The sequence below is a fragment of the Thunnus maccoyii genome, chromosome 14, assembly GCF_910596095.1.
Source record: "Thunnus maccoyii chromosome 14, fThuMac1.1, whole genome shotgun sequence".
Classification (NCBI taxonomy): Eukaryota; Metazoa; Chordata; class Actinopteri; order Scombriformes; family Scombridae; genus Thunnus; species Thunnus maccoyii.
In genome coordinates, this window is record NC_056546.1 from 27,971,814 (window position 1) to 28,260,171 (window position 288,358).

General features: G+C 39.7%; 3 protein-coding genes across 7 annotated transcripts; 1 reads left to right on the forward strand and 2 right to left on the reverse strand.

The window, feature by feature from the left end:
* The first annotated feature begins 9,814 nt into the window (after positions 1 to 9,814).
* slc24a3 (solute carrier family 24 member 3) lies at positions 9,815 to 134,832 on the forward strand. 4 transcript variants are annotated; one of them, XM_042433892.1, is made up of 18 exons: positions 9,815 to 9,857; positions 26,211 to 26,454; positions 64,200 to 64,325; positions 112,254 to 112,330; positions 117,423 to 117,497; positions 117,660 to 117,744; positions 118,695 to 118,798; positions 119,385 to 119,459; positions 119,574 to 119,599; positions 119,731 to 119,784; positions 119,912 to 120,039; positions 121,864 to 122,024; positions 123,071 to 123,311; positions 124,340 to 124,506; positions 128,232 to 128,346; positions 128,982 to 129,094; positions 133,375 to 133,440; positions 134,466 to 134,832. In XM_042433892.1, the coding sequence occupies exons 2-18, from the start codon at positions 26,274 to 26,276 to the stop codon at positions 134,613 to 134,615; spliced, it is 1,944 nt and encodes a 647-aa protein (XP_042289826.1). In that variant the 5' UTR covers positions 9,815 to 9,857; positions 26,211 to 26,273; the 3' UTR covers positions 134,616 to 134,832. The 4 variants fall into 4 exon arrangements, with proteins under 4 accessions (XP_042289826.1, XP_042289825.1, XP_042289828.1 ...); XM_042433891.1 differs by lacking the exon at positions 9,815 to 9,857 and having other exon boundaries at positions 26,040 to 26,454; XM_042433894.1 differs by lacking the exons at positions 9,815 to 9,857; positions 26,211 to 26,454; positions 64,200 to 64,325 and adding an exon at positions 88,222 to 88,282.
* An 8,043-nt stretch (positions 134,833 to 142,875) lies between these two features.
* On the reverse strand, positions 142,876 to 199,666 carry rin2a (Ras and Rab interactor 2a). 2 transcript variants are annotated; one of them, XM_042433964.1, is made up of 12 exons: positions 199,443 to 199,666; positions 180,820 to 180,927; positions 174,133 to 174,233; positions 172,339 to 172,549; positions 171,448 to 171,559; positions 165,422 to 165,494; positions 163,636 to 163,727; positions 154,962 to 156,599; positions 147,589 to 147,897; positions 147,229 to 147,360; positions 146,921 to 147,084; positions 142,876 to 145,946 (listed from the first exon to the last, which is right to left on the reverse strand). In XM_042433964.1, exons 2-12 carry the CDS (start codon positions 180,877 to 180,879, stop codon positions 145,470 to 145,472), a joined length of 3,369 nt encoding a protein of 1,122 aa, XP_042289898.1. In that variant the 5' UTR covers positions 180,880 to 180,927; positions 199,443 to 199,666; the 3' UTR covers positions 142,876 to 145,469. The 2 variants fall into 2 exon arrangements, with proteins under 2 accessions (XP_042289898.1, XP_042289897.1); XM_042433963.1 differs by having other exon boundaries at positions 180,820 to 180,931.
* A 2,426-nt stretch (positions 199,667 to 202,092) lies between these two features.
* Positions 202,093 to 206,909, reverse strand: si:dkey-187a12.4. Its single transcript, XM_042433626.1, has 4 exons — positions 206,469 to 206,909; positions 205,138 to 205,361; positions 204,459 to 204,618; positions 202,093 to 202,972 (listed from the first exon to the last, which is right to left on the reverse strand). The coding sequence occupies exons 1-4, from the start codon at positions 206,743 to 206,745 to the stop codon at positions 202,785 to 202,787; spliced, it is 849 nt and encodes a 282-aa protein (XP_042289560.1). The 5' UTR covers positions 206,746 to 206,909; the 3' UTR covers positions 202,093 to 202,784.
* Positions 206,910 to 288,358: the final 81,449 nt, after the last annotated feature.

Here is a 288,358-nt window from a genome sequence, read left to right on the forward strand (position 1 = left end):
TCTAACTTGCCTGTACTTACAGTGGCCCGATTCAAGAACAAGTGCCAAAAATTTTTTTTTGTTCCTGATAAACTTAATATATAGTATAGAAACCTTGGTAGAAAAATAAACCTCACAGTGCTGAACACAGTAAAACTGAACACAAGACTGTGCCTGAATGACCAAATAAAATGGATAACTGAGAGCACGCTGTCAGTTATTGATTGATTGAGACATACATTCCCTAACAAAACCGGTTGCACTGGTTACACGCAAGTCTGATCATAAGAAACATTTCCAGGTTCATTTTTACACCGCAAAGTACACTGAACAAGACAGCAGTGCAAAGGAACAGATGAATAAGAAATGTCCTGTGGTGAGAACAACCTATAATATGCATGTTGGCTGAGTGAAGGAATTTCTGATCATTCTGTGGTATCTAGAAATATGGCTGTAATTGTACTTTGCCTCTTCATAGATATTACCCCAGATCTGAGACCCATTCTCATTGGATCACAGAGGTATGGAGGAGAAGCCTTTGAATGGGGAAAAAGAACTGCTCACAGTGTGACACATACAGGGCAGGTGGATGGGAAGGTAATCCAGCTGGTGAAAGCTCCTGTGTGGCTGAGGCGTTAACAACTGTGTGATATAGCAGAACTTGTGAAGGAGGAACTTGTACTCAGTGTCATATGCTGCAAACCATGCTTTTATTGCGCTAGTTGAGGTTGACTTACCATTCACACATGCCTGTGCTGTGGTAGAGGCACACTTAGAGCTTTATGGAAAAACTGTGTGGAACCACACTGTTGTACTCTTTACCTGCGTGGACTGGCTCAATGAAGAGTACATTGCTGGTGAAGGAGATGGCTTGGCACAACTCCTGAAGAGATGTGGTCAAAGATAGGTATTTGACAGCACCAATGAACCTCTAAGTCAAAGGCTTCTGGACAAGGTTCAGATACTAGTGGAGAGGAATGAAGGAAAACATTTTGAAAATGAAGAGAATGTACTGTGGAAAATTCACAAAAGGAGAGATGAAGTGGAAAAGAGGGCAGAAATCAGAAGACAAATAAGAATCAAGGAGAAGAAAACACAAGAGAACAAGGCAGGTTGGTAAAAGTTTTTTTTTTACATTTCTGACCATGTACATTTCTGACATGGAATTGTACTACATGCAGACAACATATTGTGGAACACTGCTAATTATTTTATACTGTATATATAATATAGGACTTATATATCCTTCCCAGTATCCCCTTCAACCTAACAATTACCATTGACCAACAAAGATTGTATTGCTGGGATTATTTGTTCATGTAATGCTGGCCACACCTTTATCAGGTAATAGTCAAGTCAATCTTATTTATATTTATCTATTATTTGTATTTATCTGTACAGCAGTGCAACATCCTCTGTCCTTAGACCCTCGATTCGAATAGGGAAAAACTCCCTAAAATACCCCTTTAATGCTGAAAAAAGAAAAGAACAACTTTCAGTCACTAGATACTATACAAATTATTCCTTCTATTAATTACAAGGACCTTATTGTCATCTCAAACAGCAGAGCCTTTTCTGCCAAATCTGTGTAACCATTTGAATTTCACTTCTTTGATGTGTCTAAGACTAAGATAATCTTTTTCCCAGAAACATCCTTATCAGAGTTAACCATCATCTTGTTGGGCTGGGTTTTTGTAGCAAAAACTAGTGTAGGCTGTGCCATCCTGGGCATCCCTGAAATGAATGGAAGAACAGAAGAATGTGTGAAAGAAACCAGAGTCATGGGTAAACAACAACTGAAGGTGACTGTTGTGGATACTCCTGGATGGTTGAAATTCTTCTCTGCCAATTTGTACCAAGTACTGTCAAATCTGAGATCATGAAGGCATTAAATCAGCACAGGGCCACAACTCACACATCTGCCATGGGAAGCCCTCAGGACCAAACGTCCTCAAGCCAAGCCTTCCTCCTAATGATCCCTGCTGACACTTCATTTACCAATGAACAGAGTAGGGATGTGCCTGAATACAAATATATTATATGGAAAAGCACAAGTAGTGGGTTTTTTTATGAATATTAGTTTCATACAAATATTTTAAAAATGGTTTGTTTTCAGGAAGAAAGTGTTGGACTGACGGGCAACATTGCTGTCCCTAGTCACACAGCTAGCATGGTTAATAATAAAAATACTTTGGGTAAATCAAAATAATGAGACAGTGAGTGGAAATTTCTTTTCCTGTCATATGTATTGGCTTCTATACAGGACATAATAAGTGAGATTGTGATAGACTAAGGATTTGCTGAAGCAGTATTGTAAACAAGTGTGTTCACAAGTGTTTGCTCACATAAAAAAATATGTGTATGGGGAATAAAAGAGTAGCCTAATGCTTAATTAGTTCCCAGTGGCTTGATTAATTCAAGTAAATGGGATGCTGCTGACAGAGAGTGTCTCATTCCATAGGTTTTACAACACACATAAATATTATTACAAAATCAGAGGTCTAAATTGTAATTTTCTGTTGCCCTATACTACATCCAGGTGATGCTGGCACTCACAAGGAGATAAAAAGCATTGAAAAAACATTTGCCTGGGTTAAGGAACAAGTCAGAAGAATCCTCAAAGAAAGGAACCAGGAATTAATCTAAAGAAAACAGACTGAAACAAAAATGTAAAGTTCAATGAGGAGAGATCAACATTAAATAAACATGAGGTTAGCAGCAAAGAAAGACTTTAACAATTGATTTCCATCTACATGAATAAAGGAGTGGAGCCAGCAGGTGGAAGATGAACTCTGAGCTGAATCTCCTGAACATCCTGAAGATCATGGTGGTGATGAGAGAGGCGATGGGTTGCGCAAGGGTCGGCCTGAAAGACAGAATGACAGGATTATAATAAAATTTGAAGACAAGGATCCAGGGACTGAGGCTCAATAAAGGGATAACAAGAGAGGATCCTTTATGAAATTTATATCAAATCCTGCAGCAGCTCATCCTGAAAGAACACAGGAGTTGTTAAATTTGTTGGCCTTGAAGCCACAATCCAGTTTAGCTAACACTATAAATTAATGTTTTTGTCAATTCAGCATAGAGACTCACATCTCCTTTACCAGTTGAAATGTTTTCTGGGATTATTTATGGATAAGATTCATGTTCATTTAAATGTTCCTGTGATTACAATGGTGCTTTTTATATTCATCATTGTCTGTATACCTGATAAATCTATCATCTAATATATAACAGTTACAGTGCCACCAGTTTTGTTTTGGAGTTTTTTGTTTGGTTTTTTTTTTGTTTTGGGGGTTTTGTTTTGGGGGGGGGGGTTGTATTTTGTTTTTTTGGTTTCTTTTTTGCTTTGTACTTGTGCTGTTGTATGTTTTGATCGTGGCGGACTACGGATGCAAATTAGCTTCAAGTTAACTCCAGTGCAGTGCATCTTTAATGTTTAAAACTGCATACTGTCCCAATCAATAAATAAAATAAATTTTTTTAAAAAAATTATCAGTACACTATCCAATACACAACACAGAACTTAATGCATTGTTGGTTTAATGAAAGGGAGCAGATATCATTCATTTCAGTGTAGGAAGTGGATGACAGGAGCCCTGTCATAAATTTTAAAAAAAATGGCTTTATTCGGACAAATGAAAGCAATTAGAACTTTTTTAACTCCCCCCCAAAAAACCCTTTGACAGGAACTGTAAGACAGTCCACCACTAACCAATTTAGAGTTTTGGTGACCTAAGTTACAGCTGCTTGCATATGTTTTTTTCTTTGATTTATGTTGTAACACTACAGTTCACACAGATTTTGACCAATATTTTATTAGACACATATGGCATACTGTGACATGCAATTAACTTGCAATTAGGCAGTATGTAGGTGTTGATGAGGATGGTCCATACACCACTGACCCCTGGACACACCAATTGTTTCCTCAAAAGGACAAATGGACAGAAGAAGACTGCATTTGTCAGTAAGTACTTTATATGTATCTGTATTGTACCTTCTATGACATTCATTCCTTTCCCACTCAGCTACTCACTGTTGGATGCATCTCAGATGTTATATCTGGTCAAAGGGATTGTGTGCAGGTCTTTAAGATCAATAAATCATTTCCACATTAACTTTGAGATGTTGTTTTAATTACCATCAATAAACAAGACCACTGCCAAGAGGATTAGCAGCCTCCATGCTGCATTTTACATCAGGTGCCATCTGGCTGGATTTGGCAGAAAATCTGAGGAACGGTTTTGTAGCACAAACCTGGAAGAGGGCTGCTGTTCCTGCAGCAAAAAGGAATAACATCATCTTGGAAACTGTAACATTACCAAGACCATGAATTACAATTGATTTGATAGTAATTTATTGAGCATTGTCATCCAGATAACATTCACCTAACAAGGAGTAGTAACAGGAGTAATTTAACCTAGTGTGGCTAACATATATATGAAATACTGTCAAGAATAGAGTTTAAATAAAGAAAATTGATGTGTATAAGGATATATGCAATTTAAGTCTGAAAAATTCTCATTTTCTCTCATTCAGTCCTTCTATCTCTGCCTCTCGCACACATGACCACACAAATCCTGTGTGGTTTTAGTTGGTATAACTGAAATCAGAAGTGACGCACTCATTTTATAGCATCACACTGGGACTGGCATCTCAGTCAAAGAGCATGAACTGTCAGAAATGCTTGCACCGATTTCACCGTATGAAACATATATGAGAAATAATCTGTACTGTGTGACTGGCTGAAAAGTCTTCTCTGCCTATTTTTGTCTTTTTTTTTCTGTGCTTAGTCTTTTTTTTTCTCAATCTCTCTCCTTCTGACGCACATGCACACATAGGCCTGCTTGAACCATGTGTGTCTGTTTTTCACGCCCATGGGAATGTATGTGTGTGTGTGTATGTGTGTGTGTGTGTGTGTGGTGTGTGTGTGTGCACATGTGTGTGTCCTCTTGAGGACAGTAGAGTCTGATAGGAGAAGTCAGTGTCAGCCCTGAGGGAGGGCGCCTGCTAATAGAGTTTGCTCTGTGGAGGAGAGTGCTCTAAGAATGCAATGTTGATGTATTCAGCTTTGTGTGTGTGTGTGTGTGTGTGTGTGTGTGTGTGTGTGCGTGTGCATGTATGTATGTGTGTGTGTGTGTGTGTGTGTGTGTACATGCATACGCATAGCTCATAATGGTCCATCAAACAGGCAAGTTCTAATATGGGTCCATCTGAGGTTTTTCACTCCACTGCAGAGCAAATGTAGTGGACACACACACACACACACATACAGTCACACATAGAGTCTTTTCTGTCTGCAGTCTGACAGGGATCTTATAGTCACCTGTGTAGTGTTAAAGGAATAGTTTGACATTTTGGGAAATGCTCTAATTTTGCTTTCTTGCTTTCTTAGATGAGAACATCAATACCTCCTCTCAAAATGGTATCAATCTTTTCATTTAACTGGAGAATGAGTGTATTTACCAAAATTACAAACTATTTATTTAACTTAGTTGCCTTTATTTATTTACAACATGAGTTGTATAATTATAGAAGAAGGGTATGTAAATACCACTAGTAGTATAAAGTAGCAGTTACCAGTACTGAATATCAAAACTTCTTACCCAGATAGGTGTGTTTCACTACCTTGCAAACCACTCGTATATAGATAACATCGTGATTTGATATTGATTCAGGTCAGATTCTGTTGTTTTTCTTGTTTGTGAAAAGATGCAGGAGAAAATTTGAATTCCTGCACACAGACAGCACTAAGGTTATTGAAAATCAAACGTTTTTTTGTCTGACAATGGTCATGAGTTTGATGCCTGATGAGGATCTATGACTGAAACTTAATAACTAAAAATTACTTAGCTGGGGTGAAAAACCTGGTTGGCATATTGATAAAGAAAATATGCAATGAAGGCTAATGGAAATTCATGATGTTGTGTGTGTGTGAACCTGTGTCTTCTACTGTAGACAAACCAGTGGTGACTTGGTGGCTGACAAAAATATAACACAGTCCATGTGGACAGAAGAGACAAATTCAGTCATTAAAGCCCCATCCACTCAAAAATGTGTTTTGCTTAATGTTTGAGAATGCAGAATGATGTATGTACAGAGTTTGACACTAGGCTGTTTTCATATTCATGTAATGTGTATCCTGTTGACGTATAGTTTAAATTCTGTATCTAAGAGCATTATTTGTGACATCACAACTAGTTTGAAGCCAATCATGGTCCAGTATGCAACTTACACAAGTGTGATGTGGAAACTTGAAGCCTCCAGTGCACAAACACTGAGAATTCATAGTGCAGTAGGAGACATCTTGTGTCCAGCAGTTCAACTTTTGAAATGCACAATATTTGCATATTCATAGATTCTGTATTTTTTTATGAGGGAGAGGGAATAGATGTCATTTCAAGGGTTTTAATAAGGTAGTTGAACTTTTTTGTGCAAAAACCACACGAGACACAAATTATTATTCAAAGCAAAGTATTTTTGTATTCTGTATGTCTTAAAACATGTGTGTAGGGGATCTTTAAACTAACTTAAATGCTGCCTTGGGTGAGAAGCAGCAATGAAGTACAATGTTCGCTTTTTAAATTATGTAATCTTGTCACGTATGCTGTATTTGCATAACTGTGGTGGATGGAAACACACTGATTTGCATTTTGTTTTGTCACCTTTTTGGAAATGTACTCAAAACTCGCCCAGCATTTGGAAAGAAACATGATTTATGAGACTGCATGGTGTGGGTGTGAAGCTTTTACAGTGGACACACAGCACCGTAATTATCCTAAAGGAGTTTATGTTACTGCTGTCCCTTTGCAAGTGTACTGTGTTGATATAGGCTTGCATGGATTATATAGCATTAGTTTGCCCACACTGGGCTTGGTGCAGGATTAGTCAACTCACTTGAGCGGGAAGGCAGACTTTCTCAGTCATACTGTATCTCTCTCTCTCTCTTTCTCTCTCACTCATCTCTTATCTCGCTCTCAGTCATGTGCACACGCACACACCAACACACAAAGCTCCCTTCCCCCGGTCCTCCAATCACAGGTCAAGAAACGTGCCACACAGACAACATGATGATACTGTACTGTTAGACTGTGAGACCTACTACTTGGGTAGGTTTAGGGAAAAATAATGGTTTGAGTTAAAATAACAACTTTAACAAGGTCAAGGGGACCTTCGTCATCATTATTACAATAATAAACACTTGGTTAAGGTTGGGAGACGATTGTGGTTACAGTTAAGAGAAACCAGTGTTAACTGCTGGTTGGAGATGGGAAATGGACAGTGGCCTCCCATGTTGATATCTCACATTTTGTTGACCCATCCATCCACCCATTCTAGAATAACGTCACCTGATTCCCTTCCTTTGCTCCAGGTGGACAAGAGTCATGATTACTATGGCTAACGGGCTTTGTCACTTGGACATAAACTCATGCGGGTTTATGAGCATTTATTGAAATGACCAAAGCTTTCGTTTTCCTTGGGAGGACAGAATCAGGAGTTGTATTTCATGGAAAAACGTTTAAATAATTTTGCAACAAGAAAATTTGTCATTGAGCATTTTCTGACCTGCCACCTCTTTGGTTAAGGTTTGGTTAGGTTTAGGCACAAAAACTACTTGGCTGAAGTTAAAGAAAGATCAACAAGTCCTCCAAATTAAATGACCACATAGGTCGTTTGTATCTGCTCTCCAGAACAACCCATTGGAGCGTATGCTGCTTTTCCAACATGAGAGCCACTTTCCAAAACCGTTACAAATCACTGTATGCACAATATTCATCTTTTATGATGTGACAGTGCTATGGTTAAGGTCTGGTTAGGTTTAAGCACAAAAAACACTCGGTTAGGGTTAGGGAAAGATCACAGTTTGCGTTAAAATGTTCATGTGAAATGTGATTACTACTTGCAGCTGAGTCCACTTTTTGCCATCTAACTAACTATCTAGCCATCCACCAAACCCACCTCCTCCTAATAAGGAAGTCACCTTATATAGACGTCATCTGAACTCCATCACTTCTCCGGGTCATAATTACTACGGTCGCTAGATGCCGTCTGTCACTCAAACGTAACTACATTTTTGGCGACAGAACTTTACAGCCTATAGGGTTGTTTTTCTTGGGAGGACGGGCTCGGAAAGATTGTAAGAAACCAAGGTGGGCTGTTGGTAGGAGACGGGATACAGTGTCAAAGTCACCCAACCCGTTTACCTCAATCTTCACCCTAAGAGATTTTGCAGTGCTATAATAACATCACACTATCTCTGCCGTTGCTTCTCAGTCACATGACCACAAGAGGTTGCTTGTGAGAAACACATAAACAAAGATCTGTTGTTTTTCTGGTGAGGACTGTCTCTAGTTTTGACAGGCACTGTATTGGTAACACTGTGACATATCTTTTTAGACTGATGTGAACAGTGACAGGATAGCTTGTTGATTGACAACATTTAAGCAATTCTTTTCTAATTTGCTAATTTTTTCTAACAGCAGGACACATATTCAAATCATCAAGTCACGCTGTATTTTGATCAGTTTGTGACACATTCTTTTCCCTCCAGCTTGTGTCTGAGTGCATCATTCTGAGTGTTACAGATTATGTCTTCTCTAATATGAGAGCCCATTGTTTGATCAAGTCCCCCAACCTTCCCTAAATCAGAGATTATGATTCTGAAAGCCAAGGCTCCAGATCGGCTCAAGTCTATTTATCGGCTTTTGCATCTTGTCTTCCATTCTTCTCTATTTTTAGCTGTGTCCACTTTTCTGTAAACATATAGATGATCCATTTACACCTGTGACACTTTTAGGCTCCAGGCCAGTTGTACAGCACTTTTGACAACAAAACTATTTAAAGTATGAATAAATTAAATGAACCTGAATACATTTTTACTAAAAACAGAGTGAAGTTTTCATAACTCTTGCCTGAGGATGTGACACTTTGACTAAAGCCTCGGGGTATCTGAGTGTGTGCCATGCTGAGAGCTCCCAAAATACTGTGCAGACATAGTTTGTCCTACACAGTAACAGGCTAGAAACTCAACAACAATATTCCTGAATCTTTACATTTAGACCACACACACACACACACACACACACACACACCAGAAAACTGCAGTAACTCCTTCATTTACTGAAATATTTCAATATGTTGGGAAATAGTTCATTTGCTTTCTTTCTAAAAGTGAGGTGAGAAGACTGATGTCACACTCATGTCTGTTTAGCATGCAGCTGGAGTCAGGACGTGGTTAGCCTAGCTTAGCATAAAGACTGGAAGCAGAGAGAAACAGCTAGCTTGGCTCTGTCTCACATAAAATCATGAAATGTAGTTTTTACATTTCTGTTTGTATACAGATTAAACTAATGAGATATGTTTTAAGTAGTGAGTTCTAGAGGTGCTGGAGGGCATTTACATTTAAACGCACAATATGTAATTTCAGCCGCTAGGGGTCTCTCAATCAAAACAATAACAAAAGACGGAGTGTGATGACGGTGTGAGGTAGCAAGGGATCATGGGAGTTGTTGTCTTTGTTGTTAAATAACCAGCCAGGATAGGATTACTCCAGTGTTAATCATTCGGGATGCTTTTATCGGGAGCCGAATTACCCTCAGAGGTCTCCTCCTCTCCAGAACAAACGGACCCGGTGATTACAGGTAAAAACACTGAATGAAGCGGTTTCACCTAAAGAAAAATCAGTGTTTCTCCGACGATGTACGGCGACCACTGGACGTCCGGTACGAGCTGTTAGCCGAGCTGTTGCTAACACTTGTTCGATTTATTTCTCTTATAACTTTAGATCCAGACGTTCGGCAGGTTTCTCCCGGGAGCCGAATTACCCTCAGAGGTCTGCTCCTCTCCAGAACAAACGGATCCGGTGATTACAGGTAAAAACACTGAATGAAGCTGTTTCACCTAAAGAAAAATCAGTGTTTCTCCGACGATGTACGGCGACCACTGGACGTCCGGTACGGGCTGTTAGCCGAGCTGCTGCTAACACTTGTTCGATTTATTTCTCTTATAACTTTAGATCCAGACGTTCGGTCGGTCTCTCCCGGGAGCCGAATTATCCGCAGAAGTCTCCTCCTCTCCAAAAACAAACGTGCACACAGATTAAAATCGTTAAAATACTAATTAAAGCTGTTTTACCTAAAAAATCAGTGTTTCTCCGACGATGTACAGCGACAACCGGACGTCCGGTACGGGCTGTTAGCCGAGCTGCTGCTAACACTTGTTCGGTTTATTTCTCTTACAAATTAAGACCCAGACGTTCAGTAGGTTCTAGTTGTTTTTAGACATTTTCATGTGGAATAATTACATATTATACTTTTAAATTGTGTGTATTTTAAAGACTAGCTGTTTCCTCTGCTTCCAGTCTTTATGGTAAGCTAGGCTAACTACCTTCTTACTATAGCTCTGTACTGAACTCTTTGTCCCTGAGGTACGTTATTTGTGTAAAATCACAGACATGATACACACACTGTATACAATCAGCAGAAACCTTTACAAAAATGACAAAAATCTGTTAAGGATCAGCATCAGTAAATCCACTGTAAATTCATAGAAAAAGACACTCCTTATAACTTGAAATCCTGGTTCAAAATCATCAAATTTATGACTGTTAGTGTCACAAATGTGATATCACAACTTAATATCAAACTGATGTTACAAAACTTATCGGTGTCTTGCTGGCTAATACAGAACAATTATAATAAACAAAACAATCAGAGAGATCAAATCCATGAAAATGTGGTTTCTGTAGTTTGTTCTTTTGGCTCATGCGTAGGTATAGTTTTAACTTTGGTAGGGACATTAAAACAAATATATACATTTAATTTCATTAATAAAAACTGAATATTTAAAATTGACACATGACTGATTTTCACAGTAAATGTTTCAAGGAATGAATCCATAAAAAGCTGTAGATAATGTGCTGCTCTGTTCTCTATCTGCTGTAAGACACAACTCTCACCTGAGATTCCGTAGCTCCGTCCTATCAGTTTGTTGATTTGGTCGACAAATCAAGTTTCCTGCAACTAATAAAAAAATTGGATTGATTACAGAACATTATTATTATCTAAGTTCAGCTGTTACTGACACTTTGGTTCTTCTTTAAAAATGGACCTGATACCTTATTTCCACCTTTGGGAGGCGTATGTGTGTGTAATATATACCTTATCGAAAATTTAAATATAATTTTGGTTCTTTAACTGTATGGCCAATTTTTTACTGTGACATTTCCAGAACAACAACAACAAAGGCAACTGACCATCTCGGTGATCCTCAAAAAAGGAAAGGACCCACTTGATCCAACCAGTTACAGGCCCATCAGTTTAGCAGGGGTTGATTATAAGATACAAACTAAGGTATTGACTATGTGCCTAGAGCATATCCTGCTGGGCATTATACATCCAGATCAGATGGGATTTATAAGTGGAAGGTCATCCTCTGATAACCTGAGGTGAAGATTGCTTCACTTGATGTGGCTAAGCAGGGAAGACGACACTCTGGCCTTCTCCCTAGATGCAGAGAAGGCTTGCAACCGGATGGAGTGAGGTTTTTTGTTGCATAATATGAAAACTTTTGGATTCGGAGCTGGGTTCTTAAATAGGGTGATATATGCGGACCCACAGACATAAGTCCTTACAAATGGGTTGATATCACCCTCCTTCAAGATGTCACGGAGCGCAAAGCAAGGAGACCAGCTCTCTCCATTACTGTTTATGTTATTTCTTGAACCACTTGCAGTAGCTATTAGAGCAGAGCCAAATATTAGTGGGGTTGCAGCTGGCAGAAGACAGCATAAGCTTTTTCTTTATGTGGATGACATTTTGTGGCTATTCAGAGACCCGCCTCTTCAGCCCCGATACTGTTAGATTTAGTTGAAACATATTTAAAGATACACAAAATTAATGGGCGCAAGTCTGAGGTAATGTCAGTATCAAGAACTTGTCATAGGGGAGTAAGTAGTTCACTGCAATTCAGATGGATAAATACAGGAATGGTATTCCTTGGGATAAAACTTTGTGCAGATCTGACCAATATAATGCAAATGAATATGTCTCCACTGCTTCAAAAGATTAAAACAAAATTAGACCGATGGAAGCTAATAAATCTGAGTTTAAGATAAGCATAACAAAAATGGTAGTTGGACCTCAGTTTAAGTTTATCTTCATGATGGTGCCAGTCAGCATTCATCCAGGGATTTTTAAACATTTTAATCATTTAATCAGAGACTTTCTGTGGAATGGGAAGAAACCCAGAATTAACATTCTTAAATTATACACTACAAGGAATTTAGGAGGGCTGGGATTATCAAATGTAGAGTTGTATGGAATATCATTTGAAATGAAAAAAATGGCTAATCAACTTGCATGGGTGCAGATAGAAAGTGAACTTGCTGCCCCTGTGGGGCTGATAGAGGCATTGTCACAGAAAAATGTACCAGGCCTTATTAACAACCCAATCGTGGAACATTCCAGAGAGACATGGATGAAAGCTCATAAGTTGTTACATCTCTCAATATAAGCAAGGATATTAATCAATTTGGAACAACCCATTAATCCAAATAGGAAAAAACTACTCTGTGGGAATCATGGGTGGGTAAGAACATTCGAAAAGTTAGTGATTTGTATAGAGCTGGCATTTTTCTATCCTTTGAAGAGCTTAAAGATAATTTTAGCTTAGAGAGGCTCAAGAGGGAGTTTTGGAAGGATCTACAATGAAGGAGCTGAATAAAGAGTCTGAGTTATATTAAGTTAAAAGGAGAACAACCTATTATCCTATTTAGAGTGCTCAGTCACCTTCAGTCTCTTATAAAATAATGGCAAACACTCTGCATAGTAACTTACAAAATCATCCACAGGTATTATTATACACCTGTTAAACTAAAAAAAAATGGGATTCATAGATGACAATTATTGTTGGAAGTGTAAAGATGAAACAGGTACTTTTCTTCATTTAATGTGGGTATGTTCTTTTGTTTCTCCTTTTTGGAAACAAGTAATTAAAAGGATCGGTGAGTGGTTGCATTGGCCATTGCCAGAATGTCCCCAGCTGTGCTTAGTAGGAGACCGGTCTCTCCTAACACTGAATATATAAAACAAAATTTTGGACTTGCACTAGTAGGCTCTATTGTCACTTCAAGGATTTTTCTACACAATTGGGAGAGCCAGACAAAACCAGAGCTTGCTGAATAGTGAAACTGATGACAGACATTGCCTCCTTTGAAGCTCTAATCACAAGGGCTAATAATTACCAAGGAAAGTTCTGTGAAGTTTGGTCTAATTTTCTGACGCATGATAACAGAAGGAACCTAACAGGAAGTAAATATTCCTTCAATTTGTTTTGTTTTTAAGGGAAATATTCTACCCCACATACTGATACATGGTGCCCCCTTATCTTTTATTTTTCACTTGTCTCCACAGTTGACTGTGTGCTTGTTTTTTTACTGTACTTGTAGGTAATTCTGTTTGACCAGATGTATTTTGTTTGTTTTCTTCTGTTTGTTCTGTTACTTATTTTTTATTGATTTACTAGAGTAACTGGTCCTGTGTGTTATCATGTTTCTATAGTTGAAAAAGGTAATAAAATGGTGTAGAAAGGCCTCAGCCTGACATCTCAGCCTACAGCAATGAAATGACGTCTTCTCTAAGCTACTAAGCCACATATTGTGGTCTGAATTATGCCTGGTTTTACAAGACTATCACAAAAACTAGAGTTTACTCAACACATCTTTGACAGTCCAAAGAAAAACTGCACATTTAACTTCATAAAGGTTATGTTTATCTCATAGAAGTTCAAATAGATGGCTCATACTGTATTTGTACTTTACCACCTTGTGTTCATATAAGAATATCTGTTAAAGAGTTTAACATAATTAACATCCTCATTAACATAACAGTCATTTTAATATATCGTCATGAGTATGACATGACATTACACAGCTTAAGTGCATTTTATCATGAACTCCATCCTGATTGCAATTTAATGGGGTCAAATAAGTCAGTCTCACAATGGTGGATCATGACTGTGTGTGTGTGTGTGTGTTTGTGTGTGTGTGTGTGTGTGTGTGTGTGTGTGTGTGTGTGTGTGTAAGTGAGAGAACAAGTGGAAGACAGAGCGAGAGCATATAATTATAGGTTCCTGTGTAGGTTACAGTATGTATACATGGATAATCAAACACCAGCATCCATGTGCAGACTTCTCCATATGGCATCACACCCTCCTCTTAGCAACCAAAAGCACTATGCATTAATGGTGCTTGTGTTGAGATTACATGAATGCTAATGTGCATGTATGTGTGTGGGTGTGCGTGATCACTGTGGCTAAAGAAGGCCTACAGTATGTATCACTAATCTATGTTCACATTGATTCGCCTCCCACCACCTGCAGTATCATATCCCTGTACTTCACATGCTGCCTGAACATCCTCAAAGGCAGAGAACCAAACATTTATGTAAACCCGGAGACATCAGAGTCCCTGTAAACTGGTCGTCAGCTAGCGGAGCTGTGTTCGAAAAAGTGTGTTGCTCATAGTTTGTCCTCCTGTTGTGTTTTGGCTCGGATGGGCTGTGATCCATTATGCATCCTGCCAGTGTCACAGTGTGACAGGAGAGGAGATGAGGGTCATCCAGACAGATTGGCCTGACAGTAAATAAGCTCATTTATTCAAACATGTGTCCTCATCCCCCTGCTTTTGTTTCGCCTACATCCCTGCATCCTTTCGTCCAGGTGTCCCTTCCAGATGGAAGGTGTCAGTTGGCCGTCCCATGTGCTCTGGGAAAAAAAAGGATCTCAAACTGGGTCCGGAGTGAAGGGAGAACATAGTTATGACCATTATTTTTGTCATTGATAATAACATACCCACAAAGTAACTGCTGAGATGTGGGAATACGACAAATTTGCTAAAATGAATAAAAAGATCACTTCCATTAGTAGCTCTTTTTCCCCCATTATTAAACAACAGCCAAGGACCAATCCCAAAAAATAGCTAAAAAGTGTTTTTATATCGTGTCATCTGTGAAATAAATACTTGGTTAGATTAGCTACATAAATAGAAGGCTAAACTGGGTGTTGGTAAAGTTAAAGTGATGTTAGCCTGCTGGACATTAATGTTTGTTCAGGGCTTCAAAGCCATGTGTCAAAAAGTGTCAAATTCTCTTTACAAATATTGAGTCAATAATTTTTCCAACGAGTCATTATCTCGATTGGCGGTTGCTGTCTCAGTTGTTAAATTCAAGCACTCTAATAAGTGTGCTAGTGGTCATTTTGGAAATTATTTCTCTGTTAATAAGATTTGAAGACTTGCAGTAGTGTAGCCATGTGAAACTGACAGTGGGGTTAGTTGGTCTGAGTTGGATTATCGCTGCAATATTATGGGAAGTGTAATGTTACTTGATTATGATATTGATGATTAGCTTAAGTACTTAACCCAAGTAGCCCAAGTGTGCAGTGCTCTGTGTTCCCAGTAAGCTAGCATTAGCTTTGATCTGAGGTAACGGGTAATGTTTCCAGAGTGTGAAAGGCAACACCCTACACTCCTTATTTGGAAGGTCCTGGCTCCAAACGGAAAAGATGGTGCCAATCAGAAGCTGCAACTCTGGGCTTCAAACTGGTTCCAATGAAACCAACAGGTGACGTCACACCTCGCTACGTCTATCTCTATAGACAGAGTGTGGTAATCACAGGTTTATCCAGGTTACTACAATGCATGTGTCAAAAAGTGAAGGTGTAAGATGTAGTTTTGTGTGAATTATGGAATTTATTGTACAGAAAAGAATACAGACACAACTAAAAACCATAAAAGCTGCAAGTGTACATCTTTTTGCATGTGTTTTCTTAAGCTGCAGCATGTTGAGTGTTCAGAGCCACCGTACTATGCTGATTATTCTGCTACTGTAAATGCTTCAATATAAACTGACTTACAGTACATTACCTTATTGCACTGTTTCTCTTTGTATTGTCAGTGTTAAAAAGTGTCATATTTGTAAAAGCTGAAATCGAATTTTAATTCAGTTGAGCTGAACTGAATTGAATTTGTGCTAAAAATAAACCACTGCTGCTAGCGCTGTCACTATATTCATCCTTTGCCCTTCACCTCTCCTTTCCCCTCCTCTGCACTTCACCTCTCCCCTCTCTTCCTCTCCCCTCCTCCCTCCACTCTTCCTCCTTCACCACACCCTTTGTCCTCGAAGTGACTTTGCAAGCGGATCTCTTCCGAATATAGAGAAAGCAGACTAGCCATCGCTACTGGAATAGCCCGGCGAGTAGAGACATTACCGCTGAGGAGAATCCCCATAGGGAAAGCCTAGCTGCAGTGTAGAGCTGCAGAGAGGCAGAGCGGTGACCGAGACTATTGATCTGACAGGGGGACCAAATTACACCTCTTGTGTACACATGCACACAGGGAGAGACAGATAGCCACATGTCTTCTTCATGTGCGATACTTGGAAGAAAACATGTGGAACATCCTTTTCTTATACGCTGTACAGCAGACTATCAACTGTACACACTCTGGTTTTCCAAACACACACCTGCACACACACACACAGACATACACACACAGGTCTGCGGTAGCGGAGACAGAAAGCAAGGTTTGGTTACTGGAAAGCTTTTTATAAATGATACAAATCCAAGCTGATCAGATGGTAGTAACAGTCGTACAGTAAGACTTTCTCTAGTGTTGTTGATTTGTTACAGTCATCAAAAATGAAGGTACAGTACATACAGGAAGTTAAATCCTAGTATGTAAGATTTTATGACAAATGTACATAATGAAGTGCAGTATTTGTATTAGCTGATACATTCCAGTTAGATTGTTTAAAGGTTCAGTTCACCCAAATTACCAACAAAACATATTTTCTCAGCCTCAGTAGTATCACACTGTCAACAGTTTCCACTGGGACTATTTTTCACTAGAAAGTAGTTCCAGTGAAAATTGTTTACAGCAACTTGTGTGGATTATTCAGAAAACCACATTTGTTTCTGGAAAGAGATGTTTCAGTTGTTTTTTTCCCCCCAAATCAGTGAGCACCCAAACAAATTCCATGTACCTGGGTTGGAGGAAGAAATCTGAGACACATACATCTCAAAATCTGGACAAATAAAACAAAAACTACATCTGCACAGCTAGATACCAGGAGAGCAGGGATATGTTAATCTTTGTGGAGTTCCAGGTCGATTGTGAGGCGTTGCAGTTAAAGCATAATTTGTTCATAATGCATAATGCTTTTGTTCATTGATCACAATGCTCTCCTACAGCATCTATCTGTACTACATCTGACAGTTTGAAATCAAAACTAATGAAATGAAATACAAATGACATCCAATAAACTCAGTTTTTGTGAAAAGAAGCAGAATGAAATAGCAAAATTGAATAAACATAACAATTTAATGGTTATGTCACATATTTTGATTGTATTTATTCATATGAATGTTTATTTGTTTTTTCAATTCTGAACACTTTGGGTCTCTGTAGAGTAGAATGGCAGGAAAAAACCAACTACTGGCCATAAACACTGGCAACAACCAAACTATCTAAAAGACTCATTCCTGTGTTGGAAACAGCAGAGGCAGTTAGAGACCTGTTTATTCACAGAGGTGTAGTAAATGAGGAAATTAATGGGAACTACTAGCCAATGGTAATATAATTCTTGACAGGAATAACAGTCATGTACCCAGGACAGCTCCCAGATCAGCACTCTGGACAGAGCTAGTTACATGTTGAGAACAACACCTGAGGGCAGATGTTTCAGAGTCTTTGTTAATATGACAAAATATGGAAGGACTTCCCCAGTACGCCTTGTTTGTTTGTTTTGAACAATAAATCTTTTAATTTTCATGTCACAAGGTATTTGAAATAAAAAAGTGCTCAGTTCATTTCAAGCTTTAAAACAGCCTTTTCCTGTCTCCAGCATCCTTCCTTCTGAATAATAAAGACATGACCCGCACATAATGTTCCATTCATCACAGTGGATGTGATGGGAAGTAAATTTAGAGTAATATGCTTTCTTATTTAAAAGACCATAGAGCCTGTCACATTTCCCTTCTGTAGACACAGAGTGAACAGAGTCTGATCGATGGGCATCAACTCTCAAGACCAACTCAAGACAGAGACTGACAAAAACTCTTCTCTCCTCCCATCTATTGTGTTACCACTGGAATTATGACTGGTAGCATTGTTAGTAAATTGCTTAAATAATAATCAGTTATCATTGCTAAGATGTATCTCTACAATACAGAGTGATGGATGTGTAAAGTGAAATGTTCTCCAGCCTGCTTTTGACACTTTCTGTGTTAAGTGTATTCAGATGAGTATACATTTTCATTTCATTGTGCTGGTGAAGGTAGATTGTAGTATTGTGGTTGTATAAGCCTACAACGTCTCAACCTCTCAAATCTCACATATGTCACATCTTTTCACTTGTGTTATGTGTTGTTATGTTGTTCATTAGGTGGAAATACAGTTAAACAAATCAAACTGTCAAGCTCAACTTTTAAGCAAAGATAAACAAGACGTCTTAAAAAAAAAAAACCCTCAAATAATAGTGCCCATAATGGCTGTTTGAGAAAATTTTATATGTTGATGAAGACAGTGTGAAAAGGTGAAAAGCTTTAGATCAAGCCAGTAAGTGGACCTTGACTGGAGATTGTTTTGTCAAAGGCTGAGGGACTTGTAGTGTTTTAAAGAAGTACACCAGATTGGGTAGCCTAATTCTTTTGAGTCATTTTGTTGGGACTGTGTGTGTGTGTGTGTGTGTGTGTGTGTGTGTGTGTGTGTGTGTGTGTGTGTGTGTGAGAGAGAGAGAGAGAGAGACAGAGAGAGACAGAGAGACAGAGAAAGCAGCTGCACTTGCTCTCTGCAGAAGAGGATGTTCCCTCACACAAAAACGCTCAGTGCTAAAGTGGAACAGGTTTAGGAAGCGAACAGGTGTGTGTGTGTGTGTGTGTGTGTGTGTGTGTGTGTGTGTGTGTGTATGTGGTCCAGGTATTCCTCACGTTGTGGGGACGTAAATCTGTTTACACAGTCATGTTGTGGGGACTCGCCTCCCTTATGCAGACAAAAAGCAAGTCCCCTTAACGTAAATCATTAATTTTAGGGTGAAGACTTGGTCTAAAGTTAAGGTTAGTTCAGGGTTATGTTAAGGTTAGGACAAGTCTCCAGGAAATGAATGTAAGTAATGTAATGTCCTCTGAGGTGATGGAAACACAACTATGTGTGTGTGTGTTCACGTGTGAGCATCTATGCTTACCACATCTGTATGTGTGTGTGTGTGTGTTTGAGTCTGTGTGTGCACCTGCACTTCAAATCTCCCAAGTGCATCATTCAGGTGTGTGTGTGTTATCAGTGTGTGTGTGCCTGTAAGCACTTTTGCCTCTGCAGTGTGTCTCTGTGAGTTCATGTGACAGTGTGTCTGTGCACATGTGTGCGCACATCTGTGGGAATATAAACAAGAAACCTGAACAAAACCCTCCGTAATCTGCTTACAGAGGACAGGATTATTCATGCAGAGGGCAGCAAGGATTTCTTTTAATATGACCTTTCCTGTCTGGACAAGCTGAAACCACTGTATCGACCGTTCACCTGAAATATCAGTTTAACGTGTGTACGTACGAGCAGGATTTGTGACATCACAACTAGTTTAGAGCCAATCCTGGTCCAGTATTCAATTTACACAAGTGTGCTGTGGAAACTTGGAAGCCTCCAGCACACATATACTGAAAATGGATTTTACAGAGAAGTATGAGACATCTTGTGTCCAGCAGGAAAATTGAAATGAAATAAAAAATATTTGGATATTCATAGATTTTGGAATTTTTAATGAGGGAGAAGGCGGAGATGTCATTTTAAGGGATTTAACAAGATTAGGATTAGGAATAAGGACTTGAACTTTTTTTGTGTGGATGAACCATATCAGACACAAATTATGATTCAAAGTAGAGTATTTTATATACAAAACATGTGTGAAGGGGATCTTCAAATAAAGTACAAGTACCTAAAAATTATACTAAAGTACATTACTTGAGTAAATGTACTTAGTAACTGAAAAAAATCAGTGCATTTGTTCCCCAAAATGTATCTAATGTGTGTAGGTGGTGATTAAATTAATATTAAGATTAAAAAAGGAGAATGTTGGAGTGCGTTTGACTGACAGGTGTCTCAAACAATCCAAACTTATGCTGTAAATGCATGAAGATCACATCAGGGCACTAAATATTGTCATCAAATTGCTCTACTGTCCACAATAACTCTCAGCTATATATTTTTACATATACAGTATACTTCTATTTACATTGTATATCCTCTTATCTCAAGCTAAATGTTATTTTCAAGAACCTCTATAAGCTCCATCAGCTCACTTTGGCAGCATTGAGTGTTGTAATCCCTTCTTTGAAAAGACTAGAATTATTACTGTCATTTGTAAAGTGTACTCCTGAGCCGACCAGCCGGAGGAGCTCATTAGACATTTCTCTGCTCGTTCCTTATTCTGCAGTACAATTAGACCTCAAAGAGAAAGACTTTTAGCATTTGTTGCTTAATCCAGCTTTCTATCTATGTGGCAGCTGCTCTTTGGAGTTGATGAGTAAAGAATTTTTTTTAAATATATTTTAAGTTCTAATTTATCATGAATATTTGTGTCCTGACTACAGACATCACGGGGCAGGAGGGTTTTCTCTCTGTATGTATCACGTAATGAATTTCAAACACACCTAATCAATCTTCTATGAAGGAAAAAAAAAATCCTTTTAACCGTTCCAACCAAATCCCTGATGATCAAAAGAGGCGAGGAGCAGCTTCAATGGTCCATGTAGAAAGGAATAAACATGGAATCCTGGGATGATTTACAGGACAATGCCTGGACTAACAACACATCAAAGACAGGTGTAACATCACACTACAAACAGAGCGTGTGTATCAGTGTGGAGCGTGCACAGAGAGAGGACAGGTATGATGTGTGTGTTTGAGGGAGAGGCGTCTGTAAAATCTACGACAGACTTCTGATCCGGTTCTCTTGATGTCCTCGTCTGCCAGACGTATTATATCAGAGGCAAACAAACATGTTTTTAGTCAGTGAATGAAATCAAAAATCAGACGTTGGCAGGCTTTAAAAGTTTAAATCGTAATTTCTAGGTGGTAAATCATTACATCACTTTACTAAATGTAACACGTAAAGCTGTTTACAAAACCTTGGTTGGCAGTTTTTGCACTTAATAAAAGACAACTTTGAATTTTGAGGACGTAAATAGTCAGAATCATGCAACATGAAGAAGCTGAACCGTTGTTTGTTTCCATTGTGTGGACATTACATAAAGGATTTTGTGAATTTAGTCATTTCCTGAATTAAAAGGTTTGCTCGTTCAGCTGTTCCGAGTCAGATTCAACAAACTGTCTTAACAGGGCAAATTTGCTTGTTTCAACCTGATGAATGTCACCTGTTCATGAGGAGGTGAACATTCATGAACTTTAAGAAACATGTTAAAAAAACGGTTAAAACCATAAAGTACAACTTAGCAAATTTTAGACATATTAGAAACTGTTTCTCTTTGGATGCAGCCAAGATATTTATGCAGCTATGATTCTTTCCCATATGTCTTATTGCATCACATGTTGGGAGCAGGCTGGAGAAACAGCCATAAAACCTTTTGAGTCCTTATACAAACAAACTTTAAAAGCTCTGGACAAAAAGCCAATGCATTTCCATCACTGTAGGGTTCTGGAGAAATACAATTTACTGAGCTTTGACAATTTTAGATTATTCTCAAATTTGTGCCTAGTTTATAAAATGTTAAATGCTTTGGCCCCTCCTCCACTATGTGACTTTATGTACACTAGCTCAGTAAGTTCTATTAGATCCTCCAGAATATCCTCCATACAAGATTGTACCATACCATATCGCACTGCATTTGGACAGTCAGCTTTCTGAGTGAAAGCCACAACTCAGTGGAATGCCCTACCTGATGATATGAAGAACTGTAGTTCTATCAATGCATTCAAGACCAGACTGAAACATGTACTAGAGACCAATCAGCTGTGTGAACATTGAGTCACACAGCTGAGTTTAGTTTACATTATTTCTAACTGACATTGTGGGTGTATGTGATGTGCTGCGTGTAGCTTCGTATTTTGTATGGTGTGTTCTGTGTGTTTTTTTCGTTTGTTTGTTGTTGTCGTTTTTTGCTTTTTACTGTTTGTTGTTGTGCTGTTGTATGTTTTTTGTCGGGGACTACAGATGCAAATTAGCGTCAAGCTAACTCTGGTGCAGTGCATCTTTAATGTTTCAGACTGCACACTGTCCCATTCAATAAATAAATAATCAATCATTTCACATTGAGGAGCTGCAATTCAAGCAAACATAATATATGTGTGTGTCAGTAGTGGTATTATAAGAGCTGAAACAGTTAAAAATGTTCATAGTTGTTTTAATAACAATTTAGTTATTTTATTTGAGTTCATTTCTGTATCATATTTAGACACCAAATCCATTCAGATTAAGAACATTATGATGATTGCAGGTCAAATGAGTGTTTTTGCCCAGAGAAGAAAGACAGACAGTCGCTGTATTTACACGTGTAAAATGGACTAGATCTAAAGCCTCTGTTCTGTCAGACACATGTGAGAGGAACAACTGAAAAACAGCTGAAACGCCTCATGTGTAGACAAGCTGTTGATGCTATGCATCTCATATTGGTTATGGTATTCCCAAACAATAAAATGCAACACCAGTCTTTGTCCTCCATATTGACTCATACTGTATGAGCATTACAAAAAGGATTCATAGGAGCGATTTCTGATCTGGTGCTTCTATGATTAAAGTTAAGTTAACTAAAACTACTTGGTTAAAGTTAGCAAAAGATCATGGTCATTGTTAAATGTAACCAAAGTTGACTGTTAGGAGAAAATGGGATGTGAACTCTGGTCTCCAGGTTTTGTGGCACTTTAATCTCTTACAACTTCTGTCTTTCCTTCTGAGAGAAAACACACATGAGAAAATGAAAACATGAACATGAAGAAGTAAACATAAGTTGTTTTAATCGTTACAAGAAACAACTGATGCTGTTGTTTTTCTTATGAGGACAGTCTCTGGGATAGTCAGCATGTTTTTTCTGTTCAACTGTAGCATTAATGCAGATGAGATTTCTTTTCCACACAGAATGTTTTAAAGGGGACATATGCACAATTCCTGGTCTGTATTTTTAATCTGCGGCTCTACTGGAATATCTTTGCATGATTAACAGTGCAAAAAACTTATTTATCTTCTACTGGTCCTTTATGCAGCCCCTCAGTTCAGCCTCTCTGAAACAGGCAGTTTTAGCTCCTGTCTCTTTAAGCCCTCCTCCTGATGATCCCACTCTCTTCTGATTGGCCAGCTCTCAGGGGCTTCCCCTTTGGAGGCTATGTTAACAAACCATGAAACTTCTCAAATACATCCGTACATGTTTGAGCCAAAATTCAATCTGAAATATGAGGGTGGACAACGCAAACAAGACTGCAGAACGAATGGCTGTTTATGTGCATGCATGACGATGTGATGTCAGCTCATCAGTAAGGCTGAAAAAAACAATGCAAACAAAGCATTCAGAGCAGGTTGAAGGCTTAGACTTCAAGTTGTGGGACTCTGACCATGTTTAACGTCAATACAGTATATAAATAGCAGAAAACCACAAAAAGCATAATATGTCCCCCTTAATGCCCTGTTAGTGGCAACAGATTCTGTCCTTTAACATGCCGGTTGCGATTGACATTTTTAAAGGAGCCATGACATGGGTGGTCCCTTTCTGGATTCAATCAAAAGAAAGAGCGAGTGCAAAAAACATAATGTAGCTCTGTCTGATTTTCCCCAAAGGATGGAGGGTAAAAATCCCTCACTGCCTCCTAATCCAGCACACTCGATATGTCATTGTCATTGTCTCGAATCACGGCTGTCAGACGCTATTGCTCAGGATGAGGATTATACCCAATCCGTCATGAAGGAAGTGTGTGTGTGTGTGTGTATGTGTGAGAGAGAGAGCGCTCGGGCCAAGGGGCTGTGGGTGTAATCTGGGAGCTCATTCGCTAATGCCACACTATCTCTCACATGGCATTATGGGTCTCCAGTTTCCTCCCTTCCCGCGATGACATCATTACACACCTCGGCAAGAGAGAAAGAAAGGATGGAAGAACCGGAGTGACTTGTGCTTTACACACGAGACATGAAGGTGCAGCGCGGTCACATGATGTGCTCCGCAGTAACAGAAGAACAATAGTGACAGCTCAATTTCATGTGACAATCCCAAGTGCCTACCTATTGACTTTTTCCTCCTCTTTTCACTTTTCTCTTCCTCCCTCTGTTCTGCTTCAGAAATAAAAACATCCATCTGATGCTTCACCATAGAGAGGTCAGAGGGTGCGACCTTTGACCCCAATCAGCTAGAGTGCTTTTGTGTGTATGTGCGCGTTTCCAGGGTGAAAGATCAATCTCATTGTTTTTAATGGTAATGCTCATAATGGCAGTTCTCTTCAAAAGGCCTTTTGCATGAGCCATCATTACAACACACTTTTCTACTGATAGCTGCACTTTATTTCCCAAGAGTCTCATTTATTTATCTTGCAGTTTGATTACAACATAACGGAAAAAGGACAACACCCATGACTGACGCATTACATTTAAAACCACAGAAAAAGAAGACATGTAAGTCCAGTTTTTGTTTATGATTCTTTAAATAGGGATTGCAGTATAAAATAACATTAAATATCATAACATAAAAAGTCAATTTATTCACACAATTTCCCATACAGGCTGATCAGCAACTGCTGGACACCTGTCAATTCAGTTCCATTTAATGTTCTTCACTGACTGAGTGTGGAGACACATACACACACACACACACACACAGTCGTGTTTCCATCACTTCAGAGGGCATTACATTGACTTACATTCATTTCCTGGAGTCTTATCTTAACCTTAACCATAAGCAGCACATTGCCTAACCCTTACCCTAACCTTAAAATAACCCTAAACTAACCTTAACTTTAAACCAAGTCTTCAACCTAAAATTAATGATTTAAGTTAAGGGGACTTGCTTTTTATCCCCATAAGGACGGCGAGTCCCCACAACATGACAGATTTTCGTCACCACAACGTGAGGAATACCTGGTCCACACACACGCACGCACGCTCTCTCTCTCTCTCACACACACACACACACACACACACACACACACACACACACACACACACACACACACACACACACGCACGCCCCTCCCTGTAACATCTCCAGCTCCGGAACAGAACATCCAAGCTGAAGTCGACATGCCATGGAGCTCCCGGCGGCGTTGCACTAACATCCAAGCCGAGAAACCACACTCTTGTCCCGGGTCAATTAACCAGGAAGCCCGCCCTCTGACTCCAACCACGGAGGAAGGAAGAAACGCTTGAGGGGGACTTATCACCTAACCTCTTCAAACTGCGTCAAATGCCCCAGAGTTACCCGACTACCGGAAACGAGATCTTCAAAATAAAAACATAGAATCGATAACCTACAACAAGTTGGTGTTAAAACGTAGCCTGCATAAACTGCATCTTTTTCATTTTTGAATTTCACACGGTTATGGCAATATAGCCTATATGATTGCAATGTTACTACAGCTACTTCCAAAAATAGCAAACTTCAATGCTCCTCTTCCAAAAAACATCTTTTTTTGGTCTTTATCAAATGTCAGCCAAAGGTGAATACAATGTGATATTGAAGTACTTGAGCAAAAACTCTGAGTGATTCATATATTAAACAAATTTTAAAGATATTTAAAGAGATTTTTTTCTGTTAACTGGCCTCAGTGATCTGACTTAAGGGCCTATGTTTGAGAGATGTTACAGATCAACTCTGACCATAAAATTCTGTGCAAATACACATTTTATCTTGTGGCAAAAAATGCAGTTTTCTGTCTAAAATTATCTAATGACTTAGCTATCAATAAATGTATACTATATTATTTTACTATGTATATTGAGTGTTTAGGCACAAAATGATCGAAATAGTTTTTAATTATTTTAATATCTTCTTGCTACCTAAAACTTTAGCTAGCTTCCATTAACGTTAATCGATACGTTTTATTTTGAAAATGTCGACCGGATACTCTGTTCTTTAACACCCTGGTTAATTTCACAAACCCATCGACAAGCCAGTCATATCTTCTCTCGTCGAGTAACTTCAGTGCCCACACGGCACATCTCTCTGTCTCTTCCTCCTCGCTTCAGTTTGTCGTACCTCTGCACCACCACCGGGGGTTCCGCCGGAACGCTCGCCGAGAGAAGAGCGCCATGGCCCGCGTGGTGGTTGAAGGGATGCCGGAGACGGCCGTCGGAGGAGGTGTGATGCTGAACCGGCGGCGGAGCAAAGCCAGACGGAGAAAGCGAAAGGAGTTGTTCGCCTTCCAGATGTGCTTTGCGGGGGTACTGCTGGGGCTCGTCGTAGGGTTCCAGACTGTGGCACAGAAAGCAGGTGAGGGGCAGTTTAAACGTCTCTTGTTTTTACTGTCAAACAATAAGCATTACAGGTTGATTTTGTGATGAATATAGAGTTTCTGGCAAGCAGGAACAACAGGCTGTTTGGATGCAAAAAGGGCTTTCAAAGAAACATATTGTCAAGCTGATATTTATGATTTTTCTTTCTTTTTATTTCTTCTATTTTCTTTCATTTTAAAAGCCTTAAACAACAAAATTGAGCTTAACTGTGATGGATTTTAGGAAGGAAGAATTACAGCAAAACTACAGTCAATGTTTGTTAACATGAGGAATATTAGGAAAAACACAAAATTAAAATAATTAATTTAAGTACAATAAGGTCACTATTAACTTAAATAGCACAGGCACGTTACGGGTCTGTGTCCAATAGAATAAACCATATACACTAGAATAACAGTTGTATACTACACAGCGTAGGACTTGTAAACTCACCACTGAGTAGGCTGTCAAAGATAAAACACATTACAGATCCCATTAGAATTAGTATAGCAATAACAGATGGATTTTTTATTAGGTTACAGCATTACTGTATGACTGCACATACATTTACATTCACTGTACTGAACAAAACAACAACACGCCTTCGTGTAGCTCAACATCTGTAACTAATAATCCCCTGGAAATGGTAGCGGTGACTATGCTGCTCTGTGTTGCTTGAATTACTTAACAGAAATCCACCATTCTACTATTTACTGCCAGCTACAGCAGGAACAGGACAACTGATAAGCCGGATAAGAAGTGTTGAACACGTTGTGGACACATGGGAGTCTGTTTGCTTGTTAAAAACCGATGACACTGACTCGTTGACAAGTTTGAGGGTGGCATTCTTTAACTGGATTTAATTTGGAAATAGAAGTTAAACAGCACATCAAAAGCGCACCACCGCTAAGAGGGATTTTCATATTGACTGGATTATCAGGAATCATGTTGTCAAAATCAATGGGCTATGCTTGTCGCTTTTGAATAATGTAAATAGTGCGAATACAAGCCTGGTTTAGACTTTTGAACAGCTTCATATCAGCCGATGTTTTGTTGTCTTTTGCCAAGTACTGCATGTTTTGTTAATGGTCAAGTCAGCAGTCCAGTTCACGTTGCTGAACATGATCAACTCTCTTCACAAAATCAGTCCAGTGATGTCATCAGGATGTAAACAAATCAGCTGTAGAAACACAATGAGGATCAGAATCCCTCAGGGTTTTTCCAAACACACACACACACACACACACACACACACACACACATTGTTTACTACCTGGAGATTTTACATCTTCGTGACTCAGTGTTTCATTATCCTACAGCGAGCTGTCTCTGACTTCAGGGACAGCACATATGATGTTCTACATTTAGTGGTAATGAATTGTGATTTTTCTGACATGTTGAAGCTTCTATTTTCGGGGGTGGGTGTGGGGGCACGCAGAAGATGAGAATGTGAGATTATTATAGAGGCATCATGAGAATGCCAGATATCTCAAATATGTAACTGGGACAGCAAGAAATCACAATCAGTAACACATTTCACCTCATGACATTTATGACATTTTCAAAGTTTGTTGATGGTTTTCTGTGTTTTCAGTCACTACAACATTTGTGTGCTTGTGATGCTAATAATGAATGAAGCTATTTCAGCTCAACCCATGCTCCTGTAATAATATATTAGAAGCAACAATAACAATTTTGATCATTTTTGAGATTGATTTGTTTGCACAGATTAAATCTTAAAACAGCTTATTGATTACCTCTACTAGCATAATTCACAGTCTTAAAGGTAATAGCCTATATGTTATGATATTAAACTTCAGTTTTTTAGAACATAGACTAAAGTTGATGTTTTTTTAATGCCCTGTAGGACTAAAAGGAAGAGGCGTTTTTAACCAAACAGGAAAAGGACTTTCATAAGTTATGATCTTATTAAACATTTGCCTTCTCTTGTTTCTTGTGAGATGTCTGGGAAGATAAAGATTAGATGACTGCATGGTTGAGTAGGAGCGAAACTGTTAATTAGTTTAAAAACTAAGACGTTCAATTATTTGGATTGTGGAAGGAAACTCTTCCACAATCATATATCAAATACATAGTCAGAAATAAAGGAGCTGATGGCGTGCAAGAATTTGAATGGGTTGCAGTTCTAAAAATAAATAAATAAATAAATAAAAGGGAAATTTGAGAATCAATGAATTGTTGAAGTCTTTTCTCAAGCTAAAATGCAAAAGATTTGTTGGTTGTAGATTCTCAAATCTGAGGATTTACTGTTTTCTGATATAATCAATTCATTTTATCGATTGTTTTGTTTACAAAAATGACAGAAAATTGTGAAAAATGCCCAATGTCATTCCATAAAGCCCGAGGTGATGTCCTGAAATTCCTTGTTTTGTTTGAACAACTCTCCAATATCCAAATGCATTTTAGTTTTCTGTCATATATGACAGAAAAAAGCAGCAAAGCCTCACATTTGAGAAGTGCAACTAGGGAATGTTTGGCTCCAAGATGACATCTTCAAATTTCTTGTTTTATCCAAATAATGGTCCAAAACCCAAAAATATTCATTTTACAATGATGTACAACAGAGACACATCACATCTGGAGAATCTAGAACCTGCAATTGTTTGAGAGTTTTGACTGATAAATTACTAAATGATTATAAGAAATGAACAATTAATCTCCTTTCAGTGGCTAGTCAATCACATTACATTTTTTCCCCACGTATCCATAGTGGGAGCAAGGTTCAGTGTCTTGCTCAAAGACACTTAAACACACGGACAGGAGGAGTTGGGGATTAATCCGACAACCCTGCGAGTAATGGCCGACCGCCTCTGCTACCTGACCCCCTTAATTGATGAACGGTTTCAGTGCTTAACTGTGCCGTCACTAGAACATATTCTCCAGGTTGACCTCCCCTGACGCAGAAATGCACTCTGAGTTGGGTGCTAATTGACAGCATTTTCACATGGACTCCCTCATGGCAGAGCAGGATCTGTTCTCCTGTCGGTGATAGTAGCCGTCGGGCTGCGCCGAGGCTTTCAAGGTCTAGGACACACATACACATGTTGAGGTGTATGTGTTTCCTTATGTCTTTGTGGACTGACACGTGGATGTGCACACTTCTCTCTGCTCTTCCTCATATCTCCTCATCCCCCCCTTGGCTTCCATCTGTCCTTATTTTCACCGCCATCCCTCATCCTCATCCATCCATCCATCCATCCATTCATCTGTCCATCCATCCATCCATCCATCCAAAAAACACAAGGTAAAAGCCAGACTCAGGACAAAAGCACTATAGGAGGGAGGATTACCCATATGAGCAGATACATGTTGCCATTGCTATTATCTCTTGGTTTTAATGACATTGAACTGCGCTACTCAAGCCAAAGTCCCTCCATCATCCATCTGTGACAAACATGAAAGACAGACAAATGGTTATAGTATAGAGAAGTCGCTAATGGGTGCTTGGTGTATATGGTATACAGCATTAGTGTCCAGATGATCTCATTACATAACTTACAGCTCCGGTCGGTGGGTCCCCTTCCCTTTGCACGCTAGCAGAGGACGGGGAGGGGAGAGCGGAACACAGACGGAGCACTTTGCACTGACGAAGCCTCGGGGACTCGTAGCGGAGGAGCCGAATTAGACAAAAAGGAAAAGAGACAAGAGTAGAGGGAAAAAGGGGAGAAGGAGGAGGAGGATGTGGGGGGGATTTGATGTAAAAAGGAAAAGTGGGAGCAAGTGAGGACAGCGGTGGCAGTGATGAAAGGAGGAAGAGGAGGAGGGGGGGAGATGCAAATGAGTAGACTGGAGTGAGGGAGAAAGCGAGATGAATAAGGTGAGATGGGGTCGGGGAAGGCAGGCAGAAGGAGTGAAAAGATGAAGAAGGTGTGTCTTTGCAGAGATAGACAAAGAGAGGGTGAGAGTGAAAGGTGGTTCTGAGAAAGAGAGCAGGTTGAGAGGGAGGATGGAGAAGTTTAAAGGGGGCATATTATGCACATTTCCAGCTCTAGATTTATATTGTTGGGCTGTGCTGGAATCTCTGCATGATTTAAAGTCCAAGAAACTCTTATTTATCTTATGCTGGCCCTTTATGCAGCCCCTCAATTCAGTCTGAAAAAGGCCATTTTAGCTCCTCTCTCTCTCCCGATGAGCCCACTCTGTTCTGATTGGTTAGCTTCCGGAAGCTGTATAACTGCCAACTTCCAGCCGCTCGGAAGGCTACGTCAACAAACCATGAAACAAACTATAATAGTAGAGTTTCACTACTTTTTTTTCTTTAGTTGAAATGTCAACTCCTCAAATACATCTGTACATGTTCAATCCAACATCCAATCTGAAATATGAGAGTGGAAAACGCAAACAAAACGTGGAAAAATCATAGCACCAACCTTGGCAAGGCTATGGAACGGACGGCTGTTTATAAGGATGTCTGATGATCTGAAGTCAGCCCATCTGTAAGGTAGAAAAAAACCTTGCAAATGAAGTGTTCAGAGCAGGTTGAAGCCCTGACTTTTGACTTGCTGGGAGCATTTCTACATATGTTAACCTCAAGTTTTGGAACTTCCTCAAATATCAACTGCAGACAGTCTTTTTTTTAAAAAAAAGTCCAGACTTAGACTTCATTTATCTTTTGCATTTAACTGGCTTTTTATACAAAGCAACTTCTAATAAGTGCAGCAGCCAAAAAAGTTTTTCTTTTGGCTCAGTTCAAAATAAAAGCAACAGAAATTAAATGATCATTCTGTTTTGTTACATCCTGGGTCTTATTTTTGACATTTTGGACATCATTCCTACTGGTTATGATGACATTGAACTCACCGCGTCAATAGCCGAGATCTGGAAATGTGGGAACATCGCTTAAAAAAAAGTCTGACGGTGAAAGAAACACAAGCAGTCAGACAATCATGGAGGTTTTAAATACAGCCCAATACGATATATCAATCAGCTGATATTATTGGCAGCAGTCAACCAAAAACTGTCCAAAGTTAGATCAGCATTTCTCAGTTTTAAACCACGGTCTTGTCTCAGTTCAGTTAGTTGCTCTTGCTCACGCAAAGTCATTTCCGAAAACAACTGTTGAGCTATATGGGTCCCTAACCCTGTCAAATGATTCGGTGGAGGCTGAGGGGAAATAAAAGGATAACTTTTTCTCAAGAGTTTTCCCGTCTCACACAATGCAGCAGTGTTGACATGTCCTTGCCATTTTTGGGTGAGTTGCCTTTCCAGATGTTGTTGCCAGATTGAGATCTTTGAATGGAATCCGTTTATTTTCAGCATGCTTGTGAGAAGATTTTCGTTTCAGCCTTGCATTTGTGTATTCAGTTCATGGTGCCTTTAAAAGTGATTGACAGGTTCATTAATTAGCCAGTCAGACTTGAGAGAATGCCGACAGAGCTGGGAAAGTAAGGTGCAAGCAGAGAAACATTTTGTTCAACTGGATTCTAATAACAACAGAAAGAATGTTTACTGTACATGCAGCACATGTTTCAGGCATTTCAGTGCAGAATGTTTCTCTGTTGTTGGCCAAATGTTAGCATTTCAGTATTTCTAAAATTAGAGGGACTGTTTATGGGGAATTTTATTATTTTCCACTTATGGTATCTCTTAGCTTAGCTTAGTTCATTAAATGGGTGTCTGTAGGATCAAGTAGCAGCTCCTTTCAAAAGTAGGAACATATATTTCCTCCTGAGCTAAAGATTTAACAAACATTTTCACAAATTCCTAAAAAAGTGCTTACATGTTTTCTATTCATCATGCACAGTGTGGTGTGGTCACTACCCTGTGTTGAACCTCTCAGGCAGCCCTTCCTCCCAGGCCCACCAAGAAGCTCAATCAAATAGCTACATTTAGGTTTATATTAAAGGTGGTTAAGTATAGGGCAAAACCAAATTTGTAGTTTTGATGTTCCAATTCTAGAAAAAGAGGCAGAAGTTTTATACAAAATAAAAGGCTTCTGTGGCACAACTCAGGGCAGAAAAGTCCTATAGGTATGTGCTGTTAACATTTGAAGTCATCAGTAAGTTGATGCTTTCTCGTGTCCTTGTTGACAGTGAAATCAGCAACTTTTTAAATATGTAAATTACAGTGCATTGTTTGGTTAGCCCAGTCATTACTTTTTAGAGAAGTTCAAAGTTGCATTTCCCTTTTCCTGAGAGGAGTTGCTGTGTATGCTCATAGACAATCATGAATGTAGTCATGCTAGGTAGACACATTAAAGCTGCTTTAATACATTTTTGTTTTTTTTTATCACTATAAGTGACCCCTTTCACATACACACAGTCTTTTAATCTATTGTTTATGTGGAAATATTAGTGCAGCTTTAAGGAAGTCATTAATCCATAGTAAGAAAAATTGTAATATTCCTCAGTAACCTTTCTATTTAAGACTACGTTTCTAGTGAGAAACATGTATTTGTTTTATTTGTTGTATCAGTGCTCCTCTCCATGTATTGTGCTGCAGAGCAATCCCTGAGATTTGCTGCCAAATATAACCTGTTGGTACATGACAAACAGTATAAAGTGGTTTACATGCCACTACAGACGGCCAGCCTGTTAGTGTCAGGATATTGTTTGAAATTTTAGAGATTTGAGATTTTAATACCTTAGTTTTAAAAGTTTAAAAGCTCCAAGGTTAAAGATGTTTTTAACTGTGATCCTGCATTTGTAAAGAAGTTTAAAAAAACCTCTGTACTCCTATCACTCATCTAGTAAACTTGTCAATGCTATTTTCTCGATACCTGTCAGTAGTAATAACCCCTATTTTTAAAACTGGCGATCCAACCAATTAATTAAAGACCTATCAGTATTCTCAGACATTTCCCACACATCATTCCATAGAGACAGCACATTGCTATTTTATCGAACAAATTGAATCCAGTCTGAACGGGGGGTGTTGCTAGTGCTGTTTTCCTTGATTTTAAAAAGGCCTTTGATATGGTCAATCACAGTGTTCTTTAATCCAAACTGTCAAAGTTCAATTTCTCTACCAGTGCATAAACATGGATGGAGTCATACCTAAACTCAAGAAAACAATGCAAAAGAACTAATGACACATGCTCATCTTTTGCTAACTGTACCGTTGGTGTTCCACAGGGATCGATCCTTGGACCAGTTCTCTTTAGTTTATACATCAATGATCTGCCTTTGATTTGCCCAGAGGTTCATATCCAGATGTATGCAGATGACAGTTATTTACACTCATGCTAAAACAAGAGAACAAGCTGCTTCCAAACTCACTGTAGTATTGAACAAAGTATCAGAATGGATCTCACTACTCTTACTCCTAACATGAGCAAAACTGTGGGCATATATTTTGCTATCAAGAGAAATAACACACATCAACCTGACAACCTAGCTAAAGGAGAGGTAATAAATATTGTTGAGCATTTCAAGTATCTGGGCATAATAATTGATTCCAACTTAAATTTTTAGAAACAGAAGTGTCAGAACTGGCCTAATGAATTTTAAACATATTAGACATCAACTGCCTCTAGCCGCTGCTAAGCTCTTAATGCACTCAATGATTTTCTCACACTTATCCTATTGTGCTACAAGCTGGTCCCAGGCAGGAGTGACTACACTAAAACCATTATACACTCTTTACAAACAATCTGTGAAAATGCTTGATAAAAAACCAAGGAGCAACCACCATTGAATCATCATTCAAAAGTATAATTTGTTGACCTTTTGAGGGTTTTCTTTGGTTTGCAGATATGTGTCCGATGTATAAATTCAAGATCTTGCTCCACTTCTTAAACAAAGTGTGTCATTCTGTAGGAATAATGCTAGGGAGACCAGGGCATCAGCAAGAGGTGACTGCTTGGCTAAATTTCGGTAAACTGCTTTTGGATAATCAGCAACGTTTAGCCCATTGTTTTTGTCTAAGTTCACTCACAAAACTTACTCAACCTTATTTCTAGCAGCAGCATGCATCTGTTTTCAGCAAAAAACCTACTGATAAGCCCACTGTACGCTACTCACCCAGCACCAAACGGCAAATGGATAAAGTTAGCAACTATCTGGTAAACATAGTGTAGCATTTAGCAGAGTATTAGCAAGACCAACAGAGAGTTAATAAAGTGAATATTGGACATACATTTGTGATGTCACCACAGACACAACTCCAAATCTTAATGTTGCCCTGTCTCTGCCTGATGTGTGTGTAAACAAACCCATTAGCCACATCAAGGCCATAATATGTGGTGCTCTGACCCCAAGTGGCCAAAGAAAAATGTAATGCACCTTTAGATATGGTCTAAAGAGCAGACATACAAGAATACAGTCTAATATTGGCAAAATTATGATTTACATTAAAGCTCTCTGATTGAAGAATAAGCAAAGAAGATGAATCTGACAAAATAATTCGTACCTAGCTTTTGGTACTTGAGAGCTTTGGATAGTCTGAGCTATAGACACCGTTCAGTCAATACAAAAAAGCATTAATGCTCCATACCAAGCCCATTATTTAACTGTCAACATCAATGTGCTAATGATGTTGAAGTGCTAAATGTTGCACCTTTAATTTTTGGATTCTCTAAGCTCTTTGGGCTTGGGATCCTCAAAAACAGACATCTGCTTGCAACACTCTGTCACTTTTCGTATTTCTCTACCTCAAGCTCTTCAGCTCTCATACCTACACTGCCATCCACAAACACACACACACACACACACACACTAGTGCACACACTAACACACACAGGACTGTGTCTAATTCAGCTGCATCTGGGTCAGCCTGTGTGAACAGAGAGCAACACTCCCCCGGTCTGAGACAGACACAAACAGCCTCTCTCTCCTTTTTCCATCCATCCATTTCTCCCTCCTCTGTCACAATCTCTCTCAATCATCCCCTCCATCTAGCGGTCACTATGCTCTCATCTTGTCCCTCTCTCCCTCCATTTCAGTGGCACTCAGCTATCATTTCGGTATATGCCCCTGTAGCTGTAACCCTTTTGCCCTTTGTAGCACCCCAGCCATGCAGCAGCTAAAGTTTTCCTTTCTCCTTCTCTCTCTTACCCTCTCTCACTCTCTCCTGTATCATCAGCACACAGTCTTCAAAAGCCTGTTCGCAGTTTGAACAAGCACAGCTTGCCCGTTTGTTGACTTATTTGCTGTTTTGCCTCACAAGCCCATATCTACGTCATTGTTTCTGTTACCAACTGAGTTTGCACAACCACTCTTAATGAAGAAATATATGTTTACAGACTTCTTTTTTTCTATAGTGTAGGTTTGGAAGTATTTGATGACTAGAGCTGGGTATAGACTGAACTGTTTTGATACTAGTGCCAATACAATACCTGAGTTTTGTTACTGATATGATAACAATGCTGTTTTCGATACCTTACATTCAGAACATGTTTTTCTATAACACTTGTTAGCAGTGGTATTGTTGATTGGTTATTCCACCAATTTATTCCAGACTGAAATATCAAATGTTGGATTGTCATGACGTTTTGTGCAGAAATTCCTGCTCCCCATGTTGACACTTTTGTGTGAAATGTCTCCATAATTATTGGCTAGATTGCAGTGAAATTTGCACACACATTCATGTTCTTCAGAGGATGAACTGTCATAGCTATGGTGATCCCTTTCTGACCATCAGGTAAAAATTGAAATTAGTCCAATACTTTGGTTTAAGACCAAATCAGCTGTACTTTGTGTTTAGTACTGATTAGCAAATGTTAGCATGTTAACAAAGCTAAACTAAGATGGTGACAAGAATAAACATTATACCGGCTAAATATTAGCATGCTAACGTTGTGATTGCGTTGTGTTAGCAAACTTGTTTTCTCGTTTAGCTCAAAATACCGTTGTGCTGAAGTACAGCAAACTGTATAATTGGCATTAGAGTAGTCTACAAAAAATAAAAGCTGACACACTACAGACACATCTAAAATCTCTCTGTGAAACCAGGCTCTGGACTGTTTTTTCGCCCCAAACAGCTAATGTACTGACTGGACTGTACACATGTTAGCTGTAAGCTAGTTTGTAAGCCTGTTGGTGTAGCAGTTTAGCCTCTGACTTGTCTCAGAACTCACTAGGAACTCACAATTCGTTCTGTCATGTTCCTTCAGTTTCTCTCATTTTTCGTAGGATGAGCATGAATCTGATACTTTCATAATTCTGCAGCGGCGGTGCTCCACTGCAGAATTATGAGCGCTGCTGCTAAAATTTCACACAATCGTTAATATTAATGGGCTACTAATGGTCTCCACTTGCTCACTGTGTGAGCATGATAACAACACCCTACGTTATTGTGGGATTGTTTTGAGTCATCCTCCCTCTCCTCATTCTTCAAAGGACACCTATGTGAAATGTACTGTTATAAGAGTAGTGTAGCTGCTTTAAGGAATAGGGCAGTGTGTAATGTGTGTGTGTGTGTGTAGTGAGTGTGTGGTTGAGCAAGTGCAGTGAGCGAGCGGCGGAAAAGTGACGGTGAATGCGAGCGGAGGTTAGCAGCAAGTTGTCAGTCTGGCAGTAAATGTACAGTACAGACTACAGCGTGTCAGTTAATAAATGCTGCAGCTTCTCAAGACTGAGAAAAGTCACGTCTGTTGTTGAAGTTAAATGTAACATTTTTCTATCCAACATTTTAAAAACATGAGTCAAATCAGTACAAGTTGAACATATTTAATAGAGAAATACTGCATCTGTGTGAACTGTATATGTGTGAGTATACAGATAGGTAAACATGTCACACACTCAGGGATTAACCTCTCCACTTTGCTGTGAGTGACTGTGCTAAGCATGAATGAACTGACCTTCATCTGCACTTGTGCACAATTTAATACATGCACATCAGGGTTATCAACAAACACAAACACAGCCTTTTCAGAGTGTTAACACTTCTCACTTTACAGGAATATGCAGACCCTACTGTGCAATATACTGCTGTAAAATGGAGCGAGTACAGTATTGACATGACAGGAAGGAAGTGTGTTTATGAGTGTGCGTTTGTGTGATGAATGAAGCAGTCAGAATATGAGGTGAAAATGGCCTGCCTGTGTTCATCAGGGACTACAATATGTGGATCTCTCTCTCTCTCTCTTTCTCATTTGCTTTTTATTACTCCTGCCTCTCTCTCTCTCTCTCTCTTTCCTTCTCTCTTTTCTCACACTGTCTGATCTCAGTTCTACACCCCTCTTGATCCGATGGTCATGTAGCACTTCATTATAGGAGCTGCTTTTTACAGGCTTTGTGACAGCGAGTCCAGGTTTTGACAGATGGCTTTGTGTTATTGTAACAAGCCGAGCGCCTAATGGGGCCTGTCTTCACTCTAGGGTTGGGCGATATGTCAAAATTTTCCTACCGGCCACCGTCAGCCCAACAACCGGCAATTGCCGATATAAATTTGTGTTGGGGGGTGGCCGGCGTGCAGGGGAGGGGGGTGGCTCAGCAAAACTTGGGAGAGACATCCAGATGTTTCTCCGCTCTCTGTTTAGGAGCAGCGAAGATCAGAATGAGAATAGCCGGTCCACCTTAAAGGTCAGTCCACCTTAAGTGAGCTTGGTCAGGTTAGGCTAACCCATTTTCGCTAACGAAATCGAGGATAACCACCTTCACTTTAATCAGCAGGTGGCAAAGAAGACAAGGGAACTTAACAATACACTGCTACATTCTCAGCTATAACTTCATACTCTGCTCCGGTCTCCAGCCTCACCAACACTCACTCTCTCTCTCTCTCTCTCTCGACCACACACTCGCTATGCAAACAACCAACACACTGAGCTATCCCATAAAGGAGCTACGCTACTTGTATAACACTATAGTTAGTTAGTAAAAATCACACAAAAAATCGCCCAAAAAGAAAAACAACTGGCGATGGACTCAGCCAATCGGCAATTGCTGATATATTTGTCAAATCACCCAAGCCTACTTCACTCTGTGTTAGATTGCTGAGAATTGTATGTCCTCTTTTCCAACTGACTGATAGACAAGAGTAGACTCTTGTTATTCAGTATAGTCCTGATAGTACTGGCTGTGACCAAATGCAAATATATGCAGCCATGGTCATGTAAAGCTGGTTCACTACACAATCTGAATAGACAGATAGAGAGAAGATTAGATGTCACATTTAAAGCTGCATTAAGGGAATTGTTTATTTTAACACTGAGTCAGATGGCTTACTGTAATGGGAAAAGGGTTGTTAGTACTGTTAGTATCCCTGAGAATCAACACACAGACAGTTTCTTGCTCAGTGTTTTGTTTGGCTAGGGCTCCAACTAACAAGCGCTTTCATTTTCAATAAATCCTCAGGCCTGTAAAATGTCAGAAAATAGTAAAAAAAAAAAAAAAAAAGCCCACCACAAGTTCCCAGAGCCCAAGTAATCTCAAAGTAGCTTGTGTTGCCTGACAAACTGTCATTAGGACAATGAAAAACAGCAAAATGATCACAATTGAGTGGCAATTTTTGGCAGTTTTGCTTGAAAAATTATCTAAGCGATTATAAAACTTGCTGATTAAAGGTGCCCTGCACAGTTTTCCTGTAAAAAAACAAAGATATATTTACACTCAGTGTGACTCACCAAAACTCTGTGTTTGCATCCTTGAAGTCTAACAAACATGTTGAAAGCATTTGCTTCATCATAAAACATTTGCAAAGCTGATTTTTCTTAAAAGTTTGAAACCTGCATTGTTTACATCCATGTTTACTCGTTTGTAGTCTTCTTCCTTGTCTTTGCTAACGTATTGCTTCATATTTTGGCAAGTTATTGCCAGGATGTGTATCACGTCACCTTCGTGCATGTGCATCCTTGTGTGCACAGACAAAAAAAAACAGGGGCCCATCATAAAAAAAATTCCACAGAGCACCTTTAATTTTCTGTTTCAACTCCACTACAATCAGCTTACATACAAGCTTACAGGATGCTATCACCCAATGTGGATTTTCTTTGGACATAAAAAACTCTTTATGGATAAAATAACCAGATGAAAATATTATTGGCTGATCCAGCAAAATAAATACCTGAAAAATAGCTACTGTGGTATATACAGCTGACAGATTTATCACATGGTATATATCATCATCATCAGCCCTAATATGCAGCAAGAGATAATTGAACACAGATCTTCAATAGTTAGAAATCATGTAAGTTGATGACAGTACACTGAAGGCATTCAAGCTGCTGTGACACAGTTGGGATAAAAGGATGTGCTAAATGATGTGTGCTCTGTTAAATGAATGGTGAGAAAGCATTATTATGGGAAAAGCATTTGTAGAGAAAGGTCTTGCTAAAAATGAGACAGACTTATATACTGTAAAACAGTTGATAAAGGTTGTACAGCTGATCCCAAGTTTCCTATAGAAGTGACTTTACGTCTTTTTTTTACATCATAGGCTTACTGAGGAAATGTTAAGTCACCCCAAAAATCTAGCTCCTTAATATGTGGTAGTGCTTTGAAGTGGGCTCGTTTAACAGTTTCCAGAGAATGCATGAAATCCAGCTGGCAATGCACTAAAGAAACGGTGGGGATCCAATCTTCTAAATTACCTCCAGAGACACATTTAGCCATGTGAACAGCAAATGCACCTCCTGTCCACTTCTCAGAATGGAGATCAGAATCATCTTTTATGTACAGAGTGTATGTGGAAAAACATGCAAATTAGACATGCAAATTGATTATTAGGATACTCACAGATGGAAAATAAGCAAGACAAGGTGTTATTGTCAGTGCATGCATTTTAAAAGAGGAAGTGACATAATAGTAATGGATTTTATGTGTATTTATTTTAATATCAGTTGTTAATATGATCAACCTTTGATCTACACACTACTTGAATACCAGACAGTCATTTGAATCTCTTGATTTTCCATTATATAAGCTACATAAGTTTCTTTAAATATTAACACACAGTGCTACAGACATATTCTAACAGCTTCAATATTAAACCTGCAGTGTGGAACTTTTACATATAAATGAACTCTGGCCAATCAAGTTCACACAATGCTGATTAAGCTTATCACCACCAGATGAGTCTCTCTGTATTTCACAGTATACAGTGTTTTTAATCTGGTGTTGGGTTTGACATTCCCACGCTGGCTGGATCAATGCATATGGGCAAAGACTTCTGCCGGCCGAGCGGCTAACTTCCGGTTAGCTCTCTGCTAGCCTGAATGGGGATAAAATAATTTAATGGTGTGGCTCTTCTAGACTTTCAAAATGTTATCGGACTGAATGGATCAAATTCTGTTTGTGAAGTGAGTCATTTCACAGGGGTTTTGTGGCGCTCAAAACAATTTATCCACTGTTTTACAGGTGCAACAGTAGCGACAGAGTAGGCTATGGCTAATATTCAATTCTTACAAATGAATTTGAACACAACCCATGTAGCCTAATCCTAAACTCAGATGACATTTTGTGGTGTCTCTGCTGCCTCACTTGAGTGACAAGCTAACACATTGTTTCTCAGATGTTTTGGTTTCATGATAGTCAGTTAAGCACTGCGGTGTTCTCATTTTTCGTTAGCAATTAGAGCAGCGATCACCTATTTTACTTAGCACAGCCCCCAAATCATTTTTAAACACATATATTTACAGACTGAAGTATCTCACACGGAGTCTTCAACACTGACAGCAGATACAAAGAGAAGTGATGGATCCATTCAACCAGCCTACATATCTGCCCATATTTGAATACAGACCATGTAGACTCAACTACATGGGCCACAGTCAGAAAGCTGATTGGATTATGACCAACCATTTGACTTCACTACACTATTTTTTAATTTTAATATCTTGTCATGTACAATGGAGAGCAGTGCCATTGTCCTCCATATCAGACCTTGTTGAATGGGGGCGTGTGGGGTCTAGACAGGCAGTAAAGTGTCATTGTAGGTTGGATGAGATGTCAGCACTTTCTGTTTTTTCCAGTTTTGTTTTGGCAATGTACCTTCAGTGGACCAATGAGCTGCAGGTGTGAGTCACTCAAAGCTCCTATTCTCCCATTGTATGGATGTGTGGGTGACAGGTCCACGCTTTTGTCATTGAATACCAGGCATTAACACTGCAGGAGGCCCCTGAACACACACTCATATACGGACACATTCACTCATAGCCCTTTGACAGACGTTGATTGTCCTTGACTGGTCTCATTGAAACTAGATAAAATCACTCTTCTGGGGTTATAACCCATCTTTACATTGATCCAACATTTGTACCGCAGTGACTGATACTGTGTAAATTCCAGTTTGAATAGTTTGCTGCGTTAAGACTGCCAATTCATAAGCCCAGTGTACAGTAGGACGTCTGTTGTGTATCTCTTTGGCAGATCATGCTTTATGACTCCAGTTATTGAAATAATAGGGTAAGGGTTTGGGGAATTTGTCCTCTGCTGTAGGTCTTAGCGGTACAGTGGTTAGTTCTGTTAAAATGCTGCCTGGTGTAGCGGCACGTACCAGACAAAAGACAAACAAACAAACAAACATGCATTGTTTTACCTGTCAAATCAGATTAAACAATACATGTTTGTTTGTCTTTTAGGTAAAGTGAGCTAAAATTAAAAAATATAGGCACTTTACACACACACATACACAAAAACATAAAGGTACTCACAGCCTTCTAGCAAATAATGAGGTTATCATAAGAGTCCTGTTGATTCCATGGAAGTCCCTGACTATGTTTAATTTAAGCGAGAGATGAATAATGAATGCACAGCAGAGCGGATCCAGTGTGTAACATCATGAGTAGACTGACTGCATGACACTTTGAACTGTGGGGGAAGACTTTGGATTACATGCCGGAGTGCAGAGCAGGATCATGCGGTGATGCTGCTCTACCAGTCTGCTGGGAGTAAGCACAATGTGACGCAGGGCTTTGTGCATTCCAAATTGTAGTGAGGATAAGGTAATTATTTAAAAAGCACAGTGAGAAAAATGTCACACTAAGTTCAGAATTATTTAAGTGTGTATATGTGTGTGTGTGTGTGTGTGTGTGTGTGTGTGTGTGTGTGTGTGTGTGGAAGAGAGAGCAAGAGATAGTTGATGAGTGTGTGCTGTTCTACCTCATAGAAAACATTCTGCTGTCGAGCTGCTAATTAAGTGGCCACTTGGCTCATCCAGCAGCAGCTAAACCTCACTGTGCTTTGAGGCTGCAAGTGAACCCAGAGTAATGTATTCTACATATAGTAGGAAGGATGATATAACAACATGTATAATGTGAGATGACAAGAAATGTATCTACCATTGAGATTTTGCTATAATGTTTATAGTGAGATAGCTATTTGTTATCTGCTGGTAAGTGGCTGTACAGCAGCAGGATACAGTAGTAGATTTCTCTGGTTTAATTCTGCCAAAAACTGATATAGCAATCTTTAATTTTATCCATAACCTTTTTTTTCAATTGAATTTCCTGAAAATTCAGTTAACTGAAAATTTAGTGTTTGCGATTTTACCAATATCACCCTTATTGGTGCATATGTATACAGTATATACTATATAATTGGTTTCTGGTTATTTGATCAATTGCAAATCTTTTTTTTTTAAGAATATGCACCTCTGAAACACACACAATTGAAACAATAAACACCTGACATCTGCAAAAACTGATCTTTTGTCAACTTTGGGGCAGTGGAACCAAGTTGTGAACCCAACATTGACCCATCACCTTTCAAGTTGGTGTGGCGAACTTGTTAGCGAACAACTAGTCACAGAATATAGTTAGCAGATTAATCACTAATTAAAATTTTTAGGTGCATATTATTTCTTAATCTTAAAGCCATCTTGTAGAGGGACTGTGTGAAAAAATCTATTTTTTTATAGTGGATATTGTACTCATATAGTGTATATTCCAATGTTTCCCCTATAACTGTACAGGCCTGGTGGGCCGCCAGACCAACAAGAATCCCTGCCAGGCCAAAAAAAAATTTTTTAATGCCAGTAATGACGGCAAATATCCATTCATTCGGAAATCAATAGTGTTTGGGAGCCTTTGTGCAGCACTGTTCTGAAATGTGAGTCAACCTTTGTGTCGTTTCCTGGGAAACTCTTGGTAGCATAGCTCTTTTTAAGGAATAGGGCAGTGTGTATTGTGTGCGCTTAGTGCGTGAGAGGTTACGTGAGATAGTGAGCAGTAGAAAAGTGACGTGAATGTGAGCGGAGCAGAGGAAAAAGTTAGCAGTAAGTTGTCAATCTGGCAGTAAATATACAGTACAGACTACAGTGTGTCAGTTAATAAATGCTGCAGCTTGTCAAGACCAAGAAAAGTCATGTCTGTTGTTTCCCCAACTGCTGGAAAAGTGAAGGAGGTTAGCTCCAAAGTTAGCAACAATGGGTTAGCCTAACCTGAGGACACTAAACAGAGAAATAGAGAACAGAGAAATGTGTGGCTGCTGAGTCTCTATTTATTATATACGTGTGCTGGAACTATTTCTTGCCCAGGGACAGTGACTTCTGACATATTAGGTATCCTTGAAAACTTTTGGATCTCGACTAGAATTAGTTTGCTTGTTGGCGATTTTGCTTGATAAATTACTTAAACAATTCTTAGATGATCAAAATAGTGTAATTTTCTTTTGATTAATTAATTCATTAATTGACTGATTGTTTCAACACTTGTCAAGGAGAAGGACAAGTCCTTGCTGCCATGATAGCTTTCCAGAGTTGTAAACTGCTATTGGTCAAAATATGACACAACAAAGCCAGTCAGTTAGTTCTTGGATTTAGGCTCTTGCCGCTCACTTGACCAGTTGGCGGCCAACTACAGTCAACTGTTTGATGTCAGTAAACGACACAGCAGATTTAGCTCCAGCAGCAAAAAGGCATAGAACTTTTAAATAGCTGAGGAATTTGAGATTTTGTAGGTGTATGTTTATGTGTGTGTCCTTGTCTCCTGATTGTCCCCAATCTGTTAACAACAGCTTTATCTCTCACCCTCAGGAGCCCTTTCTCACGTGTTCATAATCAAATCATATGGACACACACACACATTGAGAACTCGGTTATGATGGATGAGCAAATCTGAGTAAGGGTCACTGAGTTTGTCTGTGGGCCATGTACTGTATTAGATCTAGCTGTGATTAAACATTAGGAGCTATTTTCTATTCCTCTCTCCCTCTCCAATCTCTCTCTCTCTCTCACTCTCTCTCTCTCTCTTCAATCTCTCTCTCTCTCACTCTCACTCTCTCTCCAATCTCTCTCTCTCTCTCACTCTCACTCTCTCTCTCTCTCCAATCCCTCTCTCTCTCTCTCTCGCTCTCTCTTTGTCACTCCCTTGCTCCCCAAATACACCCTGGCTAATTCATCACCCAGCCCAAAGCCTATTTTAGCACCCGCCATGTGTATTCTGGGATCCTTGCTCAGCTCGGAGAGACAGATGAAAGGAGGAAGAGTTGAAAAGAGGGTCCATCCCTCAGGAGGAGTGTGGCCATTGTAGATTCTGGAGACCTGCTGTTGTCTTTACTTCCTTCTCTTCCTTCATTCTTAATGTTCTCCTCACTTCTTTCCTTCCACTTCTCCTCTAATACCCTCTTTGCTTTACTGCTCCTCTTCTCTAATCTCCTCTTTCTCCTTATTGTCCATTGTCTGATTGTTATACAGTGTGTTAGTAATCACCATTGACAGGCTCAGTTAAATGCTTAGCAGTAGAATCCATTGTTATTTGATTTAATTCTCCTAAGTCCATGCAAAATAGTAAACTGAAACGGTCTAACGGTCTTCAACCTGGGACTTAGACTACGTCTACATTAAGCTGGCTAAACTCTAAAATGCTGCTTTTGTGCAAATACCTTCTTCAACATTAAAACGCCAGAACGGTGTTTTCCACAAAGCTCCATTTTCGGGAGAGAAGATTGCTGTTTTAGTCTGGACGGGGGCCAAAGCAGAGAGAAAAAGTGTTAACAAATTTAGCAGGCTTAGTGTGGACATAATCTAATTCTCCTTATTGTGGCCAGTCTGAATATAGGTCATACTAATTTTGCATCTGCCACCTCTGTTGTAGAAAATGGGGAGTCTGTTAAAAAAAAAAGTTTTTTACTTTTACATAAATCCTTTAAAATGCTTGTCTCTGAGTCTGACTGAAAGTAAACACAGAAATTAGCCTCATGGATTAGCTAAAGTAGCTAACTGTAGAGAAAACTACTTGCTGGCAAACTGAACTAGCTGCCTATTTATCTGCAGTAATAACAAACATTTATTACTTGTCATTTTATATGTAGCATGATTCTATTTCCAATGTCCTTGTTGCTCACTGGAAAGGCAGCTGAGTGTTTACTCATTTTCTTCCAGTTATTTTTTGGAGGGAAAGGTCTTAGACATAGTAATGTTGATCAAATCTGTGAATTTGTTGTAATTACCACAGCTGTGAGTACAAAGTTAGCAGGATGCATAGTCAGAATGGCCACCATTATGAAGAGAAGTCACAGACTGAAAAATGACAGAATTTTTCTTTAATTATGCACATTATTGTTCTTATAGGCAATAAAACTCTTCCTTACCTTTACCTCTCACAATTATAGTTTCTCTTACTCAGTCACCCACAGTCTTGGAATTGTCAAATTTTCATGTAGGTTTTTAAAATCATGTCCCACTGCTGTCTCAAGCTGACCTGTAGACCCCTTTGGCTATATTTAGAGAAGCACAGTAAAAGTCCTCATTAAGCATTTGATTGATGAGCTTGGCAAAGACCTGCTATACCTGTCACCGGCCCTCTACATTCTCCCCTTCTATACAGAGTCACTCCCTGTACATTAGAAATGAAACAGTCCGCTGTTTCCCCAAAGGGCACAAGAATGACAGTATTGGTCTGAGAATTATAATGCAGTGAAATGTAGGTTAGTGGCTATAGATTAAAATCAAGGTCATACGTCTTCATGCTGTAATATAAGAAAGGCTCAAGCAACCCTTTCAGCAGAAATACAAAGGTAGGTTAACAGACAAAGCAAAGAAGATGATTGTTTTTGTTGTAAATAGGTTTTAAGCAAGGATAGATTTTCCTGAATGGGACACCTCCATTGTTACTGTTGGTCAAAATACAGGCTGTAATATGATTACCTTTACACCACAGACTAAGGTTGCGTTTTTCTGAAACATTGACTGCTTGAAGAGAAAGGATATCCTTTCATAACACCTCAAGAGTCTACAGCCATGCTAGCAGCTCTGTGAGGTTGTACCCTTGAGTGCTGCTTAAAGCTAAACGTCGGCATGCTAACATGCTCACAATAGCCGTTACCCGTGTTTCCATTAACCTATTTTTATACACATTTTGAAGTATTGCATAAAAAAGCTTAATGGAAATGCCAGAATTAAAAAAAAAAAACTTCCTCAATTTTGCCAAAAGGTTTTCACGCCTGTTGAGGTGGATTTTGGCAATGTCGAAAAAGAGTTTATGCACAAAATGGGTATGGAAATGCATTTGTTGAATAAATAATGACGTAGCGAACTTTTAACTCGCATGACTGATCAACTGTTTCAGCTCTCGGAAGATAGCATGAAGCATGGCCAATACCAGCTGACATGAAAGAACAATTGCAACTTACCCAAATGAAATAAATTCCTGAAGACTTCTCTCCATTTTCTCTCATCAAGGCAATAAAACTATTTGTTTAGTTTCCGGTTGGTAACCTCTACTTCTTTTGCTTTGTGTACTGGTGGATTATTTAAGCCTATAGTGCCATCTGCTGATGATTCTCACATCAAGCCAGTTGATGGAAACACACCTAATTCGCATTTTCCTTTTTGTGACATTTCAAAAGTTCACTTAAAATTCTTCAAAAGTTCGCATAAAATTGTCTTGCAAATCTAATGGAAACACAGCTAATGACAATGTTAAAATGATGGTCATCATCTTTGCTTAGCGTGGTATCCTGTACGTAACATGACCAAATTAATGTCAGTCCAGTGGATTCAGGTTTAATCTTCTGGGAACCATAAGTGTAAGTACAAGATGTTGTGCCAGTCCGTTGAGTAGATGGATATTTGTGGATGATTACATCTAGTGCCACCAGCAGGTCAAAGTCAGGGGATTACCAAAGTCAGACGGTTTTATCTTCTGGGGAGCGGGAATGTGTGTACCAAGTTCCATGACAGTCCATTCAGTAGTTGTTGAGATATTTCAGTCTGGACCAAAGTGTGAATCTGCCTCAGTTTGCCTTTTTAATTGACCCATTTTGTATTAATGTTGCCTCTAAAATGCATTTGTTGTTGATTTAAAATGCAACAGCAGCATGGCAGCGGCAGCATTCACCACATTTTCTTTGAATATTGGTGTTTGGAGAATATTAGTCCAATCAAGTCAATCAATAGTTGGCAACTAATCAATTAATCAACTAATTGTTGCAGCTCTACATTTGTTTTGTTTACTCTTGAGGACAAGAATGTTCTGTAGAACATTTTTGAACCAATGAACAACATTCTTGATTCTTCTTCAGTCCATTAAGGAGATAAACATATTTGTTTCTCTTGGGGAGGACAATGCCACAGTCCGCTACCATGTATGGGACCATATCTTACCGCCACCATTAGACTAAAAAATGGAATTTAAAACCCATGTGCTTTATCTGAATTCTCTGACTGGCTCTTGTTGGCTGATGATGACACAGTGTGGTGCGACTGAGCTCTCCTGCAGCGATTAGCCCACCCTTTTGTTCCCCTGAACAATGCAAACACAATCACAGTACTATTCACCTGCACTTAGTAGGGCCAGTGGAACCTATTACGCTTTTAATTACTCCGATCAGATTAATCATACTCTCAGATGACTCCGAATGAAGTTTAACCATCTGTGTGTGTCTGTGTTTGTATGTGTGTATGAGGCAGTTGGAGAGAAGCTTATTATAGTAGAGATTAGAAAAGCCCTTCCTATTGAAAAGCCAAATACACTGAGGATATTCATCTCCTCACTGGAAAGATAATGAGTGAAATTGTCCCCTTATCTGGAGCCTGCTCTTCATTCAGAAAACTCACTGTTTAATAGGCAGTCTGGCTGCCAGTGGCCATTCTATTAAAGTCTGTCTGATTATAAGTTTGTTACCAAGTGGCGTAGATGTTGTGTATTATGTTCTGAAGACAGAAAAATAACTTTGGGATATTAACTGAGTGAGGCATTCATGTAGTTCATCAAAATATCTCGGCTGCCCAGGTAGGTTTTAGAATAGAATGAGACTCAGTGACAGTAGGTTGGCTGTCGGCAAAAATGGATGGAGCCACTTTCTTCTATGTTCCTCAACATAGAACTCCAAGGAGACCAAGGAGTCTTATCAACACAAGTAAGAAGGTGAAGCAAATGTGTTGACTGTTCCACCAAGCCAGCTAAAGGCCTGGTCACAGACCATTAAAGTTCAACTGAAATCACCTATAATCATCCTTTTTGCAGTTTAAAACAATGTCAACGTGTTTTAAATTATCAGTATGATATGATAAAAAATGTATTGTTAATAGGTTTTTTATTATTAAAAGAAAAAAAAGGTATTTTGGGAGAAACACATAACTCCTGCATCTAACCTGGCTGAAGTGACATTTAGATGCGTGCACAAATGTTTAATGTGCTGCAGAAGAGCAGCTAATTAGCTATCTAGCATGCAAACTGGCTTCAGCGGTGCTCTATTCCCCGCTGAATGTTTGTTGGTGGCTTGTTCAGCAAGCTAAAGTGCAGGACAAGACGTGTGTTCATGTTTGTAAGTTAGATAAGTTTGTAAGGAGACTTTCACAGGAAAGCTAATGTGGGACTCTCTGATCTGCTGTGTCATGCAAGATTTGATTGACTGTAAAGAAACAAGGTATCCATCTACGTAGATGGATAACTAACGGTATTTCATCAAATTAATAGGGGGAGCCCTCATGAAACCAAAGCATATGAAATATAAATTTCTTGGTTTCTGACTTTTTCTCAATGGGAACACAGAACAAGTGATTAACAGAGCAGATATGCGGATATCAGGCAATTTAATTTCAGTTGTACTTGAAGGGAACAGAGACCTGTAGAGTCTAAGGCTTTGTTCAGGCCGCAGGCAAATCAGATTTGTTTCTTAAATCAAATCTTTAAGACAGACTGTCCGCACTGTTATTTGCAAGAGGTCAGATCAGATTTGTCTGTCCAGACATCACCAACCTATCTGCATGGAAGTGACAATAACCATGGTAATCTGTGGTAATAACGTAGGCGTCAGTAACTATGTATGCCGATGATGCGGCTTTCCAACGCAGAAGCATGAGAAATGGCGATCCAGCCTCCCCCCAAAGTGCTAGCAGACAATTTAGTTCAGTGTCTGTCCACAGACGGTTGTTCTCTGTCCTGCCCTCCATATTGCTCTGCTAGTAGCAGCACGGACTCTGCTCAGCTGCTCTGATGCACTTCCATCACTCTGGATTTGACACGATAAAATCCGATTTGAGCGGCCGGACTGAGACACAACTGTAGAAATCCGATTGGAATCACATTTCAAACCACCTCCAAATGTGGCTTGGATCCGATTTGCAAAAGTTGCATTTCACATGTGTTTTTTTTACTGTCCAGACTTTCTAAAATCAATCTGGATACAAACTTGATATGCCAAAAAATGGATTTGGCCTGGTAGTCTGAACAGGGCCTAAGAAGCTAGACGCAGCATATCATATAAACTCTGTTGGAGTATAAACTGTGCCACAAAGGAGGCATGGTTCTCTCTCAAGGAAACAGTACTCAGTGGTACAAATACATCTCTTGAATAAGTGCAAACTTGTGCAAACTTATTGTATACTTAGCAATCCAGCTAAATCCAGCTTGGAGAGTTATTGTGAATGGCTAGAGCATGGATGTATTATAAGAACTAAATACCGGACTCAAAGATGGCACTTATTTAATCGGATGTAAGTTGCTCACCTGAGTCAAAAAAGTTTCTAGCTTTTGGGTTTGCTTCCGCATTGAGCTACACACTGAATATGCAAGGTAGTGTTTCTGCCATGAGTTCCTGCTCAGCCCATAGATTGTATATTTGTATGACGTCACAGACTTTAAAATTGCTTTTTCTAGGCTCAAGGAGAGTTTTACAAATATAAAACCTTCATGGATTTGTAATACAAATGACCTTATATGCAGCTCCAGGTATACTTTTAACAGTTTTACAGACGTCTCTTTTATAATGGTGGTCTATGGGGAAAATGCTTTTTGGGCTGCAAGTTATTTTTTGCAGCAAAACCATGAGTGACCACTAGGAGAAATTGGTAGCAAGGCTGAGCGGCGGCACCGTATTCAGTTGTCTTAATACATCGATGGGTTAGAGCTAGCATGCTCCTGCTTAGCTAGTATGTTACTGGTTAGCTTGTCCGCTTGTTGGCAAATAATCACTATGTCACCAAGCTTCAGGTCAGCTACAAGCTTTTTTGAGACAGACAGACAAAGCAGAAGACATGTTACTTCACATTTTACTCAAAACAAAGGCCAAGCGTACGACTCCAAACACACATATTTATACTTATATACCTGCACAGAACATGTCATTATCAGACTGCCTTTTAGTCATGTGGAGCTTTGTCCAACTCATCAGATCATGTTTTGTCCATCACAAACCTCTTGTAAGATACACACAGAGAATACACCATCTACTTCCCCCCCAGTCCAGTTTTGGACAGTTTAGGCCAATACACCCTGATTACATAACTATCTTGTCTGAAGTCATTTCAGCACTGGAGAGACAATTTGTACTGAAATGTGTGTGTGTGTGTATGTGTATGTGTTTTGTCAGATCTCTACACATAAAACATTTCTACAGTGATAATCTTCCTCTCACTCTCACACACACTTTATTTTTGCTGCTCTGAAGCTCATACATTATTTGGTTTGCTTTGTAGTGTGGAAGAGAAGTCATGCAGTAAGTCTTTGTAAAAGATGAAGTGAAAAGCTCTCTTCAGCTGTACCTGTGTGTTTCTTGCATCATGTGTGTTTGATTGGCAAAGGCAACATGACACTTATGTAATACATTCACATACTCTGACATGAGTGACATCATGTTGACATCATGGGTTATCACATGTGACATGTATACTGGATGAGTTGCTCATCCAAAGAGACATGGATCTGCTGTGGGCCAGAAAGAAAGAGCAAATTTGGTTCATTTGTCTGCGGGAAAGGTCAGAAAAGTCAAATAAAAATTGGAACAGGATCAAAGATGATTTGGTCTCCCTCGTCTCACTGTAACTTTTTCAAATATCAAACAGGACTTTCCTCTAAAATCTTGTCATTTCTAGTTGTGATAATATTTCCTCATCTTAACCTTTTTTTGCATCTTTGGTTAAGATTTTCTCTTTGGCTCTACTAATGAAGGTGAGCTTATTCTTCAGCATGATTCATCAACTATTTTGTGCTTGAAATACATCTGGTGTCCTTTTTCAGTTTTGTACTGAAAAGCAATAAAATACAGAATATTCCTAGTCCTATTAACTTCATTGTAGAGGTATGTAGAAGATTCCAGGTTTCTTTGAATTGATATCATATGCTGATTTATAATTATGTCTCAAAATGTATACAGTAATTGTCTATTGTTTTTGAAATTGCAACAACTAGCTACTTGTAAGAAGATTACTATAATCAATAAAATCAATATTCTATTTATTGAAACCGTGATTTTAGAGCTATTTAAAATGGTGAGAGTTTAATTAGGCTATAACTCATGCTATTACAGTAACTGTGTGCTAAAAGGCGTTAAATAACAATTGAAAAACCATTGGTTTAAAATAACTGTCACCAGCAAATTCAAACACCACTCTGTGTCATTGTAATGTTTGAAAAGATACATTAGACTGTGTCTGGATAAACGAGTTAACATTAGCTGGTCACATCATGTTGTTTTCAGCCAGGCAAGTGTTGTGGATATTGTCTGAAAACACTAAACACACATGAAATAATACACAAAACACTGCTGGGTTGAAGATTAAAAAATATTATTGTACAATAAGGAGACGGAACACACAAAGATTTGCATCAGTTCGTCTCACCAAACAAAGCAAGCAAACCTGTTCTATTATAGTTACAGAATGAACAGAGAAATGATCTGTGATTGGGCAGCTTTTATGATTACAGCCAATGGCAAACAACCACGAGGTGTACATTTACATGCTCATGTATGCTAGATAAGAGCCACATCTCCCATGGACACAGGAAGGCAAAAGCCCGAAGCTATATGTGGCCTTTGACCACTTAACCTGTCCTGTTTACTCCAAGACCCCTAATGATACCTTATCTGAGCCTAGGCCAGAATGGAAAGAGGAGTGGGCCAAGGACATGCACACATTAACAGAGCAAATGATCATCCTTGCACAACTCTGCACGTAAAAATGATAAGCAAATCCTTTGGTCTTTTATTACATTTACATAACACTAGCTAGCAGCTAGCTTAGTGGATGTTTAGTTTCAATGGTGGACAGCCTGCTGATGGTGAGCAGTAGATGGAATCTTCCAGTTTGACTTTAAGGCATGTCATATTATCATTTTAAACTTAAGCTATGAATCAGGACCCATGAAATTTGGGGTGTAAAGTCCTTTCAGTTTGTGAAGTTACCGTTAGCTTGCAGTTTTGTATAGCTGTCAACTGAATGAATAGGCTTCATCAGTAGGATACTGAAAGGTTATCAGATGTATCTTACAATTTGTCATTACTATCATATGTTATGGCTCTAGCTTTTTTCAATCAATATGTCACTTTTGAATGCTATGAGTCTCTTTGAAAATTAATTGTAAGTATACAGCAAATGTATTCTTATTATTTATCACCGACATCATTATTGCCTTGATGTGGTTTGGACAACATGTTGTATGACCCAGTTTGTTTGAACACATCCACACCAACTCACCCACCCACACACACAAACAAGACCATGGAGTGCATTACTTTGTTTTTAGCAGGACTTGTCTTCTGTACCATCACCTCCTCCGAACGATGCTTCAAAGATATCAAAATTCTGATTGCGCTTCCGTCAGTCACACTTGCATGATCATACCTGCCTTGAATTTGCTGCCGGTAGATATCAGTTTTATGGTTGAGGCAGGGTTGAGAGCCGTGAAGAGATAAAAACAGACAACGGAACTTTTACCCCTGTCAAAGATGACTTTGTGGTATAAAAATAGCTGGGGTGCTTTTGTTTATAAAAAAAAGTTGCTGACAGAAAACTCTTGCATCTCTTGCAAAATTTCAAAATAAGATGTGAACTAATAAGTGACAACCATGATAATTGCACTATGAAACTATTAGATGCCTAGTCAATACATGGTAAACCTATTTGCTTTTTAGTTAATTTGAAACAAGCTGTTCTATACTAACATCAGACAGCTGACCAGTAGCGGGAAGGCTCAGATAAAGCTCCACAGGAGAAGAGGGGAGTGTTCCACACCGTCCCCCGTATGACCCTTTTTTGCAGGCGGAGAGGCTCCTCTGAGCCCCCCTGCCTGGCCCGACCTCAGACAGGAAGAGAGACGAGAGCAAGAGGCAATAGATGACAGCACACTTACACGCTCACAGCAGGAGTGGTGTCTGACAGTTTCAGCTAATGAGACCATTAACAAGCTGTCACGTTCATTAAGCAACAATTAAAGAAACTCTCTGACGGGATTATTGTTTTTTTATGTAGGTGTATAATCTATCATGATAATTCACATTAAGCATACTGTATAAAGTGTATATATATATATATATATATATATATATATATATATATATATATATGTATATATATATATATATACCCTCAGGAAATCTTCCTTGACATCACTTGCAGAGACAGATACAGTATTTCTTTAAAACACAAGCGACTGATGTCATTCTAACCACTCATGGTCTTATTGATTTATGGATGGACAATCACACGGCAAGGCTTAGCTGGCTGGTGTGTCTCTGAGAGAGCGAGGTGTGTGACATGCAGTTCACAGCAGTGAGATATTTAGAGGATGTAGCTGAGCACTCGTAGATAGTGTGTTTCTGAATTTCAGTTGGCAGTGTGACAGTCAGGATTTGTAACAGCGCATTGACTGCTTGACTGTCTGGAAAAGCAAATTCTGTGTAGAATGATTCTGCTTCTGACCGCTCACACTGTAGATGGTGTTTTCTTTTTTTTCTTTTTTTTTGGTCTACATATAGAGGAATTGTAGTGATGTATGGGAGCTTAAACCAAAGCTCACTGAAATAACTGCCCAGTGTAAATGCTGATAGCATGACGAGGTGTAGCGTAAGTTTACATCACCAGCTTAGCAGGAAAGTGCCATTGTGTATCATCCACTTATTAACAAACCTAGTAGCCTTGCCTGACTGCTGCTTTTAAAACATTCTACAGTCTTCTTGCCAAAATCATGGTATAATTTTATGTGGGTTTAGTACAATTTTGGAAATTCTAAAACACACAATTAGCTTTTCGGCCATCATTTACATACTTTCATAGCATGGATCCCAGGTTAATGGTATCAACATATTAACACATTTGTGATCTGCTTTAAACAGCTCTGCCTCTTAAAAATGTGTCTGGTGGTTTACTTTGGCTTAGTTCTAAGTAAAAAAAATAGCTGTCATTTCCTTGCAAGTGTGTGTGCATGCACAGCAACAATACACACAGCTTTTATCTGCTTCAAGGATGGGCAACTTGGATGATAGAGAGGGCTCCAAACATTTTAGCCTCACTACCAGAGGACCAGATTGTGATTGAGCAATTCCATCAGTAGGATACTGTAACCCCATCACTCAGTTAGCCAATTATAGCTACTTATTTAATGAAAAGAACAAAACATATACTGGTAGTTTATTTTACCAACATTTCTATTTTTCATATTCAAATGTGTTCATGTGTGCATAGAGATCTGCACCAGTTTGGCCTCTTCCCTGCAACTGCATTTTCAGGTGATTAAGATGAGAGGTAATATCGGCAAGCGAGACCATGTCGCAGAGAAAATCTGTATCCCTGAGTTTACTGCAGTAATATCACATCGAATGCTGTCCTCCAAGAACACTGGGATTTCAGCGTGCAGCGCAGAAAACCTCTCCAAGCACTTCCCGCGGCTGATCCATCTGATCTCAATGTACATCTGTAAATCCCCATATGCACATCGCTTCACTGTTTCACTATCTGACAAGGGCTTCTTTGCTTTAGCAAACTCAAGGGAAACAGCATAAGATGTCTTGAGAGAGGGCTCCTGTGTAGTCGTGGCTTTGGTAAAAAGGCTCTGCTGTCAGTGTATTTTTTCCTTTGAGGTCAGCGATGATAGCGGCTCTGGCAGCTCCGGTGTACATGTCATATTTGTCTTTGTGCGTGGTGCTGCAGTGGCGACTCAAGTTGAAATCCCTCATGGCTGATTTTGTTTCTAGGCACACTAAGCACATAGGTTTGTCTCTGAATTCCGAAAAAAGATAATGTTTCCCATTTTGCCTGGAAGGCACAGTTCCCCTGGTCCAATTTTCTTTTTTGGTGGCTCGTGTCTCTCGTTTGTCGTTTGCAAAGAGGCCTGGTGGGCAAGACCAGATGAGACCGCAGTTGCTTGGCTACAGGCTTCTTGCATTTCAAGGGAGTGCCCTCTATCAGTGGACAGTATAATCACAATTGGGATCCAGTTTAGATGTAGTGAAATGGTCGGCTTGCTTCCCATCCCTGATCTGGTTGGTTGTGCATTAAAAGGTTACAACAAACAAGGTCTGAGTTCAAACTTTGAGCCCACTAAAAAACATAAATGTTGAATTAACAGCAATACATTTTCAAAAAGCTACCACCCTTATCTAAACATATGAAGTGAGCCACACAACATATAGTTAAGAAGGTTTAGGTTCTGTTCCAAGGCTGGGTTTTTAGTTATTAGCGTAGTTACACATGTCAATGGGATTTTGAAGTAGGTTTTCTTACCTCTGTAACAGAACCTGCAAGTTCCAGTTTCACTTTGTCTCTTCATTAGCTTGAGTCCTATTGTTTTAGTCTTCTTTAGGCCATCATTTCTATCAGTTGTGATAACATTATCTTCAACAGCCTGCTGCACACTGATGGCAGCTTGTTCAGCAGGGGTTGAGATTCTTCTGCCAGCTGTTTAGGATGGGCATTTTTCCAGTCAGTTGCTTCAACAAATTACTTTGACATAAACACAACTTACATTTTTATGTGATATTCTTTTTTTTATTTGACAAAAAAACCCCAATCCAAATTAAAGTAAACCATCTGCGCTTTCAAAGCATTCGGCGTCATCAAATTGTACTTTCTTTACCCTTTTCACTCCTGCACAGATGCATATTCAGGCAGCAGAAGGAGCAATCAGCCAAGGCAAAACACATTCTCTTTGATAGATATTGACACTGAGTTTAATGTAATGCGTCAGAGCATTAATTCTGTTGAATTGCATATGTAGGATTTCACAAGTAACACAGTTTGCACCAGACAGTAACTCATGTTATTCCAAAAATCAAACTATAAAGTGTAACAGTACTACATTACTGGGAAAAGTAATGTCATTACAAAACACATTACCCCAACACTGACCATGACACTACGCAGAGGTATCACCTCTCCTGTCCAGCTCTCACAGTAACTCAACATTCAACACAAGTGTGAAACTCTGCTCTGCAGCAGTAACGTGTTCACACACAGCTGCACAGTGTGGCACATCGTCTTCTCACATGAACTCTAATAGACACAAGACACAGCTTGTTCCACTCTAACATGTAAGCTTTAAGCACTAGTTAAACTTTCATTATTTTAGATAATCAAAGATCACAGCTGGTGCAATTTTTAGTTTTGCTAAGTCATTTGGTTTTGGGCTGGTTAGTTGAGTAAAAACATTCAGCATCCATGAAGAGAAGGACTGACACTGAAGCAAGTAACGGCGTCCCTGTCAGAGCTGACACATCTGGCTCAAAAATGATTAGATGAGCTTTCATTGATCAGCATGGGTTGGGTACCTGAAACACAATACTAATGTAATTACTAATGTAATAATGTATGTATGTATTTATTCTATAATAATACAGAACAGTAACCTAGATATTGCATGTCCTGTGAAGAGAAGCCAAGGATATTAGTATCACGTGTAGCATGTTATAGCTGTGTATAGTAGGAGCCACGTGCTCATGGCCTGATTCTTTTCTCTCCAGGGACAAGGTTGTAGCTCACACTCATACTGTACATACACACAGGACTTTAACAGACTAGTGATATCCCTCAACACAAATATACAATATACAAACACACAGCACACATGCTACACATAGGACCGTGCTCTATACACAAGGACTCAGAGGTGTCTTCATGGACATGGAGAAATGCATGAACACATGTACTCACATGCATACACGCACATGCCTGCCAAGGGACGCTAATGAAGATGAAGTAGCTAATTAAGGATGACAGTGAGGAGCGATGGGCGGCCATGTTATGTGACGTTATGGGGTCGGCCTGGACCTATAGATATAGGACTTTGGCCAATATAGGACAGTGTGTTAGTAAGGGAGAGGGAAATGGATAGATGAATGTAGTGGATGGGTAGAATATTTGTGAGGTTCTTTGCAGCTCCCTTGGTGTTTAAGATTCCCCCTGAAGCATTTTTCTATACACACTCATCTCACACACATATGCTGCTGGCCTAGATCTATGAGGTGGGTGATTCCTGCAGGTACTGCACATCTTGGCTGACTCCATACTGTCTGACATCCGGAGGGAAATCCACCAAAATACACAGACATTCATTCACCCAGTGTTTAGCCACCTTTCTCTTCCCCTTTGTATTATTGTCTCCTACCTCTCTGGGCTCTGTTTTCCTGCCCGCACAATGCCAGCACTGGGCCACATACCGTCTTTATGCAATTTTCCTCAAGTGCGAGTCTATTTTCTGCACCTGTTTGGTAATTTTCTGGCACCGAACGAACATGTTTGTGCCGAGGTGGGAGGAGAGGCGCAGCTGAGGCTGTGTTTGTTCTGACTAAGCAGCGCAGTGCAATTTTGGTGCTTGTTTTGGCATGAAATTGTGTTTGCGTTAAAACCTGCTCAGACCACCTCTTATTGCAAACGCAGACAAAAGAGCAATTTTTGTGGCTTCAGTTGGCGCAAAGCACACAGGTGTCTCCAAAATTACAAAACACCTTTCATTTATGTGTCTTTTTCTCATCTACTGCATTTATTGTATGCATGTTGACAAAGTAAACATTATAAGCATTTCTACTGCAAAAACACAAACACAAAACTAAACGGGTGGCTGGATGCTGTCCCAACACACACTGGCTGAGTGGCAGAGCATTTAAAGAGTGTAGTCTCTCGGAGGTTGCCTTGGATTCCCTGATCTGTCTGTAAAAATGATTAAGTCTCTTGAGTGAGTGGTGAAAGTATTTAAGAATAAACAGCAACTTACTTTATATCTCCCGGATGACTGAGAATCTTCACAGACAACTGACAGAATTCTGGTCACGGCTGAGCCTCTTATATCTAACTTAGAGGACGCTGTGACTTTTAAGTAGATCATGATAGTCAGAATTAATGTCAGTGTGCCTCCTTCCTAGATCTGTGCACTCCTTATACAGTTTATGAGGAGCCTTTCTACTCTCATCTAGGACAGTCGTCTGCTGGCTGAGCTTGAGCTCTGTGTCATTGAGTTGTCGGAAAACGTTTCCGCCAGCTGTTGTTCCTGAAGCCTGCAGTTGATGCTTTGAGTTCTCTGGAGGGCCACAGCTCTCTGCTGCAACTTAGAACTTCTGTTTCAAGGCTTCTTCAAGTTGTGCCTGTCTTGTCTTGCTCTTTGACCAGACCAAAGGTTTTCAAATGTTACATCAGGGTGATGAAGGCGAAACATGGAGACAGACAGACAGACAGAGAGGGAGGGAGAGCAAGGGGATTATATCAAAAGACAAAAACTATACAAACCAGGGGTGCAGCTAGACTCAGCAGAGAGGGGGCGCAGCATTCATACAATAATAAAATAACTATATTCTATCCTAGCCATTAACACAAATTGTCACTTATTGAGCAAAGCAAGCCCACTGTATGTCGAAGAAAACATACAGTGAAGCCATTTTGTCAGACAAGCTTGTTCTGGAGAGCAAAAAACGAAAACATGTTTCAGCACCGAGGACAGAACGCAGCGCTCTATGCGCATCTATTGACGAACGATTCAGCACCACCGCCGATGGACAGCGACAGGCCAGGTGCACTGTCTCAGTAGCATGTCTTTCTGACACGGGGATAACAAACATAAACTAGACACAGCGGTCTACAACACTATACAAGACCTGTTCAAATACAAAGGAGACAGTCAGCAACACCACAAGCAGTGACACAGACAGATGCCAAGATGCAGTAAACATGGAGTTAAACAACAGATTAATCTAACATTCTGACTGATTTCTTCATTACCAAAATTGAAGTTATTTAAGTTAATAAAGACTAATTATGGATGTTTGTAACTTTGTTGAGCTGTGAAAAGGTGAAAGCGCTCAGTATTTCCCGAGAAAGGAGCAGAGCAAATAGAGACAAATCAAAAAAGAAATTGCTCTTTTTTTTCATCATGTGACCCCGCACGTATCAAGGTTAGCTAAGTTAATTAAGCACTTATAATAGCAGTGGTGTGGTCAGAAGCCAAATAAAGAAATAAGGTATAAAGTAGGACAACATGTCATTTTATGACAAATTCAGAGTGTTTCATAGTGGTTTAACGCAACAAACCGCATTACATTGAATTAGTAAACTCTAGGATGGAATTTAGACAGCATAAGTGCACAGATCATATTGTAGATATGTGACTTACACATATTTCTTCATGTATATTCTTTAAGAGTTTGTGTTCATGTCAGAAAGTATCACTGCATGTAAGACACCACTTACTCCTGTTTTCTATATGCATGAATGAATCCTCACAAGCAACAAGCAGACACCTTCTGCACAGGCTCATCCCCAAACCACACACAGTCAGCAGGTGACTGAACCACTTATACATGCAGAACTGGGGAAAATCCTCTTTATTCAAAGCCTCAGTGGGCTTGTCAGTCCCAGTGCAAGATCCAGTAGGCCTACATAATATAACTTCCATAAGTCACATGTTTCATTCACCAATTGCTGTCCCTGCTCAGCCTGCTGTAGTTCAGCGAGATCCATTTGTGTATTCCACCATCCTCCAGAGGACAAAATAATCCAATTAGGTTAACAAACTTTGTACATATCACGGCCCCTTGTTAAAACTCCATCCTCCTCTCTTTCAACCACTTTGTCCTTGTCAATGTTTATGTCCTGCTCAACACACAGCAATGAGGTTGGATAGTTTGGCTTCATCCATGCATGAACGCAAACAGCTCTTAATGAGTCTCAGAGAGCTGAAACTTCGACCTGTGAGTTTCATTCACCAGAAACATAAAGAGACATGAGTATCTCATATTTTAGCTTAAGTTTTCAGCGAAGTTGGTCATGAACTTTGAATCTCTGCTTCTGCAGTCTTCACTTCCTGTGGAGTCAAGGGAGTGGAAATACGAACAGCGCCACTCTGTTACTGCAACCCATATTGTGGTTGGAGGGCGGATTATATCTGTAGTGATAAGAACTATCAGAGAATGTATAGAAAAAGTTAAGAGAGTTAAGCTCTACTATTCCTAATGTGCTTGTGCAATGGCAGTTGGGTCATGTACTATGTCCCCAGCGGGGCCCCTACTGAGCATGGGTCCTGGGGCAGTCGCCCCCTCTGCCCTCATGGATGCTCTGCTTATGATGCAAACACTTGGATGGCAGCTGGCAAACTCTTTAGCAAGGCACCAAAACATAGATACAAGATACAAATCATGTTGCTAATCATTAAATAATTAACTGCAACGCTGGATATGACAGTTACTTACAGTTAGTTACAGAATCACGGATGTCAATGCTAAATTTAATCCCAAACCAGTCAGTCGTTCTTGGGGTATCTTTTTCCAGTGTGTTGGGACTCCTACGTGCCGGTTAGTGAAGTTTGTGCCGGTTAGTGAACAAACATTGCCACACTCAAGACACTATAATCCCTTCACAAACAGATGAAAGTGTATGTGCTTGTGTTCGTCACAAACCTTTCCCAGTAGAGGAGGAAAAACACTCAATACTGAATCCTTTGCAATAGTCTGCCTCACAGCTCTTCACAAGCAGATATGAATATGAAAATCTGAATTTGACTTTGAAATTGATCAATATTAAAATGCAAATGGGAAATATGCATTTTAGCCTTTCATATGATCCTGATCGACAAGGCTGGCATCCCTCTTTCCCATGTGGAGCTGCTACAGTGAAGAGCCTGCGGCTGCTGATACGACTGTGTTTACCTGTGTGACTGACGGAGCTGCACAGCATGTCTGATAGCATGTGCTCGTAGTTTTGGTTCGTCATTGCTGTGTGTGTGTCTGTGCATGTGCGTGAGTTACTCAGTGTTATGTCATGCACCTTCCCCCCCCCCCTCCTCTCCACCCCCAGCCCATCCCCCTGTGTCTTATCCATTACCGTCACGTCACCATAGCAACCTCGGCAGTGGTGATGCATTCTGCTTCACTGGACCACCAACCACCTAAAACACTCAGAGGTGTGTGTGTGTCTGTGTGTGAGTGTGTGTGTGTGCATGTGTCTGTGTCTGTATGTGTGTGCCGACTAATGGAACACACACTCAAGTTATTAAGTAATGACAAGACAAAGAGAGGACTCCTGTATGTTGAGTCTGTTTCGAGCTTTAAACTTGTTCAATGTCTTCTAGTAATGTCACATACACACAAACACACACACACGGACACACTGGCTCAGGGGAAGAGCATACAGTAAGTCACAGCTGTATATAAGCTTTGGTGCTGATGCAGCTTGGCAGATTTCAGCCTTTGGTTCTGTTTGTCAAACTATACACAGTGAAATCAAGTGTGCATATCTGTGCATTGTGTGTGTTTGAAGGTAAAATACACATTTCTTTTTATAAGTAAAATTAAAGAGTCAGTTCACCAACTTACATATTCAGTGGTATGTTTCTGTACAGATAGTTTTGATTTAATTTGTGTAGGTTTTGAGATTTCCGCCTGCAGCCCGATACAATTGAAGTGATTGAAATTTTGTTTGTGGTGGTGTCGATTTGGTCCCCATGAACACTGTTCACAATGAGATGTGTGTGGATTATCCAGACTGATTTTAGGGAAGGTAGACAGACAACATTGCCTTCAGTCTGGAACAGGGCTTAAAAAAAGATCAGTGCAAATGTATTTTAGCATTTGACACTGCAGATATCTTGTATTTTGGTTACATTACACCTTCAGTGTGGAATATTAAAGCATCCATAAAGCTGCTTGAAAATAAGTTTACTGATCATTTTAGTTTTGTAAGCCTGCACACCTTGGTGTGTACCTGCATCATACCCAGGTGTGTACTTGCAGGCTTACTTTTTCAGCCTGAACATTTTAGTTGCTGCCTGTAAACTTAACATTACAGGCTGTGAGGCATATTTTTCAGTGTGCTCACAGATATTTGACTTTTGACTTAGATCTTAAGCTAGAACAAGTTATTTGGTTAAAGTGTCTCATACCACCATACCTAGCTAATTTTACATCTGTCAAGTCATGCTAACATTACTAAATTGCTAATGCACTCCCAGACATTATATAGATTTATACATGAAGCTCTAAACACAACATTAACAGATCAAAACTATCTCAATTTACACATCAAACAGGTGCTTTAGTTTTGGTATAATTATCTATCTGCTTTAGCTGTTAAATGCTCCACTATGTTCACCAGCTAGTCGCTAACTTTGTCTGTCTGCTGTTTGTTGCTGGGCAGGTAGTGTACAGTGGGTTTATCAGAGATTTTTCACTGAAAAAAGCTGCTTGTGGAGAGCAGTGAGACTAAACCAAAACAGTAATGTTGAGGTTTAAAACCAAAATAATGAGCTGAAAGTTACTAAAATGCTTGATAGAGCCGAGAGGAACTGGAGAGCTGATTTCTCTGTGGGTTTGTCACTATGAGTGAACCCTTTCATATGTCATAATTTAATTCAGTGTTGATATAGAAATATTGATTACAGCAGCTTTAACTAGATGATTCATTTTATCTGGATTTGTGGAGACTTCTTACAGGTACAAACTTAAATGTACAAGCTTACAAAACTAAAGTTAAGTTTAGATTTTCAAGCACACCTTTAAGACTTATAATTCTGCCTCTTACAGCAGCTACACTCATAACTCCAAAGCATCCTGTTCTAGCTCAGTGCCTTTCTATTCTTCCATCTGCCTGCGACATAGCTGTTTGTAAAACGTTGCAAGCGTTTCATGTTTCTGCGTTTTGATAAATATAGCTGAGCGCGGTGCTATTTATAGAAGCCCCAGCATGCTCTGCACCTAAGTCAGGGCCTGTTGCATGGTGGGAGAGAAGATGGGTCGGAGGTGGGGCGCTTGAGGATACTGTGACCCAGATGACTGAGCTGGAATGATCGGCCTTGCGGCACAGCATGCTGCCATACTAATGCTCCCGCAGGAACGTGGTGACACAAGATGCATGTCTCATCTCCCTTTGTTCTGTGGGGAGAAGGAATGTTTGGAGTATTTAGGAATGTCAATTAACTGTGGAACTAAGAGCTTGTGCATCACCACCATTAGAGTGTTTGAGAATAAAAAGTCTGTAGCCAATGTTCATCAATAGAACTGTTTAAACGTCCTCCACTTTGTTGCATAAAACCGAGTTTGTCATTTTATGTGATGCATTCAGTGTCTTTCATAAAGCCAACTCCCCAGGCAGAGAGCTGCCACTAATGGTTTGTGTGGTGGTTTTGTTTGAAGTGAATGAGAGTCCTCATGCAACCATTAACCATTCTACCATCTCTTTTTCTTTGTTGCTTTCTCTTTATGACTGTCTCAGGATATCACATTTCCAACTCCATGGTGGTGAAGGAAGCCAGGTGGGAGAGTCGTCACCTTCTACAAGAAGTCTATGACAACGAGTCTAAGCTCTACTCTGAGCCTGAAAAAAACTGCACCGAACCAGGTAAGACTGGCTGAGATGAAGCAGTTCAAATGACCCCATTTGTGTCTTTGCAAGCAACATGGAGGAGGACTTAATCTCAGTATCTCCAGGCCAGTGTTCATATAAATATTTTTCTCAAAAGCTTTGATTAGTGTAACTAAATGGTTATGTCAAGAGGCTTTCATTTCTGTATGAAACACGCCTTCTGTATCTTATTGTGGAGTTTTTGGATGTGGTTGGACTGGAATTCCTGCTGGCTGCTGCCTTTTTGGAGTTATAACTCAGTCAAATCTTAACACACAGACATGAAACACATATTAATATCATTCAGTGTGACTTACACATTATCTTCAATGTCCAACTCTAATAAACCTCCATAAATTTGCTTAGAAATCATAGAAAAAAGATGCTTCAGAATTTGCCTGAGAATGATCACATTTTTAAGTTTTCTCCAGTATCAAATGTAATCCAGTGATGTACGTCCATCATCAGGTTAGCAAAAATATTTTTTCACACAAAAGTCAAATTTCACACTGAGCTGATGAGGAAACAAGTAGAAGGAAAAATGCTCTTTAAAATACAAGGACGTCGCTTTGAATTTTATGTTGATGAAGGCAAATTTTGTCAGTCTTAATGGACATCCGTACAGCTGATCATACAATCTTGTTACATCAAGTTAAAGGTACTTTGCGTTGACAGGATATGTCTGAGGCAAGTCCCTTTGGACCAATGGCCTGTCACTTGTGGTGTACCTCAGGGAAGTGTAATGGGACTACTGGTGTTGTATTCAAGTCAGCCTCCCAGCTCCTGTAGGCTGTTGAAAATGACTTACATGTATACACAGTATATGAAAATTCAACATTTTGAATACTCTTTGTACCACTTTTATTTTACAGGTTTTTCCAAGCATGATTTCCATTGAACTTTCCTGGAAAGAACTATGTAATTTTGTACCATTTATAGTGATTTTCTTTCCCTTGAAATTTCCTTGAAGGAGAAGCTCAGTATAAACCCAAGTAAATATCAATTTATTATTGAAAACTATATTTTCCTATATGTTGAATTATACACTCACCTGCAGATAAATTTTGCATTTTTGCATGTTCAGCTGACCTGCTGTTCACTGACTGAAAGGCCGTCTTGATTAGACTAGCTCACCAATTAATGGAATTTATTCATTGGATGTGTACCAATTAAACACTGTCTTTATTATCTATCAAATTACACAGTTCTTTCCTATATAGTTCTGTATTACAAAGAAAAGATATTTAAAAAAAAAAAAAAAAAAAAATATATATACATATGAGTTTTTAGTGGTATTAGATAACTGCAAAACTACATTTTGGAATAGCTGAAATATACAAATGTTCACGTTTCCTTTTTTTCAATCCCAAACTCCAAATCCGCTAGTCCGCTACATTTAGTATTACATTTAGATGGTTTCTTAATGACTCTCCTGGCTCATCTGTTGGGGTTGGTGATTGGATTCTGTACAAAAACAGAAAAATCAGGTGTCCAACAAAAGACGAAAATAGCATGACACCCCACCGCCTCTTCCCTTCACCCTTACACACAAACACACACTAGACAGTCTCCAGAGAGTTGGCTACAGAGGAGTTGAACTGAAGATGAAAAATGAACAGCACTCCCTCTGGTGAGGAGCGTGAGTTGGAGACAAACACAGAGAGAGAAAGTGAGGGGGATGTTGACATTAAAGCGAGAGTGTTGGACTTTTCTCTCCCTGTTGGCAGTGAGAGTAATTATAAAAACACTGTCGACACGTGATATTTGTTGATGAAGCTCAATATCTGTAGTGTGCTTACTTTGATCTTTAACATTAGATTCTTAGTTTAGATCTTCCCCTTACCTCATGAGTTAGTGACGGTGGATTTTAAGGCTGCTGCTGGCCATGATCACCAGCAGGCCGTCCTCCGAGCACACAGACGCAGGGACGAGCCAGAGAACAACTGCCGCTTAGAACGAGAACTGGAGCGACCCGTCTGCCATCCGTAGAGAGAGACACACCGAGAGCAGGCTGAGCAGGCAGAGAGCGGCAGAGTTTCTGCTGAAAACAAGCACCGAGACCCAGGGAGACACGAGAGCAGCTGCTCGTTAAAAGCTACGTGTGTTTACAGCAGAGAGCTGGAGGGAGGACAGACGTCTCACTCTGCTACTCAGCGCTGCGACTCTGCTGCTGATGCTGCGGACGGTCACAAAGCAGATGTCTGTCGTCCAACTAAATATTGATAACACGCTTTTACAAATTAGTTTTTTTATTTAATGAACATGGGTGCTGATACGCGAAATGAACTAAATGGGTTTTATTTCTATAAAAAAACAAAATCAAAACGATGGTGGGGGTGATGTAATCGGTGTATGCCTGAACACTGTGTAACACCGGTAACTGACTACCGCGGCAAGCCTCCTCCCAGGTAGAAATCCTCTCTGCTCTCCTTGAGACTGGATGCTGTCGGCGTCGCCGCATGTTTCCCCTAGCCTGTCTGCTAGTCTCTTCCTCGGCGTGTACCAAAACCTTTCATACCGCATGTTTGTTTTCACTGTGGGCTTGTGTGTGTCTTTGTGTTTTTTCCCCACGGTGCGGAGTGTGTGAGTGTTTTCCATGTGGAATCCTGGGGCTTTACAAGGCTGACGTCCTGCCAAGCATTCTCTTGATCTCATTGTAAACACACCGCCCCCATCTAATGCACGCATGCACACACACACACACACACACACACACACACATGCACACATTCCTCCTTCCTGCAGTTTGGGGATGCAGAGACGATGGATCCTGCAGTCTGACTGGATTCGTACGGACGAGTTATATTTAGACAGCACATAGTTTATAGCCTGTTTCTGTTTAATTACACTTTGTCTCCTGAAACACTAATTACCTTAATAGGGATTATTCTTGCTTTCCTGCACTAAAAGGGGCCTTCACAACGTGCTCCTTACGCCTCACTCGCTCTCTCTCTCTCTCTCTCTGTCGCTCCAATATCATCTGTTTAGCTTTCTCGTCCCCCGGAGCACTCACCGTCGCCAGATTATTTTTGTGTTTTTCTTTCTTTCTCCCTTCTTTCTCGGGTGTCTTTTTTTTTTTTGTTTCAGACACAATCATCAGTTCAGTTTCAAGTCATAGAGCATTCTTCTCATGCACACACACACACACACACTCACTGAGGAGATACAGTAAGTGCATGTGTGTCTTTGTTCATGCTGCTGATGTGCTAACACATGCATGCACGTCTCCATCTAAACAAATATTTAATCTCATGTGGTGCATCGCAGCCTTATCGTACTCGGGACAAGTTGAGAAAATTCAGGCAGGATGGTTAATTGGATTTGTTTCATTTGTTTAACTTCCTGCAAGATTAGACTCAAAAACCAAATGACAGTGTCTCTGAAATGAAGAAGATTACCTCTTCTTGCTCTCGGTACTCTTGTTTCAGGTTGAATTACTTGACAAACATGTGAAATTATTTCATGCTCCTGCCCAAAAAAATATCTAAAGTGGAGGAGTTATGGAGGTGAGACAGGATTTTTTCAGTCAGCAGTCTTTTTTTTTTTTTTTTAACAAGACATAAGGAATGCACTGCAGGGGAATAAGGGAGTAGGATATTTGCTGGAGTAGGCTCCAGATGCCTCCGTTGGGGAGAAGAAGAAGGAGAATTTCTACGGCTGTTGTCGGTGCGTTTTCACAGCAGCCGTTTGGGGGAAATAGACTAGGTGCTATTTTTAGTGGCGTTCACTTGACAGCCCCACTGAAAATACGCAACAATGGAGCTTGGACACGTGATGGCAAATACCTCAAAATAACGTTGCTCCTTCTGCTGTTGACTCAGGCCAGCTGGGGTCTGTGCAGCTCCCTCAAGTGAACAAATCAATTGAACTGTTGTGAGCTACATTCAGTTTAATAGAGATGATGGTTTTTAGGAGAAACATAGAGGACGCATCATGAGCTGTATGTTACAATGAATATGTTGATGGTTCATCATCGTGGGTCAGTTGTTTTTTGGGAGATAATTCAAATCTCAGAGTACGGTCAAGTAAATCTATTATTATTTATTTAAACACTATAGCTGTAAAATAATGATTTGTGAAACTCTTCAAAATCCTTAATTATCTGAGAAATTTCTTCTTCTCAGGACTTATTTGGGGAATATGAAACATGCCAGGATCCATTTAGTTGCATGTTGGTACTTTCACAAATGCAACTTCACTGCATTTTGTTTTTTGTGTAAACTATAACTACTATATTGAGTTGCAAAGATGACTTATTTTGGGTAACCGTGCTTCTGCAAGTAAAATTGTAAGATGAGAAGTTCACTACAAACATCACTGAGCTTAACACAATCTGCAGCAAAAACTTTCAGATTCTATCATACTATGTTTTGTTGCCAGCTGCAAAAATTAAGTGTTTTGAATCAGCTACAGTTGTGATTCGTGCCTCTGACTGGCTTCTTCTCCATAGCAACGGCAGTTGAGGTTCATGCGTAACAGAACCAACGGAAAAAAAACATGATTTCTCAATAACAATGTTGAAATAATTCAAACTGATGGCCATAACATACAACTATCATATGGTAAATAATTCAGGAGATTCCAGTGTTTCTATGTTTAAAACATTGAGGCTATCATTGAAATAAAAATATGACACAGGAATTCAGAGGGGAGAAAATAATTCCAGAACCAGCAGCACATGAGGGCAGAGTTTTCTTAATCTACATTATTATATAAATGCAGATTTTGTACCTCTGTATTACCAAATGATACAAAGTGTCTCTATCTACTATATTTCATTCATTTGTTTGAAAAAATCAGACAAAAAAAGTGAAACTATTCAGCAGTGGCAACACCAACTGAGTTTGTGTAATAAACAGAAGAAGAGCTGGATTAGCATTTGCAATGTTAGCCACTGCATCTACATCTTAGCATTTTCATTGTCAATTTATCAGTCGATTATTTTGTCAGATTGATTTAACTGTTTAACTAAGATGTAAGAAATTGAGTGAATTTGAAGCGTGAGGTGACATCTTCAAATTGCTTGTTTTGTCAGAAAAGCAGCAAAACCCAAAGATACTGAATTATTCAAACCAGAGAAAAGCAACAGATCCTCACAGCTGGAAGCAGTGAATGTGTGGCAGTTTTGATTGATAAATGATATAAATGGTGATTATCAATTATCAAAGATGTTGTCATTTGATTCATTTTCTGTTGAGTGACTAAATATTTCAGCATTGATATCTCCCATGGTTGAATCAGCTCCTACATATACTTTACCAACAAACATTAAATGAAAAGAACATGTCTCCGTGTTTGATTGACAGCTGAAATACAGCACAAAACACAACAGCAGTGAAATGGAAGGCCTGCAGATTAGAAAATATCACCAGTCACAATAAATATTTAGCAGATTCAGTCATTTTGTGAGTTAAATGCAGTTTGATTACTTATCCAGGTGAACAGTGCAAGTTCCAGCTTTACCAGCCACATCTGAAAAACATTAAGAGTCTGGGGTTAAACTCTTCCTCTCACGGACACAGAACTGAGAAGACTTTGCTCGTATCTGTCAGAAGAGATGTTATGCATTCCTGTGGCAGAAACCATCTCTCCAGCACTCTGTTGTGCTGTAATTGGTCGGATCAATGGCACTTAGGCCTTCCTCTCATCTCACCACTCAAATGCATCCACACACATACACACATAAGAACAAATGTACATAGACAGACTCCCATAACCACAGACACTGGAGGAAATCCACATGCATATACAAATACACGTGCATGTCAAGCAAACAGATGTGCATGTTTTTTTTCATGCATGTTTGGCACCTTTTTTGTTATTTTTTTATAATATTTTTTGTTATCAAATAAAAAAAAAAAAAAGGATAAAAAGGTCCTTCTGAGGTCAGACACCAACACCCACGCACACTCAGCTATGATTATGTATTATAACAGTGGAGTGTGTTGGATTAGAGATAATCATGTTTACAGTTGCCGACTTTCTCCGCTCTGCTCATGCACAGCAAACAACAACCTCTGCCTCATTAGAATGTGTGTATTTGTGTGCGTGATTGTGTGTGTGTGTGTGTGTGTGAGCGCCATGGTAGCAATAACCTCTGATTGTCATTTCTATCCATGACTCCTATCCATTCTCATCTAATTCAATCTCGGTCAGTCATAAACAATAAGCGCAGATAGATATTTGGATGTCTGTAGTGGTTCAGCAGACAGTGGAGTCTCCACAGCTCCTGACCTGCAAAATCACACTTGTGCTTACATTTCTGTCTATCAAGTCTTAATTAACCATAAAAATTGAGTTGTTACAGTCTAATTATACTCCAGTTGCACAAATGGAACGTAATCTAAAGGGTTATGCTCTTTTGCTCTTTGTTTTTCTCCACTCTACTTTCTCAATTCATTAGGGTAAAAACTAAAAATCAAACCAAGTTGAAACATTGACATCATGGAGAGTCTGTCAGTTCAGTTTAATTGCCAAAAATGAGTTATAGCACCTGATTTTGATTTAGTTTTAGTCTTAGTGTTTTGACGAAAGTGTGTGTCGTGTTTTCATGATTATTGTTAGTATGAGTCTAGCTGGATTTGACAAAACTTTTAAGAGATTTTAGTCGTGGTTTTAGCCATGCTAGCAGCATGGCTCAAGGAATGGAAATGTCGGTTTGTAGGTTGGTCGGTCAGTCCACCGCATTAGTATAAAATATCTCAAAAAAGGATGGATTGCCATGTAATCTGAATGTTTTCGTGGTTTGTCTCAGCTGTTGTGTTGCTGCTTCTTGTCAAACTTTTTGTGGGATTGTAGATTTTTTTTTTCTTCAAGAGCCGGTAATGTAAGCTAACACCACTGGCAGAGACATCATCTTACTGAAATGCAAGATGCTGCTTATTAGTGTAACACATTAAGCAGCTAAACTCAATTTTTGAAGAAGAGAGATTTAGTGGAGGCATATACTTTTTTCCAGTCAGAGGGATACAATGTGTGCTTCTGCAGATGCATGTGGGTCGATTGCACTACGTTTGCAAAAATTTGCATTAACAAAGTTATCAGTTAATTTGTCCATTCCTCAGTCTTACACATTATTGTTTGGTTGTTATACGTGGACAAAAATTGTAATTCATGTTGTCACAGTTTTTGTTTTCAAAAGCTTTTAGTCTTTGTCTTGTTCTTGTCGTGAGAAAAAGGTTTTTTTTTGATGAACTTAGCACTTCTCTGGACAGTTCAGTTCTCTCTGGACAGCATCATTTTATTGCAGTTGGAAAAGCTTTGGGGCTTGCCCAAAACAATTTGCACTCATACAATCAACACTCATAGTCCCCAGAGGATCAATATGTTTCTGGTGACCGTCTGACCTTTCCTCTAGCACCATCCATTTCCTCTATCTGATGACATCACCGTGAAATTTGCAGAGCACATACATGCTCTCCTGAGGATTAGCCTATTCAATTTTGTCCTCTCCATGAGATGCTTGACCCAGGAATTCTAAGTAACCCTGCACCTTTGCACACAAGATATCTAATAATCTAACTAGCATAGATTATCCTAAAACATTCCAAGCACAGTTATGCTCCCGGGGTGCTCAACCTTTTGATTGTAATGACCCCATGACACCACCAGCAGATTTAACACTTTTAGCCCTATTACTGGTAGGGCTCCAAGAAAAGCAACATTGTCAGTATACTGCTTGTTCCTTTCAACATGTCCACATTGTGGGGTGTAATGAACCAGTGTTGCAGCAGCCTCAAGGGGCCACCAGTGGGGTTTTAGTCTTTAGACCTGTATTTCCCAGTCAGTACTGTCAGAACTATGTGTTCTGCTGCGGTTTTGCCTCATCTCCCAAATGTAAAATGCTTTGTAAATCCTTTTAAAAACACACAAGAAACCACTGCCCTGACTAACATGGTACAGCATCTATCATGCAGCTAATTATCTGCTTAATGGGACTACTTTCCCTTTTTCCATTACTGCACACTGAGGCAAAAAGAAACTTAAAGGCAGAGCGAGAGTCTATTTGGAGATAATTCTGGCAGAATGGAGGCACCTAAAAATCTAATTGGATTTTTGAAAACATCACATGGCCTTAGAGTTGCAAGGGAGGGTATTTGTCAAAAGCGTTAATAGAAACAGGAAAAGAAAGCAGTAGGGTCTGCATTGCGTTCCAGTATGAAAGTCCTGAATGGAACAATCATTCTCTGGGGAACATGAATGTGGTCAATAAACTCAATGGTCTAGATTTACATACTTTTATGCAAGCTAGTGGTGGGGCTCTAGGAATGGCAGTGTTGGAAATACAGTATGTTGACAACATTTTGATGGATTTGGCGTGGAATTTGTGACAGGTATCCATGTTGGCCAGAGGATGGATCCTAATAATTTTGTAGATCCCCTGACCTTTCATCTTGTGCTACTGGCAGTTTGCAATTATCTAGTGAAATATATAATATATCTTTTTGATGGTTTGGCACAAAATTTGTTTCTAGAAGTTTTCCCAATGACTTTGATGATCCCTTGATCCCTCCCTTCAAACTGAAATGTCTCGGCAACTATCAGATGGACTGCCATGGAATTTGGTACAGAAATTCATGGTCTCTACAGGGGAAATTAAAATAACGTTGGTGGTTCCCTGACTCTTATTCTCACCAGGTCAAAATTTCAATTTGTCAGGTTGGTTGGTTTATGACCAAACACTTGGAAAAAAACAATGATAATCCTATCAGCCTCAGCTGTACTTTGTGTTTAGTACTATTAACTAAGATGTTAAGCATGACCTGAGAAACATCAGAACATCAGAGATGTTAGTTCAAATCACCACTAAGTACTGCCTCACATCTAGTCTGCTAGTGTTGATGCTATTGTGAAAGATCAAGAGGTCATTAAAACTGATAGTAATTGTTTTTAGGATCATGAATAACTAAACCAAATTTCAGATCAGTTTGGCTGTTAGTTGTCATGATATCTTGCTCTGGATGAAGTTTTAGATAGATGGTCACCATTTACCATCCTTTAGCTCTGCATCCTTAGAAAGCAAGTGATGTATTGATAAATTCTTTATCAGTCAGACTGCAACATATCCATCATATCAGAGGGGTCCAATGATGACTGGAGCCCATCAGATTTCTTAATTAAAGGCAAATGCATGCACAGTAGCTATAGCATCATCTACAGGTACATTAACCTCTGCAATCAGATTTATTTAGACATCATAACCCATCTGTGGTCCAGGCTAGCTGTTGCTGTTGTGTGGCCTGTGGTGCTTGACAGGGTAGGAGAACAAACAGGTTGTGAAAGGCAGGCAGGTCATGTATCCTGTTGTATGTGGAGCCTTGGGTGTTTCCAGCCCTGAACACAAATTTTGGGTGAAGACATGATGCCAGCTTCATGTAGAGAGGGAAGCTTGTGTGCTGATTTGGGGACGATTACATGTGTTCTCCCCCATGTGCGGTGTATGTATGTGCACCTCTGTGCGTGTGTGTGTGATTATATGAGTGTGTTTACCAAGCCATCCCTTGCTTGCCCGCGGTCCATCTGTCACTCCAAGAAAGCTCACTAGGCATGTCACAGACTGCGGGCCAGCTGGGAGGGTGTGTGTGCGCGCATGTGTATGTGGAGGGTGGGGAGGTGGGCGATCTCTGTCACTTCATATCGCATCATTTCCTGTTAAGGAATCCCACCAGCACGAAATAATCCAAAGTCTGAGGAGAGGAGAGACACATTATTGAGGAGAATAAAATTGGCTAATTCTGTGATATTTAATTTAATCAAAACTGTTCCCCTCACCTTAACAGTGTAATGAAATGTGCTGGAGCTCAGGTGCACTGTATTACAAACGTTTGTTGTGTTCTTACACTTGTTACATTTGCTGGGCTGAGCCAAGTAAGTAAGCAAGTGATTAGTACTTCTTAAAATCTTATTGAAGTGATGCTACTGAAGGGTTTGGGTTACAGTCAGTCTTTAATTATGTGTAAATAGTAAATATTTCAGTTGGTACTCAAAAGAACAGTTTGACACTTTGTGAAATATGTCTGTTTTCCTTCTTTCCAAGAGTTAGGTAAGATTAAGATCTCATGTCATAAGCATAAAGACTGGAAGCAGGCGGTAACAGCTAGCCTGGCTCTCACCAAAGTTCTAAAGTATGCCCACCAACACCTCTAACACTCACTAATAAGCATGATGAATCTTGTTTGTTTAATTCGTACACAAACAAAAATGTAAAAAAAATGTGTTGTTTTATGTTGAGTTATGTGCCGCGACTATTTTTTGGCTAACAGCTAGGTGCAGTGACCCTATCTGGCATCCAAAGCTATACACAGTAGGGATGGGCATTTCAAGCAAAAAATCTATCCAGTATTCACTGGGAACTATTCGGCCATTCTTCGAAGATCCCCACATCCCCGCACGCACACACACACACACACACACAAAGAGAGAGAAAGAGAGAGACCCATTCATGATTCATCCACCTTCTGCTTGGTGCTTTGCTCTCAAAAGACAGTGCGTAGTTGTTGTAGACTTGTGATATGCTAGCTTTACCTGGCATTGCACCTTTGTTTTTGTTTATTTTTTTGAAGGAGTTCCACACAGAACTTTCTGACGACTGTAGTAGTCTTTGCACATGTCTCCTGTTTGTACAGTAGAATCTAGCTCATCTCACAGTGCTGTAGCAAATGCTATACTGCTATACTGCCCTCCTGCGGAAAAGAGACGATCTGAATGTGCTACACACGTTAACGTAAGAGGAGAAGATAGTCCAGTGTTTCCCCTGTATTCATTCTTCAGCGGTGCACTGCCACTGCAAAATTATGAGCACCGCTGCTAAAATTTCACACAATCATTAATGTCAGTGGGCTACTAATGATTTTCACTCACATGCTGTGCGAGCATGATAACACCCTAGTTACAGTGGAAATGTTTTGAGTCATTTTCCCTCTCCTCATTCTTCAAAGGACATCTACATAAAAGGTACTGTTGTAAGAGCAGAGTAGCTTTGTTAAGGAATAGGGCAGTGTGTAATGTGTGGGCGTAGCGAGTGTGTGGTTGAGCGAGCGGAAAAAAAGTGACAGTGAATGCGAGCGGAGCAGAGTAAAAGGTTAGCAGTAAGGTGTCAATCTGGCAGTAAATGTACAGTACAGACTACTGTGTGTAATTTAATAAATGCTACAGCTTCTCAAGATCAAGAAAAGTCTTGTCTGTTTTTTCCCCAACTGCTGGAAAAGTGAAGGGTGTTAGCCCCGACGTTAGCAACAATGGGTTAGCCTAACCTGACCAGGCTCACTTAAGGTGGACTGACCTTAAAGGTTGACCAGCAGTTCTCATTTTAGTGCCCATCTCAGCCGCTCCTCAAAGCAGTCAACCAAGGGGAAACACTGTAGTCACATGAACCATTTGATTTTTTATAATTTAATGACTATTCCAAAATTTGAAAATCATGACCATCTCTACTACTACTACTGCTTACACTTCAGTTGCTGTATGGGACTGAACACACAAGATGCATCATGTTACAGTCAGTGAGTTTTAGAGGTGTAGGTTGGCATATTTTTGAACTTTGGACAGAAGCAGGCTAGCTGTTTTTTTGCTAAGCCTCTCACGATTCCCCAAATCCTCAATTCAGTTTGACTTTCGATTTTAAGGTCACGATTAAATTCGATTTTCGATTTAAACCATTTTTTTCAGCCCTGAGAGTTATGCCAGTGTAGACTATTGAGTCTTGATCGGTAAAGATGAACAGATCATTGGTTTTATGCCCTGACAACTGTCATTTACACTTTCAAATTCTTCTTTAAAAGGATAGGCTACATGGTTTCAAGTGTGATATAACTGCCATATGTTTTTTGGGGGATGGGGGATGTACCATACTAAGGTTATATGGTCAAATTTAAATAATTATTTAAAATGTAATAACAATAACTTATTTCACCAGTCAATTGGGAAGAAACTGTTAAAACACAAAAACAAAAAGAAGAGCCACTAGATGGCAGAGGGGTACTTTAAAACAACAGCTTGAGTGTCCTCACCTGCAGCAAACTAAGTTTATGTGTGTTGCACTTTGTAGACGGTCCTTGCACACTCGTCTCATACCTTACTACAGTAGGAAAGAGGTGTTGGTTTGTGTTTTAAGAATGTTTCGCTTATGAGTTATTGATCCAGGAAGTTTAAATCTGTCAATATATTTCCAACTTTACTGAAGTGTGAAGTGTGTAGCATAGCCTATAAACTGTAGTTTTTCTATCAACGATGCATTCGTTATTTACACAACTCACAGGGAAGGCAAAGTGTTTCTACGCCAATGACTTCAGGGAAGCAGGAGGATTTTCCAGATCTGTTGTTTCTCCATCGTCTCTGACTCCGGCAGCGGCCATGGTGTCTCGAAAAGTAATGCAGCTGCAGGCTACCAGTAAGCTATGCTGTGCTGTCTTTGAATTTTTTTTTTTTCTCAGATGTGCACACTGGACATGTGCAAGTAGGCAGAGGTGGGAGAATCATTGATCCTCCTTTTGATTTTGATGGTCGAAATCGAAACACCCCTATAAGCTAGGCTAATCACCTCCAAACCTGATGATGTCATCAGGGTTATCTTGGAATGGGATTGTAGAGCGAAACTTAAGACGTTTTACGGAAAGCCCGGAGGTGTGGAATTGGAACCCAGTGGTTGAAGGAGAAAGGCTTTTTACAATTAGATTAATATTTATCTTATCTTATCCTGGCAGTTCCCCACTAATCACAACCGTCTCAACTGGAAGTCCTAAATTTCTCTTTTCAGCCCTTGTAGGTTAGCTTTGGTCAGCTTGGGTTCACGGCAGTTCCAGTGAATTCCAACAGTGACCAGGTTTCACAGTGGAAAAAGTAGCAAAACAGCCACAGAAACCTCTCAAACCACCCCTGCATACTTCTCTACTGTGAATCTGTGTGCTCAGTTGGTGAAGCAGTGACCGCTTGGAACGCACTGAACTCACGGATGGACTGTAGAGAAGTGGAAGCCAAAACGCAGGGCTTCTGGTGGAGCTTGAGAGGACAAAAACACGACATGGAAGCAGTATATTTAGCCATAAGAACACACTGAGCATACTCAGCATACTGCGTGTGTGTGTGTGTGTGTGTGTATGTGTGATCCTTAAGGAATACATTTTAGTGGAGTATCACACTAAAAAGAAAAAAAACACAAAACACTTTTGCCTGCTGGGTTGTCAAAGCATTGATGCTCAGAACGGCACTCCTTCCAGACAGACTCTTACAATAGTGTGATATCATTTTGAACAATTTTAGCAGATTGTTGCTTCATCCTTGTTGGGCAGACTGTCATGAGTGTGTTTGTGTGGGTGAGTGTGTGTGTGTGTTTGCTTGAATCTGCCACCTACTGCTGTGTCTCTTCTCCTGTGTGCAGTTGGAAGTCAAACCATACTCTGCATAATGGTGTAATATTATGCATAGTCTGCCACTGCACTTACTTTTCCTCTGGATGGACACACACACACACACACACACAAACACACACAGAGACACATATGGAGATTAAGGCTTAAATGTCATATTACTCAGCACCGTAATGGCGCAGCTAGCTACACACGAGGTGTCGGATTTCATCAGCGTTTGTGAGGTGTGTGTGTGTGTGTGTGTGTGTTTTATTGCAGTGTGCTTGCTTATTTATGATCCTGGATTATCATTTTAACAGGACCTGGTTTGGAGCGTCACTCTCTGCTTCACCTCTCGCTGAGCTGGACCATACAGCACAGAGGTGTGAAGGTGTGAGGGAAGCATTTAGTGCCTGTGTATTTGTGGCTGCGGATTTATGTGTGTGCATTTGTTTATACAGAACATGCTAACCTTCTAATCCCACCAGATCCTGTCGCTCTTAAAACTCGTGGTGTGGTGCACTCCAGTCCCTCTCCATGGATTTGAAATAACAGTGGAAGCAAGGAAACAATTGACTGTTAGCTAAATTCCTCCACCAATCAGCAATTGTCCAATCACAGCTTAGCAACTGTAGGCGCAGCAGGTCTGTCAAGCTTTGTTTTTTTAAACACCTATTAAAAACCAAAACTGCTAGAGGAAAAGTATTGAGGGATTTAATAATGTGTTATATTGTACAATAACTCTAGGGCTAACCAGGGCTAGCTAAATACCCTGTATTACAGGAACAATACTGCTCTTTTGTTTCCGTTTCTTCTACATAGATCATCAACTGGTGATGATGCTTTTTATCTGCTTTGTTAGCATGAGTTAGCACGATATCATATGTGTAGCCATTAAAATGCATATTTAAGAAAATCAGAACACTGTTTAGATCTTATGTTAAAACGTTTTCAGCTATTCCATGGTAATTAATTATCCAGTTGGATACAGCTTTTGTTTGAAATCAAGGACCTATTGTTTAAAGAATCACCACCATTTTTGAGTATTAAATCTGCCTCCATCACCAGTGTAAAGCAACAGTAACTAAGGGCAACAAGGCTTAGTGACCAATCAAATAGTATTTATTGGGATGAAAAGTTATACTAAACCACAAAACAATGAGTGTGTGATGTGCCACATAACACCATAACTCTTTCATGTATAAATACAGCTGAGTGTCACTCTCATTTTTAAATCAGTAAATATCTTATCAAAGAATAAGCCTTTGATGCACATTCAATACCAACATTCAGTACCTAAACATTTTCAATATGTTAATGTTGTCATTACTCAAAGCATTGAGGTCTGATTTTTTTTTTGATGACACCAAAAATTCCTACAGAGGAGCTCTGCAGTAAATTGGTGAGTACATGGCAGTAATTTCAGATTATTGTATCAGGATAATATAATCTGCTGCAACAATTAGTCAATTAATTAGTCAAGCGACAGAAAATGAATCGCTAACTTTGTTGATAACCGATATTGTTCAAGCAAAAAGCCAAATATTCACTGGTTCCAGCTTCCTAAATATGAGAATCGTATGTGTTTATGTTTTCATCGTCATATATGATAGTAAAATGAGTATTTGGGGTTTTAGACTGAATATGTCACCTAGGGCTGTCTGAAATTATAATGAAATTACAACATTCTAAAGACGAAATGATTCATCAAGAAAATAAATGGCAGATTAATTGATAATGAAAATAAGAATTTGTTCCAGTCCTAATGATCATATAAAGTGTGTTATTCAAATCATCGATTCAAAGCAAAGTGTAATTTGAGTTATGGAGGCTTTTGTTTTACACATGTGAAAGGTTTTGTGGAACACATCCATTGCATTAAAAATCAATTTGATACAGTATGTAATAATGCACGCATTTTCCACACTATGATGTATATTGATATCAGAAAAATACTTGTTTTTTCAAATTGGAATATTGATTTTAGCCATATCACCCAGTTATAACTACATTCTACCTTTACAGCTGCTACACAGCTACAGTGCCATGAAATGAAAATTAGGTAGTAATTTGATTTTACACCCTGTGATGTTTATCGACATGTCACAATTAATTACCATCTTCAATGGCTAGTGGTCACTGTTACCAGCTGGTTTGACTGATGAATGACAGCAGTGATGAATGTCTAGAAGCTGATTGGGTACCACATTTAGAAAATACTTCAAGGTTACAGAAATGGAAATGCTACTGATCACAACTGGTGTCAAACCCAAATGGGGATTCAGTTGGTGATGTTGTATTAACAAAGCCAATAAATCACCCTCTATACACACACATACACACACAGACACATTTACATGCCCCAGTGGTCTCTCTCTAATGTTTTTCTCCTCCTTAGAGGAAAATCAATGTTAATTGACTGTAGCTGTGTTTTAAGCAGACATCGCACTGGGTGAAAAAGATAAATGTCCTAGTATTGAGCCCTGCGGGACATTCTTTATTCTCTGCAATTGAATTCACCCCCTGGACCTGTCCTGGACACCAAACCTGCAAATGTATAACCTATTGAGTGTTGGAGATTTTTCTTGTCAGTGTATAATCCTCTGAGGAAATTACTGAAGAGCTGAACGTCCCCTGTGACTTTGATCTGTTATTAGTGACCATAGACACACAGTCCCTTTTAAGGTGGACCTTTTGACCTTTTTGACATTTTTTCACTCTGTTTTCACTGTGGCTTTTTCATTGGGAAAGAAAAAAAACAGCTTGTAGATGATACTGATCACATGTAATCACACAGAAAATGTAATAATATATCTATCAGTTAGTGAATTAAAAGGGAATATTACTATTCATTTTAAATAATCACTCTGTACCATGTCACCAGTGGCATTTATCAACTGTGATGTCTTCTAAAAACACAGATTGTCATGATTTACTACTAAACGCACTTGAGCCTGACCAATAAATTGGCACTGACGAGTTTATTATTTTTCAACAGTTAAATGTCCCACTCAGTACATATCTTGGTCACAATTCTTTAAAGGATAAGTCTGATGATATTCTATTTTCTTGGCGTCAACAATTCCCATAAAAAGACCAAAACCAACAATGAAGTGATCCAAATATTAATTGAGTATTGGATATCCAAAACTACTGTCACTGTATGATATGTTTTTCTGGTACCATGGATACACACACTGTAGTTTATTTATTCATTTTATTTTGTCTTTTTTTAAAATGCAACTATATATTCGTTACTGTTTTTTAAAAGACATCTTCACTATAAACCATTGACACAGATGGCATAGGGAAGTATTGAGAGACATTGCTGGTTTTGATCTTTTTTTGGAATTTTGGTGACAACAACAAAAATCATTGTGTTAGAGGTAAAAACCCATTAAAAATATCGCTGATATGTCGTTATCAGATTTTTAAACTCTGAAATAATGATACCAGTGTCAAAAATCCACATGAACTCATGAACTCTGTGTCAAGATGGTCACCAGTCACAACAGAGTTCCATCATATATTCATATATAAATGAATGTAGATAACAGCCTAACATTTTACTACTGAGCTAAAACTCCACTTAGAGTGATGGTATAGATCCATATAGCTCCTGCACAGAACCATATCATCTGTAAACTCAAGCCACAATAGCCATGGAAGCATGAAGGTTTAAATTGATAAGATGATGGATCTGGCCACAAGGCCTTTATTCCAACTGTATTTTATTGTATTTCATCAAGAAGTCTTCCTGTTGTCTACTCTGTTGCTGATTTAATTTGCTGCTGTTTGCCCAACACTTCCTCCATGTTTACCTGTCTTGATAAATGCAGTATAATGTAATGTAATGTAAATAACATTTCCACTCACTAATCAATTGCGATCGCTTCTACTTTTCCATTTTTTCAATCACCGACTATGAAATCACACTTCTTGCTCCATTAATAACCTTCCAGTGGCAAAAATGTTCATAATCCTTCTTTTTTGCTGGTAGGCTTTTAATGTGAAACATATGTAGGAAGTGATATGTTTTATATGGCAGCTTAACAGTGATTAAAAAAACTGCCAAGTAGAAACAATTTGGAAACATTAAGTGAATGAAAACTGTATGTTAAAAATAGAAACTCAGAACTACAGATTTGTAATTATGATATGACTCTTGTGATATTGTTACACAGATTGAATTAGTGCTGTGGAAATTTACAGTATGATGAATTTATCATGTGAGCCTTTGTCTTACAAATAATGCCTCAATACCTGCTTTTATTTGAGAATTTACAGCATTGAGTTACCTCATCTTAGCAAATACTTAGCACAGCTTTGCCTAACTTCTAACCAAGAGGAGGTCCAATTAGACAGTATAACTCAAAATAGGTACACACACCACTGTAATTATACCAAATTATTTACAGCAGATTCTAAAATAGAGTTGAATTCTCCTTTAACAACAGGAACGTACAACAGGAGTACCAGATGCCCTCACGGCCCGCGCAGATCCGCAGCCAGCCAAAACTAATACTCAGGAGAGAGCAGTAACATGGCACCCACATTATGTGCGTGTGTGTGTGTGTGTGTGTGTGTGTGTGTGTGTGCTTGTGTGCTTGTGTGTTTGTGTAATGGAGGTACACTGTTTAGGACTATTCTGCTGCTCAGGCAAATCAGCAAATTTTTTGCTGGTGGGAATAGACCCTCCTCCCCCTGCTGCCATGGCAACCAGTGAACTGTGTCACCTGCCAGTGGATTTTGTGTGTGTGTGTGTGTGTGTGTGTATGTGTTTGTGCAGTGGTGTGTGTTTTACAAAAAGGAAGAAATAGCTAGCAAAGAACACATACCATGTCCAGTGGATTATTTCAATACTGCACCTTTTCTCTCTTCGAGTGGTGTGCATGACAGCTTCATACCTGGACACACCTAACACCCCCCTCTCCCCCCATGCATATTATACTTTCCTGCCAGCAGCAGTGCTCAGTGCCAGCTGTTGGTATACCAGAGGCCTTGCAGCAGTGCTTGGCTGCCTCTCGTGCCTCGGCGTGCCGCTCTACATTCCTCAGCTCCACGGGGGATGTTTACATTTCAAAACTCTCCTGGTGGAAACTAAAGAGCCGGCGCTGACAGAGCCGAGTCAGAGGGTTCAGGGGGAGACGGGGACATGGACGCTGGAATACAGAGTAGAACAGAATAGAATGGGGAGGTTTTGTCATGGAGTTTTGCCTTTGATCTCATTGTCTCCTGCAGGCAAATCTCCATGTACAGTATATGTGTGAAATCTCAGTGTATGAACAAGGACATTTTATTGTTTTGACTTGTCTATCTGCAGCCCACTGACAGTAAAAGGAAAAAGAGGGCAGATGAACAATACTTTCAAGCCCCTAGAATGTTTTCTCAGATGCATTCTAAAGGACAAAAACATCATTTGTCGTTGCTTTTTAAACAATGCATATGATGGTTACAACAATAATTTGTATGACAGTATTTTGATATAACACATCTGTGGTTAAGAGTCAGTTAACTATAAGTACTTGCTTAAAGATCCCCTCCAGACATGTATTATGACATAAAAATACTTTGCTTGGAACAATAATGTGTGTCTGATTTTTTTTTTTTAATGATAACTACTTGAATTTAAATTTGAATTTATTAATAGGATAGCCCCTTGAGATGTAGCATCTCATTTTCAAGGGGGTCCTAACTACCTTGTAAAAATCCTTAAAATGGCACCTACTCCTTCTCCCTCATTAAAATTATAGATTCGGTGAATATGCAAATATATTTCATTGCAGAAGATTAACTGCTGGACACAAGATGTCTCCTACTTCACTGTCCATTCTCAGTGTTTGTGCACTGGAGGCTTCAAGTTTCCACATCATACTTGTCTGAGTCTAATATTGGATCAGGATTGACTTCCAAACTAGTTGCGATGTCACAAATCATGCTCATAGGCCTTCAACTAAAGATCAGACATTCAGTGAGCACAGAGAAACTTTCCTCCCTCAGCAGATGAATGTGAAAACAAACTCTACATCATTCTGCACAGTGAAGCTCAAACATCCAACTGTAGGAACAAGAAGAAAAACATATTTTTGAGTGGAGGGGACTTTAAGGTTAGGAATACATAATAGTCATGGATAAAAAAAAGTGTTGAATGTGGGTATGAGATAGGGTTTTCTTGTCAATGAAGTTTGATTTCAAACACAGAATTGTGTGGAAGTTATTTTTTTTACCATGGGAATAGTTGTACAATACATTATAAGGTCATTTTTAGTGAAACAATTCCTCTCAAATCTTTGAAGTACACACAACATGGTGGCAACCCCACACTGTCCACTATCAGTGCCAAGAAAATGAATTGGAAGAAACCACTGTAGCTGAAAAGCTGATTCAGTTATATGACTGTATGGCATATCAGGTGCAGAAGTGTTGATGAGGTTTGGAGAAGTTGTCTTTGTACTGTTGGTTGCAGTTTTGATTGAAGTAAAGCCTGTGACCCGTGATGCAGTATTAGACTGCATCATTCATGGCATACGAGGTGTTTATCGCTGCCTTGTTTTCTCTGCCTCGTGAACATTATGGAATCCTGATGAGCGCCTCCCTCTGCTTAACAGAGAGTTGTCAAAGCAACTTTTATGGCAGCTCGCTCCTCCTCTGTGGCAGCCAAAAGCACATTGCAGTGACAACATTTATGAAGAGTCTGTCGAGAGAGATTATGAAAGAACTGAGATGGAAGAACCCCAAATGCTCCTCTCCTCTCCTGGTTTCTCCTCTCTAACTTGATTTATTTTCGGTGTCTATGCTCAAATGTTTTTCATGCTCCAAATCAGTAAGCTGCAAGCACATTTCGATCAGGATGCTGCTGCTGCTGTGGTGAAGATATCAGAAGTCCAGAAATTGAGGATTATATCATGATATAACGCCTCGCTATACACAAACACACATACACACACCGGTATATCTATACTTGCTACACTTGATGACAATCTACTCATTCCATTACACCTTACTCTTATTTTGAGCCCCTGCATATATCAGCCAGAGTACAATGATACATTGCACTCACATACACTCACCAGCCACTTTATTAGGTACACCTGTTAATGCAAATATCTAATCAACCAATCACGCTGCAGCAACTCAATGCATTTAGGCATATAGACATGGTCAAGATGATCCGCTGAAGTTCAAACCAAGCATCAGAATGTGGATGGAAGGTGATTTAAGTGACTTTGAACATGGCATTGTAGGCCATGTCACAAAGCTCAAATAATCTCAAACTGGTTTCTTGAACATGACAATGAGTTCATTGTACTCAAATGGCCTCCAAGTCACCAGATCTCAATCCAATAGAGCACCTTTGGGATGTGGTAGAACGGGAGATTTGTATCATGGATGTGCAGCCAACAAATCTGCAGCAACTACGTGATGTTGTAAATGGTAAATGCTTGTACTGTACTTGTATAGCGCCTTTCTAGTCTTCCGACCACTCAAAGCGCTTTTACACTACAAATCTCATTCACCCATTCACACACATTCATATGCTGAATGGGTACAGGGGCTACCATGCAAGGTCCCAACCTACCCATCAGAGGAAACTAACCATTTACACACATTCATACACTGATGGAACAGTCATCAGGAGCAATTTGGGGTTAAGTATCTTGGCCAAGGACACATCGGCATGTGGACTGGAGGAGCTGGGAATCCAACCGCCAATCATCCGATTAGTGGACGACCCGCTCTACCTCCTGAGCCACAGCTGTTGCCATGTCAATATGGACCAAAATCTCTGAGGAATATTTCCAGCACCTTGTTGATTCAGTGTCACGAAGAATTAAGGCAGTTCTGAAGGCAAAAGGGGGTCCAACGCAATACTAGCAAGGTGTACCTAATGAAGTGGCTGGTGAGTATATATGCAGACCCATGCTGGGTCTACAGAGTGATGTCATGATTTGCGGCGGAGAGTGGATGTAAAGCAGGATGATGTTGGGCCAGAGAATAAAAGGACCATTAAAGTAACATGGCGGTGTGTGTGATAGGATTAATATCAGGCCATCTGTTTCATTCTGTTTCATGTCATATATATGATGGAATCACGGGCTAATGTGTGTTCATGAGTGTGAGGACTGGAGTGGGGACAGTGCATATGTAAGAACAATATGTGTTGCAGTCCAGTGTTTGTGCATGTGTAGGGGTGGGGGCTAGGGGCGAGGGTTTATAGAGCTCTACAGACAATAATGCTATAAAGAGGATAGTGTATTCCATGTCAGGAGGGCACATGCTAAAGAGAGGGCACATGTAATCTTGCTGTTGGTCAGGAGGAAGATTGTGCTGTTGATTTCATGGTATTAACTCATGCAGAGCATTGAACGAGATCAACAGGACTGTAAAACGTGCAGCAGAAGCCAGAGGGTCAGAGAAGTGGTTGAAATCAGGTCCATATTTTTAACTGATGTTCACAGAGTTTGTGCATTTTATTGAATCTGAGCCCTGATTTAAATCTTCAACTTTAGGCAACAAAAGTCATAATACTGAAAGAAATTGTCTGGCTTTGAATCACCCAGTGGCAGTATTTAAAAAAAAAAGACATTGTGGAAGACAAGAAATGGGCTGAAAGATACAAAGACTGCACTACAGTTTTCACCAGGTTTGTCTCATTTTTCAACAAAAACATATGCCATCATTGTCATTTGAAAAATACAGGAGCACATTGCAAAGTAAAAACCTTCTCATAATTATGGGATCTTTAGGGAAGATGCTATAATCACATACAAATTTTACATATACTGTACACTGTATTTTTTACATTGTGCAGAATACGTGAAAAAGACGATTGAGTTTATTTTATCACATTTTTACAAAATCAAGTTGGCTCAACATGAAATGTTTTTTCAACTTCTATTACCAAGTTACTTACATTTACATAAGTTGATAGAGTTTTCCAAAGAGAACTCCCTGAGTCCAACCTAAACATTAACACATGAACAAATAGCTGAAAAGACATCTCAATCAGAACTTTTATTACAATCTTAGAACTGTATTTCAACTCCAACACACCCACACTCAGTAAGTGTACAGCTTTAAAAATTAAAAGAAGTGTGTCAATAGATGTCGACACATCAAAAAGACCTTCCTTTGGGACATGTAGACAAAAAAAAAGCCTTCACGCACTCTGACACATCCTTGCTCTTGCTCAAGGCTGCTCAAAAACTGAAATTATACTGTGTCCTACACATAAAAAAGAAGAGAATTCTTCCTTTGGGGAAAAAAAACTCTTTAATTGAGTGACTTGTTCAACAGAGTCCACTCTGAAGAGTGTGTTCAGGAATGCTGCAGTAAATGCAGAAAGACATGCATAGAAAAAAATTCTCTCTCTAACTAAGAAACTTGCTCAAATATCAGTCAGAACATGAAAACATACTTCAAACATTACTCAAATGTCCGCTCTGTTCATGGTTGCTCTACAACACAAAATACAAATTAGTGTCTCACAGACACATTTCCTCCAAATAGAGCAATAGAGATCAGTCAGAACATTAAAACATAAAATAAAGTGGTGTGACCCACAGAAGGACTGTACATTTCTTTTCCTCTTACTACTTAGTGCAATGGACAAATGGCAAAAAACGAAAATACTTCCTTTGGGACAAATGCAGAGACATATACCTAGGCCATCCCTCTAACTGTAACTGCAATTTATTCTTCAGAGAGTGGACCCTGGGAGTGCACGAGTCCAACCCAATCCCCATGAACAGGCGCTGACTCACCTCAAAGGTGTATTTCAAGTCTTTTGGATAGTCGAGGTTCAGCATGTACAGCAGTCCCATCAGGTTCACAAAAGCATTGGGTAAATCACCCAGGTGACATATGACAATCTTTTTCCAGGATTATGAGGGCGACATCATTGTAGGAAGCTGGAAGGTGTTCCTTCACATCTTCAATCACTAAAAGGATTCCAATCACCATTGATGACGTCCTCTTCAGGATCTGTCGGCTTCATGCAAAAACAATCAAAATACAACAACAGATGCTTTACCATATTGTGCATACACACAGAGGACGCATGAAACAACGAGTGTAAGCCTGCTCATTATGAACTAGTTTTCTTTGGATCACCTTGAATGACATTTCACCGCTCACCTCACACACCTTTACGAATGTGGAAGGATTCTCCCTCGTACCATGGTACACCCTGCAACGCTGCTGCTCTCTTCCTTTGGTTTGATGCCTTCCAAAACACATAGGATACATAAATACGGTGGCTATTGGAATTATGTAACTCCCCCACTCCACAAGACATTCTGATGATTTGAAAAAATTGGATGAAGATACACAATCTAAAGCCTCAGTAAATAGTGACAAAGTGTTCAAATACATATTCAGGTTATTTTGAGAACATTACATTGAGTTTACACCTGAATATTAAATGAATTAGGAAAGGCAGCTCTATTGCTTCAAAGTTTTTTAAAGTAAAGAAATGTACTTACATCCTTGTCGAGGCTCTCCAGTAAGGATGTCATTTCTTTAATCCCCTCATAGAGCTTTGACCTGAACAACTAAAGGAGTTTCTCCAGACGCTCAGAGAGGGAATTGAGGCCCATCGACATCATCCTGGTGAATTCCTTGATGATCTACATGGAAATGTGACATTACATAATTTCAGTGTAGTGGCATTACATCATTTTAGTCCATATGTACACACTGGACTGAAAACTGCAGTCTTTAAAGGGACATTTCATAGTTTCCTTAATGTGTATGTGTATTTTTTAGATGCACAAAATCCTGTGTATCACTACACTGCACAGCCTGCACTGAAGAGATCCTGTATGGAAAAACTTCTCTGGTTATCAGCACAGAACACAGTAAAATAAGATTTTAAGTAGTCTTCTCCAAGTTTTTGCCATCCAGATTTGAACGTATCCAGACATGTAGACACAGTTCAGTGTTAAAAGCGGACTCACTTGGTCATGAAACTCAACTTAATGACAACTACATTACAAAAAAACACATTAATCAAAAAACAAGTGCTAGAAACAGCAAGATAGTAGCACACTGAATGTACTAATGACTCTTTACTCAAGCAAACTAAATAAGAGTTAATGAAAAAATCTCAATTTTACATTACCTTTTACTGGTGTGTGTTGATGGCAGCTTGGCTTCTTAAAAGAGCTGAAATCAACAGTCACAAATTTGCTTTAGACATGTTGTTTCCCTCAATTGCACAAAGGGAGGAAGATGATCAAACAAACTATATATTTATCACATAATGGAACTGTTCTGTGCAAGAAAGTTTCAGAGCGATGAAGAGAACCAGAGCGTCCCCGTAACCATGGAAACACACTGGCTCTGCCACTCCTGCCCTGGCACTGACAGTGGACAGGAGGAGAAGGGAGAGAGACTGAGTTGGTAACACTGGTATGAAAAGACATGAGCCAGCCTATATAACAAGGCACATTTCATGTAACTTTAACTGTGAAAGCGATCTTTCGGACAGTGCGTGTGCCGTGCATGTGCACACATTCTCATCAAAATCAACATTAATTATTAATTACAATTGAAAATTATAAACATATTATCCGCTCACCCCCACTAACCAGTCATCTTTTATCAGATAAAATGTGTAGTGACGTTAAATTTCCAACCCATAGCTAAGTAGCTCGCTAGCTCACTAACATGATAATGTATTCCCAATAAGGAAAATTAACTAAACATGAAATATGAATCAAAAGTTGCGGTGACGAACTGAGACAGAGACTAGATGATTAATGTGCATTGACTAGTGATGAATTAGCTAGATGAAATTTAAATGTACTTGAAAACGACGGTTCCAGCTGTGAGGAAGATGGCGACCAACTTCTTTGCGTGATTTCAGAGTGCGCAACACTGCACATTATGTGACCATGATGTCATATTGCAGGTGCATGTGTGAGACATAAAATGCCGAGACTGATGTATTTTCTGAAGTTAATTGAATGGATTATTATGAGTTTTCAAGTCTTTCTTTCAAGTTGAAATCCCAGAGAAAGACCAGATCAACAATGAAATGAGCCTGTCAGCAAGTACTGTTTGTAAAAATTACTCCTGTTTGCTGAAACACACACCAGAGCCATATTGCTGCATTGGTATATTCTTCCTTGACAATAAACATGGCCAATGTAGTTTATTCCTGTCAGCAGTGTAAACACATGCCATGTGCCTGAGCATACTCAGTGACTGCTGCTCCACTCAGAGCTACCCCAGACATTGAAAATGCAGTTGATCAGTTGTTTCAGAATAAACTACACATTTAACACTCTATATGCACCTTTAAGCAGGACTGGTCTGTCTTAAAACAACAGTGAGGAGCCTAAATGAACAGTGAAACAGGTTTTTCTTGCTGTAATCATTCCTCCTGTTCATACTGACCATTAGAAGATTCCTTCATAATGCACTTACAATGTAAGTGATGGGAGACAAAATCCACAGTCCTCCCTCTCTGCAAAAGTGTATTTAAAAGTTTATCTGAAGCTAATATAAGCTAATGGGGGCGGCTGTGGCTCAGGAGGTAGAGCGGGTCTTCCACTAATCGGAACATCGACGGTTGGATGTCCTTGGGCAAGATACTTAACCCCGAATTGCCCCTGATGGTTGTACCATCAGTGTGTGTATGACCAACCTACCTATGGGTAGGTTGGGACCTTGCATGGTAGCCCCTGCACCATTCAGCGTATGAATGTGTGTGAATGGGTGAATGTGATTTGTGGTGTAAAATCGCTTTGAGTGGTCGGAAGACTAGAAAGGCGCTATACAAGTACAGTCCATTTACCATTTACCATTTAATATGAAGCTTTAGATTCCAAATGAGTCAAATCAAGTAGATATCTTTCAACGTTATGTCTTTTTAGTGCCAAAGTCCCTCTTTTTGTTACTATACTTCCACCACAGCTCAACAGGGAAACACAAAGAGGGAATTTGATGCTAAAAAGACTGTAAATGTGGCAGATATCCACTTGATATGACTAACTCAGACTGCTGAAGCCTCGTATAAGCTTCACATAAACATTTAAGTGCATTTTTGCATAAAATGACTCTGTGGACACACTGTGGATTTTTGCCTGTGAAACCTCTTTCACTGTTCTAACTTTAAGACACACTTAAAAAATTGTGAACCAATCCTGTAACCATATTTTCAGTGCTATGTTAGCGCTGCTCATTTTCTATTGTAGACAGGTATGTACTGGGACAAAAATTAAGCCCTGGACTTTTGTCCAGACCAGCCCACATACTGGCCCACGATCGCCTGTTTTTTTCTGGAATACAATTGGATAACGTGTTGCTAATACACAATATTAGCACGCCCTCCCTCCCTGTATATACTTGCTCCTCCAGAAATTTCCCAAAAAACGGAGATTCTCACGTCATGCCTTTCTCTCTCCTCTGGGTTGGATCCACACTGAGAGCCAGGGCTAGCTGGGAGACTAGCAGAGCGTTAGCTGCAGCATGGCTGCAGGGAAGCACAGCCAGCTACTCTTCCCTAGCCTCCAAGCCAACCCCGGCTGTCAGTGTGGATCCAACCGGAGCACCGACCCCGGTTTGTTATTCAGGTTAAAGTGTGAAGAAGCAGCAGGTCTGTTGGGCAGCTGAGTGAAGTGGAGCCTACGGAGGCAGCACCGGGACCGTCAGGGTGAAACAGTTAGTGGAGGGAACCACGGCCAAGTGGTGGAGGAGAAGGTGACGAATCAGCCTGTCATCGGCAGAAATGTTTGGGCTGATGCCGATGACATGCTGATATTATTGTGCATCCCTATTATCATCATCATTATAATAATTATACCACTACCACTACTACTAATAATAATAATATCACTAGGCTGCTATTACTACTACTACTACTATTGGCTACTGCAATAACATGAGGAACAAGAACAGTACAGTACCAATACATTTGTGCCTGCTGCAAGGCTACAGGATGTCATTGTTTTAATTTACTACTTAGATAGGTCTCTAGAGGGAGCTCACACATTTTTAAAGCCTGCTGAGAAGCACTGTACAGTAGACTAACCTATAAACTGATTATAAAATGATTCCAATAGAATCCAGCTATGAAATGAAAGTTCAGTTTATTATACATTTGCATAAATAATCTTATTCTTACCATATCAGTTGGTTCATGACTATTGCCACTGGCACTGCTGCCAGCCACAGCAGCCTCCACCAATGGCCAGTCTGTGACATCATGTTTGGTGCTTGTTGAGGTTGACACACCAAACAAATGACTTATTTTTTTATATTTGGCTGCCTCTACTTCTAATGCCTGGCGTTCCCTCCCCCCCCCTTTTGCTTAGCTTGTCTTTCCATGCCGCATAGTGTCAGTGTTGCCAGTATTGCGACTGTTGTTACGGTTACAAGCCTTACAAGCCACTCACGTATACATACCACCCAATCAGAAGACGTGTTGAAGTAACGAGTACTAGCCAATCACACCACAGGTGGGTGGGACTTGGGAAGAACCGGTGGACAAAAAAAAAATGCTAGTAAGCTCCGCTTCTCTCTCACCATAAGACATACAAGGCTGTGCTGATGCCAACAGGGCCCACGGACGCAGCAGCCTGCCAGGACTTTGCTCAGTTTGCCTGATGGCCAGTACATGCCTGAAAATCTCTTCTCTCCCAGGTGAATGGAAGAGTTGGGGTCTGACTTCAGGCGTCAGAAGTCGTAGATGCCTCATATTAAAACCACAGTTTCTAAAACAGCCATGTCCTGTTCGCTAGCAACACTTTGGCACATCTTCTCCTTGCTTCCTTCCTGCTCTGGGACTGTGGTTTGGCACACTGTTACATATGCAGTAACTGCTAGTGAACACACACACACACACATTTGCACTGTGTGTGTGGTGTGTGTCGCGTGTATAAATCGGTCCTAGAATAATGACTGTTCGTTGTTTGTGTTTATCATCACAATTGTTGTATCTCTTCTTCTATATCACTCACATCTGCGTTTTGTACAGGGTGTCTGTCACACACGCATGCACACACACACACACAGACACACACACACACACACACACAGTTGTGTCCTGTCTCCAGTGCAGTGAGCAGCAGCAGAGGGAGTCAGGGCTCAGCTGTAGAACGTTGTTGAAATGGAACTCCATGGCAGCAGTGCATTAACACTGGGAATTATTAACACAGCAACGACTGACAGAGCAGCGCCTCTGTGAACACAACCTATCTACATGTATGTGTGTGTGTGTCAAGTAATGTGAGCCCAGCACATTTTTTCAGTTCAACAAGTGCACTAAATCATAACAAATGACATTTAAAGTCTGTCAGATGTGTCATTTTTGTCATGTAGAGACATATTTCGTTATGTTGCCTCCTTCCTCTCCTCCATCTCCTACATTTCTTTGTAACCCAGAAACTGATTTCACGGCATCATCCCAGTACTGCAGGAAGTGAATGAAGCAGCAAGGAGGTCTGCTTCCATGTAGCGTTGCTTGAGGAAACGCAGGAGTATTTTTAGTGCTACACTGATAAATGCTTGGATCCACTCAACTCACGTATCTTGTGTTTGTTAAAGGTCCCCACTAGACATGTATTAAGACATATATTCTGCTTGGAACAATTTATGTGTATAGTTTTCCCACAAAAAATAATAATTATCACATTAAAATCCTTAAAATGACATCTACTTCTTCTCCCACATTAAAAATCCAGAATCCATAAACATGTAAATATTTTTCTTTTCCAAAGCTTAACTGTTGGACACAAGATGTCTCCTACTTCACTGTAAAGTCCATTCTCAGTGTTTGTGTGCTGAAGGTTTCAAGTTTCCATATCACATTTAAGTACGTAAGTTGAATACTGGACCAAGATTGGCTCCAAACTAGTTGTGATGTCACAAATCATACTCGTAGACCCACCCCTTAAAATCAGACTTCTAGTGTCAAACTCTGCACATACATCGTCTGCACAGTGAAGCTCAAACATCCAACTAAAGGAACAAGAAGAAAAACACGTCAACATGTCAAAAACAGTGGAAGGGGACTTTAAAACTAATAATTGAAACAGACATTTTAAATGTCAAAAAACATTTGGTAGCCAAATTTATGACTTCCATTATATACGCCGAAATTATTCATATTTGTTTATTTTGAACAAATTGGTGCTGAATTGCTCTGAAATATAGGCTAGTTCACAGATTCATGGTTACCACGGGATGAATTGTAATAACTTTGATCACCTGACTTTTTATTTATGGCACCACCATCAGGTCAAATTTTAATTTTGTCAATACTTTGGTTTATGACCAAATACCTGCAAAACTCATGACATTCCCATCAGCCTCAGTTGTACTTTGTGTTTAGTGATGATTAGCAAATATTTGCATGCTAACATGCTAAACCAACACAGTTTTTAATTATATCTGCTAAACATCAACATGCTAGCACTATCACTGTGATCATATTAGCATGCTAATGTGAGCATATAGCTCAATTACAGCCTCACATAGCAGCTAGCATGGTTGAAGATTCTTAGTCTTCTTTATACTTTATATAAGTATATATGTCCATTTTTGCACTATAAAAATCCATACAGCAGATACTGTATGTTATTGTAGAAATCCAAGCCAGCACCTGTATCTGTGCAGGTTACAACACTATCTGTGGATGTGAATACATCATTTCCTCTCTTCTTTTCCTACCTTTCCAAAGATTACTGTTCCGCATCAACTCTATCTTCTGCCATTCTCTTATAAATTTGTTTATGTACAGAAAAAGGAAGCTGGTGGCTTTTTTCTCTTAAAGCGTGCTGTAGGTTTTCACTTAAACACATTAATTCAACTGAAAAAAGGAAAAACATGAAAAGGATCATCTTTATTCTCTCTGTCTTCTTCTCTTCTTTGTTTCCTCTGAGTGGCTCATAACCTTTTTCCTTTACAAGCATTCCACCTCCGCAAATGTGTTTGCAATTAAGCAGCAGGCTCATAGTCACATGCTGTCAGAGCAGCCGATTACACTGGCACAGTGGACTGTACATGAGAGCACCTCAGTCCAAGTATAGCTCATCTCTCATTACTTCGTTTTGTTTTCTGTTGTTGGCCTTCAGGTTGAAATTTACTGCATGATTTACTCAAAGCCATTGTTCTGTATATGGGCAATATGTAACATATTTTTAGTACATACTATATGTTCTTTATTGTCAAGATAATAAAGACAATACATTTAAATTGTTGGGTTTAGGGAGCATTGACAATGTGTACTAATGATGCTGAACACTGCTGAAACTTACACTGAAAATGAAACATATCTGTCAGTTAAGGTGGCCTCAGCTAAAGCAGTGGCTCCTAACCAGGAATACTTGTGCCCCAGGATACAAGTACTTCTGTGGTTACCAGGAGCTATGTGGAAAGAGTAATATGGAAAAATGGAAATCATGATTTCATAGTGTATATCCACATATTTTAATTTAAAGGGAAAGTCAACACATATTTAGGATTACGAATCGGGATGATGCTGATTTTTTAGTATTTACACTAAACCACAGTAGTGCATGAAAACCAGTTAGAACAAAACCAACAAAAAGCTAAAATGTTGAAACATCCAGATTCTGCCACTCCAGAGGGTAGACATATGAATGTAAACTTGATTGACTTTTGAAAAAAAAGACCAAGCCTTAACATAGACAATTCCAGAATAACTATTTGCAACCCAGTATCTCTAGGAATAGTGTCATTATTGGATGACTTCTCACCTCAGAATTTTTAGCCAATGAAAACATTTTGTGCCAATGTGTATAATTTATGTAGCAAGGTGGAAAGTATGGGTGTGGAGGTAGCACGTCAGAATTTAATGTACGACGTTTGCATCCTGTCACAGACCTTTTTATTATCCATAATCACAATCTTTCCCTTACATTAAAGGTGTTTTAATTGCAGAACCGTGGCCATATCTTAACTTACATTTTTAAAATGTTTAGTGTTTCGCCTATAAGTGTACAGGCCTGCGGGCCGCCAGGCCAACAAGAACCTCCGCCAGACCAAAAAAATTTTTTTTTAAATGCCAAAAATATCGCCGAATACCCATTCATTCAGAAATCAATAGCATTTGGGAGCCTCTGAGTAGCGATGTTCTGAAACGTGAGTCAACGTCTATGTTGTTGCCTGGGAAACTCCAGGTAGCATAATTCCGTTTAAGGAATAGGGCAGTGCGTAAGCATGTAAGTGGTTGAGTGAGAGAGCGAGCGGCAGAAGAGTGAGGGTCAATGTGAGTGGAGCAGAGGAAAAGGTTAACAGTAAGTTGTCAGTCTGGCAGTAAATGTACAGTACAGACTACAGTGTGTCAGTTAATAAATGCTGCAGCTTGTCAAGACCAAGAAAAGCATAGTCTGTTGTTTCCCCAACTGCTGGAAAACTGCAAAATTAGCAACAATGGGTTAACCTAACCTGATGATGCTAAACAGAGAAATACGGAGAAATGTGTGGCTGGTATGGATTCACATAGGCACCCATTGATCCACCACAGCCACTGTGGTTTTGAACAATTCCATGAAGCCATCCCATCTATTGTAGGGGTCCATGGCTGTGGTGGGTATGTCAGACTAAAAGAGTTGATGAGAGGTGTCATGACTCCTGCTGAAGGATGCTTAAATCCACCAGCATGATGAAAAGCATTCAGTAAGGAGGCAGCAGACAGGTGCAGGTGAGCCACAGTATACAGAGTGATAAAAGGAGAAATGGAAGAAGATAAGAGCAAACTAGGAAAAAAGATTGAACCATCGAGGTTGAGCTGCCCTCCGCTTTGTTCCTCTATAAACTGTTCTGCTGAATAAGTGTCTGCAGCCTCAGGCCACAATTAGCACCAGAGGTGGCTCAGTGAGGGGGGCGCAGGGTTCATACTAGCCCACCCTTGTGCTACAGTAGCTTGGCAACAAACCTCCATATTGCCCTGCTTGTTAGTTAGCTAGTTTAAAACAGTGCTTCTCAAACTTTTTCTCATCAAGGACCCCTTAACTGACACAAATTAGACCAGGGTCCCCCATCTAATAAGATTTTTGCTTTAGATGTTTTATTACAGAAAGTGTATGAAACCAATGACCAAAATAAGTCATACATTCTGTCATTGTTACTTATGGATGGAATTATAGTGAAAATAAATGTTTCCCCTTTTTGCTGGGGACCCCCTGGAACCACCTCAAGGACCCCACTTTGAGAACTACTGGTTTAAAAAATATCGGCTGGGTTGTGGTCATCATAAGAAAAGTAAGTTTGACACATCTGCATAGGTAGCAAGTGTGCTCATCTATAATGGATGACTCTTTAGATGAGACTCATTCGAACTGATGAGATATTGTTCATGTCCTTACCGTGTAAGTATAACATACTTTCACTTCAGATCAGGCTGTATTTTTTAAATCAAATGCATGATTAAGCACCAAAAAGTCCTTACCGATAATGTAAAAGATTTCCTGATTTTTAAAAGAAGTAAGACTGACTTTATATTCCAACACATCAAAAGTTGTGCCTCCGACTGCTGGAAGACACTCTTCACACTGTGTACTGCCTACAGTCAACAGGGTCCTCTGGTGGTGAGGACAGCCCACAATACAATATGAGTAAAATCATGGAAAATGTGCTGAAAATATTTTTATGTTGTAATTCTTAGTTGGATTTTTGCATCATTACATTTTTAGCTGCACTAGTAACATTGTGTGCACCACCACTGTGGTACACATTTATATATCTCAATAACTATATATTATTCATAGTCCCCAGAGGATGAATCCTAATGTCTTTTATGACCTCTTGATTTTTCATCTAGTGTAACCAGCAGGTTGAACTGAAATATTTCAACATCTGCTTAATGACTTGCTATAAAATGGTCACCAAATGACTTAGGTGACCACTTGACTTTTCATCTAGCACCATAATCAGGTTGAAATTTCAGCTTGTCCGATACTTTTGGTTATGACCAAATACCTGCAAAACATTACCTGCAAAACATGTTAATATTGTCATTGTGATGTTGGCATTTAGCTCAGAGCACTGCTGTGCCTAAGTTTAGCCTGACAGAGCTGTTATCTTATCAGAAATGTTTCAGTTTCTGAGAAATCATCACTTTTTGTAAAATAAACATGTTCTATATTGACGCTATAAAAGACCCATATAGCCTTTTATCCAGAGAACTACTGTACCTGCAAGGATATGCAAGCTCTACTGATTAACATGTATTTCAACACGCAGTTAGGACCTCCTGACACTGACCTACACACACTAAAATGTTGTCATAAATACTGTTGTGTGTAGCCCGTTTTCAACATAAATATATGGGCCTATTTTTCCTGCTAATCAGTAAATCAATGTGTACTATGATGTGATGTGTAAGCTGTAAAAATCCCTTTGACAAGAGGGAACATACACTATGTATTCCACTACTGTATGACTTAGCAGAGACATAACAGCCATGAAAGTGATTCTGATAACAAAATAACATAAGGGCTTAACATAGGCGTAAAGCAATATATTGTACACATAGCAAACACGCTCCATCATCCACAGGTGACACAGTGAAGAAAGATTATATTGATTTTTCTATCTTGTATAATATGAGTCCCAGGTCAGCGCAGGTCATAATCTGATTTCTTGCTGCCCACGTTTGCTGCCTCACTGATTAAATGCCAGTATTACCATGTAACCTTTATCTGGGAACTAGCGCACACACATAAACACACACAGCTGAAAAGTTTTCAGTGTGTAGTTTTCTCCATCTGCAACAAAAAGCAGCTCTTGCTGTCAGTCATCTCACTCAGATGGACACATACAAGCCTGCACACATAGACACATTCACATTGTGAATCCTGTCTCTCTCTCGTGTTCACACGCTGGCCTGTTGAGCCGGCGTTGACCCCAGCTCCCTGTGCAGCTTGATTCATCCCTCCCCTCTTTCTTCTTCTTCTTTTTTTTTTTTTTTGGTTGTTCTTCCACTATCGCTTTCACTCCGCTCTACGAGTTGGGAATAGACACGTTTCCATGAATATGACGTATCCCTGGGGGGGGGGAAAGGCTCCTTGGAGACAAGAACACCAGAGCTTTTCTGAGGCAGAGCATACAGAAAGAGAAAGAGACAGAAAGACTATTCCTGTCCAGAGCTCGTTAAGAGCCTGTCACAGTGGTGAACTTGTCATTGTGGAGAAGAGGGTGATTGATTGGGGATGTGTGCCGTTGGGGGCACTGTGCAACCAGAGTCATGTCTTGATCTGATATGGTTATCTGCTGGGTTTTCACTGATGGAGATGTTCAAGATGTGAACCGAAGGCCAGTTGGAGACAGTAACGGGTGGTGTTTTGCTCATTTTGTTGTCTTTTTCCGTTTGAAAATGATAACTGTGAGAAAATAATTAAAGGTCAATTCTATTTTATTACAACATTGATCTTATTTTCATTGTTTTCTCTCTCTGTTTCTCCCTTTTGTAAGAACATTGTAATGACCAGATGAATTGCTGAGAATGCAGCAACATCAAATTCAAAGGAGTGTGGAGAAGGTGAATGGTAAAATTATCAACAAAACTGTCCATTGTGAACTAAGACTTGCTAAAGTCAAAGGCTAACAAAACTGCTGTCAAAACTTTGATCTCTTCTTGCTCTTCTTTTGATAGCAAATATCTACAAACAAGCATGCTACTCATTTTTAGCTGGTGCTGACCTTTTGCTGGTTAAAATGACAAATCTCAGTGGCTGCAGATCATAGAAGCTGTAGCTAATTATCAGTGATTCCTTAAACCTGCATTCATTGATGTTGGCCCCTTGGAGGCACATTATCACCTCTTAAGGGTATGTTAGCCAAAAGATGCCTATTTGCATATCCTGCATACATGGAGCAACATTAGCATTTATTTGGAGTGGCGTTTCTGGCCACTTGGTGAATGTGAGTCCAGTATTCACTCTATGTTTTGCTTTCCACCACCTCCTGAGAAAAGTATCTGGCTCTAGCTGTTAACTGTGCCACTATGTCCACCACCAGCTTTGCACCACTCTACAGTACAATGGAGAGTGGATTGTGTGTTTTTGCAGTTCAAAAAGACCAACAGAGCAGTGAGTCTTCTTAATTTAAACAGTCTAGATGATTGTGTGAAGTTATTGTCATTACTTGGAATCTTCAAGTTAAACATTTATTCATATCAGAATCATCTTTATTGGCCAAGTATGTTTATGCATACAAGGAATTTGACTCTGGTTTAGTGGCTCTCATTGTACTTACACACAACACAACACAACACAACACATTATATTCATCATGATCATACTGATATTTTAAAGGGGAAAAGAGGAACACCCCACCAACATGTGTTTACAGGTCTTGGGGAGCACTACTGCGTATGTATGTAAAGTCGTGTAAAGCGTTTTGTGTCTTCAGTCCAATAAATTGCCTCAAGTGATGTCACTTGAGTCAGCCTTGGTTGTGGCTGAAGACCACAAGTTTGAAAATGAAAAAAATCTGGGGGTATGGAGTTAGAAAGAAGTGAAGTTAGCAGAACTCCATAGCTGCTCCTCATCTCTGCTGGAGGCTAGCAACTTGAAGCTACATTAGCTGCTACTAGCATATCACACCACAATCTGTACAATTTGAGTGAAACAAGTTGAGTTGCATTGTCCATCAATGGAGTGCAATGTTAAATCGATGGAGTACTCTTTTCGAGCTTATTAACTCAATAGTTCTAAATTAGGAATGGTAAGGTATATGTAACTCTTTTAAATTGTAAACTCTTGAAAATTCAGTTTTTTAGTATTTTGTAACTTAAGTAATTTCCAAGTATTAAAAATTTCAGATCATTTCAGATCTGCTCACTTTGTGTTTTACCTCTGACTGCTTATGCGTCATGGTCATTTTTGTAGTGACATCGCTACTTACTTGAGTATACTGTTATCATAACTGATAGAGATGATCAAAAAGACCAAAGTTTTGATAATCCAGAATGATCCTATAAGGTAAATTAAGGGTTACAACTATGTTTGAATGAGTGAAATTGAAACTGTCAAAAAGATAAAACAAAGTTGCTAAACTGAATTGAAGAACTTTTTTTTTTTTTTTTTGGAGGTTAGTTGCCCAGCTACTGTAGCTCAGTGGTGGGCTAGTGTGAACCTTGTGCCCCCCCCCCTCACTGAGTCACCTCTTGTGCTAATTGTGGCCTGAGGCTGCAGACACTCAGAGGTTTATAGAGCAACAGAGTGGAGGGCGGCTCAACCTGGACCCTCGGTTTTCTACTTTCCTCCTCCTTTCTTTCCTTTTCATTGCTTTCCTTTATTTGAAATTTTCTCTGTTTCCTGTTAAAGTGATTCATTTAGTTCCTATAGTTTCTTTTTTCTGAACAATTTAGCTGCAGACATTATGAGCCACTATAAAGGCATGTTTATTTGTATTTATTTAACACTGATGTTAGTGGGCGATTTACAGGTAAATGTTATAAACAGAGTCAGTCTCTCTTCGTTTCTCCCCCTCATTTTCTCTAATTTCTACACTTTTTTTTCCTGCTGACGAATGTCCGATGTGTTAGGTAATACCACCCACTTCTTGTAAGCACTTGTGGCAGAAAATAAATGCAACCACATGCTGCTGTTTGTGTATACAGTATGTGTGTGTGTGTGTGTAGTTGCATGCTTTCTTATGAACTAAACTGTTAACCACTAGCAGGCGTAAGGCCACAGGGTCGAACATTTTAAACTTACATCATATTTCTCCCTCGTACCCGCTGATATAGCGTGCCGACTGTGTCCGTCTTAAGCTGCTCAGTTCAGAGAATAAATACATGATGCAAAGACAGTTTGTGCAATAAACACTGAACCTAAATGACACTGTCAAAATGGCACTTTGTCAGGGTCTGAGCCTTAGTGCTCCGCTTAACTCCCAATGCATTAAACTGCCATCTTGAGGATTAGGACAGCTAGCAGCAAGACTGGCATACGTATGTGTGTGTGTGTGTGTGCGCGCGTGTGTGTTGTTTTGTGTGTGTGTGTGTGTGTGTGGGGAAGGGGGGGGGAGGGTTCACACATAGTGTGGAGTATACTATATCAGTGAGAAATAAAGGAAACATGGATTATATATGTGAGATTGAAGATCAAATAATTCAACTCTACATGATTTTCATGGACCTGATGCTCTGTTTGTTTTGGGAATGTGTTTTTAGAGGATTAGTGTTGACAGTGTGACAAAAACTAGCATTGTGCATAGTAGGGTTTTTTGTCCAGACTGTCTAATTAACTAGAAGAAGTTGCTGACCATAGTCTTTGCTCTTGCTAAAAAGTTGCTGTTCTCTAAATGGAGAGATACTGTAAGCAGGGCCGTAGCTACCTTAGATGTTATCTGTAATATCTCTGGTCCTCTGAGAGGTTTAATAACATGAAGAGGAGTAACAAGAAACCAAAAGTACTGGACAAAATCAAAAACGGAAGTTGCGTGGAACACAGATTAGGGTACTGCCCCAATCTTCATGTCTCCATCTTGTAAAGGAAGCAAGTAAACCTACGTCAGAGAATGTTGAACCTTTTCTTTAAATCAATAAATCAAATGTGAAGTTTTTAATTATTTAAAGGTTTGACTAAATGTTACAGAGTTTGTTTGGGTGGAGTTTTTCTAAAAAAAAAAAAAAAGGCCCTGAATACTGTTGAAAACTGATGAACTTGTATATCTCAATGTAGGCTCTCTGGATTATTATAATCCTGCAGTGTAAAGTCAGTGTTGACAAAGTTCAAACAGTTGAATTACCCTTTTTCAGTAACCAAACATAACAAAGTCATTGAGAACATAATGAAAGGTCACCGTCCACCGACACAGGTGTTACTTATTCAGGCTGATTGCAGCTCTCAGGACTGTCTGACGTCTCCCTCACTCTTCTGTCGCACCTGTCAGGGTGTGACAACTGTCACTCCTATTGGTTCATGAAGTTTGATGACCTCACATAATGCTCTGTCTTCTTCAACCTGAACAGAAGTTTAATGAGCCAGAACTGGAAACACCTGTGTAGGTGTGCAGGTTCGTTAACACTGAAACAAATAGAATTATGTCCAGTTGTTTGCTTACATTTGTTTTCATTGATTTGGTTTGACCCTTTATTACTATGTATACTTTTTAACATAATATATACAATATAATACTATATTTTCCCCTATATACTGTATTTATTATATCTACATTTTTAACTATATAGTATTTTGTCTTTTTTTGTGTATACATTTTTACAAAGGCGGAAAAAGTTTTTAAAAAATGCAAGTCAGCACGAGGTTCCTCATAAATATATAAAAATATTGAAATGGTTGTGATACTTTACGCCACCATAAAAGTGCCAACTCTTAAACAAGACAGTGGTCTGATGTTTTAGGGGGAACAAGTCAACACACAAACTGAAACTGCCAATGAAAAATCACTATAGAATAACTTCTCACATGTGGAAAGTCACTGTGAGGTCAGTCTGTCGCCTGTGTCGCCTCAATCATCAACCTTTCATCTTGTGTGTTGTGTAAAATTATATATATATTGTACAAAAGGTGTAAAATTCTCAAAAATACAAGCACGTAATGTTATAAACAAAACAGAAAAATCAATGTTGCATGGTCTTCATGTGACAGCAGGGCTGTAGTAGCTGTTGTTTGTTTCTCCATGTGTGTGCGTGTGCGTGTGCATCTCTTCATCACAACAGATGCTAAAGCGTGCTTTGTCATAGACGGAGGAAAAGCCATCTGTCATCTGCATAAAGCGGCGTCTTTTCTGCTGCTCTTAAAACACAGCGAGCGGCCATCCTCATAGATCACATGATATATAGGATTTGGAGGATTCTCTCTCTTTCGGTGTGACTCTATTGGAGCTGCAGAGCTCTTATGTAATGCTTGTGGTATTACGTAAGTGTTGGGGGTGGCGGCGGCATGGAGGGGGGGGGGGTGGGGGTGGGGGGGTCGACTGTTGTTTCTTTGCCCCTGGAGTGACGAGCCGTCCGTCTCCGTTCAGGTCAATCCACATTGATCTCACACAGCTCAGGGATTTGACCGCCTGTGTGTCTGTTGGGTAGTTGGTGCACCCTTCACCAGATAAGACTTTTCTTCCTTGAACTGTAGAAGTAACTAAAATTAAAGCAGTGATTTAATCCAATTTTTTTTTTTTTTTACAAGGACAGTGCACATAACTAACATCACTGCAAATCTGCCAAAAGATTCATTTTCAACCGGTGTCCCTCCTCAGCATCACCTCCACTCACAAATGTGTTTTGCTTATTGTTTGAGCTTCACTGTGCAGAATGATGTATGTGTTTTCACCTTCAAGTCAAGTTTATCTTCAGTTTATTTTTGCCCACCTTAAATCTAAGTATAACACATGTACCTACAAGCATGATTTGTGACATCACAACCAGTTTGGAGCCAGTCGTGGTCCAGTATACAACGTACACAAGTGTGATGTGGAAAATTGTAAGCCACCAGTGCACATAGACTGAGAATGGACTTTTGTTTTTTTTTTAATGAGGGAGAAGGAGGAGATGTAATTTTAAGGATTTTAATGAAGTAACTTTTTTTAGTGGAAAACTCATCCTAGATGTTAAAACATGTCTGGAGGGGATCTTTAAAGAGGCTATTTCAGAGATTGAGGTCTCCAGAGCTGAAAATTGTTGAAAAAATTTTTTGCAGTGGGGTCAGACATAAAGTCATTGATCAGGTGCCTTTCATGGTACTTTTATTTTGCTTTTATTATCCATTTTAACCTTTTTATATCTGGAGATAGTGTGTCACAGAATAATGAGTCAGAAGTCATTTAAAGGTCATACGTGTCAAAAATGGAAAAAAATGGTGTGAAGATCTGCGCATGTACACACACATGCTCCCACAGAAGTAGAAGAAGAAGAGGATTGGGTTAGATAGTGTGATTAATCCCGTGCTTCCATTCACATCTTCAATGATCTTAAGCTTTAACACATCCCTGCAGCTGAGGAGTATTTAACTGCCTGTGAGCTCAGTTAAGGGAACTGCTTTGAGGAAGGATTCATCACCCAGGACTGCTCACATCTAACAAAATCATGTGATGTTTAGCTCCAGTTCCATAAAAAAACAACAGACTCCTCTCTTTTTTCATCTCATCTCCGTATGAACATTTTCAACCTGTGTGAAAGTGTCTATGCCTACAACATATTGGCATCTTTTTGCATTGAGTTTATATGCAGTTGCCTCTTTTTGAGAGGCAGAAACAATTTTTCAAACACGTTCTTCTTCATTCATTTAGAAATATGAAAGCTTCAAATCCAGTCATTGTCCCGGGCCTCTCCAAACATTCAGCTGAGGCCACCAAGGATTCATCCTCTCTAATACTGACTAACAACAGTCTGTCTATCCCTTTTTACTTTCTGCTCCCTTCATCCCATACTGTAAAAAGCCCCTCAGAGAGGCTGCAGACTGCACTTAACCCAACCAAATACCCCCTAACTCCGATTATACATTTCCAGAAACAGCTTTAATGCAGCAGCTACTGTAAATCATATTGATTTTTTTTTTTTATCTCTTCTTCTAAATCCGGAGATTATGCAATGCTTTTGTCTCACTCACTGTTTGACATGCAGTTTTTCACAGAATATTTAACAAGATTAGTGCAGTACGAGAGGGTGACGTCATTGCAGCACTGATGCCAGGCTGCTTCAGCTATCAGCCACTGTGTACTAATCCTCAATCATGAAGGATGCTCATATGTGACTGATTCTGTTTGACATGAGGAAGAAGCATTTTGACAACGTACATTTATATTTTAAGCACTTAGCAGAAGCTTTCAACCAGAGTGGCAGAGGGCAGCAGTAGCATAAATCCTGTATCAAACATGTGATGCACAGATGATATCAAAACTACAAGAGGGTCAGAGGTTAAAGAAAGAAGCTTGTCTCCAGGTTTAAAACTACAATGCTTAAGATTTTCCTCATATCAAAGAGCATTTTTGATTTGATTTATAGCTTTTTCAGAATGATTTCACATTCTGTAAGTTGTACTTGTCATTGTCATTGGCTGAGAACTCCTTGCCTGCAAAAGATTCAAATCTGTGTACACATAACTACTGCATGCATGTACTGCATGTGATATTGACCATGAACCACAATTTCCTCGGTTCAGGTTTAGCTGTGGACCTTTGTTGCATCTCACTAATATAAAATCTGAAAAACTCCTGACTTTCTTCTTTACAAAGGTGAGAAATGTCATTGTTTTGCAAGTCAGCCAGACACATGTCTGGACAGAAATGCTGCACAAAAGAAAGTCCTTCTTCCTGCTGAACTTTGAATATTGTTTGAAGAGAAGACACTTTTGGAATTGCAAGCACATGTTTCCACAGGAGGAAGCCTATATGTGAGGAAATATGAGTTAAATATTCTGATGCTGTCAGCTCAACAAAAAGATCAGTGATTGAATTAGTTATGAAAAATCAATGTGGGAGATTTCTGGTAAAACTCCTTTGATTTGATTGTTGCTGGAAACTGACAGGCTGACTTAATACATTCATAATTGGCTGCTTCAATCGTGTAGCAGTGGGCTGGAGCTGCTATAAGTCATTAACAGTCAGGAATAAAGGAGAGCACTGAGGGAAACATCAAGGTAAAATGGTCTGAAAAATAACTTACTGTACATTGTTTCCCCTTTGTCTTGTATTTTATATATTTGTATATATTTCCATCCCCTCCCTCTTCCATTTCACCTGCAAAATCTCAGTTAGTAGCACTCAGTTAGTTAGTATAGTTTAAATAATATAGAAATGATTTTTAAGATTTTATTACTTTCAAATAATCATCATCATTTAAAGGTAAAGTGATCAGGTGGTGTGTTACTCCTGTGACATCACAGTAACGGTCATTTGTAAATTCTCTGCCAAATGTTTAGTTGATGGCAGAGTCTCTTCATCAGAATGTGATAATCTGAGGAATCATCTGTTGTCTGTCTGACACACTTTACCTTCCTGCTCACGCAACACGATTGGCTGCTGTCAGACTGATTCAAAGGTTATGTGTTATCAGGAAAATAAAAAAGTTTTTTAAAGTTTCAACCCCTTTTTTTTTTTTTACTATAAAATCAATATAAATATAAAATCATTCCAAGGCTAAAGTCTAAGTGAAGTTGAGAGTCATTGTGTTAAAGTCAAAGTCTTTCCGTTTTTTTCAATTCTAGATCATCAATCCAGGTCATGTGCCTCCAAACTAACCACAACTTAAACAGACTTGGGATGTGCTGCACAATTTTGTATATGAAAGTGGAATTTCACACTCTTGACTGACTGCATCAAGGTTTAATCCATGTGAAATTCCATGTGACAAATTGAAAATATGTCAGAATTTCTGGTTTGGCACGAGGTTTTGGGATGTTTTAAGCACTCTGCTTAAAAAGCAACTATAAACTTGGCTCCTCCAACAGAACTACACAACCTTATATGCACACGCACATGTGTGTGTGTGTGTGTGTGTGTGTGTTTGAATAGTAGATATTTCATGGTATGTTGCCTGTCCTCCCCTCAGGAAGCGTCTGTGTCAGTGCCAGGTTGAGGTTAAAGGAAAGAGAAAGGACAGCTTTGTGGCGATGGCCTGTGACACACACACACACACACATGCACACACATACGGACACACAAACACACATCTCGGGTATAAATAGAGTTGGCCTGTGTCCATGCCTACGTTGGCCAGGTTCAGTGAGCCTCTAATCTGTGAATTGAAAACACAAAGACTTCTCATTGATGCTCCAAAAGGACCAGTCACGCCAGCGGGCTGAGACTGTTGTTGTTATTTCAGGGCTGCGGGATTGGTTAAAGCGTTGTCTCATCAGTATGTATGGAGCCTTGTGTGTGTGGTGTGTGTGTGTGTGTGTGTGTGTGTGTACTTGTGTTGGTATAATTGTAAATGTGTGTAGGAATATGCACACAATAAGTGTCAGATGTGAGATGATACAGAGATTGAACTTAATTGTTTTCTTCCCTGCATGTTTCACAGGCGGCAGTGTGCTGTGCTTCTCTGTTTTTGTCCATATTGTGTACGTGTGTGTGTGTGTGTGTGTGTGTGTGTGTGTGTGTGTGTGTGTGTGTGTGTGTGTGTGTGTATGTTGCACTACTCTTGGCACAGGCTGTCTTGGCTGTGACGGTTCAGTGGGAAACACATTCCAGTGCTGGAAATGGCCTGGCAACGACACCGAAGCTGTTTTCTGACAGATTTTTACCAACAGAGTTGATAAGCACTTCTTGCTAACTGTGTGACTCTGTATTTGACATCTGAGGTGTTCAGATGATGCTCTTATCCAGTTACAAAGTCATAAACATGACAGTTCAAAAAAGGCCTCGCATGAGTATTTTATAACACGAGTGAGGTATGGTTAAGAAAACTAAAACATATCACTTATTTTTCTTTAATATACCTGTTTGTGTACAGAACAAATCATTCATTAGTGATCTTTACAGGTGTTGGTAGGCGCATGTTGGACAGAGCCAGGCTAACTGTTTCCCTCAGCTTCCAGTCTTTCTGGTGATCTTAACTCACCACATCCTGACTCCAGCCCTGTTATTAACACACAGATATGATTGATATCCATCTTCTCATCTCACTCTTAAAGGATAAAGCTGGCAATGTTCTATATTCTTTTTATTGTCAACAAAAATCTCATGTGCAAAGCCAAACAAACAATGATCTCACTGTGTGTGTATCAAAAGCCTGATATTCCTTTGTGCCATAGATCTCCATTGTTGTCCAAAAACTATTAAAACACATCAGTGAGCCACAACACTGCACTGGGTGACATGTTCTCTCACCACAAAGATTACAGTCATGGTAGTTTGATTAGAAAAAGTTCCAAAGTCTAATAATAGCCATCATGTTTTCAGTCTCTGGAGAGTAGTTCTGTGTATGGTAGACGCCAATGCGCTAGCTTTGTTGTGCTACATGTACAATGTGGTACAAAGTCAAGATGTTGTGATATGTAGCACAACAAGCTAACGAAGCTCTGTCAACTGAACCACGCATGTGCAGTGGCATCTACCTTCCACAGAACTACTCTCCAGAGACTGAGACCATGATCGCTGTTATTAGTCTGTAGAGAGTTTACATTACTGCATGGACATAGAATAATGTCTTTTTTCATTACTCTAACTTTCCCTTTCTGTTCACACTTAAGCTCTTTTTTTCATCATTTTTTTCAATGGAAGCTTCACATCATTCTTCATTTTGTCCTTTTCTTTTGTTTTGCACCCTGTCACTCTCTCTCTCTCTCTCTCTCTCTCTCTTTTTCACACACTCTCTTTCTCCTTCTCTCTTTCTCTCTCTCTCTATCTCTCTTCTCTCTCTCTCTCTGTGCTCCTGTCAGTTCCTATGAGCAGACAGGCCAGTGTTGTGTTTGGGCCACACAGGGCAGGCTGAAGCTGAAGCCGCCTGACTCACAGGCTCTCGGCTGTTGAGAGAGAGAATGTCACTGCACATTGGGTTGCCTTCACATTACACAAGCGCTCGCACAAACACACACACACACACACACACACACACACAGCAAAGAAGCATACAGCACACAGATAGTACACACACAGAGCAAGCCAAGCAAATCCCAAATACACACAAACACACACACACACACACACATGGTCACGACGGACTGAAGCTATTTTTAGCCCGGCCGCTCGTGTGCAGACTCATATGCAACAGGAAATGCACATGATGGCTGTGAATGAGTATGCAGCATATTTTGGCATGTTGTGATTGGCTGCTGCTGTGGGGCAGTGATGGATTCATGGTGTCACCTCTGTCAGGTCAAAGATGGAGGGACAGAGTCGTGTCAAAGTGATATTTCACTGAGATCGGCCTCACGCTGAGTACGTGTGGAGCGTTTCATTTCAACTCTGGGACATTGCCTACTGTGGTTCAGGTTTTTCGTACCAGAACTTCACTGACTCCAAATATGTGCATGAAAATGCAGATTTTGCTGCTTCTGCAAGACAACTGTGATGTGATTCAATAGCTGTGACCCTGGAATGACACTGTCAATTCATCTCTTCAAAAAGGTCGAACACTGGAGCTGTTTCATCACCATTCGCAGTTGTGCCTTCACTTTTTTTATTCAATGCAGCGTGAGAGACGAGAGTGCCAAAATCCTGACGTAGCTTCTGTAACTCGAGGCGATCTCTCATTCAGCTTTCCTCTGACAAAATGAGTTGACTGGAGTTTACTACTACAGCACTTGCTTTTAGAGGTTGAAACCTTTGTGATTTTAACAAAGTTAAACAAGAATTGTCATCATAACTTGGTTTCGTCTGTATCCGTTATGCCGATATCGCCGATATTCGCTTTAAGTCAACACTTAAACTGTGTTTGTCTGCTGTCTAAAAACGACACTGATTGCTCCTCTGTGTCCTGCTGTTATCACACATGTCTGAACTAATAGTGACCCCTCGCTTATGAGAAATAGGTTAAGGAACATTGAATAATCATTGAATTTTTTTTGTAAATTATTGTCCTTGTAAAAACTAGACAACATGACAGAGAAAGGTTCTGTTCTAAGACTGGATTATCAGTTATTTGTGTTTTTACAAATGTAAATGGGGTTCTGAATGAGGTTTTCTTACTTCTGGAACAGAACCCACAAGCTTTGGTTTTACTTCAGCTCTCTATATTACACTTCAACAGCACGCTCAAAAAACGCTCTGCATGCTGACTGTTCTGAATATGCTGCTACACTACAGACCTAAAGGCTGCTTAGAATAGAATTGAGACAGATAAGTAGGTCTGCAACTAATGATTATTTTTATCATTGATTCATTTGCAGATTATTGTCTTCATTCATTGATTGATTATTTTGTCGATAAAATGTCAGAACAACAGCACAAAACCCAAATATATTCAATTTACAATGCTGTAAAACAAAAAAGAATAAAATACTCTTATTTAAGACGCTGGTAACTGTAAATAGATAGCATTGATTCTTGTCTATTATTATTTATTTATATTTCTATAAGTGACTGAAATAAGTAATTGATTATCACAATCATTGCTGACTAAACTATTAACAACTAATTATGTTAATAAGTTGTTAATAGTTTACAAATTATTTTGAAACTTCCAAATCCTGGAACTCTCAGGTCTCAGTACATCAGTGGACAAGTCATCACTGCCTGGTTTTATCTAGAACAATCAGTCTTTTTGCTTAGTGTGTCCATTTTGCATGTGTTTGTGCTACATCCTCGCTTTCAGGGCAACAAATGAGTGTGATCTTAGACTCACACTCAACCAGTCCAACCCTTGTTGAGTTTGGGAGGAAATTTTGGAGGCACTATCTATGACTATAATAAAATCAGGGTGTACGCAGACTTGAATTGGATTTTGTTCTTTGTACTGAGTGACAGCTGCTGTTTTGAAGCCTTGCTTCTGTTGTAATTGTGAACAGAAAAAAACCCAACAAAGTAAAATTATGCTGTTTGACCAAAGAAAGCAGATAGTCAGTGTGAATGAATCATCTGAACTCGTACTGACATTCAGATACAGATGACAGGATGTGGGCTGGTCAGGTAGAGATGCAGTGGGCAACTTTACTACACAATGATACATAGGTATTATCATACATCAGTTCAACTTCAAAAAATGGTTCTTGTAGATGATAATTAACTGCTGGAAGTATAAAAAAAGTATTGGAGAGTGGTTCCATAAACCATTGATGCCAGAATTCCCCCACCAGGTCTACCCAGACTAGAATCTGGACTTACACTAGAAGGCTTTATGGTGTTTTTTATGGGACTATTCTCTGCCACTGGAAGAGTTGGACAAAGCCTGATTTTCCTGAAAGCCTATTGGTCTGTCTTGTTATACTTGTTTTAGCTACCCACATGTTCCCAGATCTGTTTTTGTTTCATTCTGTTACCTGTTCTTCATTGATATAAATTAACAATTTCGTCTTATGTTGAATTATGTTTTTGTATCTATTGCAAAAGCTAATAAAATACTTGAATACAGGTGATGGGACTTTTTATATAACTTGAAGCCCTCCCTTGCTTGATATATTAGGGCTCTAGCTAATATGTATAACCATCGGTCTATAATAGCCAAAATAACCAGACACAGTAAATAATCAGACACAAATGTTAAGTTATTTTAAAAAGGAAAACAAACTAAATCTGTGTTTATTGAGGTACATCCGCTTTTTATTCTTTTTCTTTGTCTTTCACTTGCCCGGGGAATGTTTTGTCATAATTGGCATTTAGAGATTTTTGACAGATTGCTAACAGGCAAAAGGAGCTCATGAAAGAGATGAAACAGATCATGAAAAATGAGACATGACTTCTGTTCCTCAGTGTTTATCCTCAGATTCCCACACACAGTTTTATTTGAATTCATTGTTCTGCTTCTATTTCTCCTCCTCCTCACTGGATATTAAGTTCACTTGAGCTCAGTCGTCCATTTGACTCGTATCTGCTCGTCACCTTGATTTTATTTATTTGTTTATTTATTTGTGGTTGTTTGGTTGATGAGACATTCCACATGAGTCCCTCAGGATATCTTCCTTCACCTGCAGTTCATATTTATTTCTTTTTTTTTTTCTCCTTTCAGTGTTTGAGCATGTGTGTGTTTGTTTGTTTTTTTTCCCTGCAGCAATCCATGAGTTCCCCAGGGATTACTTCACCAACCAGGAGCGCATTGATGGAGCAGTGGGTCTGCATGTCCTCTGTGTGAGTGTCACCTGCACTACTGCATATACACACTTAGTACAGGGTGCTCAGGTTTGATATAGTCACTGCATTTCCAAAGTAGCTCTTGCTCTCTTCTTTGTGGAGGTTTAAATCAACGATACAACATTGGATACACTGTAAAAGGCCTCTGAGAAGGAAACAGGGAAGCTGAGATTGCAGAAAAAGGCCTTTAATAATACACAGTTTGAAAAATGATTCAAAAAATGCCAACTGATGAATAATAATTACTGCTGATATTTCCTCCTACCAGGGCTTTATCTGTGCTGAGATATGTCTTTAAGGCTTTTTATGCAGCAGCAAATCACTGTGCAGACTGCTCTGATTTAAATAAAATCATATACTGAACACTATATACAGCATATATACAGTACATACAGTGTGATTTAGCTATATTTGTGAGATGCATTCAGTAACACTAAAGCTAACACTCAGATGTTACTAATCTTAACCAGCAACTGTCCCAGGGCCCCAGACCCCAGGGGGCCCCAAAAGTCCCACATTCACTGCATGTCAATTGGTGGAGGGAACCTGTGTCAAAATCTAGTTTTTCAGCTTTATTATTTCAGTTTATATTATTCTCACGTGGTGAATATTCCTAAATAAAGTTGCAAAATATAACAAACTAACACAATTGAAGTATTATTCCAGCAGTGGATTATAGGTTGCAATCAGATAACATACACATTGCGCAGAGGGCAGTAGTTAGGGGCTGGGGGGGTGTCATTTTGGGCCCAACAGCACATGTTTTGCCCCAGGGCCCCCTTAACAGGTTAATCCAGCCATGACCAGCAGCCGATATACAATTGAAATTCAAAAATAGTATAAATTCTCAAATAAAATCCAGTATTCAAATGATAGGAATAAATAAAGGCTGGTGGTGAATAAAGGACGGCAGAAATATTGTTTTCATTCACAAATTAATTTCAAACTCTTCTGTGCTGTTTTTTCAATCACTGTTATGCTACCAATAATGAAACTCAACAATGTTTTTTTACATTACATTACAGAAGTGGTGAGAATCATTGATAGTAACTTAACAGTAGTTAAAAAAAACTGCGTAAAAAGAGATTGAAATTAATGGTAGGAACCAGTCTCACAAAAAAAAAAAACAGCAAAGTAGAAGTGACTGGAGTTTATTAATGAGTGAAAACAGCACTTCTGTTAAAAAGAGAAAGTCAGAGCAGCAGAGTGGTACTATGACACAAGTGTGTAGTTGTATAATAATGCTGTGGAAATGTACATTGTGCATCCGAGTCAAATATGACAAAATATACTCATAAACAGGAGAATTAAGTCTGGTGTGTAACCATTTTTACTAAAAGTTATAACATATAATAAAGGCTGTGGTGAATATACTAGGGGTGATATTTACTATGGAGCAGAAAATCAGAAGATACTAAGATAGATTACGGCGCCAGGATGGAGCAAACAATACACTGGAATCAACACTCTGACACAATATCTCCTTTTGGAAGAGCAACTCTTCCTCTTAATGAAAAGTTAAATGAAAAAATACACAAAATCCTAATTTACCAATAAGTCTTTAGATTCAAAATTCAATTAGATCCCAACTTCCTTCAGTCACTGATGTGAACTCAATCCTTGCGTCCAACACATACCATCCAGAACTAGCTGATAGTTCTGTTTGTACCACTGTGGAAGTGATAATGGTTCGTCCTAACACACTGTAGAATGTGTTGGTCATATGTGTGTAGAGACAAAATCCTTGAAGTCCTGGGTTTTAATCTTCTGCATGCAACTGAGTTTATCACTCCGCTCCATTGGGTTGTAGCTCACCATCAATCATCCAACAGTATCCAGGCTCAACCTGTAGGTAGGTCCAAAAACCTGACCTCTGATTGGCTTGGCTTGACAATAACGTTTCTCACGTAGCCCTCGCTGGAAGAACAGGAAGTTTTTGCTTTTTCCACTGTCTTTGGCAAATTTGCTCAAACTTTTTAAGCTGTATTTCTTTTAAATGCAGTCCATTTATTTACAGTACACTTGATCACTAGAAAGGCCACAAATAGAAATGTTTCACTCATTTGGTTCTTTAGTTAACAGGATATATTTATTCGTTATTCTTGTTTGTTTTTTTCTTTTATATTTATTTATAATTATTATTATTATTTATCTATTTATCGTCAGGCCAAGCCAATTAGAGGCAGAGTGGGATGGGTCATGCCTTTGCCATAGTAGGGTTCTTAAATTCACTTCTTGCTGTGGCTCAAAAGGAAGTGAAACCCTTTGCACATAGGTTTTGTCACATCACAAGATGGAAACTGATACCTGATTGGCTGTCTGAGCTAACCTCTTAAGTTCATATGTAAAAATGTTTAAAAACAACTGCAAATTAACACTAATAAAGGACAATAATTGTGTATATCGCAAGATTAAGTTGTCTGTTTATTTTTCCTCAACGTGCATCTATCACATATCTTTGTCTTCAATTATTTTAAAGGTGCAGTGTGTAGGATTTAGTGGCATCTAGTGGTGAGGGTGCACATTGCAACAAACTTAAGCTAGATGCCACTAAATTCTACACACTGCACCCTTAAATTCTGACTTTTTAATAGTCTATAGTTTATTAGACTATTTAATATAATTGATATGTAATGTGTTTCAAATAAATGCCTGGTTCTCTGTAGTTTAGGCACATAGCAGCAGAAATTTGAGAATTTAGAATATAGCCCTAAACTAACACACACACACACACACACATAGACTACACTAAAGTGTAACTTCCCAGTGAGCTGACTGCCAGTGTGGCGTAATGTGGACGTGTTTGGCAGATGTTGAGCAGAGGCTTATGTGTGATGTGAGGACACACTGACTGACTGTCTGAGGATTCAGACATCAAACCTGCTCTACAGGCCAAACAGCGATTATGTGATTTTGTAACCTGAATTATAATAACACTACTTTCATCTTTGTGGAGCCCTAATCTGTTTATTTATCCTCAGTATACAATCCATGTCACTTCAACAGATAATGTAAATAGTTACAAAAAGTTCATTTTTAAGCCATTCTGAAGAAGGAATACCCCTTTTATATTTACATATCAACAAATATGTCAAGCCAAACTGTCTGTTAAGAGAAGTCCATCTGATGGACATCTATGTACAACCATCTAAAAGTTTTTCCCTTTTTTATACATGCAAAGCAAAGTGTAATCCCTGTATCTAGCCATTGAAATTACTTAAAATTTCTACTTTCTTTTAGGGACGGGATAGTAGAGATAATCCATGGCAAGCTGTATAATCATAGTATAATAAATATAATTATATTATATATGCACTTCCCTACTCCTTTTTTTCTTTCTCTCTATTTTTAACTGCATGGTTTGGAGTTGATTATTCCACTTGCTACCTGCCAGTTTTTTTGTTCCATTTCCTGTTATGTCTCTTATCTTAAGGTTGCTATTCTTGGCTATATGAGACAAAAGTCACATCTACATATTTTAGGAGGTCATGTGACCAGATACTGCCACAGATAACACCTCAGAGTAAAAGGACAATATTTGCAGATATTTAACATTAGTTTACAGCTGGCCCAGCTAGCTTACTTTGTGTTGCAGCAGTAGCTCAATGTCTGCACTGTGCACTGCATTAGGGATGAAGAAATATTGTATTAGCACATTTTAAACAGCGACACTTACACTTAGACAACTTCTATTATGATATCATAAACACAAAATAAAACACAAATACCAACACATTCTGTCCAGTAAGCTCAGTCACATCAGAGCAGCTGATATGTGTGGGAGAAATTATGTAATTAACACTCAATGTTTGTAAGACTGGTATAGAAGAAGTCTTATTTTCTTCCAGCTATGGCAGTCCTTCACATTGTACGTTCTATTGTCAAATTGCTCAGATATTTGCTGAAATGTAGGTACAAGTTGATCACAAGCAGCAAAATTCAACCTACACAACACAGCACATTCACACTTCTGATGTAGACAGGAAGTTAAAAGACAAAGCAACAGTGTCTGAGCACTTTTCTTGTTGCTGAGACGCATGAGATCAATAGGCTCTGCAGAGTGCATTATTTTTCTATACTATATGGGTCTAAGGCCACATGCCAGCCATCAGTCGTAGTCAGGAAATGTTCCATAATACAGCCTACACCCAGTTTACTGTAGGTGTAAAATTAGTCAAGACAATACATTAATTAATTGTACAACTGAACAAGCCTCAAATAAACAAAATATGTCCTGCTTTACAGACTGTCTTATAGTGTTTTTTTTTTTCATGGACACCAGTGATTGAAACTGCTGGCTGCCATGTATTTGTTCATATACCTCCATAGTTCACTTGCTCACAATGCTGTGTTTTTTCAAGGATTTAACAAAGCACATTAATGTATTTTTGACAGCCTGCATGCCCAGAGTGCAGCAGTAAATCTAATTTATATAGCCAATACTGAAAGATTACGTACTGCCCTGCTCTGCCCTGTTACCTCGTCTGTTGAACAGACATGTTATTCAGCCTGCAGTTGCTGTCCTTTCAGCACCACAGCTGCTGCTGCTGCTGAAGGGATTAAGAACTAATTCACACTCTAAACCAAAATAAACAGTCATGTAGCTAAAGTCAAGTCCACTAATACATTCTTCTACTAGGCTTACTTTTACAGTAAATGACATGGTTGCATCCAGTCAGTTTTGTGTTGCTTCAAGTGTGAATTTGGAATAACTCACCACTCCCTGCGTTGGCCAGTAGATGAGACACTTGGCTTGCACTCTGGGACATACTTGAATATTGACAAGTTTGATCAGACAGACCTCCTCAGCATCTTCTCTGCTGTATCCTTCAAGTCAATTCTTTCAGCACTCATCTGGACAAGTCTGTATTACACTGTTTAAAAGCTAAAATAATTATTGAGCCTTTTAAGTGTAAGACACTAGTAAAGTAAGTTTTTATCAGATGAATGATGGCTGTAGCTGTGATTCCACTGTAAACAGAGAAAAATGGAGCTTTAATACCCAATGTTTTTTCAGCATGTGTCCTGGCCATGTGTGTCTTGTTCCTCACCTGTGTGTGTGTTTGTGTTTGTGTTTTGGCCCCTGCAGGCAGTCTACATGTTCTATGCCTTGGCCTTGGTGTGTGACGACTACTTTGTCCCCTCACTAGACAAGATATGTGAGGTAAGAGAGCACTGCAAGTTATTATTGCACTTCCCCTGAGCTTACGTCACCACACAAGAACTCTCTTAGTAATGCTTTGAGATGCATTTCTGTTCAGAAAATGCTTTTCTTTCATTCGTTCATTCCTTTTTGTGTCTCTTTCTGTGACTCTCTTAACATCAGCGTCTTCATCTGAGTGAGGATGTTGCAGGAGCGACTTTCATGGCAGCAGGCAGTTCAGCTCCTGAACTGTTCACTTCTGTCATTGGTAAGAATAACACACACACACGTAGCCATACATTTGTACGCATGTGTATGATGTGCATGTGTGTGACTACATGCATGCGTATACACATCATATGCTTATAGCTCACAGTAACATATCTATAGCAGCAAAGTTGCAAGACTCATGTTTAACAGTTAACATTAATAACTGTCTTTTACTTGTATTAGACCTCCACTTAAGATTGGAGAAATATAGAAAAGAAGAGAAAGGCTGACAGTGTACCACATGGTGCAAATTGTTTTGTGCATTTTTTATATTTTTTCCATTTAATTTTTGTGCTACATCATAGTCTCAAGCAGCTCCTGCAGCAGAAATGACATATGTTAAATTTAGTAGAACCTATTAATTGTTATTCATTGTTTGTGGTTTGTGTATATACAATATTTTGGTCCCTAACATTTTGGCTTATCAAAATGATACAGTGTCTGCTTATGACTTTTCATTATAGTGTGAACAACTCATGTGAACATGAGTTGTGAGCAGTTCCACCTTATTTGAAGGATTTTCAGTATATTTCTGTAACAGATATTTTCTTTTCTATTCCTTTAATCTGATGACCAGATGTTTTTGTGGGATCTTGTGGATCCCCAGGTTGAGAAGCACTGACTTGGGCTATTATGATACTGTGAACGGCATTAGGCTTATTCAATGAATATTCTATGTTTATATATCTGTCATTTTTTGAGCCAAATTAAAAAAATAAATAAATAAAATGTGTAGATTTGCTGAAATTGAAAAATATTGTTATTATTAATCTTAACTAAATTATTATTCTGTTACAATAATCAGTGTAAATACAGCACTTTGGTACTCACACCACAGAACCATCTCAATACAATCAAAAAAACCCAAAACAAATAGGATTCATCCCTAAAATGTGAGCTGATAGCTTGTCCTGTGCAGTAATCAGTGTTTTTGTGTGTGCTGTGCAGGAGTGTTCATCACTAAAGGGGATGTCGGGGTTGGCACCATCGTGGGCTCGGCCGTCTTCAACATCCTCTGCATTATTGGAGTGTGTGGGATATTTGCCGTACAGGTACAGTACAAAAAAAACACAAAAAAAACATTATTAAATATGTGTCGATGAGAACAATGAAAGTAAACCAACAAATAGCCAGACAAAGACCAGACCTGTCTCTCTCAAGCCTCTGGCAGTATTTATTCTTTAAAAAAAAGATTTGTTTTTTTAATTCTCTGCCTCAAGCAACTGGACATTTTTAGCAGTGTGCTCAAGTTGATACATTACAGTTCACATCAAAAACCTTGGATGGAAACTACACTCTCTTTCTACATAACTCCATTTATTTTGCAGCAGAAGTGTGTGAGTCAGAAAATGCTATCTGTCCCGTTCACCGCTGTAATCCCACAAGGAAAGGAGAAACATACTTGAAAGATTTTTTTTCCAATTTAAATTGCATATTACATAAGACTCTCACACACTCACACACACACACACACACACACACACACACACACACACACAGAGCCTGGTTTATCTTGTTAGTAGTGCACAGTAGTGAGTACCTTGCGGGATGTGTTACCCAACAGGACAAAAAATGTAGTTCAGTGTCTACAAGTTTTATTACTGTCTCACTCCTTCTCCCTGTCTGTCTGTCTCCCAGACAATTCGTCTGTCCTGCTGGCCTCTGCTCAGAGACTCTGTCTACTACACCCTGTCTATCTCTGCTCTTATAGTGGTAAGAAACGGCTTGATATCACACACGCTGTAAAAATGGTCATCCTAGTCCATACTGATGACATATTCAAGTCCATGATTTTTACTTCTCTAATTTTTCTCTTCCATATTACAGTTCATATATGATGAAAAAGTGGTTTGGTAAGTCTAATTTATAGAAGTATTGATTGCTTAACAATCACTACAAGACAATCAGTACTTTCACTTACAGCTGTAAATTACAATTCACAAAGTAATTCACATAGTTGATTGATCTGCACTGTGTTTTCCAGGTGGGAAGCTCTCACATTGATTCTGATGTATTTCGTCTACATTTTGATCATGAAGTAAGTGTGACAATGTAACAGAGTTAAAACAACCGGCTTTTTTGGATGGAAGGTTCCTGATTGAGAAAACCAGTCACGGGGGCAATTCTTAAGTGTTGGACCTGAATTTAGCTGACGTGTCTTCCAGGTTGAACTCCTATGTGGTTCGTTTTCTGGAGAGGCGGAAGAAGAATTCGCCCAGTTTGAGGAACGGAGCAGCCAATAATGCTGAACTCGATGATGGCTGTGATGCTACTGCTGTTCTACTGAAGAAAGGTACAATTTTTGTCTAACAGGGATTCTTCCTATTGTCAGTATGTTATGTATATTATGTTATAGTAATACAGTAAGTTCCACAGTTCTTCTTACCAACTCTAAAGCCTTGTAGCTCCTTACTTTATATAGCAGTAATACCTTACTGAATAAGAGTCTAAATTATGTTGAAATCTTCCCAAGTTCAAATCCAGCATTATTTCTTTACCCAATAATGTAATAGTTGAGCAATAGCTATAAGAAGTAGTTTTGTCATCCACATATGAATGACGTTTCCCAGTATTGTTGCCAAGTGGAAGCATGTGCATTTTAAAAAGCAGTGGCCCAAGGATTGAGCCTTGTGGAACCCCTGTTCTTTATGTTGGAAGAAAACCAGTGAACAGGCCTCATAACTGAATTCTTCTGTCAAAGAAAATGTCATGATGAACCATGCCAAAGACAGCGGTTAGGTCAAGCATAGCTAAAACAGGTATTTTTGAATCATTGCTGATCTTAAGGTCATTTGTTACTCTGATAGGGGCTGTTTCAGTGTTGTGATTACATCTGAAACCAGACTGGAACACAGTGTATACACTGTGGATGAAAATGTAATTGTCCAGATGTTTATATACAACTTTATACAACCTAGAAGTAAGTAAGGGAAGGTTTGAAATTGATCTGTAGTTACTAATGACAACTGGATCTAGGTTCTTTTTCTTCAGTAAAAGTGAGACTAAAAATGTGAACCTTGTATCCTTTAAATAGGAGCAACTCAGTGTATTCTGGGTAACCGTGCTTCACCCCAGCACAAAACTGTGGAGGAATGAAAAAATACCTGTTACAATTACAATTTACTGAAAAAAAGATGAATCTAGGAATAATTAACATTGGAGGGAAAATGTCAAAAAGGCTACACATGATCTCCAAATGTTTTCCTTTCCTTTTCTCTCTAGCATTTTTAGCAAACCAATAATTGAGTTATATTTTCCTCTTCTTCTCAGCAGGTGACTGTATCAGCTCTTGGCGCTGACAGTCTTGGCCAAGCCTGGTTAACATTTAGCTAGGCTAAACATGTTCGTTTAACTTTCAAGCCAGAACTTTCAGAGTTTCTCAGTCGTTATTACAACTTGGATGCTGACGTGAACAGTATTTACAAGCGGGAAATTCATATTTACGATATTTCAGATATGATGTTAACCCACAATGGTCTAGGGCTTCTGGGTAATTGGGTTTGTTGAAGGCAGCTAAAAACAGAGATACTGAATACACAACTATAATAGGTTTTTTTTTAATTACTGTCTTTATACAAACATATAGAGTGAACAACACAAAATACTGTTGTGGCTCTGTTCCAAGGCTGGATTTTTAGTCATTTACGTTACTACAAATGTCAATGGAATTTTTAATTAGGTTTTCTTACTTCTAGAGCAGAACCGACTCTATATAGACCCATCATATCTTTACGAAACCAGCCTTTTACTGTAAACAATCATAGTTTCACTCAATCAAGTCTTACCCCACAAACTCTTTACTGCCTAACCATGTACTCATGTCTTTTTGGCACAAGGTGATACCTGTTAAAGAGATAAGAAATGGTTAAACGTCACATTTTGACTGCAGAGTTGCATGATTAAATGTGAGGCAGCCAGCTGTGTGGAATACATTCAGTCCACTCTATCATTGAGGATTTGATTGTGTGCTACTAAGATGTACTGTATGTTCTTGCACATATATAACATGGTGGAGAATGCATGGACATGTCTACTAGTAGTCATGAGTACACATGTACATATATTGTGTGATTACATGCATGTGTGTGTGCTTGTGTGTTTTTGCGTGTGTCAACAGCAAACCACCACAGGAAGCCGTCGGTGCTGATGGTGGACGAGCTGCTGTCAGCTTACCCCCACCAGCTGTCCTTCTCTGAGGCAGGCATGAGGATCATGATCACCAGCCATTTCTCCCCGAGAACCCGTCTCACCATGGCTTCACGAATGCTCATCACCGAGGTAAGGACACACACAGAGGCACACTACAGCTGCACGTTTGATGGAAAAAGAGATTGCTGCCATTTTCAATTTGAAACAGGCTGCAGTGTGTTTTTCTTTGAGGGAAAAGACAGACTCTTTAACAAGGTAATCTGGTGCTTCACACAGACCCCAGCCGACAAATCAGCTTCAGTGCTGAGGATTCCAGGCATTACTAGTTATTTATATTTTTCAAGGACTAGACCAAGATGCCGTGTCCAGAAGAATGACTACGTTTCATTTGCTGTTTTACAAATGAAACCCTAACCCTCAAATTTTGCTTGTTGAAGCCATTGATATAAAGAAAAAGACCTTTCAGCCTTCACTTCCTGAAAGTCCACCTTAAGTCTGCGTCTCCTGCCACACTCCTTCTTATAGTTTATCACCCTCCTAAACTCAGATAGGTTTTCTTTAGAAGAATTGGGTGAAATGCCATCCAAAATCACAATTGACTTTAATAACATTAATGCTAACACTTTATATTAAGGGTAAAAAACATACACTTAAAGTAATACTTAATGCATGAGTCACAATGATTTAATGCATGAATGAATTCAGGATGTACCATGAATTCCTGTTGCTCACCAATAACAAATGATCAAGTCGCTTCTTGATTATTACGAGATGATGTGATTAGTTAACACTTAATAAATCACCAATTAATGAATGTTAATTCACAGTTAAGAAATTGATGAAGAGACAAAGTAAAAATGTACGAATGAAAGAAGTATTTAAAGATCCCTTCTAGACATGTTTTAAGACATAAACATACTCTGCTTTGAATAATAATTTGGGTCTGATATGTTTATTCCACAGAAAAGTTCTTAAAATAATATCTGTTCCTTCTGTGTAATTGAAAATTGATATGCTTGTAGGTGCTCACCTTTAAGGTGAGCACAGAGAAAAAACACATTTTTGAGTGGAGGGAGACTTTTAGGTAGAATTTCCATTAGTGAAATATGCTTTACTCAGAGCCTAGGTGTACAGTGATGTGTGTGTTTCTGTAACCGTGTGTGCTCATGATACAGAGGCAGCGTCTAATCAACACTCGGACTTTAACCAATGGCGACTCTGACGTCCCAGTGAAAGGAGGGAGCAGGCGGGGCATAGAAAACGGGCTGGCTGGGGCAGAGAGGGGTGCAAACGCTCATCATGACGAGCGAGAGGCCGGCAACGAGACGGAGAATGAGGACAACGAGAACAATGAGAATGATGAAGAGGAGGAAGAAGAGGATGGAGAGGGACCCTTTGTACCCTTCCAGTGCCCAGGTACTAGTTGGAGATGGATCTGACAGGAATAGTTCTACTTTGTGTCATTGTAGTTGAAAGCATTTTGGACAAAATGCTTATATATGCTTTCTTTCCAAGTTTGAGATGAGAAGATTGATATGAAGCTCATGTCATTATCTACGTTTGAGCTGGAGTCAGGATGTGGTTAGCCTCGCTTAGCATAGAGACTGGAATAGTTCCAGCATGTAACTCCTGCTGAAACCACAGTTTGTCTTTTTAGCCTTGCTGTTTATGTACATATTTAACAAACAAGGTACAGCATGTGACCCAGTTAGCTTTAGGTGTGTTGGTAAGTGTTTTTTTTACTTTGGAGTGAGCCAGGCTAGCTGTTTTCCCCCTCCTTCCAGTCTTTATGCTAAGCAATATAACAACTTCCTGCCTCCAGCCTCGTACTCAACGTACAGACATGAGATTGCAAAGAAAGTGAATCTTCAACTTTTCCTTTAATGTGGGAGCTTCATGTTTTGTATTTGTGGTCATGAAAATGTGGTACATTCATCTTACAATACAAGTTTTCGAATGGTTGCTGTTGGATTGTTTGAGGTACAAGTGAAAGAATTTTTTTCCCCAAATTGCAGGACAGGACACTCTCTCCTTCAGTGTCTATTCCACTACCAGTCTCTTGTGTTTCAATCCACCACAGTGTTTGTCTTGCACAGAGACAATCTCCATTAATCAGTACATCATTCAGACACAACTGCAGGCATTTTAAAATCCATTTTTGATGAAATCATAACCAAATAGATAAAGGTGCTCTTAAGTTTTTATCATGTTTTGTTAATGAGGAATGATTTGGTTAAAACATGGAACTTTTTTCTTTTTTGTTCATCACAACTGTGTTTGCTATTTATCTTTCATTGATGTTGCTAGCTGCTGATGCAACAGTTAAGATTTTTATCAAATCAAGTGTGTTTTAATTAAATCATGTCTTTATCAAAATTTAATTTTGAGTTTATCAGGTTAAGATTTTTTTCCTTCCTTACCTCGTACATTCTGTGTGTATGCAGCTGGTGTGTGTAACAAGCTGAAGTGGCTGTTGGCCTGGCCTCTGTGCCTGCTGCTGTACTTCACCGTGCCCAACTGCTCCACACCTCGCTGGGAGAACTGTTTCATGCTGTCCTTCGTCTTCTCCACCCTGTGGATCGCTGGCTTCTCCTACATCATGGTTTGGATGGTGAGCACCGGGAGTAAACAGAGGGAGGTGCAAACATGGATCCAGGCAAAGAGACAGGCATAGAAAAACAAATGTGTAGAGAGGTGGACAGAATAACAGAAAGACAGACATGAAAAGAAGTTTAAAATAACTAAATAGGAAGCCATGCAGGCCAGTTATATTGGAGAGCAACAGTTTACTGTTTTTGTTTCATAATCAGATGATGTGTATTTTAAAAGCCCATATAGAGAAAGGCATTGCAAATCAGCTTAGGCTATAAAGGCTGTGGTACGTGGCATTGGTTCATGATACATACTTGAGTCTTTAAAAATGAGCATTAAATGAATAAAATAAAATGAGGTTAAAGGAGAGACACAAACTAGAATGAAATCCTGGAGCCATAAAAGGCTATAACCCATTCTAAAAGATCCCCATCCACACATGCTTTAAGACATAAACTTACTCTGCTTGAAATAATACACTATATTGCCAAAAGTATTCACTCACCCATCCAAATAATTGAAATCAGGTGTTCCAATCACTTCCATGGCCACAGGTGTATAAAATCAAGTACCAAGGCATGCAGACTGTTTCTACAAACATTTGTGAAAGAATGGGTCACTCTCAGGAGCTCAGTGAATTCCAGCGGGGTACTGTGATAGGATGCCACCTGTGCAACAAGTCCAGTCGGGAAATTTCCTCGCTCCTAAATATTCCACAGTCAACTGTCAGTGGTATTATAACAAAGTGGAAGCGATTGGGAACGACAGCAACTAAGCCATGAAGTGGTAGGCCACGTAAAATGACAGAGCGGGGTCAGCGGATGCTGAGGCACATAATGCGCAGAGGTTGCCAACTTTCTGCAGTCAATCGCTACAGACCTCCAAACTTCATGTGGCCTTCAGATTAGCTCAAGAACAGTGAATAGAGAACTTCATGGAATGGGTTTCCATGGTTTAGCAGCTGCATCCAAGCCATACATCACCAAGTGCAATGCAAAGCGTTGAATGCAGTGGTGTAAAGTACGCCACCACTGGGCAGTGGAAGCACATTCTCTGGAGTGATGAATCGTGCTTCACCATCTGGCAATCTGATGAACGAGTGGGTTTCTGCAGTTGCCACGAGAACGATATTTGTCTGACTGCATTGTGCCAAGTGTAAAGTTTGGTGGAGGGGGGATTATGGTGTGGGGTTGTTTTTCAGGAGCTGGGCTTGGCCCCTTAGTTCCAGTGAAAGGAACTCTGAATGCTTCAGCATACCAAGAGATTTTAGACAATTCCATGCTCCCAACTTTGTGGGAACAGTTTGGGGATGGCCTCTTCCTGTTCCAACATGACTGTGCACCAGTGCACAAAGCAAGGTCCATAAAGACATGGATGAGAGAGTTTAGTGTGGATGAACTTGACTGGCCTGCACAGAGTCCTGACCTCAACCCGATAGAACACCTTTGGGATGAATTAGAGTGGAGACTGAGAGCCAGGCCCTCTCGTCCAACAGCAGTGTCTGACCAAATGCACTTCTGGAAGAATGGTCAAAAATTTCCATAAACACACTCCTAAACCTTGTGGAAAGCCTTCCCAGAAGAGTTGAAGCTGTTATAGCTGCAAAGGGTGGACCGATTTCATATTAAACCCTATGGATTAAGAATGGGATGTCACTTAAGTTCATATGTGAGTCAAGGCAGGTGAGCCAATACTTTTGGCAATATAGTGTATGTGTCTGATATGCTTTTTCCACAAAAAAAGCACATCAGTAAAAAGTCCAAAATCATCACGTTCATAGGTACGTGCCTTAGACTTAGATTTAAGGTGAGCACAGAGAAACCTTCCCCCTTCAGCAGATAACATCATTCTGCACAGTGACAGTCAAACATCTATTTAAGGAACAAGAATAATCTGCTAGTCTGCAAAAGCCTATATGATAATAAGTTATTTTTATTTGTCATATTGTTGTCATATCTCCATTGGCAATTAACATGTGAAAATAATAACAAGTAGCCCCAACCATACAAATGTTGATTAAATGATTGGAAATTGTCATTTGGTAAAGGCTGGTAGAGAAGGAATAGTAGAGAAAATAAGGGAAGGGATAATAAGGGAAATTTAGTACCATACTGACAAGTGCAGACAAAAAAAATACACAAGAAGAGACTGCAAACAAAATCAATACTGGCTTTATTCTTGTCATTTGCACCCTGAGCAGTGCAAAAAATGGAGTCACATGCTACTTAAAGTGCAAATGGGGATAACAGCTTACAAGAAAGCAGCAATGGCAGCTGGTAAACTACTACTACATTGTTCATTTTCACAAATGCTGTGCTGTAACAGCATACAGGTGTGTGTCTCTGTATCTTCTCTTAAATTTACTAGAATTTTAAAGCTGCACTTAGTAGCTCTACAGAGGGTTTTAGTGTCTTTTGGCTCATTGCGGTTTTACATTATGTTGGTTTTACTGGCAGCAACTTCACTGTTTCAGTTCAGTCTCACCACTTCTATCAACCCTTTACACTACCTGTGAGGTACCAAACAGCAACAGCAGCAGCAGTAACTAGCTGGTGAATATAGAGGAGCATTTAGCCGCTAAAGAGAGACCAAAAAAAAAAAAAGCTAAAAGAAAAACTGATATTGGACTTACATTCATCATGTGGACAGAGACAGAAGCACGCCTCCAAATGAATGCTAATGTTGCTCCTTGTCTGCTGGATGTGTAATTAAACAATGTTTGCTAACACATTAGCCATATCAACTTTACAAGGCCATAATATGTCAACCGTGTAATGGCTGTTGTAAAGTTGATATGGCTGATGTGGTGGCAAACTAACCTACACATCCAGCAGACATGGAGCAACATTAGCATTTATCTGGAGTCAACCTGAAATAAAATAAGTTAAGGCAGCTTTAAAGTTACAGTGATAGATTTTTAGGCCACTTGGTTGCAGCAGGACAAGCTGTAATCTCAACACTGCCATATTAACACCTTATAAAGTTTATAAGTCAAATAAATTGACTTATAAAGTTGAAATGGTGAACCTCTTAGCTAATAATTGTTAGCTAACTATGTACACATTCAGCATACATGGAGCAACATATTTCTGTAAAAGTGATGAATGTAAGTCAAATATTCACTCTACTTCTAGTTTGGTTTCCACCAACTCCTGAGAAAAATATCTGCCTCTTTATTTAGCATTTATGCTAAAGGAAGCTAAAAGGCAGTGAATATAGTGGAGCATTTATGTTCTCCACTATATTAATCAGCTAACGCTAGTTGCTGTCTGTCTGCTGTTTAGTGCTGCTTAGGTAGCGTGAATTTATCAGAGCTTTTTAGCTGAAAACAGCTGCCTGCTGCTGCTGGAAATGAGGGTGATAATTGCAGGCTGGAAAACGAAACAATTTTGCTAAAAGGCGCTAAAAAGCTTCATAGAGTTCAGAGGAACTAGAGTAAGGTGAAATTTCATTGTGAGTTTGTCACTGTGGGCAATATATTTTACATTGGACATTTGATCCATTGTTAGTTTAGAAAATATTGATTATAGTGCAGCTTTGGGTTTTTGAGAACTAAAGTAATGATTTTTCCTTTTATTTTTCAATTAAGTGCAAAATGAATGAATACATCATAACATCATTTTGGGTTCAAAACCTGTCTCATACTGTTCCTGTCTTCCTCCTGTCAACCTAAGTAGAAAGAACACACATAACTGCCAAAATATAAGCAGTAATAGTCCGTCCCTGTGTTTGTCTCTCTGTCAGGTAACAGTGATAGGCTTCACACTCGGTATCCCAGATGTAATCATGGGCATCACCTTCCTGGCAGCCGGCACCAGCGTCCCTGACTGCATGGCCAGCCTCATTGTCGCACGACAAGGTAATCACACACACAAAATGACAGATTACCAAGCTGTCATTTAACACATACACACACACACCTACGGCCCGATAGAAGCCAAACAAGAGAATCAAAGTGAAGCAACTATCAAAGAGCTGGAGAGGAGAGGAGAGGAGAGGGGGATGACAGAGATAGAGATGGGCAGGGAGGAGTGTATGGAAGGGTAAAGATCGTGGGCCTGTCATCTTTTTCCACTGTCCCTCTTCCGTCCCTGTGGTGAGGCTGTAAAAGAAAGGGGGGCGGTGTGGGAAGACAGCGCGATAGGGTCCCTTCCTCCATCCTTTCATCTGTGTTTATTCTTGTTCCTGTCATCAAATATTTAAACGGTTCTGTCTGTCTGTCTGCGGGGGCTCACTGGGAGACACGCGCTCGCCACTGCAGTTTAGTCCGTCCATCCTTGTTTCTCTGGGATGTCAGTTGGACACATAGCTCCACTGATTTCACCTGTGTTGACCTACCTACATTTCAACTTGTCACCGGCCCCCCCCCCCCCACACACACCTTCCTGTCTCCTCATTGCCCAAACACCTTTCCTTTCATACAGTCTCTTGGGACCTTTTCCTGTCTCCTCTGTTTCTGCTGCTGTACAACTCCTTCTCTGACTGTGTGTGCAGGAATGGGAGACATGGCAGTGTCCAACTCCATCGGCAGCAACGTATTTGACATCTTGGTGGGGCTTGGTCTCCCCTGGGCCCTTAAGACCCTGGCTATCAACTACGGCTCTGATGTAAGTAGCGGTCACATGATCCCAATTTATCAGAGTTAATGACTTTGCAGATTCTTTTCATTATATGACATAAGAACTTACATTTTGGTGCTACTACAACATCGAACCAAGACATTCTGATACACGCTTCCCCAAAGGGTCACAAGATAGGAAATAAAAAGATCACCACTGCTACCCCAAACTTTGTATATTTTTCTGACTTTTTTTTTCAAATATTTGCTTTTCTCTTGTGAAACACATACCAGTTTTACCTCTTCAGCACTTCACAAATTTTTCAGATGAAACAATCTGAGAAGGGTTTGGTTTGGTTAAACTTTTCACAGCTCATAGATATATGCAAACTGTGACACGGGGTCAATATATGAATATAAAGGGTCATAAGCCTAAAAAGGTTGGGAAGCAGTGTCCCACAATGACACTTAAATCTGCTGGGCTACAGAATGAGCCCAGATGGAATTTCTTTAAAGGGTAAGTTCAACTAAAAGCACCACAAACCAAATTCCTTTCCATTATATTGGGGTGAAGGCATAAACAGATAACTTTATACCTGGACAAATACAACTAAACTATCTGCATGGTTATATATCAGTAAAGGGGAGTGAGAAAATATGTTCACCTAAATAATATATGTCATGTTTCATCATGTAGGATGAACAAGGAACCATAAACAATATCAGATATATTTATCGTTCAATGTGAAATCCATATTTTAGTGTGAAGGAGTAAACATGAAAACGTTGTCTCTCACTATGTATTTGCATTTGGTGGTACAGATAAGAAACACAGAATATTTTCTAAAGCTTAAGTTTTCTTTGTGCCTTGATAAAACAGCAGCTGAAGGATAAAGTGAGAAAATATGATACAGATGCTGCACAATAATCTGTGCACTTGAGATAATAACAACCAGCTGGGTTATGAAAATCATCTCAAATACACCAAAAAAAGTCAACATGATAAGCTAATACACTGCTACATGAGATAACACGAACCACAAGATAGAAAAATAGAACCACAAAAAGCAATTAAGTGGCAGAGAAATAAGCATGAACAGAGGCTGTGAGGGAGGTAAGCATGGTAATAAGTGTTGTGTGTGTGTGTGTATGTGTGTGTGTGTATGTGTATGTGTGTGTGTGTGGAGGGAGAGAGAATAAGTGTGGAATTAGTTGCAGAGTTACTGGTTTGATAATGAAAGCAGCTGGGTTCTATACTGCACCACCTCAAATTATGACACAAATAAATTGAATTAGTGTTTTTCTATTGTACAGACAGATTGAACAAGCCAGAATTTTTTTTTTTTTTTTTTGCAAATGTAGTTAATCATTTTTAAAAAAAAAAAAAAATAAAAGCATAATTTGTGTTCAGTCCCCATTGATTTAGATGGCAGGAAGTACTCTGACAATGTACTTCAAGTAGATAGAAAGTGAAAAGTTTGTACTGAGGAGCACATTTGTTGCTTGTATTAACTGCAAGGAGCCTGCATTCTGTAGATCAGTGGTTCCCAAACTGGGTGCTGTGGCCACCCGGGGTTGCCATGAGGACGGAACAGGGGTGCCACGAGATTAATCATTGTTCATCTATTGTGCGTTTTTAATGTTTCACAACATTACAAAAATTGGCAACATTTACATTAACTACGTTTCATGTTACATTTTCCAACATAAAAAGCCTAGTTTTGCTAAGCAATAAATAAATAAATAAGCAATAAGTATCAAAATCACCATATTAAAAACTGTAATATGCAGGTAGTCGCAGCTGACGTGACAACTCACTGTTGCCAGTTGTCATAGTAACACAACATGCTTTCCGGCTCGGGAGCTTTGCAGCAGCGATAGAAAGATTAGAGATGGTAACAGCTCAAAGAAGAGCTGAAACACCTCAGCTCTCAACACAGACGGGCAGGGCAGGGTTTAGCTGCTTGTGGAAAATGGGTATCCATCATTGCCCGTGCACGTCACTGTGGTGTTACATGTTCCAGAATTCATATTTGTGTTATGTGGCTCTCTGATCGCTGGTATACATGAAAAAAATACAAGAGATGTCCTGTCAGACGAGTCAGACCTGCAGGATGTTCTCTCTCCACATCAACAGCTCACATGTCCCATTAAAATGCCCCAAACCTTTTTTTGGGTTTTGTTTATTTGTTTTTCCATGCACATCTTAAATATAAGCTCATTTTAATTGAAGAAAATGAAAGAAATACATTTAACATATTAATGTATTTAATTGTATTCATTGTTAATGCAAAGTTATTTATCTGTAAATCTGCACAGCAGCTGTTGGCTTTTATTCTGAGTGACTGAGAATGAGCCTGTATTATTTAACATCACATTGTATAATATTATATTATATTATATTATATTATATTATATTTATTATATTTATTATATTTATCATATTTTATTTTAAATTGTTAAAATCATGATAATCATTCAGATTTTCTGAAATACAACTATAATGTAAAATTACTTTACACACCATGATTGCCTTGGATTTAGTCAAACCGACTGAACAAACTGAGCAGTGAACTGTGTATTGCTGCACCCTGCAAATGAACTGACATCAGAAACACTAAAAACAGGTTGGCTGTGTAAAGTTGAAGACAGTTGACTGGAAATGACTTTCAGTGCAGCTCACTGTATCTTTAGATTCTCCATATGATCTAATTTGTTTTGGGTGTTAATGGCTGTGAACTCGTACTCACTTAAAGGACCAGTGTGTAAGATTTAGTTGCATCTAGCAAAATGAACTTGGCAGAAATGGAATATAATTATCATAAGTATGTTTTAATTAGTGTATAATCACCTGAAAATAAGAATCGTTGTGTTTTTGTTACCCTAGAATCAGCCCTTTATATCTATATAGGGATCGGGTCCTCTTCTACGGTAGCCCAGAATGGACAAGCCAAACACTGGCTCTAGAGAGAGCCTTTTGTGGTTTTTGCAAGTTTTGTGGCCACCATAGATTCTCCTACACACTTGGTAGGGGAGGGTGAATGGAGGTGTGTTCATTTGGTTGCAATCTGCAACCTCAGTGCTAGATGCCATTAAATCTTACACAGTAGTCCTTTAACTATAAACTAGGCACACTTCAGTAGGTTGACTAGCTAAAGTTAGCTTATCAAGTCACAGCCAGAGTAGCTAGTGCTAGACAGACAGGAGCCTGGTTCTCGGGTCCTGCTATGTCTGTTTATCTGTTTAAAAATGTTTTTTCTAATAGTTTATATTAATATAAAACGGCTAATAAAGACAGGAGAGCTGTGCTGTGTTCACGGTAACCTCTGAAAACAGCGATAATCACAGTGATAATGGTAATGGAAATGGTTTGCGGTATTGTTACCATCAAAATGTTTCACCACAGTAAAAACGGTATACCGGCACATCTCTAGTCTAAGCAAAATCTCTCTGATTCCTAAATGTAGGCTAACTAGTGACAAATGTTAGCAAGCCAGCTAAGAACATAGCATGTAAATAAGACAACTTTAGAGTTACTGAAAGACACCTCCTCCCACCTCCAGCACCTGCTCCAAGCTAACATGTCCCGCACCGGTCTGCAACAAGCAGACTATGCAGAGTGTTATTGATACTAACTGTAACTTAATTACTGAATTTTAAATTACAATCCCTGCCATTACTTGTTACTAAAGAAAGTAATCACATTACTGAAACAACTTGATAAGAAATGTGTAACTGCCTTACACTGGTTAGCAAACTCTAAAAACATCAAGCTGGCACTTATTTTTGTCAGTGTTATTATAACATTGCATAGTAATGTAGTTTCAGCGCAGATTGAAGTCTGCAGTGCATTACTTCACAATGATAATGTAACTTTCTGTTCATTTATGTATAACTTAAGTGTGACCAGATTTTCACATCACATGCAAATGATCAAAATGAAAGGCAGTGTGGAATGGATGCAATGCATCCACATTTTTACAATCCCCTCAGTTGAACATGTCATTACCTTCACAGAGATCCATCCAGCATCTTTATCAGGTGTCTGAACCACCTCAACATGAAGGAGCTTTCAAAGCTCCTTCCAAATCAGCTTTTCAAGCTGATCCACTACTAGTGAAATGGAACATAAGAAATGGGGGTTGTATACCTACAAGCTACCAATTGTGTATATTAGATCCCGTAGAAATGATTGAGGGTATACCCAGTAACAGTAATAGAAGGATACCAAATGGAACCACATTCTGGGATTCTATATGTTGTTCAGCCTGTTTTTCTTTATGATGGTGTAGTAGTTGTAGTAATGTTTCGCACATTATGTTCTTGCAGATCAAACTAAACAGCAAAGGACTGATCTTCTCTGTGGGGCTACTGTTGGCCTCTGTGTTTATGACGGTAAGTATACAACAGCATGTCAGTTCAGCTCAGATCTTTATTATCACAAGTTCCATAAACAACATAGCTTCTGCCAGGGGCAGAGTGGAAGTAAAAATCAGCCTGGGACATTTGATTCAGATCAGACTACCAAAACCCACCTGGAGATACACTACCACACAAACAGCCCATGTCACACTTTATAAGAATTGAGGAGTAAGAAGAGATGTTTGCTTAAATTGATGCCCCCCTCACTTTTACAGTTTCAGTTTGATTCATTCACTAAAATCTTTTATAACACAGTGTCCTCTTACTGCACAGTTGACAAACTCCAGATAGGAGAAGTTCTGAGTTGAGAAAATTATATATATTCATCTGAGTCTCCTTTAGTTATTACTGTGTGTTCATGACAATTAAAACATTGTAGCAGCAGTGATTGATTTGCAAACTTTTTTGCTGGGGTTTTGCCTCTCAGGCAACATACACACTGTCCACTGCGTAATATTGCTTAGGCTGTATGCTGCCTGTGAGGAGGCCTGCAGACACTACTCAAAGCTGAAAAATTCCATCCACCTCCTCTGCATTTAAGGGGGAAAAAATATCCAATCTCTTTATATGTACAGATAAATCTCCTAAAAAGGACACTAGAACCGACTGTCAGTCACAGATAACACGGGACTGCTGTCATAAGAGATGCAAATAAAACATTATTGATGGCGTTTAAAGATTAATTGTTGACATTTGAAATAGTAGTTTGAATTTTTTGGTCAACACTTTTCATCATCAACATCATCACATTATTTATCGTAAAATATCAGGTCTTTATCAAGGAAAATATAGGGGATTTTTGGGCTAGTGCATTATAATACAGCAATTTACCTGACTTTTTTGTTTGTTTTGAATATCACCATTATTATGGAAAGATATTATGAAGTTATGATAACTAATTTACTAACTAATTCTCTTCTCTCTATATATATGTTTAATAATCAATCTCCCTGTCTCTCCACCCACTTCCTTGTCTGTCTCTCTGTCTGTCTATCCAGGTCATGGGAGTTCACCTCAACAAGTGGACGTTGGACAAGCGCCTGGGTTTCATGTGTCTCCTCCTCTACTCTGTCTTCCTGTGTTTCTCCTGCCTCATCGAGTATAACATCTTCACCTTTGTCAACCTGCCAACCTGCCGGGATGACTGAGACACACACAAACACATACACTGATGTACATAAGTGCACACACACTCACACTAGAAGTGGTGTTTGCAACGAATTCCAAGTGAGATGAAGTATTAAATAGATGTCCGACCACAGAATGAATACCAGAAAGTATAATTCTAAATCTAAACAACAGGAAGAATTATTTGCAAATACCATTTGACACAAGTCAGATTCATACAGTTTCCCGCTTCTTGTCTCTTTTGTGAGAAGAGATCCCACTATGTTTTTTTTTTTTGTTTGTTTCTTAATCGTCGATGCCCGTCTTTCTGCTCAGTGCAATATGGAGCTGCTCTGGTGTGTGTTCACAACCAGAGTGTGGGATTGATTACAGGAGCAGAGATGGGACTGACTGGTCACAGGCTCTCACACAGGACAGCATGGAGGACAACAGCAACAAAAAAACCTCTTTGTCCAACCACTGCGTGCTTCTGACGTGAGGACTTTTATTTTGAAACTCCCCATATTTAGGTGTGATAAAGTTGTAATGTTTACTAGCTGCTAACCTTTCCTGAGAGAAAACGCGGGTCTTTTAGATCTATTAGTTGAGAGTAATAATGATAAAAGCAATGATGTATGTGGGTGGGAGGGTGTAGTTTAGTGCTGGGGCGCAGAGTAGGAAGATTTGTCGAGCGCTCATTTTTTAAACAAAGTTATGGCCATGAGTTGAAGTTTTCAGGCAAAGAACAGAATCTGTTCTGCAGATGAGCACATTTTTCAAATGCCATTATCTTAAGACTATTTATATTTCAATCATAGGTTCATAATTAAGTCTGTTGAATGCATTTTCCAATTATGTTGGTTTTTCTGATGATTTTCACACATACAAGTCTTAGGGTGGGGGAAAACACAAGCAGGGTATTATCCAGTCACCTTTTTATAAATTAACTTCAAAAAGTATCACAGCTGTAGCTTCTAGTTTTGTATTGAAGATGAATTCGCTTTATGGAGAGTTTTTTTCTTTTCCTTCTGTAAATAGTACCCCTCTGTAAATACCCCCAGATGTCTTATTTATTATTTATTCATGTCATACGCACATTTCTCCTCTGGAGGTCACAAAACACCCGAGCTGGTTTATTTATGGACCCACGGTCGCTGAAATCCACACCTAAGAGTGAAAAAAACCATCTTTTCAGATGACCACCTGTGTACAGACAAGCACAATTCTGTCTCAAGGTATTTGTCTTGTTGACTTTATTAATGACTTGATTTAGATGCACAGTGTGTGGATGTTAAAATAAGAAATTCAAACTTGCACTGAAGAACTTAAACTAGCTTCACAGGGAGACCTCTGCTCTCTGTAACTGTTTCTCCTCCAAATGCATGCTGATTATAAGGATGGCATCCTTGTAAAATGAAGCAGGTTTCTATGAAATTATGTCAAGGTTTCAAATGAGCAAATTATGGGGGTTTTTTTGTGGGTGGGGTGTTGGGGGGGGTTGGGGTTGTAGAGAGATCTCATAGTCTGTGCTGCCACCTACGGGCTGACAACAGAAAAAGGAACTGCTGCTTTTTCCTCTTCTCAAAGACACTGACCAAATAAACACCAAACAGTGGCGGCAATATTTCAAACACTAGCCAAGCAAATTGGATGAGGTATTTCCTCTTTGGTGGATGGATGTCCAGCTTCATTCCTCTGTGGTCCCAAAGAGGAACTGAGGTATTTAAAGTGGTAGTATGGTAGAAGTAGAGTAAAGATGCAATATAAAGCATCAGGACTTTTATCCCAACTGGAATACTTTAAAGATGTTGGGGTTACTTTATTTTTATCCAGGAGTTCTTTGTATTTTGTAATGCCTAATGTCTAGATTTGTCCAGATATGGTAGGTTTGTGGTACATAAATATTCCTACTAGTTTTTAGAGCATGCACAATGTGGTTTGTGAACCCTACGGGGGATTTTATTCCACTATGGGAGTCAAGGCACGCCAGCGGAGTCACACTTATTCCTCAAAGACTTCTACCACTGCAAGAGTGAACATTCCTGTCGATTCTCACACAGTATCCATCTAAATGTCAGCTTCTCCTCCTGATAGGTTCATTTGAAATGTCAAGTGCCCTACTCTTTTTTATTTTTTCTCATGAGGGAAGACAATTAAAAACAAGACTAAATCTGATTTGTTTCAGGTACATTTTTAATTTATTGACCACTCATAAAATATCAAAATTGAGAAATGTTTTTGTCTTTCGAATGTAAAAATAATTAATGTTGCTTTTGTTTATATATCATGCAGATTTATTTATTTCAGAGACCCAGACAGAGTCCTCTGTGCTATGACCGGAAAACAGGGTTTAAATGTGTATGAATATTATGTAATGCAATAATTATGAGCTTACAAATATGTAAATATGCCGCTTTAATGATCAAAGACACATTTATAATAGAGTTTAAAAAGATGTATACAAATTGTAAATGATGTCTGTCAATGTGTGACACTGTAACAGCTTGTCATTCATTTCAAAATGATTTATTGGTGACTATACAAACAATCAAAAACAGGACTGTTACTGAGATACAGAGCCCTATATCTCTGAACATTATCATAGCCAGTTTTGCCACACAGCATAATCAAATTGCTACTAAGACAAAATGGTTCAGTCATTATCAAATAGATTGTGATGATAATGTCTGCAAGTAATTTTCTCTATCATAAACTTGTCATATCAGGGTGGAAATGTTACTGCACTGATCAGAGACATAGCTTTTAAAGATAAGACAGTTTTTTTTGGTAATACTTTATTTTACATGTCCAGTAATTTCTCAAAAAGTTTTCCTGAAAGAGCAACGCAATCTGGTAATAATTATAGAGCAAATGAAGACAATGATCTGGCACAGTGTAGGAAGTACCAAATCATTCATTTGAGTTTTCAAGGAAGAAGCCGAGAATGATGTGGTTGTTCCAAAGTTGCATTGAGTTAACAAGCAATTGCCTATTTCCAGAGGAATTCCTGAGCCCATTTCTGGCAGACATAAAGAAAAACCAGATGAAATGTATACAGCCCATCCTCACAAGAAAAATGGCAGAATAGGTCTAAAATTCAGCCCAGCAAAAACGACCTATAGTTACATTAACACCATCTAGCTGCCGTTGCACTTGGGGAAGTGACGCAGTTCAGATGACGTCAGTATAAGGGGACTGGTGAGTGCTTTTCCCCACGAGGAGTGTTTTTCACCATGAGTTGTCATGGCTTGGGTGTCCAAACCATGATGTTTCCCTGACCCTAACAGAGTGGGTTTTGTGCTTAACCCTAACCAAACCTTAACCACAGCATTGTCACATCATAAAACATAATTATATTATAAAACGCTCCTATGGGTCGTTCTTCTTGTCCCCATCTGTCCTCTAGAGGGCGCTGAAAACACTCATATATGTTGTTTTGGGAGTCATAGGAAATAGACCTATTCTTTCGTTTTGCTATGAGGATGTGTTGAATGTAAAATATGACAAAAATAAAATGAAAGACTTCAGCTAAGTCAAAAATTTAACTTACCAAGTTGAAATAATGAGATACTAAGTCAAAATTGTGAGAATTTGACAGAATTATGAGATGCTAAGCCAGTATTTTGACTATATTGTAATCTTATTTGTCAAGTCAAAAATGTGACTTGTTATCTAATTTATTCACTTGAAACATAGTTTTGACTAAAATTCTCACACTTATTTGATTTACTATCTCATACTTTTGACTTTGTTTATTATAGTTTGGACGTTATAACGTTATAATTTTGACTTACTTCCTCGTAATTTTGTCTTAGTATTTCATAATTTTAGTCATAATTTAGGCCTGCTATCAGGCTCTCTTAATTTTTACATAATTTTTAAAGGTTATCATTTTGGCTCACTCGTAATTTTTATTCAGTATCTCATCATTTTGTATTTAAAAAGTCATAATTTTGACATTCTGTCTCATAATTTGGATTTAGTATTTAATCATTTTGAATTACCATGAGTATATTTTTACTTTTGTCATGCTTAACATTTTATCCATTTTGAGATATTGACTTCCATAAATTTCTTTGAAAAAACTGCTAAAATATTAATGAATGAAAAACTAAGAGTTCAATTTAAACCCAAGTAAATAATAATTTATAGTTGGAAACTTTATTCTCTACACATATTGAATTGTGTGATCGTATGTTGACAAACTTTACGTTTTTGCATGTGCAGCTGATCTGCCTCTTTAGTTTACACTAGCACTTAATTGAAATTCAGTGGAAATGTACCAACAGAACACTTCCTCTATTTTACCAATAATTTGTACCAAATTTCATAGTTTCCAGGAATCTTCCTAAGAATTTAAATGTATATATCAGTTTCTTTCTGGGAAATTATTGGGAAACCAGGGGACATATAGATTAAAGTGCTTTTTAATTTCTTCCAAATTTTGGCTGTACTTTGATACTCAAAACTGTTCAAAGCTGACTTTCAAAACATCAACATTGACCTGGGAGGATATTCTTTTAAATCAAGAAGTGGATCTTAACGTTTGTAGCATTCCTGGCTCAAACCAGTGTCTATCACTAGCCACATGCTCTCTACTGCTCAGTTTTGGTAGAGTGACTAAGATACAGATATTTACAGTACTCTATGTAATACAAGAAGATGTCTGTTGAAGAAAAATCGCTGACTACGAGGCATCATCCTTTAATATATTGAAGTATTATCAGTATCTGTATAATCCTGGGCATTTTTTGGTTTATCATATACAGCAGAAATATCTGTATCATGCACTTTACCATCAAAACAACTGTTGCTACAGATGATTTGGTTCAATAGATTCTGTGCTGCTATTCACTGCATGTACCTAACACCTACACATAGGGTACCATGTCTTTGAAACTAACCAAACTACCACAAAGATGCTCACGTTTTGAAAAGAGGCATCTTGTAGAGGATATTTCTAGATAATTTGTGATATTCACATGGGTGATATATTGCTGATGTACATATGTATATACATAGGTGTAAATGTATTTATATATTTTTTGTCTCAATCTGTATATCTGTTGAATATATTTTCATAGATCCTAGGTCTCCCTCGTACTCCCCTTTGTTTTGATGTGTTTGAGACCTTACTTGCATGGATATATTTCAATATAATAAATTATTTATGGTAAATCTTAATGTACTTTGGGATGAGAGTCCAATGAGTTTTTAGATGGCACTGGATTTAGTTTGAACTGGATATCCTAGATGACTGCATGCTGTTGCTAGTTCTTTATAGGATATGAGAGTGAGAAGAGTGAGAGTGTTTGCAGATGATGCGTTTCTCTACGTATCCAAGCTTTACCTCTTCCTACACAAGAAACTTTTCAGCTGAATGGTTTACTTTGTGTTTAGATGTTTCAAATGTAATTTTAGAGATCATTTTGCTACCTGAGCATTAATAAAGTTGTCTTTGCTTAAGGTAACAAGACTTTTGTAATAAGTTTTTCTTGGCCATTATGTTGATGTGTCATACACACTAAGGCAATTGTGGAAGAGGCACTCTAATCCATGTCTTAAGCCTGCAATGACTTTTTTTGCCCATGTGGGGGGTAGCGGAAACAGGTTGTGAACACAACATTAACATATCATCACTTTTTAATGTCCAACTGAAATGAAATTGCCATTTTGCTGTCTAAAGCATACATTTTCTGTCTGCTGTGTAAATCACTTGTTGTGTGCTCTCCTTGGAAAAAACATAAGAAACCAAATGGGAGAAATTTATATTTTAAATTCTTTGATTTCTTGATGGTGCCCCCTAGTTTTCATTATTTCGATAAAATATCATTCCATCATCTGCTTAGAGCTGAAGTCAATTTCAATACAGCAAATCAAATCTTGCATAAAGCACGTCACACTGGGTTTGATAGCATCCTGCTACACAACACAAGAGCCACAGACTGAAGAACAACCCACATTAGCTTTCCTGCTTAAGTTTCCTTATCTAACTTACAAACATGAACAAACAGTACACTTGTCCTGCACTAAGCTTGTTGAACAAGCCACCACTCAAACATTCACAGGGGAAAAGTATACCGCTAACTTTAATTAGCAAGCTAGATAGCTAATTAGCTGCTCAGCTACAGTACATTTAATATACACTGAGCACATGTTAACATACCTGCAGGTGTCATTGTTAGATGCTTGTTTGGTCATTGTTTTTCAAAATCCCTGTTAGTGACACTGTCTGTCCATGACTTGTAGCTACAGCAGTGTGTTTACTTTGTTTCCGTTCAGTACGGTTCAACACTGGTAGTCTGCCAGTTAATGTCAAACAAGCTACCAACATGCTTTCCATCCGTATGAGCTGAGAGTGAACCAAAAAGTAAAGTTGCAGCTGTAAAGCCCCCTGAGGCTAATTTGTGATTTATGATACTGGGCTATACAAATACAACTGGCTTGACTTGACAGCCGGACAGCTAAACAATGAGCTGAAACTCGCTATAAAGCTCCATAAAGCTGAGGGGAGCTGCAGAGTTGCTAATAATTCTCTATAGGTTCATCACTACAAGCAATGCCTCTCATATTACACACTGTGATTTGGTACATTATTATTGTTAAAAAATATTGATTATAGCCACTTTAAGCAAAAGTAATAATACCAGCGTGTCATGTCCTGCAATCCAATTTTTTCGAACTGAAAAATATACTTTAACTATCTGATAAAGCAGCTCTCTTGTCCACATAAGATTTAAGTTTTTTGTATGTAGTCCCTGAGAAATGAAAGTAATCATTAAAAAATAGTAAAATTAAAACATAATGCAGATTCATATTTATTGGATTATTACATTATTATGTGATAGCCTGCTGGCCTGCCTGGCTGTGCTGCAGACTTAGACTTTAGACTGACCCGGAGCACCTGGGCCACATTGGTGCCCACAGAGAGACTCTTTCCATGTTTTGTGTATAGTTTCCTTATTTTTCCTTTCCAACACACACTACTAATCTCACAATTTACACATCACATCTCATTTGCAGCATAATTTATATTTCACTCACTTTTATATCCACATGTGATTATGTTATGTGTTATGTTAAGTCTGTGCTTCTCACCAGCATTTGAACACACCAGACCAAAATAATGTAAACAATTTCGGATTTTCATTACAGAACTATAACAAAATGTTGCCAAAACAAAGAGAGGCTGGTTCCAAGATAGAAAACTCATCATGAAATGTCCATCATCAAACCTGCTCAGGCTCTGTGTGAGCGGGTGAGCGCTGAAAGATCTGTACAAGTCAAAAACATCTTCTATCCAGCCTCAGACAAAAGATTGCCATGTTCTTTAAAATCTCTTAAACAGTAAGGAGAGATCCATTTGTGAAAATGTTAATTTTATATGAACTAAGATAAAGAGAATGTTTGAAAGGGTGAATACAGGAGGCTGGTACAGGACTCTGTTGAGTGACTTTGTCAGAGCAAACAAGACCAAGGAGCTTCTTGACAAAACATCCTGAGTCAGAAAACATCCAGAGAGGCTGCTCAGTAAAACAAATCAGCCATCATTCATCCTCTATGCCGTGGTGTGCAGGGGCAGTAGCATTTCAGCAGCAGACAGGGAAGCTGGATCTGTCCTTTGATGCTCTCTGGACTGCATAGTTGAGGTGGGAGAGAGGAATGATCATAGACTACACCTCCAAGCCCCTACTGAGTGCTCTGGACTGCTACAGGAGAAATAATTGTTCTGCTGTTAACAGAACTATCTGCAGACATGAGGCATTTTTCCCTCCTCCTGATTCCATACCATCAAGTGCCATTTTTGTTTTGAATAATTTATTGCAACTTCCTCATTTTGTATTTGTGACATTTTGTGTCTCAATACATTTTATGGTTACTATTTATTTTTTATCTGTGTATAGTTTATAGAAAATGTTATATCTGGATATAAAAGTAAACCCTCCTAATGTGCATTGTATTATAGTACTAGTATAGTTTTTAAGGTTACCTATCTGTACTGTGCATCTGTTCTTGTACTTCCTTTGCTGCTGTGACACTTCAGTTTCACTGCATGGGATAAATAAAATTGATCTCATCTGAAATCCAGAGAGCTTTCTGATGTGTCAGCTAGGATTCATTCAGAAGTCTGCTCAGTAGATGATGCACACCTCTGACAGGTGAAACCAGTAGCACTGGACCCACTGATGGTGTAAAGATGAGGTGTGAGCACCATCTGATGGTGACAGAAGATAACACATCCAAATGTAACAAAGGCTGAGGTAGTTCATATTTGATAAAATGCAAAAACAAATCCAGGTGTGTAATTCTGTTTCCAACATTTATTAAGTGCAAAAGAATATTTATGATATCATTCAATGGCAAATAATAAGAAGGATGCACATGACATGTTGACACCATAAAGAATATTACAGACATGGAAAAGCCATCTGTGAAAAATCCCCGCACAGATACATATAAATACTCATTTTGCTTTATCAAAGACAGTTAGATTACCAATAATATGGCAGTATGAGTAAATTCAAACTTTGAACACTTGGCCCCAAGAGGTTATACATGGTGAGCTAGGTACAGGTTATATACAGGATGATACATGACTGCCATCCAGAAGCTCTCAAGTTTCCTTCAGCCTTTCACTTTTCTCTCATCTCTCTGCTAACGACACCTCAAACATTTACATTACATGTCGATGTAAAACAGGAATGAACAGAGTGTTACATTTCAACTCATTCAGTAAATAAACAGTATTTGAATTAAATTTTCCAACAACTGGAACCTTTAAAATTCATGAGAAAATGTCAAATTTCAAGTATTTTATTGACTGACAGTACCAAGCTCAATACTGATGTAGACGTCTGTATTGTAATATTCCCCGTCCTGTTCAATGTCTCCTTACATACCTCTGTCTTTCAACATATCTACAAGATCCACAAAGAGCCATACAGCATGTTTCACTGTGCGTGACCTCAGACCAGCTAAGAGGTCCACACATTTTTTATATAAATGGCCACAACTTTTTTTCTCACCAGGATAAAAACCTTTCATATTAGTCAGTAGTACAGAGACTTTATTGAAACTGTAATATGGCAGCCAGCCACAGGATCCAGTTGTTCCTGTGTCACGTTTTGTCAATCTGAATAGGAAATAAGCCCTTACACAATATCTACAATATCTCTCATATCTCCAGGATAATAAGTAAATATATAAATGAATGTTACTATTTTCAACACTGGCAGATTTGCCTGTTTCTAACATTACAATTAAACACAAACTACATGCTGCAACAATATTTGACCAACAATTGTTAATCCTTGAGATACCATATTTCATACTGTTACTCACCAACATTTACTTGCAATAGCCATTCAATGTAGGGCTGCAACTGCTGATTATTTTCATCATTGATTCATCTGCCCATTATATTCTCGATTAATCAACTAATCGATTGGTCTATGAAACAACAGATCAGTGAAAAATGCCCATCACAATTTCATAAAGCCCAATGTCACATCTTGAAATATCTTGTTTTGTCAGACCAACAATCCAAAAACTAAAGGTATACAGTTTACTTTAATGTTAGAATAAGAAAAGCTGCAAATTCTTACATTTGAGAACCTAGACACATCAAATGTTTGCTTGTAAAATTACTTAAAATGACTTACTGGTTGATCGATTATCAAAATCAACTAGTCACTGCAGCTCTAACTTGATGTATTTACTGGTATGTTAGCACTTGTTCATATTCAAACTTGCATTGGGAATGCTGCCAGCAAATATGCAACTTTTTACACAGGAAATGCTTCACTTTGAAAGCAAAAGGTAAAAGCCAGTGGCTGGGACTCATAAACTGGTGGCTAATGAGCCACGAACCAGTAGCCACAGCATAGATGTGATAAAAAAAACCAAAAAAAACAACTTCCCATGGGAGTTAGTACAGAAAAGGAAGCGCTGTTAGTTTTTGACGATGAGGCACGCAGGCAAACACATTTGGAAATCTACCGTTCTACTGTACATTATAGTTTTTGTTTAGTTTCTTTACAATATAGAGTTTTTTTTCAGGGTTTTTGCTGGTGTTTGTGGTTGTAGCTCTTCAGCTAAGTTCTTCCTATCTGCCTTTTAATGTTTCAAATGGAGCAATGGGAAAATATTACAGAAATATACGTGCATATAAGATATGCACAGCAGCCACCACTGGGTGTCGCCAAATCCATCAAAACAAACAATCTAAAGGTTTAACAATTTCAACTCAAACAACAAAATAACAGTTTACCAGCAACTGCAACAAGTAAATCATAGTACTACAGTATCACCTAAATAAACTATCTGTTGTATATTTAAAGTGATTGATGGAAGATTAGTCTCACAGGTATCTGAGATCTGATTTCCCTCTATGTAATCTAAAGGTAGCAACAACAACAGCTGACCCTGAAGCACCAGCATTATGGCAGGACTGTCAACACATTTCAGCATCCACAAGGTTTTTAACACTTTACATTAACTCCAGTATCTCTACCTTAACTATGTGTTTAGACTTTGAGATCTGCGTTGGAGAAAGTGTTGCTCTGATTCCAAATCTACATCAGATCACAAATAGAGCCAAGGAATTAAAAACAAACTCCATCTTTGTCATTTCCTTCCCTCCTTTCCTCCTTTCCTCTTTCACCCGTGTCTGTCAGACAAAACTTTCCACAGAGGGGATGTTGACTGAGACAGACGTGTCATTCAAAAGGAGAAGTCAGGCTTTGTAAAGACTGGCACGGCACAGCATTGAACCCGACACAGCCCAGCTCTCTTCAACATGCCGGCCTGTTTACTGTAGGTCTCATGGAGCCATGTTTGTTAGAGATAATGGGCAATACTGTCACAAACCCCGCTCAGACTTCCTAACCCTTGAGTCATATAGATATGGAGTTTCCATTGAGGTTGCTTGGCGGCAGGCTGAGGCTTAGAGTTGGGCTGAGGCCCAGGCTGAGGCTGGGCTGGGAAGGGGGGGTTGACGGGTCTGTGCTGAAGTCATCTAGGTTGGCCTGGGGGTCAGAGGTCACAGTGAGGTTGTTGAGGTTGGGTGCAGGATCAAGGTGAGCTGATGATGAGGAGTCACTGTTGGCCATGCGGCGGAAGACAAAGTGGAAGGGAGCACCCTGCTGGCGGCTGTGGAGCTCGGCCTTGATCTTCTGAGGGTGGGTGTCTGGAGCCAGCTGCTGGCTGCTGCCCTCTGTCAGCAGGAACAGGCCGTAGTTCTCTGGGTCCGACACTCTGAACTTGCGAGCGCACAGCTGGCACACCTCCTCCACGGTGGCGTAAGGTCGGACCTGCAAAGTCTTAGCCGTACAGCCGCTGTCCAGCTCCTGCAGTGCCACCCGCAGATAGTTCTGAGGAACAGTCAGAAAAACAGTCAGACACACTCTCTAGTCCTGGCACACACTGGTATGGCATTGGTCCAACATTTTTGGCTGGCAAAGACATTGAGGCTGTTAAGAATCTACTATACTTTAAAAAAAAAAAGAAAAAAAGAAAAAGAAGCACGCTTTCTCATTGTACTTAGTGGCTACTTCAGAATTTGTACCACGTCTCTTTTGAGTCACTGCCCTCTAATGCTTTATTGTCTTGGCTCACTTGTAAGTCACTTTGGATAAAAGCATCTGCCAAATGGCAAAATGTAAATGTAAACTGCATCTCATAATACCTGCTCAGGTGTTCGAGTGGATCACAGCCAAGAGAATCAACTTGACTGACTGGAAATCCTGATTACTCTCATGTTTTTCAAAGGCTATCTAAGGCTTTCGAATGTTTATTCATTGAAAGGTTCTCAATATAAAATGTTGAAAAAAAAGAGAAAAACAAAAAAAAACAGTAAATGTGACCTAAGAAGTCTAAAGAAAGAAATGTTCACTATGTTAGTGAAGATACTTATTATTTATGGAGCACTACTTAAAGCAGTTAGGAAGTAACAAAAGAAAAATATATTCATCATCAAAAGCAAGCCAAGGCAGGACGTATAATATATATATATAGTATTGTCTTTAACTTAGGCTGTAGGCAATTAAAAACATCAACACATTAATGTAATTTAGAAACAATTAATTTGAGTGTTTTTGTTCATTTTCTTAAGCGTAGGACACAATGGCTTCATGTTTCAAGGTCTGGCACAACCTCAGGAACCTCATACTGCAACCTATAACTGCCTTGGCCTCATTAAAATCTTACAATGAACTCTGGAACTAACCATAGTAAAAAGTTAAAATCCAGGTGATGTGCTTTTGTCTTTAGTAATCTTAAGAATGAGCTATGTAGACATCCATGCACTTTCAGGCAAAGTCTCCTTAAAGTATGACTGAGCTTTTACCTGGAAGTCATCAAAAGACGGTGCAGAGCGCTGGGTGGTGCGTCGGCGGTGCCACTGGTGGAGTGTATCCCTGGTTTCAGAGCTCAGCACCCTGGCTGCCTGCTCCTCCTGGAAGTTTCTGATCAGGGACATTGCTCCGTAGGCACTAGTCAGGTAGTAACCACCTGGACATGAAAACACCGTGGCAGAGGGTTTACAATATGGAAATTGAAGGTGGTGTAAGAACCAAATATTCTTAGCTTAAGTTGCATTTTTTGCATCTTGATTAGAGTGTGGAGTGTTTATGGTGGAGGTGTAAACAAACACACCCTCTCCATGGAGCAGCGAGGGGTCCAGGAGCTCCATCATGTAAAGTATCTCATTGTCCAATTGAGGCATGTCGCACTGGGCCAACACGTAGGTCAGCATGGGCAGGAAATCATCAGCACCGTACAGACGACCTGAGAGACACACACACCAGGGTCATGACATCCTTTCTGACTTCATCATTTTCCAGTTTGAGGTTTCCTGATCTATTGTGTATATTATGATTGTGGGTAATTGTGTCGCCCCTACTGATCACTGTGTACATGATTATTCTGTATGTGTTAATAGGTAACACTGAGTTCAGTGGTTTAGTGGGTAGTTAGTGTACAGCTGTGTGTCTCTGCTTCAGCCTCAGTCTCTACCTGAATTGTCCTCCATGATGGTGTAGATGAGTTTGCAGACTCTCAGCAGCATGGAGACCTTCTTCTCAGGTGAGTACAGCTTACACATGGTGTGGAACTTGTGCCTGATCTTCTCTATGGCCATGGGGTCGGGGGGCAGCGTGTCAGCTACGCCCATTTCCTGCGGCTGCCGAGCCTTCGCCAGCGACAGGTTCTCCTTCAGCTCCTGCCACTCCCCGCTGCGTACCTGGAACTCCTTCAGGGCCACACTCACCACCGGCTTGAGGGGCTTCAGGACACACTTGTGCATGGCCTTCTCCAGGACTCCATCTGATGAGAAGAGGAAACAGATGAGCTACAAAATATGTAATTTATTTCTCTATTAAATTTCATATCTTCATCTTATGATTTATTAGACCAAGTGTGGCTTTCTCATCTGAATCCTGCCATTGGCTATTGTGCTGCATGCAAGACTTGTCTTTTAAACTGCTGTTTGATGAATGACCAGTATAAAGCAAGGACCTGACAAGAAGGTCATGGACCTGACAAGAAGGTCTGAGGAAGCATAAACCATTGTTCTCTTTCTTGAATAGACCAGATTGATGTGATGGGAATGACCTGGATTCATGTCTGTTAAGGAGGCTGAATACACAGACCAGAGTGAACCACAGAGTTCAACATTGGCTCAAAATCACAGAAGATTACAGAAATGAAGCACAGTGTTTATTCAGGGATAGCACTTAAGTCGTACTTTAGTTGATTTGCAGTTGTGCAGCAGTACTGCACAGCCATCATAACCTGAAACTCCTCTCTGTTACTCTGCAGATACGCTCATGCCAACACTGTATACTGCTGCAGCTACCTCCACCAGCCCAGCCTCCTCCTTGTGTGCTACATTTAGTATATATTAGTATGGTTATTTAACTAAGATTGAATGTTTATGTATGTTTATTAAGGGGGATTAGCTCTAAGCAGAATCCTTCTTGCTGTTGAGATTCTTAAAAAAAAAGAGCTTTTTCCACTAAATATGTGTAATCCTTTGTAATGAATTGTAAACACCTTGACCAGTATCTCTGACTGAACCTGGGCTTTCAGCTGCTGGACATATGTATGTACTGGACAAACTCAGAAACACTGCACTGTCACAGTCAACATATTGCAGCTTGTCTCTGTGAGGTATTCTCACACATGAAGGAAGTGCTAAGCCCTTCCTTCTGTATTCTGATATCTAAACAAACAGAAGCAGGATGACTAAATACAACCCTCAAATAGCAGCTCTGTAATAATGTCCATAGGTCACTCTGACTGGGATACATGCCTCTAAGATTGTTGGCGTGTTGGTATTTTAAGGTCATTTCATTTCAGTGCAAACACACACATCAACATCTCATTTCTTATCAGTTTTGTTGTGCACACTGTGAGCCACAACAATGTAAGACTGTAGATGGTCAAGGTCAGATCATTACTTCTCTGCTACTTGCGTTCTCATCTGTGAAACCCAAGCTCCAGTTGTTCATTAACTTACATCAAAGTCAAAGAAAGTTGACTGTGTTGTTCTTGTTGGAGCTGAATAACTCAGAGTGAAGTGTGGGGTGTGTGTCCACACTGTGACAGTGTCAACATCAGCTTTTACAAGCTCAGCTCGCACAGTCTAACTAACACAAGCCATGATATCATAATACAGACAGGATGGAAGCAAACCACAGCACTGCTGAATAAGGACCATGTGTGAATGCTGTCTGTGTGTTGCTGACTTTCCTCCAGAATAGGATGAAGTCAGCAGTTTTTTTTCTTTTGGCTGAGCACATCTGCAGATTTTATTTTTCCACCACAGACAGCATCTGCCATTTAGATAAACCAATCTCTGTCATTCTCGTCAATATGAATTCTTAAATTACACGTCCTTCGCTCTTCTTAATGGAAAATGTCTTCTCTGCTTTCTCCTGATAGCTCTGCTGGCCCCAGACCAGACAGCTGAGGGCGAGGTGATATGCAAGGGCATGGCTCTCATGCCAGGCTCTCACAAACAGCACAGGCTCACTTCCTTATTCAACTACTGAATGAGTTGCCAGTAAGGAGGGTTAGCATGTTGAACTGGCATCAGCACAGTTAGTGTTGCTTTTGTTTAGTTATTTTTTGCTGGCACAGATAGTGAGTGGAATTGTTGATGCTGAAAGTGTCTTTGCCAGCTAATTTTTCCAGGATGTGACTTCAGGATTGGCTGTTGTTTTGATGTAGAAAACAACCTACTCCCTGCAATTTTGTGCTCCTCGTGACATCCCGAAAACTTAACAGAAATTACCTGTGGCTCTGACGAGATTAAAGTCATGCCGGGAAAAAAAAAATAGTCAAGCATTTCCTCCACTTTCACCCAGAGAAAAGAAAACTATGTTGCAGAACAAGACAAGATTTCAAATGGTAGTATAGTAAACAAAAACATGTTATGTGCAATGATTCCCGCTACAACCTGCAATAGGTACGAGGAAAAAAACAAATGTTTTCTGGGAAGTGCCAACCATTACTGCCTGAAATCACTTCCTTACTACTTTTTTAGGTCAAACTCTTCCTGACTGTTTTGTCAATTGATTAATTGTTTGGTCTATAAATCATCAAACACTTCAAAACCCAAAGAAAACCAAATTATTATTGAGTTCTAAACAAAATTATGAGTCTACAACCATGCTAGCAGCTCTGTTAGCCCATACTTGAACACAGCGGTGCTTTGAGCTAAATGCTAACGCCAGCATGCTAACATGTTCACCATGACAATGCTAACATGCTGACGTTGAGCAAGTATAGTGTTTACCGTGTTCACATCTTAGTTTAGCACGTTAACATGCTAACATTTGCTTATTAGCACTAAACAGAGATATTTCAGTTGAACGATTGATAGAGAGACATTACTGGCCCTACAACTATAGTGCTGTTATGGCTAAAAATTGGTATAATGATTTTTATGATAGTCGCTAATTATTTCTTGATCAACTAATCACTTAATAGACCACACAATAAAGGGGCAATGATGAATAAAGAAACTAGTAATTGACATATAATTGATGAGTAATGTAGCTTCTTTATTTCTAGCATTTTTTTCTCCTGAAATGTTTCTCCAACAGCTCAGTAATCACTCGGCGCCCCCAACGGTTGCATTAAAGTGATTAAAAGCAGGGAAGGCAGTGCTAACATTCCTCACTCTGGCCATCAAGTTAAAGGCTCTGTTCAAGTAATTCTAATCAGGAGAAGTGTCCAGATTTACAGACATACAAATTAGACTCCTCTACAGGAGTGTGAGAGTATTTGCCCTGAGGTTGTAAGTTTTCCACACTTCAGAGGAGCAGCCAAGGGTACATGTTGACCCCTCAGTATTTCACTGTCCTGTCCTGGCTTCAAAGTGAACTGATGTACCTAGCATACATGGCACCGTGACTTCACCTTTAGATAAATGGTTAAGTCTTACTCTACATGGTAGAAAACACAGATGAGACAGTCTGCTTAAGGGCAACTTATCAGCCAAGGACAGTCAAAACAGGCACTGCCACAAAACAGGGCCTCTTCCTGCTCAGTATAAACATCCTCTGACCAAACATCCTTCCCTCTAGCCTGTAACCAAACATCTGTAACAGACAGTTGTACGAGGGAAATGCAACATTTAAGTGGTAATTCTCACATATGCTTTTTATTTATCTCTGTCATCATGTCTGCTGTCACAGCTAGACTTTGATGTTATTTCCATTTGATATTTTTATAGTACTTTCTCAGCTGTTCCAATTATTTTATAGAAAAAGCAAATGTAAAACAATTACAAGCTGACAGACTCACAGTAAAGCACACCAAACCAACACCCATACACTTGTACACACACACACAGAAAAGCAAAGATAATGAATCTGTGTCTCCTTGAAGTAAAAATAGCCTGGTGTAATCAGGAAGAGAGGTGTGTCTATCTGTTCTGTCACTGCATCAAGAATCTCTCCTGATACACACATACCTAAAAATAGCCTTTCTACCTACCCCTGGGTCAATCAAACAAGCAAATCCGGGTTGTCCCTGTGTTTGTTAGTAAGCAAAGAATAGTGTATTCTCTCTAATGAGTTTTACATCATCAGACCTTTCTGTTTGGCTCACAGGAAAGGTGAAAAAAACTATCTGGGAAATTCCAACTGAGACAATCTGTTATCCCTTTTTTGGTCAAAAATTTCATGTTAAATTACTGTAGATATTTTTTTTAATTGAAATTTAAAAAAAGGTTTGATGTATCAGAAAAGGTCGTACTGCGCTACAGCTACTGTGTGTGGCAGCTACGTCCGCAAGTTAAGGTGTGTCTTTCTTTGTAGATAAGGAGGAAACATGAGCTAAGGAGCTAATGTGGGTTGTTGGCCAAAGTCTGTAGGTCTCTCTTTTTTTTAATACAATGATAGGTTTGTGTTCTGGACTGCGATTCAGAATTTTCATTGTTTTTTATTATTTGTCTCAATTTAAAAGTCAAACATTAAAAAAGACATATTGGCTAGATGCAGAGAAGTTTTCCATCTATTAGGATAAAGAATCAACAGCTTCCTAACTGATTGGTTCTCATGTGATTTATAGAGGATATATGTATGTTTTTGTTTTTTTTAGAAGAAAACATTTCAGTTGGAATTATCAATCACAATTATCAAAGGCAGGCCTTAACTGCACATAGCTCAGAGACTTCTAACTTCTGTACCAAGAACTTTCTTCAGGTTTTGCTGGGTTGTAAGTGGGAAGCTTTAAGATTCAAGCCAATATGTCAGACCCTGTACACAAATACAGCTAAGCCAAAGGTCTTATCCAGCTGTTGATGTTGTCATAATGCATGAGGACTTTATAAAAACCACCACAAACACAGCTTCATGACGTCAAGTTGGCTCAAACTATCTGCTGGAGGAGAGCCTCACTGTGTGGGATGAGTGGAATACAAGGAACTCTGTTCTGATCCCCCTCCGCTTCCCTCACCCCGCTTGAACATCCTGAACTCAAACAGACACATGGCTGGGTTGTTGAGTGAGTGCAAGACAGGAACAACAACAACATCATCTTCCATATTTGAATCCTTGTGATTGTCTCCTCTGAAAACGTGTGATATTACTCACAGGTTTCCTTCCATTGCCACGTCATGGATTCCCAGATGTGATGATGTTTCTGAACATTTTTTGTTTTCTTTGTTTTTGTCACATTGTGCCCTGATGTCAGCTGTAGATTTGCTAAATGCTGCAAAAGTCACATTACTTTTTTTGCTATGTATGGCAACTTTACAGTAAGGTGACCATATTGTGTGTGCAAATATCATCCCTCATCTACATGAAATACTGCATGAGAGTCAAATCAGTCAAACTCAAAATACTGGCACATCACTTTAAAGCAAGCAGAGTGGTAGAGGAAGAGCTCTGATGACAGAGAGGGAGGGAAAGAAACACAGCAACAGAGAATAAATGCAAAGAGAGAGTGTCAGAGAAAGACAGACTGGGACAGAAAGTGGAGGGGGCTTGCCTCAAATCCTCTCACTCTGATTGGAGAGTCGGTATAAAAGAAGTGGAGCTGGAGTAAGACAGAGATTGCACGACTTGGCAGACAGCCACTCAGATGCATCTGGGCCAGCCGGCCTTTGAGCTTAACAGAAAACACTCTATGAAGCTGCCACAACAAAATATTGTGCAACAATTCCAAGAAGTAAAACCGCAGCAGCTCCCAGTGTGTCATCCCCATGAAAATAGGCCAGTCAGAAAACAGGCACAAGAGGGGGCAAACATGACACGAGACATACAAACATTTTAAAAATGTTGTCTTTTTTTCCTTTAGTTGTCTTCAATCCAATTTGGAACATCCAATATGGAACATTTTTTTCAGTGGAGAGTTTCTTTATCAAACTGTGCCACGTTTTTTGCCAAATATATTTTTGTGTTCTTCTTTTTTAGGGGGTGGGGGTGGGGGGGACACCATGAAACAAATGTCCCAACTGGAATCAAAGTGAGGTTGCTTCCACCTGATGCACATTCTTTGGATTTTCTGTTGAAAATTTTATTGGTATAAGTTAATTTCCATATCTATTCAGTTTTAATTTGTTTTTTTAAAAAAACATATTAAAACTGTCACTTTTTCCTGGAAAAGGACTTGCAAACAGCAGACATTCAGACCTGAACATGTTACAGCTTATCTGTGTGTAGATCACTGCTGTGTTACATCAGATAGCACATATAAACATCATATATCAGATACTGAGTTTACTGAACTTGAGTTCAAGTTCTGTAAAACTGTTAAAAATATCTAAAAAAATTATCTGATAACTAAAGACTGAAAGAAAAAGAAACATTAAAATATATAATACCAGTATTCAATATGAGTTTGTGCTATGTGATTACTTTTGATAAAAAAAAAGGAACATTTTTCCACCCAATTCATCAGTTCATAATTGTAGCCCTCTGGTGAACTATTTGGATGGGGCCAGTAGGAACAGGTTGGTTCAGCAGCCGCCTTCCTCCTATGATAAAACACTCTTTGTGCCCTCTGTGTACATGTTACTCTGTCCAAGTTCCAATGTTGGCCTAAATGATTCACACTGCTCTTCCGGCAGGTGTGTGCGCTCTTAACTATCTATGTGGTTTTCCCTTTTCATGTTGCAGTAATGACATTGTAAGATACAATAAAGGATGAACACAAACAGCAATACAAGGGAATAGAAAATACTTATATTGTATTATAGGGGTTTTGCATTCTGTTGCACATTGTTCACCTGCCCTCACTTTGTTTTGGAAATGATTTACCAGCAGTGTTTTTTTTACATGACAACATACAACAAACTGAAATTAACCTGATAGCGCACACTAGCACACACACACACACACACACACACACACACACACACACACACACACACACACACACACACACACACACAAACCTAAACACACCCAGCTGCAAACACGTGAGGACAAGTTTTCAGATGTCCTCACTGCTAAAATATTGAAGTGAAACTGCTGCATCTACATTAAACACACTTTCTGTGACATAGTGTTTCCGCAAAAATTAAGATGTCTCCATGAATACATCACACACTTCCTAAAAATAATCACACACTTATTTGCAAACACACACAGAAATGATACCCACCAACCCCCCCCCTCCTGCTGAGTTGAGGACAAGGTCATAATGCTTAAAACGTTGCAATCTGAGCATGTCAGCAATAATCTCACAGCAGTTGACTGTATTTTTAGGCAAAAAATTACCCACAATTACTAATATTTAAAGAACGTTTTCCAAAGTGAGGTAACAGTGATAACTGTAACTCACAAGTTGTTGCTAGAGAAATAACAAGGGTGAGGAAACAGAGCTAAGAGCCAGATTAGAAGAAGAAAAATATATATTCATTCCGCACTCACCAATCTGGTCTTCAGGGATAAGGCTCTCGATTGGCGGCTCCAGCTCAGAGCTCTGTCGCAGGTAGCTCTTCATCTGGGTGATAAACTGGCGAAGAGTCTGCAGCAGCTCCAATCCAGAGGCATAGCCCTGCCAAGCCTGGGTGCCTGCAGCCTCACCCATGTAGCTCAGGTAGTCCTGCACCAGGCAGCCAAAGTATGAGCCTTTATCCCTGGACAGCTCCAGCACCCTGCGGATCGCCCTCTTCTCGGGTGTCAGCAGTGAATTGAAAACGCCACTCATTTTGCGCAGGTGCCCTCGCAGGGCCTTCTGGAGGACCAAAGCACTGGCACTGGGGCGACGCTTTGTGCGGTGCCCCGGCGGCACCATGGTCAGGTCCTGGTCTTGGTCCTGGTCACTCTCCAGGCTGACACCATAGTCAGGCTCTTCTTCATCCTCGTCATCTTCATCATCGTCGTCTTCCTCCATGCTGCTGTAAGGCAGGTGGCGTGGGGGGAGGGAGAGAGGGAGGTGGGTGTTAAAGTCAGCTACAGTGGGGGGGTTGGGGTCATGCAGAGGAGGAAGGAAGAAAGCAGAGGACTGAGAGAAATCAAGAGAGTCTGAGGAATCTGTGGAAAGGCTCATGTCACTCAGTCGCTGTCCGCCCCCACTGCATTCCACTCCTGCTTCTTCTTCTGCTCCTCGCACCTCTGCTTGCTTGCTGGTTGTCATCGGGGAATGGTCTGGAGGACTGCAGGAGTGTTGGGCGGTGGTTGTGGTCGCATTCTGCTGAAACAGTTTGGCCCTACTGAGGGCCTCCTCAATAGTCTTGTCCTCCAGTGCCAGGTGGCACTGGGCATCCTCCTGGCTGGATGATGGTGAGGCTTTGGCCCGGCGTGGAGAGGAGGACAGAGATGATAGAGAGATGGGCATGGAGGGCCGGGGGATGGATATGGGAGAGCTGATGCTGAATCTCTTGGGGGGAGAGGATGAGGGGCTGATGCTTAGTGAGGAGCCCAGACGAGAAAGGAGGCTGCTGCCCCTTTCCCTCTCCTCCACCTTCTCCTTAGAGACATTGATCCAGGAGATCTTCTCTGGCATGCTGCGCTGTCGGAGAGGAGGGGCAGAGCGTTGTGGCCCTAAGCGAGGTGGGGGAGGACGGGGGGGTGGGGACCGTGACACACTGTCTGTACCACTTTGCTTCTGGCTGCTGCGGTTTTGGCTGTTATTGTCTTGGAGCTCTGTGTTTCTCTGCAGGTTGCTTTGACTTGACTGGTTGCTGTCACTGAGCTCTGAGCTACAGACCTCAGGACTGTCGTCACAAGAGTGCTGAGTGTACTTGTTGGTTTCTGGGCTGCTGCTGTTGCCAAGGGATTCCTCCCTCAGGCCCTCCTTTGCTGTGCTAGAAGGATTGGAGTTGGTGCTCTGGTCGCTGTTTGGTTGGTGAACCTTTATGAAGAGGGGGTTGATGAAACAAAGTGCTCCGTTGGATTGGCAACACTCAAGCTCAGATGGAGTGCGAGTTCGAAGCCGGGAGCGCGCTGGGGTTGTTGCCACGGAGACAGGTCTCTGGGTAGGGGGGGGTGGCCTGTCAGGAGCAGCTGTTCCTGACAATGAGGCTGAACCCTTCCTACTGCGGCACAACTGAGCGTCCCAGAAGCCTGTGTGAGAGTGAGAGAATTATTGTATCTGTATTATATGGGCATGATGTGATACAACATATAAGTGCCAAATTAATGGCTTCAGTCTGGTTTTTGTCCCTTCCCCAGTAACCAGGGGTTAGTATGTGGATTAAAGCTAAAATTAGCCTTATCAAACCTGTACCATTGATTCAGTAGGTGCTTTCAGACAAAAGAATTAACAAACACCAACTCCATTTATTTTCTGTAGATCATAGAATGCTTTTGAAAGCATCAATTTGGCATCACTACTGAGAACAAATAATTATAGGTGCAATAGTATATAAATTTGTCATAAACTGCACTGTTTAGTCTGTATAGTTTGTTATGCAGCTTTTTTGGTGAGCCCCATGAACCAGATGATTATAGTCTCTTTCAGATGTTGCGACTAAGATCAAGGTGCTTGGGAGGTTGTGCTACTCTTGCACTTGCCGTTAATAAGTAACTAAAACCACTTGTATCTTTTTAGTGTTTAATGGCAGTTGGCAACCAGCGTTGGCTGACCTTCAACCGGATGTTGTGACGTCCTAGAATGGGAAGGGTGAAGCAAGTCATGTGGAGCTGATTGGTTAATTCTTGTCACATGACCTGCAGTGCGCTTGCTGCATTCGAAAAGGATTTTTCCATCTCGATGCGCTGCGAATGCGCCTGAAAAAACAGGTTGCTTTCCATTGAAAATAATGAATTTGTGCGCACAAAAGACACATTTGAATAGCCCCAATATGGTCTAATTACAGTCTGTGTTGGAACATGAGAGGATTATTAATTCTGAAGTGTTCCAGTCGGGGGGGTTTGGCAGTGTGACAGTTGTTGCTAGTGAGATGAGCCCAGCTCATAAAGCTAGCATCATTGGTATGGTAAACCCCTTGTTTGGGACCATTCAGATTTTCTAGCACATTATAGCAAATCTAAACAAGGGGAAGTAATCAGTCACCCTTGCTGGCAAAGATTTCTCTGAAAATAGCACCACTAAACATTAATTACTGAATTACTGAACGTGGTCTAAAATGGACTGAAGGGCAAATCCTTCTCCCCTAAGTGTTCAAGCAGTCTCTCACTGCAGTCTGTACTGTGCCAAAGCAATGGCAAATGCCACAAAGATATTTCTCACTGATCATATACCTTCACATGCACACAGTTTTGCAATTCAATTGGAGAAATACTGACATATAGCCTTTGTGTTATTTTTGATTACCTTGTTCCCCTATGCAAACAATGACAACTTTTTAAAGCAAGAATTAGTTTTTCAAAATGAGTGTAAAAATGTTATATTCTGTTTTATATACATGTAGCATGACTTGAAAAGTCTGATACATATGGAACCATTTTTTGTGTATTATGACACCCCAACAATGAAACTGTAGTTGTCAGCTATTTGCTAAGAGCTGTGGCTCTTCTGGTAGCAGTTGATTTTATAGATTCAAACCAAACTACAGAGAGCTCTGGCATTTCTGACAAGGGACAATGTACTGTACCATGCTTCACACAACACTGTTCACATTGTGCCAACTTAGTGTATACTTTTTCAACTACAGTAAAATCAGGTTAATATATTATCTTTCTATGGCTTCAAGTATGAAAAAATAGACTATTTCTTTTAATGTTCTATAATAAAACATACACATTAATATATTTCCACTGATCCACTCCCAATGACTTAACACAAGTCCTGCAATTACAACCCATCTCAAAATACCTCTAAATGCCACTCAGAGCAAAATCATTGCTGTTTACTTTTGCAGACTCTGAGGCTCAGCCTTTCAGGGAGCTTCTTACAGCTAAAGAGACAGAGGAAAATAGAACCAAACAAGTGTAACACAACCATTTGTTGAACCTTTAGAGCTCAAGCCGTACCAGACAGAGCAAAACAAGACAGATGCACACCAGTGGAAACAATACCACATGAGGAATACTAGTGCCAGACACAGAGCAACTCCTTCACAGGACCACAGTGCAGAAAAGAGAGGGTAACAATACTTACTGTGATCCAAAGCTCGATGACACACAGACAAGCTGTTGATCTCAGACTGGATCTAAATTCTCTGTACAATTTGGAGGGTTTCTGCAGAAGACACAGTGCCGTGTCTCCACAAGCCGAAACTCGACTGGCTTTTCTGGCTCACTCACGGTCAATCTGTGTTATGACTCACTCTTGTTAATGTGTGTGTGGGCGGACTGTTAGCAAAGTATCCCCGCCTCTCTCCCCTCCCTTTCCATTGAAGTTGCCTGGTCTCTCTTTCTCTGTTGTTCTCTCTCTCTGACAAGTTTTTCCTATTTCCCTCCTATTCTACTCTTGTTTACTCTCTCTTCTAAAATATATTCTAATTTCTTCTCTTACATGCTCTGATTGTATTACTTATTACTGTTTTACTGAATCATTAGATACAATTTTGATCACTCTGTTAAAGGTATTTCACATTTTCATTTTGTTTTTCCTGACACTTCTAATTTCAAGGAATCAATTTGATTACTCAGTAATACATATAAGCATTTTCACAGGCACAGCGAAGCCCTGCAGTACAGTGTTCAAACACACACACGCACACACACACACACATATACTGTACACCTGGGACTGCGAACTCAGAGGAATGTGGTTTGGCATGGTTGATGTAAGAACTGGGAAAGTCAAGGGGTAAGTCAAGGGCCACTTGTAGAGGGAAGTGACAGCTGAACTGGAGACAGAAATAGACATAACTACCACACTGTATGGAAACATGAAGTCTATCATTCTGTTTCTTCCAGAACTGGAAATATTTCCAAAACTGAATTACAGACTAGGGATGTGCCAGTATAAAAGTTTGATGCAACCATTGTGGCCAAAAATATCATGGTATTATCACAATAATCATCAAACATTACTGAAATACTACAATTAGTGTTAAAATACAGTAAAATTACTTCACACCATGATCAACTTGGGTATTATTAGTTTTGTAAGAACCAAAAAATCCCACACACAATCTCTTGCAGTCACTTTATTTATGATGTCTTGGTCCTCAAACTTCCATTAGGTAAAATTAATGAATTAAAGTTTAATGTGCAGGAATTTTCGGTTCTTTCACAATCAGCATTATGATCAGACCCACCTGTTAAGAAGTCTTTCTAGAGTGCAAGAACTTTTAAGTGTGTGTTACCAGGTGGGTGGTAATAGTTAAGAGGCAGAACAATGATTGATTGAACACACTAGCCACTAGCACCACTCACTCTAATATGTGGCTGTCAGTTTTATGTTTTAGATTAGTAAATATGACAATATTATAAAATGCTAAAAATGATGGAATCAGTTTCAATTGCCTGTGCAAGCTGTTTATAGTAGGTTTTGAAAAGCAACAGAAGCCTCTTACTTCCAGAAGAGAAGGCAAACCTGCAGCAGAGCAAAGTAAAGTAGGTCTTAACCACCCTGGGCTCACAGCCACTTCTACTGTAGCCGCAGAGGAAAATACTGAGATTCAAGCCAGGACTTTTCAGGAACAAAGCGGCTTCTCTTACCCTTTTAAACTATACAGCCAACTCTAACCTGTATACTACTGGGAAACAAAGCTTATCAAACATTTGATCAAAAGACATTTGATTAAGCAACAGACAAGTTCCTTATTATAGGATAGCTTACGTGCAGTTTGGCTGATGAGTAACGTCAATTTCACAGAAACACTGTCATAAATACTAAGGGTGGGGGAAGAATCAATTCTAAGACGCATCCCAATGTGGACATGGACTATTCTGCATTAATTCACAAATGCCAAATCTATTTTCTTAATGTTAGTTAATAACGTGATGTTGACAGAACAAAAAGGCAAAACTAGTCTAACAGTGTACAGCTCACACACTAGAGTTCCTCTTCATAAAAGGCAGTGGTTATAAGCATTTTTTGATTTAATGACTAAATAAATACCTTTGCGAGACGAATGTGAAGTATATTGTGAACTTTCTACACTGTCACTCAGAGACTAATGTTAGCGGAGCAGAGCAGTGAACTCCAGCATTAACAAACGAGACCGACTGACCAACACACACTGCAGATTTAAACGAGTTAAACCAACTCTGAGGTGAAGAAAATAATCTGTTCAGTCTGTTTCACCTCAAAAACCTTGCACCTGCTCAGCGTCTTAGACAACAACGGCTTTCCCTGGAGCTAACGGTGCAGCAGAGACGCTGCTCTCCACTACTGGAGACATGAAGTTAATAACAAAGCAGAGCACTCTGCCTCCCCCTCATTTTGTTATTCTCATACAGGCAGGAGACTGTAAAATACTTTCACATTAATTCATTAATTCATTAATGCAGTTAACTTTTTAATATAAAAAGGCTGCAGACCATTTATCTTATCTGCCCTATGCCTATGTTTCATATTGTATGACTAAGGACTAAGGACACCAGTGAATGGTCCAGCACACAGGATATGACAGCAAAGAATCAGAAATGAATTGAATCATGACATTCCCAAAGATTCCCGCCCCTAATAAATACCATACTGTAACTGTGCACTCATTCTGCAAGCATTACTGTCAGCAAGTCACTGGAGGTCAGCATCTTGCATATATTTGATGCTTGTTTTCTAATGACCAAATACAAAATACAGCGTTTTTTGAAAAACTACAGGAATAAATACCTTAAGTAACAGTTATATCCAATGCTCAGGGTGATAGTAAGTGCTGACATAATTTTACATAATGTCATCATTGTCTTTTATTTTTGATTTGTGCTACTGTAATTAGTGCTAAATAGCCAATTTGTTAGAAAAGACATGCCAAACTAGCAAAAATGTACAACCTGCCTGTTAAAACTGTGCCGCTGATTGAGATCACTACATAAATGCAATTTTAGTTTCTTATACTGTTCAGTCAAAATACAGCAACCAATCAACCAAGCTTCAAAGTTGAATTAACAACCAGGCAAGTGGGAAGCTGCCCTAGATCCCCAAATCAACAGTGACCCCAAAGGACCCAGGTTGTCTGTGTGGCAAATAGTTTGTGGTAATAAGATTATTACAAAATTCTTCCCACACCAGATCTGTCTTTACCCAAAAATTAAAATCTGGATACCACACTGCATGGGTCGTCTATTTTTACAAAAATACAAATATAACAAATAAATTGTATGCAGTGTGGATTACTCACATCTGGCCAATACCCAATCCACTCAATAAGGTCAGTATCAGGAACCCATCCAGAGCATTGGATAGGTGTATCCCTGGTAAAATACACCACAAAAGCACAAATAAAAACTGAAATGTAATTTGGGTTTAATCAAATCATGACAAAGTAAGAGCAGGATAAAAGTACTGGTTGGTTTCTGGGAATCTGGGAAAAATTGTTTGGGGGAATGTGTGTAGAGGGGCTCAAAAGGGGCCCACAGCTTTTGCCCAGTGGGCCTCATAGCAGCTAAACCAGACCCTGTCAAGCTTCTTATACTTTAACATAACAATTTTAATTGAACTTAATAACTTTATAATGAACAGAAGTGCCTTCAAAGGTCTTTTAAGTCTCAAAACTCCCAAACTCTCACTACAGGTGGAGAGCCACATAACAGGTGATATGATACTATGAAGACGTCAAAGTCCGCACAATACAATACAAACACATACACACACACATTCACAATGCTGCTAGAATGTACGTCAGAACTGCCTTTTAGATCAACTATTCACTATTGTCAGTTACCTTCATAGGTACAAACCTCACCATTGTATCACCTTACTAAACAGGAGCCCTTTTATGAATAAGAGAGAGAGACATTGTCAGTGGGGAAAAAGGAGAGAGAGAGAAAATGTATGTCCACAGATCATTCAAGACCACATTAAAGATAGGGTGTCATCAAATCATTGTGTGTCACTGCATAAGAGACTGCCAGGCAGAGGGACACTGGAAATCTGACTGAGTCAGTCCAGAGTACACATGATAGCTCTGAGTTGAGTCATAGCAGCAGAGCCTGAATGGACAGAGAGGTCACTCTGAGTGGGTTGTGAAAAGGGAAGTGGTGTGGAAGAGAAATCCATCAAAACCTATTCAGTTTTAATCCACTATTTTTAGCTCAGCTAAATTAAGTAAAAAGTGCATAGTAAAAGTATAAATTAGAAGAAGTGAGTATAAGCCAAATAATGTCGGCTCTTCTGAGAAAAAAGACAATTTTGACTTCATTACAGTGAAAATTACTTCACACTTTTGGCGATGGAGGTGTCAGATTATAGAATGAAAATGTCACAAGTTCTGTGGTAAGGACTGTAAGAAGGCCGAGGCCTTCTGCAGCTGGAATGGAGAAAAAGCTCCAGAAGCGTCCCGCACTCGCCTGAGTCCATGCCCAGCCGAGCAGCACTAATCTGGGCCTGGATCAGGCTTTTGTCCCTGGGGGTGAGTCATTTAGCACTGGCATGCCAGTTAATTCTTCGAGCAGGGGGGAATGTGGTTGAGATGGGCTTTATGAGTGTGACGCCTCAGGAAAAAAAAAAAGGTTTTTACACACAACAGATGCTGGATGAGGGAAAACACTCTACTTTACTGAATCTCCCACATGCTAAGGAAGGTGCATAAATCAGTTTGGCTGCATGAAAATGATGCAAAATAACCAATAATTGTAGCAAACTCACTCTGGAGAGATGCCCCTGGTGATGCAATAACAAACACAACTTATAAACAATGTTCACACTCTCACTTTCGACACAGTGATACTATACATCAGCAAACAGAACCATTACATTCTCATAGATTTTCAAAGATGACATTAGAAGACTATTTTCAAATGATCTCACTATATTTTGCAACTTAATGTGATCATGGGAAATGCAAATAATTCACATTTACACACCAGCTTGTTATCCAACATTACACATACAATGTTTTAATACTTAACTATTAATTTACAAAAGTGAAAAATGCAACATGTGTAAATGTTATCAGCAAACTTGAATGAATCTATTTATCCTGTTGTTTTCTGCTGCAATGGAATCAATAAACTTGTATATTTCACCTTCAACCCCCCCCTCCCCACCAAAAAGATATATTCAAATGAGTAAACTAACCTGCTCCAAGTTTAGCAACCTCCTCAAGATCAGCAGATGTTCTGGCTGAGGCGATGGCCTCTGGGAGCTTCAGAGTGAAGGGCAACACATCCCTTGGAAAGAGAGGAGAGAGTGAAAGGGGAAAATAGTAGGACAAAGAAGAAAATAAAAAGTGAGTGAAAGAGGGCGGGATTGAAAGCCTAAAAGTGTGTGAGTCACTACATTGGAAGAGCGAGGCTTGGCCAGAGGGTAATATGTGCCTGCTGCTCTGCTACCTTTGGGTCTTTTACAGATTTCTTAAGAAAATAGTAATAATCTCAAAATTTTCAGTGTGTTAAATGACATGGCATTTTTAAACTATTGTGCATGGAATGGCATTGTGAGTATTTAAGAAGAATGAAGGTACTTTGAATAAAAGGACTAATTTATTTACACGTCTACACAATTCCAACCCTGTAAAACGGTCGTGTTTAAAAGAAGTGCACACTTTCTTTTACAGCTATGGGTTTGGTGAGGTATGTTTTTTTAATAATTAAAAGTTCACCAACTGACATATGGAATGAACCAAAACTGCTGATGATAGGTTCAGTATTTATGTTGTACATAATTTATCTCAGAAACCAAGATCTTTATGTGCCCAGTTGAGATCTGGTATTTTATCACACAATGTTGACAGTATATAGATACAGTATAATATTATGATTGACGTTTTTCTTTTGGCTTTCGTATATGTGTTACTCGAAGATGTCTTCTTATATTTTGGATGTTTGTCATATAGTCTCTAATTCCATGTGGGATGAGTTACATATGTGGAATGAGATGGAAATAAAAACTAAATAACTAACTAAAAAGGGCAAAACAAAAAATTCCCTCATTAATCAATATGGCATAAAAATATAAATACCTGAGAATAATCAGCACCATGAATATTTTTTTCTGATTTTTAACTTTTTTCTGCTTCATACCATTGCTGGATAACCAATTCTTATGTTCTGCCACTTTTGGCCAACAAAGTGAAGACTGTGAAGGAACCTTTGTGTTTGAAATTATAATGTTAGAATACAAATCCTCCTTCAAAATTCCCCCAAAAATGCCTGCCCTGCTTAAATTGCACTACTGATGGTAACAATTGGTAGAGAAGACAAATTGGAGTCCAGAAAAAAAAAAACCTTTTGTTCTGTGTTCTCTGTGCAACAGAATACTACAGCAGTAGTCATGCATTTCTATTTTAACTGTGTATCCATCTGAAAAAGCATATATGCCTTGTCCCTTATGTAGATAGAGGTTAAAAACTGACTATTTTGAGTGTGTTTTTTTCCCATCCTTGACACTTCCTCTTTTATGATTTGTGGTGTCTTAAGTTGTGTTCGGACTGAACTCACACCAAACACTTCTGACATAAAATGGAGTTTTTTTTGGCGTTACATGATTATAGAAACTTCATAGATTTTGTAAATCAATATACTTAGTCTATGGATTTTGTAGATGGTAGCACTCCATTTTGTTAACAAAAGAAACAGTATGTCATACAAAACCAATATATACCAAATGACACACTGTGTGATTAGCAATAACTTAAGTGTTGCAGCACCTAAAAGATCCTTAATTCCAAAACAACGGGGTTGGTTTTTAAGAACATTCAGCTCAACAACAAATTAAACAGAAAGCATTAAAGAGACAACATTGGGCTGTATGATGTGGATAGATAACTATATACTGTATTTGTATTAAACATACAGGTCAAAACAGATCAGTGTGGTTTTCATGTCCTTGTGTAATAATGGGTAATTTTGAGTGATTAACTCACCTGCTGATGCAGCAGAAAGCCACCAAACGAAACAAGTCTGCAAAGCTTAGGCCTGATCCCTCCAAAGAGAAAGCTGTAAGAGGACAGAACAGAAAGATCAAGACACAATTAAATACAGGAAACTGTCAGAGACCAAAGCTGTTAAAAAGACTGCTCAATATGTTAATTATTTTCATCTGGCTCAAAGAAATGTGAAATCACATGACTGTACAGCAAAAATTGTAGGAACTCTTAAGATGTTAAATCCGGCTTACTCTACAACCATGTATCATGTTTTAACTTATTTCACTGGCAAAGGACAAAGAGGACATACCTTGACAAATAAGCACAAGAGCCAGAGTCAAGGTCAGACCAATGCATGCAAAGGAGTGCTTTAATTCATCTTTATAATCCCTAAATTAACTTGATTTCCCTTAAGGATGCAAGGCGCAGATGAGTATTATGGGTCATAAGATTAACAGGAACAAATAGCTACAAGAATGACTGTGGTGGTAACCACTTTCCCCATGTGGGGATGATTGCTTTATGGATGTGCAAGAGAGCATTTCACTGGAAAACAGATCACACAGATAGTTCAGAGGAGGAAAACCTATTGTCAGTAATAACACTGAATGGGAACTTGTTAGCTCACAACTTGGCACACAATTACAACAGTACACAGTAATGCTTTTGTACAGAGATAATTGGCATCTGTGTGTGTGCGATTAAGAGAGAGTGTGTCCAAAATGTTGATGTGTTCAAATTAAGAACAAAGAAAAAGAAACAAAGCATGTAATTTGGTAAAATGTATTTTTTTGTAGTTTTGTCTTTACATTAAAATCAATTTAACAAACAGCCACACCAGAAAAGGATTTTAAAAAAGAGAGAGATACAGAGAGAGCAAGAGAACAATGCATGTTTACATTTTGCAGGGAATAAAGGAAGTGAGTTAAATCCTAACATATGTCTAGATGTCTGCATGCCTACAACTGTCTCATCTGTCTCAAATCTCCCCTGAGCTCTAATTATCATATTTCTAATACTTCAAACATGAAATTTGTCTGATTTAAATATTGACTTCTATTAGTGAAAGATGTCTTGTCGTAGCTAACTGTCAGTCCGTTGTTCTTTTGTACTTTTCAACTTCAGACCATGCTCACTGCTGCAGCACACAGGTCATTAATCAAGTAAAACACAAGGGTACACCTAATGTGGTGTAAATGTTGGTCAAGTCAAACTGAATGCTAAGATCGGAGAGCTGCTTGAACAGAGTCGGCTCAATTTAGCTTAACAGCTGGATTTAGCTGTGTCTGCTAGCTTACAAACTGGAGATAGTCTGCTTAAATATCTGACTATGGGTGCCAATATCAGAACAATGCTTTTTTCATAATCTATTTTTTGTAGATTATAGGCATGTTATTCTATAAAACATTTAACAAGATAAACCAAACTTCTCAAATACATCAGAGTTTGATGTTACCTTAACATTATGAGCATTACAGGAACGTTAAAAAATATTATTGTAATTTAAAGCTGCACTAATTTCTATTTATATATTAACAGTGGATTAAATAACTATGTATAATGTGAAAGGTATCACTCATTTTGACAAACCCACAGAGAATTTTCACCAACTCTGCAGCCCCCTCCCCCTTAGCTACAGAGTGTTTTAGCATCTTTCTGGACATTTTTTTGTTTTTTACTTCCCACAAATTTATTGTTTTGGTTCAGTCTCACCACTCTCTCTTTTTTAAACATTTTTTTACATTTATTTTTTATGTTTTTGTTGATTTATATTTAATTTTTTTTTAAAAAGTTCAATAAATGCATGATGTTTCCAAAGTCAATGAGTAATCATGTTAAATAATCGTCATCTCAATACTGACCAAAACAATTGTGATTATGATTTTTGCCATAATCGAGCAGCCCTATTCAGTTCAGCATGATTCAGTGTCCAATGTCTAAGACAGGTTCAACAATGTGTGATGAAACAATCAGTTCCCAGTCAAAAAAAAGCATCAAAATGAACCATGTGATTTAGTTTGCTTAAGTACTAAAGACCACCAAGACTTTTGGGTTGCCAGATGGTACGATGGCCAACCAGCCTTCTTTGCTTAAGATGCACAAAACAAGTTCCTGTATCTGGCACACACATACACAATTCTCTGTTAGAGAACACAAGCTCTAACAGGCCACGTCAGTTTAAGCCTAAAGGAGATAAAGGCCTGGATGAGCACAAATTTCCTCCAGTTAAACAGCAGCAAAATTGAAGCTCTCTTTATTGGTATTCATCTCACCTTTGACAGCCAGGACATCCCACTTTCCTCCTCAATTACTCATCTAGGTGTTAGGTTTGACCCTCAGCTGACTTTTGATGACATCTATGCAAAACCTCTTTCTATGACCACAAAAACATCTCTAATCTCCTCCCCTCTCTAACCCTGTCAGATGCAGAGAAACTTGTCCATGCCTTTATCTCCTCATGACTGGACTCCAGCACATTTATCACAGCGCTGCCAGGATCCTGATGAGAGTGTGAAAACACAAACATATAACGCCAATCCTGTTTTCATTGCACTGGCTCCCTGTCTCCTTCAGGATTGACCACAAAGTCCTGCTACTCACATACAAATCCATCAACGGACATGTGCCTCCTTACCTACAGATGTGATCGCACCACAAATATCCACCTGCAGCCTAAGATTTGCCAGCAGCTTGCTCCTCCAGGCCCCCAGTACTAAGCTCCGCACCATGAGGGATCAAGTCTTCTGCTCTGCTGCACCACGCTTGTGGAACAGCCTTCCTAACCAAATAAGGACATCACAGACCCTACACTCTTTTAAAAAAGGCCTAAAAGCCTTTCTATTCATTTTAACTCTGCTTACTATTTTCTTTATGTTGTGTGTTCTATGTAGCACTTAGAAAGTGTGGTACAAATTAAATGTATTATTATTTATTATTAATCCTCAAGTTGCTGAGAAAATGAGTTAAATGCAGTAAAACAGAAATTAATTTTAGTCAGAGCACTTGTGTCAAGGTTTTGATCATTTATTGCAACATAATACACATTAGGCTTGGTGATGTGGCTCTGCTCCTGTGATGTTACAAAAACAAATGTGAGTGAGCTTTATACAGACTGTCCAGAGCTCACAAACCCTCTCTGACTAAACATGAAAACACAAAAAGAAGCACTCTGAATTGAAATCAATGTAAATGTTAAAATAGGTGGGGGCTGAGGAGGTTGAGTCAGGTAAACCTGCAGTGTAGAGGGCAGCGGTGTCACGGCAAGTTACTGATTACCCACAGATTACTTATAGCAACCTGGTGAAGATAAAACTGATAAGATCTCCTAGGGGCCAGGATGTGTTGCGAGGATGTGTTGCATAACAGCTGAAATACACCGGGCATGGAGGCGATGAGTCACGTAGGCGGGGCAGAGTGTGGTTTTCAACCTGCTACACCTGTCACTGCATGCATATTGAGTTTTGCCAAGTGATAATGCAGTTGGTTATGCAGGCTTTGGAAGCGTAGGCTATAATGAGTGAATGAATTAACTAAATTGTTTTAACTATAGGATCATGGATACACATTGTTTTATTTTAATGTGCAATGAAAAAAAAACCCACAAGCTTACACTGCTGCGTCACACTGGCTCTGGCACAATGAGGTATTTATTTTAAATCATTTTTAAACAGTTTGTACTCGTTTTTTTACACAGTTCTATGTCATTTTTACCTGTTGGAAGGCCGCGTAGACGCGTGTAAAGAAAAAAAAAATAGACCGGCTGCATGTGTGGCTTCCGTGGTCAGTGTAACAGTTTCAGTTGAATATAATGGACATGCTGTTTTGACCATTACTCTTACTAGATGTTCTGAACAAAAACAGCTGTGTTAGAAAAACATTATGTGTTGCATCAGGTAGTGGTGAGATAATGACATACGGTACAAGAAAACCGGTTTGAAAAACAGATCCATGAGTTTGAAGGCTTATCAGCTGCCAAAAAGCTGCACAGTGGTTATATTAAGATGATGAAAGACTCTACAATTCTGCAGTGATTACAGTTTTGTCCTCTGTCGCAACGATCGCCAGGTGAACAGGAATATGCGCTGGCAGGTATTTGACTGGTCTTCTCAGAACCGTAGATCAAGTGTTGCAACAAAATTTGAGTTAAATTAAACTCTTTTGATGTATGACTCTGCTGGAGACTCTGCATCGATACCCCCGCTGCATTGGTGCAATGGTCTCATTGAAATTAATTATTACTCTACAATTTCAGTTAACATTCAATTAGATCGCTCATCAGATTGTCCTATATGCATCCAGATGTCACTACATTAGCCTTCCATGCATTACTGTTAACAGACATGTACTATGTTATTTATATAATCATTAAGTTTATACTCTCCTCTTAGCACTGTTTCACCTGCAAATCAAACAAAGACTTTGGTAGTGCAACTGATAGTAGCTGATAGAAAATATACTGTGTTCCGCCTCATTTTCCATGCAGATGCACAATTACAGAACCTTACATGGCCACGTAACTGAGTTCTTGGTTAAAGTTACTACAAAGAACTTTCATTTTGTGTTGATTTTAGCTGTGGACAAAAACATTTCCCATGAGCACCACCACCTAGTGTCATAAAGATCTCGGCTAGCACGTGCATTTGTTTGGAAGCGAGTGAAAGAAAGAAACTACTTATCTTTAATACTGTTTTTCTTTTTTAAACACAGCTGTTTGCAGGATGCATGGCGATGAGGTAATGTATCTGTTTGTGGCTATGTAAGATTAATAACTGTAATATGACAGTGGTGAAACAAAGTTAACTTTGTTTTAGGACCATTCATACACCTAGGTTACAAGTAAGGCTGCATTATTTATTGTGTATTGTTCTCTTCAGGTGAAAAGAGAGACGTCACTGACTCTTCAGTCGACAGAGAAAAGGCAAAGCATGCATGCTTTCGTAGCACAGGCTGCTGTGGGCGGTGACTCACACGCAGCACATACTCTCACTAGGTACGCATTTGGAAATTCCATTCTAGTGCTGACACAGACAAATATGAACACACAGGTACAGCACTAGAAGACTAGAAGACATTCAATATAGTACAGTAGTCTGGTACAGAGATGTTTGATCAAAGCTTCAGGAAAATCCCCGCTTTTCAGGAAACTAAAAATAGAACAGAACAACGAGGAAACGAACAGTGGACTTAGTAATCTACTCATTTAGATGGAGTGATGGAAGAGGAAGAAGTGGTTTAAAAGTGAAGGATACCAAACATCTAACAGACAATAGATACAGTATAATGAAGTCTCTGACACCTTATGTTTATCTTTTTCTCTCTGTTTGAGCCCTCTGTCCAGACTAAAACTGTGAGCAAATGGCTGTGATTCAGTGGACTGATTGAGGGCAGGTGTCTAACAAACACTGCTGGCACTCGTTCTTTGTGTTTCTATGTGTTCATGTATTGTATGCATGTAAAAATTTAAGTGAATATCAAAATGATGGCACTTATTCTTTGTGTTTCTCTGTATGCAGGCCAGAGTCTGCTCCAGGTGCCGTGTCCAAAGACAAGTTGGCATCGTGAGGGCTCAAGTGTGTTGTCGGTCCATGGTGGTGGCTCAGAGAGTGCTGCTGCATGGTGATGAGTAAAGTGTAAACTGACTGGAGGAAGCAAGCAACCTGCAGTGCAGCGGACCTTCGACCTCAGACAAGTGAGACAGTGAGCCTTGTACTGTACTTTAAATAGTTTAATAATAGAGTATTGCCAGCCCAGTTCATGTTTCTGCACAAGCTTAATGTGAATACTACAAATACTTCTCTAAGCTAGGTTGAATGAGTACAGCAGCCCGGGTATTTCAGTTGAGGAACTGAGACAGTTTTTTGTTGTTACTTGTGATCACAAATAACATCCGAGGGGGCGGAGAAAACAGTGTATACATTGATAACTTGTTCCACTTTCTTATTCCACTCATGTAAGATGAGCTTTATATATTTGAAAAACTAAAAAAAAAACCAAATTCATGAAGCAAGAGTTCAGATGCTTACTGTACTGGCTCTCCCTGACAGGGAAGTCTTTGACAGGAGTCACAGAGTCTTTGTCCATGCGTAGAGAGATGACCTTTCTCTGCAGGCTGGTTGACTTCCTCACCACAAATGTCTGCAGGCCAGGAGAGGAAACATCCAATCAGGTTTACTCATTACATAAGAACTCTTGATGGAATTTTGTGTGGAGAGTTTGTAATATGGCAAGAAATGCTGACATCTACACTGCTTCCCTTATGTATATACAGTATATTTACCTACATTTATGTGCTGTATGTGTATTATTTTGAAATTATGATAGTAAGAGAAAGTAAATCAGGTTCATTAGATTACTGTGAATGCAGACTACAGCTAGAATGGTAGCTTTGCTTGACTGGACAGTGTTCATGATTTGTTAATTAGCAAAGTGATTCTTTAACACTGCTCTTATTTTTTTGTTATTTATACACACTCAATTCACAAATCACTTTCCCTGGGGGGAAATACATTAAAGGCCCCAAAAACACATTTTCTCAATCAACTTCTTTCTAGGAGCAAAGGGCTTTAACATTTCTATCCATAAAATAAGCCAGAACAGTTGTGGTTTTATGATTGGATTTGTAAGAAATGTACTTTGCCATAACACAGGTACATGTCAAGATTTAACTTTGTCTCAACAGTCCGCTCAATGGATGGAAATACTTTGCTGACACTGGTGACAGTTGAATTGTGAACTGTGTCAGAGAGGTTTATTGGTGGTGATGCTTTTGGAGGATGTAGTTTGTGGTGTATACAGCATTATACTGTACAGGTGTAAGATTTATTAGGTGTATATGTGCTAAGAAGTGAAGTTTTCAACCAAAGTGAAAGCTTTAAATCAACAGTGTTGGATACAAGACGCTGCTGTTCCCTCACCCCTGTGGGTTGGCTCTGTAGTATACGGGTGGCATCCTGGTGGTTGAGGCCCAGCTGTAGCCACACAGCATGTGTATTCACCAGTCTGTCCAAAACACTGAGCCGCCGATGGAGGGAGTCATAGCCCGAATCTCTGGCTCCGGCTGACCCTGTCCCGATCCCAGGACAGGGTGAAGCCTGCAGGAAGAGACCTCCCACCTCTTCACCCAGCCTGAAAACAGGACCAAACAAAAACAAGAAATTATATCACAAGAGTAACATCTAGATTCCTGACTGATATATCGGTCAGTCGATATTATCGCCAATATTGGCCTATCACAGATATATTGGTATATTATAGCAATATATTTTTTTTTATTATTTAAAATTATATAGGAAGAATTTTATGTATATTTGATCCTTTTTTGTTAATTCAAGTTTAATATATGCGTAGATATGTTCTATGTGTTTTTTTATTTACAGTTATTTATAATTATTAACGTTTACTGTTTCAGTGCACTGCAAGTTTATTGTTAAGCTGTAAAATATCATGCCTCCATTACACATCTTCTTCACAAGTGTTTTATAATCACATTTGATGGATCATTGCAAAAAAATGTTTATGTATATATTCTATATGTATAAGATTATCAACCGATATACTGATTGGTCGGGCCCTCATGATATCACCAATCCATGTTCTGACAAATGGCACACATGCTGTATTGATTGTAAAGCTCTTGATGCAAATGTATGAATTGTGACATTGGGCTGACTTTTGTTTTTATCATTATTTCTCCTGCTCACATACATGATGTAAATAACAAACATGTATAAAACACTGGTAATGAAAATCACAATGCTGATGTCTATACAGTCATTTCTGTTGTTTGTGGATAATAAACAGAAACAACAGAACCGCTCCAGCAATTAAATGTGCACAAATAAAGTGAGGCAATAAATAAAGTAAATAAATAAATAAAGTCTCCTTTCTAATTACATCATGATTATTTCAACCACCACAGCTAGTACTGGCTTTACCACACGCACACACACACACACACACACACACACACACACACACACACACACACACACACAACACAAGCATGCACAAACACAAACACACAAACCTAAATACAATGTGTGGGCTGCACTAAAATGATCATTATTTCAAGTGTTGACAGTTTGAGAAAAAAACATCAGTTTTCAAGATGTCCACTAACTCATTCATGATTCCAAAACAGATAAATAACTGGAATTCATGACAGTGTGCCTCACACTTCACACTTCCTCAACAGTTAGCAGGTACTTTCCGAATTCTACAGAAGCTGTGTCTTAGAAGAGGAATTAATCACCAGACTTGTGCACAAAACATTCCAGAGTGAGAGGGTTGAGATCATTTACAAACAAATGATGAGCATCTATAGAGCACATAAGCATAGACTCTTTGCATCTTTATCAGAGGTTTGTCTGGGATCGAGATTTTCTACAAGTTCCAGATGTTTTCCAGGTTCATAGACTGACAAAGTCCACACACACACACACACACACACACACACACACACACCCTACGTAACAGTTCCCGGAGAACTAATCAGTTTGTTATTCTATCTGCTGATTCCTGGCATATCTGACTATCACACTCAACACAGCATTTCACACTGACACAACATTTAAAGGCCTGTCAAGTGTGCTCCCTGCTGGTAGCCTTGAGGAACTGTGCTATATTAAGTGCCAGTACTGGCTGGGATGGCTGGGACATACAAAAGTATCCACACACACACACAAACACACACACACACACACGCTCACCCAAGAAGTGTATCTGTCTTGTGGTCTCCTTCAGCTGGCTCAGTCTTTTTTCCCATCTCCTTCTTCAAAGTACCAATTTCCGAGGCAAATGAGTCGATCAGCTACAGAGAGAAGATAATTGCTCAGAGATCAGTTCAGTCAACTTCAACTTTATCTAAAATGCACATCAACCAAAGAGTCTCTATACACTTTATAGGTTCAGATATAACAGACACACAACTATGAGACCTCACATGTACAAAAATAAATAAATAAATAAAATACACACACACACACACACAGACACAAACAGAATCCAAAACTACAGATAAGAATGTTAATGTAACATCAGGTTCAGAAATTAAAAACTTTGTATAGCAACATGAACAGAATTGCACCAACAGTATCAGAGTAGAAATCAACTGAATGGTCCAGCCTACCTCCCAAATTTTCAGTGGGAGTAGAGCTGCAACTGACAATTATTAATTGACTGATTTATTTTATTTCATGGATTATTAGACACAGAAAAAAAATAAAAATCCAAAGGATAACATGTTAAAGTGAAAACATTTATTTCCAAAATGGTCCCAAGATGTTAAAAGACAAAGAAACATAAAGAAGCACGAGACATTCAACATAAAAAACAACACAATCCTGAAATCCAAAAACACATCAACACAATTTAAGAAATAAAAAATAACAGATTTAATTATAAATCTGTTACCTTGTTCCATTCAAACATCCTAACCTGACTTCTAGAAGCCCCTCACATATTTAAAACCTTGAGGTGTAACAGAAGGCTACAACATGGCACCAGTGTAAAAAAATGAACTTCTGTCTACATTATTCACTTGAGGCACTTTACCTGATCGCACACTGGCCCTGGAATTATAGTTATGCTGAGTATGAACCATTGTTATCTGAGAACACAAGTGTTGAGGAGCATACCCATTGATAACATTGTACATATGGTGCAGCTTCTGTTGTTCTGCTCTGAGCTGTCCTGGCAGCAGTCCTATCCTTCTGAATTCATCACTGCCAACATGAGTCTGAGGAGATGCATTTAATAAATACCAAATAATGTTATTTTGCATCAGCTGCAATTTGTTCCTAAGTTTAGCTTTCAAACCACTATACCAAGCAGAGCATGTTTATTCAAAGTGACACTATCAATGATTTCCATCATCTAATCACCTGCAGGTTATTTACTCGATTAGTTGTTTTGTCTATAAAATGTCAGAAAACAGAAAAAAATATAATTACCTATAGCCCAAGGAGACGTGTTCAAATTGTGCATTTCATTTGAAGAACAAGAAAGGGTTTGGCATTTATGCTTGAAAAATTACAAAACCAATATTGTTGCAGCTCTATGTGGGAGTTTATTCCAAAGAAGGAAGAGAAAAAAAGAAGGTAAAGGATGTGATGGAGTATTATTAGACTGGAAGATACAAGAGGCATTTTCAGCCTCTGTAAGCTTGATGTTGTGTGTGTGTGTGTGTGTGTGTGTGTGTCTCTGTGTGTATGTGTGAGACAATCTACCCCCAGCCTAACCACTTCCCACTGACCAACTAAGGTTACTAAAGAGGAACACTTGTAGGAAACAATTGATAAAAGCCTGTCTGTGACTGAAGCTTCATGTATGAAACGGTTTGTCAGGGGAGACATAAATAACTCTACTGGGAGAACAACAAGCCTCCACAGGTCACACAGAGGTCAGCTGTCATCATTTACTGTTCAGTGGAATAGCTTCAGGTATGAACAATGTTGTTCAGTGTTCTTTTAAATTAAAAATGTTTGATTAAAACTTCATTTTAATTAATTACATTCACTTGAGACTGACCCCTTGCAGTGCTGCACCATTATTAGCTAACACACAAATTCCTCTATTTGCAAAAAAGGTAAACCTGCTGATGTTTTTCATTAAAAATGCTGCATCCACCTGATTTAATCAGTTGTGTAGACCGGCTGTATACTAAAACAAACTTTAACTGGCATGTGTACCGCAGCCAAATGGTGGGTTTGTGACCAAAAGGAAGCGGCACATTGAGAATGCTATGCTGCAGTGTGCTTCACTTGCCACGAGTCAACAGTGTTTTTGTTACATTATTGGCTGCATTTGGGTCCCACCGTCACTCACAAGCTGCTTATTCTAGTGTCAACACCATAAACCAGGAGCAGTGACTTCCTGGAGTCCTGTTGTCACCATGACGACGACCAGCTGTCGTAACTCTCATCTAGACAGTGGATATGTGTTTTCCCAAAATGTCAAGCTATTCAAACTTGAGTCCATCATTATACAGCTACATAAATAGATAATAATAACAAAAATGACGATAATCATTATATTTATTGATAATGAAAATAATTGTTTGGCAAAAGTCCTACATTTTTTAAATTCTTTTGTTAATCTGCTGCCAAAATATTAGAAATACTCATTGAAAACATGTATGCAACTGTTGAAAAAACATTAAAAGCAATACAGGAATAAAAATATTCAACACATTCAAACATTTGTTGGCCAGATGCAGAGAAAGCAAATAAGCATATTATTGTACTTTAAATTGAGTTTGAAATCATCATTATACATCATTATATAATCATATATTATCAGTTATTATAAGACATTCATATCTGCAAAATGTGTTTTCTCTGTGTGAATTTACATCATCGCTGCAGAAACTGTATGTTCTCTCTTCTGGCTGCTCATGTTTTGGGGTATCTTTAAATCTAGAAATTTTGAAATGATGAAGATATGTATTACCTTTATTATACTATTACTATTATTTTCATGGTTTTAGACAGCTCTTTTGTTGTTTCTAAGGTGTCATATTAAGATCTAGGATGCTGTCTTTTATATGACTCTTATTAGCAATTTTATTCATGATTTCAAGTCACATTTTGGTATAACACTCATTTTGAAAAGATGATTTTTACTCTAAAAGAGGCTTCAAAAAAAAAAAAAAAAAAAAATAGCACTGCTTGGTCAAACATGTGGCAAACTTAATTGCCACTTCCCAGTAGAGGTCTCCATTTCTTACCACACGTGCTGCACACTGTAACTGAAATGTGACTACTGTTGCCCTCCTCCTCACCCCTGTGTGAGTTCTATTAAAGCCATGCTGAATCAGTGCATTTACTACCCTTTAGACTCTGAGCAAGCCTTTCTAAAAAAACTACTCACAAGACCACATGTTTACCCTGACTCAACCTTTTAAGTCAGCCAGTCACTCACACACATATGTATTGACACACAAAGTGACAATGTTGTTGTGCTTGTAGCTTAAAGACCTTTTTAACAATCAACAGGTGGTGAACGAGCCCTTCATATGAGGCATCTAAGTAAGCGTGTGATGGATTATGTGCTATTGTATGTTTGAAACTGTACATTGTCCCCAGTAAATGCAACACCAGCTTTCGTTTCACAGGAATACTGGATTTCCTGGAAGACTGAGCCTGATTCATTTCTTTGTGACACTGGCGTCATTCGTTTCACTTCCCTCTAATCTGTCTAGTTGGGCAATCTTTCTGTTGGACATCTGCTGTAACATCATGAGCAGGCTGAGGAAACTCACACCGCGGGCAATCTTTCTGTTGGGTAACATCATGAGCAGGCTGAGGAAACTCACACCGCTCAGACTAACACAACCTCAAACATTCAGAATGATAGGACTACATTCCGAATACTGACACTGACACCAGTCTGCATTGTGCTTCACAAAAGTTAATTTTTTTCCCACAGACATATGGCGTCCACCTCAGGGATTTATAGGATTTAAGTGCATTTTATAGGTACTTCATTTTATATGACTTTGTTTGTACAGTAAATCTGCAGCCAACATATTTGAAATACTAATTGAAAAACTGTAAAAACAGTTAAAATGAATGCATGCGAGCAACTGTGGAAAACATGACTGGAAAACAAGCTATGTCGGAAAAAAAGTGCTATAGGAACGTTCACTGCAGCAGATATTGTGAGTACGGTAACACAAGAGCTGTTGCTAAAATGCACGGTAACTTTTATAAGGAAACTCTTATTCCTGAGGTTTATCAAGACTGCCGCTGACATAAAACGGCATATGGCAAACAGGATCGAGTGCCTACTACATGCAACAAAACCACCTTTCGCAGGCGTCATGAGGAAAGTATGTGTGCTTGGCATTGGGACTGGCCAGATGCCAAGGTAGGCAGAATAAATATTAAGAAAGAGACTGGAAACCTGCACTCACATTCATCATCTCCACATACACAACAAAGGATGTTCTAGCACCTTACTTTGATCCATAGATACAGTATAAAGTGTATATGTCATTAATACTTTGCTTCCATATTTACAGCCAGCTACTTTGCTGTGGGAGCATACATTCAAGTTAGCCTGACTTATATTAGCAGATACACTACAGTCTAATTCAACCTTTGGACATTTATCTCTTTAGTATTGAAGCTGATAAGCAGCAGGTTGTCAGGTCCTGGACTTACTCACCTGTGTCTTCTATTAATAGTCTCCTCTCAACCCTACCTTTATTTTTCTTCATCTTTCTGCCTCCCTCCCAAACATAGATTAAAGTCAAGAAAGAAACTATTGCAAAATGCAGCGTCAGTGACATATTTGGTAGTACAGACGTGTGATCCTATAGTCTGGTCTAAAACTCTAAAACAAGTATCACATTTAAATGATGTTTTGTCAGGACTACATTTGATCTTTTTCCCAGATGTATAAGCACTAATGGGTGTGTATCCACATTTGATTCATTGCTGCTTTGCTGTGAGGTGTGCTGACACTATAAGGCCATGTGTGTTTAAGGCAGGCCTGTAATTATTACAGACTGTGGATAAACAGTCCTCACACAAAAGGAAAGGCTGGCATGGATCAGTGTTTGAACTGTTTCTGTCAGATACTTAACAACACCAAGCAGCAGTCTCTAAATAAAGAGTGCTTCTTCTAAGCAAGTCAACAACAAATATCTATAGATGATGATATCATGCTTTGATCACTTCTTCTTTTGTGTTTCACCTAGAGATGTCTGTGGAAAAAAACGCCACAAAGATGCAACCTGCTTCAAATCGAGGTATTCTAAATATTTCGTAGCATAATATATATCGGTTACAGTTTTGTTTACAGTACAAAAGCAGAAGTTTTCCTTATAGATTATAGATTACATCAAATTTTCACATGACTCTTCATAAATCTACAGCAGATAACAAAGTAAGTAAATATGTAACATCTTATAAACTAACAAGATGAACAACACAGGTACATGAGATGATTTATCTGACCAGAACAGATTTCTATCAATAACAGCACTTTGCTTCAACGCCAGATGAATCAGGCCACTGTTTATTGTGTGCAGATGAGATATCAGTTACATATCTAGTTATGTTTATGAGTCATTTCCTTGGAGAAGAGTAATTATACACATATCATGTAGGTGCAAGGCTATTAAAAAGCATCATTGATGAAAAAACGGGAACTGATTAAATGCCATGGCTTCTGTGCAACTATGAGTCATTTTTTGCAAATAAGTAACAATATAATCTGCTGTCACTTCATTAGCCCTCACTTACTAATGAGAATCAGACGCCCTAAAAGTGAATGAAATGGGCTCATGGTTGAACCTCTTCATCATATATTTTTTGTTGTTGAAACTGTGTCAGGGAGGTGCACACAATGACCACTGACTGACCACAACAAGGCTGCACATGACTTCAACTTCTCACAGTGTGAAAAACAGGAGGTGAAACTAGTGTGCATGGCAACTTTGGCTAGTCTCTATCGCACAGCGCAAAAGTTTTGTCAGGAGAAAAAAAATATAAATAACAAACACTGTGTGTCTCTTTGGTTAATTCAACAGCACTAAATCAGTACGCTGTGGCTCTCTGATGAACACATTCATTTGTTTCAGAAATGTGACATCACAACAGATTGTAAGAGTGGCGAGCCCTCTGTTAAATGTTCAAAGTTATTAACAAAGAAATAACAACAGATGGAGCAGAGCTGATATTCTAAATGTATAACACATGATGATGAGGTTACTAGTGGATTCTCACAGCGGACTGATTTGGATTTTATACACTTCACATTACATTTGGTCCCACTGCTTTATAAATACATAAATCATCTTAAAATCAACAGTAGTATCAGCAATCTGCAAGCGTCAATTATCAAAAATCAATGTGATTGTCAATCAGCAAATCTATTCAGTATTTTAAGAATACACAAGAGTAGATCATCATTTGTAATCAAACTGCTAAAAGTCATAAACAAAATCTACTCAAGTGACAACACTGACATGAAACTGTCATTTACATTATGTGCTAAATCAGCCTACATTCATTGGGAATATTTGTTGAGAGCCCTGTGTCTCATCATCTGATAAATCTAACACTCACTACATCTTCCTCAAAAACAAAGCTCTGTTGGGCAATCCAGGAGAAACAAAGCTTTACAAGAAGGAGCAGAGATGAAAACCGGAAAACAAACCACAAAACTATACTCAGGCCAGCTCCACCTCTCTCCTCCTCCTCTTTAATCTTCTCCCTCATTTAGCCTGTAACTATACGGTTTGCTGCCTCCCCCCACCCAAATATCCCTCCCTAGACCAAGAGGTGTCAGCAGCCAAGATCTTTGTATAAACTACATTTATAACATGCTGTCAGCTCTGTATGTGAAAACATGTCTTATTTACTCAGAAGTTACCGAGTGGCTCGTACCTTGAAGAAACTGCCTTTCCTCTCCTGCTTGCAGGGTTGACTGATGGGACTGGTGGACATGTTGTCTGTCAAGTATGTAGTCTTTTCTTTCTGTCTCTGTCTGCTGCACTGTCTGTGAGGGGAAAAAATACATTAGAGCTCCACATACAAACAAACAAACACAAACAAGGCAGTTCAATTTTCGAGTCAAGAGCACACTCAAGGAAGATTTATGATTAAAAAGATGGTTTGACAAATAATTTATTTAAAATATATATAATTGTAGCTGTGTTTCCTAGGCATAAAGTAAATGTCCTTAAACCTGCAACAACTGATTCTGGCCACTTGTAAGCAGCACAAATAAGTTGTGAGCACAACATTGACATATCATCACCTTTTAAGTTGATACGTTGAACTTTTTAGCAAATAGTTGCTTATTTACACATCCAGCGGTTACAGAGCAACATCATCATTCATTTGGAGTCGTGTTTCTGTCCACCTGGTGAATGTAAGTCCAATATTCACTCTCTTTTAGCTCTGTTTTGCTCTCTACCAACTCCTGAGGGAAATATCTGGCTTTTTAGCTGCTAAATGCTCCACTATGTTCACCAGCTAGTCTACTGCTGGTGTTTGCCGTTTGGTGCTGAGCAGGTAGTGTACAGTGGCTTTTTACAGCTTTTTCTATGAAAACATCAACCTGCAGTGACCGAAAATGACGCTATGAGAGCGCTGAGAGTGAACCAAAACACTAAAGTTGCAGCCGGACAGATAAACAATGAGCTGAAACTTGCTATAAAGCTCCGTAAAGCTGAGGGGAGCTGCAGAGTCACTGATAATTCTCCTCTAACATTACACATTGTCCTTTAATACATTATTATTATATATATAAAAAAAAAATGATTATAGCCGTTTTAAAGTGCTCTGAAAACAAGGAAATTTGAACATCTACAATTTCATGACAGTAAATATTCAAAACCAAGATACCATGTTTTTATGGCTGCACTGATCCATACACATTTGGCATCACTAAAATCTCTTAGATCTCCAATCAAAATTGTAAAGAAGTTCTGTGGATTTGAGCAGTTGGCTGCACAGCATGGATTTGCAATGACTGACCTGCCTGCAGGCAGAGGGGTCGAAGAGGTTGAGAAGAGGTCGACCTCTAATCAGAAGTGTGCTGTGTTACACCTGTAATCACCTGTTACTCAACGGTAATGTCAGGGAAACTGAGCACAACTGAGTACACCTGTATATCACTGCAGCCAGATGAGCACTTAAACCACTGGAGGTCAGAAGAAAAAACAAATAAATTCAAGGTTGTCAGGGAATTTTCCTATGACACAGTGTTTCCCTGGGTCATTTTCAGGTCATCTGAAAACCTGGGAGCAGTAGCTCATGGCCTGTCTCTTTCAGAGCACTTCATCCCGCTGTCTGCTAAGGATGACTGGGCAAGGCAGCTGTCCTGATAAGGCTGGCTGTCTCCTATGGAGGGTGACCAGAAAATCAGGACAGTCCCGAATTACAAGCAGTTCTCAAATCCTGACTCTTGTCCTGTTTGTCCCAAAAATTAACTGTTAAGATAATAATAATAGATAATATGAACAAGCCTATATACTTTGAGACTGCTTCCTGTTTTTAGTTATTAAAAAATGTCCTGTTTGTTTTTGTAAAATATGTAAGAGTATTATGGACATGTTTTCACTTTTCTATTGCACTGATTAGGCTATCAAAAATAAGAAATTGTTGATTGCATTCGACCTGTTTTAAAGCAGATGATGGAGAGTGTAGCCACCATTGCAGGAGGAATTTGTGATGTCCGCATGTGTTTGTAAGCTCCTACAGCTTAATGATCTTACCTGCTGAAGAGGTTTAAAATGACTGCAATGTATGTGTCACCTGTGTGTAATGGTTCATGCATGTTATAAACACAGCCAGGATGCTACGCTTCATATCATCCTCAGAACCAATCCATCTGTCTCTCTATTTTATCCATCTTTACCAGCTGATCTTCATAATATTAATAACAAATGATCAGAGTTAGAGTCTGATGTTACTCTAAATGATTATATACATTTTAATCCTTCTGACATTTAAAATTAAGCCACCTCTTTGAGTCATTGGTTCAGTTGTTTCAACGTGAAAATGCCATAAAACTTATACACTTATAAACATTAGTCAACTGAACTCAGGAAAACTAGATTTGTTTCCAGTGAGGTAATATTCAGCTTATATAGGGACTTTCTGAGTTAAACATTACTATTGCCGCTCTAGCAACAATACGTAGTTATTTTTGAAATATATATTACTTGTAATCCTGCTCTGAATTTATTTCTGTTTTAAAATGAAATAGAAGTTGCAGTCACTAGGACAGGGGAAGTGTAGCTGCAGGCAGCCACAGAGGAGTGATCTGACATGTGTGTCTTGCAGACAGATGTGAGAGGCCCGTCACTGATGAAATGAATAAAATAAAATTAATTTTATGTAACGGATAATGATTTACACAGTTACATAAAAGTCAGTCAGTGTGTTTCTTTTTCCTAATGACAGACATTTTACTTCATGAACAAAAATAATAAATTTTAGCATTGAGTTTTGAATTTCACGTGTTTTACTGTTTGTTAACATTGAATGTACTGGAGGCCACGCCCACCCCAACTTCCCTGTCCCGAATTTCACCCATTCTCATCTGGTCACCCTACTCCTATGGAAACCAAGGTTGTAGATATGCTGTGCTCTGTTCCAGATGGTCAGACTGTCTCCTCATATTGCATGTGACCAGAATGTAGACAAGCCGTGTAGACTTCAGTTAACTTAGGTAAGCATACTTTCTTGTTTAGGATCCAGTACCCACATATGTATAGACAAGTAAAGAATAACCTTATTTGGACATGTAATAAATCTTGTGGGCCTAGTGAGGGGTTAAATACTCCCCGCCACAATGTAACCTTCAGAATTAAGTGGCATTACAGTGTCTTCACTTGTACTGTCAATTACGAGTTAACCAGTTCTCAAAATGCTCAACTCTTAAAGCTTTTTCTGGGCAACAAGCACTTTTTCTTCTTCAGCTCTGACAGCAATGTCACTATCAAAGCCTACTCACTGTGGTTCATACAAAACACTGCTGGTACTGATTCTGCACGAACAGAGGCTGAACACATGTACACACACGCACGCTTGACCCAGATGTTGTGGCGGATCCGGTTACAGCAGCTGATATGAGCCAGCTGTGAAGAGCCATGCAAACACATCCCAGACCTCCACTTTCAAGAGAGACACATATAAGAGTAAAACACACAACAGCATCCACCTATTTACACCAAACCCTATCCACAGACACATTAACAGACAGAAGCAGAGAGTTTGTGACTATTGGTAGACAGACTGGAGAGTTCTCCCTCTGACTTGTTGAAGAGTCTCTGAGGGAAACCTGCAGGACAAAAACACTTGTTGTTCAGTTACTGCTGGAATGCTTTTGATCCAAGAGCCGGTTAGGTGCTCTATACATTCTGTTACACATGTGCTGGATAGTATTCTCTTTTGGGTTAGATCCAATAAATATCACTTTGCTTTCAGATAAAGGCTGACAATCATCCTGACTGCTACACACTCAGCTGCAAGCTGTCCCTGTGCATGCTGGGGGTCGCAGTGTGATGAAGCCATCGGAGCCACATCATGTGCAAAAAGCTGAGATGCGATCCTTAGGGCACTAAAGATTCTGTACATGAAAATCACAGTCAGTGACAACACCTAATAAGAAAGATGTGAATGAGAGTCAGCACCTCCAAGTCAGAAGACCTGATAGTAGAGCTGCAACGATTACCTAATTGACAAAACTAATGAATTAATGGTTTTAGCCATCTGTCAAGCAAAAATCTCTATAACTCACCCTGTCCCAGCTGCTCAAATGTGAAGATTTGCTGCTTTACTTTGTCATTTATGACCGTAAACTTAAAATGTTTAGGTTTAGGACTGTTGGTCGGACAAAACTGAACATTTTGGTAGATCTCATTGAGCTGTGGGAAATTATAACGGCGTTTTCACTATTTTCTGAGAATTCATTGACGAAACGATTAATTGATTCATTAAAAAATAAATTTAATCGATAATCAAAATATTCATTAATTGCATCTCTACATGGCATCCTGCCAGAAAATGAGGTTTTCTCAAGTGAAGGAGCTAAAAGTGTCTTGGGGTCTTGTTCACGAGAGGTTAAGATGGAGCATGGGACAGGCAGCTATTTGAAGCATCAGCAGTAAAGTGGGTGGTGTACTGGATTGTTGCGGTGCAGAGGGACCAGTTTTATCAGTGTACCCATCTAAGTTCCAACTCTCACCTTTAGATCACGACTGAAAGAATGAAACTGCAAATACAAGCAGCCAAAATGAGCGGTGAAGGTGAGATTGAAATGTTAATCTGGTAATTACTCAGTGAAGTGTATGGAACTATACTGCAGATTAGAGTCTCGGCTAACAGTGAGAAGCAGGGTGACTGCTGTATCATATAGGGTCCAACACAGGGTAGTATGGTAGGGTTTCTCTATAGCTCGAACTCTTTCCTGATAACTTACAGCCGGATCAGTCATGTTAAGTTCCTGCTGTTGAAAAGCCAACATTTCCTGCTTCATATTAAAAGCTTTCCACTGACAAATTTATGGGAGGCTATTACTGTGAAGAAGTTATAGGAAATTAAATGTGTATATTACCAAACTAGCTGAGCTTCATTAGCTGTGCTATTCGTCAATAAAAACAGGTCTACATAACAATATGTGGAGCTATTTGGAGCTATTTGGTCAGCAAATCAGTTATTAATACTGCACGGAGGAAGAGTACAACAGAAACAGCCACAGTGAGATGTTAGATAAAGAGCTGCAGACAAAAGACTCTTGCTGCATTTTCTGCTAAGAGCACACTTCCAACAGGTAAACAACTTCTTCAATGGGAATACACTGGCCTCGTGCCAGCATGGCTGAGGTGGCTCGGGCATCTCATCAGGATTCCTTGGTGGCCTCCCACTGGAGGTTTTCAAGGATCATCCAACTGGCAGGAGATCCTGGGGCAGACCCACAACACCCTGGACGGATTCTATTATGCATTCTGGGATATTCTGTAACACAATGCCTAGAACGCTTCAGGATCTCCCAAGAGGAGCTGAAGACTGGGGAGTAGGGCATCTGGGCTACCTTTCTCTATTTCAAAAGCATGGATGGATATACTGTATAGAAGCATAATGGCCCGCAGTGAGTGATCAAATATCATGTGTCATATCATATGTTCCACTGCATATTTATACAGCCTCCATAGCAACATATTGTAATTGCAACCTGAACAAACTTACATTAAATAACGTATTTACTTTGCTTAATTTAATGTGGTAGAATACCATTACCATTTAATAGGTGTGGTGGGCTTCAAGGTCCAGTATGTAGAATTTAGTGGCATCTAGTGGTGAGGTTGCAGATTACACCTAACTGAATGACTCCCTCCCCATCCAAGCATTCAGGAGAACCTATGCTGACTGCTGAAACTCATGAAAAACGCAAAATGCCCTCTCTAGAGCCAGTGTTTGGTTTGTCTATTCTGAGCCACTGTAGAAACATGGTGGTGCAACATGGTGACCTCTGTGGTAGAGAACCTTCTCCCTATGTGGTTATAAAGGGCTGATTCTAAGGTAACGAAAACACAACGATTCTTATTTTCATGGGATTATACACTAATTAAAACATACATACAAGTCCATTCTCCTAGATGCCACTAAATTCTACACACTGCACCTTTAAGAAGCAGCTAATCCTAAACCAATTACATTAGTTTGGGCTCCAACAAAGAGTTGTAGTGTGCCATGGCCTCAATGTCCCTCAAAGATTTTTTTCTTTTTCTTTAAGAGGACACAGCAAATTCTCATTTTTGAACAGTGAGTAATGAATGCAAAACAAAAATATGGACAGATTCAATATTGCAAAATAAATTGGCACCAGCACTGTGCAATAAACAAACTGACTGGATCCAAACAGTCAAATACAAACACATTTCCCTGAGGAAAAAAAATAGAACTGTTTGGAAAAAGACTGGATTCTGGACTTGATTTCCATGTTTTTCACTAGTGTCTGTGTGCATGCACGAGAGAGAAACAGGTTTATTTCCTTGAAAGTGAGAGAATCCAAAGAGTGACAGAAGGCGTGTGACATTGCTGTTTTTTTATCTCCTGCCTCTCTTGTAACCCCCTTCTCCACTCATGTCTCTAGCAGGGCTCTGTTGGGCCAACCCCTCTTGTCAAAACAAAGCAGTGGGGTGGGCTTTTGGGGGATGTTTTGGTTCAAGCAAGAAGTGTGTGTGTGTGTGTGTGTGTGTGTGTGTGTGTGTAGATTGCAGTGTAACTGCAAGCTTGTGTGTGATTCACAGTCCAAGCCTGGTCAACAGGAAGGCCCCTGTGGTTATCAGTCCAAGAAAAATAAACACAGGACTGCCAGTTGTTCACATATATACAGGCAGGTGACAAATTAAAGGAAAAACTAACATAATGTGTCTAAGTAAGGTGTTGGGCCACTACATACTGCCACAACAGCTTCAATACACCTTGGCATTGATTCTACAAGTCTCTGAACTCTACTGAAGGGATGAACACCATTCTTCCAAAAGATACTCCCTCATCAAGTGTTTTGATGATGGTGGTCCAAAATCTCCCATAAGTGTTCAACTGGGTTGAGATCTGGTGACTGCAAAGGTCATAGTATATGATTCACATAATTTTCATACTCATAAAACCATTCAGTGACCCCTCGTGCCCTGTGAATTGGGGCCTGGATGAGATCGCTCCCATCAGGGCAGAAATGTTTCATCATAGGATAAAGGTGAACTACTTTGTATTGATTTGCAGTGACCCTTCCCTCTAAGGAGACAAGTGGACCCAAACCATGCCAGCATGATGCTCACTGTAGGGGTCAAGCATTACTATAGGGGTCAAGCATTCAGACCTGGACCAGTTTTTCCTTTAATTTGTCACTCGTCTGTATGTAGCCATTCAGAGGATTTAGGTTTTACTCGTGTCTTTAAATAGGCAATTATTGATAACCATATGGGACATTAGAATAGCCAATTTTCATTTTCATTTCATTTCATTTTTTCTACATTTTGACTTGTAGTTAAAGCACAGGAGCTACTAATAACATTATTGATGGTTGTTCTATGCAAGTGTCCCAGTAAATTTTGACAGTGTGACAGTGAGTCAGCATGCACAATACCACGACCCCGAAACTGAAGCAGCTAAATGGAATTCAATAATTATTTGTACCTGAGCTTTTCCTAAAGCACAGGTGTAAGGTGTCAAAATGTCTTCACAGGGGAAAAGTTCTGCTTCTCACCTGTCTATACATTCACAGTGATTATACTATATGTACACTCTGTGAATAGAAGTCATATGCTCTATGACCCAGAGCAATAATGCTTAACAAAGAGAGGGGGTGCTGATGGGTCTCCACAGTTGGAATATTCCCACAGCAAAAAATGGGGAAATGGAAAATGAATCATATCATGTGTGTCACTGTGTCGTCTTCATGGCAAACAGCCACCAGTTTCACAAGTGCAATAACTGCAGTGTTCCATGATTTTCCCACGGGTTTTCTTTGTTTATTCAACTATGTAGCTAACCTGATGGCTTAATGAATATTTAAAATTAAGGGTAAAAATATTGGGTAATTCTGATTTCCAGTAGTTCTGCTTTGGTACAAGTGGTTTGTGCCTTCAGGGTTTTTAGTCACATCTTTCTGTAGAAAAGACATTAGTGATGTCCACAAACAAGCCTCTTCAAAACAAAAAGTAAAACCTGTGCCATATTCTTGGAACTTGCATGCCAGTGTATTGAGAAACACCAGCTACGCAGAGCCTAAGTTTACAACACTGAGAGTTGCCTGGCAGAGGCATTTGAGGTGAGTCATATCCTCAAATTCCCTTATCAAATCAAGGTCATATAGAAACTATGTATTTGTCACATGTGGTGTGTTCAGGATCCTGGATAATCCTTGCAATAGACTGTGATAAGGCACATACACATGCATGTTAGTCCTATGTGTTAAGAGGGTATTCAAAACCAAAGCACTAAACCCAAAAGGCACAGACCCATTTTTACTGTGAATCATACTGTGAAAGTAAACTAACTGAAACAATTATCATTTATTCATTGTGTATTTGTTTCTTCTTCTTCACGTAAGATTTATTTGTGTTGCTGAAAACTATAAACTATTATATATAACTATATAAAAGACACTACCCTCTGACATCTGTATCAAGGTATGGTCTCCAATATTTTTGTATACAACATATTTTAATCTTCAACTTGTCAGTGTTTTGTGTTTTATTTCGGGATTATTTAGTGTTTGCAGGCAATTTCCACAACAATATCAAATGCAGAACTTTCCAATGAGCTTTGGAAACACATTTTGAAAAGAAACTCAACATACAAATCAAAGCTATAAAATGTACTGCATCACAAATTATACACTAGTATTATACAACACTTGTGTGTTGCAAACCATCCTACATTTTCTGAATGAATTTTCCCAGCTACTTAAAACAGCTGCTCTGACCTGCCCCACAGAACATTAACAGCAGGAGGCTAAATGCTGTATTATGTTACAGGCTTGCATAAAGTAAGTGTGCAAACTTCCTCATCAAATAACAAAACTAAGAGTCTACTGCCAGGCTAGCTGCTCTGTAAGGCTGTAATTATAGGCAAAACGGTGCTTGCGCTTTGAGCAAAATGCTGCTGACGTCAAGCTGACATAATTACAATGACAATGCTAACATGCCAATGTTTAATATATAGGCCTAATGTTTACCACATTCACCATTTTAGTTTATTGTGTTAACATCTGTTAATTACCACTTAACACAAAGAACTCAGATTGATGGGAATGTCATCAGTTTTTGCAAGTAGTTGGTAAACCAAAATCGTGGACTAAGTCAAATATTTCCCTGCTGGTGGTGGACTCTGGGAACCATGAATACATTTTGTGCCAATCCATTAAGTAGATGTTGAGAAATTTCACTGGATATGTGAAAACGTTGAGCTGCTGGTGGCTCGACATGAACATTCAGGGGATCACTAAAGTCATTAGGATTCATACGTTTGGCAACATGAATGTCTGTACCAAATTTCATGGCAATCTAGTTTCTGAGATATTTCAGTCTGGACCAAACTGGTGGACCAACTGACCAACCAACACTGGGCCACACCACTAGCATGTCTAAATAATACAAGTTATGGTTACTGAATGCATCTAAACTCAGCATAAAACTCAAACATAACTGATTACAAGTACAGCAGTTCATCTTACCTGCATGTCCTTAGACTGATCTCAATTTGGAGAAAACTCAGATAGACATGGTGATGACACTACACTATACAGAAAAGTTGCCAAGCTCTGTCCTAGAACCTTCTTGCTGTGAAACAATAATGCTGACTACAAAGCAGAATTTGTTCTGTTGACCAGATGAGAGTGGGTGAAATTTGGGACAGAGGAGTTGGGGTGGGCATGGTCACAATGGGCATGGCCTCCAGTACATTTTAAGTGTCAATGAGTAAAACATGTGAAAGTCAAAACGCAATGCTAAAATGTATTATTTTTGTTCATGATGTCAATTGTCTGTCATTAGGAAAAAGAAACACAATGACTGCATTGTATGTAACAGTGTGTAAATCATTAGCTGTTACATAAAATTCAAATTCAACTGAACCTATGACTCAATTTTAAATGTCAGAAGGATTAAAATGTACAGAATCATTTAGAGTAACATCAGACTCTAAATTTGTTATTCATATTATGAAGATCAGTTTGTACAGAAGGATAAAAAAGAGATAGACAGATTGGTTCTGAGGATGACATGAAGTGTAGCGTCCTGGCTGTCTCACAGCATACAGACAACTCTTGTTTTAGCTTGCGCCACCTTATTTGGTCTGAATACAGCCTAATGCTGAACCCAAGGAGGTGCAGTGTCGAGTGCAAAGTTGTTTGAACATGCTACACATTTAATAAACTTTGAATAAACAAGCGAACAGCATGCCAATCAAGTCCGTGTCTGAGTGCAGCGGGGGCTTTTTGATTTAAACACTATCACATCACAGCGAATGGGGCTTTTGGGCTCTGACTAGCTGAGCAGGACAAAGGTACAAACCCCACCCCGTTAAAGTACCCGAGAGAGACGAACAAGCGCACACAGGAGAAAAAAACAAAGGCAGAGGCAGTAAAACTAGCCATTAGGAGCACGGACACAATTGATTGGCAGCAGAATCAACCAATGGAAGGCCATAAACAGCTTCTCTGGTTCAACCTCAGTTTATTCTCACCAGTGAAGTTTCTGTCTGGATTTAAACTATTTAATTTAGTAATTCCTTATCAGTTTAATTGATACATGTGTCAATTGATACATATATATGCGGTTCTTGAGAAATAATAAACAATGGGCCTGTTCCAAACAGGCACATTTTGAACAGGCACTGCACTAGTGCCAATACAAACACTTGGGGTCTTCTAATTTCCTGCTTCTTATGATTCAGACAACTTCTTTCAAACACAAACTGCATGCTTTTCCATGTCATCGCTCAACAATGAGGCTTTTCATCATGGATCTATGAATTAAGTCTTTTTGTGACTCATCAAAGTCTGCGTCATCTAATATAGAGTATCTGTTGAAACCAAGTCCTGATATCAGTCTGGAGCCGTTGTGCCAGGTTAATGTGTGACCAGCTTCTCTTCGTCTCCAGCATAAACAAAATACTTAAGTTCAAATGCAGTTGTTAAACCAAAGACATAACTTTAGAGGTGTGATCCATCAGAAAAATGTTGCTGAAACAAAATGAAAAGTGACCCTATTTATTTACTCAAAGTGGTTCTGTTAGCTTCAGTCAATGACCACTAACCTGCAGATGTCATTTACTCAAACTCCTGGCTACTACTTATTTATTTGGTTGTGCCACTTTGTGGTTCACTCACTGGCAACAGTGTGTGTTTGGCAGTAGAATCCAGTCCAGTGTTTTGAGTGAGTGTTATGGAACATTTTTGACAGCTGCTGTAACTTGAGTACAATGAGCTAAAATAAACAAGAGATGGCGAATGCGTACCCAATAACAATCAAATTTTAAAATTCCTTGATCGGCATCAGCACATACCCTTTGTATGTCTTAGTTGTGACGTTACATGAAACCCCATATTTCAATAAACCCTATCCTGTAATTTCCCAATCAAATATTGTTAAATATTAGTTGTGTCTTACAGTTCAGTGCAGCTTGAGGCCACTTCTACACGTCTGAGCCTGTCTGTTGAGACATGAAGCAACTGGGCTAAAATGTGTGAGCTACTGAAGCTTTGTGTTTACAGACATTATCTTAACCACAACCAATTGTGTCATGCTACCCAACCTAGCATAAAATTGTAAAATTCTAGGATTTATAGGTGCAAAAAAGTCCAAAAGTCATAAATGACTCACCTTCACTTCTTAAACTCTGATTACTATTTTACGACTACAATTGGTTTCTGGTTTCTGGTTTCAGGTTTCTCATAACATCTCTTACACATTCATGAATGGCTATTTGGTCCAGTGTGTGTGATCTGTTTTTCCTATAATCCTCCTGTTGCTTTATTGCCTTTCCACACGTACACAGTGCAGGCCACAAACCACTTCCAGATCTTGACCCCGGGGGCAGGGAGTAATTCCCAGGTGCTGCCCCAGAGAGAGGAGAGGCAGCTGGGGAGGAGATGTCAAAATATTACCCTCTCATCAATCCACCTGCCTTCACTGAAACATTTTATACTGAACTTTGTCGTCACCCTTATCCAGATTCAATTACACAGAGAGAGGGTAAAGAAGTTCATGAGTCAATTGAACATTTCTACACATTTTACTAATACAACTAATGAATTAAAAGCATTCTTTTGTGTTCAATGCATGTAATATAATGTGATGTTGTCTGAATAATATATTAACATGATCTTACTGCAAACCAGTGAGATTAGTGCAGTATGCAGAAGGCCATCACTTGTATTGTGAATCTGGTTGTTTTAACATATTTTTCTGAATGCACATGGTGCTTTGGTGCACAAAATGGCTTCCACTTGTCTGTAAATCATAGGTCCTTACTGGGTTGTGAGGCACTAAACCAAATTGGCAACAGCAGATTTGAAAAATGTCTCTGGAAACGAACCTCCTGACCCTGTCGGCATCCACCATTCCTGAGCGCTTCTCTCCTGTCTGACGGGATTTCCTGTGGGTTGTGGTTTAACTGGGGGATATGATGGCAGCCATTTAGCTTCTCCTACAAAAAATGCCAATGTTTAGCCCCTAAAAGTGTGTCAAATGCATTCCATTCCCTTTCCTTTTTGGTTGGGCGTGTCTCCGCTTTGCACAGGGCAGAGTTTTATTCCATGGAAAACCAACCAGCAGCAAAAATCACACATGCACAAACACACATATCTTGATTGACATGAGAGGGAGTTCTCTGTAGCCACACTCTGTAAACACGCACACACTCACTGCTGCAGACTCTGGCAGCTATGAAAGCATTACACCCACACTCACACCCTGTATTCCAAGCCAAAACCTACACCACCTCAATAAAAGTGCTGAACTACACATGGTGGGACACCCCACCTTCATGGAAATGGGTTTAAATTAAGACTCAAACTCAAAATACTATTCACATGTAACCCCATTAACCTCCACATATACGGCTTCACTGTGATCTTCACTGCTGATGAAGAACAAGTTCATGGGTCAATCATTACTCCTTCTAGGTTTTTAGTGGAAGCTTTTAACAGGAAACCTTTTGCCTGTGTGTTGAAATTTGAAGTATAGTAACTGCCCACCATACATAATACTCCAAATGAGTGTAGATGAGTATGTGTATGAACTTTTACATGTAAGGGAACCAAGCTTTATGACATGTTAATGATGTCTTGGCTTGTTGTGGTAGCATCACTGCCAATTCCTGATAGCAGCGATGTGGCTGCTGGCTGAGTCAGGAATATTCTGTTTTAATTGAAATGCAGACTTTTAGACCTACACTCAAATCTCCTACTGATAGTGTGAGAAAGGGATGTTGTGGGATGTTTGTGTAGTTGATTTTCTGAAGTGATGACAAATTGATCTCATTGGTTCACACTACCTCTTGTTATTCTTACTATACATATTCATTTTTTTCTAATGAATTACATCTTTCTGTACTTTCTGTAACATTCATTCCATCACCTTTTCCCCACTAAGTTCATTTGCTGCTAGAATATTAGAAGTTAATGTTGACCTGAAAAACTGCTGTTGTTACTAACCCAACTTGCTGCACGTGCATCACAACCAATGTCTTAATATAAAGGCAGTGATAGGCAGGGTTTCTGAAGTGTTCACCAACATTAAATATCCTTTTCACAGTCATACCAATCAAAGAATGATGGAAAACCAGTAGATAATAAGGTCTACAATTATTAACTACATGAATTCATTCACATTTATATCACATTTTTTATCAGCACTATCCAGCTGTATAGAACAATAACTCCAAATATCATTATTAATCAATTAACATGACTTGAACCTAGAAAAGTGGCACAAAATTGATGGATGGATTAACCAACCAGCTGCAGCAACAAAGGCTAACCAATTGTTGCTAACTTCGGAGCTAACCCCCTTCATTTTCCAGCAGTTGGGGAAACAACAGACGTGACTTTTCTTGGTCTTGAGAAGCTGCAGCATTTATTAACTGACACACTGTAGTCTGTACTGTACATTTACTGCCAGATTGACAACTTACTGCTAACCTTTTCCTCTGCTCTGCTCGCATTCACCGTCACTTTTCTGCCACTCGCTATCTCATGTAACTCATGTAAGGTTTACTCACGTTTCGGAACAGCTTTGCACAGAGACCCCCAAGCAATATTGATTTTGAAATGAATGGATACTTGGCATTATTATTGGCATTGAAAAAAATATTTTATTGGCCTGGCAGTGGTTCTTGTTAGCCTGGCGGCCCACCAGAGACAGAGGCTGAACTGAGGGGCTGCATAAAGAGCAAGATAAATAAGGATCTTTTTGAACTGTTAATCATGCAAAGCTACTCGAGTGGAGTCCTAGAATAAAAAAAATTAGAGCTGGAAATGAGAATAATAGGTCCTCTTTAAGAGAGAGACAATCTCCGAGCATCAGTCAACTCAAGAGTTAAACCACTATCTCAACATTCAGGAAAATGAGTCAGTGTATAAGTGTGTACTTAAGACCTCATCCATCCAGATCCTGTTTAAAAGAAAATTTTACTCACTTACAGGAACTCTGGAACATACTTTGCAGCTCACCTGCATTTTCTTCCTACTTTTCCCTTCAACATTTAACATTTAACATTTTCTGAGTAAAGCTTGTCACAACGGGACATCATTTACTGTAAAATGGAAGTATGAGTACTAGGAAATAAAGGTGAAGCTGTGTTTTAAAATAATCTTTTCCTTTTATAAAGATATGTATTTTGCAGTGAAGAAAAACAAACAAAAACAATGGTATTAGCTAACCATTATCAATCATTAAAGATGTCTGTGTGAGGACAGAAAGAAATGCAGAAATGTTGAATGTGAAAAATAGTGGATTGGAGTCACATTTTATTGTTGCATTTATGTTTGTCATTAGTGTAAAAGTCTTCTTGGCAGATAGAATAAGAGTAAATATGCAAAGCTTAATGATAAGAGGTGTCACGATTCTCCAAATCAACAATTCGATTTGACTTGATTTTAAGGTCACGAGTCAATTCAATTTTTGATTTAAATGTTTTTTTTTCCCAGTACTGACAACTACGCCATTGTTATACTATCCAGTCTTGATTTTATTGACATTCTTTAAAAAGATAGGCCAAATGGAATCAAGTGATATAACTGCCATATGTTTTGGGGGGGTTGGGGATGTACCACACTAAGGCCATATGGTCAAATTTAAATAATTTATTTAAAATGTAATAACAGTAACTTATTTCACCAGTCAATTGGGAACAAACTGTTAAACACAAAAATAAGACGTCTGCAAAAATGGTGAGGAAGCTAAGTTTATGTGTGTTGCACTTTGTAGATGGTTTCTGCACACTCATCTCACAGCCAGCCACACATGGAGACCAATGTTATTAGTCCAGCTTGGAGGACGGCTCACTTGAGTGAAAATTAGGTTGCAGCTCATTGTCTGCCTTACTAAAGTAGGAAGGAGGTGTTGTTTGTGTTTTAAGAATGTTTTGCTTATGACTTATTGATCCAGAAAGTTTGAACCTATCAATATATTTCCAACTTTACCAAAGCGAGTAGCATAACCTACAAACTGTAATTCTGTCAACAACACATTCGTTGTTAACACAACTCACAGGGAATGCAAAGTGTTGCCACACTGGTGACTTCAGGGAAGTCTCCAGAATGCTTAATATACAAACACATGCAAACACATCAAGTACCAAGTAATGAGCAGTGCAGGACGGTGCTGTGTAGTTGTGTGTACCATTTACTAAGGATGTATGCCATGTGTGGACTTTGTCTTGGACTAGTGTGTATGTTAAATTGTGTACACACATAATACAAACCAATTTCCCTCTGGGACAATAAAGTTAATCTAATCTAACTTATTAATTTGGCTTTTTTACATTTTTGCATCTGTAGGAAAGCAGTCATCACAGGAAATAGCTTTTTTATGATCCTCTAAGCCAGGGATTGAATATTTTCTATGAAGACATCTCAACAAATCCAAATTAGACCAGACACCTATTTGGCAATATTACCCATTAGCAGAGACTCTACAGTGTAGCTCCTTATCATTGAATAACAAAGTTGTGTTACATGATTACAATATAAAGTCAAGTTTCAGTTTTGCTCCTCTCTCTTGCTCTCTTGCTCGTCCCAAAGGCACACTTCCTCCCTGTCTCTCTCTCTTTTTGGACAGTCAGTCAAAAATGACAATTAGACATCAATTAATTTCCATCCTTATAGAGAAACTGTGTCACCAAAGGCAAGCAGAGTCCAGCAGTGGGAGGAGGAGGGTTGTGAAAGAGGGTGGGATGACACATATTGACCCATACAGGTAGACTGTCAATGCTGGTTTGACTGTGACGGTCTGAATGGGGTATCAGAGTTACTATTCAGTTACTACAGTAAACAGTGTTCATTCTGTCATTCTGTCACCAATCAGTGTCAGACTCCCCACTGAAACCCTTTCAGTGAGCAGGGCTGCATGCTCACCTGGGTCAAATTACCTGTAATTACCCAGCTCTTAGCTTCAGATTGAAAGGTGCAGGGGGGTTAAGTGGCAATCATGCCAAAAAGTCATATTCGCTCATCCATGTGAAATAGGTGAGGCCAGAAGCTTGTTGACATAGTGACTACTCGCAGGACTAGTTGGTGAACCGCTACCTCACTAGCTGCCCAGCCGGGCTAGCATTAGTCAGTCACAATAGCTCCCACATCTTCTCTGTATTTTCTATCTACTGTTTTGTTTACCTCCCCCTGACATTTTGCTCATTACTGCACACCATTTCATTCAATTTAAAGTTACTGACTAAACTTTAGTCAGTAGCTAGTCAGTTAGAAAACTGGTTAGCTTGTTAGCTTAGCCCAGTCGCTTATAAGACAATAACTTTTCACAGTTCGTTCAAAAGATGCATTTGTACCATTGCCTCCTGTCTCATAACTGTCTGAAAACATTGCTCTTTTGTGGGGCAGTTTTTACCTGGGTAAATAAAAGTGAAAGGTGCCACACAGCTAATAATCTCCTCCATTTTGGACTCTCCCACTCTCCATCAACTAGGCTAATTGGTCAGCACTGTCAATAGCGGCTTGATATTGGTCAACGCTGGAAATTTGCAGGTCAAACTTCACCAAAATTTAACGACACAAATTATCAGCACAGATTTACTTCACCATTTTGAGCGAATCCACTAATCACAGCAATTTCTTTGGAATGAACTGCAATCACTAGCAATACCACTAATGTAAGCCAGACACTACCTGTCATCTCCATTGTTGTTATGGAGAGACAGATATGTGGGGAAAGAGAGTAGGAGAACAACATGCAGCGAATGGTCCTGCCAGCTGGAAATCAAACTGGGGACTTGCTGCTAAGGGCATTTGTGCCCATGTGGTATGCACCCTAACCACTTGGCTATCAGGTCACCCTGCATTAAGATACCTCTCTAGTGAATTTATCATCAATGATCTGTGTCGTGTGCTATTTACTCCACCTGAGTAAATAGAGTGAGCTTGGCATTCTAAAGGAGGTGGCCACACAACAAACCAGGCTGCCAGGCCAATGTAGCCTTCTTGAATTCCTGACCTGTGACTCAGGTTTGAGGTAGCCAACAGCACTAGAATGCTTTGGTCCTGACACTGAGCACTAAGCACATTAGCAGATTTCTGAGGAGATTGAAAAACCAGGGTCTTGGCCAGTACCAGGAAATACTTTTGCTCTTTTTCATGCTTTTCACAGAGAAAAAAAGGGCTGAAGGGAGACGATACCATGAGAGAGGCTGGTGGATAGGTAGGGTTACAGTCTGAGAACTCTGGCAAATGCCTAGCAGCAACTTAAACAGCAGTCTAATTACCTTGCAAACAATAGATGACACACCAATCTGTGAGCTGGAAACATTCAGGGGCAAAAGAAAGCTGAGTCTTGAGTCACCAGCAACACAACACCAGTGTAGACAAGTGGATTTCTATGCTGAGCTGAAATATGGCACTGCTCACATATCAACAAATGCTTCAGGCTATGAGACTTTTGGGGACAAGCTCAATTTGTTTTCTTAACATGATGATTCAGAGCTTATTAGTTGGTTATTGTAACTAATTCCTGCATCTCCAACAAGAATGCAAAGGAATTTGTTAACTCTAGTTCATTCTCATTAATCTGGGTCATTAGCCTGATAGTACTGGATCTATAACAGGACGTCTACCTGAATCACATCACTCAGTGAAAACGCAACATGAGCTCTGTTTGAAAAGTTGTGTACTTTATCAAATTAGAAATGATACGTGTAGATAGAAACTGTCAACCACGCAAAGCGTTATAAAACATATCTAAACTATACACCAAACTCAATTAATTAATGGGAATATATGGTACAGGAATGGGCTGAAAGATATCGAGAAAGTGTATTAAAATGCTTTAAACCACAGTAAACATCCCATCGATGGTCTTAGGCTGCTTGATTGAATTAAAACATTTGCATTTTTCGACGTACGTGGTTTGTGTTGGATTATTTACATGCTGAACTGAAGGTTTGTTCCTGGAGACCGGCAAAAAAAACTTAAATAGCAGTTTATACTCTATGTGGGCTTGCAAAACAACAATACTTTTTAAAATGTGAAACTCTATGTGACTAATTGGTGCGTTCGCTTTCATCTGGACTCTTCAGACACTGACGTCGAGCAACAGGTGTTGATAACTTGTACAACACGTCCCGCAGGATTCCTCATACATAATGCTGCATTATTATTGACGGAACCACAATAAATAATGATCCTATGTCAGGGAGTTTCGCTTTCCTCCATAGACAGAGATACATTTGAGTTTGGAAGTTGACAACAGAAAAGAAAAACAGGGTATTGTCGGAGCGGTATGTCAACACAAAGGACTGCTAACTTTAACGGTACTTACCTATTACGGAGTGTGTGTTATTCCAGTTTGGCAGAAGAAAACTCCACAGCACGATTTGCTGAATACGTAAATACCATCATAGCTCCATGTCGAGACTGCTTGATAATTGTTGTTATGAACTGTAATAATTAACAAGTTTCTCATAGTTTCAGGGGAGGAAAGCAAGTGGACATAGTCAATCCTGTGCCGGTTCCCTCCATGGTCCTAAACTCTCTGTGGAGTAAATAGCTGGCGTCACTGCTCCCTTTGTGTAAAACTCATCACAAGAGCAATACACTTCCATTCATGCTTTTCAAAATAAAATACGTATGCGCCTACTGCATGTAAATACTTCTTAATATAATTTCAGATTCTGAATTGTACCGTTTCCAAAAAGTTCTCTGAATACCATAATACTATTCTACCATGTGGGCTAAATGGTTTATATAGATTAGATTTGTTTTAGATGATAACTTCTTCTGGCAAATCAGATTTCTTCTTCTTTCATTGTATTCCAAAGCAGTGGTTATCAAAATGGGGTCCAGGGAATCTCAGGGGTCCTTGAGGGGTTTCAGGGAGTCCCCAGCAAAAAGTGAAATAATTTATTTGCACTATAATTCGTCTATACGTAACACAATGACAGAATGTATGACTAGTTTGGTCATGAGTTTCCTACACTTTCTGTAATAAGACATCTAAAAGCAAAAATCTTATCAGGTGGGGGACCCTGGGACAAAATCTTATCAAATGGGGGTCCGTGGTCTAATTTGTGTCAGTTTAGGGGTCCTTGACATGAAAAAGTTTGAATACCCAGTTCAACTTAGTCAGCTCAGTTAACATATACAGCCTTTGAACTGAAGTGACCACAAACTACAATGAGACAACTTCACAGAAAAGTTATCATTATTTCATTATACTGTATTTAACAGCACAAAAAATAATGGCCTACAGAAAAAGAGTTGTCTGAGGCAGTACGTGTTTTGTGAATAGACAGTGATGTGAGCACAGTAAAGGCATTTTCTAAATAGATAAGGCAATAATGTGGCCTGAGGAAAGGGGAAATCATAGCCTTTGTCACCTGTACGGCATTTATTTTCTGTCATTTATAAAATTTTCCAAAGGTTTTCCACATTGTATAGTAGGTCTGCAATGCCAAATTTATGCTGGCCTTGTGTCCGAATGGCACAAGATGATCCCAGATCTGTGACACAGCCTTCTATTTATATCATAGACTGTAAAAAATATATATTTCTATATTAATATTTTTAAGATAAAAAAAAAAAAAATCATTGCTTTTATATTGAAGGAAAAACCGCACTACTTCCGGAGTTTTTCTGCCCAACTGGGTAGCTTGATGTCGCTGCCTCCTTCCCCCCAAAGTGCTGCAAAGGAACAAAAACAAACTCTGCATTAACTTTCATATCACGTGTCCAGGCTGGGAACATGTTATAGGTCCCTCTCCTGGGTTTAGGCCTGTGGGTTTACATCCAGTTCAAAGCAATAACCACATGCTGACATGTAGCTTGGAAAATAATTCTAAGTCATCAAGACGGGTAGTTACACTTGGACAAAATGCCCTTTAAGACTCTAATTATGACAAAATAACAAATCTAAACTTGTAAATTTCTGTGATTTTTCAGTATTAAAAGGGAAAATCCTGTTTTTTAACTGGTAACTTAATTGGTGATGGGACAGCTAAATATTAATGACATCCATATTCAAATTTTAACCTTTACAATTAATTAACTGCACTTTAGAGGTCATATATAATGAATGCATCCTGAAGAAATTTAGCTTATTGCAAGGATTTGATCATGCTGTAGCCTACATGGCACTATTTTATCTATAATTTCATTTTTTTCATGCAGTGCAGGTTGTCTCAACGTATATTCTCCACAGACTGTAAAAAATAATGGACATTAGCCACTGTCACGTTGTGGACTCCCATTTTGAAGTCGAGTTTGCATTTTGACCATTGCCATCTTGGATTTTTGGAGCCGGAAGTGACTGTATTTGGACGAGAAGGCAGAGCTGACCCTAAAGCTAGTACCAGGCTGTGAACATGTTTATTTCTGTTGTGAAGTTGGGCATTTTAATATGGGGATTGACTCACTTTTGGAGCCAGCCTCAAGCGGCCATTCAAGAACTGCAGCTTTTGGCACTTTTGCATTGGCTTCATTTTTCAGTCTCAGAGGTTGCCGCTTCATATTTTCACACACTATATGTATGTTTTGTGATGCACTTTGATTTTATTGTATTTGCAAAACTAATCATCAGCAGTGGAAGGAGGAACAAAACATATTTTGCAGGAATTGCACTTCTCCAGAAAAAGAAATACTGGTGTAAAACCAACTTACATTTAACTTCTTACGACATGAAGCCTTTAAGAACTAAAGTGAATGTATTCCTGGCATGTGTCCATTTCAACAGTTTCTTGTGTTGCAAGGCTATTAAACACGATTTATTATATTCCTTGACTATTTGCAAAAAGCATCCTAATCAAACTTAAAATAAAATGTAAAAGAATCAGAATGTTTGTGAAGCTAAACAAAGTATTACACAAGCATGACTTGGAGCATATGTCACCTGTGTCTCACTTGGACCAGTTTTGCAATTTTTGTGGTTCCAGCTACAAAATAACATGTGGAAAAAGTCATGGAGACGCTTTTTTCAGGCAATATAGTATTTAATTTACTGAAAAACTGCAAATACAGTTTGATGTTACAACATTTTGAGACATGAGAAGACAGGGATGACAGAAACTTTAAACCACTTTGAGAAACATGACTCAATAAACCAATGATGTTGAATTTGTTGCCCCCTACAGTATAAACTGTGAACATCCACTGTACAAATTCTCACATGCTGTATACGTAACCCTCAGTAGTTACAAAGCTGCATTAGGCAATGAAATAGGGAATAACGTTGTTGGTGTACAAAATGTAAAACAATGCTTTAACACAAATTCATACAGTGGATGGTTTCACTCTGGCTCACTATATGTCCATTTTTAAACAAATGAGAATGATATGCACTTACCGATATTTTAAAAAGAATTATTGTATTCTTGTCAAATGTGTCCATTTTTCAAGTGAAGTTCATAAAAGGCACACTGTTGCCAAGTTTTCGTTCCCTAACACAGCTCACTGAAACTGAGAAAATGTCTCCTTATTCAGCTCCTTTAAAAAAAAGGGACATATTTGCACTATTAGCACTTTGGAGGAAGAAAAATAATAAATGTGCAATGTGCAGGTATATGTAAAAAAAAAAAAAAAAAAAAGTTTTTACATGAGGACATCTGGTCCAAGAACAGAACCCCTTAAGTTTATTTATCTTGGGATAACCAATTAAGTGAGATAAATATCAGTGTGTGCAGCTTTGGTTAAAACTTTGGTCAGTATCTTCAGAATCCGGAAACTCTGTGGAAGGTTTGCAACAGCGACGGCCAGTCCCTCCTTGTCTGAATGGGGCAAACCGCAGCCATTTCTTCACCACGTCAGCATACTGATGATGTGTGGCCTCTTTACCCACTGGTGTTCGTTTCAGAGCACCTAGGAGTTGCGCATTAGAGAAGATGGAGATCATCCTTCTGTACAGCTCAGGGTTATTTATTTACCATTCCAAACAAGCCAGAACATTTTATGTCTTTCTATATCTTTTCTATCAGATACAGATTTTGAAAACAACTGTTGAAGCCTGAGAGACAGTCCCATTTACACATGAATCAAACAGCTACACAAAAAGTTCATGCAACAGTGCATAAAACCCACAATCAAACTTGGTTGTGCATATTGTATATTCAGGTGTGGGGATGATTTTAACCCCTCTGTCAGTAACTTGCACAGGCTCAACTCAGCCACAGTCAGATGTAGTGTTATCAGATGCCCCCATTGAGTACTAACAATTTTGACACATTTGAAAAGCAAAGCAGCATTTATGAAACACACAGCAAAGCTTGTAGCACCAAGCTGTGATTAAAGTATTCTAACTATTCATTAAACACAAAACTTATATGATTTAAATTGGTGGAAAATTATGCAGTATGACAATTTAGAAATATCAATTTTATAAACTATGAAATGAAATGCTTTTGGTAGTGGAGTCTGAACCCCACATCCTGCTTACACTGCTAACTGGAGACACAAGAAATGCCACAACCAGACACCATTCCTTCAAGTGCAATTGTGATTTGTGTCTATAGACACTATTTATGCATGGTGTATATAGTACATCTATACAGTAAATACATGTAAAGTACTGTATGTAGTATTCTGTTTTTTTAAGGATAAGTATGTGCATATTGTATTTTCTTACTGTCAACAAATTTCAGAAAAAGACTAAAACCAACAATGTTCTAATCCATCTCTCAATACTTTCTGACTTCCCTGCCCTGCCTGTGGCTCTCAGCCCTAAGCCCACTAGTTCCTACTGAAGATATATCTTTTTGAACAGCTCACCTAACATCAACTTTCTTTTTATAAAATGGCTCAACAATTTCCTAGAACAGCTGGCCACTGTGGTTTTTAGCAAACATACTTAAACAGGTGGCAATGGAGCATTTGCTGGGGACTATTTTCAGCAGTGGATTAATCCACATTTTTTGCTCTAGTTAAGTATTTCTGGCAGTAGGACGGTGTGTGTGGGTCTGAGTGAAAATAAACAACAGTGTGTGTTCATGGTTATAAAGGCATATGTCACTTAGTGCACCAGTGTGGCTCAATGATGTGTTTTTAATAGTTTATAACAACAATGGAGCTCTATGGCACAGAGGAATAAGATCAGTATCAGGATTTGGATACACACAGAATACTTGTTAGCAGGATCAATTCATGTTCAATGATCATTGTTGGTTTTAGTCTTTTCAGTGGATTTGTTGACAATAAGAACCATAAATAATATCCCTAGATATATCCTTTAAGGTTGTAGATCTATATCATCCATCAATTCTTGAGCTTCCTTTTGAAGCTTTGACATTTCATTCCCCCTGTGTGAGATCAATAAAATTGATCTTATATTTGGGGGTTTTTTTGTACTTACGGAAGAGGACCCCTTGGAGGCGAGTGTTCCTGAAGCTCCTCTTCTGTCCGCGGCCCACCCAATTGAGCTCAGAACCAACAGCGAATGAAAGCACAGCTTGCATAAGCCGTCTCACTGCATCATCGACTGTAGCCCCACCCATCCGTGACAGGTAAGACACCTAGAATTTGGACCAGGTGTCAACACCAGTTTCACAGTAAGCCAAGCTACGTGTTTATAACTATCTGCAATGCTTACATTCACAAAGTAAATGTTATTCTATTAATAAATGTATTCATTAGCAGCCTCAATTATTACTTTCCTTATATTAATACATGTAAAATGTAGGTAAAATACTTGAAAAACCAGTGTATTACAGGAATTTCTACAGTTTCCATGATGAAAACCATAAGAATCAGCTTCCCTTTGAAAACCTCTGCACCCCAAACCCAAACACATTTTATGCATTATTTTCTGGAATACACTTGTGCCAGTTTCAAATTAGTGGTTAAAAAAAATAAACATAGTTCATGCCACCAAAATATCATGCATTGTGGATGCTTTTTATGTCGTAGTAAGGTCAATAACAGGCCTTGACCCTGAATAGCATTTCAGTGCTCTGCTTCTAATAACATTCTTGGAGCAATCACATGATTAGTACTGAGGTCCTTCACAGAAAAAAACGCAACATTCACGTTACCATTCTCTTTTGTATTCCTGGGTCCTCCAGCTGTCTCTCCATCTCATCCAGCTGCTCGAGAGTATTCAGGGGGAGATCCATTTCCAGAGCCTCCACATCCTCCTCCTCATAGCCAGCCTGACTCTGTAGTCGGGCCTGAAGATCCCTCAGCACTTCCCACTGCCTTTGCTGCTCCTCTTTGATTTCCACCAATAGGGAGATGATCTTCCGCTGTGCAACAGGCTCTGGAGAGGAAGAGGTAGAAAGAGGTGGAGTGTGACAGGATTGTGTTTCAAGTTAAGTTTGAGTTTACAAAGTGCAGATGGTGCCATGGATAACCAAAGGAGACTGGCATGTGTTATTTACGTGCTACATACATCACATGATCATAAGTCTAATATATAAATCCAAAACAACACAAAAAACTTGTGTCTGAAAGGCCCGCTATGAAAAAATAATTTATATTTGTGTAAATCTTGATGCTGGGGCATCATGACAGAATAATGTTTGTGCTTGTTGCTTTAAGGTTACAATAGTGAACAGTATGTTGGCAAATAAGCATTTTAAAATGATATAATGATGGCTTTCTTTATTCCTCCACCTGATTTTCAGGTGTCCTAAATACTATCAAATCATTCTCAACATAATTTTATTGCTTTGAGAAATGACTCTTCTCCCACAGATGCTGACACTATATCAGAAACACACTAACTTAATTAAAATGTTAAAGAATGTATGTATAAATACACTGACACCCCCAGTCACAATAATCATAAAAAACATAGTAATCTTGGCAATAGTATTAAATTAAGAGTGCCATCTTCCAATCACCTAGTGTGATTAAAAACACATGGGGCCACATCAACTTAGGTACATTTTTATAGAGATGTCACAATTTTTAGTCTAAATCAATGATAATATGTTAAATTAAATTTTAACTCAGAGTTGAACATGAATTTAATTCTTTTAGTGTGTGCTTTTAAATGCTTTGGTAAATATGTATTTTCATGTTTTTTGTACATATTGCCTGCTACAAATAAACATAACAAATATAAAAAAAATAAAATAGGTAGGCTACACTGACTAGTGAAAAGAGTGTGAATTACTATTCTTCAGGACAGAGTTCAAGACGCAAACACAGAAAATGTGCAAAGAATTAAGTAACTTATAGATATGATAATGACACCATTGCGTGAAATTATTAAAAACACGAACGTTCACAGCATTTTGTGATATCACATTAGGTTAATTCAAGTTACCTTAAGTTAAGGTAGCGTTGACATTCTTGCCATATTTCCTGGCAGACCATTCAAATTATCAAGCTATTTGAAGTTTCGCTAATAACTGTTTACCTGTGGATGAAGCTGAGATAAACTTGTCAGCGGCTTCGGTGCTACAGTCGGAGAGCGGCTCCACACCGAAACTGACGTCTCCTCGCCTCGGCTCATCTTTAAACTCCTCCCCTGAGCGTCTGGAGACATGTTCAACCAGACTGTGCATCTCATCGGACACAGCAGACAGTCTATGCTGGAGTGTTTCCAGAGCAATGTCTGCCATATGTTTGTTCACCAAACCATCCACTCGTCGTTGCATTGACCAGTCGAGATTCTCCCCATTATCGTGATCCATTTAACTTTTCACTAAAACTGTGGACCGATTAAACGTTCCCGAAAACCTTTCTAAACCTTTTGATAACGTTCCTGTGCCTTCTTAGTTAAAAGGAAGTAGCGGAAGTTGTTGAAAACAGAATTTTCCAGCGCATGCTATCACGTTGCACAAACGTCATTGAAATGTTGAAAGAACATTGGGGGATGATTGGGAACTACATTTCCCAAAATGCAAGCGCCACACTGCCGAGGCCAGATTTTTTGAGTGTATACATTTAAATTCTGACAGATTTGTTAAACATCACCAAAATTAACACACATGTATTACTATATTTTTATTATCAAAAATATTGCTGTAAAAAGTAGTGGTTTTTTTAACACACCTACATTTCATATTTTCATTATTCAAAAATACAGTAAAAGTAGGTCTCAGATGGTTAAACCCATATTTATAATGATAACATTTAAATTCAAAACTATGTGCTTCACATTAGTAATAATAATGACTGTGAAAATATATTAATAAAAAAAAGTATTGTTGTTTTATAGTTGTTTTTAACTTACAAATGGTGTAGTGCACATTACTGTAAGGAATCATCAAACATTTAAGGCTGCTTTTTGAAGAAGTTACTGTGTTCATACATCCCAAGCTCGTACTGTTTAATATGTATACATGTAATCATATGAATTAAAAGATAATTAAATTAAAATGTAATATTAATTTATAAATAAGTACCCAATCTACTCAAAAGGTGTAATCATGTTGGACCAAAGACTGTACGTGAAAATATCCTCTGAATGAGGATAAGGGTCAAGTGAAAGTAAGAACACTGTCCAATAAAAGAAACTGAATGTAAAATTTCAAATCAAAAACCATTATAGGATAAATAACACATCTTAATTTATCATCTTCATCTTAGTTTAACTGATACACAGAGGTCTTCTACCTCAATGTAGAATTACAGTTAACATTTGTACATACTGGACCACAAATTAAAGGTGCATGTACCACTTACTGTAGTCAAAATGCAAGGAAATGCTCAAGTATACAAATGTTTCTTTCTGGCCTCTTCTGTGTTGCGTCCTGTTAGCAGTGAAAGTGGTGCACAGATTTGCCCATCTTAAATACACAGTGCTACCGTTCAACCCAACCCCACCTTCATCAAGTTTCAATGGCCGTGACAACGGTCAGTAAACAATCACATTCTTTGTACGTGAACAGACAACCGTCATCTCAAATTCATGCTGCCCATTAGCAGATGTTGAGTGGTCAATTAGATTGCAGTGAGTTTGCATTGATGCAACACATTGCCACCTGGAGGACCTAGTTGACACTACATCAAAAGAACTGCAATCAATACAGAGAAGTAGAGTTAGCACTGAATGGCTACTTCAACAAAGGGGAAAAAAGATCCAAAAACTCATTCTGACATGGGGGGCATGTGTATACAAATTGTGAATCTGGATCAAGTCTAGGTAGTGACACAGTATAGAATCACACCCCAACTTCAAAGCACTTTCCTTTGTTTTGTTCAAAGAATGTGGCTAAAGTTGAGGTGTATCTCTTACTGAGGTTTTCAATTCACACACAGATCACACATCTGAAGATGCAGTGGTCAATACAACTACCCCAACAACAAGCACTTACTGCATTGAGAACCAAAGTTAGTGTTTGTGTTAGGGTAATAATGATGACAGTCTAGACAGACATGACAAAAACTTGAATTGCCATCAATGTCATGAGAAATACACCCCAACTATATAGCACTTTCTTAATGTTGAAGTCAGAGAGTTGCTTAAGTTGAAGTGTATCTCTCACCGAAATTTGTCTCTGAATTAAAAAAGTGGTTTCTTCTTCTTCCATCCGCTTTGTAGAGATACATGTATGAAGGAATCTGTCCCAACCAAGACAACCCCAAAAACTAGCACTTATGAATGCAAGAATCATCAGTGGCTGTATTTGAGGTGATCTGAGAGTGATTTCCGCAAGAAATGTCTCCTCATATGTACAGTTATGTCAATGAAAACTGCCCCAACAAGTAGCACTTACTGAATTGAATATTCAGTGCTCATGTCAGGGTAAAGCCAAAAACTCATCCAGTGCCAAAACAGCATTCATGTAACAACTGATTTAGAATGGGCGTTTGGAAAAATAGCTTGAAAGGAGCCTGGGAAATCAGAGGTCAGAAAACTACCCCAACAAGTAGCACTTACTGCATTCAGGACCCAAGTCAGTGCTTCTGTTCAGGTAATGTTAGTGACCGATTCATACATTTCCCGTGTCATGTAAAACTGATGTGAAATGACTCTCTGCATTTATCTGATGATATGTCTGTTGAAGAACTCACAACCAAGACAACCCCAAAGAGAAGCACTTATGAAAACCAGAATCATCAGTGTCTCTGTTTGAGGTGATCTGAACGTGATTCCGATAGTACCTCTCTTCATTTGCAATCTGTAGCATTTGTCATGTGCAACCGCCCCAACAAGTAGCACTTACTGTAGTCAAAATACAAGGCAATGCTCAAGTTGGGCCAATAACTCAAACTCTCAGTGAAAAATCTTCTTTACTCATGAGGTTCCCTCGGAGCCTAGAGATGTTTCTTTCTGGCCTCTTCTGCGTTGCGTCCTGTTAGCAGTGAAAGTGGTGCACAGATTTGCCCATCTTAAATACACAGTGCTACCGTTCAACCCAACCCCGCCTTCATTTTCATCAAGTTTCAATGGCCGTGACAACGGTCAGTAAACAATCACATTCTTTGTACGTGAATAGACAACCGTCATCTCAAATTCATGCAGGCCGTTAGCAGATGTTGAGTGGTCAATTAGATTGCAGTGAGTTTGCATTGATGCAACACATTGCCACCTGGAGGACCTAGTTGACACTACATCAAAAGAACTGCAATCAATACAGAGAAGTAGAGTTAGCACTGAATGGCTACTTCAACAAAGGGGAAAAAAGATCCAAAAACTCATTCTGACATGGGGGGCATGTGTATACAAATTGTGAATCTGGATCAAGTCTAGGTAGTGACACAGTATAGAATCACACCCCAACTTCAAAGCACTTTCCTTTGTTTTGTTCAAAGAATGTGGCTAAAGTTGAGGTGTATCTCTTACTGAGGTTTTCAATTCACACACAGATCACACATCTGAAGATGCAGTGGTCAATACAACTACCCCAACAACAAGCACTTACTGCATTGAGAACCAAAGTTAGTGTTTGTGTTAGGGTAATAATGATGACAGTCTAGACAGACATGACAAAAACTTGAATTGCCATCAATGTCATGAGAAATACACCCCAACTATATAGCACTTTCTTAATGTTGAAGTCAGAGAGTTGCTTAAGTTGAAGTGTATCTCTCACCGAAATTTGTCTCTGAATTAAAAAAGTGGTTTCTTCTTCTTCCATCCGCTTTGTAGAGATACATGTATGAAGGAATCTGTCCCAACCAAGACAACCCCAAAAACTAGCACTTATGAATGCAAGAATCATCAGTGGCTGTATTTGAGGTGATCTGAGAGTGATTTCCGCAAGAAATGTCTCCTCATATGTACAGTTACTTATGTCAATGAAAACTGCCCCAACAAGTAGCACTTACTGAATTGAACATTCAGTGCTCACGTCAGGGTAAAGCCAAAAACTCATCCAGTGCCAAAACAGCATTCATGTAACAACTGATTTAGAATGGGCGTTTGGAAAAATAGCTTGAAAGGAGCCTGGGAAATCAGAGGTCAGAAAACTACCCCAACAAGTAGCACTTACTGCATTCAGGACCCAAGTCAGTGCTTCTGTTCAGGTAATGTTAGTGACCGATTCATACATTTCCCGTGTCATGTAAAACTGATGTGAAATGACTCTCTGCATTTATCTGATGATATGTCTGTTGAAGAACTCACAACCAAGACAACCCCAAAGAGAAGCACTTATGAAAACCAGAATCATCAGTGTCTCTGTTTGAGGTGATCTGAACGTGATTCCGATAGTACCTCTCTTCATTTGCAATCTGTAGCATTTGTCATGTGCAACCGCCCCAACAAGTAGCACTTACTGTAGTCAAAATACAAGGCAATGCTCAAGTTGGGCCAATAACTCAAACTCTCAGTGAAAAATCTTCTTTACTCATGAGGTTCCCTCGGAGTCTAGAGATGTTTCTTTCTGGCCTCTTCTGCGTTGCGTCCTGTTAGCAGTGAAAGTGGTGCACAGATTTGCCCATCTTAAATACACAGTGCTACCGTTCAACCCAACCCCGCCTTCATTTTCATCAAGTTTCAATGGCCGTGACAACGGTCAGTAAACAATCACATTCTTTGTACGTGAATAGACAACCGTCATCTCAAATTCATGCAGGCCGTTAGCAGATGTTGAGTGGTCAGTTAGATTGCAGTGAGTTTGCATTGATGCAACACATTGCCACCTGGAGGACCTATTTGACACTACATCAAAAGAACTGCAATCAATACAGAGAAGTAGAGTTAGCACTGAATGGCTACTTCAACAAAGGGGAAAAAAGATCCAAAAACTCATTCTGACATGGGGGGCATGTGTATACAAATTGTGAATCTGGATCAAGTCTAGGTAGTGACACAGTATAGAATCACACCCCAACTTCAAAGCACTTTCCTTTGTTTTGTTCAAAGAATGTGGCTAAAGTTGAGGTGTATCTCTTACTGAGGTTTTCAATTCACACACAGATCACACATCTGAAGATGCAGTGGTCAATACAACTACCCCAACAACAAGCACTTACTGCATTGAGAACCAAAGTTAGTGTTTGTGTTAGGGTAATAATGATGACAGTCTAGACAGACATGACAAAAACTTGAATTGCCATCAATGTCATGAGAAATACACCCCAACTATATAGCACTTTCTTAATGTTGAAGTCAGAGAGTTGCTTAAGTTGAAGTGTATCTCTCACCGAAATTTGTCTCTGAATTAAAAAAGTGGTTTCTTCTTCTTCCATCCGCTTTGTAGAGATACATGTGTGAAGGAATCTGTCCCAACCAAGACAACCCCAAAAACTAGCACTTATGAATGCAAGAATCATCAGTGGCTGTATTTGAGGTGATCTGAGAGTGATTTCCGCAAGAAATGTCTCCTCATATGTACAGTTACTTATGTCAATGAAAACTGCCCCAACAAATAGCACTTACTGAATTGAACATTCAGTGCTCACGTCAGGGTAAAGCCAAAAACTCATCCAGTGCCAAAACAGCATTCATGTAACAACTGATTTAGAATGGGCGTTTGGAAAAATAGCTTGAAAGGAGCCTGGGAAATCAGAGGTCAGAAAAACTACCCCAACAAGTAGCACTTACTGCATTCAGGACCCAAGTCAGTGCTTCTGTTCAGGTAATGTTAGTGACCGATTCATACATTTCCCGTGTCATGTAAAACTGATGTGAAATGACTCTCTGCATTTATCTGATGATATGTCTGTTGAAGAACTCACAACCAAGACAACCCCAAAGAGAAGCACTTATGAAAACCAGAATCATCAGTGTCTCTGTTTGAGGTGATCTGAACGTGATTCCGATAGTACCTCTCTTCATTTGCAATCTGTAGCATTTGTCATGTGCAACCGCCCCAACAAGTAGCACTTACTGTAGTCAAAATACAAGGCAATGCTCAAGTTGGGCCAATAACTCAAACTCTCAGTGAAAAATCTTCTTTACTCATGAGGTTCCCTCGGAGTCTAGAGATGTTTCTTTCTGGCCTCTTCTGCGTTGCGTCCTGTTAGCAGTGAAAGTGGTGCACAGATTTGCCCATCTTAAATACACAGTGCTACCGTTCAACCCAACCCCGCCTTCATTTTCATCAAGTTTCAATGGCCGTGACAACGGTCAGTAAACAATCACATTCTTTGTACGTGAATAGACAACCGTCATCTCAAATTCATGCAGGCCGTTAGCAGATGTTGAGTGGTCAATTAGATTGCAGTGAGTTTGCATTGATGCAACACATTGCCACCTGGAGGACCTAGTTGACACTACATCAAAAGAACTGCAATCAATACAGAGAAGTAGAGTTAGCACTGAATGGCTACTTCAACAAAGGGGAAAAAAGATCCAAAAACTCATTCTGACATGGGGGGCATGTGTATACAAATTGTGAATCTGGATCAAGTCTAGGTAGTGACACAGTATAGAATCACACCCCAACTTCAAAGCACTTTCCTTTGTTTTGTTCAAAGAATGTGGCTAAAGTTGAGGTGTATCTCTTACTGAGGTTTTCAATTCACACACAGATCACACATCTGAAGATGCAGTGGTCAATACAACTACCCCAACAACAAGCACTTACTGCATTGAGAACCAAAGTTAGTGTTTGTGTTAGGGTAATAATGATGACAGTCTAGACAGACATGACAAAAACTTGAATTGCCATCAATGTCATGAGAAATACACCCCAACTATTTAGCACTTTCTTAATGTTGAAGTCAGAGAGTTGCTTAAGTTGAAGTGTATCTCTCACCGAAATTTGTCTCTGAATTAAAAAAGTGGTTTCTTCTTCTTCCATCCGCTTTGTAGAGATACATGTGTGAAGGAATCTGTCCCAACCAAGACAACCCCAAAAACTAGCACTTATGAATGCAAGAATCATCAGTGGCTGTATTTGAGGTGATCTGAGAGTGATTTCCGCAAGAAATGTCTCCTCATATGTACAGTTACTTATGTCAATGAAAACTGCCCCAACAAGTAGCACTTACTGAATTGAACATTCAGTGCTCATGTCAGGGTAAAGCCAAAAACTCATCCAGTGCCAAAACAGCATTCATGTAACAACTGATTTAGAATGGGCGTTTGGAAAAATAGCTTGAAAGGAGCCTGGGAAATCAGAGGTCAGAAAAACTACCCCAACAAGTAGCACTTACTGCAGTCAGGACCCAAGTCAGTGCTTCTGTTCAGGTAATGTTAGTGACCGATTCATACATTTCCCGTGTCATGTAAAACTGATGTGAAATGACTCTCTGCATTTATCTGATGATATGTCTGTTGAAGAACTCACAACCAAGACAACCCCAAAGAGAAGCACTTATGAAAACCAGAATCATCAGTGTCTCTGTTTGAGGTGATCTGAACGTGATTCCGATAGTACCTCTCTTCATTTGCAATCTGTAGCATTTGTCATGTGCAACCGCCCCAACAAGTAGCACTTACTGTAGTCAAAATACAAGGCAATGCTCAAGTTGGGCCAATAACTCAAACTCTCAGTGAAAAATCTTCTTTACTCATGAGGTTCCCTCGGAGTCTAGAGATGTTTCTTTCTGGCCTCTTCTGCGTTGCGTCCTGTTAGCAGTGAAAGTGGTGCACAGATTTGCCCATCTTAAATACACAGTGCTACCGTTCAACCCAACCCTGCCTTCATTTTCATCAAGTTTCAATGGCCGTGACAACGGTCAGGAAACAATCACATTCTTTGTACGTGAATAGACAACCGTCATCTCAAATTCATGCAGGCCGTTAGCAGATGTTGAGTGGTCAATTAGATTGCAGTGAGTTTGCATTGATGCAACACATTGCCACCTGGAGGACCTAGTTGACACTACATCAAAAGAACTGCAATCAATACAGAGAAGTAGAGTTAGCACTGAATGGCTACTTCAACAAAGGGGAAAAAAGATCCAAAAACTCATTCTGACATGGGGGGCATGTGTATACAAATTGTGAATCTGGATCAAGTCTAGGTAGTGACCCAGTATAGAATCACACCCCAACTTCAAAGCACTTTCCTTTGTTTTGTTCAAAGAATGTGGCTAAAGTTGAGGTGTATCTCTTACTGAGGTTTTCAATTCACACACAGATCACACATCTGAAGATGCAGTGGTCAATACAACTACCCCAACAACAAGCACTTACTGCATTGAGAACCAAAGTTAGTGTTTGTGTTAGGGTAATAATGATGACAGTCTAGACAGACATGACAAAAACTTGAATTGCCATCAATGTCATGAGAAATACACCCCAACTATATAGCACTTTCTTAATGTTGAAGTCAGAGAGTTGCTTAAGTTGAAGTGTATCTCTCACCGAAATTTGTCTCTGAATTAAAAAAGTGGTTTCTTCTTCTTCCATCCGCTTTGTAGAGATACATGTGTGAAGGAATCTGTCCCAACCAAGACAACCCCAAAAACTAGCACTTATGAATGCAAGAATCATCAGTGGCTGTATTTGAGGTGATCTGAGAGTGATTTCCGCAAGAAATGTCTCCTCATATGTACAGTTACTTATGTCAATGAAAACTGCCCCAACAAGTAGCACTTACTGAATTGAACATTCAGTGCTCATGTCAGGGTAAAGCCAAAAACTCATCCAGTGCCAAAACAGCATTCATGTAACAACTGATTTAGAATGAGCGTTTGGAAAAATAGCTTGAAAGGAGCCTGGGAAATCAGGGGTCAGAAAAACTACCCCAACAAGTAGCACTTACTGCATTCAGGACCCAAGTCAGTGCTTCTGTTCAGGTAATGTTAGTGACCGATTCATACATTTCCCGTGTCATGTAAAACTGATGTGAAATGACTCTCTGCATTTATCTGATGATATGTCTGTTGAAGAACTCACAACCAAGACAACCCCAAAGAGAAGCACTTATGAAAACCAGAATCATCAGTGTCTCTGTTTGAGGTGATCTGAACGTGATTCCGATAGTACCTCTCTTCATTTGCAATCTGTAGCATTTGTCATGTGCAACCGCCCCAACAAGTAGCACTTACTGTAGTCAAAATACAAGGCAATGCTCAAGTTGGGCCAATAACTCAAACTCTCAGTGAAAAATCTTCTTTACTCATGAGGTTCCCTCGGAGTCTAGAGATGTTTCTTTCTGGCCTCTTCTGCGTTGCGACTGTTAGCAGTGAAAGTGGTGCACAGATTTGCCCATCTTAAATACACAGTGCTACCGTTCAACCCAACCCCGCCTTCATTTTCATCAAGTTTCAATGGCCGTGACAACGGTCAGGAAACAATCACATTCTTTGTACGTGAATAGACAACCGTCATCTCAAATTCATGCAGGCCGTTAGCAGATGTTGAGTGGTCAATTAGATTGCAGTGAGTTTGCATTGATGCAACACATTGCCACCTGGAGGACCTAGTTGACACTACATCAAAAGAACTGCAATCAATACAGAGAAGTAGAGTTAGCACTGAATGGCTACTTCAACAAAGGGGAAAAAAGATCCAAAAACTCATTCTGACATGGGGGGCATGTGTATACAAATTGTGAATCTGGATCAAGTCTAGGTAGTGACACAGTATAGAATCACACCCCAACTTCAAAGCACTTTCCTTTGTTTTGTTCAAAGAATGTGGCTAAAGTTGAGGTGTATCTCTTACTGAGGTTTTCAATTCACACACAGATCACACATCTGAAGATGCAGTGGTCAATACAACTACCCCAACAACAAGCACTTACTGCATTGAGAACCAAAGTTAGTGTTTGTGTTAGGGTAATAATGATGACAGTCTAGACAGACATGACAAAAACTTGAATTGCCATCAATGTCATGAGAAATACACCCCAACTATTTAGCACTTTCTTAATGTTGAAGTCAGAGAGTTGCTTAAGTTGAAGTGTATCTCTCACCGAAATTTGTCTCTGAATTAAAAAAGTGGTTTCTTCTTCTTCCATCCGCTTTGTAGAGATACATGTGTGAAGGAATCTGTCCCAACCAAGACAACCCCAAAAACTAGCACTTATGAATGCAAGAATCATCAGTGGCTGTATTTGAGGTGATCTGAGAGTGATTTCCGCAAGAAATGTCTCCTCATATGTACAGTTACTTATGTCAATGAAAACTGCCCCAACAAGTAGCACTTACTGAATTGAACATTCAGTGCTCATGTCAGGGTAAAGCCAAAAACTCATCCAGTGCCAAAACAGCATTCATGTAACAACTGATTTAGAATGGGCGTTTGGAAAAATAGCTTGAAAGGAGCCTGGGAAATCAGAGGTCAGAAAAACTACCCCAACAAGTAGCACTTACTGCAGTCAGGACCCAAGTCAGTGCTTCTGTTCAGGTAATGTTAGTGACCGATTCATACATTTCCCGTGTCATGTAAAACTGATGTGAAATGACTCTCTGCATTTATCTGATGATATGTCTGTTGAAGAACTCACAACCAAGACAACCCCAAAGAGAAGCACTTATGAAAACCAGAATCATCAGTGTCTCTGTTTGAGGTGATCTGAACGTGATTCCGATAGTACCTCTCTTCATTTGCAATCTGTAGCATTTGTCATGTGCAACCGCCCCAACAAGTAGCACTTACTGTAGTCAAAATACAAGGCAATGCTCAAGTTGGGCCAATAACTCAAACTCTCAGTGAAAAATCTTCTTTACTCATGAGGTTCCCTCGGAGTCTAGAGATGTTTCTTTCTGGCCTCTTCTGCGTTGCGTCCTGTTAGCAGTGAAAGTGGTGCACAGATTTGCCCATCTTAAATACACAGTGCTACCGTTCAACCCAACCCTGCCTTCATTTTCATCAAGTTTCAATGGCCGTGACAACGGTCAGGAAACAATCACATTCTTTGTACGTGAATAGACAACCGTCATCTCAAATTCATGCAGGCCGTTAGCAGATGTTGAGTGGTCAATTAGATTGCAGTGAGTTTGCATTGATGCAACACATTGCCACCTGGAGGACCTAGTTGACACTACATCAAAAGAACTGCAATCAATACAGAGAAGTAGAGTTAGCACTGAATGGCTACTTCAACAAAGGGGAAAAAAGATCCAAAAACTCATTCTGACATGGGGGGCATGTGTATACAAATTGTGAATCTGGATCAAGTCTAGGTAGTGACCCAGTATAGAATCACACCCCAACTTCAAAGCACTTTCCTTTGTTTTGTTCAAAGAATGTGGCTAAAGTTGAGGTGTATCTCTTACTGAGGTTTTCAATTCACACACAGATCACACATCTGAAGATGCAGTGGTCAATACAACTACCCCAACAACAAGCACTTACTGCATTGAGAACCAAAGTTAGTGTTTGTGTTAGGGTAATAATGATGACAGTCTAGACAGACATGACAAAAACTTGAATTGCCATCAATGTCATGAGAAATACACCCCAACTATATAGCACTTTCTTAATGTTGAAGTCAGAGAGTTGCTTAAGTTGAAGTGTATCTCTCACCGAAATTTGTCTCTGAATTAAAAAAGTGGTTTCTTCTTCTTCCATCCGCTTTGTAGAGATACATGTGTGAAGGAATCTGTCCCAACCAAGACAACCCCAAAAACTAGCACTTATGAATGCAAGAATCATCAGTGGCTGTATTTGAGGTGATCTGAGAGTGATTTCCGCAAGAAATGTCTCCTCATATGTACAGTTACTTATGTCAATGAAAACTGCCCCAACAAGTAGCACTTACTGAATTGAACATTCAGTGCTCATGTCAGGGTAAAGCCAAAAACTCATCCAGTGCCAAAACAGCATTCATGTAACAACTGATTTAGAATGAGCGTTTGGAAAAATAGCTTGAAAGGAGCCTGGGAAATCAGGGGTCAGAAAAACTACCCCAACAAGTAGCACTTACTGCATTCAGGACCCAAGTCAGTGCTTCTGTTCAGGTAATGTTAGTGACCGATTCATACATTGAAAGTGGTGCACAGATTTGCCCATCTTAAATACACAGTGCTACCGTTCAACCCAACCCCGCCTTCATTTTCATCAAGTTTCAATGGCCGTGACAACGGTCAGGAAACAATCACATTCTTTGTACGTGAATAGACAACCGTCATCTCAAATTCATGCAGGCCGTTGGCAGATGTTGAGTGGTCAATTAGATTGCAGTGAGTTTGCATTGATGCAACACATTGCCACCTGGAGGACCTAGTTGACACTACATCAAAAGAACTGCAATCAATACAGAGAAGTAGAGTTAGCACTGAATGGCTACTTCAACAAAGGGGAAAAAAGATCCAAAAACTCATTCTGACATGGGGGGCATGTGTATACAAATTGTGAATCTGGATCAAGTCTAGGTAGTGACACAGTATAGAATCACACCCCAACTTCAAAGCACTTTCCTTTGTTTTGTTCAAAGAATGTGGCTAAAGTTGAGGTGTATCTCTTACTGAGGTTTTCAATTCACACACAGATCACACATCTGAAGATGCAGTGGTCAATACAACTACCCCAACAACAAGCACTTACTGCATTGAGAACCAAAGTTAGTGTTTGTGTTAGGGTAATAATGATGACAGTCTAGACGGACATGACAAAAACTTGAATTGCCATCAATGTCATGAGAAATACACCCCAACTATATAGCACTTTCTTAATGTTGAAGTCAGAGAGTTGCTTAAGTTGAAGTGTATCTCTCACCGAAATTTGTCTCTGAATTAAAAAAGTGGTTTCTTCTTCTTCCATCTGCTTTGTAGAGATACATGTGTGAAGGAATCTGTCCCAACCAAGACAACCCCAAAAACTAGCACTTATGAATGCAAGAATCATCAGTGGCTGTATTTGAGGTGATCTGAGAGTGATTTCCGCAAGAAATGTCTCCTCATATGTACAGTTACTTATGTCAATGAAAACTGCCCCAACAAGTAGCACTTACTGAATTGAACATTCAGTGCTCACGTCAGGGTAAAGCCAAAAACTCATCCAGTGCCAAAACAGCATTCATGTAACAACTGATTTAGAATGGGCGTTTGGAAAAATAGCTTGAAAGGAGCCTGGGAAATCAGGGGTCAGAAAAACTACCCCAACAAGTAGCACTTACTGCATTCAGGACCCAAGTCAGTGCTTCTGTTCAGGTAATGTTAGTGACCGATTCATACATTTCCCGTGTCATGTAAAACTGATGTGAAATGACTCTCTGCATTTATCTGATGATATGTCTGTTGAAGAACTCACAACCAAGACAACCCCAAAGAGAAGCACTTATGAAAACCAGAATCATCAGTGTCTCTGTTTGAGGTGATCTGAACGTGATTCCGATAGTACCTCTCTTCATTTGCAATCTGTAGCATTTGTCATGTGCAACCGCCCCAACAAGTAGCACTTACTGTAGTCAAAATACAAGGCAATGCTCAAGTTGGGCCAATAACTCAAACTCTCAGTGAAAAATCTTCTTTACTCATGAGGTTCCCTCGGAGTCTAGAGATGTTTCTTTCTGGCCTCTTCTGCGTTGCGTCCTGTTAGCAGTGAAAGTGGTGCACAGATTTGCCCATCTTAAATACACAGTGCTACCGTTCAACCCAACCCCGCCTTCATTTTCATCAAGTTTCAATGGCCGTGACAACGGTCAGTAAACAATCACATTCTTTGTACGTGAATAGACAACCGTCATCTCAAATTCATGCAGGCCGTTAGCAGATGTTGAGTGGTCAATTAGATTGCAGTGAGTTTGCATTGATGCAACACATTGCCACCTGGAGGACCTAGTTGACACTACATCAAAAGAACTGCAATCAATACAGAGAAGTAGAGTTAGCACTGAATGGCTACTTCAACAAAGGGGAAAAAAGATCCAAAAACTCATTCTGACATGGGGGGCATGTGTATACAAATTGTGAATCTGGATCAAGTCTAGGTAGTGACACAGTATAGAATCACACCCCAACTTCAAATCACTTTCCTTTGTTTTGTTCAAAGAATGTGGCTAAAGTTGAGGTGTATCTCTTACTGAGGTTTTCAATTCACACACAGATCACACATCTGAAGATGCAGTGGTCAATACAACTACCCCAACAACAAGCACTTACTGCATTGAGAACCAAAGTTAGTGTTTGTGTTAGGGTAATAATGATGACAGTCTAGACGGACATGACAAAAACTTGAATTGCCATCAATGTCATGAGAAATACACCCCAACTATATAGCACTTTCTTAATGTTGAAGTCAGAGAGTTGCTTAAGTTGAAGTGTATCTCTCACCGAAATTTGTCTCTGAATTAAAAAAGTGGTTTCTTCTTCTTCCATCCGCTTTGTAGAGATACATGTGTGAAGGAATCTGTCCCAACCAAGACAACCCCAAAAACTAGCACTTATGAATGCAAGAATCATCAGTGGCTGTATTTGAGGTGATCTGAGAGTGATTTCCGCAAGAAATGTCTCCTCATATGTACAGTTACTTATGTCAATGAAAACTGCCCCAACAAGTAGCACTTACTGAATTGAACATTCAGTGCTCATGTCAGGGTAAAGCCAAAAACTCATCCAGTGCCAAAACAGCATTCATGTAACAACTGATTTAGAATGGGCGTTTGGAAAAATAGCTTGAAAGGAGCCTGGGAAATCAGAGGTCAGAAAAACTACCCCAACAAGTAGCACTTACTGCATTCAGGACCCAAGTCAGTGCTTCTGTTCAGGTAATGTTAGTGACCGATTCATACATTTCCCGTGTCATGTAAAACTGATGTGAAATGACTCTCTGCATTTATCTGATGATATGTCTGTTGAAGAACTCACAACCAAGACAACCCCAAAGAGAAGCACTTATGAAAACCAGAATCATCAGTGTCTCTGTTTGAGGTGATCTGAACGTGATTCCGATAGTACCTCTCTTCATTTGCAATCTGTAGCATTTGTCATGTGCAACCGCCCCAACAAGTAGCACTTACTGTAGTCAAAATACAAGGCAATGCTCAAGTTGGGCCAATAACTCAAACTCTCAGTGAAAAATCTTCTTTACTCATGAGGTTCCCTCGGAGTCTAGAGATGTTTCTTTCTGGCCTCTTCTGCGTTGCGTCCTGTTAGCAGTGAAAGTGGTGCACAGATTTGCCCATCTTAAATACACAGTGCTACCGTTCAACCCAACCCCGCCTTCATTTTCATCAAGTTTCAATGGCCGTGACAACGGTCAGGAAACAATCACATTCTTTGTACGTGAATAGACAACCGTCATCTCAAATTCATGCAGGCCGTTAGCAGATGTTGAGTGGTCAATTAGATTGCAGTGAGTTTGCATTGATGCAACACATTGCCACCTGGAGGACCTAGTTGACACTACATCAAAAGAACTGCAATCAATACAGAGAAGTAGAGTTAGCACTGAATGGCTACTTCAACAAAGGGGAAAAAAGATCCAAAAACTCATTCTGACATGGGGGGCATGTGTATACAAATTGTGAATCTGGATCAAGTCTAGGTAGTGACACAGTATAGAATCACACCCCAACTTCAAAGCACTTTCCTTTGTTTTGTTCAAAGAATGTGGCTAAAGTTGAGGTGTATCTCTTACTGAGGTTTTCAATTCACACACAGATCACACATCTGAAGATGCAGTGGTCAATACAACTACCCCAACAACAAGCACTTACTGCATTGAGAACCAAAGTTAGTGTTTGTGTTAGGGTAATAATGATGACAGTCTAGACGGACATGACAAAAACTTGAATTGCCATCAATGTCATGAGAAATACACCCCAACTATATAGCACTTTCTTAATGTTGAAGTCAGAGAGTTGCTTAAGTTGAAGTGTATCTCTCACCGAAATTTGTCTCTGAATTAAAAAAGTGGTTTCTTCTTCTTCCATCCGCTTTGTAGAGATACATGTGTGAAGGAATCTGTCCCAACCAAGACAACCCCAAAAACTAGCACTTATGAATGCAAGAATCATCAGTGGCTGTATTTGAGGTGATCTGAGAGTGATTTCCGCAAGAAATGTCTCCTCATATGTACAGTTACTTATGTCAATGAAAACTGCCCCAACAAGTAGCACTTACTGAATTGAACATTCAGTGCTCATGTCAGGGTAAAGCCAAAAACTCATCCAGTGCCAAAACAGCATTCATGTAACAACTGATTTAGAATGGGCGTTTGGAAAAATAGCTTGAAAGGAGCCTGGGAAATCAGAGGTCAGAAAAACTACCCCAACAAGTAGCACTTACTGCATTCAGGACCCAAGTCAGTGCTTCTGTTCAGGTAATGTTAGTGACCGATTCATACATTTCCCGTGTCATGTAAAACTGATGTGAAATGACTCTCTGCATTTATCTGATGATATGTCTGTTGAAGAACTCACAACCAAGACAACCCCAAAGAGAAGCACTTATGAAAACCAGAATCATCAGTGTCTCTGTTTGAGGTGATCTGAACGTGATTCCGATAGTACCTCTCTTCATTTGCAATCTGTAGCATTTGTCATGTGCAACCGCCCCAACAAGTAGCACTTACTGTAGTCAAAATACAAGGCAATGCTCAAGTTGGGCCAATAACTCAAACTCTCAGTGAAAAATCTTCTTTACTCATGAGGTTCCCTCGGAGTCTAGAGATGTTTCTTTCTGGCCTCTTCTGCGTTGCGTCCTGTTAGCAGTGAAAGTGGTGCACAGATTTGCCCATCTTAAATACACAGTGCTACCGTTCAACCCAACCCCGCCTTCATTTTCATCAAGTTTCAATGGCCGTGACAACGGTCAGGAAACAATCACATTCTTTGTACGTGAATAGACAACCGTCATCTCAAATTCATGCAGGCCGTTAGCAGATGTTGAGTGGTCAATTAGATTGCAGTGAGTTTGCATTGATGCAACACATTGCCACCTGGAGGACCTAGTTGACACTACATCAAAAGAACTGCAATCAATACAGAGAAGTAGAGTTAGCACTGAATGGCTACTTCAACAAAGGGGAAAAAAGATCCAAAAACTCATTCTGACATGGGGGGCATGTGTATACAAATTGTGAATCTGGATCAAGTCTAGGTAGTGACACAGTATAGAATCACACCCCAACTTCAAAGCACTTTCCTTTGTTTTGTTCAAAGAATGTGGCTAAAGTTGAGGTGTATCTCTTACTGAGGTTTTCAATTCACACACAGATCACACATCTGAAGATGCAGTGGTCAATACAACTACCCCAACAACAAGCACTTACTGCATTGAGAACCAAAGTTAGTGTTTGTGTTAGGGTAATAATGATGACAGTCTAGACAGACATGACAAAAACTTGAATTGCCATCAATGTCATGAGAAATACACCCCAACTATATAGCACTTTCTTAATGTTGAAGTCAGAGAGTTGCTTAAGTTGAAGTGTATCTCTCACCGAAATTTGTCTCTGAATTAAAAAAGTGGTTTCTTCTTCTTCCATCTGCTTTGTAGAGATACATGTGTGAAGGAATCTGTCCCAACCAAGACAACCCCAAAAACTAGCACTTATGAATGCAAGAATCATCAGTGGCTGTATTTGAGGTGATCTGAGAGTGATTTCCGCAAGAAATGTCTCCTCATATGTACAGTTACTTATGTCAATGAAAACTGCCCCAACAAGTAGCACTTACTGAATTGAACATTCAGTGCTCACGTAGGGTAAAGCCAAAAACTCATCCAGTGCCAGAACAGCATTCATGTAACAACTGATTTAGAATGGGCGTTTGGAAAAATAGCTTGAAAGGAGCCTGGGAAATCAGAGGTCAGAAAAACTACCCCAACAAGTAGCACTTACTGCATTCAGGACCCAAGTCAGTGCTTCTGTTCAGGTAATGTTAGTGACCGATTCATACATTTCCCGTGTCATGTAAAACTGATGTGAAATGACTCTCTGCATTTATCTGATGATATGTCTGTTGAAGAACTCACAACCAAGACAACCCCAAAGAGAAGCACTTATGAAAACCAGAATCATCAGTGTCTCTGTTTGAGGTGATCTGAACGTGATTCCGATAGTACCTCTCTTCATTTGCAATCTGTAGCATTTGTCATGTGCAACCGCCCCAACAAGTAGCACTTACTGTAGTCAAAATACAAGGCAATGCTCAAGTTGGGCCAATAACTCAAACTCTCAGTGAAAAATCTTCTTTACTCATGAGGTTCCCTCGGAGTCTAGAGATGTTTCTTTCTGGCCTCTTCTGCGTTGCGTCCTGTTAGCAGTGAAAGTGGTGCACAGATTTGCCCATCTTAAATACACAGTGCTACCGTTCAACCCAACCCCGCCTTCATTTTCATCAAGTTTCAATGGCCGTGACAACGGTCAGGAAACAATCACATTCTTTGTACGTGAATAGACAACCGTCATCTCAAATTCATGCAGGCCGTTAGCAGATGTTGAGTGGTCAATTAGATTGCAGTGAGTTTGCATTGATGCAACACATTGCCACCTGGAGGACCTAGTTGACACTACATCAAAAGAACTGCAATCAATACAGAGAAGTAGAGTTAGCACTGAATGGCTACTTCAACAAAGGGGAAAAAAGATCCAAAAACTCATTCTGACATGGGGGGCATGTGTATACAAATTGTGAATCTGGATCAAGTCTAGGTAGTGACACAGTATAGAATCACACCCCAACTTCAAAGCACTTTCCTTTGTTTTGTTCAAAGAATGTGGCTAAAGTTGAGGTGTATCTCTTACTGAGGTTTTCAATTCACACACAGATCACACATCTGAAGATGCAGTGGTCAATACAACTACCCCAACAACAAGCACTTACTGCATTGAGAACCAAAGTTAGTGTTTGTGTTAGGGTAATAATGATGACAGTCTAGACAGACATGACAAAAACTTGAATTGCCATCAATGTCATGAGAAATACACCCCAACTATATAGCACTTTCTTAATGTTGAAGTCAGAGAGTTGCTTAAGTTGAAGTGTATCTCTCACCGAAATTTGTCTCTGAATTAAAAAAGTGGTTTCTTCTTCTTCCATCCGCTTTGTAGAGATACATGTGTGAAGGAATCTGTCCCAACCAAGACAACCCCAAAAACTAGCACTTATGAATGCAAGAATCATCAGTGGCTGTATTTGAGGTGATCTGAGAGTGATTTCCGCAAGAAATGTCTCCTCATATGTACAGTTACTTATGTCAATGAAAACTGCCCCAACAAGTAGCACTTACTGAATTGAACATTCAGTGCTCACGTCAGGGTAAAGCCAAAAACTCATCCAGTGCCAAAACAGCATTCATGTAACAACTGATTTAGAATGGGCGTTTGGAAAAATAGCTTGAAAGGAGCCTGGGAAATCAGAGGTCAGAAAAACTACCCCAACAAGTAGCACTTACTGCATTCAGGACCCAAGTCAGTGCTTCTGTTCAGGTAATGTTAGTGACCGATTCATACATTTCCCGTGTCATGTAAAACTGATGTGAAATGACTCTCTGCATTTATCTGATGATATGTCTGTTGAAGAACTCACAACCAAGACAACCCCAAAGAGAAGCACTTATGAAAACCAGAATCATCAGTGTCTCTGTTTGAGGTGATCTGAACGTGATTCCGATAGTACCTCTCTTCATTTGCAATCTGTAGCATTTGTCATGTGCAACCGCCCCAACAAGTAGCACTTACTGTAGTCAAAATACAAGGCAATGCTCAAGTTGGGCCAATAACTCAAACTCTCAGTGAAAAATCTTCTTTACTCATGAGGTTCCCTCGGAGTCTAGAGATGTTTCTTTCTGGCCTCTTCTGCGTTGCGTCCTGTTAGCAGTGAAAGTGGTGCACAGATTTGCCCATCTTAAATACACAGTGCTACCGTTCAACCCAACCCCGCCTTCATTTTCATCAAGTTTCAATGGCCGTGACAACGGTCAGGAAACAATCACATTCTTTGTACGTGAATAGACAACCGTCATCTCAAATTCATGCAGGCCGTTAGCAGATGTTGAGTGGTCAATTAGATTGCAGTGAGTTTGCATTGATGCAACACATTGCCACCTGGAGGACCTAGTTGACACTACATCAAAAGAACTGCAATCAATACAGAGAAGTAGAGTTAGCACTGAATGGCTACTTCAACAAAGGGGAAAAAAGATCCAAAAACTCATTCTGACATGGGGGGCATGTGTATACAAATTGTGAATCTGGATCAAGTCTAGGTAGTGACACAGTATAGAATCACACCCCAACTTCAAAGCACTTTCCTTTGTTTTGTTCAAAGAATGTGGCTAAAGTTGAGGTGTATCTCTTACTGAGGTTTTCAATTCACACACAGATCACACATCTGAAGATGCAGTGGTCAATACAACTACCCCAACAACAAGCACTTACTGCATTGAGAACCAAAGTTAGTGTTTGTGTTAGGGTAATAATGATGACAGTCTAGACAGACATGACAAAAACTTGAATTGCCATCAATGTCATGAGAAATACACCCCAACTATATAGCACTTTCTTAATGTTGAAGTCAGAGAGTTGCTTAAGTTGAAGTGTATCTCTCACCGAAATTTGTCTCTGAATTAAAAAAGTGGTTTCTTCTTCTTCCATCCGCTTTGTAGAGATACATGTGTGAAGGAATCTGTCCCAACCAAGACAACCCCAAAAACTAGCACTTATGAATGCAAGAATCATCAGTGGTTGTATTTGAGGTGATCTGAGAGTGATTTCCGCAAGAAATGTCTCCTCATATGTACAGTTACTTATGTCAATGAAAACTGCCCCAACAAGTAGCACTTACTGAATTGAACATTCAGTGCTCACGTAGGGTAAAGCCAAAAACTCATCCAGTGCCAAAACAGCATTCATGTAACAACTGATTTAGAATGGGCGTTTGGAAAAATAGCTTGAAAGGAGCCTGGGAAATCAGAGGTCAGAAAAACTACCCCAACAAGTAGCACTTACTGCATTCAGGACCCAAGTCAGTGCTTCTGTTCAGGTAATGTTAGTGACCGATTCATACATTTCCCGTGTCATGTAAAACTGATGTGAAATGACTCTCTGCATTTATCTGATGATATGTCTGTTGAAGAACTCACAACCAAGACAACCCCAAAGAGAAGCACTTATGAAAACCAGAATCATCAGTGTCTCTGTTTGAGGTGATCTGAACGTGATTCCGATAGTACCTCTCTTCATTTGCAATCTGTAGCATTTGTCATGTGCAACCGCCCCAACAAGTAGCACTTACTGTAGTCAAAATACAAGGCAATGCTCAAGTTGGGCCAATAACTCAAACTCTCAGTGAAAAATCTTCTTTACTCATGAGGTTCCCTCGGAGTCTAGAGATGTTTCTTTCTGGCCTCTTCTGCGTTGCGTCCTGTTAGCAGTGAAAGTGGTGCACAGATTTGCCCATCTTAAATACACAGTGCTACCGTTCAACCCAACCCCGCCTTCATTTTCATCAAGTTTCAATGGCCGTGACAACGGTCAGGAAACAATCACATTCTTTGTACGTGAATAGACAACCGTCATCTCAAATTCATGCAGGCCGTTAGCAGATGTTGAGTGGTCAATTAGATTGCAGTGAGTTTGCATTGATGCAACACATTGTCACCTGGAGGACCTAGTTGACACTACATCAAAAGAACTGCAATCAATACAGAGAAGTAGAGTTAGCACTGAATGGCTACTTCAACAAAGGGGAAAAAAGATCCAAAAACTCATTCTGACATGGGGGGCATGTGTATACAAATTGTGAATCTGGATCAAGTCTAGGTAGTGACACAGTATAGAATCACACCCCAACTTCAAAGCACTTTCCTTTGTTTTGTTCAAAGAATGTGGCTAAAGTTGAGGTGTATCTCTTACTGAGGTTTTCAATTCACACACAGATCACACATCTGAAGATGCAGTGGTCAATACAACTACCCCAACAACAAGCACTTACTGCATTGAGAACCAAAGTTAGTGTTTGTGTTAGGGTAATAATGATGACAGTCTAGACAGACATGACAAAAACTTGAATTGCCATCAATGTCATGAGAAATACACCCCAACTATATAGCACTTTCTTAATGTTGAAGTCAGAGAGTTGCTTAAGTTGAAGTGTATCTCTCACCGAAATTTGTCTCTGAATTAAAAAAGTGGTTTCTTCTTCTTCCATCCGCTTTGTAGAGATACATGTGTGAAGGAATCTGTCCCAACCAAGACAACCCCAAAAACTAGCACTTATGAATGCAAGAATCATCAGTGGCTGTATTTTAGGTGATCTGAGAGTGATTTCCGCAAGAAATGTCTCCTCATATGTACAGTTACTTATGTCAATGAAAACTGCCCCAACAAGTAGCACTTACTGAATTGAACATTCAGTGCTCATGTCAGGGTAAAGCCAAAAACTCATCCAGTGCCAGAACAGCATTCATGTAACAACTGATTTAGAATGGGCGTTTGGAAAAATAGCTTGAAAGGAGCCTGGGAAATCAGAGGTCAGAAAAACTACCCCAACAAGTAGCACTTACTGCATTCAGGACCCAAGTCAGTGCTTCTGTTCAGGTAATGTTAGTGACCGATTCATACATTTCCCGTGTCATGTAAAACTGATGTGAAATGACTCTCTGCATTTATCTGATGATATGTCTGTTGAAGAACTCACAACCAAGACAACCCCAAAGAGAAGCACTTATGAAAACCAGAATCATCAGTGTCTCTGTTTGAGGTGATCTGAACGTGATTCCGATAGTACCTCTCTTCATTTGCAATCTGTAGCATTTGTCATGTGCAACCGCCCCAACAAGTAGCACTTACTGTAGTCAAAATACAAGGCAATGCTCAAGTTGGGCCAATAACTCAAACTCTCAGTGAAAAATCTTCTTTACTCATGAGGTTCCCTCGGAGTCTAGAGATGTTTCTTTCTGGCCTCTTCTGCGTTGCGTCCTGTTAGCAGTGAAAGTGGTGCACAGATTTGCCCATCTTAAATACACAGTGCTACCGTTCAACCCAACCCCGCCTTCATTTTCATCAAGTTTCAATGGCCGTGACAACGGTCAGGAAACAATCACATTCTTTGTACGTGAATAGACAACCGTCATCTCAAATTCATGCAGGCCGTTAGCAGATGTTGAGTGGTCAATTAGATTGCAGTGAGTTTGCATTGATGCAACACATTGCCACCTGGAGGACCTAGTTGACACTACATCAAAAGAACTGCAATCAATACAGAGAAGTAGAGTTAGCACTGAATGGCTACTTCAACAAAGGGGAAAAAAGATCCAAAAACTCATTCTGACATGGGGGGCATGTGTATACAAATTGTGAATCTGGATCAAGTCTAGGTAGTGACACAGTATAGAATCACACCCCAACTTCAAAGCACTTTCCTTTGTTTTGTTCAAAGAATGTGGCTAAAGTTGAGGTGTATCTCTTACTGAGGTTTTCAATTCACACACAGATCACACATCTGAAGATGCAGTGGTCAATACAACTACCCCAACAACAAGCACTTACTGCATTGAGAACCAAAGTTAGTGTTTGTGTTAGGGTAATAATGATGACAGTCTAGACAGACATGACAAAAACTTGAATTGCCATCAATGTCATGAGAAATACACCCCAACTATATAGCACTTTCTTAATGTTGAAGTCAGAGAGTTGCTTAAGTTGAAGTGTATCTCTCACCGAAATTTGTCTCTGAATTAAAAAAGTGGTTTCTTCTTCTTCCATCCGCTTTGTAGAGATACATGTGTGAAGGAATCTGTCCCAACCAAGACAACCCCAAAAACTAGCACTTATGAATGCAAGAATCATCAGTGGCTGTATTTGAGGTGATCTGAGAGTGATTTCCGCAAGAAATGTCTCCTCATATGTACAGTTACTTATGTCAATGAAAACTGCCCCAACAAGTAGCACTTACTGAATTGAACATTCAGTGCTCATGTCAGGGTAAAGCCAAAAACTCATCCAGTGCCAGAACAGCATTCATGTAACAACTGATTTAGAATGGGCGTTTGGAAAAATAGCTTGAAAGGAGCCTGGGAAATCAGAGGTCAGAAAAACTACCCCAACAAGTAGCACTTACTGCATTCAGGACCCAAGTCAGTGCTTCTGTTCAGGTAATGTTAGTGACCGATTCATACATTTCCCGTGTCATGTAAAACTGATGTGAAATGACTCTCTGCATTTATCTGATGATATGTCTGTTGAAGAACTCACAACCAAGACAACCCCAAAGAGAAGCACTTATGAAAACCAGAATCATCAGTGTCTCTGTTTGAGGTGATCTGAACGTGATTCCGATAGTACCTCTCTTCATTTGCAATCTGTAGCATTTGTCATGTGCAACCGCCCCAACAAGTAGCACTTACTGTAGTCAAAATACAAGGCAATGCTCAAGTTGGGCCAATAACTCAAACTCTCAGTGAAAAATCTTCTTTACTCATGAGGTTCCCTCGGAGTCTAGAGATGTTTCTTTCTGGCCTCTTCTGCGTTGCGTCCTGTTAGCAGTGAAAGTGGTGCACAGATTTGCCCATCTTAAATACACAGTGCTACCGTTCAACCCAACCCCGCCTTCATTTTCATCAAGTTTCAATGGCCGTGACAACGGTCAGGAAACAATCACATTCTTTGTACGTGAATAGACAACCGTCATCTCAAATTCATGCAGGCCGTTAGCAGATGTTGAGTGGTCAATTAGATTGCAGTGAGTTTGCATTGATGCAACACATTGCCACCTGGAGGACCTAGTTGACACTACATCAAAAGAACTGCAATCAATACAGAGAAGTAGAGTTAGCACTGAATGGCTACTTCAACAAAGGGGAAAAAAGATCCAAAAACTCATTCTGACATGGGGGGCATGTGTATACAAATTGTGAATCTGGATCAAGTCTAGGTAGTGACACAGTATAGAATCACACCCCAACTTCAAAGCACTTTCCTTTGTTTTGTTCAAAGAATGTGGCTAAAGTTGAGGTGTATCTCTTACTGAGGTTTTCAATTCACACACAGATCACACATCTGAAGATGCAGTGGTCAATACAACTACCCCAACAACAAGCACTTACTGCATTGAGAACCAAAGTTAGTGTTTGTGTTAGGGTAATAATGATGACAGTCTAGACAGACATGACAAAAACTTGAATTGCCATCAATGTCATGAGAAATACACCCCAACTATATAGCACTTTCTTAATGTTGAAGTCAGAGAGTTGCTTAAGTTGAAGTGTATCTCTCACCGAAATTTGTCTCTGAATTAAAAAAGTGGTTTCTTCTTCTTCCATCCGCTTTGTAGAGATACATGTGTGAAGGAATCTGTCCCAACCAAGACAACCCCAAAAACTAGCACTTATGAATGCAAGAATCATCAGTGGCTGTATTTGAGGTGATCTGAGAGTGATTTCCGCAAGAAATGTCTCCTCATATGTACAGTTACTTATGTCAATGAAAACTGCCCCAACAAGTAGCACTTACTGAATTGAACATTCAGTGCTCATGTCAGGGTAAAGCCAAAAACTCATCCAGTGCCAAAACAGCATTCATGTAACAACTGATTTAGAATGGGCGTTTGGAAAAATAGCTTGAAAGGAGCCTGGGAAATCAGAGGTCAGAAAAACTACCCCAACAAGTAGCACTTACTGCATTCAGGACCCAAGTCAGTGCTTCTGTTCAGGTAATGTTAGTGACCGATTCATACATTTCCCGTGTCATGTAAAACTGATGTGAAATGACTCTCTGCATTTATCTGATGATATGTCTGTTGAAGAACTCACAACCAAGACAACCCCAAAGAGAAGCACTTATGAAAACCAGAATCATCAGTGTCTCTGTTTGAGGTGATCTGAACGTGATTCCGATAGTACCTCTCTTCATTTGCAATCTGTAGCATTTGTCATGTGCAACCGCCCCAACAAGTAGCACTTACTGTAGTCAAAATACAAGGCAATGCTCAAGTTGGGCCAATAACTCAAACTCTCAGTGAAAAATCTTCTTTACTCATGAGGTTCCCTCGGAGTCTAGAGATGTTTCTTTCTGGCCTCTTCTGCGTTGCGTCCTGTTAGCAGTGAAAGTGGTGCACAGATTTGCCCATCTTAAATACACAGTGCTACCGTTCAACCCAACCCCGCCTTCATTTTCATCAAGTTTCAATGGCCGTGACAACGGTCAGGAAACAATCACATTCTTTGTACGTGAATAGACAACCGTCATCTCAAATTCATGCAGGCCGTTAGCAGATGTTGAGTGGTCAATTAGATTGCAGTGAGTTTGCATTGATGCAACACATTGCCACCTGGAGGACCTAGTTGACACTACATCAAAAGAACTGCAATCAATACAGAGAAGTAGAGTTAGCACTGAATGGCTACTTCAACAAAGGGGAAAAAAGATCCAAAAACTCATTCTGACATGGGGGGCATGTGTATACAAATTGTGAATCTGGATCAAGTCTAGGTAGTGACACAGTATAGAATCACACCCCAACTTCAAAGCACTTTCCTTTGTTTTGTTCAAAGAATGTGGCTAAAGTTGAGGTGTATCTCTTACTGAGGTTTTCAATTCACACACAGATCACACATCTGAAGATGCAGTGGTCAATACAACTACCCCAACAACAAGCACTTACTGCATTGAGAACCAAAGTTAGTGTTTGTGTTAGGGTAATAATGATGACAGTCTAGACAGACATGACAAAAACTTGAATTGCCATCAATGTCATGAGAAATACACCCCAACTATATAGCACTTTCTTAATGTTGAAGTCAGAGAGTTGCTTAAGTTGAAGTGTATCTCTCACCGAAATTTGTCTCTGAATTAAAAAAGTGGTTTCTTCTTCTTCCATCCGCTTTGTAGAGATACATGTGTGAAGGAATCTGTCCCAACCAAGACAACCCCAAAAACTAGCACTTATGAATGCAAGAATCATCAGTGGCTGTATTTGAGGTGATCTGAGAGTGATTTCCGCAAGAAATGTCTCCTCATATGTACAGTTACTTATGTCAATGAAAACTGCCCCAACAAGTAGCACTTACTGAATTGAACATTCAGTGCTCATGTCAGGGTAAAGCCAAAAACTCATCCAGTGCCAAAACAGCATTCATGTAACAACTGATTTAGAATGGGCGTTTGGAAAAATAGCTTGAAAGGAGCCTGGGAAATCAGAGGTCAGAAAAACTACCCCAACAAGTAGCACTTACTGCATTCAGGACCCAAGTCAGTGCTTCTGTTCAGGTAATGTTAGTGACCGATTCATACATTTCCCGTGTCATGTAAAACTGATGTGAAATGACTCTCTGCATTTATCTGATGATATGTCTGTTGAAGAACTCACAACCAAGACAACCCCAAAGAGAAGCACTTATGAAAACCAGAATCATCAGTGTCTCTGTTTGAGGTGATCTGAACGTGATTCCGATAGTACCTCTCTTCATTTGCAATCTGTAGCATTTGTCATGTGCAACCGCCCCAACAAGTAGCACTTACTGTAGTCAAAATACAAGGCAATGCTCAAGTTGGGCCAATAACTCAAACTCTCAGTGAAAAATCTTCTTTACTCATGAGGTTCCCTCGGAGTCTAGAGATGTTTCTTTCTGGCCTCTTCTGCGTTGCGTCCTGTTAGCAGTGAAAGTGGTGCACAGATTTGCCCATCTTAAATACACAGTGCTACCGTTCAACCCAACCCCGCCTTCATTTTCATCAAGTTTCAATGGCCGTGACAACGGTCAGGAAACAATCACATTCTTTGTACGTGAATAGACAACCGTCATCTCAAATTCATGCAGGCCGTTAGCAGATGTTGAGTGGTCAATTAGATTGCAGTGAGTTTGCATTGATGCAACACATTGCCACCTGGAGGACCTAGTTGACACTACATCAAAAGAACTGCAATCAATACAGAGAAGTAGAGTTAGCACTGAATGGCTACTTCAACAAAGGGGAAAAAAGATCCAAAAACTCATTCTGACATGGGGGGCATGTGTATACAAATTGTGAATCTGGATCAAGTCTAGGTAGTGACACAGTATAGAATCACACCCCAACTTCAAAGCACTTTCCTTTGTTTTGTTCAAAGAATGTGGCTAAAGTTGAGGTGTATCTCTTACTGAGGTTTTCAATTCACACACAGATCACACATCTGAAGATGCAGTGGTCAATACAACTACCCCAACAACAAGCACTTACTGCATTGAGAACCAAAGTTAGTGTTTGTGTTAGGGTAATAATGATGACAGTCTAGACAGACATGACAAAAACTTGAATTGCCATCAATGTCATGAGAAATACACCCCAACTATATAGCACTTTCTTAATGTTGAAGTCAGAGAGTTGCTTAAGTTGAAGTGTATCTCTCACCGAAATTTGTCTCTGAATTAAAAAAGTGGTTTCTTCTTCTTCCATCCGCTTTGTAGAGATACATGTGTGAAGGAATCTGTCCCAACCAAGACAACCCCAAAAACTAGCACTTATGAATGCAAGAATCATCAGTGGCTGTATTTGAGGTGATCTGAGAGTGATTTCCGCAAGAAATGTCTCCTCATATGTACAGTTACTTATGTCAATGAAAACTGCCCCAACAAGTAGCACTTACTGAATTGAACATTCAGTGCTCATGTCAGGGTAAAGCCAAAAACTCATCCAGTGCCAAAACAGCATTCATGTAACAACTGATTTAGAATGGGCGTTTGGAAAAATAGCTTGAAAGGAGCCTGGGAAATCAGAGGTCAGAAAAACTACCCCAACAAGTAGCACTTACTGCATTCAGGACCCAAGTCAGTGCTTCTGTTCAGGTAATGTTAGTGACCGATTCATACATTTCCCGTGTCATGTAAAACTGATGTGAAATGACTCTCTGCATTTATCTGATGATATGTCTGTTGAAGAACTCACAACCAAGACAACCCCAAAGAGAAGCACTTATGAAAACCAGAATCATCAGTGTCTCTGTTTGAGGTGATCTGAACGTGATTCCGATAGTACCTCTCTTCATTTGCAATCTGTAGCATTTGTCATGTGCAACCGCCCCAACAAGTAGCACTTACTGTAGTCAAAATACAAGGCAATGCTCAAGTTGGGCCAATAACTCAAACTCTCAGTGAAAAATCTTCTTTACTCATGAGGTTCCCTCGGAGTCTAGAGATGTTTCTTTCTGGCCTCTTCTGCGTTGCGTCCTGTTAGCAGTGAAAGTGGTGCACAGATTTGCCCATCTTAAATACACAGTGCTACCGTTCAACCCAACCCCGCCTTCATTTTCATCAAGTTTCAATGGCCGTGACAACGGTCAGGAAACAATCACATTCTTTGTACGTGAATAGACAGCCGTCATCTCAAATTCATGCAGGCCGTTAGCAGATGTTGAGTGGTCAATTAGATTGCAGTGAGTTTGCATTGATGCAACACATTGCCACCTGGAGGACCTAGTTGACACTACATCAAAAGAACTGCAATCAATACAGAGAAGTAGAGTTAGCACTGAATGGCTACTTCAACAAAGGGGAAAAAAGATCCAAAAACTCATTCTGACATGGGGGGCATGTGTATACAAATTGTGAATCTGGATCAAGTCTAGGTAGTGACACAGTATAGAATCACACCCCAACTTCAAAGCACTTTCCTTTGTTTTGTTCAAAGAATGTGGCTAAAGTTGAGGTGTATCTCTTACTGAGGTTTTCAATTCACACACAGATCACACATCTGAAGATGCAGTGGTCAATACAACTACCCCAACAACAAGCACTTACTGCATTGAGAACCAAAGTTAGTGTTTGTGTTAGGGTAATAATGATGACAGTCTAGACAGACATGACAAAAACTTGAATTGCCATCAATGTCATGAGAAATACACCCCAACTATATAGCACTTTCTTAATGTTGAAGTCAGAGAGTTGCTTAAGTTGAAGTGTATCTCTCACCGAAATTTGTCTCTGAATTAAAAAAGTGGTTTCTTCTTCTTCCATCCGCTTTGTAGAGATACATGTGTGAAGGAATCTGTCCCAACCAAGACAACCCCAAAAACTAGCACTTATGAATGCAAGAATCATCAGTGGCTGTATTTGAGGTGATCTGAGAGTGATTTCCGCAAGAAATGTCTCCTCATATGTACAGTTACTTATGTCAATGAAAACTGCCCCAACAAGTAGCACTTACTGAATTGAACATTCAGTGCTCACGTCAGGGTAAAGCCAAAAACTCATCCAGTGCCAAAACAGCATTCATGTAACAACTGATTTAGAATGGGCGTTTGGAAAAATAGCTTGAAAGGAGCCTGGGAAATCAGAGGTCAGAAAAACTACCCCAACAAGTAGCACTTATTGCATTCAGGACCCAAGTCAGTGCTTCTGTTCAGGTAATGTTAGTGACCGATTCATACATTTCCCGTGTCATGTAAAACTGATGTGAAATGACTCTCTGCATTTATCTGATGATATGTCTGTTGAAGAACTCACAACCAAGACAACCCCAAAGAGAAGCACTTATGAAAACCAGAATCATCAGTGTCTCTGTTTGAGGTGATCTGAACGTGATTCCGATAGTACCTCTCTTCATTTGCAATCTGTAGCATTTGTCATGTGCAACCGCCCCAACAAGTAGCACTTACTGTAGTCAAAATACAAGGCAATGCTCAAGTTGGGCCAATAACTCAAACTCTCAGTGAAAAATCTTCTTTACTCATGAGGTTCCCTCGGAGTCTAGAGATGTTTCTTTCTGGCCTCTTCTGCGTTGCGTCCTGTTAGCAGTGAAAGTGGTGCACAGATTTGCCCATCTTAAATACACAGTGCTACCGTTCAACCCAACCCCGCCTTCATTTTCATCAAGTTTCAATGGCCGTGACAACGGTCAGGAAACAATCACATTCTTTGTACGTGAATAGACAACCGTCATCTCAAATTCATGCAGGCCGTTAGCAGATGTTGAGTGGTCAATTAGATTGCAGTGAGTTTGCATTGATGCAACACATTGCCACCTGGAGGACCTAGTTGACACTACATCAAAAGAACTGCAATCAATACAGAGAAGTAGAGTTAGCACTGAATGGCTACTTCAACAAAGGGGAAAAAAGATCCAAAAACTCATTCTGACATGGGGGGCATGTGTATACAAATTGTGAATCTGGATCAAGTCTAGGTAGTGACACAGTATAGAATCACACCCCAACTTCAAAGCACTTTCCTTTGTTTTGTTCAAAGAATGTGGCTAAAGTTGAGGTGTATCTCTTACTGAGGTTTTCAATTCACACACAGATCACACATCTGAAGATGCAGTGGTCAATACAACTACCCCAACAACAAGCACTTACTGCATTGAGAACCAAAGTTAGTGTTTGTGTTAGGGTAATAATGATGACAGTCTAGACAGACATGACAAAAACTTGAATTGCCATCAATGTCATGAGAAATACACCCCAACTATATAGCACTTTCTTAATGTTGAAGTCAGAGAGTTGCTTAAGTTGAAGTGTATCTCTCACCGAAATTTGTCTCTGAATTAAAAAAGTGGTTTCTTCTTCTTCCATCCGCTTTGTAGAGATACATGTGTGAAGGAATCTGTCCCAACCAAGACAACCCCAAAAACTAGCACTTATGAATGCAAGAATCATCAGTGGCTGTATTTGAGGTGATCTGAGAGTGATTTCCGCAAGAAATGTCTCCTCATATGTACAGTTACTTATGTCAATGAAAACTGCCCCAACAAGTAGCACTTACTGAATTGAACATTCAGTGCTCATGTCAGGGTAAAGCCAAAAACTCATCCAGTGCCAAAACAGCATTCATGTAACAACTGATTTAGAATGGGCGTTTGGAAAAATAGCTTGAAAGGAGCCTGGGAAATCAGAGGTCAGAAAAACTACCCCAACAAGTAGCACTTACTGCATTCAGGACCCAAGTCAGTGCTTCTGTTCAGGTAATGTTAGTGACCGATTCATACATTTCCCGTGTCATGTAAAACTGATGTGAAATGACTCTCTGCATTTATCTGATGATATGTCTGTTGAAGAACTCACAACCAAGACAACCCCAAAGAGAAGCACTTATGAAAACCAGAATCATCAGTGTCTCTGTTTGAGGTGATCTGAACGTGATTCCGATAGTACCTCTCTTCATTTGCAATCTGTAGCATTTGTCATGTGCAACCGCCCCAACAAGTAGCACTTACTGTAGTCAAAATACAAGGCAATGCTCAAGTTGGGCCAATAACTCAAACTCTCAGTGAAAAATCTTCTTTACTCATGAGGTTCCCTCGGAGTCTAGAGATGTTTCTTTCTGGCCTCTTCTGCGTTGCGTCCTGTTAGCAGTGAAAGTGGTGCACAGATTTGCCCATCTTAAATACACAGTGCTACCGTTCAACCCAACCCCGCCTTCATTTTCATCAAGTTTCAATGGCCGTGACAACGGTCAGGAAACAATCACATTCTTTGTACGTGAATAGACAGCCGTCATCTCAAATTCATGCAGGCCGTTAGCAGATGTTGAGTGGTCAATTAGATTGCAGTGAGTTTGCATTGATGCAACACATTGCCACCTGGAGGACCTAGTTGACACTACATCAAAAGAACTGCAATCAATACAGAGAAGTAGAGTTAGCACTGAATGGCTACTTCAACAAAGGGGAAAAAAGATCCAAAAACTCATTCTGACATGGGGGGCATGTGTATACAAATTGTGAATCTGGATCAAGTCTAGGTAGTGACACAGTATAGAATCACACCCCAACTTCAAAGCACTTTCCTTTGTTTTGTTCAAAGAATGTGGCTAAAGTTGAGGTGTATCTCTTACTGAGGTTTTCAATTCACACACAGATCACACATCTGAAGATGCAGTGGTCAATACAACTACCCCAACAACAAGCACTTACTGCATTGAGAACCAAAGTTAGTGTTTGTGTTAGGGTAATAATGATGACAGTCTAGACAGACATGACAAAAACTTGAATTGCCATCAATGTCATGAGAAATACACCCCAACTATATAGCACTTTCTTAATGTTGAAGTCAGAGAGTTGCTTAAGTTGAAGTGTATCTCTCACCGAAATTTGTCTCTGAATTAAAAAAGTGGTTTCTTCTTCTTCCATCCGCTTTGTAGAGATACATGTGTGAAGGAATCTGTCCCAACCAAGACAACCCCAAAAACTAGCACTTATGAATGCAAGAATCATCAGTGGCTGTATTTGAGGTGATCTGAGAGTGATTTCCGCAAGAAATGTCTCCTCATATGTACAGTTACTTATGTCAATGAAAACTGCCCCAACAAGTAGCACTTACTGAATTGAACATTCAGTGCTCACGTCAGGGTAAAGCCAAAAACTCATCCAGTGCCAAAACAGCATTCATGTAACAACTGATTTAGAATGGGCGTTTGGAAAAATAGCTTGAAAGGAGCCTGGGAAATCAGAGGTCAGAAAAACTACCCCAACAAGTAGCACTTATTGCATTCAGGACCCAAGTCAGTGCTTCTGTTCAGGTAATGTTAGTGACCGATTCATACATTTCCCGTGTCATGTAAAACTGATGTGAAATGACTCTCTGCATTTATCTGATGATATGTCTGTTGAAGAACTCACAACCAAGACAACCCCAAAGAGAAGCACTTATGAAAACCAGAATCATCAGTGTCTCTGTTTGAGGTGATCTGAACGTGATTCCGATAGTACCTCTCTTCATTTGCAATCTGTAGCATTTGTCATGTGCAACCGCCCCAACAAGTAGCACTTACTGTAGTCAAAATACAAGGCAATGCTCAAGTTGGGCCAATAACTCAAACTCTCAGTGAAAAATCTTCTTTACTCATGAGGTTCCCTCGGAGTCTAGAGATGTTTCTTTCTGGCCTCTTCTGCGTTGCGTCCTGTTAGCAGTGAAAGTGGTGCACAGATTTGCCCATCTTAAATACACAGTGCTACCGTTCAACCCAACCCCGCCTTCATTTTCATCAAGTTTCAATGGCCGTGACAACGGTCAGGAAACAATCACATTCTTTCTACGTGAATAGACAACCGTCATCTCAAATTCATGCAGGCCGTTAGCAGATGTTGAGTGGTCAATTAGATTGCAGTGAGTTTGCATTGATGCAACACATTGCCACCTGGAGGACCTAGTTGACACTACATCAAAAGAACTGCAATCAATACAGAGAAGTAGAGTTAGCACTGAATGGCTACTTCAACAAAGGGGAAAAAAGATCCAAAAACTCATTCTGACATGGGGGGCATGTGTATACAAATTGTGAATCTGGATCAAGTCTAGGTAGTGACACAGTATAGAATCACACCCCAACTTCAAAGCACTTTCCTTTGTTTTGTTCAAAGAATGTGGCTAAAGTTGAGGTGTATCTCTTACTGAGGTTTTCAATTCACACACAGATCACACATCTGAAGATGCAGTGGTCAATACAACTACCCCAACAACAAGCACTTACTGCATTGAGAACCAAAGTTAGTGTTTGTGTTAGGGTAATAATGATGACAGTCTAGACAGACATGACAAAAACTTGAATTGCCATCAATGTCATGAGAAATACACCCCAACTATATAGCACTTTCTTAATGTTGAAGTCAGAGAGTTGCTTAAGTTGAAGTGTATCTCTCACCGAAATTTGTCTCTGAATTAAAAAAGTGGTTTCTTCTTCTTCCATCCGCTTTGTAGAGATACATGTGTGAAGGAATCTGTCCCAACCAAGACAACCCCAAAAACTAGCACTTATGAATGCAAGAATCATCAGTGGCTGTATTTGAGGTGATCTGAGAGTGATTTCCGCAAGAAATGTCTCCTCATATGTACAGTTACTTATGTCAATGAAAACTGCCCCAACAAGTAGCACTTACTGAATTGAACATTCAGTGCTCATGTCAGGGTAAAGCCAAAAACTCATCCAGTGCCAAAACAGCATTCATGTAACAACTGATTTAGAATGGGCGTTTGGAAAAATAGCTTGAAAGGAGCCTGGGAAATCAGAGGTCAGAAAAACTACCCCAACAAGTAGCACTTACTGCATTCAGGACCCAAGTCAGTGCTTCTGTTCAGGTAATGTTAGTGACCGATTCATACATTTCCCGTGTCATGTAAAACTGATGTGAAATGACTCTCTGCATTTATCTGATGATATGTCTGTTGAAGAACTCACAACCAAGACAACCCCAAAGAGAAGCACTTATGAAAACCATCATCAGTGTCTCTGTTTGAGGTGATCTGAACGTGATTCCGATAGTACCTCTCTTCATTTGCAATCTGTAGCATTTGTCATGTGCAACCGCCCCAACAAGTAGCACTTACTGTAGTCAAAATACAAGGCAATGCTCAAGTTGGGCCAATAACTCAAACTCTCAGTGAAAAATCTTCTTTACTCATGAGGTTCCCTCGGAGTCTAGAGATGTTTCTTTCTGGCCTCTTCTGCGTTGCGTCCTGTTAGCAGTGAAAGTGGTGCACAGATTTGCCCATCTTAAATACACAGTGCTACCGTTCAACCCAACCCCGCCTTCATTTTCATCAAGTTTCAATGGCCGTGACAACGGTCAGGAAACAATCACATTCTTTGTACGTGAATAGACAGCCGTCATCTCAAATTCATGCAGGCCGTTAGCAGATGTTGAGTGGTCAATTAGATTGCAGTGAGTTTGCATTGATGCAACACATTGCCACCTGGAGGACCTAGTTGACACTACATCAAAAGAACTGCAATCAATACAGAGAAGTAGAGTTAGCACTGAATGGCTACTTCAACAAAGGGGAAAAAAGATCCAAAAACTCATTCTGACATGGGGGGCATGTGTATACAAATTGTGAATCTGGATCAAGTCTAGGTAGTGACACAGTATAGAATCACACCCCAACTTCAAAGCACTTTCCTTTGTTTTGTTCAAAGAATGTGGCTAAAGTTGAGGTGTATCTCTTACTGAGGTTTTCAATTCACACACAGATCACACATCTGAAGATGCAGTGGTCAATACAACTACCCCAACAACAAGCACTTACTGCATTGAGAACCAAAGTTAGTGTTTGTGTTAGGGTAATAATGATGACAGTCTAGACAGACATGACAAAAACTTGAATTGCCATCAATGTCATGAGAAATACACCCCAACTATATAGCACTTTCTTAATGTTGAAGTCAGAGAGTTGCTTAAGTTGAAGTGTATCTCTCACCGAAATTTGTCTCTGAATTAAAAAAGTGGTTTCTTCTTCTTCCATCCGCTTTGTAGAGATACATGTGTGAAGGAATCTGTCCCAACCAAGACAACCCCAAAAACTAGCACTTATGAATGCAAGAATCATCAGTGGCTGTATTTGAGGTGATCTGAGAGTGATTTCCGCAAGAAATGTCTCCTCATATGTACAGTTACTTATGTCAATGAAAACTGCCCCAACAAGTAGCACTTACTGAATTGAACATTCAGTGCTCACGTCAGGGTAAAGCCAAAAACTCATCCAGTGCCAAAACAGCATTCATGTAACAACTGATTTAGAATGGGCGTTTGGAAAAATAGCTTGAAAGGAGCCTGGGAAATCAGAGGTCAGAAAAACTACCCCAACAAGTAGCACTTATTGCATTCAGGACCCAAGTCAGTGCTTCTGTTCAGGTAATGTTAGTGACCGATTCATACATTTCCCGTGTCATGTAAAACTGATGTGAAATGACTCTCTGCATTTATCTGATGATATGTCTGTTGAAGAACTCACAACCAAGACAACCCCAAAGAGAAGCACTTATGAAAACCAGAATCATCAGTGTCTCTGTTTGAGGTGATCTGAACGTGATTCCGATAGTACCTCTCTTCATTTGCAATCTGTAGCATTTGTCATGTGCAACCGCCCCAACAAGTAGCACTTACTGTAGTCAAAATACAAGGCAATGCTCAAGTTGGGCCAATAACTCAAACTCTCAGTGAAAAATCTTCTTTACTCATGAGGTTCCCTCGGAGTCTAGAGATGTTTCTTTCTGGCCTCTTCTGCGTTGCGTCCTGTTTGCAGTGAAAGTGGTGCACAGATTTGCCCATCTTAAATACACAGTGCTACCGTTCAACCCAACCCCGCCTTCATTTTCATCAAGTTTCAATGGCCGTGACAACGGTCAGGAAACAATCACATTCTTTGTACGTGAATAGACAACCGTCATCTCAAATTCATGCAGGCCGTTAGCAGATGTTGAGTGGTCAATTAGATTGCAGTGAGTTTGCATTGATGCAACACATTGCCACCTGGAGGACCTAGTTGACACTACATCAAAAGAACTGCAATCAATACAGAGAAGTAGAGTTAGCACTGAATGGCTACTTCAACAAAGGGGAAAAAAGATCCAAAAACTCATTCTGACATGGGGGGCATGTGTATACAAATTGTGAATCTGGATCAAGTCTAGGTAGTGACACAGTATAGAATCACACCCCAACTTCAAAGCACTTTCCTTTGTTTTGTTCAAAGAATGTGGCTAAAGTTGAGGTGTATCTCTTACTGAGGTTTTCAATTCACACACAGATCACACATCTGAAGATGCAGTGGTCAATACAACTACCCCAACAACAAGCACTTACTGCATTGAGAACCAAAGTTAGTGTTTGTGTTAGGGTAATAATGATGACAGTCTAGACAGACATGACAAAAACTTGAATTGCCATCAATGTCATGAGAAATACACCCCAACTATATAGCACTTTCTTAATGTTGAAGTCAGAGAGTTGCTTAAGTTGAAGTGTATCTCTCACCGAAATTTGTCTCTGAATTAAAAAAGTGGTTTCTTCTTCTTCCATCCGCTTTGTAGAGATACATGTATGAAGGAATCTGTCCCAACCAAGACAACCCCAAAAACTAGCACTTATGAATGCAAGAATCATCAGTGGCTGTATTTGAGGTGATCTGAGAGTGATTTCCGCAAGAAATGTCTCCTCATATGTACAGTTACTTATGTCAATGAAAACTGCCCCAACAAATAGCACTTACTGAATTGAACATTCAGTGCTCACGTCAGGGTAAAGCCAAAAACTCATCCAGTGCCAAAACAGCATTCATGTAACAACTGATTTAGAATGGGCGTTTGGAAAAATAGCTTGAAAGGAGCCTGGGAAATCAGAGGTCAGAAAAACTACCCCAACAAGTAGCACTTACTGCATTCAGGACCCAAGTCAGTGCTTCTGTTCAGGTAATGTTAGTGACCGATTCATACATTTCCCGTGTCATGTAAAACTGATGTGAAATGACTCTCTGCATTTATCTGATGATATGTCTGTTGAAGAACTCACAACCAAGACAACCCCAAAGAGAAGCACTTATGAAAACCAGAATCATCAGTGTCTCTGTTTGAGGTGATCTGAACGTGATTCCGATAGTACCTCTCTTCATTTGCAATCTGTAGCATTTGTCATGTGCAACCGCCCCAACAAGTAGCACTTACTGTAGTCAAAATACAAGGCAATGCTCAAGTTGGGCCAATAACTCAAACTCTCAGTGAAAAATCTTCTTTACTCATGAGGTTCCCTCGGAGTCTAGAGATGTTTCTTTCTGGCCTCTTCTGCGTTGCGTCCTGTTTGCAGTGAAAGTGGTGCACAGATTTGCCCATCTTAAATACACAGTGCTACCGTTCAACCCAACCCCGCCTTCATTTTCATCAAGTTTCAATGGCCGTGACAACGGTCAGGAAACAATCACATTCTTTGTACGTGAATAGACAACCGTCATCTCAAATTCATGCAGGCCGTTAGCAGATGTTGAGTGGTCAATTAGATTGCAGTGAGTTTGCATTGATGCAACACATTGCCACCTGGAGGACCTAGTTGACACTACATCAAAAGAACTGCAATCAATACAGAGAAGTAGAGTTAGCACTGAATGGCTACTTCAACAAAGGGGAAAAAAGATCCAAAAACTCATTCTGACATGGGGGGCATGTGTATACAAATTGTGAATCTGGATCAAGTCTAGGTAGTGACACAGTATAGAATCACACCCCAACTTCAAAGCACTTTCCTTTGTTTTGTTCAAAGAATGTGGCTAAAGTTGAGGTGTATCTCTTACTGAGGTTTTCAATTCACACACAGATCACACATCTGAAGATGCAGTGGTCAATACAACTACCCCAACAACAAGCACTTACTGCATTGAGAACCAAAGTTAGTGTTTGTGTTAGGGTAATAATGATGACAGTCTAGACAGACATGACAAAAACTTGAATTGCCATCAATGTCATGAGAAATACACCCCAACTATATAGCACTTTCTTAATGTTGAAGTCAGAGAGTTGCTTAAGTTGAAGTGTATCTCTCACCGAAATTTGTCTCTGAATTAAAAAAGTGGTTTCTTCTTCTTCCATCCGCTTTGTAGAGATACATGTGTGAAGGAATCTGTCCCAACCAAGACAACCCCAAAAACTAGCACTTATGAATGCAAGAATCATCAGTGGTTGTATTTGAGGTGATCTGAGAGTGATTTCCGCAAGAAATGTCTCCTCATATGTACAGTTACTTATGTCAATGAAAACTGCCCCAACAAGTAGCACTTACTGAATTGAACATTCAGTGCTCACGTAGGGTAAAGCCAAAAACTCATCCAGTGCCAAAACAGCATTCATGTAACAACTGATTTAGAATGGGCGTTTGGAAAAATAGCTTGAAAGGAGCCTGGGAAATCAGAGGTCAGAAAAACTACCCCAACAAGTAGCACTTACTGCATTCAGGACCCAAGTCAGTGCTTCTGTTCAGGTAATGTTAGTGACCGATTCATACATTTCCCGTGTCATGTAAAACTGATGTGAAATGACTCTCTGCATTTATCTGATGATATGTCTGTTGAAGAACTCACAACCAAGACAACCCCAAAGAGAAGCACTTATGAAAACCAGAATCATCAGTGTCTCTGTTTGAGGTGATCTGAACGTGATTCCGATAGTACCTCTCTTCATTTGCAATCTGTAGCATTTGTCATGTGCAACCGCCCCAACAAGTAGCACTTACTGTAGTCAAAATACAAGGCAATGCTCAAGTTGGGCCAATAACTCAAACTCTCAGTGAAAAATCTTCTTTACTCATGAGGTTCCCTCGGAGTCTAGAGATGTTTCTTTCTGGCCTCTTCTGCGTTGCGTCCTGTTAGCAGTGAAAGTGGTGCACAGATTTGCCCATCTTAAATACACAGTGCTACCGTTCAACCCAACCCCGCCTTCATTTTCATCAAGTTTCAATGGCCGTGACAACGGTCAGGAAACAATCACATTCTTTGTACGTGAATAGACAACCGTCATCTCAAATTCATGCAGGCCGTTAGCAGATGTTGAGTGGTCAATTAGATTGCAGTGAGTTTGCATTGATGCAACACATTGCCACCTGGAGGACCTAGTTGACACTACATCAAAAGAACTGCAATCAATACAGAGAAGTAGAGTTAGCACTGAATGGCTACTTCAACAAAGGGGAAAAAAGATCCAAAAACTCATTCTGACATGGGGGGCATGTGTATACAAATTGTGAATCTGGATCAAGTCTAGGTAGTGACACAGTATAGAATCACACCCCAACTTCAAAGCACTTTCCTTTGTTTTGTTCAAAGAATGTGGCTAAAGTTGAGGTGTATCTCTTACTGAGGTTTTCAATTCACACACAGATCACACATCTGAAGATGCAGTGGTCAATACAACTACCCCAACAACAAGCACTTACTGCATTGAGAACCAAAGTTAGTGTTTGTGTTAGGGTAATAATGATGACAGTCTAGACAGACATGACAAAAACTTGAATTGCCATCAATGTCATGAGAAATACACCCCAACTATATAGCACTTTCTTAATGTTGAAGTCAGAGAGTTGCTTAAGTTGAAGTGTATCTCTCACCGAAATTTGTCTCTGAATTAAAAAAGTGGTTTCTTCTTCTTCCATCCGCTTTGTAGAGATACATGTGTGAAGGAATCTGTCCCAACCAAGACAACCCCAAAAACTAGCACTTATGAATGCAAGAATCATCAGTGGCTGTATTTGAGGTGATCTGAGAGTGATTTCCGCAAGAAATGTCTCCTCATATGTACAGTTACTTATGTCAATGAAAACTGCCCCAACAAGTAGCACTTACTGAATTGAACATTCAGTGCTCACGTCAGAGTAAAGCCAAAAACTCATCCAGTGCCAAAACAGCATTCATGTAACAACTGATTTAGAATGGGCGTTTGGAAAAATAGCTTGAAAGGAGCCTGGGAAATCAGAGGTCAGAAAAACTACCCCAACAAGTAGCACTTACTGCATTCAGGACCCAAGTCAGTGCTTCTGTTCAGGTAATGTTAGTGACCGATTCATACATTTCCCGTGTCATGTAAAACTGATGTGAAATGACTCTCTGCATTTATCTGATGATATGTCTGTTGAAGAACTCACAACCAAGACAACCCCAAAGAGAAGCACTTATGAAAACCAGAATCATCAGTGTCTCTGTTTGAGGTGATCTGAACGTAATTCCGATAGTACCTCTCTTCATTTGCAATCTGTAGCATTTGTCATGTGCAACCGCCCCAACAAGTAGCACTTACTGTAGTCAAAATACAAGGCAATGCTCAAGTTGGGCCAATAACTCAAACTCTCAGTGAAAAATCTTCTTTACTCATGAGGTTCCCTCGGAGTCTAGAGATGTTTCTTTCTGGCCTCTTCTGCGTTGCGTCCTGTTAGCAGTGAAAGTGGTGCACTGATTTGCCCATCTTAAATACACAGTGCTACCGTTCAACCCAACCCCGCCTTCATTTTCATCAAGTTTCAATGGCCGTGACAACGGTCAGGAAACAATCACATTCTTTGTACGTGAATAGACAACCGTCATCTCAAATTCATGCTGGCCGTTAGCAGATGTTGAGTGGTCAATTAGATTGCAGTGAGTTTGCATTGATGCAACACATTGCCACCTGGAGGACCTAGTTGACACTACATCAAAAGAACTGCAATCAATACAGAGAAGTAGAGTTAGCACTGAATGGCTACTTCAACAAAGGGGAAAAAAGATCCAAAAACTCATTCTGACATGGGGGGCATGTGTATACAAATTGTGAATCTGGATCAAGTCTAGGTAGTGACACAGTATAGAATCACACCCCAACTTCAAAGCACTTTCCTTTGTTTTGTTCAAAGAATGTGGCTAAAGTTGAGGTGTATCTCTTACTGAGGTTTTCAATTCACACACAGATCACACATCTGAAGATGCAGTGGTCAATACAACTACCCCAACAACAAGCACTTACTGCATTGAGAACCAAAGTTAGTGTTTGTGTTAGGGTAATAATGATGACAGTCTAGACGGACATGACAAAAACTTGAATTGCCATCAATGTCATGAGAAATACACCCCAACTATATAGCACTTTCTTAATGTTGAAGTCAGAGAGTTGCTTAAGTTGAAGTGTATCTCTCACCGAAATTTGTCTCTGAATTAAAAAAGTGGTTTCTTCTTCTTCCATCCGCTTTGTAGAGATACATGTGTGAAGGAATCTGTCCCAACCAAGACAACCCCAAAAACTAGCACTTATGAATGCAAGAATCATCAGTGGCTGTATTTGAGGTGATCTGAGAGTGATTTCCGCAAGAAATGTCTCCTCATATGTACAGTTACTTATGTCAATGAAAACTGCCCCAACAAGTAGCACTTACTGAATTGAACATTCAGTGCTCACGTCAGGGTAAAGCCAAAAACTCATCCAGTGCCAAAACAGCATTCATGTAACAACTGATTTAGAATGGGCGTTTGGAAAAATAGCTTGAAAGGAGCCTGGGAAATCAGAGGTCAGAAAAACTACCCCAACAAGTAGCACTTACTGCATTCAGGACCCAAGTCAGTGCTTCTGTTCAGGTAATGTTAGTGACCGATTCATACATTGAAAGTGGTGCACAGATTTGCCCATCTTAAATACACAGTGCTACCGTTCAACCCAACCCCGCCTTCATTTTCATCAAGTTTCAATGGCCGTGACAACGGTCAGGAAACAATCACATTCTTTGTACGTGAATAGACAACCGTCATCTCAAATTCATGCAGGCCGTTGGCAGATGTTGAGTGGTCAATTAGATTGCAGTGAGTTTGCATTGATGCAACACATTGCCACCTGGAGGACCTAGTTGACACTACATCAAAAGAACTGCAATCAATACAGAGAAGTAGAGTTAGCACTGAATGGCTACTTCAACAAAGGGGAAAAAAGATCCAAAAACTCATTCTGACATGGGGGGCATGTGTATACAAATTGTGAATCTGGATCAAGTCTAGGTAGTGACACAGTATAGAATCACACCCCAACTTCAAAGCACTTTCCTTTGTTTTGTTCAAAGAATGTGGCTAAAGTTGAGGTGTATCTCTTACTGAGGTTTTCAATTCACACACAGATCACACATCTGAAGATGCAGTGGTCAAAACAACTACCCCAACAACAAGCACTTACTGCATTGAGAACCAAAGTTAGTGTTTGTGTTAGGGTAATAATGATGACAGTCTAGACGGACATGACAAAAACTTGAATTGCCATCAATGTCATGAGAAATACACCCCAACTATATAGCACTTTCTTAATGTTGAAGTCAGAGAGTTGCTTAAGTTGAAGTGTATCTCTCACCGAAATTTGTCTCTGAATTAAAAAAGTGGTTTCTTCTTCTTCCATCCGCTTTGTAGAGATACATGTGTGAAGGAATCTGTCCCAACCAAGACAACCCCAAAAACTAGCACTTATGAATGCAAGAATCATCAGTGGCTGTATTTGAGGTGATCTGAGAGTGATTTCCGCAAGAAATGTCTCCTCATATGTACAGTTACTTATGTCAATGAAAACTGCCCCAACAAGTAGCACTTACTGAATTGAACATTCAGTGCTCACGTCAGGGTAAAGCCAAAAACTCATCCAGTGCCAAAACAGCATTCATGTAACAACTGATTTAGAATGGGCGTTTGGAAAAATAGCTTGAAAGGAGCCTGGGAAATCAGGGGTCAGAAAAACTACCCCAACAAGTAGCACTTACTGCATTCAGGACCCAAGTCAGTGCTTCTGTTCAGGTAATGTTAGTGACCGATTCATACATTTCCCGTGTCATGTAAAACTGATGTGAAATGACTCTCTGCATTTATCTGATGATATGTCTGTTGAAGAACTCACAACCAAGACAACCCCAAAGAGAAGCACTTATGAAAACCAGAATCATCAGTGTCTCTGTTTGAGGTGATCTGAACGTGATTCCGATAGTACCTCTCTTCATTTGCAATCTGTAGCATTTGTCATGTGCAACCGCCCCAACAAGTAGCACTTACTGTAGTCAAAATACAAGGCAATGCTCAAGTTGGGCCAATAACTCAAACTCTCAGTGAAAAATCTTCTTTACTCATGAGGTTCCCTCGGAGTCTAGAGATGTTTCTTTCTGGCCTCTTCTGCGTTGCGTCCTGTTAGCAGTGAAAGTGGTGCACAGATTTGCCCATCTTAAATACACAGTGCTACCGTTCAACCCAACCCCGCCTTCATTTTCATCAAGTTTCAATGGCCGTGACAACGGTCAGTAAACAATCACATTCTTTGTACGTGAATAGACAACCGTCATCTCAAATTCATGCAGGCCGTTAGCAGATGTTGAGTGGTCAATTAGATTGCAGTGAGTTTGCATTGATGCAACACATTGCCACCTGGAGGACCTAGTTGACACTACATCAAAAGAACTGCAATCAATACAGAGAAGTAGAGTTAGCACTGAATGGCTACTTCAACAAAGGGGAAAAAAGATCCAAAAACTCATTCTGACATGGGGGGCATGTGTATACAAATTGTGAATCTGGATCAAGTCTAGGTAGTGACACAGTATAGAATCACACCCCAACTTCAAATCACTTTCCTTTGTTTTGTTCAAAGAATGTGGCTAAAGTTGAGGTGTATCTCTTACTGAGGTTTTCAATTCACACACAGATCACACATCTGAAGATGCAGTGGTCAATACAACTACCCCAACAACAAGCACTTACTGCATTGAGAACCAAAGTTAGTGTTTGTGTTAGGGTAATAATGATGACAGTCTAGACGGACATGACAAAAACTTGAATTGCCATCAATGTCATGAGAAATACACCCCAACTATATAGCACTTTCTTAATGTTGAAGTCAGAGAGTTGCTTAAGTTGAAGTGTATCTCTCACCGAAATTTGTCTCTGAATTAAAAAAGTGGTTTCTTCTTCTTCCATCCGCTTTGTAGAGATACATGTGTGAAGGAATCTGTCCCAACCAAGACAACCCCAAAAACTAGCACTTATGAATGCAAGAATCATCAGTGGCTGTATTTGAGGTGATCTGAGAGTGATTTCCGCAAGAAATGTCTCCTCATATGTACAGTTACTTATGTCAATGAAAACTGCCCCAACAAGTAGCACTTACTGAATTGAACATTCAGTGCTCATGTCAGGGTAAAGCCAAAAACTCATCCAGTGCCAAAACAGCATTCATGTAACAACTGATTTAGAATGGGCGTTTGGAAAAATAGCTTGAAAGGAGCCTGGGAAATCAGAGGTCAGAAAAACTACCCCAACAAGTAGCACTTACTGCATTCAGGACCCAAGTCAGTGCTTCTGTTCAGGTAATGTTAGTGACCGATTCATACATTTCCCGTGTCATGTAAAACTGATGTGAAATGACTCTCTGCATTTATCTGATGATATGTCTGTTGAAGAACTCACAACCAAGACAACCCCAAAGAGAAGCACTTATGAAAACCAGAATCATCAGTGTCTCTGTTTGAGGTGATCTGAACGTGATTCCGATAGTACCTCTCTTCATTTGCAATCTGTAGCATTTGTCATGTGCAACCGCCCCAACAAGTAGCACTTACTGTAGTCAAAATACAAGGCAATGCTCAAGTTGGGCCAATAACTCAAACTCTCAGTGAAAAATCTTCTTTACTCATGAGGTTCCCTCGGAGTCTAGAGATGTTTCTTTCTGGCCTCTTCTGCGTTGCGTCCTGTTAGCAGTGAAAGTGGTGCACAGATTTGCCCATCTTAAATACACAGTGCTACCGTTCAACCCAACCCCGCCTTCATTTTCATCAAGTTTCAATGGCCGTGACAACGGTCAGGAAACAATCACATTCTTTGTACGTGAATAGACAACCGTCATCTCAAATTCATGCAGGCCGTTAGCAGATGTTGAGTGGTCAATTAGATTGCAGTGAGTTTGCATTGATGCAACACATTGCCACCTGGAGGACCTAGTTGACACTACATCAAAAGAACTGCAATCAATACAGAGAAGTAGAGTTAGCACTGAATGGCTACTTCAACAAAGGGGAAAAAAGATCCAAAAACTCATTCTGACATGGGGGGCATGTGTATACAAATTGTGAATCTGGATCAAGTCTAGGTAGTGACACAGTATAGAATCACACCCCAACTTCAAAGCACTTTCCTTTGTTTTGTTCAAAGAATGTGGCTAAAGTTGAGGTGTATCTCTTACTGAGGTTTTCAATTCACACACAGATCACACATCTGAAGATGCAGTGGTCAATACAACTACCCCAACAACAAGCACTTACTGCATTGAGAACCAAAGTTAGTGTTTGTGTTAGGGTAATAATGATGACAGTCTAGACGGACATGACAAAAACTTGAATTGCCATCAATGTCATGAGAAATACACCCCAACTATATAGCACTTTCTTAATGTTGAAGTCAGAGAGTTGCTTAAGTTGAAGTGTATCTCTCACCGAAATTTGTCTCTGAATTAAAAAAGTGGTTTCTTCTTCTTCCATCCGCTTTGTAGAGATACATGTGTGAAGGAATCTGTCCCAACCAAGACAACCCCAAAAACTAGCACTTATGAATGCAAGAATCATCAGTGGCTGTATTTGAGGTGATCTGAGAGTGATTTCCGCAAGAAATGTCTCCTCATATGTACAGTTACTTATGTCAATGAAAACTGCCCCAACAAGTAGCACTTACTGAATTGAACATTCAGTGCTCATGTCAGGGTAAAGCCAAAAACTCATCCAGTGCCAAAACAGCATTCATGTAACAACTGATTTAGAATGGGCGTTTGGAAAAATAGCTTGAAAGGAGCCTGGGAAATCAGAGGTCAGAAAAACTACCCCAACAAGTAGCACTTACTGCATTCAGGACCCAAGTCAGTGCTTCTGTTCAGGTAATGTTAGTGACCGATTCATACATTTCCCGTGTCATGTAAAACTGATGTGAAATGACTCTCTGCATTTATCTGATGATATGTCTGTTGAAGAACTCACAACCAAGACAACCCCAAAGAGAAGCACTTATGAAAACCAGAATCATCAGTGTCTCTGTTTGAGGTGATCTGAACGTGATTCCGATAGTACCTCTCTTCATTTGCAATCTGTAGCATTTGTCATGTGCAACCGCCCCAACAAGTAGCACTTACTGTAGTCAAAATACAAGGCAATGCTCAAGTTGGGCCAATAACTCAAACTCTCAGTGAAAAATCTTCTTTACTCATGAGGTTCCCTCGGAGTCTAGAGATGTTTCTTTCTGGCCTCTTCTGCGTTGCGTCCTGTTAGCAGTGAAAGTGGTGCACAGATTTGCCCATCTTAAATACACAGTGCTACCGTTCAACCCAACCCCGCCTTCATTTTCATCAAGTTTCAATGGCCGTGACAACGGTCAGGAAACAATCACATTCTTTGTACGTGAATAGACAACCGTCATCTCAAATTCATGCAGGCCGTTAGCAGATGTTGAGTGGTCAATTAGATTGCAGTGAGTTTGCATTGATGCAACACATTGCCACCTGGAGGACCTAGTTGACACTACATCAAAAGAACTGCAATCAATACAGAGAAGTAGAGTTAGCACTGAATGGCTACTTCAACAAAGGGGAAAAAAGATCCAAAAACTCATTCTGACATGGGGGGCATGTGTATACAAATTGTGAATCTGGATCAAGTCTAGGTAGTGACACAGTATAGAATCACACCCCAACTTCAAAGCACTTTCCTTTGTTTTGTTCAAAGAATGTGGCTAAAGTTGAGGTGTATCTCTTACTGAGGTTTTCAATTCACACACAGATCACACATCTGAAGATGCAGTGGTCAATACAACTACCCCAACAACAAGCACTTACTGCATTGAGAACCAAAGTTAGTGTTTGTGTTAGGGTAATAATGATGACAGTCTAGACAGACATGACAAAAACTTGAATTGCCATCAATGTCATGAGAAATACACCCCAACTATATAGCACTTTCTTAATGTTGAAGTCAGAGAGTTGCTTAAGTTGAAGTGTATCTCTCACCGAAATTTGTCTCTGAATTAAAAAAGTGGTTTCTTCTTCTTCCATCCGCTTTGTAGAGATACATGTGTGAAGGAATCTGTCCCAACCAAGACAACCCCAAAAACTAGCACTTATGAATGCAAGAATCATCAGTGGCTGTATTTGAGGTGATCTGAGAGTGATTTCCGCAAGAAATGTCTCCTCATATGTACAGTTACTTATGTCAATGAAAACTGCCCCAACAAGTAGCACTTACTGAATTGAACATTCAGTGCTCATGTCAGGGTAAAGCCAAAAACTCATCCAGTGCCAGAACAGCATTCATGTAACAACTGATTTAGAATGGGCGTTTGGAAAAATAGCTTGAAAGGAGCCTGGGAAATCAGAGGTCAGAAAAACTACCCCAACAAGTAGCACTTACTGCATTCAGGACCCAAGTCAGTGCTTCTGTTCAGGTAATGTTAGTGACCGATTCATACATTTCCCGTGTCATGTAAAACTGATGTGAAATGACTCTCTGCATTTATCTGATGATATGTCTGTTGAAGAACTCACAACCAAGACAACCCCAAAGAGAAGCACTTATGAAAACCAGAATCATCAGTGTCTCTGTTTGAGGTGATCTGAACGTGATTCCGATAGTACCTCTCTTCATTTGCAATCTGTAGCATTTGTCATGTGCAACCGCCCCAACAAGTAGCACTTACTGTAGTCAAAATACAAGGCAATGCTCAAGTTGGGCCAATAACTCAAACTCTCAGTGAAAAATCTTCTTTACTCATGAGGTTCCCTCGGAGTCTAGAGATGTTTCTTTCTGGCCTCTTCTGCGTTGCGTCCTGTTAGCAGTGAAAGTGGTGCACAGATTTGCCCATCTTAAATACACAGTGCTACCGTTCAACCCAACCCCGCCTTCATTTTCATCAAGTTTCAATGGCCGTGACAACGGTCAGGAAACAATCACATTCTTTGTACGTGAATAGACAACCGTCATCTCAAATTCATGCAGGCCGTTAGCAGATGTTGAGTGGTCAATTAGATTGCAGTGAGTTTGCATTGATGCAACACATTGCCACCTGGAGGACCTAGTTGACACTACATCAAAAGAACTGCAATCAATACAGAGAAGTAGAGTTAGCACTGAATGGCTACTTCAACAAAGGGGAAAAAAGATCCAAAAACTCATTCTGACATGGGGGGCATGTGTATACAAATTGTGAATCTGGATCAAGTCTAGGTAGTGACACAGTATAGAATCACACCCCAACTTCAAAGCACTTTCCTTTGTTTTGTTCAAAGAATGTGGCTAAAGTTGAGGTGTATCTCTTACTGAGGTTTTCAATTCACACACAGATCACACATCTGAAGATGCAGTGGTCAATACAACTACCCCAACAACAAGCACTTACTGCATTGAGAACCAAAGTTAGTGTTTGTGTTAGGGTAATAATGATGACAGTCTAGACAGACATGACAAAAACTTGAATTGCCATCAATGTCATGAGAAATACACCCCAACTATATAGCACTTTCTTAATGTTGAAGTCAGAGAGTTGCTTAAGTTGAAGTGTATCTCTCACCGAAATTTGTCTCTGAATTAAAAAAGTGGTTTCTTCTTCTTCCATCCGCTTTGTAGAGATACATGTGTGAAGGAATCTGTCCCAACCAAGACAACCCCAAAAACTAGCACTTATGAATGCAAGAATCATCAGTGGCTGTATTTGAGGTGATCTGAGAGTGATTTCCGCAAGAAATGTCTCCTCATATGTACAGTTACTTATGTCAATGAAAACTGCCCCAACAAGTAGCACTTACTGAATTGAACATTCAGTGCTCATGTCAGGGTAAAGCCAAAAACTCATCCAGTGCCAAAACAGCATTCATGTAACAACTGATTTAGAATGGGCGTTTGGAAAAATAGCTTGAAAGGAGCCTGGGAAATCAGAGGTCAGAAAAACTACCCCAACAAGTAGCACTTACTGCATTCAGGACCCAAGTCAGTGCTTCTGTTCAGGTAATGTTAGTGACCGATTCATACATTTCCCGTGTCATGTAAAACTGATGTGAAATGACTCTCTGCATTTATCTGATGATATGTCTGTTGAAGAACTCACAACCAAGACAACCCCAAAGAGAAGCACTTATGAAAACCAGAATCATCAGTGTCTCTGTTTGAGGTGATCTGAACGTGATTCCGATAGTACCTCTCTTCATTTGCAATCTGTAGCATTTGTCATGTGCAACCGCCCCAACAAGTAGCACTTACTGTAGTCAAAATACAAGGCAATGCTCAAGTTGGGCCAATAACTCAAACTCTCAGTGAAAAATCTTCTTTACTCATGAGGTTCCCTCGGAGTCTAGAGATGTTTCTTTCTGGCCTCTTCTGCGTTGCGTCCTGTTAGCAGTGAAAGTGGTGCACAGATTTGCCCATCTTAAATACACAGTGCTACCGTTCAACCCAACCCCGCCTTCATTTTCATCAAGTTTCAATGGCCGTGACAACGGTCAGGAAACAATCACATTCTTTGTACGTGAATAGACAACCGTCATCTCAAATTCATGCAGGCCGTTAGCAGATGTTGAGTGGTCAATTAGATTGCAGTGAGTTTGCATTGATGCAACACATTGCCACCTGGAGGACCTAGTTGACACTACATCAAAAGAACTGCAATCAATACAGAGAAGTAGAGTTAGCACTGAATGGCTACTTCAACAAAGGGGAAAAAAGATCCAAAAACTCATTCTGACATGGGGGGCATGTGTATACAAATTGTGAATCTGGATCAAGTCTAGGTAGTGACACAGTATAGAATCACACCCCAACTTCAAAGCACTTTCCTTTGTTTTGTTCAAAGAATGTGGCTAAAGTTGAGGTGTATCTCTTACTGAGGTTTTCAATTCACACACAGATCACACATCTGAAGATGCAGTGGTCAATACAACTACCCCAACAACAAGCACTTACTGCATTGAGAACCAAAGTTAGTGTTTGTGTTAGGGTAATAATGATGACAGTCTAGACAGACATGACAAAAACTTGAATTGCCATCAATGTCATGAGAAATACACCCCAACTATATAGCACTTTCTTAATGTTGAAGTCAGAGAGTTGCTTAAGTTGAAGTGTATCTCTCACCGAAATTTGTCTCTGAATTAAAAAAGTGGTTTCTTCTTCTTCCATCCGCTTTGTAGAGATACATGTGTGAAGGAATCTGTCCCAACCAAGACAACCCCAAAAACTAGCACTTATGAATGCAAGAATCATCAGTGGCTGTATTTGAGGTGATCTGAGAGTGATTTCCGCAAGAAATGTCTCCTCATATGTACAGTTACTTATGTCAATGAAAACTGCCCCAACAAGTAGCACTTACTGAATTGAACATTCAGTGCTCATGTCAGGGTAAAGCCAAAAACTCATCCAGTGCCAGAACAGCATTCATGTAACAACTGATTTAGAATGGGCGTTTGGAAAAATAGCTTGAAAGGAGCCTGGGAAATCAGAGGTCAGAAAAACTACCCCAACAAGTAGCACTTACTGCATTCAGGACCCAAGTCAGTGCTTCTGTTCAGGTAATGTTAGTGACCGATTCATACATTTCCCGTGTCATGTAAAACTGATGTGAAATGACTCTCTGCATTTATCTGATGATATGTCTGTTGAAGAACTCACAACCAAGACAACCCCAAAGAGAAGCACTTATGAAAACCAGAATCATCAGTGTCTCTGTTTGAGGTGATCTGAACGTGATTCCGATAGTACCTCTCTTCATTTGCAATCTGTAGCATTTGTCATGTGCAACCGCCCCAACAAGTAGCACTTACTGTAGTCAAAATACAAGGCAATGCTCAAGTTGGGCCAATAACTCAAACTCTCAGTGAAAAATCTTCTTTACTCATGAGGTTCCCTCGGAGTCTAGAGATGTTTCTTTCTGGCCTCTTCTGCGTTGCGTCCTGTTAGCAGTGAAAGTGGTGCACAGATTTGCCCATCTTAAATACACAGTGCTACCGTTCAACCCAACCCCGCCTTCATTTTCATCAAGTTTCAATGGCCGTGACAACGGTCAGGAAACAATCACATTCTTTGTACGTGAATAGACAACCGTCATCTCAAATTCATGCAGGCCGTTAGCAGATGTTGAGTGGTCAATTAGATTGCAGTGAGTTTGCATTGATGCAACACATTGCCACCTGGAGGACCTAGTTGACACTACATCAAAAGAACTGCAATCAATACAGAGAAGTAGAGTTAGCACTGAATGGCTACTTCAACAAAGGGGAAAAAAGATCCAAAAACTCATTCTGACATGGGGGGCATGTGTATACAAATTGTGAATCTGGATCAAGTCTAGGTAGTGACACAGTATAGAATCACACCCCAACTTCAAAGCACTTTCCTTTGTTTTGTTCAAAGAATGTGGCTAAAGTTGAGGTGTATCTCTTACTGAGGTTTTCAATTCACACACAGATCACACATCTGAAGATGCAGTGGTCAATACAACTACCCCAACAACAAGCACTTACTGCATTGAGAACCAAAGTTAGTGTTTGTGTTAGGGTAATAATGATGACAGTCTAGACAGACATGACAAAAACTTGAATTGCCATCAATGTCATGAGAAATACACCCCAACTATATAGCACTTTCTTAATGTTGAAGTCAGAGAGTTGCTTAAGTTGAAGTGTATCTCTCACCGAAATTTGTCTCTGAATTAAAAAAGTGGTTTCTTCTTCTTCCATCCGCTTTGTAGAGATACATGTGTGAAGGAATCTGTCCCAACCAAGACAACCCCAAAAACTAGCACTTATGAATGCAAGAATCATCAGTGGCTGTATTTTAGGTGATCTGAGAGTGATTTCCGCAAGAAATGTCTCCTCATATGTACAGTTACTTATGTCAATGAAAACTGCCCCAACAAGTAGCACTTACTGAATTGAACATTCAGTGCTCATGTCAGGGTAAAGCCAAAAACTCATCCAGTGCCAGAACAGCATTCATGTAACAACTGATTTAGAATGGGCGTTTGGAAAAATAGCTTGAAAGGAGCCTGGGAAATCAGAGGTCAGAAAAACTACCCCAACAAGTAGCACTTACTGCATTCAGGACCCAAGTCAGTGCTTCTGTTCAGGTAATGTTAGTGACCGATTCATACATTTCCCGTGTCATGTAAAACTGATGTGAAATGACTCTCTGCATTTATCTGATGATATGTCTGTTGAAGAACTCACAACCAAGACAACCCCAAAGAGAAGCACTTATGAAAACCAGAATCATCAGTGTCTCTGTTTGAGGTGATCTGAACGTGATTCCGATAGTACCTCTCTTCATTTGCAATCTGTAGCATTTGTCATGTGCAACCGCCCCAACAAGTAGCACTTACTGTAGTCAAAATACAAGGCAATGCTCAAGTTGGGCCAATAACTCAAACTCTCAGTGAAAAATCTTCTTTACTCATGAGGTTCCCTCGGAGTCTAGAGATGTTTCTTTCTGGCCTCTTCTGCGTTGCGTCCTGTTAGCAGTGAAAGTGGTGCACAGATTTGCCCATCTTAAATACACAGTGCTACCGTTCAACCCAACCCCGCCTTCATTTTCATCAAGTTTCAATGGCCGTGACAACGGTCAGGAAACAATCACATTCTTTGTACGTGAATAGACAACCGTCATCTCAAATTCATGCAGGCCGTTAGCAGATGTTGAGTGGTCAATTAGATTGCAGTGAGTTTGCATTGATGCAACACATTGCCACCTGGAGGACCTAGTTGACACTACATCAAAAGAACTGCAATCAATACAGAGAAGTAGAGTTAGCACTGAATGGCTACTTCAACAAAGGGGAAAAAAGATCCAAAAACTCATTCTGACATGGGGGGCATGTGTATACAAATTGTGAATCTGGATCAAGTCTAGGTAGTGACACAGTATAGAATCACACCCCAACTTCAAAGCACTTTCCTTTGTTTTGTTCAAAGAATGTGGCTAAAGTTGAGGTGTATCTCTTACTGAGGTTTTCAATTCACACACAGATCACACATCTGAAGATGCAGTGGTCAATACAACTACCCCAACAACAAGCACTTACTGCATTGAGAACCAAAGTTAGTGTTTGTGTTAGGGTAATAATGATGACAGTCTAGACAGACATGACAAAAACTTGAATTGCCATCAATGTCATGAGAAATACACCCCAACTATATAGCACTTTCTTAATGTTGAAGTCAGAGAGTTGCTTAAGTTGAAGTGTATCTCTCACCGAAATTTGTCTCTGAATTAAAAAAGTGGTTTCTTCTTCTTCCATCCGCTTTGTAGAGATACATGTGTGAAGGAATCTGTCCCAACCAAGACAACCCCAAAAACTAGCACTTATGAATGCAAGAATCATCAGTGGCTGTATTTGAGGTGATCTGAGAGTGATTTCCGCAAGAAATGTCTCCTCATATGTACAGTTACTTATGTCAATGAAAACTGCCCCAACAAGTAGCACTTACTGAATTGAACATTCAGTGCTCATGTCAGGGTAAAGCCAAAAACTCATCCAGTGCCAGAACAGCATTCATGTAACAACTGATTTAGAATGGGCGTTTGGAAAAATAGCTTGAAAGGAGCCTGGGAAATCAGAGGTCAGAAAAACTACCCCAACAAGTAGCACTTACTGCATTCAGGACCCAAGTCAGTGCTTCTGTTCAGGTAATGTTAGTGACCGATTCATACATTTCCCGTGTCATGTAAAACTGATGTGAAATGACTCTCTGCATTTATCTGATGATATGTCTGTTGAAGAACTCACAACCAAGACAACCCCAAAGAGAAGCACTTATGAAAACCAGAATCATCAGTGTCTCTGTTTGAGGTGATCTGAACGTGATTCCGATAGTACCTCTCTTCATTTGCAATCTGTAGCATTTGTCATGTGCAACCGCCCCAACAAGTAGCACTTACTGTAGTCAAAATACAAGGCAATGCTCAAGTTGGGCCAATAACTCAAACTCTCAGTGAAAAATCTTCTTTACTCATGAGGTTCCCTCGGAGTCTAGAGATGTTTCTTTCTGGCCTCTTCTGCGTTGCGTCCTGTTAGCAGTGAAAGTGGTGCACAGATTTGCCCATCTTAAATACACAGTGCTACCGTTCAACCCAACCCCGCCTTCATTTTCATCAAGTTTCAATGGCCGTGACAACGGTCAGGAAACAATCACATTCTTTGTACGTGAATAGACAACCGTCATCTCAAATTCATGCAGGCCGTTAGCAGATGTTGAGTGGTCAATTAGATTGCAGTGAGTTTGCATTGATGCAACACATTGCCACCTGGAGGACCTAGTTGACACTACATCAAAAGAACTGCAATCAATACAGAGAAGTAGAGTTAGCACTGAATGGCTACTTCAACAAAGGGGAAAAAAGATCCAAAAACTCATTCTGACATGGGGGGCATGTGTATACAAATTGTGAATCTGGATCAAGTCTAGGTAGTGACACAGTATAGAATCACACCCCAACTTCAAAGCACTTTCCTTTGTTTTGTTCAAAGAATGTGGCTAAAGTTGAGGTGTATCTCTTACTGAGGTTTTCAATTCACACACAGATCACACATCTGAAGATGCAGTGGTCAATACAACTACCCCAACAACAAGCACTTACTGCATTGAGAACCAAAGTTAGTGTTTGTGTTAGGGTAATAATGATGACAGTCTAGACAGACATGACAAAAACTTGAATTGCCATCAATGTCATGAGAAATACACCCCAACTATATAGCACTTTCTTAATGTTGAAGTCAGAGAGTTGCTTAAGTTGAAGTGTATCTCTCACCGAAATTTGTCTCTGAATTAAAAAAGTGGTTTCTTCTTCTTCCATCCGCTTTGTAGAGATACATGTGTGAAGGAATCTGTCCCAACCAAGACAACCCCAAAAACTAGCACTTATGAATGCAAGAATCATCAGTGGCTGTATTTGAGGTGATCTGAGAGTGATTTCCGCAAGAAATGTCTCCTCATATGTACAGTTACTTATGTCAATGAAAACTGCCCCAACAAGTAGCACTTACTGAATTGAACATTCAGTGCTCATGTCAGGGTAAAGCCAAAAACTCATCCAGTGCCAAAACAGCATTCATGTAACAACTGATTTAGAATGGGCGTTTGGAAAAATAGCTTGAAAGGAGCCTGGGAAATCAGAGGTCAGAAAAACTACCCCAACAAGTAGCACTTACTGCATTCAGGACCCAAGTCAGTGCTTCTGTTCAGGTAATGTTAGTGACCGATTCATACATTTCCCGTGTCATGTAAAACTGATGTGAAATGACTCTCTGCATTTATCTGATGATATGTCTGTTGAAGAACTCACAACCAAGACAACCCCAAAGAGAAGCACTTATGAAAACCAGAATCATCAGTGTCTCTGTTTGAGGTGATCTGAACGTGATTCCGATAGTACCTCTCTTCATTTGCAATCTGTAGCATTTGTCATGTGCAACCGCCCCAACAAGTAGCACTTACTGTAGTCAAAATACAAGGCAATGCTCAAGTTGGGCCAATAACTCAAACTCTCAGTGAAAAATCTTCTTTACTCATGAGGTTCCCTCGGAGTCTAGAGATGTTTCTTTCTGGCCTCTTCTGCGTTGCGTCCTGTTAGCAGTGAAAGTGGTGCACAGATTTGCCCATCTTAAATACACAGTGCTACCGTTCAACCCAACCCCGCCTTCATTTTCATCAAGTTTCAATGGCCGTGACAACGGTCAGGAAACAATCACATTCTTTGTACGTGAATAGACAACCGTCATCTCAAATTCATGCAGGCCGTTAGCAGATGTTGAGTGGTCAATTAGATTGCAGTGAGTTTGCATTGATGCAACACATTGCCACCTGGAGGACCTAGTTGACACTACATCAAAAGAACTGCAATCAATACAGAGAAGTAGAGTTAGCACTGAATGGCTACTTCAACAAAGGGGAAAAAAGATCCAAAAACTCATTCTGACATGGGGGGCATGTGTATACAAATTGTGAATCTGGATCAAGTCTAGGTAGTGACACAGTATAGAATCACACCCCAACTTCAAAGCACTTTCCTTTGTTTTGTTCAAAGAATGTGGCTAAAGTTGAGGTGTATCTCTTACTGAGGTTTTCAATTCACACACAGATCACACATCTGAAGATGCAGTGGTCAATACAACTACCCCAACAACAAGCACTTACTGCATTGAGAACCAAAGTTAGTGTTTGTGTTAGGGTAATAATGATGACAGTCTAGACAGACATGACAAAAACTTGAATTGCCATCAATGTCATGAGAAATACACCCCAACTATATAGCACTTTCTTAATGTTGAAGTCAGAGAGTTGCTTAAGTTGAAGTGTATCTCTCACCGAAATTTGTCTCTGAATTAAAAAAGTGGTTTCTTCTTCTTCCATCCGCTTTGTAGAGATACATGTGTGAAGGAATCTGTCCCAACCAAGACAACCCCAAAAACTAGCACTTATGAATGCAAGAATCATCAGTGGCTGTATTTGAGGTGATCTGAGAGTGATTTCCGCAAGAAATGTCTCCTCATATGTACAGTTACTTATGTCAATGAAAACTGCCCCAACAAGTAGCACTTACTGAATTGAACATTCAGTGCTCATGTCAGGGTAAAGCCAAAAACTCATCCAGTGCCAAAACAGCATTCATGTAACAACTGATTTAGAATGGGCGTTTGGAAAAATAGCTTGAAAGGAGCCTGGGAAATCAGAGGTCAGAAAAACTACCCCAACAAGTAGCACTTACTGCATTCAGGACCCAAGTCAGTGCTTCTGTTCAGGTAATGTTAGTGACCGATTCATACATTTCCCGTGTCATGTAAAACTGATGTGAAATGACTCTCTGCATTTATCTGATGATATGTCTGTTGAAGAACTCACAACCAAGACAACCCCAAAGAGAAGCACTTATGAAAACCAGAATCATCAGTGTCTCTGTTTGAGGTGATCTGAACGTGATTCCGATAGTACCTCTCTTCATTTGCAATCTGTAGCATTTGTCATGTGCAACCGCCCCAACAAGTAGCACTTACTGTAGTCAAAATACAAGGCAATGCTCAAGTTGGGCCAATAACTCAAACTCTCAGTGAAAAATCTTCTTTACTCATGAGGTTCCCTCGGAGTCTAGAGATGTTTCTTTCTGGCCTCTTCTGCGTTGCGTCCTGTTAGCAGTGAAAGTGGTGCACAGATTTGCCCATCTTAAATACACAGTGCTACCGTTCAACCCAACCCCGCCTTCATTTTCATCAAGTTTCAATGGCCGTGACAACGGTCAGGAAACAATCACATTCTTTGTACGTGAATAGACAACCGTCATCTCAAATTCATGCAGGCCGTTAGCAGATGTTGAGTGGTCAATTAGATTGCAGTGAGTTTGCATTGATGCAACACATTGCCACCTGGAGGACCTAGTTGACACTACATCAAAAGAACTGCAATCAATACAGAGAAGTAGAGTTAGCACTGAATGGCTACTTCAACAAAGGGGAAAAAAGATCCAAAAACTCATTCTGACATGGGGGGCATGTGTATACAAATTGTGAATCTGGATCAAGTCTAGGTAGTGACACAGTATAGAATCACACCCCAACTTCAAAGCACTTTCCTTTGTTTTGTTCAAAGAATGTGGCTAAAGTTGAGGTGTATCTCTTACTGAGGTTTTCAATTCACACACAGATCACACATCTGAAGATGCAGTGGTCAATACAACTACCCCAACAACAAGCACTTACTGCATTGAGAACCAAAGTTAGTGTTTGTGTTAGGGTAATAATGATGACAGTCTAGACAGACATGACAAAAACTTGAATTGCCATCAATGTCATGAGAAATACACCCCAACTATATAGCACTTTCTTAATGTTGAAGTCAGAGAGTTGCTTAAGTTGAAGTGTATCTCTCACCGAAATTTGTCTCTGAATTAAAAAAGTGGTTTCTTCTTCTTCCATCCGCTTTGTAGAGATACATGTGTGAAGGAATCTGTCTCAACCAAGACAACCCCAAAAACTAGCACTTATGAATGCAAGAATCATCAGTGGCTGTATTTGAGGTGATCTGAGAGTGATTTCCGCAAGAAATGTCTCCTCATATGTACAGTTACTTATGTCAATGAAAACTGCCCCAACAAGTAGCACTTACTGAATTGAACATTCAGTGCTCATGTCAGGGTAAAGCCAAAAACTCATCCAGTGCCAGAACAGCATTCATGTAACAACTGATTTAGAATGGGCGTTTGGAAAAATAGCTTGAAAGGAGCCTGGGAAATCAGAGGTCAGAAAAACTACCCCAACAAGTAGCACTTACTGCATTCAGGACCCAAGTCAGTGCTTCTGTTCAGGTAATGTTAGTGACCGATTCATACATTTCCCGTGTCATGTAAAACTGATGTGAAATGACTCTCTGCATTTATCTGATGATATGTCTGTTGAAGAACTCACAACCAAGACAACCCCAAAGAGAAGCACTTATGAAAACCAGAATCATCAGTGTCTCTGTTTGAGGTGATCTGAACGTGATTCCGATAGTACCTCTCTTCATTTGCAATCTGTAGCATTTGTCATGTGCAACCGCCCCAACAAGTAGCACTTACTGTAGTCAAAATACAAGGCAATGCTCAAGTTGGGCCAATAACTCAAACTCTCAGTGAAAAATCTTCTTTACTCATGAGGTTCCCTCGGAGTCTAGAGATGTTTCTTTCTGGCCTCTTCTGCGTTGCGTCCTGTTAGCAGTGAAAGTGGTGCACAGATTTGCCCATCTTAAATACACAGTGCTACCGTTCAACCCAACCCCGCCTTCATTTTCATCAAGTTTCAATGGCCGTGACAACGGTCAGGAAACAATCACATTCTTTGTACGTGAATAGACAACCGTCATCTCAAATTCATGCAGGCCGTTAGCAGATGTTGAGTGGTCAATTAGATTGCAGTGAGTTTGCATTGATGCAACACATTGCCACCTGGAGGACCTAGTTGACACTACATCAAAAGAACTGCAATCAATACAGAGAAGTAGAGTTAGCACTGAATGGCTACTTCAACAAAGGGGAAAAAAGATCCAAAAACTCATTCTGACATGGGGGGCATGTGTATACAAATTGTGAATCTGGATCAAGTCTAGGTAGTGACACAGTATAGAATCACACCCCAACTTCAAAGCACTTTCCTTTGTTTTGTTCAAAGAATGTGGCTAAAGTTGAGGTGTATCTCTTACTGAGGTTTTCAATTCACACACAGATCACACATCTGAAGATGCAGTGGTCAATACAACTACCCCAACAACAAGCACTTACTGCATTGAGAACCAAAGTTAGTGTTTGTGTTAGGGTAATAATGATGACAGTCTAGACAGACATGACAAAAACTTGAATTGCCATCAATGTCATGAGAAATACACCCCAACTATATAGCACTTTCTTAATGTTGAAGTCAGAGAGTTGCTTAAGTTGAAGTGTATCTCTCACCGAAATTTGTCTCTGAATTAAAAAAGTGGTTTCTTCTTCTTCCATCCGCTTTGTAGAGATACATGTGTGAAGGAATCTGTCCCAACCAAGACAACCCCAAAAACTAGCACTTATGAATGCAAGAATCATCAGTGGCTGTATTTGAGGTGATCTGAGAGTGATTTCCGCAAGAAATGTCTCCTCATATGTACAGTTACTTATGTCAATGAAAACTGCCCCAACAAGTAGCACTTACTGAATTGAACATTCAGTGCTCATGTCAGGGTAAAGCCAAAAACTCATCCAGTGCCAAAACAGCATTCATGTAACAACTGATTTAGAATGGGCGTTTGGAAAAATAGCTTGAAAGGAGCCTGGGAAATCAGAGGTCAGAAAAACTACCCCAACAAGTAGCACTTACTGCATTCAGGACCCAAGTCAGTGCTTCTGTTCAGGTAATGTTAGTGACCGATTCATACATTTCCCGTGTCATGTAAAACTGATGTGAAATGACTCTCTGCATTTATCTGATGATATGTCTGTTGAAGAACTCACAACCAAGACAACCCCAAAGAGAAGCACTTATGAAAACCAGAATCATCAGTGTCTCTGTTTGAGGTGATCTGAACCTGATTCCGATAGTACCTCTCTTCATTTGCAATCTGTAGCATTTGTCATGTGCAACCGCCCCAACAAGTAGCACTTACTGTAGTCAAAATACAAGGCAATGCTCAAGTTGGGCCAATAACTCAAACTCTCAGTGAAAAATCTTCTTTACTCATGAGGTTCCCTCGGAGTCTAGAGATGTTTCTTTCTGGCCTCTTCTGCGTTGCGTCCTGTTTGCAGTGAAAGTGGTGCACAGATTTGCCCATCTTAAATACACAGTGCTACCGTTCAACCCAACCCCGCCTTCATTTTCATCAAGTTTCAATGGCCGTGACAACGGTCAGGAAACAATCACATTCTTTGTACGTGAATAGACAACCGTCATCTCAAATTCATGCAGGCCGTTAGCAGATGTTGAGTGGTCAATTAGATTGCAGTGAGTTTGCATTGATGCAACACATTGCCACCTGGAGGACCTAGTTGACACTACATCAAAAGAACTGCAATCAATACAGAGAAGTAGAGTTAGCACTGAATGGCTACTTCAACAAAGGGGAAAAAAGATCCAAAAACTCATTCTGACATGGGGGGCATGTGTATACAAATTGTGAATCTGGATCAAGTCTAGGTAGTGACACAGTATAGAATCACACCCCAACTTCAAAGCACTTTCCTTTGTTTTGTTCAAAGAATGTGGCTAAAGTTGAGGTGTATCTCTTACTGAGGTTTTCAATTCACACACAGATCACACATCTGAAGATGCAGTGGTCAATACAACTACCCCAACAACAAGCACTTACTGCATTGAGAACCAAAGTTAGTGTTTGTGTTAGGGTAATAATGATGACAGTCTAGACAGACATGACAAAAACTTGAATTGCCATCAATGTCATGAGAAATACACCCCAACTATATAGCACTTTCTTAATGTTGAAGTCAGAGAGTTGCTTAAGTTGAAGTGTATCTCTCACCGAAATTTGTCTCTGAATTAAAAAAGTGGTTTCTTCTTCTTCCATCCGCTTTGTAGAGATACATGTGTGAAGGAATCTGTCCCAACCAAGACAACCCCAAAAACTAGCACTTATGAATGCAAGAATCATCAGTGGCTGTATTTGAGGTGATCTGAGAGTGATTTCCGCAAGAAATGTCTCCTCATATGTACAGTTACTTATGTCAATGAAAACTGCCCCAACAAGTAGCACTTACTGAATTGAACATTCAGTGCTCATGTCAGGGTAAAGCCAAAAACTCATCCAGTGCCAGAACAGCATTCATGTAACAACTGATTTAGAATGGGCGTTTGGAAAAATAGCTTGAAAGGAGCCTGGGAAATCAGAGGTCAGAAAAACTACCCCAACAAGTAGCACTTACTGCATTCAGGACCCAAGTCAGTGCTTCTGTTCAGGTAATGTTAGTGACCGATTCATACATTTCCCGTGTCATGTAAAACTGATGTGAAATGACTCTCTGCATTTATCTGATGATATGTCTGTTGAAGAACTCACAACCAAGACAACCCCAAAGAGAAGCACTTATGAAAACCAGAATCATCAGTGTCTCTGTTTGAGGTGATCTGAACGTGATTCCGATAGTACCTCTCTTCATTTGCAATCTGTAGCATTTGTCATGTGCAACCGCCCCAACAAGTAGCACTTACTGTAGTCAAAATACAAGGCAATGCTCAAGTTGGGCCAATAACTCAAACTCTCAGTGAAAAATCTTCTTTACTCATGAGGTTCCCTCGGAGTCTAGAGATGTTTCTTTCTGGCCTCTTCTGCGTTGCGTCCTGTTAGCAGTGAAAGTGGTGCACAGATTTGCCCATCTTAAATACACAGTGCTACCGTTCAACCCAACCCCGCCTTCATTTTCATCAAGTTTCAATGGCCGTGACAACGGTCAGGAAACAATCACATTCTTTGTACGTGAATAGACAACCGTCATCTCAAATTCATGCAGGCCGTTAGCAGATGTTGAGTGGTCAATTAGATTGCAGTGAGTTTGCATTGATGCAACACATTGCCACCTGGAGGACCTAGTTGACACTACATCAAAAGAACTGCAATCAATACAGAGAAGTAGAGTTAGCACTGAATGGCTACTTCAACAAAGGGGAAAAAAGATCCAAAAACTCATTCTGACATGGGGGGCATGTGTATACAAATTGTGAATCTGGATCAAGTCTAGGTAGTGACACAGTATAGAATCACACCCCAACTTCAAAGCACTTTCCTTTGTTTTGTTCAAAGAATGTGGCTAAAGTTGAGGTGTATCTCTTACTGAGGTTTTCAATTCACACACAGATCACACATCTGAAGATGCAGTGGTCAATACAACTACCCCAACAACAAGCACTTACTGCATTGAGAACCAAAGTTAGTGTTTGTGTTAGGGTAATAATGATGACAGTCTAGACAGACATGACAAAAACTTGAATTGCCATCAATGTCATGAGAAATACACCCCAACTATATAGCACTTTCTTAATGTTGAAGTCAGAGAGTTGCTTAAGTTGAAGTGTATCTCTCACCGAAATTTGTCTCTGAATTAAAAAAGTGGTTTCTTCTTCTTCCATCCGCTTTGTAGAGATACATGTGTGAAGGAATCTGTCCCAACCAAGACAACCCCAAAAACTAGCACTTATGAATGCAAGAATCATCAGTGGCTGTATTTGAGGTGATCTGAGAGTGATTTCCGCAAGAAATGTCTCCTCATATGTACAGTTACTTATGTCAATGAAAACTGCCCCAACAAGTAGCACTTACTGAATTGAACATTCAGTGCTCATGTCAGGGTAAAGCCAAAAACTCATCCAGTGCCAAAACAGCATTCATGTAACAACTGATTTAGAATGGGCGTTTGGAAAAATAGCTTGAAAGGAGCCTGGGAAATCAGAGGTCAGAAAAACTACCCCAACAAGTAGCACTTACTGCATTCAGGACCCAAGTCAGTGCTTCTGTTCAGGTAATGTTAGTGACCGATTCATACATTTCCCGTGTCATGTAAAACTGATGTGAAATGACTCTCTGCATTTATCTGATGATATGTCTGTTGAAGAACTCACAACCAAGACAACCCCAAAGAGAAGCACTTATGAAAACCAGAATCATCAGTGTCTCTGTTTGAGGTGATCTGAACGTGATTCCGATAGTACCTCTCTTCATTTGCAATCTGTAGCATTTGTCATGTGCAACCGCCCCAACAAGTAGCACTTACTGTAGTCAAAATACAAGGCAATGCTCAAGTTGGGCCAATAACTCAAACTCTCAGTGAAAAATCTTCTTTACTCATGAGGTTCCCTCGGAGTCTAGAGATGTTTCTTTCTGGCCTCTTCTGCGTTGCGTCCTGTTAGCAGTGAAAGTGGTGCACAGATTTGCCCATCTTAAATACACAGTGCTACCGTTCAACCCAACCCCGCCTTCATTTTCATCAAGTTTCAATGGCCGTGACAACGGTCAGGAAACAATCACATTCTTTGTACGTGAATAGACAACCGTCATCTCAAATTCATGCAGGCCGTTAGCAGATGTTGAGTGGTCAATTAGATTGCAGTGAGTTTGCATTGATGCAACACATTGCCACCTGGAGGACCTAGTTGACACTACATCAAAAGAACTGCAATCAATACAGAGAAGTAGAGTTAGCACTGAATGGCTACTTCAACAAAGGGGAAAAAAGATCCAAAAACTCATTCTGACATGGGGGGCATGTGTATACAAATTGTGAATCTGGATCAAGTCTAGGTAGTGACACAGTATAGAATCACACCCCAACTTCAAAGCACTTTCCTTTGTTTTGTTCAAAGAATGTGGCTAAAGTTGAGGTGTATCTCTTACTGAGGTTTTCAATTCACACACAGATCACACATCTGAAGATGCAGTGGTCAATACAACTACCCCAACAACAAGCACTTACTGCATTGAGAACCAAAGTTAGTGTTTGTGTTAGGGTAATAATGATGACAGTCTAGACGGACATGACAAAAACTTGAATTGCCATCAATGTCATGAGAAATACACCCCAACTATATAGCACTTTCTTAATGTTGAAGTCAGAGAGTTGCTTAAGTTGAAGTGTATCTCTCACCGAAATTTGTCTCTGAATTAAAAAAGTGGTTTCTTCTTCTTCCATCCGCTTTGTAGAGATACATGTGTGAAGGAATCTGTCCCAACCAAGACAACCCCAAAAACTAGCACTTATGAATGCAAGAATCATCAGTGGCTGTATTTGAGGTGATCTGAGAGTGATTTCCGCAAGAAATGTCTCCTCATATGTACAGTTACTTATGTCAATGAAAACTGCCCCAACAAGTAGCACTTACTGAATTGAACATTCAGTGCTCATGTCAGGGTAAAGCCAAAAACTCATCCAGTGCCAAAACAGCATTCATGTAACAACTGATTTAGAATGGGCGTTTGGAAAAATAGCTTGAAAGGAGCCTGGGAAATCAGAGGTCAGAAAAACTACCCCAACAAGTAGCACTTACTGCATTCAGGACCCAAGTCAGTGCTTCTGTTCAGGTAATGTTAGTGACCGATTCATACATTTCCCGTGTCATGTAAAACTGATGTGAAATGACTCTCTGCATTTATCTGATGATATGTCTGTTGAAGAACTCACAACCAAGACAACCCCAAAGAGAAGCACTTATGAAAACCAGAATCATCAGTGTCTCTGTTTGAGGTGATCTGAACGTGATTCCGATAGTACCTCTCTTCATTTGCAATCTGTAGCATTTGTCATGTGCAACCGCCCCAACAAGTAGCACTTACTGTAGTCAAAATACAAGGCAATGCTCAAGTTGGGCCAATAACTCAAACTCTCAGTGAAAAATCTTCTTTACTCATGAGGTTCCCTCGGAGTCTAGAGATGTTTCTTTCTGGCCTCTTCTGCGTTGCGTCCTGTTAGCAGTGAAAGTGGTGCACAGATTTGCCCATCTTAAATACACAGTGCTACCGTTCAACCCAACCCCGCCTTCATTTTCATCAAGTTTCAATGGCCGTGACAACGGTCAGGAAACAATCACATTCTTTGTACGTGAATAGACAACCGTCATCTCAAATTCATGCAGGCCGTTAGCAGATGTTGAGTGGTCAATTAGATTGCAGTGAGTTTGCATTGATGCAACACATTGCCACCTGGAGGACCTAGTTGACACTACATCAAAAGAACTGCAATCAATACAGAGAAGTAGAGTTAGCACTGAATGGCTACTTCAACAAAGGGGAAAAAAGATCCAAAAACTCATTCTGACATGGGGGGCATGTGTATACAAATTGTGAATCTGGATCAAGTCTAGGTAGTGACACAGTATAGAATCACACCCCAACTTCAAAGCACTTTCCTTTGTTTTGTTCAAAGAATGTGGCTAAAGTTGAGGTGTATCTCTTACTGAGGTTTTCAATTCACACACAGATCACACATCTGAAGATGCAGTGGTCAATACAACTACCCCAACAACAAGCACTTACTGCATTGAGAACCAAAGTTAGTGTTTGTGTTAGGGTAATAATGATGACAGTCTAGACAGACATGACAAAAACTTGAATTGCCATCAATGTCATGAGAAATACACCCCAACTATATAGCACTTTCTTAATGTTGAAGTCAGAGAGTTGCTTAAGTTGAAGTGTATCTCTCACCGAAATTTGTCTCTGAATTAAAAAAGTGGTTTCTTCTTCTTCCATCCGCTTTGTAGAGATACATGTGTGAAGGAATCTGTCCCAACCAAGACAACCCCAAAAACTAGCACTTATGAATGCAAGAATCATCAGTGGCTGTATTTGAGGTGATCTGAGAGTGATTTCCGCAAGAAATGTCTCCTCATATGTACAGTTACTTATGTCAATGAAAACTGCCCCAACAAGTAGCACTTACTGAATTGAACATTCAGTGCTCATGTCAGGGTAAAGCCAAAAACTCATCCAGTGCCAAAACAGCATTCATGTAACAACTGATTTAGAATGGGCGTTTGGAAAAATAGCTTGAAAGGAGCCTGGGAAATCAGAGGTCAGAAAAACTACCCCAACAAGTAGCACTTACTGCATTCAGGACCCAAGTCAGTGCTTCTGTTCAGGTAATGTTAGTGACCGATTCATACATTTCCCGTGTCATGTAAAACTGATGTGAAATGACTCTCTGCATTTATCTGATGATATGTCTGTTGAAGAACTCACAACCAAGACAACCCCAAAGAGAAGCACTTATGAAAACCAGAATCATCAGTGTCTCTGTTTGAGGTGATCTGAACGTGATTCCGATAGTACCTCTCTTCATTTGCAATCTGTAGCATTTGTCATGTGCAACCGCCCCAACAAGTAGCACTTACTGTAGTCAAAATACAAGGCAATGCTCAAGTTGGGCCAATAACTCAAACTCTCAGTGAAAAATCTTCTTTACTCATGAGGTTCCCTCGGAGTCTAGAGATGTTTCTTTCTGGCCTCTTCTGCGTTGCGTCCTGTTAGCAGTGAAAGTGGTGCACAGATTTGCCCATCTTAAATACACAGTGCTACCGTTCAACCCAACCCCGCCTTCATTTTCATCAAGTTTCAATGGCCGTGACAACGGTCAGGAAACAATCACATTCTTTGTACGTGAATAGACAACCGTCATCTCAAATTCATGCAGGCCGTTAGCAGATGTTGAGTGGTCAATTAGATTGCAGTGAGTTTGCATTGATGCAACACATTGCCACCTGGAGGACCTAGTTGACACTACATCAAAAGAACTGCAATCAATACAGAGAAGTAGAGTTAGCACTGAATGGCTACTTCAACAAAGGGGAAAAAAGATCCAAAAACTCATTCTGACATGGGGGGCATGTGTATACAAATTGTGAATCTGGATCAAGTCTAGGTAGTGACACAGTATAGAATCACACCCCAACTTCAAAGCACTTTCCTTTGTTTTGTTCAAAGAATGTGGCTAAAGTTGAGGTGTATCTCTTACTGAGGTTTTCAATTCACACACAGATCACACATCTGAAGATGCAGTGGTCAATACAACTACCCCAACAACAAGCACTTACTGCATTGAGAACCAAAGTTAGTGTTTGTGTTAGGGTAATAATGATGACAGTCTAGACAGACATGACAAAAACTTGAATTGCCATCAATGTCATGAGAAATACACCCCAACTATATAGCACTTTCTTAATGTTGAAGTCAGAGAGTTGCTTAAGTTGAAGTGTATCTCTCACCGAAATTTGTCTCTGAATTAAAAAAGTGGTTTCTTCTTCTTCCATCCGCTTTGTAGAGATACATGTGTGAAGGAATCTGTCCCAACCAAGACAACCCCAAAAACTAGCACTTATGAATGCAAGAATCATCAGTGGCTGTATTTGAGGTGATCTGAGAGTGATTTCCGCAAGAAATGTCTCCTCATATGTACAGTTACTTATGTCAATGAAAACTGCCCCAACAAGTAGCACTTACTGAACTGAACATTCAGTGCTCACGTCAGGGTAAAGCCAAAAACTCATCCAGTGCCAAAACAGCATTCATGTAACAACTGATTTAGAATGGGCGTTTGGAAAAATAGCTTGAAAGGAGCCTGGGAAATCAGAGGTCAGAAAAACTACCCCAACAAGTAGCACTTACTGCATTCAGGACCCAAGTCAGTGCTTCTGTTCAGGTAATGTTAGTGACCGATTCATACATTTCCCGTGTCATGTAAAACTGATGTGAAATGACTCTCTGCATTTATCTGATGATATGTCTGTTGAAGAACTCACAACCAAGACAACCCCAAAGAGAAGCACTTATGAAAACCAGAATCATCAGTGTCTCTGTTTGAGGTGATCTGAACGTGATTCCGATAGTACCTCTCTTCATTTGCAATCTGTAGCATTTGTCATGTGCAACCGCCCCAACAAGTAGCACTTACTGTAGTCAAAATACAAGGCAATGCTCAAGTTGGGCCAATAACTCAAACTCTCAGTGAAAAATCTTCTTTACTCATGAGGTTCCCTCGGAGTCTAGAGATGTTTCTTTCTGGCCTCTTCTGCGTTGCGTCCTGTTTGCAGTGAAAGTGGTGCACAGATTTGCCCATCTTAAATACACAGTGCTACCGTTCAACCCAACCCCGCCTTCATTTTCATCAAGTTTCAATGGCCGTGACAACGGTCAGGAAACAATCACATTCTTTGTACGTGAATAGACAACCGTCATCTCAAATTCATGCAGGCCGTTAGCAGATGTTGAGTGGTCAATTAGATTGCAGTGAGTTTGCATTGATGCAACACATTGCCACCTGGAGGACCTAGTTGACACTACATCAAAAGAACTGCAATACAGAGAAGTAGAGTTAGCACTGAATGGCTACTTCAACAAAGGGGAAAAAAGATCCAAAAACTCATTCTGACATGGGGGGCATGTGTATACAAATTGTGAATCTGGATCAAGTCTAGGTAGTGACACAGTATAGAATCACACCCCAACTTCAAAGCACTTTCCTTTGTTTTGTTCAAAGAATGTGGCTAAAGTTGAGGTGTATCTCTTACTGAGGTTTTCAATTCACACACAGATCACACATCTGAAGATGCAGTGGTCAATACAACTACCCCAACAACAAGCACTTACTGCATTGAGAACCAAAGTTAGTGTTTGTGTTAGGGTAATAATGATGACAGTCTAGACAGACATGACAAAAACTTGAATTGCCATCAATGTCATGAGAAATACACCCCAACTATATAGCACTTTCTTAATGTTGAAGTCAGAGAGTTGCTTAAGTTGAAGTGTATCTCTCACCGAAATTTGTCTCTGAATTAAAAAAGTGGTTTCTTCTTCTTCCATCCGCTTTGTAGAGATACATGTATGAAGGAATCTGTCCCAACCAAGACAACCCCAAAAACTAGCACTTATGAATGCAAGAATCATCAGTGGCTGTATTTGAGGTGATCTGAGAGTGATTTCCGCAAGAAATGTCTCCTCATATGTACAGTTACTTATGTCAATGAAAACTGCCCCAACAAGTAGCACTTACTGAATTGAACATTCAGTGCTCATGTCAGGGTAAAGCCAAAAACTCATCCAGTGCCAAAACAGCATTCATGTAACAACTGATTTAGAATGGGCGTTTGGAAAAATAGCTTGAAAGGAGCCTGGGAAATCAGAGGTCAGAAAAACTACCCCAACAAGTAGCACTTACTGCATTCAGGACCCAAGTCAGTGCTTCTGTTCAGGTAATGTTAGTGACCGATTCATACATTTCCCGTGTCATGTAAAACTGATGTGAAATGACTCTCTGCATTTATCTGATGATATGTCTGTTGAAGAACTCACAACCAAGACAACCCCAAAGAGAAGCACTTATGAAAACCAGAATCATCAGTGTCTCTGTTTGAGGTGATCTGAACGTGATTCCGATAGTACCTCTCTTCATTTGCAATCTGTAGCATTTGTCATGTGCAACCGCCCCAACAAGTAGCACTTACTGTAGTCAAAATACAAGGCAATGCTCAAGTTGGGCCAATAACTCAAACTCTCAGTGAAAAATCTTCTTTACTCATGAGGTTCCCTCGGAGTCTAGAGATGTTTCTTTCTGGCCTCTTCTGCGTTGCGTCCTGTTTGCAGTGAAAGTGGTGCACAGATTTGCCCATCTTAAATACACAGTGCTACCGTTCAACCCAACCCCGCCTTCATTTTCATCAAGTTTCAATGGCCGTGACAACGGTCAGGAAACAATCACATTCTTTGTACGTGAATAGACAACCGTCATCTCAAATTCATGCAGGCCGTTAGCAGATGTTGAGTGGTCAATTAGATTGCAGTGAGTTTGCATTGATGCAACACATTGCCACCTGGAGGACCTAGTTGACACTACATCAAAAGAACTGCAATCAATACAGAGAAGTAGAGTTAGCACTGAATGGCTACTTCAACAAAGGGGAAAAAAGATCCAAAAACTCATTCTGACATGGGGGGCATGTGTATACAAATTGTGAATCTGGATCAAGTCTAGGTAGTGACACAGTATAGAATCACACCCCAACTTCAAAGCACTTTCCTTTGTTTTGTTCAAAGAATGTGGCTAAAGTTGAGGTGTATCTCTTACTGAGGTTTTCAATTCACACACAGATCACACATCTGAAGATGCAGTGGTCAATACAACTACCCCAACAACAAGCACTTACTGCATTGAGAACCAAAGTTAGTGTTTGTGTTAGGGTAATAATGATGACAGTCTAGACAGACATGACAAAAACTTGAATTGCCATCAATGTCATGAGAAATACACCCCAACTATATAGCACTTTCTTAATGTTGAAGTCAGAGAGTTGCTTAAGTTGAAGTGTATCTCTCACCGAAATTTGTCTCTGAATTAAAAAAGTGGTTTCTTCTTCTTCCATCCGCTTTGTAGAGATACATGTATGAAGGAATCTGTCCCAACCAAGACAACCCCAAAAACTAGCACTTATGAATGCAAGAATCATCAGTGGCTGTATTTGAGGTGATCTGAGAGTGATTTCCGCAAGAAATGTCTCCTCATATGTACAGTTACTTATGTCAATGAAAACTGCCCCAACAAGTAGCACTTACTGAATTGAACATTCAGTGCTCATGTCAGGGTAAAGCCAAAAACTCATCCAGTGCCAAAACAGCATTCATGTAACAACTGATTTAGAATGGGCGTTTGGAAAAATAGCTTGAAAGGAGCCTGGGAAATCAGAGGTCAGAAAAACTACCCCAACAAGTAGCACTTACTGCATTCAGGACCCAAGTCAGTGCTTCTGTTCAGGTAATGTTAGTGACCGATTCATACATTTCCCGTGTCATGTAAAACTGATGTGAAATGACTCTCTGCATTTATCTGATGATATGTCTGTTGAAGAACTCACAACCAAGACAACCCCAAAGAGAAGCACTTATGAAAACCAGAATCATCAGTGTCTCTGTTTGAGGTGATCTGAACGTGATTCCGATAGTACCTCTCTTCATTTGCAATCTGTAGCATTTGTCATGTGCAACCGCCCCAACAAGTAGCACTTACTGTAGTCAAAATACAAGGCAATGCTCAAGTTGGGCCAATAACTCAAACTCTCAGTGAAAAATCTTCTTTACTCATGAGGTTCCCTCGGAGTCTAGAGATGTTTCTTTCTGGCCTCTTCTGCGTTGCGTCCTGTTTGCAGTGAAAGTGGTGCACAGATTTGCCCATCTTAAATACACAGTGCTACCGTTCAACCCAACCCCGCCTTCATTTTCATCAAGTTTCAATGGCCGTGACAACGGTCAGGAAACAATCACATTCTTTGTACGTGAATAGACAACCGTCATCTCAAATTCATGCAGGCCGTTAGCAGATGTTGAGTGGTCAATTAGATTGCAGTGAGTTTGCATTGATGCAACACATTGCCACCTGGAGGACCTAGTTGACACTACATCAAAAGAACTGCAATCAATACAGAGAAGTAGAGTTAGCACTGAATGGCTACTTCAACAAAGGGGAAAAAAGATCCAAAAACTCATTCTGACATGGGGGGCATGTGTATACAAATTGTGAATCTGGATCAAGTCTAGGTAGTGACACAGTATAGAATCACACCCCAACTTCAAAGCACTTTCCTTTGTTTTGTTCAAAGAATGTGGCTAAAGTTGAGGTGTATCTCTTACTGAGGTTTTCAATTCACACACAGATCACACATCTGAAGATGCAGTGGTCAATACAACTACCCCAACAACAAGCACTTACTGCATTGAGAACCAAAGTTAGTGTTTGTGTTAGGGTAATAATGATGACAGTCTAGACGGACATGACAAAAACTTGAATTGCCATCAATGTCATGAGAAATACACCCCAACTATATAGCACTTTCTTAATGTTGAAGTCAGAGAGTTGCTTAAGTTGAAGTGTATCTCTCACCGAAATTTGTCTCTGAATTAAAAAAGTGGTTTCTTCTTCTTCCATCCGCTTTGTAGAGATACATGTGTGAAGGAATCTGTCCCAACCAAGACAACCCCAAAAACTAGCACTTATGAATGCAAGAATCATCAGTGGCTGTATTTGAGGTGATCTGAGAGTGATTTCCGCAAGAAATGTCTCCTCATATGTACAGTTACTTATGTCAATGAAAACTGCCCCAACAAGTAGCACTTACTGAATTGAACATTCAGTGCTCATGTCAGGGTAAAGCCAAAAACTCATCCAGTGCCAAAACAGCATTCATGTAACAACTGATTTAGAATGGGCGTTTGGAAAAATAGCTTGAAAGGAGCCTGGGAAATCAGAGGTCAGAAAAACTACCCCAACAAGTAGCACTTACTGCATTCAGGACCCAAGTCAGTGCTTCTGTTCAGGTAATGTTAGTGACCGATTCATACATTTCCCGTGTCATGTAAAACTGATGTGAAATGACTCTCTGCATTTATCTGATGATATGTCTGTTGAAGAACTCACAACCAAGACAACCCCAAAGAGAAGCACTTATGAAAACCAGAATCATCAGTGTCTCTGTTTGAGGTGATCTGAACGTGATTCCGATAGTACCTCTCTTCATTTGCAATCTGTAGCATTTGTCATGTGCAACCGCCCCAACAAGTAGCACTTACTGTAGTCAAAATACAAGGCAATGCTCAAGTTGGGCCAATAACTCAAACTCTCAGTGAAAAATCTTCTTTACTCATGAGGTTCCCTCGGAGTCTAGAGATGTTTCTTTCTGGCCTCTTCTGCGTTGCGTCCTGTTAGCAGTGAAAGTGGTGCACAGATTTGCCCATCTTAAATACACAGTGCTACCGTTCAACCCAACCCCGCCTTCATTTTCATCAAGTTTCAATGGCCGTGACAACGGTCAGGAAACAATCACATTCTTTGTACGTGAATAGACAACCGTCATCTCAAATTCATGCAGGCCGTTAGCAGATGTTGAGTGGTCAATTAGATTGCAGTGAGTTTGCATTGATGCAACACATTGCCACCTGGAGGACCTAGTTGACACTACATCAAAAGAACTGCAATCAATACAGAGAAGTAGAGTTAGCACTGAATGGCTACTTCAACAAAGGGGAAAAAAGATCCAAAAACTCATTCTGACATGGGGGGCATGTGTATACAAATTGTGAATCTGGATCAAGTCTAGGTAGTGACACAGTATAGAATCACACCCCAACTTCAAAGCACTTTCCTTTGTTTTGTTCAAAGAATGTGGCTAAAGTTGAGGTGTATCTCTTACTGAGGTTTTCAATTCACACACAGATCACACATCTGAAGATGCAGTGGTCAATACAACTACCCCAACAACAAGCACTTACTGCATTGAGAACCAAAGTTAGTGTTTGTGTTAGGGTAATAATGATGACAGTCTAGACAGACATGACAAAAACTTGAATTGCCATCAATGTCATGAGAAATACACCCCAACTATATAGCACTTTCTTAATGTTGAAGTCAGAGAGTTGCTTAAGTTGAAGTGTATCTCTCACCGAAATTTGTCTCTGAATTAAAAAAGTGGTTTCTTCTTCTTCCATCCGCTTTGTAGAGATACATGTGTGAAGGAATCTGTCCCAACCAAGACAACCCCAAAAACTAGCACTTATGAATGCAGAATCATCAGTGGCTGTATTTGAGGTGATCTGAGAGTGATTTCCGCAAGAAATGTCTCCTCATATGTACAGTTACTTATGTCAATGAAAACTGCCCCAACAAGTAGCACTTACTGAATTGAACATTCAGTGCTCACGTCAGGGTAAAGCCAAAAACTCATCCAGTGCCAAAACAGCATTCATGTAACAACTGATTTAGAATGGGCGTTTGGAAAAATAGCTTGAAAGGAGCCTGGGAAATCAGAGGTCAGAAAAACTACCCCAACAAGTAGCACTTACTGCATTCAGGACCCAAGTCAGTGCTTCTGTTCAGGTAATGTTAGTGACCGATTCATACATTTCCCGTGTCATGTAAAACTGATGTGAAATGACTCTCTGCATTTATCTGATGATATGTCTGTTGAAGAACTCACAACCAAGACAACCCCAAAGAGAAGCACTTATGAAAACCAGAATCATCAGTGTCTCTGTTTGAGGTGATCTGAACGTGATTCCGATAGTACCTCTCTTCATTTGCAATCTGTAGCATTTGTCATGTGCAACCGCCCCAACAAGTAGCACTTACTGTAGTCAAAATACAAGGCAATGCTCAAGTTGGGCCAATAACTCAAACTCTCAGTGAAAAATCTTCTTTACTCATGAGGTTCCCTCGGAGTCTAGAGATGTTTCTTTCTGGCCTCTTCTGCGTTGCGTCCTGTTAGCAGTGAAAGTGGTGCACAGATTTGCCCATCTTAAATACACAGTGCTACCGTTCAACCCAACCCCGCCTTCATTTTCATCAAGTTTCAATGGCCGTGACAACGGTCAGGAAACAATCACATTCTTTGTACGTGAATAGACAACCGTCATCTCAAATTCATGCAGGCCGTTAGCAGATGTTGAGTGGTCAATTAGATTGCAGTGAGTTTGCATTGATGCAACACATTGCCACCTGGAGGACCTAGTTGACACTACATCAAAAGAACTGCAATCAATACAGAGAAGTAGAGTTAGCACTGAATGGCTACTTCAACAAAGGGGAAAAAAGATCCAAAAACTCATTCTGACATGGGGGGCATGTGTATACAAATTGTGAATCTGGATCAAGTCTAGGTAGTGACACAGTATAGAATCACACCCCAACTTCAAAGCACTTTCCTTTGTTTTGTTCAAAGAATGTGGCTAAAGTTGAGGTGTATCTCTTACTGAGGTTTTCAATTCACACACAGATCACACATCTGAAGATGCAGTGGTCAATACAACTACCCCAACAACAAGCACTTACTGCATTGAGAACCAAAGTTAGTGTTTGTGTTAGGGTAATAATGATGACAGTCTAGACAGACATGACAAAAACTTGAATTGCCATCAATGTCATGAGAAATACACCCCAACTATATAGCACTTTCTTAATGTTGAAGTCAGAGAGTTGCTTAAGTTGAAGTGTATCTCTCACCGAAATTTGTCTCTGAATTAAAAAAGTGGTTTCTTCTTCTTCCATCCGCTTTGTAGAGATACATGTGTGAAGGAATCTGTCCCAACCAAGACAACCCCAAAAACTAGCACTTATGAATGCAAGAATCATCAGTGGCTGTATTTGAGGTGATCTGAGAGTGATTTCCGCAAGAAATGTCTCCTCATATGTACAGTTACTTATGTCAATGAAAACTGCCCCAACAAGTAGCACTTACTGAATTGAACATTCAGTGCTCATGTCAGGGTAAAGCCAAAAACTCATCCAGTGCCAAAACAGCATTCATGTAACAACTGATTTAGAATGGGCGTTTGGAAAAATAGCTTGAAAGGAGCCTGGGAAATCAGAGGTCAGAAAAACTACCCCAACAAGTAGCACTTACTGCATTCAGGACCCAAGTCAGTGCTTCTGTTCAGGTAATGTTAGTGACCGATTCATACATTTCCCGTGTCATGTAAAACTGATGTGAAATGACTCTCTGCATTTATCTGATGATATGTCTGTTGAAGAACTCACAACCAAGACAACCCCAAAGAGAAGCACTTATGAAAACCAGAATCATCAGTGTCTCTGTTTGAGGTGATCTGAACGTGATTCCGATAGTACCTCTCTTCATTTGCAATCTGTAGCATTTGTCATGTGCAACCGCCCCAACAAGTAGCACTTACTGTAGTCAAAATACAAGGCAATGCTCAAGTTGGGCCAATAACTCAAACTCTCAGTGAAAAATCTTCTTTACTCATGAGGTTCCCTCGGAGTCTAGAGATGTTTCTTTCTGGCCTCTTCTGCGTTGCATCCTGTTAGCAGTGAAAGTGGTGCACAGATTTGCCCATCTTAAATACACAGTGCTACCGTTCAACCCAACCCCGCCTTCATTTTCATCAAGTTTCAATGGCCGTGACAACGGTCAGGAAACAATCACATTCTTTGTACGTGAATAGACAGCCGTCATCTCAAATTCATGCAGGCCGTTAGCAGATGTTGAGTGGTCAATTAGATTGCAGTGAGTTTGCATTGATGCAACACATTGCCACCTGGAGGACCTAGTTGACACTACATCAAAAGAACTGCAATCAATACAGAGAAGTAGAGTTAGCACTGAATGGCTACTTCAACAAAGGGGAAAAAAGATCCAAAAACTCATTCTGACATGGGGGGCATGTGTATACAAATTGTGAATCTGGATCAAGTCTAGGTAGTGACACAGTATAGAATCACACCCCAACTTCAAAGCACTTTCCTTTGTTTTGTTCAAAGAATGTGGCTAAAGTTGAGGTGTATCTCTTACTGAGGTTTTCAATTCACACACAGATCACACATCTGAAGATGCAGTGGTCAATACAACTACCCCAACAACAAGCACTTACTGCATTGAGAACCAAAGTTAGTGTTTGTGTTAGGGTAATAATGATGACAGTCTAGACAGACATGACAAAAACTTGGATTTGCCATCAATGTCATGAGAAATACACCCCAACTATATAGCACTTTCTTAATGTTGAAGTCAGAGAGTTGCTTAAGTTGAAGTGTATCTCTCACCGAAATTTGTCTCTGAATTAAAAAAGTGGTTTCTTCTTCTTCCATCCGCTTTGTAGAGATACATGTGTGAAGGAATCTGTCCCAACCAAGACAACCCCAAAAACTAGCACTTATGAATGCAAGAATCATCAGTGGCTGTATTTGAGGTGATCTGAGAGTGATTTCCGCAAGAAATGTCTCCTCATATGTACAGTTACTTATGTCAATGAAAACTGCCCCAACAAGTAGCACTTACTGAATTGAACATTCAGTGCTCACGTCAGGGTAAAGCCAAAAACTCATCCAGTGCCAAAACAGCATTCATGTAACAACTGATTTAGAATGGGCGTTTGGAAAAATAGCTTGAAAGGAGCCTGGGAAATCAGAGGTCAGAAAAACTACCCCAACAAGTAGCACTTACTGCATTCAGGACCCAAGTCAGTGCTTCTGTTCAGGTAATGTTAGTGACCGATTCATACATTTCCCGTGTCATGTAAAACTGATGTGAAATGACTCTCTGCATTTATCTGATGATATGTCTGTTGAAGAACTCACAACCAAGACAACCCCAAAGAGAAGCACTTATGAAAACCAGAATCATCAGTGTCTCTGTTTGAGGTGATCTGAACGTGATTCCGATAGTACCTCTCTTCATTTGCAATCTGTAGCATTTGTCATGTGCAACCGCCCCAACAAGTAGCACTTACTGTAGTCAAAATACAAGGCAATGCTCAAGTTGGGCCAATAACTCAAACTCTCAGTGAAAAATCTTCTTTACTCATGAGGTTCCCTCGGAGTCTAGAGATGTTTCTTTCTGGCCTCTTCTGCGTTGCGTCCTGTTTGCAGTGAAAGTGGTGCACAGATTTGCCCATCTTAAATACACAGTGCTACCGTTCAACCCAACCCCGCCTTCATTTTCATCAAGTTTCAATGGCCGTGACAACGGTCAGGAAACAATCACATTCTTTGTACGTGAATAGACAACCGTCATCTCAAATTCATGCAGGCCGTTAGCAGATGTTGAGTGGTCAATTAGATTGCAGTGAGTTTGCATTGATGCAACACATTGCCACCTGGAGGACCTAGTTGACACTACATCAAAAGAACTGCAATCAATACAGAGAAGTAGAGTTAGCACTGAATGGCTACTTCAACAAAGGGGAAAAAAGATCCAAAAACTCATTCTGACATGGGGGGCATGTGTATACAAATTGTGAATCTGGATCAAGTCTAGGTAGTGACACAGTATAGAATCACACCCCAACTTCAAAGCACTTTCCTTTGTTTTGTTCAAAGAATGTGGCTAAAGTTGAGGTGTATCTCTTACTGAGGTTTTCAATTCACACACAGATCACACATCTGAAGATGCAGTGGTCAATACAACTACCCCAACAACAAGCACTTACTGCATTGAGAACCAAAGTTAGTGTTTGTGTTAGGGTAATAATGATGACAGTCTAGACAGACATGACAAAAACTTGAATTGCCATCAATGTCATGAGAAATACACCCCAACTATATAGCACTTTCTTAATGTTGAAGTCAGAGAGTTGCTTAAGTTGAAGTGTATCTCTCACCGAAATTTGTCTCTGAATTAAAAAAGTGGTTTCTTCTTCTTCCATCCGCTTTGTAGAGATACATGTGTGAAGGAATCTGTCCCAACCAAGACAACCCCAAAAACTAGCACTTATGAATGCAAGAATCATCAGTGGCTGTATTTGAGGTGATCTGAGAGTGATTTCCGCAAGAAATGTCTCCTCATATGTACAGTTACTTATGTCAATGAAAACTGCCCCAACAAGTAGCACTTACTGAATTGAACATTCAGTGCTCATGTCAGGGTAAAGCCAAAAACTCATCCAGTGCCAAAACAGCATTCATGTAACAACTGATTTAGAATGGGCGTTTGGAAAAATAGCTTGAAAGGAGCCTGGGAAATCAGAGGTCAGAAAAACTACCCCAACAAGTAGCACTTACTGCATTCAGGACCCAAGTCAGTGCTTCTGTTCAGGTAATGTTAGTGACCGATTCATACATTTCCCGTGTCATGTAAAACTGATGTGAAATGACTCTCTGCATTTATCTGATGATATGTCTGTTGAAGAACTCACAACCAAGACAACCCCAAAGAGAAGCACTTATGAAAACCAGAATCATCAGTGTCTCTGTTTGAGGTGATCTGAACGTGATTCCGATAGTACCTCTCTTCATTTGCAATCTGTAGCATTTGTCATGTGCAACCGCCCCAACAAGTAGCACTTACTGTAGTCAAAATACAAGGCAATGCTCAAGTTGGGCCAATAACTCAAACTCTCAGTGAAAAATCTTCTTTACTCATGAGGTTCCCTCGGAGTCTAGAGATGTTTCTTTCTGGCCTCTTCTGCGTTGCATCCTGTTAGCAGTGAAAGTGGTGCACAGATTTGCCCATCTTAAATACACAGTGCTACCGTTCAACCCAACCCCGCCTTCATTTTCATCAAGTTTCAATGGCCGTGACAACGGTCAGGAAACAATCACATTCTTTGTACGTGAATAGACAGCCGTCATCTCAAATTCATGCAGGCCGTTAGCAGATGTTGAGTGGTCAATTAGATTGCAGTGAGTTTGCATTGATGCAACACATTGCCACCTGGAGGACCTAGTTGACACTACATCAAAAGAACTGCAATCAATACAGAGAAGTAGAGTTAGCACTGAATGGCTACTTCAACAAAGGGGAAAAAAGATCCAAAAACTCATTCTGACATGGGGGGCATGTGTATACAAATTGTGAATCTGGATCAAGTCTAGGTAGTGACACAGTATAGAATCACACCCCAACTTCAAAGCACTTTCCTTTGTTTTGTTCAAAGAATGTGGCTAAAGTTGAGGTGTATCTCTTACTGAGGTTTTCAATTCACACACAGATCACACATCTGAAGATGCAGTGGTCAATACAACTACCCCAACAACAAGCACTTACTGCATTGAGAACCAAAGTTAGTGTTTGTGTTAGGGTAATAATGATGACAGTCTAGACAGACATGACAAAAACTTGGATTTGCCATCAATGTCATGAGAAATACACCCCAACTATATAGCACTTTCTTAATGTTGAAGTCAGAGAGTTGCTTAAGTTGAAGTGTATCTCTCACCGAAATTTGTCTCTGAATTAAAAAAGTGGTTTCTTCTTCTTCCATCCGCTTTGTAGAGATACATGTGTGAAGGAATCTGTCCCAACCAAGACAACCCCAAAAACTAGCACTTATGAATGCAAGAATCATCAGTGGCTGTATTTGAGGTGATCTGAGAGTGATTTCCGCAAGAAATGTCTCCTCATATGTACAGTTACTTATGTCAATGAAAACTGCCCCAACAAGTAGCACTTACTGAATTGAACATTCAGTGCTCACGTCAGGGTAAAGCCAAAAACTCATCCAGTGCCAAAACAGCATTCATGTAACAACTGATTTAGAATGGGCGTTTGGAAAAATAGCTTGAAAGGAGCCTGGGAAATCAGAGGTCAGAAAAACTACCCCAACAAGTAGCACTTACTGCATTCAGGACCCAAGTCAGTGCTTCTGTTCAGGTAATGTTAGTGACCGATTCATACATTTCCCGTGTCATGTAAAACTGATGTGAAATGACTCTCTGCATTTATCTGATGATATGTCTGTTGAAGAACTCACAACCAAGACAACCCCAAAGAGAAGCACTTATGAAAACCAGAATCATCAGTGTCTCTGTTTGAGGTGATCTGAACGTGATTCCGATAGTACCTCTCTTCATTTGCAATCTGTAGCATTTGTCATGTGCAACCGCCCCAACAAGTAGCACTTACTGTAGTCAAAATACAAGGCAATGCTCAAGTTGGGCCAATAACTCAAACTCTCAGTGAAAAATCTTCTTTACTCATGAGGTTCCCTCGGAGTCTAGAGATGTTTCTTTCTGGCCTCTTCTGCGTTGCGTCCTGTTTGCAGTGAAAGTGGTGCACAGATTTGCCCATCTTAAATACACAGTGCTACCGTTCAACCCAACCCCGCCTTCATTTTCATCAAGTTTCAATGGCCGTGACAACGGTCAGGAAACAATCACATTCTTTGTACGTGAATAGACAACCGTCATCTCAAATTCATGCAGGCCGTTAGCAGATGTTGAGTGGTCAATTAGATTGCAGTGAGTTTGCATTGATGCAACACATTGCCACCTGGAGGACCTAGTTGACACTACATCAAAAGAACTGCAATCAATACAGAGAAGTAGAGTTAGCACTGAATGGCTACTTCAACAAAGGGGAAAAAAGATCCAAAAACTCATTCTGACATGGGGGGCATGTGTATACAAATTGTGAATCTGGATCA

Bases quoted from the DNA above. Each gene is read 5' to 3' on its own strand.
- slc24a3 (XM_042433892.1), top strand. From the start codon at position 26,274: ATGGCCCGCGTGGTGGTTGAAGGGATGCCGGAGACGGCCGTCGGAGGA. The intron at 119,460-119,573 runs GTAAGAAACGGC...TCCATATTACAG, and splicing joins CTATCTCTGCTCTTATAGTG to TTCATATATGATGAAAAAGT. The intron at 128,347-128,981 runs GTAATCACACAC...CTGTGTGTGCAG, and splicing joins CCTCATTGTCGCACGACAAG to GAATGGGAGACATGGCAGTG.
- rin2a (XM_042433964.1), bottom strand. From the start codon at position 180,879: ATGTCCACCAGTCCCATCAGTCAACCCTGCAAGCAGGAGAGGAAAGGC. The intron at 174,234-180,819 runs GTACGAGCCACT...TTCTCTCTGTAG, and splicing joins GGAAAGGCAGTTTCTTCAAG to CTGATCGACTCATTTGCCTC. The intron at 163,728-165,421 runs GTGAGTTAATCA...TCTCTTTCCAAG, and splicing joins GCTTTCTGCTGCATCAGCAG to GGATGTGTTGCCCTTCACTC.
- si:dkey-187a12.4 (XM_042433626.1), bottom strand. From the start codon at position 206,745: ATGGATCACGATAATGGGGAGAATCTCGACTGGTCAATGCAACGACGA. The intron at 205,362-206,468 runs GTAAACAGTTAT...CTTCCTCTCCAG, and splicing joins TATCTCAGCTTCATCCACAG to AGCCTGTTGCACAGCGGAAG. The intron at 202,973-204,458 runs GTAAGTACAAAA...CGCAACTCCTAG, and splicing joins CCTCCAAGGGGTCCTCTTCC to GTGCTCTGAAACGAACACCA.